This window comes from Eumetopias jubatus, unplaced genomic scaffold (genome assembly GCF_037043125.1).
Source record: "Eumetopias jubatus isolate StellerSeaLion01/CBP00866 unplaced genomic scaffold, mEumJub1_p1.0 scaffold_14, whole genome shotgun sequence".
In the NCBI taxonomy this organism is placed as follows: Eukaryota; Metazoa; Chordata; class Mammalia; order Carnivora; family Otariidae; genus Eumetopias; species Eumetopias jubatus.
The window spans coordinates 13,499,675-13,725,750 of NW_028274820.1; the positions used below are offsets into that span (position 1 = coordinate 13,499,675).

At 39.9% G+C, this 226,076-nt stretch overlaps 1 protein-coding gene, 1 non-coding gene and 1 pseudogene across 3 annotated transcripts; 1 reads left to right on the forward strand and 2 right to left on the reverse strand.

The window, feature by feature from the left end:
* Positions 1-804: 804 nt before the first annotated feature.
* Positions 805-124,545, reverse strand: CDK13 (cyclin dependent kinase 13). 2 transcript variants are annotated; one of them, XM_028108897.2, is made up of 14 exons: positions 122,908-124,545; positions 96,056-96,718; positions 89,825-89,995; positions 88,279-88,418; positions 86,621-86,791; positions 48,890-49,079; positions 47,608-47,664; positions 27,460-27,561; positions 27,286-27,363; positions 17,359-17,475; positions 16,675-16,806; positions 9,748-9,953; positions 7,124-7,576; positions 805-6,476 (listed from the first exon to the last, which is right to left on the reverse strand). In XM_028108897.2, exons 1-14 carry the CDS (start codon positions 124,119-124,121, stop codon positions 5,626-5,628), a joined length of 4,545 nt encoding a protein of 1,514 aa, XP_027964698.1. In that variant the 5' UTR covers positions 124,122-124,545; the 3' UTR covers positions 805-5,625. The 2 variants fall into 2 exon arrangements, with proteins under 2 accessions (XP_027964698.1, XP_027964699.1); XM_028108898.2 differs by having other exon boundaries at positions 7,124-7,396; positions 122,908-124,539.
* An 8,819-nt stretch (positions 124,546-133,364) lies between these two features.
* Positions 133,365-133,882, reverse strand: LOC114213696 (large ribosomal subunit protein uL23 pseudogene; annotated as a pseudogene).
* A 74,906-nt stretch (positions 133,883-208,788) lies between these two features.
* LOC114213711 (U6 spliceosomal RNA) lies at positions 208,789-208,894 on the forward strand. The gene has a single exon (XR_003610254.1). It is a non-coding gene; the product is annotated as a U6 spliceosomal RNA (small nuclear RNA).
* Positions 208,895-226,076: the final 17,182 nt, after the last annotated feature.

Consider the following 226,076-nt stretch of genomic DNA (forward strand, 5'->3'; position numbering starts at 1 on the left):
AGCCCAGAAATAGACCCAAATAAGACACAGGTGATACTTACAGACTAGGACTAGGGTGTACTGCTCACCAGTGCTGTTTGCATAATTAGGTTAGCCCCTCAAAGAAAGCATAAAGTTGGACCCTTACCTCACATCTAATAAACTAAATTCTAAAATGGTTTAGTATTAAAGTGTAAGAGTAGAAAGCCAGAGAAGTAAAACAAAACTTGTGTGAAAATTAAAATCATCTTGGAGAAAGCTTTTTTAAGGAGAAACCACAAGAATAGAGTGTAATTGACTACATATTTATGTAACTGTTAAAATTTTCCTACATCAAAACACACCATAGAGTATTTTTAAAGTTATAGTTTACATAAGGCTATCTTCTTTATACAAAGAGCTCTTCAAAACGACAGAGATAAACACCTAATAATTAAACATATGAATAGTTAATGCAACAATAGGTTCCTGGCCAACATGAAATAATGAATTTCATTAGCAATCAGAGAAATACAAATTAAGATGATCTATCACCTGTCCAAATAGCAGATTTAAAAGTTTTAACAGAGCTAAATGAAAAGTAATAGGAATGAATGTAAAACTTGCAGACCTTTTCTGGGCAATTCGGATTCAGCAGAGGTTTAGAAGTACACCCTTCCACCAGCAATGCCAAGGAAATCAAGTGTATTTGTACATTAATGTGGATTTTCAGCACATGTTATTTATACAGAAAAGTTAGAAATAGTTTGTGTCCAGCAATAAGGAAATTTTAAGTTACGGTTCTTCTATAAAGGAATAATTGACAACCATTAAGAAGAGGGTAGAATGTAATTATTGACAGAGAAGGATGTTTACAACGTATTATTAAATGAAAAAAAATAAACCACAAACTTTTGGGCAATATAAACCCCTTAAGAGGAAGATTAGATATGCATTCATATACATCCATCAAAGGCTAAATATTAATGGTTATGACTGGATGTGTTCCTACACTGTCAAATGTGTACCAGGCTAAAAAGGGAAAAATAAGTGTTTTGGGTTTTAAGCTTTGTCCATAAAACGTGGCACAATGGATAACAAGTAGTCCTCTTTGTCAGAAAAGATTATTCCTGAAAGTCTGTTCTGGATATAAGCAAGAATAAAACAAGGCTAAAAGTGGCCTGGAATTCTTAACGGCAGTTTATTTACAGACTATCATATACAGCCTTTTTTTTTTTTTAAACAAATGGCTTAAACACATCAGATTTCACAGTTACAAGACTTTACTAAAAGTTCTTGCAAAAAAGTACAACACCTTTACAACAAATTAACTGTGAAAAAAAATCAAGGGGTAATTCATTTACAGGGCCCCATTTTGAATGCAATCAGAACTAAAACTTCTTTTTTAATAGGACATTTGACACGGTGACAGGAGTAAGACCCACAAAATTTGTTAAGTCTACATAATTCAAAGGACAAGTTCTTTCCATTATGGTCAAAATTCTGTCTTCTCCATCTTCAGCTGAATCCCTTGATAGCTTGTTAATTTGTTCTTAATAGCTTTTATTTTTAATTAAACTAAAAGCACTTTAAGAAATTATCTGGAGAGGCTTTGGTAAATGAGAAACCGTTGCTCCCTCGTAACACCACTGGAAATTATAAAACCTTCAAAGAATTTAAAAGCAATGTTTGCAGAGGCCTGCTGATGATATTCGTCCTACAAACAGAAAACAAATTTAAATGAAAGATTCTGTCTTACTACCTAATTGTTAGATATTTAAATAACTATGGTTTTAATACAAAAAAGAGGAACCTCCTTTTTAAAAACTATTCATCCTGTACAGGCTTCTCATTTTTCTAGTTTTGTTTTAGTCTATTTCTCTATTTTTTTGAGTTTTTAAAGTTGACTTTTTAAAGCCATTTGTGTTAAAACTAGTTGTTCAGTATTCTAATTATTTGAAATACTGGTAACTATTTTAAGTCCATTTTCTTGTTAAAAAGTTAAGTACTTCCTGCAGAATTTAGATAAGGCTTAGAGGAACAGCCCAGGTAACCCATCTCTAAATCATTTTCTTAGCTATAAAGTGAGGGGACAAACCAGATGATACTAGATTAGAACATTCTCTTCAGGGGCACCTGGGTGGCTCAGTTGGTTAAGCGACTGCCTTCGGCTCAGGTCATGATCCTGGAGTCCCGGTATTGAGTCCCACATCGGGCTCCCTGCTCAGCAGGGAGTCTGCTTCTCTCTCTGACCCTCCCCCCGTCATGCTCTCTCTCAAATAAATAAATAAAATCTTAAAAAAAAAAAAAGGACCTATGGTGAAAAGTTGTGTAAAATTGGATTGAGCTCCCAGCAAACACAGCAAAACTTTGACTCACAAGTTCCTGGAGAGTAGTCTGGAAGCATTTGACCCATTTTACCTTCCACTTTTCTTAAGAAATCCTGGTATTTCCTTCAGATTGGCCTATTACAAACTGGCCAGATGCAACTTAAAATTTGTTTTCATGATAGAGTTTCCAGTCGTTCTATTTCTTTCTGGAATGTTATTTCTCTATTCCAATTTGACCTTAAAATTTCACACTCACATTTTCATCTCTTACATTCACTTATGTATAATTTAGATACAGCTGAGTAGCAAGTACCACTGCCCTTCGCGGTTCTGACGTATCCAGGTACTAGAATGTACTGACGCGTCCCAAGTACTTGGCACTCAGCAGGCACTGAATGTATATTCACTGACAGAACGAAGCCCTGAATCACAGCTAGAGCATTATCTTGATTCACATTCCCCAAGCCATTTTCATCAATAAACCCCTTAAAATGAGTCTCTTAAAATTTCATGGGTGACTACAACTCTCCAACAAAGAATGGACTGGCGACTTGAGTTGCATGCAGAAAAACCTGCTGGGTCAGGAAACACAAAAGGGAACTTCACATGAGAGACAATGAAATGTCTTCTTTTGGTAGGTCAGGCTTCTGAGCCTTCAGCTTTCATCTTAATAGTTGCCATCTGACTTACCTGTTTCTTTCCCCGAAACTTAAATGATATTTTATGTTCCTTAGATTTCACTCAAGAATACTCAGGGATTATGGCAATTATAGCCTACAGAATTAGTGATTTCCAACGCTGCTCTTTTTATGAAACCAAATTTACTCAAGTATTAAATGGTATGGAAGGGATGCATTAAAAGGTTTTTACTACCGTATTTCATCAATTCTTTTGTAGATTAACATCTCTGAATTTGGGAAGTATCTTACGATTCATGCATCTTAGCATTGTGTTGTCGTTTAATTGGCAACATTTTTTTCTAAGTGGTGCGTAAAATATCGGTATGTCTCACAATTAACGATGTCTTGGGGCAATATTAGAAGCTGTAGTTCAAATTTCCAATTTCAAGCAACAGTTTCCCTGTCCTCCCAGCCACTCGCCCAACATAAATATATAACTGAAATGTTGGAAAAACTATCCAAACACAGTTCACTTTTATATAAAATATTTAATTTTTAAAACACAGGCTATTCATGTCACATAAATATCTTCAATTTTAGGTTAGCTGCTATGGTCAGCAGAATTATCGAGTGTGACTATTAAGAATAACTTAGATACTGTCACTTATAGGAAAGTCTAAAGCGCTAAGACTCACCATATTAAAATTTCAGATACTTGAATACTGTAGCTATTTTGCTAAATTTCAAAATACCTCTTCACTTCCTGCAATGTAGTTTTATTATACGTTGTTAGTACTCAATATTCAAATAAAAGCAAAATAATTTTTCTTCCATTCATTTCTTTCTCCCCAACAACAAAAAATTCCATTGAAAAAATAAAATGATCAACTGACATCAACTCATTTTATAGCAGTAAAATGGTCAAATATCCACTTTAAAATATCCTTACTGTCACCAAACTATGCTTCCCATATACTGTTTTGAAATGAAGGTTCACAAGTCAGAGGGCAGGGGTTAAAAGACTGACTTTAGAACTGGAACCATTTCCATTCTAAAACAGTTCTTCCAATTTACAATTCCAATCAAAAAGTAAGTTACCCAGAGAACAGTTAAAACAAAATGGTTAATTGGCACAACTCTCATTTCCAGAGTTTCTTTTCCCATTTAGTGATAATGGAAACACTGGTGCTTCACCTTTGGTTCCTTTCGAGAACTATTATAATTCTGTGTGCGCGTGAGCATGCACAAAAAGTTAGTGAGACTTGACACCATTACAGCTTACATAAGGGTTAGTCCGTCATTCTTTGTTGCTTTTAATAAAAGAAAAAAAATGTTAAAATGAACTAAAGTTGCTCTAAGTCTGGCAGAAGTCATAAAAACCCTCACAGAAGATGAGAGGAGGGAAGATAAGAGGTTTTCTCTCACTACTTTTTCTTTTTTGCTTCAATAAGTTCAATCTAGGCAATGTTTCTAGTTAACAAACTGAACAGTTTTTTCTTAAAATGGCAATTGCATAACTTAAGATATGATGTTTGCCACCCCTCTCCCCGCCCCCCATGAACTTTCATAGAATCTGGCAAATTCTGTTTCTCAAGCCTTGCCTCTACACGACTGCCCTCCAATGATCCATGAAAGGAAACAGGGACAGCAGGGCAGCCCGAAAAAAAATGGTACTTGGAAATTCTCATTTAGCTATTACTTTCAACCACTGAAGTGACACAACTTTGTAGAACTTCTTGGAAGTAACAAGGTCCTGACTGGAGTTCTAGACCCTTTCTTTGCTCTCACTCTCCTATCAAGACAAGGTGATAGTGGAAGGTCCCACAGCCCAAAGGCAGGCAGGAAAGAAGGAAGTGGGATCGGCAGAGGGAATGGATCTAGCAGGAGCTGACAGGCAGCCCCCAAACACTGGAGAGCTCCCTGACTCTTCAATACAGTGTATTGATTCCCTTTAGAAGACAAATGGGTGTAAAGGTTAACTGCTTTTTCAGACCTTAAGCTTACCTGTTAAGGCACTTACTTACCCTCCCCACCCCAGATTTTTCATATAAAACCCACTATTTCATTTGAATGCATTTTGCTTGGCTATGATAATCTGCAAAATAAAACAAAAATAACGTTGACCATTTTTTTTTTTATAAAACTGTTGCATCAAGAGAAAGGTTGTGTTTTATTTTCTGAAGTGAGCACAAAGTACACCTTTCACAATAACACTGAAAGCAGGTGCAAAGACTGACAGTGACCTTTGACTAAAGGTAGCTTTGTAAAAAGAAAAATACCAAATAAATCAGTGCCCTTTCTGATTGTTGTAAAACTGGAGGGGGGAGGGAGGGGTTGGTTGGTTGTTACATAAAAGTTGGTCCAAACTTACAAAAAAAGCACAAATGTGCATAGTTCAGAAGATCTGCAAGAGGGCCATAAAAGACTCTTATGTCCCTAAGATTAGCATCCACTTAAAACTGCAAGAATACAAAATAAAACTGTTAACTAGAATTTGTGAAGATGTACAATCAATAGATCTAGTTTTTAGAACAGCATGAATTTAAGCAAAGGTTTTTTTCTTTTTTTTTTTAACTATTGTATGCAAGACCCTTTTCCACATAAAAATAAAGCTGTTGTTGAATTAATATTATTCAAGTCTCTTGGATTGCTGCCTTAAATTGCAGCTAGAAAAGTCTTTCCAGATAAAAATGATGTGCCTGAGGAAAAACAGATACTCAGTATGGTAACCCTCTGCCTCGACCTCTGCCAGCTGATGTGCTAATGTGTCCCCTGTATCCTTGTGAATATCCAGGTGTTTGGGCAGGAGAAGTCCAGGTCTGCCCGTGCATGAGGCCGGGGCCGCCTGGGTTTTCCTGTAAGTTACCACCATAGTTATAGTTGTGCATCTTTGCTGGCAAAGGATGAGTACTCTCTGGCCCTGTGGTAGGGTCACTGCTGTTCGCCAGGACTGCAATGGGGCCATGGCTATATTCAAATCTATGGTCCTTGTCCCCACTAAACAACATGGGACCGGTATTGAGGTAAATGTCTCCATATCCAGCTACTGAACTGGGAAATGACTCGGAAAAGGCAGAAGGCTGAGGTGGACCACCAGAATGAGATGAAGTAGTACTGTAGTTATCCAAAGACTGAATATCTGAGTTTCCAATGAAGCTACGTCGTTCCAATGGTGGAGCAGAGCTACCTCCTAGACCATCATTGCTAACGTAAGGAGCGGAAGAGAAAGAAGAGGATCCAAAATTGTCCTTGTAGTCTGACGTGGGTACATAAGTGTCTCCTGCCTGGTAATCAATACCGCTTTCTCTTTTGGGGTCATCCTGGGGCTGATGCTGAGCAAGCAGCTGTAACAGGGCCGCTTTCACTCCGGCGTGAGGGTCAGTTAACGAAGAGCTAGTGGTGGGAACGTGCTGGTTTTCTGTCCGATAATCCAGATCTTCTTCAGTGACTGGTGGTGGTTCCGGTGGTTCCGGAGGTCGCTGATCAGGAGGCAGAATACGAGGCCGGTCCGGTTCTGGTGTGAGCTCCAACATCCTCATATCTTGATGCTGAATGAGGTCATCTTGCCCTAAGTGAAACAAAGCAAAAAAAGAGAGTTAAAAGTTATCATGGAAAACAAGATGTTCAAAACAGTCAATGTTTCCTATGGGTGGTTGTAAAGAACATGAGAAGTTCCATCACTGGGGAAAAAAGAAAAGAAAAGAAAAGAAGGAAGGAAGCTAGGAAAGAAGGAAAGAAAAAAAGGAGGAAAGGAAGGGAAGGGAAGGGAAAGGCAGGAAAGAGGGATGTAAGTACTAATATTGCCTGCTACCATTTAAGTCTATGGTGACTGAAAAATTTAATTGCATTTGACTTTTCAAAGGTATCTCACATCTCCCTATTTATAGCTTAAAGAACAAGGCTCTTGTACACATAAAGCCTCTGCCTTGGTCAATATCATCTTGTTGTAGCTGGAGTAAAAGATTATTTCTTAACCACAGGTTTACATGAGAAAACTCTATGGCCTTCACAATGAGCCGTATCACACATGGATAATTTGTTAAGGAATCTGCTCCTAGGAGTAAACGGACAAAGAAAACCACCTATAACCGGTGCCCTGGGAATTTTGAGAACCTCTCCACTAGCAACGCCACTGGACAATATGCATTACCACTGCCCCTCCACATCAAGAGCGTGAGCACCAGTGTGTTAGAGGTCCACGATCTGCACACTCACCCGACGCCGGAGTGCTAGGTTCTGGGGGTGGCCTGAGTTGCAGCGGCGCCTCGTGTCCTGATCCGTTTTCCCTCTCTTCCAGTAGCACATCTTTCTGCTTTGACTGCTGGGCCTTTATTAACTGAGTCAGCAGAACTGCAAACGCACTCTGCACGGCCGCCTGCGCAGCGTCAGTCTCCACTTTAGGCTGCAGGCTCTGAGAACAAGGCTGAATTCCTCCCAATGGTTTCGAAGACTCCTGTTGTGGTGTGGATGGATCTGTCTGTTTTTCACCTGTTGCCAAAATTCCAGCAGGAAGGTTTATTTTATTTAGCTGCTGCTGAGTCTCAGAGTTTACCTTAATGTTCAACACTTGGACAAAATCAGCCATATTAACACTGGTTTTAGACTGTAGTAGGTTTAGTAGAATTGCCAATTCACTGTGGTTTAACTGCTGTCCAGGGCCTGTTTTTACTAAAGACAAAATTTGTATTGATTAGAATTGCCATAAATCACAGCACACCCCGCCCCCCAAAATGGCCCTGTGTGACCACATTCAAACGTACATTTGTGGGACAGTGTTTAAGAAACACTGTGAAAAAGGCGTCTCTTAGTCTAGTTCTAATTTCATGGACGTTTAAGATGGAACTGCGCAGAAGTTACAACAACAACAAAAACTGCCGCCTGTTTTGAAGAAGTTCTCTTCAGGGGTGAATACTTCCAAAGGAAACTCTGGGCTACAGCTGGCAGCCCATCCCCGAGACAGAAGCAGGAACTACGGGAACGAAGGATGAGCACAGCTACAGAATCAGCACTCAGCATTTCACACCCCTTACTCCTCACCACAACCTGAAAGCCATGCTCTGTTGTTAGTAACCCCCGCCCTCCCTTTTCTTTTTTACTGAAGAAACTGACATCCAGAGACACTCACTCACTTGCCCAGGGTCTCTCTCCCTCTCTCTCTCTCTCTCTCACACACACACACACACACACACACACACACACTCTCTCTCTCTCTCTCTCTCTCTCTCTCTCTCTCTGGAAGTGGCTCAGTTGGGATCAGCACCTACGTGCTCTGACTCCAGACTCGGAGCTCTACTCACTACACTGCCCATCTAAAATAATGCTTATTATCTAAGGGCTTCACCTCATTTTCGCAGTAAATTCAAACTGGGATGTTGCAGACTCTTTCATAAAAGGCATTTTATTCCAATTACCATTTTTTAAGTTAACTCACTTTGGGAAGTTAGAACTCCTACAGGATCATGCTTATAATGTGCACACGAGAGGGTATTAACTCGTCACCAGCGACACAGATGCAGTTGGGTTTTTTTTTTTTCTTTTCAATTTTCAGTTTAGACTTGTGACAGTTTACACAAGTTCTTGTGCAAGCTTCTCTGAGTCACGTATAACAGCAAGGCTCGAGGGCAGATACTACTATATAAGTTCAGGGATACTACACCAATAAGCAATTTCTCTAAGAATAAAAGGTGAATAGAAGAGAAACTCCAAGAAGATGAAACACTGATGATTAATGCTATCCTTTTATTTTCTCTTTATATATCTTGAACTACTTTTTATTACTTCTTAGTTATTTTTAGGTTAACTCGAAACAAACTTTTTCAAGTTCTTCTTGTGACCCGCGGGCATTCATAAATAAGGAGCCAAGCCTCTTTGCCACACGCTAAGAGCCAGTTTCCCTCATTTTCCAGTTCATGTCTCTGTCAGCAGAGGTATTCTGTGACTATGCCGTCTCCTCTACAGAAAGGGCATTTTTTTTTTTTATTTTAAGACAGCTGATGATGACAAAAATGGAGCAGAGAGGATTCATTCCCATTTCACAAAACCAGAATTCTCACTTCTTAACAGTGACAGTTAAAAAGGGGGGGAGGGGAACAAAAAATAAAATGAAATGCTGACCAACAAATAATAATTGGTCTTGGTTTGTAAAGTAGTATGTATCAGTGCTCTAATGTAGTCTGGCCAAGGTCAAGTATAAGCTTGCAGATTACACGGGAAAGCATTAAAGGTAATCTTTCTCGAGCCTTCTCAGGTAATCTACTCTATATTTACACTCAACCACCAAAAGTTGAATCTGATCAGATCTGTTCTAATCAGCCAACTGATCTTTAAAACTAAATGACAGAATGAGTTTAACAACATTTCCGACAACACTGAAAAGGTTTCAGTCTCATGAGGACGCCGACTCTTCTAACAGAGTCAGAGGAAGAACTCTGTTTCCCCCACATACCCTTCTTTATCCTACCTTCAAGTCCTATCTGGCACAAAAGAAGAGTCCAATCTTTGAGGTTCTAGAATATAATGGGACGTATATTAAGAGCGATCTGAGGACATTATAAACAGTGTCAAAGAGCTTCTGTTACGAGTTTTGGCCGCCTTCCTGTACCTGTCTACTAACTCCTGCACTAGGTGAGGAAGGAAGCAGAGAAAGCTGACTGCTCACTAACCACACGGTGCCAAGGGCAGCGAGGCGTCTGCAATGGCACAGGCAATTCACAGGGAAATGTCAAGTCTGGTGGATAAACCTGAACGTTTTAGCCGCAGATGCTTTAACACTAGAGCAGTATCATCACCGTGAGGCCCAGAACGAGGGAAGAGCAACCCACGCACAAAGCGCTACTGACCAGGTGCTAGGCTCGAGTTGCCCTGAGGTTTCAGCTGTGAGGCCGGTGGCACGGCCTGTGGTGTGCTGGTCCTGCTGTCGTCCAGGCCGAGAGACAAGTCCTTTCTGGGGGCTTTCACTGTGGACACATCATCGGTCATGCCCATCTGCTTCTGCCTCCTTCGCTTTTTACTCCATAGCTCATGACAATCTTGCCATAAAGGAAGGCTGGAAAACAAAGTATCCAATTGTGTGCAATGTTACTTCTTAACAACACCCCGAAACTGCTAACAGTTACTACAGAGCACCAGAGCTGCCCCCCCTCCGACCCCCGCCCATTGTTCCTGAAGACTGCAGACACATGCTGGTGACTCCTCAATAAAAGTCATCCTTGACGCCCCCCCTCCGTCAGGGCTTCACCTTTACAGCCGGACTATTTTTCTGTGACTTCTGAATCAGTAAATAATCATTTAGTAAAACTATGAACGAAGAACACAAGTTCATAAAAATATGTTACTATCATCCTTGGTGCAACCTCTTAAAGCCAGTTCTTCTCACAGCACACCATACATTGAATAGGACATGGGGGGAAAAAGGCCAAAAATATGCCACTTGCAGAAAATGGAAACAGGATTAAAAAGCAGTAAAAGCTAGGAGATAACATCTGTGAAAGACTTTCTAGTACAAGCTTACTTTTGTAATACCCTCTCGTTTACTTCCATAATCAAGTGCTCTAAAATTAAACTATGCTACAGAGAAGTTTCAAAAATAGGTAATCCAGGCTCATGACTACCCATCAACAGAGAGTTCTGAATAACTAGCAACTATCAAGATTACCCACGATTCTGAAACAGTTCTGCCTTAATGTGATTTCATAAAGCTGACAACACTGCTGAGTAACTTTTGCTTAAAAAGAGACATAAATGTTTGATTTATAAATGTTTTCTTCTTATCCTCATAAAAATTCCAATGGGAAGTTACTATTATATCTATTTCAAAGATGAGAAAATTGAGGCTTGGAAAGGTTAATAAACTTGCCCAGAATAACTACGAATGCCCTTACGCAGCCCCAACCTGGTCATACATCTGACGTCTTCAACCTGGAGAGGTTTCCCTCTAGGGAGGCTTTCCAATGGGGTACACCTGACACTGTTTTAAAAGAATTCACATCTCTCTACATCCTCTTTCCTGACATCGATCTTTCAGAATGGCCTGCACAGCAACTTCGTTCACACCTCCTGTTTCACAGTTAGTCTCACCTCATGTTATAAAGGCATATGCAACAATATGGTCGAATCTTAGCATATAATATTAAGTAAAAAAAGTCATTCCCAAAAGATTACAAACAGCATGACACCCTTTTATAAAATTAAAAACAACTAAAAATTTTCAATATAACTTTTTATGAGTACATATAGATGGCAACAAAAGTATATACAAAAGAAAACAGGGATGATGGTTACCTCAGGTGGAGGGAGGCAAGAGGGTAGGTCGTAGGGCAGGGGGTGGGGAGAGGGGATGATATGACTAACGTAGGTTATTTTCAAGGTTCTAGCTTTTATTTGGTAGGTTCATGGCTGCTTATTAACATCATTTAAAATAACTAATTAAGTAACTAAAAGAAAAAAAAGAGAGCCATGCATGGACCAATGATGAGTGACACAAGGATTATGATTAAACCAAGTCTATGCACCTGAGGTCCAAAAACAAAACAAAGGCATACCTCTCAGCCATCTTACTATGGTGCATTGCCTCAGCGTGTAAAAACCTCCTGGAGTAACAAACAAAGGTACAATTTGAAATATTGATATTGGGAAGCTTTAAGGCATCATAAACCCGCCAAAGACTTTCCTTTCTGTGTATGTGTGCGTGTGTATGTATCATAGATGTGTGGCCTTTGCCCCTGGTGGGCTATTCTGAATTCAGATATACTGCAGAGTAGGGAAACTGGGAGTGACTTCACCTCTTCCGCCCTGATGCTCTTTCGGGAGAGCCCCGGGAGAGGAAAGCAGGCAAAGAAATCCACTAACGGGGGCTTTTGTTCCCTCCCACAATTTAAAAGCCAAGAGATTCCTCTATGGATTATCTCAACACTCATCTCTAGGAAAGATAACCATTACCCAACAAATAGCTGAAACATACAGGTTAGTGATGCTGACTCTGGATACACCAGCAAGGTTTTCCAGGATGACCAAATCTTTATGTGCTTTTCTGAAGGTTCAAATACTGGCTCAGCCACTTATTGTGTCTCATTAGGCAAGTAACTTGACCTCTGTGCCTCAGTTTCCTTATCTTTATTTTTTATTTTTAATTTTTTTTAAAGATGTATCCACTTATTTGACAGAGAGAGACACAGCGAGAGAGGGAACACAAGCAGGGGGAGTGGGAGAGGGAGAAGCAGGCTTCCCGCTGAGCAGGGAGCCCGATGCGGGGCTCGATCCCAGGACCCTGGGATCACGACCTGAGCCGAAGGCAGACACTTAATGACTGAGCCACTCAGGCGCCCCCTTCCTTATCTTTAAAAATGACATTAGCAATACAATCTACTTTATGAGGTAGAGGTAATATATGTTAACATACGTAAGCGCTGGACAGTGCCTCTCACAGAGCAGGCACTATCTTCATTTTTGATACCACTTATCATCATTCAATATGATGGTCTGAAACTACTTTCATCAAATCACATCATGAAATATTCCAATTACAGTTGATCACATTTTATCTTCTAAATTGTTCAGTGCTTTTCACTTGCTGTTAAGATAAATAAAATTATAGGCTAGCTGTCACTCTAAGTCACTTTTTAGCAATATATGCTTTCTTTTCATTAAATACATCAGAAAAATTTGACACCACATCTAATACAATTGATGCAGTTGCTTTGGTTTTTTTGTTTTACTATCCCATTCTCATTTGATTATTCCAAAAAAAACATGATCACAAGAGTTTAATATATACACATATTTCCCAAAGGAATCCCATACCAATGCTTTTCTTCACAGTCCTCGCCTCATAATTTATCATTTTAACTACCCATTACATATTACAAAATAATGAGATGTCGTTTATATAATTTTTAATTTATGTATTAAATCAATAGCATTATAATTTCAACCTGACTGCTTTAGTGATGTATCCCTAATTTATTACTGGATTACAGCCTGTTCACCAAAATGTGTATTAACGTCCCTATTTTTAATGGAGAAATGCAGTCAGGTGCGTTTTCACAAAAATTAAGTGAATTTCGGTGATGTGTTTGACAATATGGACACAGTTTCCAATTAGGTTACATGGCAGACGTTTCCCATTCATTAAATGGGCTATATCTACAGTGCCAAAACACGTAATAAGAAAAACAATCTAACATATGGATTGGCAAAGTTGTACTGACATTACATGTTAAACTTTTCTTAGTATACTGGATGAAACAAGTACTAATAAAAGAAAAAGTGCCAAGTATAAAAAGTCATTTAGGGGCATCTGGATGGCTCAGTTGGTTAGGTGACCGACACTTGGATTTAGGCTCAGGTCATGATCTCAGGGTTATGAGATCAAGCCCCGTGTCGGACACTGTGCTGGGTGTGGAGCCTGCGTAACATTCTCTCTCTCCAGGACGCCTGGGTGGCTCAGTCAAACAGCTGTCTTCAGCTCAGGTTATGATCCTGCGGTCCTGGAATCTCTCTCTCTCAAGTAAATAAAAATCTTAAATAAAAAAAAAATTCTCTCTCTCTCTCTCTTCCTCTGCCCCTCCCCAAACCCCTGCCCCTGGTTCGTGCGCCCTCCTCTAAAACAAAACAAAACAAGAAGTCGTTTAATAAGTATTGGTAAAGCTTCTTTGGATTTTTTCTTCAAATTTTGAAATAATAAATGATTAATTACTGGATAAAAAAATCTTTTCAAGTTACATGGTTTCCAATTCTTTACTATCAAGAAAATTAAAAGAGAAAGAATCTTGAAGTTGACATCTGAAAGGTCGTAATAATTTCTGATGACAAATCACCATGTGATTTTTGCACATAATGTGGAAGGAGTGCAAAGAACTCAAGAGATAAAACTATGACAAAAGTCTATCCATTCGCAAAGGCTTATTTACAAGGGTACTTATAAAAATAAAAAATAAAATTACAATTAATGTGGGACTTTCTCATTCTAGAATAAGGAGTATTAACTGATAGATATTAAAATTACCTAGGGGAAAAAAAAACAACCTATTTCGTTAGGTTGCAGTTCCAACCAAATTTACGTGTGTGTGTGTGTGTGTGTGTGTGTGTGTGTGTGTGTGTGTTTTAAAGGCTCCACACTCAGCATGGAGCCTAACACAGGGCTTGAATTCACAACCTATTTCGTTAGGTTGCAGTTCCAACCAAATTTACGTGTGTGTGTGTGTGTGTGTGTGTGTGTGTGTGTGTGTTTTAAAGGCTCCACACCCAGCATGGAGCCTAACACAGGGCTTGAATTCATGACCCAGAGATCAAGACCTGAGCTAAGATCAAAAGTTAAGACACTTACCTGACTGAACCCCCAGGCACCCCTTTCTTTCCTTTTTCTTTTTTTTAAGATTTTACTTATTTATTTGACAGAGAAAGACACAGCGAGAGAGGGAACACAAGCAGGGGGAGTGGGAGAGGGAGAAGCAGGCTTTCCCGCTGAGCAGGGAGCCCAATGCGGGGCTCGATCCCAGGACCCTGGGATCATGACCTGAGCCGAAGGCAGACACTTAATGACTGAGCCATCCAGGTGCCCCCTTTCCTTTTTTTAAAAAAATTTTAATTGAAGCATAGTTGACATATATTAGTTTCAGAGGTACAACATAGTGATTCAACAATTTTCTTTCCTTTTTTAAACTTAAATACATACGAGTAATATTTGCAAAGACCACTTGATCAACAAGAAAAAAACTTTGTCTTTTCTAAGTGACTCTTGGTGAATATCAAAATACTAAGATATTTTGATCTCACTGAAACATTTACAAGAGTGATGTAACTGCCCCACTTAAAAGTGTCGACACTTTACCATACACTGAAATTTACATCTTTTGCAACTATTTCAACCTTTGATTTTAAAAAAGTTTAGATGTCAATGAAAAATGTGCTTGATACAGCTTTTACCAGAATTCTTTCATGTGGAACATTTAAACCAAGAGATTAACTTAGTATTACCGATAATGGGAGAAAAATGACCTTATATTCCCCCTGATAGGATGAGGCAGGAAGCACACCTCACTACCTAAGTAATATTCTCAACACACACAAACACAATGTTATTCTAATTCTGATCACAAGAAAGCAATTAAAGCTAGACCGTAGAAAGTTTTACAAAATTGCTAGCTCGAACCCTTCAAAAATGTCAATGTCATAAAAGCCCTACCCAAAGAGGAATTAAAGACTGAAGAGACATTGCAACTAAATGAAACGTGTGAGCTTTGAATGAATTCTTCATCCAAGATAAAAAAACACAAAAAACCAGACTATAAAGGAAATTACTGGGACAACTGGAGAAATTTTAATATGGGCTGTCTACTAGATATTGCAGTGTTCAATTTCTTATGCTTTATAATGGTACTGCAGTTATAAAGTCCCAGTTCTTATAGATACATGATAAATTATTTATAAGTGTTGTGGGACTCCCACAATATAATATTCAAACAGTTCAGGGGAGAAAAGCTTATATATATATAGTGACAAAGCAGATGTTAATAACTATTGAATCTAGGTGAAGGATATACGAATGCTCATTGTATTATTCTTCCTATTTTTCTGTAGAGGTGAAAAGTTTCCAAATCAAAAGTTGAAAAGAATTCTTTGAAGGGGTACTAGAGTCAAAGTTTCAAGACTGCTGATAAGCAAAACAAAAACAAAAACAAAAACCCACCATGAAACAATTAATTCAAAAGTGAATGATTCAGATCCTTCAACATTATCAAATGATAGATCCTTTTTGTCTTTCAAACCATCCCATAATGGCAATTCATAGAATTCAAGAAAAACTTAATAAAGCTGAATATGAAGGTCTTAGAAATAGAATAAGCCCAATCTATGTGATAAGTGGAAGAGCCAGGATTTGAACTCCAAAGCCCATGTTTGTTCATTCACAATATGCTAATTTTATTACATGGAGACATTTTATTATAGAAATAGGCTTGCTTTTATGATGCTCATCAAAAATTTTTAAGTTACTAAGGAAATCCCTACAAAGTCTCTAGATCCTATCAAAAAGAATCAAATGGACTGCTTTGATCCCTCCCTTTCCCCCAAATCAATCCTAGAGATATTATAGGAGCCACAAGAGAATGAAGGTTCAAGAACCCAGCTAGTCTGACTCCCAAACTCTATACATTTTCTCTGAATCATACAATAAACTCATTCTACGCTGTTACTAATGCTCTTTTATCCAATGATAAGGATTTTCTATTGGATATTCTGCCAAGCAGTATTTCAGAACTGCTCTTTCTTACTGAACTAACTTGCTGGCTCCACACCTCACTAAATTTGTATTCTTGGGCAAGTTTCTTAACCTCTTTGAGCCTGCTTCCTCCTCCTCCTCTGTAGAATAGTGACAATAATAATACCCACCTGATAGAATGTGACACATGAAAAATGCTTAGCATAGCACTCACTCAAATTTTTACCTATAGCAACTAATAGCAGTACAAACACTAGGCTTGGTAGGAGTACTAGAATCATAATTAGCAGCGGAAGTGTTTTCTTCGAGTTGAAATCTATTAATAAAATTAGAAAGAAGAAGGCTGCTTTTGCTAATCCTATGGGTAGCTGAACATGAAGCAAGGTTCTGCATTCTAGATGTGCAAATTATGTGTATTACTACTGTTCTATTTCTTTGGATTTATGCTATTTCTTTTGAATTAACTAATTATGGAAGAGCTTCTGCTCATTTTATAGAGATGCTATTAGAACTGTCCAGATGGGATCTAACATAATAAAAAGCCACTTACTCTGGCGGAGGCATTTTTGAGGGTTCCACGTCCCGGAGGAACTCGCACTGGAGAGCCTGTTCTGCAGTGCAGCGCTTACTAGGGTCCAAGGCGAGCATGTAATCAAACAAGTCTAGCGCAGCTGCAGGGATACTGGCATGAGAGAATGACAAAAGTCATACGTGGTCTTTGACAAATGCTTACTGTTTCTTTAAGCTCCTAACATTTTATAACATGTTTGCTCTACTTTATTCCAATAAATTCCAATATTTCCTTTGAAGAAAGTCATTTTTACATAATTTTGAGCTATTATTCTAAATAATTTGAAACTTGGCCAACAATGGTATATTTTATTACTCTGTTGGACATTTGCAACTATAACATAAATTAAGAGCTGAATAGAATAGCTTCCTGTAACAAAATAAAAACCTGAGCTCAAATAACACGAAAGCTGCTTTGTTAAAATTTTAAATGGCGTTCAAGTTCTGTCATGTAAGTCCAAATGAAACACACAACCCTGAGTCACTGATACCATAATCACAGTGAAATGGTAATTTGCATGTAGCAAAGGGAAACACAGAAGAATTGTGATAGGTCTACCTTGGGTCAACAGAAGACAGAGTGACATTTAGAATTCCCAAGAAATAACTAAAAAAAAGGAAAAAAATTCAATGCGATATGGACACTTAAGCATCCCCTTCTTACAAAACAAATTCTTCTCTTAACTTTCGACGATATTGCTTCTTTGGTTTCATGGTGTTGAAATATGGTAGTTTGATTACATCGGGCCACACTGCAGGACATGGACTCCCACATATACGGCTAAACAACACACAAAAAGAGGTACATCAATATAAACTCCACAGAAAAAAATCATCCAGACAACTGCTAATATAAACATCACCTCATTCTTCAACACAAAAAGTTGGAGTCTTGATATAATATGTAAGAAATTTCATTAAATATTTTAGCATCCCAACTTAATTACTTGTTTTAAGAAATCAATTTATTTTCAGGGGATAGTTCTAACACTCCAAGCATTCCAATTCCTAAAAAGAAAACCTTCATATTTGCAAAATCAAGTCTTAAAACACAGGGAATACTCCAGATATGCTGACCATATCTTGAACCAAGATAAAAAATTGTATGCCAATAAATTAAGGAACCAGAGTTTAGGTTTGTGTCTTTCTCTGGCCTTATAGGTACCTATCAATACTTCTCCTCACGAATATGATGAAGTTTGTGATAAGAGTGTAAACGAATTTCCTACACCCAGGAAGGGAACTATACTGTCATGTCTGCTGCTACATTCGATCAACAGGAGGACCCTCAAAGTAACATTCTTGAAATACAGAAGTTCTTCAGCTTAAGTAGTGCCACTGATTTCAAGGTATTGAGAAATTTTAACTGCTTTTTTACTCTCTGCTTATCTGTAGCTTGAAAACCCTATTTTTGTACTAACTAGGAAGTTCTTGGCACAGTAATTTGTAGAAAGGCTATAACAGAGGCAACTCCAGCCAGTAAACATTTAAAAACTCACTTGGCAATACGTAGATGAAAAATTTGTTAAATATGCTTAACGTGCGCATACTAAACCTCAAAAATAAATGTACATTGAATATAAAATCCTCAGCTGATCTTCACATGTGAAAAGGAAATGTCCATGCATCACTAAAATAAAAATGTTCTGCACGTAATACATATAACTGCATGCACCAATGTGTATAAACAAGTGATGACTGATGTTGTCAGCCATCTTTTAGCTGAGCTGTAGAACACTGTCTCAGAAACACATATATTTACGTAAGATAACTTCTCATGTTTTTTAAGCTATGTCACTGAAATGTCCTTTTTTGGTTTCAATATAGTTTAGGATTTTTGGAAACACAAGCTTCTAAAAAGGTAGGAAGAGCCTATTCTTTGTACACGGCCAGTCTCTTCTTCCTCACAACTGGATTTTTACAATCTCCTCAAAGAAACAAGGCTGACCCCGGGAGGATGGTTCTATGATGTGGTCTCAAACTGCCTTCCTAGTCTCATTCCCCAGGTCATCTCTCCCCACGGACCAACCACACTCTTCCGTGTCTGTGATCATATTCTCTCTCCCTAGATTCTAACTAGTGGAGAATCTTTTTCATTTCTCAAGATTCAGATCAAAAGTAATCTATTCAATGCGGTCTTCTGTATCCCCATAGCCACTCAGAAGGGTCACTCTGCATTCTATTTGCTTCTTTTGACACTTTTTCATATTTCATGCTGCTTTGTATCTTGGTTTACCTGCCTGTTTCGCTTACTAAATTGATAGTTTAGCAACCGTGTCTCTCACTTTTGTGTACTTCTCCAAGTATATAAATATAAATAATCCCAGGCAGACTGATGTGTTATTAGAGAAGTATGAAATATATTGAAGTTTTTTAAAATGAAGGATACTTTCAACTGCAGAGATACAAGAACATGTTCCATGTTATGGAAGAGGTACAGAATTTTGGCTACAGTTCCAAGGGTAAGTAAACAACAGACAGGTGGGAAGGAAGTAAGAGAAATGTTACTGGCAAAGAGAAGTGCATAGACAGAGGCACGGAAGTAGTCAAGTACAGACATGCGGGAGGAAGACGAAGGAAACAGAATTTAGGGCTCCGGGAGGGTTAGCTAAGAGCACAGAGAGGAGCCACACAATGTTTTAAAAGGCAACCTGCCTAACTATAATGAAGACAGACTTTGAAAACAAACTTTAAAACTGAATCCCGTCAGTGACACTGGTCAAACTGCACTGCTGAAGAATCTGTTTCTTCTTTTATAAAAGAGAGATTCATTTTACTTCAGAGCTGTGAGATTAAATGAGCTGGCATCTGGCCCCTTCAGTAGCCCTTCAATAAAAGTAAGTTTCATTACCTCTTAACTAAAGAGTTTCATTTATTTTACTCTATGTGTTGTGGGAAGATAGTTGAGTAACTATCTAACTTATCTAGCTGGTAGCAGCACACATGATGGAACAGACCTACGGAAGCAGGGAAAGTTCCTAGAAACTAGGGAAGCAGACAGGACAGCAATGGATGGTAACTGCATATTAGCAAAAACTAGCCTGATGGCCAGCCAGTTATCTCAAAGTCACTTACCGAAGAGGTCTTGAAATGCATCATATACTAAATCCCTAAATATCTGTGGCCTATTTTGGGAATGAATCAATTCTGATCTATGTACTTTGGTATCAATACCGTATCGTATGGTAGCTTTTGCTTTTTCTTTTTTACAAGGCCAACAGGACAAAGACTTCTATCTAGCCATTCCTCTAATTATTCTCCTCAAAATTTTCCTAGGATGAATTGCAGAATCAATATTGTCACACTCCAAAATGTAAGAGAATCTGTTTGGATTCAACTGCTGCTCTGAATTTATAGATTAATTTAGAAAGGATTACTATCGGGGCTCCTGGGTGGCTCAGTTGTTAAACCTCTGCCTTCGGCTCAGGTCATGATCCCAGGGTCCTGGGATCGAGCCCTGCATCGGGCTCCCTGCTCAGCGAGGAGCCTGCTTCTCCCTCTCCCACTCCCCCTGCTTGTGTTCCCTCTCTTGCTGTGTCTCTCTCTCTCAAATAAATCAATAAAATCTTTAAAAAAAAAAAAAAAAAGGATTACTATCTTCAGAAGGCTTAATACTTCTAACCCAGAAATATCCAATTTTTATATTTCCTTCAGTTTTGTATTTACGTTTCAATTGGATCTTACATATTATGTTTTATTTTTTGCTTTTTTGAATGTATTCTTATCCCTATTGTATTGTATAAGCAGTAAATAGGGAAGTTTTGTTATAGAAAACATTTTACATATGACATCCAAAGTTTTAGACAGCCATCTGAGATCCTATGGCTCCTACCATAGTTTTAATAGTTGTTCCTTTGAGGCTTTCCAGGTTTACAGTCTTATCACCTATAATCAGAATTCTTCGCTATTTTTTCCAAACATGCACACCTCTTTATCATGATATGGTATGTGGCAATTTCTAAACATTATTACAATGATAATGATGCCACACAATACTGGGTAGTTTTATTTGGTTTCTGACTTTAATGGGAGTACTTTCATTGTTTACAGCTGGGAAGGATGATGATTTTTGGTTTGAGAACAACACATAATAATCACAGACACAGACACAAACTCACACACATATCCTGTTAAAAATAATTTATTCCTTTTTACTATGGGCTTTATTTTTGTGGCTTTAAAATTTTTTTTTGAAGATCTTATTTGAGAAAGAGAGACTGAGAGAGAGAGAGCACATGAGAGGGGGGAGGGTCAGAGGGAGAAGCAGACTCCCTGCCGAGCAGGGAGCCTGATGTGGGACTCCATCCTGGGACTCCAGGATCATGACCTGAGCCAAAGGCAATTGCTTAACCAAGTGAGCCACCCAGGCGCCCTGTGGCTTTTAAATTTTTAAAGGATACTTTAGTTTTGTTAGTTTCATGTTTAGAAACTACTATAATCATCAAAATTTTCCCCCTGAGTAACTAATGTCATGAATCCTATTAAGAGCTTTCCTAATACTCATGCTTACATTCAATAGAAGAATACTTCCTGGCCTTAGTAAAGTACTATCATTTTAGTGTAATGCTGTATTCTACTTGTTCATTTAGATGTCATGCATCAATATTCCTATGTGAGATTGGTATACAGGAGTTCTCAAAAGTGGGGTTCACAGACTCTTCAGGGGTCTGGCAGGTGAAAGGTGTAACTAAGACATTATTTGCCTTTTTCAATGCGTTGATTTTGCACTGATGGTACAAAGCCCATAGTGAGGAGAATGACCAGGACCTTAGTATGATTCGAGGCAGTGGCACCAAACTGTCAGCAGTAAATACTTTTCACTACTATACCATCTCCCGGGGTGGGAGTGGGGGGGTAGGGGAGAGACACACCAGTCATTTCACTTAAGAATGTACTTGTTGAAGCAGTAAAAATCGTTAGTTATTAAACCCTAACACTATTTAGAAGAGTATGTATCTTCTTTATATTCTCAGTGATGAACAGAAAATACTCATAAAGCACTTTTGCTGCTCAAGAAATTCTGACAGTTATCCTGAGAAGCACTTGAGCAATTATTTGAGCTGCAAGCTGAAGTAGCTGCGTTTTTTTCATGGACAGTCATTTTTACCTATATGAACAAGTAACACACTATGGTCATTCAGATTTGGGTATCTGCCAGACATTTTCTCACATGTGAACAAAGTCTGCTTGTTACTTCAAGGAAGACGACTGCGGTATTTGTTTTCAATTATAAAATCCGAGCTTTCAGGAGAAACTTAGAATACTAGAAAGCTTGTATCTACGCCATGGACTTGACAGCTTCACAATGAATACCTATAGACTTTTCTGAGATTAGTGGTGATAACCATAATTATATAATGAAATGTTACATTTAGAAGATCTGCTAAAATAGGTGATCCACTATTTTCCATATTAGCCATGTTACAAAATTACCACAGATCCAGAGTGCAGGATAGACTAATGGATTTTAATATATTAGAATACAAAATATCTCCATTATGTTTTCAGACTGTACATTACAACTAACCCATAAAAAATTACCACTTATTTAGTGTAGTTTCAAAGAAGAATAGGCACAATTATCTGAAAGACTATTGAAAATAGCGTATTGCAGGGAGGAGAATCCAGATGTTACTTTATTAAGCCAGACATTAAAAGATATGTAAAAATGCAAAACAGTGCTACTCATTTCACCAGCATTTATTTCAGTTTGGAAAATACAGACGTTTTATAATTAAACAATGTTAACATATTGTTTTAAAATAGGTATTTTCTTTCTCAGTTTTAATTTCTAGTACGATAAATATCAATAGATACAACTAGCATAAACAAAGCTCCTGGGATCTTTCATAATTTTTAAGAGTGTAGAGAAATTTTTACAGCAAAAAGCAACTCATAGGATTTTTTATGCTACTGATCTATGAAGATATACATGCTTCATTTTTAAAAACTGGGAGCTTCCCTTCTTTACCTATATTCTAGAACAATCGAAGTCTAAGCCTTTAAAGTTCTAAAAATCTCACCTGTGTGATCATCTAGGCCTCAGGCTTTATGGGTGGGGGAGGGGGTGGAGGTTGGACAGAAGCAGAGTTCTTTTCATTCCAATCTACTTCTAATTTTTTCCATGATTGTTAAGTGGTTTTTTATTTCATAAGTAATGTACACTGTGTGATATAAAGGTTCTTTCTGGCTGCTAGAAGGCTTAGGGTTAAAAGTGTGACCCTTATACTAAAAACATTTTTTTGCCCTCATTCATCCCATTCTGGCATCACCTGTTTTTCACTTTCTTTTGCCATCACTTTTAAACCCGTGCTATTTCTATCAAAAAACTACAGTAATTTGCCTAAAATAGTTTCTGGAACAAGGCTAAGTACAAATAACTTGACCACGGCTGTGTGAAAGTTTTTAAGACAGATTCTGATCAGCATTCCCACCTTTTATTAGTTCATACATATTTTTGTACAATGCAGACTAGAACTCATCATTCCTGGGACTTTAGATTGGGGATAAATTCCAGCATTACTGCAAGTGGAGTGAGGGGAAGAAGTGTGTAGGAAACATATTTATTTAACTCTTGTAACCCTAAGCATATGATTACTCCTGTTTTACTCATGAAGAAACAAACTGAGAGCATTGTGGAACTTACCCTAAGTCCCAAGGGCAGGAAGTAGCTGAGCTGGCATGAGAACCCAGGGCTGGCTGCAAGATTCCAAAGCCCACCCTTTCAATGAATACACTCTGCTGCCTCCTTCCAATCAGGGAGACAGCTGTTTTCTTTTGTCAGAAACTTACTTTTTTCCTTCATGATTTAAAAATACTTAATGCCACAGAATCAAAAGTGTGGCACCTTTTCAAAGTATTATAGATAGTTGGTATTTTACCAACAAAACAAAAACATTCTGAAATATATAAACTGGACTGTAAAATAGCCCTCTTCACAGCCCTCTCACAAATCCATGCTCACATAACAATTCCAGACTCTTTTGATGCGTTTGTTTTACCAAAATGGGATAAAACCAAACACAGCCTTCTATTAAACGGCTCATCATGAAACGATGTTGCTTTTCTTTCTTTTCTTTTTTTTTAAATTTATTTGACAGAGAGACAGTGAAAGCAGGAACACAAGCCGGGGGTGGGGGGGCGGTGGGAGAGGGAGAAGCAGGCTTCCCGCTGAGCAGGGAGCCCGATGCAGGACTCAATCCCAGGACCCTGGGATCATGACTGGAGCCGAAGGCAGATGCTTAACAACTGAGCCACCCAGGCGCCCCCTGATGTTGCTTTTCTATGTCAACATCTGCAGATCTACCATTTCCTTCTCAATATCTATAGAGTATGTCACCAAGTGGATGGATTGAGCTTTCTTTTTTTTACCCCCTATATGGTTCTAACCAACTTAACATGTTCATAAAATAATCCAAGTACAATCATGCCTCAGGATCTTTATTACTTTGCACTTCACTTCATTCAGATCCCTGCTCAAATGATACCTTCTAGGAGTAACTTTCCTGGACTCTCTCTATAACACTGCCTCCTATCATTTTCTATCCCCTTGCCCTTATCACCACCTGATACATTAATTTGTTTTGTCTTGTCTCTCCCAATTAGAAACTAGAAAAAGTTGTGTGCTAGTTACTAGGCACGGAGGATACAACCCTCACCCTTCACTGTATCCTCAGTGCCTCGGAACTGGCACACAACCAGAAACCAATGGATACTTGTTCAATTAATCCCCCCTGACTTGAAATGACTTCTGTATTATATTCGGAGGTCCATATAAACTTGCTTTTTTTCTGGACTTCCCATAAAATTCCACCAATTCATCTACGTATCTTGTGCTAAAATGGTTTCAGTTGCTATAATTTTAACATAGGATATGCCAAATTTTCCTTCTTCTTAAGAATTTTTCTAGGGGCACCTAGGTGGCTCAGTCGTTAAGTGTCTGCCTTCGGCTCAGGTCATGATCCCAGGGTCCTGGGATCAAGCCCCGCATCGGGCTCCCTGCTCAGCGGGAAGCCTGCTTCTCCCTCTCCCACACCCCCTGCTCGTGTTCCTGCTCTTGCTGTCTCTGCCTCTGTCAAATAAATAAATTAAAAAAAAAAATCTTAAAAAAAAAAAAAAGAATTTTTCTAGTTATTTTAATGTTTACCTGGAGGGAGAATGTCTTTTGAAATTTGCATTAGGACTATAATCATTAATACAGGTTGAACTGCCACCTTCAAAAAAGTTAAGGCTTCCAACCAAAAACGAGATATGCTGTTCCCAATAGTTATTTTAAATCTGCTTTACAATTTTCAGTGAGACATTATAGTTTTCAATATACCTGGAGTATATATGGTGGTGCTTTTGTTAAAGGCATCTTTTCCCTCACATACATTTCTAACTGGTTATTGATACATATTTTTAAGAAGGTATTGCTTTTAGTATATATGTATTCGTATGTTATATTAGGATATTGTGTGCATCTATGTCTACACACAAATGTACACACACACACATTCTCTCAACACTTGCCATTTGATCAGACTCTTTTACTTAAGGTGTTTCAGGTAATTCCCTTGCACGCTGCCTATGTGCAATGCTGTCAGGTACAAATTATGACAATACTGCCTTCATCCTGCCACTTTATACCTCTTACTGGGTCACTTACCAGTTGACTGGTTAGTACTTTTAAAACACTCTTAAAATAATGATACTAGAAGACACTTCTTATCATTCTTGTCTTACATCTTCTAGTATTTCAAAACTAAATATTATTCTGGCTATTAGTCTACAATACATATCTTCATCATATTAAATAAATATACTTTTACATTTAGTTTGTATTCAAGCAAATGCTTATCCAACACCTACCAAGAAAAACATATTACTTTACTTCTATTAAAGTGATGAATCAGAATAATAGATGTCCTAAAACTGAAACATTCTTGTCTTCTTTGGATGACTCCTACTTGACTCAGCAAGTTGATTTTTAAGGAAAAGCTAGATACGATTGGCTAATCTTTTCTTTAGAATTTTTGGATTAATATCCTGTAGAAATTTTTCAGGATGTTTTTGTCAAATACTGACATGTGCGTCATACTAACCTAAAAGCTCCAGGAAGTCTTATTTCCTACCTGGTGTAGAGAATTACTTAAAAGTTTAGCTACTAAAACTGTCTAAATTCAAATCTCGATTTTGCCACTTGCTAGTTAGTTATATGACCTTAGACAAATTCTTCACTTTCTAAGGTTCCACTTTCTTAACCACAAAAAGAAAATAGAAGGCTGTATAAACCTTAACAGAGGCTAATTCATGCAAAATTCTTAGAAAAATGCTTGCATCATGTATAAAGTAAATAAAAGCCCTAGTATCCAAAGAATCAGGACCAACTGCCTTATTAACTGAAAAAAACGGGTAAGAGGAAATCATGGAAAAAAAAAATAAAGAAACACAGATACATAATTTAAACATTTTATTTTAACTGAAAAATTAAAAATGTACATTTATTCTCCAATTTTATGACACAGAGCAAGGCCTCTTTGAGCAGAGGATTCGTTGAATGGGACTCTGCATTAGCTTTCTTGAACAAACCATATTATCAAGGATTTAAAGCAATCTGAGTACTAAATTCTTCTAAATTTTTATGACTTACCTTTCTAACTTAAAGTAACTTGCCTCCCACCCAGTTAATCTGATAGCAACTTTGTTAAGTCTTTGCAAAGCACTGCATCTGTGTATATTTAAAGGACACACATATAATAATAAAAAGTTGGTATACAAAATAGGAAACAACTACCTCTTACAGTCATACTTCAACTGGTAGCATAAATACATAGTCTTACTACAGAGTAGTAGCCTACTAGCTGCAAACATTCGGCTTGCCATGTTATCAAGCTACTGTTACTTACAGAGGGACTGGAGAGCATCAATTAATCCAATAAGTCTTTTGAAGGGAAGGTTCACAGTATATTGGTATCTGTGCCTCATACCAGTATCTTTTTCCTAAAAGTTCTCAATCCATATTTTGAGACACACAAAACTTAGAAGTTGCAAATTGACATTATATATGAAAGCCAAAGCTCTTTCTTTAAAAATAAAAGAATTATTTTAAAATATTACATGAAGAGAGAGGTGATTAGCACGTATGTCCTTATGACCCAGGCCCTACAACAGGCTCAAATTATGAAGACACATTTCCGTGTATAAACATTCACATATAAATAAATATAAACATGTATGCATATGTGTATATAAAACAGAGTATTTCTTTACAGTATCCCAAAACATTAATTCTTCCATCCTGCCATACTAAAAAAAAGTTATCTACCATTTATTCTCTCTTTCCTCATACGTATTTACTCTTTGTTCCTGGTCTTATTTTTTGGGCCCCCCGCCCTTTCATTTAATTGCAAAAAAGAGCTAGGGACTTTGGGATCCTTATTTTTACTAGAACAAGTATCAAAGTAACCCACATTCTAGTTTCTCTTCCATTCAGCAATCATTAGCCTTCAAGAAAACCATGCTGTTCTCCTAAATACACAAACTTGAAAGACTTTAAATTTTCTATGAAGTTATTACACACCCCCAACAAATATTACAATCATGAGCTTACCTTATTAATTCTAGCTGTGCAAGTTCTTGATTTGCTTGAAATATAGGTTTTTTAGTGAAGAGTTCACCAAGGATACATCTAGCAGAAAAAATATCCATCATTACCAAATGATATGACTTTACTTCACTACCAAAAATTTCAAGTAAATTAAACCAATCAGTAAGCCTATCTTACCCACAGCTCCATACATCAATAGCAGGTGTATATCTTTCTTCTCCCAACAGCAGTTCAGGTGGACGGTACCATAAAGTGATGACCTTGTTAGTATACGGCCGACTAAAAAACACAGAAAGCACTCTTTAGAGTTTTTATCTGTTAGAATAAGAGAGATTCTCGTAAGAAGTATTATTTTGGCTGATCAAAGCAATCCTACAATCCTAACTAAAACCAACTTCATCTACCTACTAAGTTCAGACATGCTATTACATCTGACATACATGATCATAAAATACATTTGAGAGCAATGCGATTAACTGAAAATTTCCTTAATACATAAAAATGAAAAGTAGTTGGCTAATTTGGTCAAAAAAAGGTCCCAACTCTTCGGTTCTGTTTTTCCTTTCCATAACTTTAAAGGGGATTAATTGACTTAATGGAAGTTTACTGATTTTGACCAAATCTAGCAAATTACTAATGCGTGGCAAGATATAGTACAAATTGGAATCACCTAATAAAAAATTTCACCTGGGCATATTTTTGACAATATTTCACTGATTGCAACCCCACTTTAGTATGCAAATACAAAGTACATAAATGTAGACTGCAGTAGTTATGGTCTATTCTGCAAAGCACCACTGGCAATAGGTATGATACTTTATCAGATGATTCTTTTGTCACCTTCTAAAAGAGAGGATATATACATATTGCTACCTCTTTATTTGCCAGTGGGGCTTACATCCAGGGGACCAAACAGGCTGTAGGGAATTGAGATACTTCTCTAAAAAGGCTTTCATGCAGACTCCCTTGTGCCAGGGATGAGCACAAAGCCACCGTCTGAAAAGCCACTAGACTGTTGTGAGGAAGATTCATTTGCTGATCTTAAACCATCCACAAGAGGGGCAGGGGCCTGTTGGGACTCTATCCAGGGACAAAGGCACTGCTAGGCACCACTGTTACACTCTCCCTCTACTCTGGTAGCACCTGTGGTGCACTCCAGCCCTGCACTCTCCCGCAGCTTCACTAAAGCTGTTGGGTCACACACACTCCACCTGGGAGATGCTCCCTGATCACCTGGCTCTGGTGGCTAGGGGGGCCTGCATTCCTGGGTCCCAGGAGAAAGTAATAATGAAACGGTTCTTGGTGGGCTACCATACCAAGGGCACTACACAGACTGAAACACACCCCAGTCTTTCTGGGAAGAAGGCCTATTTACTTGTCCTGCAGCTTCAGCCTAAGGGACAGACTGCAGGTCTGCCAGACATCTACAGTCTACAGAGGTGCTCTCAGGGAATGTAGGGCAGGGGACACCATCCTTGTGCTCTCCAATGACCTCATTACAGCTCACTGGTATCTCCCACAAAGGGGCTTTTTACTCATCTTACGCTCTGACTTTTCCAACTGTAGCCCAAGGGATATCTCCGGATCACCTGGTCCGCAGGCCAGAGGATTTCCAATTGTGGTCCCATATGACTACATATATTTATATACATTAAAAGCTGCTGCCTGAGGGTCTGGCTTCCAATCAACCTGAATCTAGGTGCTGACTGAGATTCCTGCCTTTGCAACACTGACTGGTCTTGGAACATCCTCAATAGTTGGTTCCTATCAAATATAAATCAGACTGCTTAGACAAAACACAAAGGTCTGAGAAACAGAAGAGCTAGGGCAAGGTTGAAAGATAAAGATCATCTACATAAGGCCACTCCTTCAAGACTAGAAGAGGTAGCTGTTTTCCCTAAACATAGAAATTAACACACAGTCAAGCAAACTGAGGAAAAGAAAACATATGTTCCAAACAAAAGAAGAAGATAAAATCTCAGAAGAAAAAAACTTAATGAAACAGAGGTAACTAATTTACCTGAAAGAGTGAAAATGGTCATACAGATGTTCACCGAACTTGGGAGAAAAATCAATGAACACAGTGAGAACTTTAAACAAACGGAAAATATAAGAAAGTACCAAAGAGAAGTCACAAAGCTGAAGAAGACAGTAACTGATCTGAAAAAAGAAAAAGGAAACTAAACTAGAGGGATTCAACAGCAGACTAGATTAAGCAGGAGAGAAGAGCAGTGATCCAGAAGATAGAGCAGTAGAACTCAAACAAGCAGAGAAGCAAAAAGAAAAAAAAAAAAAATTAAAGTGAAAACAGCTTAAGGAGCCTACAGAACAACATCAAGCAGAATAACATCCAGATTATATGGGTACCAGAAGGAGAAGAGAGAGACAAATGGGCAGAAAACTTATTTGAAGAAATAGTGGCTGCAAACTTCCCTAACGTGGGGAAACAGACATCCAGATCCAGGAAGCCCAAAAGATCCTATAAAAATGAACTCCAAAAGATCCACACCAAGACATGATATAAGTAAAATGTCAAAAGTAAAAGATAAAGAGATAATCTAAAAAGAAGCAAGAGGAAAACAACTTTTACACACAAGGGACATCCCACCCACCCCCCAAGGCCTGCATAAAACTTTCAGCAGAAACTTTGCAGGCCAGAAGAAAGTGCACAATATATTCAAAGTGCTGAAAGGAAAAAACTGACAACCAAAACTACTCTACCCGGCAAGGTTATCATTCAGAATTAAAGGAGAGAGATAAAGAGTTGTCCTCTCAGACAAGTAAAAGCTAAAGAAGTTCATCATCTAAACAAGCTTTACAAGAAATGTTAAAGGGAATTCTTTAAGCTGCAAGGAAAGAAAGTACACTAATTAGTAACAAGAAAACATGCGAGTATAAATCTCACTAGTAAAGATAAAGTAAAGGCAGTGGATTAAATCACAGAAAACTACTATAAAGGTTAAAAGACATAATTAGTAAAAAGAACTGTAATTTACAATAATCAGTTAAGGGATATACAAAGGAAAAAAATGTAAAATGTGACATCAAAAACATAAAATGCAGGGGTAGTAAAAACGTAGAGTACTAGAATCAAACTTAAGTTGCTATCAGGGCGCCTGGGTGGCTCAGTCAGTTGAGCGTCCAACTCTTGGTTTCAGCTCAGGTCATGATCTCAGGGTCCTGGGATGGGCCCTGCATCAGGCTCCACACTCAGCACAGAGTCTGCTTGAGATTCTCTCTCCCTCTGTCCCTCCCCCTGCTCGAATGCATGCTCTCTCCAAAATAAGTAAATCTTAAAACAAACAAACAAAAAAACCTTAAACTGCTATCAACTTAAAATAGACTTATATAGGCTGTTACGTGTGAGCCTCATGGTAACCACAAAGCAAACATCTATAGGAGATACACAAAGTAAGAAAGGAATCTAAGCATAACACTAAAGAAAACCATCAAACCACGAAGGAAGAGAGCAAGAAGGGAGGGAAAAGAACTACAAAACAGCCAGAAACAATGAACAAAATGGCAATAAGTACAGACCTGTCAATAATTCAATGTAAATGGACTAAATTCTCCAACCAAAAGACACAGAGTGGCTGAATGAATAAAACAAATAAACAAAAAACAAATGAGACCCATCTATCTGCAACCTACAAGAGACTTGCTTCAGATATAAGAACACACAGCCTGAAAGATATGGAAAAGATATTTCACACAAATGGAAACCAAAAGAAAGCAGGGGTAGCTTTACAGACAAAATAGATTTTAAAACCAAGACTGTAAAAAGAGACAAAGAAGAGGGATGCCTTGGTGGCTCAGTCAGTTAAGCATCTGCCTTTGGCTCAGGTCATCCAGGGTCCTGGGATTGAGCCCTACATCGGGCTCCCTGCTCTGCAGGAAGTCTGCTTCTCTGCCCCGCCCCCAATACTCATGCATGCATTCTCTCTCTCAAAAAAATAAATAAAATCTTAAAAAAAAGAGAGAGAGACAAAGAAGACCTTTACATAATGATAAAGGGTCAATCCAACAAGATAGGAGCACTCAAGACAGGAGCACTTAGATAATGTAAATATTAACAGACCTAATGGGAGAAATGGACAGCAATACAATAATACAGGGGACTTAATACCCCACTTACACCAATGGACAGATCATGTGGACAAAAAAATCAATAAGGCAACATTAGCTTTAAACAACCAATTAGACAAGATGGTTTATAAAGATATATACAGAACACTCCATTTAAAAGCAGCAGAATATGCATTCTTCTCAAGTGCATATGAACATTCTCCAAGATAAATCATGTTAGGCCACAAAACAAGTCTCAATAAATTTGAGAAGCCTGAAATCACATTAGCATCTTTTTCAATCACAATGGTATGAAACTAGAAATGAATGGGAAAAAACTGGGGAAAAAAAATCACAAATATGTGGAGGTTAAACAATATGCTACTAAACAACCAATGGGTCAATGAGGAAATGAAAGGAGAAATAAGTAAATACCTCAAAACAAATAAAAATGGAAAATGCAACTTACCAAAATCTATGGGATGCAGCAAAAGCAGTTCTAAGAGGGAAGTTCAAAGCGATAGAGGCCTACTTCAAAAAAACAAAATCTCAAATAAACAATCTAACTTTACACCTAAAGGAACTAGAAAAAGAAGAACAAGCAAAACCCAAAGGGAGTAGAAGGAAGGAAATAACAAAGATCAGAGCAGAAATAAATGAATTAGAGACTGGTAAGACAACAGAAAAGATCAATGACACCATGAGCTGGTTCTCTGAAAAACAAACAAAACTGACAAACCTTTAACTAGACTCAACAAGAAAAGAAGAGAAAAGGCTCAAATAAAAATTCCTCGAAACATATAATCTTCCAAAACTGAATCATGAAGAAAAATAAAATCTGAACAGACCAATTACTAGTAAGGAGACTGAATCAGTAATCAAAAACCTCCCGACAAACCAAAGTCCTGGACCAGACAACTTCACTGATGAATTCTACCAAACATTTAGAGAAGACTTAATACCTATCCTTCCCATACTCTTCCAAAAATTGATGAGGAGAGAACACTTCCAAACTCATTTTATGAGGACAGCATTACCCTGATTAACAAAACCAGACAATGACATCACATAAAACCAAAATTATAGGCCAGTATCCCTGATGAATACAGATATGAATATCCTTGACAATGATGCCCACCTCTATCCACTCTCATTTGTCATAGTATTGAAAATACTAGCCAGAGCAATTAGGCAATAAAAAGTAATAAAAAGGCACTAACACTGAAAAAGAAGAAGTAAAACTCACTATTTGTGGATGACATGATTTTATATACAGAAAACACTTTAGGGTTCACCAAAATACTGTTAAAGGTAATAAACAAATTCTGTAAAATTTCAGGATATGAAATCAACCATACAAAGATCTGCTGCATTTCTATACACTAACAATAAAGTATGAGAAAGAGAAATTAAGAATGCAATCCCATTTACAACTGCATCAAAAAGAATAAAATACCTACAAGTTTAACCAAGAAGACTAAAGACCTATACACTGAAAACCATAAAAACACTGATGAAAGAAATCAAAGTCACAAATAAATGGAAAGATGTTTCATGCTTATGGATCAGAAAAATTAATATTGTTAAAATGTCTACACTATCCAGAGCACTCTATTGATTCAATGCAATTCCTATCAAAGTTCCAGTGGCATTTTTCACAAAAATAATATAAAACTATCCGAAAATTTGTATGAAACCAAAAAAGACTCCAAGTAGCCAAATCAATCTTAAGAAGAAGAAAGGTGAAGGCATCACACTCCCTGATTTTAAACAAATTTACAAAGCTATAGTAATCATAACAGTACAGTACTGGAATAAAAACGGACACATAGGTCAATGGAACTGAATAGAGAGCCCAGTTATACACCCACACATATATGGTCAAGTAATTTATGACAAAGGAGGCAAGAATACACACTGGGGAGGGACACCCGGGTGGCTCAGTGGGTTAAGCGTCTGCCTTCAGCTCAGGTCCTGATCCCAGGATCCTGGGATCTAGTCCCGCACTGGGCTCCCTGCTTGGCAGGAAGCCTGCTTCTCCCTCTGCCTGCAGCTCCCCCTGCTTGTGCTCTCTCTCTCTCTCTCTCTCTCTGACAAATAAATAAATAAAATCTTAAAAAAAAAAAAAAAAGGGTATGTACTGGGGAAAGGACAATCTCTTAAATATCAATGGTGTTGGGAAAACTGAACAGCCAGACGCAAAAGAATAAAACTGGACCACTATCTTATGTCATACACAAAAATTAACTCAAAATGGATTAAAGACTTGAATGTTAACACCTGAAACTATAAATCTTGTAGAAGAAAACAAAGGCAACAAGTTCCCTGACATCAAGTCTCGGTGGGTGTTTTTTTTTTTTTTCTTTTTTTTGGATCTGGCTCCAAAAGCAAAGGCAACAAAAGCAAAAATAAACAAGTTGGGACTACATCAAACTAAAGAGCTCCTGCACAGCAAAGGAAACAATCAACAAAATGAAAAGGCAACCTACTGAATGGGAGCATATTTGCAAATCATGTATCTCCTAAGGGGTTAATATCCAAAATATATAAAGAACTCATACAACCAAATAGCAAAACAAACAAACAAAAAACTGATTATGCGCATAGGATCCAAAGAGACATTTTTCCAAAGATGACATACACATGGCCAAAGGCACATAAGATGCTCAACTTCACTAATCATGAGGGAAATGCAAAACTACAATGAGAGATTGCTTCACACCTGTTGGAATGGCTGTTATCAAAAAGATAAGAAATAACGGAACTGCCAAGGATGTGAAGAAGGAATCCTGGTGCATTGTTGTTGGGAATGTAAACTGGTATAGCCACTATGGAAAACAGTATGGAGGTTCCTCAAAAAATTAAAAATGGAAATCCCATTATGACCCAGCAATCCCACTTCTGTGTATTTATCCAAAGAAAATGGAAACACTAATGGAAATACTAATCTGGACCTCCATGTTCACTGCAGCATTATTTACAATAGTCAAAATACGGGACAACCTGAGTGTCCATCGATGGATGAATGGATAAAAAAGATGTGGTACACATAGTAGTCCCCCCTTATCCATAAGGGATATAATCCAAAACCCCCAGTGGATGCCTGAAACCACAAATAGTACTGAACCCTATATATAGTATGTTTTTTGCTAATCCATACCTAACTATAATGAAGCTTAATTTAGCAATTAGACACAAGAAGAGATCAGCAATAACAACAGAACATTTATAACAACATACAGTAATGAAACTTGTGAATATGGTCTCTCTCTCTCCCCCTCAAAATATCTTATTGTACTGTAGTCATTCTTCTTGTGATGATGTAAGATAATAAAATGCCTATGTGATGAGATGAAGTGAGGTGAATGATGTAGGCACTGTGATGAAGCATTAGGCTACTATTGACCTTCTGATGATACGTCAGAAGGATCATCTGCTTCTGGACTGGGGTTAACTGCAGTAATCTGAATCTGTGGAACACAAAACCCAGACAAGGAGACTACGTATATACAATGAAAATACTATTCAGCAATAAAAGAGAATGAAATCTTTCCATTTGTGACAACATGCATGGACCATGAAGGTATTATAAGTGAAATAAGTGGACAGAAAAAGACAAATACCATATGATCTCATTTATATATGAAATCTAAAAACCAAACAAATAATAAAAAACTCATGGATATAAAGAACAGAATGGTGGTTGCCAGGGAGGAGCTGGAGCAAAATGGATGACGGGGGGGGTCAGGAGGCACAGACTTCCTGTCGTGAAATGAATAGGTCATGGGGATGTGGTGTGCAGAATGGTGACTGCAGTCAATGGTACTGTAGTACCTATTTAAGGGTTGCCAAGAGAGTGGATCTTGAAAGTTCTCGTCACAAGAATAAAAAAGGAATTCTTCTTTTGTAACTTTTTATAGTGACAAATGATGACTAGACTTACTGTGGTCATTTCACAGTGTATAAAACTGTGAAATCATTACATTGAGACTAATACGTGTTGTTGTTTTTTTTTAAAGATTTTATTTAAAATCTTTATTTTAAGGGTGCCTGGGCGGCTCAGTCAGTTAAGCGTCTGTCTTCGGCTCAGGTCATGATCCTGGGGTCCTGGGATCGAGTCCCCACATTGGGCTCCCTTGCTCAGCGGGGAGCCTGCTTCTCCCTCTCCTCCCTGCTCATGTTCTCTCTCTTGCTATCTCTGTCTCGCTTTCAAATAAATAAATAAAATAAAATCTTTATTATTATTTCTTTATTTGAGAGAGATGGGGGTGGGAGAAGCAGAGCAGCACAAACTCTGTGCTCAATCTGATGACTCTGAGATTATGACCATCAAGAGTCAGACGCTCAACCGACTGAGCCACCCATGTGCCCCACTAATATAGTGTTGTATGTCAAATATACCTTGATTAAAAAAAGTTCACCTGTTTATGCCTTAATTCCTTTTAAATTTGAAATCCCCTATTTTTCTCATTCAATCCTATACCTCCTTCAAGACATAGTGAAAGACTAATCTCCATAAACTCTATAATCTCTATTATCAACAGATTTATTTTCACATTCTTATTTTTTATATCATACTTAACACTATATTCTATTTTATGTTTTCTATCTTCCCCGGAAGACAAAAAAATCCCAGGTACCATTCTTTATCATGAACCCCAACCACAAAGCCCAGAACAATGCTGAGCACAGGCCAGACACTTTGATGTATACGGCCTTGCAAGTTCAGTTGACATATGTGAATTAGCTGGGTGGGAGAACAAAGTTTGTGAGAATTATAATGACCAGTTTTCAAAAACATTTCAAAGATCTATAAACATATGAAACCTATGGTCTTGTTAACTCAAGTGTAACTGGATACCTATGGTCTCAAGAAAATGTTTAAATTAATATAAATCTATCTGTAAACAGTTAACACTTTATCATTTTATGTTTAAGAGTGATTTTAAATACATTTTAAAAAATAAAAGTATGTTGAATTATGTAGAGAAATCACACAAATTAAAGTTATTAAATTTTATTGAAAAGAATATTTAAATAAAAGATTATATACTATGTATCAAGTTCTAGGCAACATTCAGAACATAGTCAACTTTAGCAGCTAAAATTAAGACTAATTTTTTAACTTTTATCAAATTCAGAAGTGAAAATATTTAGTACATTATCAAAAATGATTAAACACAAAACTAGATGAAATATACTTCTATGTATGTGGCAAAAATATTTCATATATATCATTTAATGGCTTTTTCAATTATTTCTAAATTCTTAGTTTCTGTCAGAAGAAGTAGGTAAAGACAGACAAAACATTCAACTGTAAAATATGACATAGAAAGTTCAAATTTTTTTTGAAGATTTTATTTATTTATCTGACAGAGAGAGAGAGAGAGAGAGAGAGAGAGAATGAGCACAAGTAGGCAGAGCTGCAGGCAGAGGGACAGTGGGAGAGGGAGAAGCAGGCTCTCCACTGAGAGCAGGGAGCCCAATACGGAACTCGATCCCAGGATTCTGGGATCATGACCTGAGCCAAAGGCAGATGCTCAACCGACTGGGCCACCCAGGCGTCCTGAAGGTTCAATTTTAAAACACGAGTATCTCAAAACTGGGGAAATTCTTTCATTTGTAAAGTGAATAAATGTTCGCACTGATATGTATTTTTTATAAAACAAAGTACCATCACTGAATTTTTCTTTACATTCAATGACATATCAATAGAGATCAATGACTATCTGTTCAATGACAGATCGCAATACTCTGCCCTTAGATAATCCCAGGAATTCAAAAGACTGGGGTGGGGTGGATGTGGGGAGATGAGAAACAGTTATGGTCTTCCCTATCTTTATCCCCAACAAACAAAAGCACCACCGTAAGGGTGTGTCCCCAGGCGGCTCAGCCTGCCATCTGGTCTAAATAGATAAAAGGCAAAAGCAAATGCTCAGAGCAAGATCCTAGGTCCTTGAGGTACTTGGGAGGTTCTAGATAATTATAATACACAAACCAGAGTTGCTAACTTTCTTAAAGACCCTTAGAAGAAATAAAAAGAATATAAAAGGAAATACCTAAACTGCTCTAAAATGCTTCATTTTTTCAACATATATAATAGTCTACACCTGTTTTTGACTGTAACTTGTATTTTTGAGAAAAACACGAAGAGCCTTCAGCAAACAAAATTTATCAAATGCACAAATGCCATGTCTCCCCTCAGAATCTACTGCAGAAACACCTACCAAATCTACAAAAGAAATCTGGCATCTGTTTTTAACACTTCTGCTTCAAAAGTCAAAAATCTGTCGTCCTTCATTCCTCTTTCCTTCAAATCTCACATCTGATCTATCAACAACTGCTGTCATTTCTATACCCAAACAGATCTTAAATCCAACAATTTTCCACAATTTCAAAAAAGTGTAAGTCAAGATTATCTTTTAGTCTAAGCCATCATTACCTTTTCATTGGTACTAGTTTCTCCGCCATATCATCTATCTCTAGCCTTCCTCCCCCACTTTTTTTTTAGTTTTTTTTTTAAAGAGTAAAACCAGATCATATCACTATAACTACGTAACATTTAAACTTTACGTCAGTTGGTAAGAGCATATTCCCAAATGTCTCACCTCCTATTTCTACACTGGCCAACTTTTTGGCCCTTAAACCTTCCACCAAGTCTATTCCCAAGCTTTGAGGCTGCTGAGTTCCTTCTACTTGCAATATTTGTGGCCTATGTCTTCATTACATTATCCCATTTTCATCACTCAGGTTGGTCCTAGCTCAATTTTACTTCTTCAAAGGTCTATGCTAACTACTTTAGCTAAAAATTACCCACATGCCCACAGTGACCCTACAGTCACTATTTTATCTGCTTTGTAGCATTTAAGTATTTTAAAATCTTTATTCCACAGGTTCATTTTCTACCTTCTCTCATCACCATGTAAATGCGACCAGGGACCTAGTCTGTCTTTCATAGCTGTATCTCTAATACTTAACCAGTAGGCATTACCTAGGTTGGTCTGGCACAGAGTAAGCAGTTATTAATATTTTTAATCGACTGACGTATGCCTAACTATTATATAACAATGAACACATTTTTTTCTCATGCCCTTTCTCCCTTATCTTCCATCTTCACTCCCACTTTCCTCCTTTTGATATTTTCCATGAAAAATAACTCTGAAATTTCTGTATTGTAACACTGCTACAGACAAACAAAAGTAATTTTTTCCCAACTGAGATCTTACAATCACTTTTCTGTTTTTACTACACAGGTAAATTTAGAAGTCCTATAAGTACCTGTATCTGAACACATCCAAAAGGACATTTATCATCTTTTGCCCCCCACTTGCTGCCTGTTTCCTGTCTCAGGTAACAGCAGCACCACTTATGGCAGAGACTACTACCTGTCTTCCAAATTCTGTTCTGTTCTTCAATGGTAGCTGCCCACCTACACTACATTCCCACCCTCACTGCAGCTGGGTGTGATCTCATGACCAAGTTCTCACCAATGGAACATGAATAGAAGTGATGAGTGCCACTTCTAGGTCTGCCTCATAACACTCCTCCCTCCTTTTTTCTAGTTTCTTCCTGACAAGAGGTGGTGACAGCCTTGGAAGGCATGTAAAAATGGCAGATCTTCTAACTTGGATCCCTGAATGACTGTATGAAGTAGACACCCCCTATCTAATGAGATGGTTAAATACTCTTAATGGTCGACTGAGGTAAGCAACAACCACTCCTGATCATTAAGTGAGAACTACATATAAATTTCGTATTCTTTAAGCCACTGAATTTTGAGGTTTTGTTTGTTCTAAAACCTTAGCTTACCCTACCAAACCATTTAGCCAGTTGCTTAAGCAGAAATCTTACAGTAGGGGTACAGGCAGGGATGTGTCTAACAACACATATTCAACCATCAAGTTCTTACAATTTTATATCTTATAGTATAATTCATCTGTCTTTCTAACATCTATGCCCATTCCCTAATTCTCACCATAATCATCCTACCTAGGTTTACTGCAACAGCTTTCTAACTGATTGCCCTTACTTCCAAACTTACAAGGTCAATCCACTTTCCAAAATACAAAGTAAAAGCATAAGATGTCAATATGTTATACCGTTAATACACATTCTGCCTCCTAGAGAATATGCACACAAGGCCCATAAAAATTTATCACTTGGTTCTTGCTCCAACCACACTGAACCATCAGTTCCCATCAGTTCCCTCAGAAGGTTGAGCAAATGTGTATTTTCTACAGCTAGAGAAAAAGCCAGGGAGACAGTAGAGTTGGAAAGAAAACTTTCAAGAAGACAGTGGTGCTATAATTATGTTTTAAATGTTTGAGATAAGCATTTGTTAAATAAACATTTTAAATAAGCTTTTTAGGGGCACCTGGGTGGCTCAGTTGGTTGAGTGACTGCCTTCGGCTTAGGTCATGATCCTGGAGTCCCAGTATCGAGTCCCGCATCAGGCTCCCTGCTCAGCGGGGAGTCTGCTTCTCCCTCTGACCTTCCCCCCTCTCCTACTCTCTCTCTCATTCTCTCTCTCAAATAAATAAAATCTTTAAAAAATAAATAAATAAGCTTTTTAATATTATAATAAACTTTTAAAAGTTAACATTGACAACAGATAATGAAAATGTTTTATTAAAGCCAAGAAAAAATACATGATGATTTATTCAAGAATTTTGCAAAGCAGATATCTTGCCTCACTTTCCACCTTAGTGTAAATGAGAAGGAAGCAAACACTGAGAAAGTATACAGACAGAAAAAGACATTAATCATAAAAGCAAATTCCAAGGTAGATGGAGTCAGCAAATAAAGCCAATTCCAAATCACCTAATTCACTAATTTAAATGACTATTAACAAATGAGTATTAAAGAAAATATTCCATGGTACGATCATGAAACTGTTTTTACAAACATAATGACACAAGTAAAAGTAACTGAAACTATGTTCTGAAACTAGGATGTTTAAATCCCAAGAAAACGAAAGTACTGTTATAATATAAAAATAGATCATCCGAAGTTAGACAAATAAGTGAAAATCCAGAAGCCCCAAAAATGAACCTGTCAAATTTGGTCTACTAGGTTTAGCTACCCATTATCAACATCCTAAAGATGGTCCTGCTTAGATCACAAAGAGAAAATGCAACTGATATGACACCTCATATATGATGCTTTATTTTTCTTTCATGGATTTTAATTACATTCTTGAGATCTCTACCCAGTATTTCCATAAAAAGTGAATTTACTACTATGAAAAAAGAAACAGGACTGAAAAACAAATAGATTCTTAGATGGTACAGAATAAATACGTTTTTAAAAAGACAACCTGGGTCCCTGGGTAGCTCATTTGGTTGAGCATCTGACTCTTGGTTTTGGCTCAGGTTATGATCTCGGGGTCCTGGGACTGAGCCCCGCATTAGGCTCCCCAATCACTGAGGAGTCTGCTTGAGATTCTCTCTTTCCCTCTCCCTCTGGCCCTCTCCCCGCTTGCCCGCCCTCTCTAAAATACGTCTTAAAAAAAAGAAAACCGAAAAACAGAAAATAAACCACCCCATTTACTCCCATAATTAAGTTAAACTCTAAGTAATAAATTCCATAACCTGGCAAAACACACACACATACACAAAATACCTCTGCCATTAAATTTTAAAAAACCAAACAAAATTCCAGTAAGCTATTATTCTTAGTAAAAACTAAACTTTGTAAAGATCCAGAAATAATGGTCTCAATGTTACATATTCTGAATTTCAATTTCTACTGAATATCTTCATCTGTAAATCTCATTAACAGTTTTTGAAAAGAAAGCAGACACTATTTTTTTTCCGTTAGGGGAAAAAAACAACACTCTAAAAACAACAACAAGAATACTTCCTTTGTTTTGTTTTGTTTTTTCATAACTTCTACCTTAATGTGGTCAACAAGATATTAAAATGTAAGTCATCAGGCTTGTAGATAATAAAACTTGTGAAATCTCAGGTTATTTAAAATATCTGATGTTATCAAAATATTTTTCAATTATAGCCTTCTCGTTTGTTATTTAAGGAGCTTTACAGGAGATTCAGAAATGGAAATATCATACAACTTGCTGAAGACTAAATGAGGATCCTTCCCTGGGCAAAAATAAAATATATTATTTGAAGGCCAAGAGAGCAGAGACAGTCAAGTTCAGGGACTGTTTGTTGTTACAACTGCAAAAACCTGCCGTCAGCCTAATGGTACCTCCAAAGCAGACTCTAGATGCCCCTAGAGCTCTGCACCTAGAAGATACTTTTAGAAGTGGGAAATTTATTTTAGGAAATCAAGGTTAGATCCAGAGTCTTACCAAAGAAGAACTCCAGTATAATGAAAATAAAAAGCCTTTCTGTCAAAAGATTCAAGTTTGATTCTTAGCTCTACCACTAATTTTATGATCTTGAAAATACACTGAAATTTTGTAAATTTCAGTTTCATTATCTTTGTACCTAAGAATGATATCTACACCACCTGTTTCAGAGAACTGCTTTCCCTTAAAATAATTCTTGTGAAAGGGGACTATATATAATAAATTACCATGCACAAATGCTAGTTAAGTTTGTTCCTTCTTTATAAACAACAAATATTTACTGAAACTCTGAGCTGGGTACTGCACTAAGGCACCAAGAGATGGCTGGACCAAACAAACAGCCAACCAACCAACCATGGTTGGAGCTGTTTAAAGCCTTAAAGTCTGGTGGTAATAGAAATTATAATAATAAACTTTAAGTACTACGTAAATTAATGAATAATGTATTCTGGACACATAAAGGAAGATGTGCCCAATGTTGACTACAGGATTCGGGGTAAATTTTTCAAGGGAGTTGTGACTGAACTGAAGGAAAAAACAAATTTGTCAGACTGAGATAATGGAGAGTATAATTCCATACAAAAGGAAACAACTTATGTAGATTCATAAAGGCACTTAAGAGCTTAACTTGTTTAGGGAACTACAAACAGTTCAACATTGCTACTACCTTGGCAGGGACGGGGAGTGGCAGGCAGGGGACAGCAGTAAGAATGGCAGAAGAAAAGAATGTTCGGGAAAAAGACCAGAGGTACGAAAAGCATTATCATTCTATTTACAGTGGTCTATAGGAGACATATACGTATGTGAGAGTGACTGAATACCTTCAACCAAAATAGAGAATAAAGGAAAAGGAGCAGACTTTTTTGGGAGAACGTGAAGATAGGCTTTGTAACAATATGTTTAATTTAAAGTACCTGCATCACCTGGGTGGAGCTGGCCAGTAAACACACAGGTTTAGAGATCAAAAGATGAAGGCTTGAAATTGAGATCTGTAAATCTTCAGCATTAAGGGAATGGATGAGATTTCCCCTACATGAAGAGGGGGCACACCATACCCTAGAAAATTAAATTGTCTTTCTCATTTTATATGCTCAAAGATGTAAGCTACTCCATTAGGACCAAAGGAAGTACAATTTAATCTTGATCTTATGAGTAGGTCAGCAATCTAAATGAGATTCCCATTCCTAAAGCTTGTTTAGTCACATTATTTATTATTATTAATATGTTATTAGCAATCTTATTACTATGGTTCTAATCCTGGCCCAGGGTCTCCCAGAACATCCTCTGTATTATCTACAATCCCCAAAGCTCCCTGCACTAATCTATATCAGGAGGGTCCTCCAGAACAGAATGACCTTCTCTTGGATCAGAACTGATCAAGCAATTACTGTGAATGTGTTTTAAACTTTAGGGCATAAAAAACATAAATATTTAAAATACGGCCCCTATCTTTTTTTTTTTTTAAGATTTTATTTATTCATGAGAGACAGAGACAGAGAAAGAGAGAGGGGCAGAGGGAGAAGCGGGCTCCCGAGTAGCAGGGAGCTCGATGTGGGGCTCGATCCCAGGACCCCAGGATCATGACCTGAGCCAAAGGCAGACGCTCAACCATCTGAGCCACCCAGGTGCCCTGGACCCTGTCTTTAAACTCACTAGAATTCTAGCTTAGGTGTAAAGACAAGAACACAAGTAATAAGTCCTGGATATAATTTCTTCTAGTCCTTGGATAAGCTGCAAGAGGTAATACTTTCTCCCTCTTCCACTGATACCTATATATAGCTTTCCTATATTTAGGAAACATTTACTTTTGCTTTTAATGGCAATTTTATGAAAAGCCACTAGATGGTGATATTGCCTTAAAAATGTTTAAGAAACTTATTTTGATCACAGTAACTTGTAGACCCATAAGAGGTATGTCTTCCAATACCCTTTAAATAAGGATTTTAGAGATTTTTAAATCTTTCATCTTAAAGTTGAGAATGATAAGATAGAGATTAAATGACTTGCCCAAGATGCCACAACTGCTTAAATAAAGGGAAATGCCAGGACTAGAGCCAAAGTCCTCCTGATTGAGCCCTAAGAGTGTTACGTCCTTTTCATTAAAAAAGTAAATGTGCTAAATTATAGTTTCTTCTCTAGAAAATGAAATTATCTTCAGTTTATGTGGAAAGCACGTATTTATTCATATGGGACAGTCACCTAAAGAGAAAAAGGTATGTCATTTGGGAAAGCACTGGAGCATTGACTTGGTAAAATAAAACTCAGAAGTGGGTATATTTTGTGGCTCAAAGTTTCAGGGAAAGTTGATTTTATTTTATTTTATTTTATTTAGATTTTATTTATTTATTTGACAGAGAGAGACACAGCAAGAGAGGGAACGCAAGCAGGAGTAGTGGGAGAAGGGAGAAGCAGCCTTCCCGCGGAGCAGGGAGTCCGATGTGGGGCTCGATCCCAGGATCCTGGGATCATGACCTGAGCTGAAGGCAGACACTTAACAACTGAGCCATCCAGGCGCCCCGGGAAAGTTGATTTTAAAACAGCTACTGAAAAAAATGAACAGGTGTAAAGAAATGGGCAAAAACCTCTGATCTCAAGTTCTGTATTTCCCAAGGCCAAATGGGACAAAGTATAAATATTAATATGCAAAATGAGAAAATATTTGTTGAAGTTTAAAGAAGTCATTTCCCCCTAATTTTAACCCAATGGTTCTCCTTTCTTCCACTCAGCACACATGACAGAGGAGATCCACATCGGTCACACCACACCCCATCCTCAATTCCTAAGTATTGACTATCAGTCCAACCAGTTCTCAAATTCAAAAAAGATATCTGAAACCAAGTAAGTGAGAATGTAGTTGAAGCTATTACAGTGGTTAGCTGAAATGTGTTGGGTGGGAACAAACAAAACACCTTGCAATAATTTCTTGAACACTTCAGTTATTCTATCTGTAATAGCTAATTACTTAGAAAATACTTCCAAGTGACAACATTTAGATGGCTGTTATTATGGGAAAGCCTTACCTTTCTTCCTGTTTATAATGACAAAGAAATATGAATGAAAAATCATTTGGCACTTGTTTATTTCAAGAAGTATCTAGAAAAGCTGGGACAATAGTCAATCTGCTAAAGACAGTATGGTTAAAATTGGTATGTTATTAAAATTTACTACAACAGGGGCGCCTGGGTGGCTTAGTCGATTAAGAGTCTGCCTTCGGCTCAGGTCATAAACCCAGGGTCCTGGGATACAGCCCTGCATCAGGCTCCCTGCTCCAGGCGGAGTCTGCTTCTCCCTCTCCCACTACCCCCTGCTTGTGTTCCCTCTCTCGCCGTCTGTCTCTCTGTAAAAAAATAAAATCTTTAAAAATTTTTTAAATTAAAATAAATACAATTTAAAAAATTTACTAGAATAATGTATTTTTAAAGTCATTTCATTAGGGCGCCTGGGTGGCTCAGTTGGTTAAGCGACTGCCTTCGGCTCAGGTCATGATCCTGAAGTCCCGGGATCGAGTCCCACGTCGGCTCCCTGCCCAGCAGGGAGTCTGCTTCTCCCTCTGACCCTCTCCCCTCTCGTGCTATCTCTCATTCTCTCTCTCTCAAATAAATAAATAAAATCTTTAAAAAAAAAAAAAGTCATTTCATTAAAATTAAGCCTACTTCTCTGATTTTAAAGAAACTGGAATTATTCAAATCCAAAAAAGAAAAGTTTTAAGGGCATACATAAGCCCCTAAAAGACAAGATACTGTTTATAAAACAAAATAACACACCAAGGTTTTATCTTACGAATTTGGTTAAGCAGTAAATTTAGTATATGTTACCTGAAGATACAAATTTTAAATTTTCTACTTTTGTAAGCTCAAAATTCCTGTATCAATTCAGTAGAGAAATGGAGGCCATGGCTCAGTGAACACACACATCCTTGGCACTCCAATGAAACCCAACATTCCATTTTAAAAGGTAAAATAAATAGGAAAATGGAGTTTGATAGGTAAAATTTGACATTACAGTTTTTCTGGAATATATCTGTTCCAATGTGAATAAATATCAGCATAAAAAGAATCTATAAGATGAAAATGGTAATTTAGCTGTTCTCCATCTCCACTGAAACCTAATATGAAAACAAGAAGAAAGGGATTTACATTCAAGTATGACAAACACATACATCTGTATTAAGAAAGAATGATCTAAACTACAGTGAAATCTCAATTAACCAACTACGCAGACAGAATAGAATCCTTAATTAAGCAGAATTTCCCCCCTAAAGAACAGTCACTAAAATTTAGTTATTCAAATATACAAATATACATCAAAAGACGTTTTGGATTAAGAGCATATTTGGCCAGTCTGTTCTTCCCTTCAATTTCTATCAAGAGGCATTATTATATAGGATGGAAAAAAAGAAACAAAAACCTGGGAGTTGGAAATTTCAAACTATACACTCTTGACTCTACCAACAAATATTTTCTTATCTTTAAAGTCACTCAACCCTTTCTGGGTCTCAGTTTTCTCAATTACAAAGTGAGGGTTACAGCTTTTAAGCTTTAAAACATTTTTTTTAATTAACATATAATGTATTATTTGTTTCAGGGGTACAGGTCTGTGATTCGTCAGTCTTACACAATTCACAGCGCTCACCATAGCACATACCCTTCCCAGTGTCCATCACCTAGCCACCTAAAACAGTTTTAAACTTAAAAAAAAAAAACACGATGCTCTTAAAACAAAATATTAATTAGAAGTGTAGCAAGTAAAACAAAAGTGGAAAACCTCTGGCTAAAGGAAGTACAGGGGACTGGAGTCCTGTCCGAAACAACTGTTTCTGAGGGGTTTAATGAATTCTAATGGATCTTAAACATACCATTTAAAAACCTCTCCACACTAAATAATGAAAATAGTTTTCAGAATGACACGACAGGCACGGCAAGAATCAAAAATAAACAAACTTTTCACTGTAAAAAATTCAAACAAGAGGACTTTAAAACTAACCAGAAACTGGCCAACATTCAGTGAAAGTAAATACCTATTTCTAAGAATTCCAATGAACTGATGCATCATTATATTAAATTATGGTTACACTAAAGAAATTACAGAATTGACAAAGTATTTCACAGAATATATATCTGAAAATAAACAGTACTGTTTGACAGGAAAGAAATGGGCCATACTAGAGATATATTAAACCCAATTAATTCCACAGTTTATTTACATAAAACCCACTATATCACAGAAGTGTTTTATTTTGAAATTCCGTATCAGTTCTTTTGTTTTTTTTAAGATTTTATTTTTAAGTAATCTCTACACCCAACGTGGGGCTCAAACTTACAACCCCAAGATCAAGAGTCACATGCTCTACCAACTGAGCCAGCCAGGTGCCCCCATATTCTAATAAGACAAGTCATATTTCACTACCACCATATCCAAAGGAGCCAAATGGGATATACATCCCAACTGCAGCCACAGAAGCTCCACACAGAAAAGTTATACAATGGAACTTCTTCACAATAGTTTAAATAAAAGTCTCTAATGAGATTAAAACAAACGTTACTGTAGATAAAACTATAGTTTTAAAAAAAACAGAAGTCCAAACTAATAACTAAAACAAAGTTTGTATGTTTAAACATGCAATACAAAAAGCATATACTAAGATTTTCACCAAACACAAAAATCACGAACATCTTAATATCTGAGGCTGCATTAGAAATTTAAGTATGAGTTTTTTAAAAGAAACTACATTTACCTCTAAATGCCAAAAAACAATTATTTTTAAATTGAGATAAATGCATAAAATCTGTAATTAAAAGAGTCACTCCAATATGGTACAAAATTACATTATTTCACATATTTAACAACAAAAAGTAAATTTCACTTTTCTTAAAAAAAATAAACTATCAATAAGGTATTCTTAAAACTGGTCTCTATTGTCTGTAACAGTCACTTGAAAGTACTCTTACCTTTCTTCTGAGCTATACAATCGAGCAAGTCCAAAATCTGCAAGTTTTATTTGCCCTCTGGTAGAAGACAAAATGAACAAAAAGTATTAGTCTACTCTGAAATCATACATATTTGTATCCATTCACAGATATCTAATCATATACACATTCTTATTCTATTCCTAAAACTAATAAAAAATATATAAACTTTAACTTTGGATCACACAGCAGTACCCTAAGTCCTACAAGGAAAGGCAAATAGATAAACTCACAACAAAGTAAAAAAGTAGTACTTTTCCTTTGGTGATCTGAGCTACTATTATTCGAGTACCACCACCACCACCACCACCACCACCACCACCATTTTTATCGTACAAGCATTAACAGTATTTTAGTACTACTTAGTTCCTATTTAGAAAAGTACACTTCAATGAAAATAAACTGAGATCATTTCTGCCACTTAGTAATTAGACATATTACTTGTTCAATTCAAAATAATGCATAAGACTAAATCACATCCTTTTAAATTTATGTTTAATTTTCCAGTTCTTAGAGGGGCTAGGTACATAGAACCCTTTCACCTACTAAAATCAGGACTAGGCATGCCTCACTTAAACTAACAAGTAATACCAATTATAAAAGAATTATCAGAGCTCAGGTTATGCTGTCAGTAAAATGTTTTTAACACACACTTTAAATACCCATTTATGTAGGGGCACCTGGGTGGCTCAGTCAAGTGTCCAACTCTTGATTTTGGCTCAGGTCATGATCTCAGGGTCATGAGATCGAGCCCCCTGTCAGGCTCTGCGCTGGGTGTGGAGACTAATAAAAATTCTCTCTCCCCCTCTCTCCCTCTGTCCCCCCACCCTCCACTTGCACTTTCTCTTTAAAAAAAAAAAAAAAATCTGCTTATTTATGTGTGTGTATACACACTTCAAAAAAGTTCACTTTAAAACTGTGATACTGGTGTAAAAAATTTTCTATATAAAAAAAAATTCTTAGATCTATTCCTAACCTAAAGCTGAAATCATATTATTAATTACTAGAATATTCATTCACATTATTTGGAAGAATATCAAATGAGAAAATCAACGAAGTATTATTTTATGTACATTAAAAACTATTATTGGAAATTAATTAAAGTATATTTAACACAAGTTCAGATACACCTCAAGCAGTAATATTGCTGATTATTTGTTAAAACAGTTTGAGCAATAAAATAAATTTTAAGTCTTTTTAACAGAATCAAGGTATACATTATATAACACTCATTTTAAATACATATATCAAACTCACATCATACCTATTATTTAGAAGAATATTTGAACATTTAATATCTCTATGCAAAAAGTTCTTCTTATGACAATAATCCAGACCTTCCATGAGCTGTCTCATAAATGACTTTATGTGATTTTCATTAAAATGAACCAAGCCTGATTCCAGTAGTCCCATCAGATCATGGTCCATATATTCAAACACCAGATAAAATGCACCTAAGAACAAGAATAATTCATTAAAATGTTTTATCCTTACAACTTTTCTATAGGTTCAAAATTTAAAAAAAATAAATGCTACTGAGAAAATTATTCCTTGAAAAGAAGCCCTACTTTGTCACTTCAATAACGTTCATCTTTCTCCCTGAATTTAATATCAATAAATGCATCGCAAGGAAACATCTAACTCCGTTTTCTTCTTTTGAAGAAAACTGTTAAGATATCAAATCAACCCTACAGTGCATAGTTTCTGGGTGTGATTAATGTAAAATAAATTCTTAACTGTTTTATATATTGAACAAACTGTCTCTCAGCAGAAGCTGAATAAAATCAGTATAGTTCATCAAAGAAAATTTAAAAGTGTTAAAAGAATTGTGTTTAATAAGAAAAGAGTCTGGGCCCAGTTGGGACTTTAGATGATATTAAGCCTTCAATAAACATATAATTTAATTCTGTTTATACAGCTCCAGAGCATTTCAAAGCATACAAACTGCAACTTTATTTTATAAAACCAGCTTAATCTTGCTAACAAAACCTAAAATAGCACATACACAACAACTGTACTTGTAAGAGATTCAAAAATCCTAACTGAAGTTCATACAAACTGAAACCAAAGCTGTATCTAAAAATATTCCAGACTAACTTTATCAATTCAAGAATGGAAAAACTAACAAAATTCAATATATCAAAGAAAAAAGCTATTAATATGCCAAAAAAGTCATCTGAAGAAAGCTAACAAACAGTTCTTAATTAAAAACAAAGATCTCACTAATAGTAAACGTAGAATGATTCTTGAAAGTTGAGGATTAAAGAGTGCACTTGTGATGAGCACTGGGTGTGGTATGTTAAGTGTTGAATCACTAAACTGCACACCTGAAACTAATATTATCTTGTATGTTAACTAACTGTAATTCAAATAAAAGTTTTTCTTTTAATTTATAATGGTACCTCAAATCAACAACCAAGTCTTATTGAACAGTAAAACGTGACAAAAACATTCATTACTAGTAACTGCTCTAGAGTTACTAAGTAAAGTTATTATTTTTTGGAAGTTAGTAGGTAAAATTAAAGACAACATATAAACACTAAAATAGAGAAAAATAAATTATTAATAAAGACGACTATTTTCCTTGAAAATCCAACAGAATAAAAAGAGAGCACCTGGGTTAGAGAAAATCATATATAAAAAGCAAAAGACTTCATAAATGCAAGTAACAACTCCTTAGAAAATAAAATTTAAATAACTCCACATAAGGAAAAAAAATTATGACAAAGGACTAGGAATAAACTTTAACAAGAACTATACAAATTCATTAAATACTGAACTGTAAAATTCTGTATTTTAAAGCAATTTCAATAAAGGAACCAAGGATTTGTTTCTATTTTCTTTTGCTGAGAGGATACTTATCTTCACAAAATAATTCTAAAGTTCACCTTAAAGAAAACAAGAACCGAAGTACCAGCTAAAATGCTTCTGAAAATTAATCTACCAGAGATTAATATGACCTGTAGGGACAGACATAAAAGTGTAACATAATATACACCAGAAAACAGAGCCTAAATATACACCTAATAATTAAGAAAGCAACCACCAGTGAAGGAAAAAAAGAGGCAAAATTGGTAACGGGACGTATGTGTAACACCATAGGAAGATGGGGAGTTATACCAAAGACAAAATAAAACCCCATGAAAAACCAACAGATTTTACTGAATAAAAATTTAGAATCACATACATAAGTAAACAATATGGAAGAGAGGAAAAAGTAAATGACAAACTGGAGAAACACATCTGCTACAAAATGGCTCCATATCCATAATATAAAATGAAGTCTTAAAAATCAGTACAAAAGAAGACCAATCCCATAAGAGAAAATGAGAAATAAAATGAACTGTCAATATGCAAAAGATATTTTTGTCCAAAATACATGAAAATGTGTTTATCTCACTATTAACCAAAATATACAATACTGTGAGGTAAACAGATAATGTTATATAGTGCTAATAAATTAGAAGATTTATAAAATATAATTAGGCAATATACACCAAAGCTTTAAAAATTACATATCCTTTTACATAGCAAGTGCATTAATAGATATTTAGCATAAGGAAATAAAGATTGCAAAGATTTAGCTATAAGCATGTTCACTAAAAGCAATGTAGTATTAAATATTTAAAAGCAAAACAATAAGCAAAGAAAAAACAAAAAAACTGGTTATTATGGTACATGTACATCATACCATGCACTTTGAAAATTATTGTAGAGGTATAATACCAATGTGGAAATATATTACTGATGTTGAGTTAAAGTAAGTAGATTATAAAATAATAGATACTTGATAGATCTATCTTTGGTGTCATTAAATAATGGAGAAAGTAGTTAGAGTTTGCGCAAAGCAATACAGTTGCCACAAGCCACATGGGGCTACTGAATACTTGAAATGTGGCTAGATCAATGTGCTGCAAGTGGAAAGCATACACTAGATTTCAAAGACTTACTACAGCAACAACAAAAAGAATATAAAGTATCTCAATTTGTTACACTGATTATAATGATCTATGAGATAGATACATTGGGTTAAATAAAAATACTTAAATTAACTGACTTTTTTTTAATGAGGCTAAGAGATTATTTTAAATTAAAATAGAATGGCTTGTATTCTATTTCTATTAGAACTGAATCAGAGGTGTAAGAATTGAAACAGGAGAGCTAAAATTATCTCTCTATACAGGTAACATGATCTTTTGGTCCCTGAAAAAGACATAAACAGTCAATGAAAAAATCATTAAAAACAGCTTAGAAAAATAGCAGAAATAAAATATACACTAGTCATTAACATAACTACCAGTTAAAAGACAAAAGGGAAGACTCCATATCTAATAAGAGATTAATTCTTTTAACTTAAGAAATGTACCAAGTCCTTCAAAGATAAACTAATAAGATACTCTTATAAGACAGAAAACTACACACAAAAAAATGCATACATTCTTAGATAGGAAGACTCAACATGATAAAGATGTCAATTTTCCCCTAAATAATTTCTAAATTAAGCACAAGCTCAATTTTTATTTATTTATTTATTAAAGATTTTATCTATTTATTCAGAGAGAGTGAGAGAGAGAACTCAAGCAGGGGGACAGGTAGAGAAAGAGGGAGAGAGAGTCTTAGGCAGACTCTGCCCTGAATATGGAGCCTCATGTAGGGCTCGCTCAGTCTCACAACCCCAAGATTATAACCTGAGCTGAAACCAAGAGTCAGATGCTTAACCAACTAAGTCACCCAGGCACCCCCACAATTTTTAAAAATACAGGGTTTTTTCCCTACAATTAAACATAAAGTTGATGTTATATCCACATAGAAAAATAAGTAAATAAGAACAGCAATGAAAACACCTAAAAGAGAAAAGGGGACCTGGGCATGAGGCTCTACCAGATATTAATTAAGGTCTATAACTAAAAAGTGTAATACTGCTAAGTGAACATGAAATATATCCAGAAATATACCCAAGCATGTATAGAACTTTAATATATGATAAAGATGGTGTATCAATTCAATGGGACAAAAGATGGACTTATTAATTAGCAATATTTGAGCAACTGAATAGGCAGATAGAAACATAAAACCCATCTGTTCCTCACAACATATACCAGCATAAAAAAGCACATGAACCACTGCTAAATATAAAAAATAAAATCATGAAAACATTTTTTAAAAAACATGAATTTCTTCATAACCTCAGAGTGAGGAAAACTGTCCTAACTAGGAATCAAATCAAGAAGAAATAAGAGGAAAACACTTTGATAATGTGACTATGTAAAAAATAAAAATCTACTGCATGGCTAAAAACACTACAAACAAATTTAGAAGAGTAAAGCAAACTGGCAAATATTCCTTTACAACTTATATTCCAGATAACTAATTAATATCCATCATAAAAAGTCCCTCTAAGTTGGAAAGAAAAGGATTAACAACCTTACAGAAAAGTGGGGAAAAGAAGACAGATTAACTCACTGCGGAGCGGGGCGGGGCGGTGGAGGAGGGAGACAGCAAATTCCCATTAAATCAATGCAAAGTTGTTTAACGTTGCTCATAAGAAAAATTTATTTTTCAAACTGAAACTTCACCACAATAACAAACTGACAATAATCCAAAAGAATGACACCAGACTCTACTGGAGAAGCTGTGAGAAACACTCTCATACACTGCTAGGAATTTGGCAATACCTAGTTTAATCACATTTAGCATTTCCCTTTGACTTAAGAAGCCCAATTCTAGGAACCTGTCCCAAAATTCACTGACAAAAACAGAAAATGATGTAGGCACAGAGCTGTTCAATGCAGCATTTTTTTTTTTTTAAGATTTTATTTATTTATCTGAGAAAGAGAGAGAAAGCACCAGCATGGGGAGGGGGAGAAGCAGACTCCCTGCTGAGCAGGGAGCGTGAGTCAGGGCTCGATCCCAGGACCCAAAGATCATGACCTAAGCCAAAGGCAGACACTTAACCAACTGAGCCACCCAGGCACCCCCAGCATTACTTCTAACAGCAAAATACTGAAAAGCAAATGTCTATCAGTAGGAGACTGACTAAACTGTGGCACATCCACACAGTAGAGTACTGTAGAGCTTCATAAAAAGGGATGATGACAATCTCTACTGATATGGAGTAATCTTCAGGATACATGATTAAATGTGAAGAACCAGGCACAGTACAGCATTTACTGTTATGCTCCTTTTATATACAGAGGGAGGGTGAATATGTAGAAAAGAAACTAAAATGATGAACTGAACATTTTAAAAATAAAACCCAGTTGCTCATAGGTAAGGGAGAGAACAAGAACAAGAGAAATGGAAGTGAGACTATTCTGAATGTGGCCTATTTTAAAGTTTTGAGTTTGGAATCATGTAATGTTTTACATGATTAATACACATCATTAAACTGAAAGGGTAAAAAAGTAATGCCTAAAAATTGGAAACAGATGAACCTAAATGTGTATCAAACTGGCTGCATATGTATCAAACTGGCTGCAAAAAATATTATAGTATTTTTTAAGATTTTTTTATTTATTTGACAGAGAGAGACACACAGCAAGAGAGGGAACAGAAGCAGGGGAGTGGGAGAGGGAGAAGCAGGCTTCCTGTGGAACCCCGATGTGGGGCTCAATCCCAGGACCCTGAGATCATGACCTGAGCCGAAGGCAGATGCCTAATGACTGAGCCACCCAGGCGTCCCTATACCATAGTATTTTGACTAACTATCCCCAGTGGGGTATATTCTAAGAACAAAAACAAACACGGCTCAGTTGGTTAAGCGACTGCCTTCGGCTCAGGTCATGATCCTGGAGTCCCAGGATCAAGTCTCGCATCAGGCTCCCTGCTCAGCGGGGAGTCTGCTTCTCCCTCTGACCCTCTTCCCTCTCATGCTCTGTATCTCTCATTCTCTCTCTCAAATAAATAAAATCTCAAAAAAAAAAGAGAGAAAACCTAAAAAGAAAAAAAAAGAAACACTAAGAAATCTAAAACTTTTTTCAGTAGTCTTCTTAGTAATTAATATTAGTATTGTTATCTTAAAATTATTATATGTATATTGTAGGACTATGTTAATATCTTGGGAATTAAGATTTTTCGTATAAAAGACAGACAAGTATAAGATCAAAGAAATATAAATCCTGTTTTTTTATTTTTTGTTTTTTTTAAAGATTTATTTATTTGAAAGAGAATGAGAGAGAGAGAGAGAGCACATGAGAGGGGGGAGGGTGAGAGGGAGATAAATCCTGTTTTTTTAAATTAAAATCATCTATGGCAGGGGCACCTGGCTAGCTTAGTCAGTAGAACGTGCAACTCTTGATCTCAGGGTCGTGAGTCCAAGCCCACGTTGCATGCGGAGCCTACTTAAAATAAAAAAATAAATGAGTTTCTTTAAAAAAAAAAATCATCTACAGTAGCCAGCCACCAAGATGGCCCCCAATGCTTCTTATCTCCCAGTATCTATGCCCTCCCACAGTGATTCAAGGACAGTCTGTGTGACCAACAAAGCATTGCAGAAGTGATAATGTCACTGGCTACCAAGGCAAGGTCACATAACCATGGCAGGTTCCATTTTACTTTCTTGGATAATATGCCCTGGGAAAAGCCAGCCACCAAGCTGTCAGGATAGTCAAGCAACTCTGTTGAAAGGCCCATGTGAAGAACTGAGACCTCCCACCAATAATGGAATTACAACTTGCCAGCCATGTGAGGGAAGTTGATTCTCTGACTCTGGTCAAGGCTTCTTGTGACTACAGCCCTAATCAACATCTCATAGCAACCTCATGAGAGAACCTGAATCAAAACTGCCCAGCCAAGATGCTCTCAAATCCCTGCCCATAGAAACCATAAGAGATAATAGCTTCCAGCATCATCTTTGAAGTATAACTGCCAAAGAATTGGATTATATCTGAAGAAGCTTATAGATCTAATTACCATTTATAGGAAATACGCAAGTTAGAAGAACAAGCTAAAGACACCAAAAGGAAGCCTTTAGCTAAATCCAAATTGTGGCCTATTGTTCAGTAAATAAGTGGAATGAAATTTCTAAAAAGCAAGAGAAGATACTACAGATTCTAGGAGACCTAAAATGATAATTAACCACATACAATATAGATCTTGTTTTCATCCAGATTCAAACAAAGCTCCTGTAAAAAATGTTTCTAAGATTACTGGGTAAATGTAAACACTGTTAGATAATACTATAAAATTATTATCTATTTTGTTAGGTATAAGCCTCTTTCTTTTTTAACATAACCACAATTTCATTATCTATTATAGACAGACGATTAATCAAGTATTTATGTTTACAATATGATGCCTGGGATTCACTTAAAAATGGTCAAGGAAAATAAAAACAAGTAGGGAGAGATAAATGAAGTAAGATTAGCAAAATGTGGTGACAGATAAACGTGAGAAATAGCGACACTGGGGTTCATCATCCCATTTTCTTTATTTTTAAGTATGTTTGAGTATTTCAATAATATTGTTTTAAATGTCTGAAACAAAAATGAATAAATAAAAATTTTAGTAGGCTTTCAAATTATCCTGAATTAAGAGCTATATTGTTCCCATATTTTAACTTTGGTTTAATTTTTATCAAGGTTATATATTTATACAGTTTTAGGCAATGTTTCAAAGCCAATGTTTCCAATTGTTTCAAACTGTGTCATGAAATCAATTTAGTAGGTCACAACCCACATTTTGATTTTTATTTATTTATTTTTAAAAATTTTATTTTTAAGTAAGCTCTACACCTAACGTGGGACCGAAACCCACAATCCCAAGTTCAGGAGTTGCAAACTCTACCAACTGAGTCATTCAGGCATCTCACACCTGCATTTTTAAAAAGTTTTTTCTATTGCATGTTATTTTTCCTTACATTGTATTTAAACATTAGTAAAATCATATGTAATAATATTTTTTATAATATAGCATGCCAAGTAAACTTTCATAGTAGGAACTTTTATATACATATATAGAGTTAGAAAAATGTCCAATATCAAAATTCCAAGAGCAGTTTATCTCTGTGTGAGCAGATGGGTGATTTTTATGTTCCTCTTAGGCTGCCATTTTCTGACTTTTCTACGAGGAACACAAACAGTGATTTTTAAATATACTAACAACTATGTCTAATATACAATTTGGTAAGGAAAAAACAAACACCCAACTGAAAGAAATGGCAATGTCACAAAGAATGCACATGGGAAATCAAAATGATAAACATATATAAGATGCTCCATACCTCACTAGTAATCAGTAAAGTACTTTCACCTATCAGATTGACAATATCCAGTGATTTCCAAATGAAACTCATATACTACTACAACTTTTTGGCAAAATAACCTGATAACCTATTAATTAAAAATGCAAATGTCTGTTGACTTAGCTCTCCCACATTTGGGAATAAACCAAAAGAAATAATAGCACCAGTATGCAAGTATACATGTATAAGGCCATATCCAGCAGTACTGTTTGTAATGGAAGAAACAATGGGAAAAATTGAATGCTCATAAAGAAATGGTTGGATAAATCTGTATATCCATACTGCGGCACATTATGCAGCTATGTTAAAAAATTTTATCACCTAGAGATACAGTGTATTCTTTAATAAGAAAAGTAAAATACAGAGTAAAAAAAACCAATTAGCACCAGAACTTCCTGATTCTGGTCTGACATGTAGGGAATTTGAAAGTTACTATACCCATCATCACGACAAGAACATAGAAGAATAAACAGAAAATCAACAACTCTTCTTAGATCCACAGAGAACTGATGTTACAGAGCAAACCACTGCCCCCCAAATTAGTGAGTGAGACAGGTGAATACAGAGAGTCACAACTCATAAAAGCAGAAACCCAGGAACAGAAATCTCCATAGGAACTCTTACCAAGGTAGGAAAGCCCAAACCATAACTGACAAATTGCTGGGAACTCTGTGTGAACAAGTTTGACAGTTAAAAACTCCAGCAGATCCAGCCTTAGATAGGCTCCCATACTTCTGCAAGTTTTACCACCAGGAAACCTACCAGGTTATCACACTGATGATGACAAGAAAAATCACACTGTGCTTCCAGCAAGGGGAGGGGGAAAACAGTCATGATGAAATACAGTCAGAGCATTCTGTTCTTAACACAGCCTGATCTCAAGAGAAATTTTATTACCAGAGACTAAACAAATGGGGTTCCACAAGTCTTTGTGATCTGACAGAGAAAAAAAAAATCCAACTCCAGAACATTCTAGCCTTTGACTCAGAGGAAGGAAATACTCAACTGCAGCATTCTTTAGTATTCCTGTCTTACTTAAGGGGGAAAAAAGCAAGAAAACTGAGAAACACTTCTGAAGGACACAGCTGAATGCTATAGGCTAACTAAAAAAACAGACCAAATCATAGGAGTATAAAATACTTTCTCCATAACTTACCACCATATAAATAGGACTCGTGTATAATAACAAAAGAATACAACTAAAAGAATGACACATCCCAGACATTCTAAGAAATCTCCAGGGAACCCAAAAGACAACAGCGGAGATCTTAGCCTCCTCCAGAGCTTCTAATAAAAAGCACAGCCTAACCACTAGGCAGATAAACACAAAACCTAACACGAAAAGCCAATTTAACCTTAGTTCCTTCTATCCAATACACTGTGTCTGGCTTTCAACCAAAAATTACAAGATATTCTATAACACAGCCTGAAGAGAAAATGTAAGCATCAGAGTCAGATTCAGATACAGCAGAGAAACTGGAATTAGCATACCAGGAATTTTATTTTATTTTATTTTTTTCACACCAGGAATTTTGAAATCTATTATTAATATTCTAAGGGCTCTAATGGGAAAAGTAGACAACATGTAAGAACAAATGGATACTATAAGCAAAGAAATAGAAATTCTAAGAGAATCAACAGGAAATACCAGAAATCAAAAACACGGTAACAAAAAGAGAGAATGCCTTTTCTGGGCTAATCAGTACATGAGACATGGCAGAGCAAAGAATCTCTGAGGCTGAAGATGTCAAAAGAAACTTCCAAAACTGAAATGCAAAGAAAACTAAAGAATGAAAAATACAAAATGCCCTAAAAAAGTGGGACAATTACAAAAGGTGTTAACACACATGTAAAGAGAATACCAGAAATAGAAAAAAGAAAGGAAAACAAAAAATATCTGAAGTAATAATGACTGAAGTTTTCCCAAATTAATGGTAACTTCAAACCACAGGTCCAGGAAACTCAAAAAATATCCGGGAAAACAAATATAAAAACATCTGTATCTAGGTATATCACATTTAAACTACTGAGAATCAAAGAAAAAAAGAGAAAAATCTTGATGGAAGCCAAAGGAAAAAAAAAAAAACCTTACCTATAAAGTAGCAAAGCTAGTAAAGAATAGTATCAAATTTCTCCTCAGAAAGCAAAGATACTGCTGAGAGAGAAATTATAGCACTGAATGCATATATTAGAAAAGATATAAAATCAGTAACCTAAGCATTCACCTCAGTAAAAAGGGCAAATTAAAGTCAAAGTAAGCAAAAAAAGAAATAATAAAAATTAGAAGTTGATTCTCTGAAAGGGTGAAATAAAATTAGTAAAATCTCTAGCCAGGTTAACTTGGGAAAGAAAAGAGAAAAGGAGCAAATTACTAATATCAGAAATGAAAGAGAAGACATTACTATTTCTCTCAGAAACATCTGAAGAATAATAAAGGAACAGATGAACAACTCTGTGCCCACAAATTTGATAATGTAGATGAAATGGACGAGTATCTTGAAAGACACAATGTACCAAAAGTCACACAAGGAAAAATAGATAATCTAAATAGGCCTGTATCTTTTTTTTTTTTTAAGATTTTAAGTAATCTCTACACCCAGTGGGGGGCTTGAACCCACAACCCTGAGATCAAGGGCTGCACACTCTGAGGTGCCTGAGTGGCTCAGTCGGTTAAGCATCTGCCTTCGGCTCAGATGATGATCCCAGGGTCCTGGGATCAAGCCTCGAGTCAGGCTCCCTACTCAGCAGGGAGCATGCTTCTCCCTTTCCCTTTGCCCCTCCCCTTCCCCTTCCCCCCTGCCCCCTCCCATGCTCGCTGCCTCTCTCAGTCTGCTGTCTCTTTCTCTCAAATAAATAAAATCTTTAAAAAAAAAAAAAAAAAAGAGTTGCATGCTCTACCAGCTGGGTCAGCCAGGCATCCTTAAAGGGGCCTATGTCTATTAAAGAAAATGAATCAATAATTAATAACCTTCCAAGACCAAAAGCACCAGGCCCAGATGGGTTTACTGAATTTTACCAACAATTTAAGAAAGAAATTATATCAATTCTCTACAATATCTTCCAGAAAATATAGAGACAGACTACTTCCTAACTCATTTTATAAGACCAGCATTACTTTAATACCAAAACCAAAGTCACCACAGAAAAGAAAAACCACAGACCAAGATCTCTCATGAACACAGATGTAAAAATCCTCACCAGGGTGCCTGGGTGGCTCAGTTGGTTGAGAGTCTGCCTTCGGTTCAGGTCATGATCCCAGGGTCCTGGGATCAAGTCCCATGTTGGGCTCCCTGCTCCATGGCAAGTCTGCTTCTCCCTCTGCCCCTCCCCCCAATCGTTTTCTCAATCTCTCTCTCTCTCAAATAAAGTCTTTATTTTTTTTTAAAGATTTTATTTATTTATTTGACAGAGAGAGAGACACAGCAAGAGAGGGAATACAAGCAGTGGGAGTGGGAGAGGGTTCAGAAGCAGGCTTCCAGCCGAGCGGGGAGCCCAATGCGGGGCTCTATCCCAGGACCTGGAATCATGACCTGAGCCAAAGGCAGACGCTTAACGACTGAGCCACCCAGGCGCCCCTAAATAAAGTCTTAAAAAAAAAAAATCCTCACCAACTTTAAGCAAGTCAAATTCAACAACGTATGAAAAAATATATATACCATGACCAAGTGGGATTTAGCTCAGGTATGTAAGCCAGGTTCATCATTCAAAAAGCAATTAATGTAACTATGACATCAAGGCTAACAAAGAAAAATCATATGATCATAGCAACAGAGGCAGGAATAACATCTGACCAAATACAGCACTCATTCATGATTTAAAAGAACCAAAACGCAGCAAACCAAAAAGAGAACTTCTTCTATGAAAGAATATCTACAAAACCTACAGCTAACATCATACTTAATGGTGAGAGATCTCCCATCAATAAAGAACAAGCCAAGGATAGCCCCTCTCACCACTTCTATTCACTGTCATATTGTAAGACCTAGCTAATGCAGTGAGACAAGAAAAGGAAATAAAAGGTGTACGCTATTAGAAAGGAAAAAATAAAATGTCTTTGTTCACAAATTACATGATTGTCTATGTAGAAAATCCCCAAGAGTCACCAAAAAAAAGTCCTGGAAATAATATGCAATTATAACAAGGCTGCAAGATATAAAATTGATGTACAAAGTTAGCTGCTTTCTTATATACCAGCAATGAACAACTGGAATTTCCAATTAAAAAACATTGTATGATTCACATTAGGAACAAAAATAATTAAATACTTATGTTATAAATCTAATAAAATATGTACACGATCTACGTAAGAAAAACTACAAACCTCAATGAAAGAAGCAAAAATCTAAATTAATGGAGTTATTCCATGTACATGCACAGAAGACACAAGATCGTCAAGATGTCATTTCTTCCCAGCCACATCTATGCATTTATTGCAATCCCAATTAAATCCTAGCAAGTTATTTTACAAATACTGACAAACTGATTCTACAGTTCATAGGGAGAGGCACATCTGATAAAGGACTGGTATACAACGTGTACCAAAAAGTCGTTAAACTCAACAATAAGAAAACAAACAGCCCAATTAAAAAATAAGCAAAAGATGTGAACAGATACCTCATCAAGAAAAAGAAAAAATCCACACATAGCTGACACATAAGTGTATGAAAAGATTCTCAACATCATATCTCATTAAAGAATGGCAAATTGAAACAACAATGGGGTACATACCTATCTATTATAAGGGCAAAAATCCAAAACACTGACAACAGCAAATGCTGGTGAGGATATGGAACAAGAGAATCTCACTCATTACTGGTGGAAACGCAAAATGACATAGCTAACTTCTGAAGATAGTTTGAGGAGGAGCTAAAATAGCAGCGGAGTAGGAGGACCCTAGGCTGGTTTTGCCCATGGAACACAATGAGGTAACTATCAAATCATCCTAAGTACCCCAGAAATAGGCCTGAAGAATGACAGAACAAACTCTCTACAACTAAAGGGAGAGAAGAAGCCTCATCGAAGAGGGTACAAAGGGCGGAGGCATGGTTTGGGGGAGAAAGGGATCATGACTGCTGTGGAGGAGGGGGAGCCTTGGTCGAGAAATTGAGAGACACATACACACAGAGACAGAGACAGAAAGTGAGCAAGAGAGATAGATGAGCGCACAGCAGAACCCACAAGAAGAATACTTCCCCAAAGCCATTTGCTGGGAAAAAGAGAGGGGCTGAGTTCTGTGAGTTCTTTCAGCCAGCGCAGCTTCAAGCCTGGAGTCTGAAAGGTTGGTGGGCTTGGCCGTCCTAGAGCCCTGAGGGCTTGGCCCCTCTCCCCGGGAGAAGGCAGGCAAACACCCGGGGGGCAGAGGGCATGGGAACAGCCATCTGAAGAGTTCTGTAGCACACGGGCGGGAGAGGATCTTCCCTTCCTGTCCTCAAGGAGTCACAGAAAGGTATTCCTGGAGAGGCCTCACTGGACACACAGGAGACCACTGTGGCCACTTCTCTCCCCACCCTTCAGCAGAAACACAGATTCACCAGCAGGAGGCAGCACTGAGACAAGACAGGTTGCCTCACTTGCTTCCACCAAACCCCACTTCCCTGCACTTTGGTGCGACTGTCTTTCCAGGTCAAGCTGCCCTCAGTCCCAGCACAGTGAGACCCTCCCCCCAGCAGACCAGCGCACGCCCCCGCCCATGTCACCTCCTGAAAGCCTGGAGTTTGAAAAGTCAGCGGGCTTGGCTAGGATAGAACCCACAGGGCACTGCGATCTGGAAAAGGCCTGGGACACATCTGGGGGAGATGCTTTGTTCTTCTCAGAGAGCTTTCCGGAGAGACAGACTGCTCTCCGGGGACAAAGGAGGTGGCCAATGCCACTTTCCTCCCCTGCCACAGAGTCACCTGAGGCAGTGAGCAGCACAGCAAGGACACGGGCCGCCTAACTGGAGGATGCCAAGTCCCACACCCCTGCGCTCTGGTGGAGCTGCCCGTCTCAGTCAAGCTTGCCTCAGTCCCAGCGTGGCCGGCCCCTTGCCCAGAAGAGCAGCACGAACTGCCCTGCACATCCCGCGTCCCCTGACTAGAGAGTTCTGCAGAGCTGCAGTTCTAGTGCAAGTTGCGTCAGGTCCCATTTCACAAGCACAGCAGAGCACACCTAGTGCAAACTTGCCACATTTCAGCCAGGGACCACACACTGTCCAGAGCGGGCCAGGGGAGCGTCTGCAGATGACCAGCCTGAAGGCTAGAGCAGCCAGACCACAGTGGCAGAGGGCACGCAGCACACACAGAGATGCTCGCTCAGGTGCCAGACGCCGGGCACTACCTACCCTCTGCTCCTAAACTCATTTCTCTCCAAAGTGGGAAACAAACGGGCTTTTCTTGCACCCAGAAGAAGGCAGAGACTTAGACAAAATGCCAAGACCGAGGAATTCAACCCAAACGAAAGAACAAGACAAAGTCATGGCCAGAGAACTAAGCAAGACAGATAGAGGTAACATGCCTGATGGAGAATTTAAAGCAACAATCTTAAGGATACTCGCTGGGATGAAGAAAAGAATGGAGGACTTCGGGGAAGCCCTTACCACAAAGATAAGAGTTTAAAAAAAATCAGTCAGAAATAAAACTACAATAACTGAGATGGAAAATGCTTGATGCAATGAACACGAGGATGGAAGGAGCAGATCTTTTCACAGGCACTTGGCAGGCCAGAAGGGAGTGGCATGATCTATTCAACGTACTGAATGGGAAGAAAACTCTGATCGCAAATGGTAAGATTTCATTTTTTTGATGGTTGAGGAACATTCCATAATCCATATGTATATATGCATGCCACATCTTCTTTATCCATTCATCTGTCGGTGGACATTTGGGCTCTTCTCCATAGTTTGGCTAGTGTGGACAATGCTGCTCTTAACACTGGGGTGCAGGTGCCCCTTTGGATCACTACGTTTGTATCCTTTGGGTAAATAACTAGTCGTGCAGTTGCTGGCTTGCAGCGTGGATCAATTTTTCACTTTTGGAGGAATCTCCATACTATTTTCCAGACAAATATGGAAATTAAGAAACAAAACAGAGGATCATAGGGGAAGGGAGGGAAAAATAAAATAAGATGAAATCAGAGACGGGGGCAAACCATGAGACTCTCAACTATAGGAAACAAATGAGGGGGGTGCCTGGGTGGCTCAGTCATTGAGCGTCTGCCTTCAGCTCGGGTCATGGTCCCAGGGTCCTGGGATCGAGCCCCGCGTCGGGCTCCTGTTCTGCGGGAGGCCGCTTCTCCCTCTCCCAGTCCCCCTGCTTGTGTTCCCTCTCTCTCGCTGTCTCTCTCTCTGTCAAATAAATGGATAGGATCTTTAAAAAATAAAAAAATAAAAAAAAAAGGAAACAAACAAGGGTTGCTAGAGGGGAGGTGGGTGGGGGGAATGGGGTAACTGGGGGATGGGCATTAAGGAGGGCACTTGATGTAATGAGTGTTATATGCAACTGATGAATCACTAAATTCTACCTCTGAAACTAGTAATACATGAATACGTTAATTGAATTTAGATAAATTAAAAAAAAAAGAATGGGAAAAAATCTGCAGCCAAGAAGACTCTATCCAGGAAAGGCACCATTCAGAATCGAAGGAGATCAAAGAGTTTCCCAGACAAGCACTAAAGGAGTTTATGACTACTAAATCAGATCTTAATTATTACTGTCAAGTGGTGTTCTTGTGAGATGTCATTTCCCAGTCTTCTTTTTTGGGTGGTAATTATTACACAGAATGCCCTTTTTTTTGTTTGTTTGTTTTGTAGAATCTATTTTTCTTTTACCTAATGAATTTTTTTCTCTCTCTCTAAAAAAAAAAAAAATATAAAGACAATTTGAAACTTTCTCACAAAACCAAATAAGTCTTACTACATGATCCAGCAATGGTGCTCCTTGGTATTAAATCAAAGAAACTGAAAACTTATATTCAAACAAACCTGCATGTGAATATTTACAGCAGCTCTATTCATAATTACCCAAAATGTGGAAGCAACCAATATGTTCTTCAGTGGATGAATGGATAAATAAATGCAGTACATCCACACAATGGAATATTAATTAGCACTAAAAAGAAGTGAGGTATGAAACCATGAAAATCCATGGAGCAAACTTAAATGTATATTACTAAGTGAAAGTAGCCAATCTGAAAAGGCTACATACCGTATGTTTCCCAATTATAATGATGTTCTGGAAAAGGTAAAACTATGGAGAGAGTAAAAAAAAAATCCGTATTTGCCAGAGCTTCAAAAGGTGGATATGAACAGGTGGAACACAAGGGTATATTTTTAAGACAGTCAAAGTAATTCTGTGAATGGGTCTGTTAGATTGCCTGTGTCTGTGAGATTTTTCTGTGCCTGTCTCTTTCTCTGTATCTCTATCAGTCTCTCTTAGACTCTATCAAAACTATTGGATTCTCTGTATCTCTGCTTCACTGACTCTTTGACTGTCTCTCTTTCTCTCAGTTTATGTATTTAAATATATTTTTCCATTATTTCTATTTCCATTTTTAAGCACAAAGGTCTTGAAGGATATGTAACAGGCTATTAACCCTGGATTGGGAAGTAGCAAGAAAAAAACAGGAAATTAATTTTTTTCTTTATATATATTTACATTATTTCAATGATTAGGATAAAATCATTTTTACTTTTATACTTATTAGAAACCTTTATTTTCTAAAGAATATTAAAAAATAAAGAATTTATAGTTAAAAGTCCTTAAAATATAAGAGATTTTAAATTCATTAAAAGCTACTCACAATAAGCTCTACACTCACAGGCAAAGCAATACAATGCAATAAGGAGAACAAATAATTTGGGGGGGACTGAATTTCATTGTAATTAGGTTGAATCCTTAAATGTCTGCCTCACCAAAAGATCTGGAACAACCCTTTATAAGACATCAAGAATTTGAGGCCTGGGAAGCCATCAATCCCAGAACAACCCTGTGCTACTAGGGCATTCTAAGACCACAGGCTACTTTAAGATGGACCTCCTTAATCTGCACCTACAAGCCATTGCACACTGATCTGAACTTTAAAAAAGATAATTTATCAATCTTCTAAACAACCTTTGTTTCAGGTACACAGTGAAACAGAGCTCTCAAAAGTCATATGGCTGAAGTCTAGGTTCCCCCTCTCTACCTCTCAGAGCTAGCTCTGTACTCAGAACCCATGCTGTCACAAGGTGGTTGGTGCAGCAACAGCTCCTTCTTGCTCTCAGGCGTACCCCTCACAGGTAAGAGGACCCCACTCCATGCATGAAATCTTAGGAATGAGTCTCAATCTCATGGACAGGAAAACCTTACTGTAACTGGCCAGTGATATGCTCCTAAGGAGCTGGAGTGGAGTCTGATCTACAGCTACAGGAACGGAGAACAGGGAAAAAGGTGGATCCTCAAAACCAAAAAGCCCATGGCTGTTACAGGAAGTGAGGTATATAAGAAACAGGGTAAACTGGAGGTAGGAGACACCAAAACATGTCAAATACAGTAGCAACCCCAAAGTAAAGCCGGTTTCAAGCTATATTCTAGAACTATGTTGTCCATTCAAAGGCACTTGTGACTGAAATGTCGCGAGACTCACTGAAACGAGATGCACTGTGGATTTTGAAGACTTAGTACAAAAACACGTAAAATCTTTCAATAATTTTAAAATACTCATTACATGTTGAAATGATAGTACTTGGGGGTATTTTATTTTTATTTATTTTGTTTTTAGACAGTGTGGGGTGGGAGAGGGGCAGAGGGAGAGGATCTTTTTTTTTAAGATTTATTTTTTTATTTAAAAGAGAATGAGAGAGTACCTACAAGTAGGGGGAGGGTGAGAGCGTTGGGGCGGGGGAGAGAGAGACACTGACGTCCTCGCTGAGGGCAGAGCCCAACAGGGGGCTCAATTCCATGACCCTGAGATCATGACCTGAGCTGAAATTAAGAGTCCATGCTTAACCGACTGAGCCACCAAGGCACCCCCCCCTACACCTTGGGGTATTTTAGGTAAAATAAAGTATTATTTAAAATAATTGGTGGGGCACCAATTATCTCACGGTCCACAGATCCAGCCCATTCCCCACTCCATACTGGGTGTGGAGCCTGCTTAAGATTCTCTCCCTCTCCCTCTGCCCCTCCCCTCCCCTGTGTATGCATGCGAGCGCGTGCGCTCTTTCTCAAAAAAAAATCACATCTAGCACAATTTATAAAAATGTTTTAAAATTCTTACAGTGAGATTATTCCTAATAGGGAAAACTATTCAAGAAAAAATGTGAAAGACCAATCTACTTTCAATTATCCATTCTAGAAATCATCTGTATTAACCTAGATCCTGCCTGTTCAAGGCTAATAAGTCAGTAATGCCTGGAAGCAAACACAAGGAATAGAAATGGTGAATATGAACAAGAAACTACAAGTTTCCATTTGTAAATCCAAATGTAAATTTTTTAGATTACATATTTTATGTAAGCTCTTTATATGATATCAATCATTTTAGAATTTTATCTTTCTGAGACATTTTTCAATAAAACAGTCAACAGAAGTTTATTGTTTAGAAGTACAAAGATGATTAAGAGCTACTGACATCAAGAGCCCAATAAGGTAGCACTGCAGACATTAAATAAATAAAATAATATTACAATACTTTAATTGATAGGCCTAAAATGCAGCTGGTATCCTGATTAGGAAATCAAGAAGAAACATTTTAAGTTGGGCTTAAAATCAGGGCTAGGAGCAAGCAGGCTGATGGGCGCAAGAGGTATGCTCAGTTTGAGAAACGCTTCTGAAATGTCAATATGGAGATACCTAGTGAATAGCCTGTAACTATCTGGAGCTCAGGTGAAGAAATATTTTTATAAGATAATGGCATAGAGCCAATGTTGATAACAACCTTAGCCAATGAAGAGTATCTGGGAATAAGAGAGAAGACCACCAGGGACATAACCCCGAGGAACAACAACATTTAAGGATAAGGCAAAGAAAGGGCCAACAATTAAGGCAATGAAGCCACAGAGAAGAAGAAGAAAAGCAAATCTGACTAGAATTTTTCAGACAAGTCAAGAAGACTTTCAAGAAGAAAGTCAACATAAAGAAAAAACTGAAAAATACCACTGGTTTGGCAAGAGATCATTAGTGACCTTATCTTAATAATGTGCTAGGAAAATTCAGACCCAATTTATGAATGAAAAAGTAAGGAAGTACAGACAGCAATTGCTGATTACTCTTTCCAAAAGTCTGGCAACAAAGGAAAGTAACAAGACAAAGTAATGGAGTCCTAAGTGGACTCAAATCAGAGAAAGATTTTTTGTTTTGTTCAAGACAGAAGAGATTTGAGTAGGTGTAGTGCTCAAAGAAAGGAGCCAAAGAAGAGGGAAAAGGATGAAATATAGAAGAGATAACATGCAACTAAGATCCTAGGAACGTGAAGGAATCAGCTTTGCTATGTAGGATCGAAGAAGGAGCTAAGGACTGGCTAAGGAGCCCTGAAGTCCTGGTAACACAAACCATAAATCTGGGGAGAAAAAACCCCCTTACAGTTCTGTGATTTTTCTCAAGCAAGTTTAGAATCAAAAAAGTGATCAAGGTTGAAGATTAGGGCAGACAGGTATGACAGAAGGACAAATATCAAGAGGTAGGAGTTTCCTGGCCAAAGGCATTAATTATACAATCATTTATAATATAATATACAATTATACAATCAAAAACAAAGTATAAGTCGTACGACAACGTCAGAAATAATCAAGGAAGAAACGTTAATGGACATGATTTAACAGTTCTGACTGTAAAACTAAGGACTACAAGAAGTGCATTGTTCTTTACTTAAAACAAGTAAAAGAATCCTACAGACTCAATATTCGTAATGTATAAATTTTCAAGACATTTATGTAAAATTCAAAAACATTTCTGCCTGAAATCTGCAAAGAAAGAAAAAGAAAGAAAAAATATTTCTTCTTGTGGTCATCTTTGCCTTTAATCTGTAATTGCCAGAAAACATTTCTAGCTTTAACAGGAGGAAGTGATTAACCTAACACCAGCATCCCAAGCCATATAGTATCATTGGGGGGTGGATGGGGGACATTCCTCCACTCTCCTTTGATTCTGTATTCCGTTCAAGTTGGAACAGAGAAAAACAACTTCTTCATTTCCCTATATCCTTAAATCCTCCCCAGCCTAACCCCAATTCTCAGTTCTTATGGTAGAATATCCAAGACAGCCAGAGTCTTACTCAACTAGAACGTAACCACTATAAGATAGGAACCCCATCTATCTAATCTACTGCCTTTTCCTAGCACCTAGAACAATGCATGGTACATGACACGTACTCAACAAATATTTAAGTAATCACTTCTAAAAGTATCCAATTTTATTTCAGCATTTTTATTTACCCAAAAGTCACTTTTGTAACTCACATTTCCCACAGGCCAAAGAGAGAAAAATGTGTCTGGGGGTAAGGGGTTGGGGTGTGGATATTGACAGAGAAGGAAAAAATCTGTCCTCCTCTTTCTCATTGGTATTAGTGGTAGAAAGAAAAGAAAAAATGGATACATATACATTATACATTACATGAAGCTGTGGCTGAGAGTGGCAGTCAGTAGCAATCAAGAGAGAAATATAGATCACTTCTGAAATGGCAGAAGAGACAGGTTTGATGACTGTGCCAGCCTGACACCAAATACCTAAAATCCAGAGAGATTTCTATCAAAAAAGAGGCCCAAAGCTTCCAATTCTGAAAACCTGAGCACTCCTGGCTCGTCACCTGAGATTCTCCATTCCTCATTTCAGGCCTCCAAGGCCACTACCAGTGACAGTGAGCTGGGTTAGGAAACTTGCTCCCACCGTGTGAAAGCTAATAGAAGCAAAAAGAGGAGAAATCCATTTAATGCCACCACGACTGGGAATGGGAGGAAACAGATGTGTATCTGGCCTCAATATTTGTGTTTCTAATGCTTTCCCCACAAATATACTGTGATACATCACAGATTTTCCATCCTACTAAAAATCAAACTGAAATGACTATCTGCTTAAAAAGGAGTATTTCTAGTCACTATTTTTCATATATCAGGTATTGTGTGTATCAGAGAGTGGTTCTGATTTTTCCTGTATCTCATTTCCTTCTGTTCCTCACAGATTTTTTATGAGGATTAGTTAATATTTGTAAATTGCTTAGGATTAGTGCCTGGCCCACAGTAAGCATTATTATTATTATTATTTTTTACTAAATAAAAACATTACTTCATCTTTCAGATTTGTTAAATTAATTTTCTTTTTTTTTTAAGTAGGCTTCAGTCCAGGGTGGAGCCCAAGGCCAGGCTTGAACTCAGGACCCTGAGATCAAGACCTGAGCCGACTGAGCTACCCAGGCACCCCTTCACTCTTATGTTTTTAGTGGTGTTTTCATAATTTTTTTTTTATCTACCTCGAAGAGAACTGTCTGGAGTTCACATAGTAAAAATTATCATTTCTGAAGACTAGCACATCAACTGCTCTTTGGGAATTTCTGATTAATTTATAACTTTATCATTTATAACTTCTCAATATGTTTAAAGAAATCTTATCTTCTAAACTTGCCTTGCTTTTTAAAAATGTTACCTACAACATGTTTTACTCACAGCCATATTGTCACCACCTTAAAAGTATCTTTGTTATGTTTAAGCAACTTTTATTTACCTTAATCATGAGTGCTCCATTAAACTGCCATCATTTAATGCAGCTTCTGATGTTAAGAGTTGGATGGACAGTGAGAAGTCTGTGCAACCTCAATTACATTCTGGGACAGATATAATCACATAGCATTTTAGGGATAGCATGCCAGTCCAGGCTTTCTTATGCAACTGAATATGCTGGGGGAAAGGGAACATCTTTAAAATAAAGAGTAAAAGTGTAGAGACATTATCAGTGAAGGGAAGCCAGGTTGGCAAAGTGGCTGCTGCAGAAATAACATGAGGTGATAAAAGAATCTGAACTTGCGGAATTTAAAAGTTTATTGGCTATATTAAATTTAGAACATAATGTAAAATTCCAATTCACTTTCAGAAAACTCATTTACACCCAGAAACAAATAACAAAAAAGCTGTCGAGAAGTGCAAAACTCATTCAATTCCTGTTACCCCAAATATCTGTAATAATGGACAAATCTTATGATTTAACAACATTTGTTGGAAAAATCCCATGATACACAAAAATGACCCCAAATCCCCAAATTAAAAGTCTGGTACCTGAAAACCCAAGAGTGAAATGAAAATAAACCCTAATGAACAAGCCCAGTGATAGGAGTACCAGTTAGGAAATAATCACTACATTCACTAAAATAAAACACTGAAGTTAGAACATTAAAAGAAGATATCAGTGCAACTCTCCATATCCTAAATTAAAAATAATCAGTAATTCCATTAACTTTTTGACTCAGCATTTTGGCTGCCAATTCCCACCTGTCCTAGAGACACAGACTAACTTGAACAGAAGAAAGTTTGAGTGACTTTTACTTGCACGGCAGAGTAGGTATTTCTCAATCTTCTTCTGTAATACTGCAGTGTCTTCAGATTTCATGTAAAGCCAAGAATCAGCTTCTGTCTGACTCAGCTATCTCCCTCCCTCCTAACAAAGTCCTGAGTACTGAACAGTGGTACTTTTTTTAGTTTTTCTTTTAATCATATTCTAATTCTAGTACATTTTATGGTTTTTTAAATGTAAGTTATTTATTATTTTTTAAAGATTTATTTATTTATTTGAGAGAGCGAGAATGAGAGAGAGAGAGTACATGAGAGGGGGGAAGGGTAGAAGCAGGCTCCCCGCTGAGCAGGGAGCCCGATGCGGGATTCGATCCCGGAACTCCGGGATCATGACCTGAGCTGAAGGCAGTTGCTTAACCAACTGAGCCACCCAGGCGCCCCTGGTAAGTAGATTTTTTTAAAGATATTTATTTATTTGAGAGAGAGAGAAAGAGAGAGAGAGAGACTACATGGGGGGAGGGACAGAAGGAGAGGGAGAAGCAAGCTCCCTGCATGAGCAGGGAGCCCAACTCAGGCTCAAAGCAGGGCTCGATCCCAGGATCCCAGGATCATGACGTGAGCCAAAGGCAGGCGCTTAACTGACTGAGCCACCCAGGTGCCCCCTAAGTAGGTTCTTAATAACCTTCCTGCTGGCGACTGGTTCACAGATGTGCAGGCACAGCAGATTTGGGCCTACTGCAGGTGCTGAGGAAGGCCCCTAAAAGAGAAGCCTTCATGGACTTTAGAAAGCCATGGGAAGCCAGGCTCCCCCCTCACCAGATAGGAAAAACTGCTTCTTCCAGCTATTCTTACAGTGAGAATGAAACACACTAAAGATGGTATAACTTGAGCCTTTGATGACAACCCTAAGCCACTGAACCAACTAACCCTAAAGCCTGCCCTATCTCTGGACCACTACTTATGCAAGTTAATACATTCGCATATGATTTAAACCATACCATGTCAACTGAAATTTCTGTTACTCTGCTGAAATCGCTCTGATACAGTGTGATGGTTAATTTGATGTGTTACCTTGACTAGGCTATACTGACCAGTGTGAAGGTATTTTTAAATGTGATTAACACTCAAAGGAGTAGACTCTGAGGACAGATTACCTTCAATAATGTGGGTAGGCTTTATCCAATCTGCTGACGACCTCAAGAGAAAAGACTGAGGTCCTTTAAAGAAGAAATTCTGCCTCCAGAATGCCTTTGAACTCAAGACTGCAACACACACTCCTGCCAGAATTTCCAGCTTACTAGCCGCTCTTACAAATTTCAGACTTGCGAGCCTCAACAATTGTATGACCCAATTTCTTAAAATAAATCTACATATGCATATTTTCTGTTGGTTTTTTTTCTGAAGTAATAAACTCAATAGTTTTCCTTGAGCTTATTACATTTTAACAGAACAAAAATTTTTTAGTTTCAATGTGTTAATTGACAATAATAAATTAGGAGGTACAATTTAAATAGTTTTCATATAGGTGTACACCTGTGAGACTGTGGCTACAACTAAGATACCCATCACCTTCAAAAGGTTTCCTTGTGCTCCTGGAGTATACTTTTAATACAAAAAATGGATTAAACTTTATATATTCCTTTGTAAACTTTTTCCAGTTCATAATATATAGAGTGAACAATTTTCCTTATCATTGAACTTTTACACAATTTTAATGGCTAAACAATACTCCACCATAATAATATGCCATAGTTCTGTTCAATAATCCTGTTGTTAGATATTTAAATTATTTCTAACGTTTTAGTATTATAAGCAATACTATGAAGAACATTCTCATAGCTATATTTATATAAAGTCATGATTACTTCCTTCTATGTTTCTAATAATGGAATTGCTAAGGTAAAGGACACATTTCAAGAAATAATTATAATATCGACATTAAATACTTATACAACATTTAATATGTGCCAGGCACCATACCATGCCCTTACTCTATGAAAATTCTACCAATTTTCACTCTCAAGCATTACATGAATTTATCTGATTTCATATACTGACAATTTTTTTAAAAAATCCTTGTCCTTCCCCAAATAAACCTCAACATAATTCCAGTCAAATCTCCACTGTTAAGTTTTCACACTTCATACCTAAATGCATAAAAATAAGCAAGATCTTTTAAGTGGCATTGGGGAGGAAGCCTTTCTCTAACAGAGATTAAAATGTAATATAAGGCTGCAATTATTACAACAATGTATGCTAGCAGGACAGGTAAAAGGATCTGCAGAGAGAGCCCAGAACATGTACAAATTTTATATAGGATAGACATGACAGAATAGCATAAAAAAGACTCAGCTATCTAAATATTTTCAAAAACTACAATATAAATTTTTTAAAAATCAGAAAATAGAACTACCCTACAACCCAGCAATTGCACTACTAGGTTTTTACACGAAGACAAAAATGCTAATTCAAAGGGATACATGCACCCTGATGTTTATAGCAGCATTATCTACAAGAGCCAAATTATGGGAACAGCCCAAGTGTCCATCAACAGATGAATAAAGATGTGTGTGTGTGTGTGTGTGTAATAATACTCAGCCATAAAAAGGAATGAAATCTTGCCATTTGCAACAACACAGATGGAGCTAAAGAGTATTATGCTAAGGGAAATACGTCAGAGAAAGACAAACACCATATGATTTCACTCATATGTGGAATTTAAGAAACGAAACAACTAAGCAAGGAAAAAAAAAAAAAAAAGAGACACAGAGAGAGGCAAACCAAAAAGACTCTAACAGAGAACTGATGGTTACCAGAGGGGAGGGGGTGGGGAATGGGGGAAATAGGTGTTGGGAATTAAGGAGCTCACTTGTTGTGATGTGGAATAGGTACTACAGGGAAGTAAAGTATCACTATATTGTACACTTGAAACTAGTATTGTACTGTATGTTAACTAATTGTAATTTAAAACTTTAAAAATTTAGAAATAAAATTGTTTTAATACCTGAAAATTAATCAATTAAAAAAACTAAAATACATTCTTACAATTTTCCAGAAGGGTTGAGCCTTCCTAAGCATAAGACAGCTCACCTTCCCTCAAAAAAATCCCCCAAACTGACAGATGGGACCAATACAAGTTTCAGAATAACAAAGAATACAGAAAAACAAAGTTAAGGGCAAACAGTGGAAATGGGAAAAATTATCTATATGTGAAACACATAAAACATTTGTATTTCCATAAATCTTTCCAGTTAGTAAGCAAATGCCAAAGAAACAGGCAATTCACAGAAGAAATGGCAAAAACATGAAAAATCTTGAGCCTTTTGGTTTACTGCTCTAATGATGATGATGCCCTAAATAGTGCTCTGCCACTTCCACCCCTCACCACCCCCACTGAGGAATTCAAGTGCAAAATTCTTTCTCTTTATTAATGGCCACAGTATTCTCAATGTCGGATTACCTGCTTCTTCACTTCCCCCTCTTCTCTCCATTTCAAACTGATACCACGGCCTCTGCCTCTGCAATTGGCATCTGTCTTACATGCCCTGTTGCTGAGTTTCATTCTTAAGACTTCCTTTTCTATCTAGGTCTGGGTTTGATCCAACCAAGGAGCTCACTTTTTAACTTCTGGTAGGTTAACTAGTCAATTAGAGCTAGTCATATGTGACAAGTTTTTCACTCTTCTTGACAACTTTTACTATTAATAATTAGAAACTTACTTCTAAGATTCCAGAAAAAAAGTTTCTTTTTCTTAATTTCTGGGTCTGCTCTCCACATAGTAAAATTTCACTAGAGGACTAAAACGAAAATATTTAGTTCTCCCAAACCTCCATCTTCTCCGCTCAATCATAAACAATTATTGTATTACTGATCTATTTCTGCCCTCACAATCAATAGAGTACCAAATTATAATAAATGCAAACTTGACTGTGTGCTTACTGTTTGCAATACTCTTAAGTGCTTCACATGCATTATTTCATATAATGCAACACACCTATGAATTAGGCATTATTACTCCATTTTCTGGATGAGGAAACCAAAAAGTACACAATGATGGAAGAAGCGTGGATTCAAAGTATACTCTTAACCATTACATATATTTCTCATTACTATTACTTTATAACATCTGCCCTAAAAGAACATACTTCTTGTTCAGGAAATATTGCCAAGAGAAAGGCACTCCCCACTTTCCACGCCCATCTACTCCTTCCCAACGTTCCCACAGATTCCTTGTCCCTTAAACTCCACAATCCTTTTGCCATAAATCATTTCCTGATGGGCACCTACACATTCTCATTTCTCTATGTTCTTTAAACTCTAAACTTCAGGGGTGCTTGACTGGCTCAGTCAGTAGGTTCACAACTCCTGATCTCGGGGTTGTGAGTTCAAGCCCCACCTTGGACGTAGAGCTTACTTAATTATAAAAAAAACAACAACAAAGAAATGAAAGTAAACCGTAAATTTCAACACAAGATGCTAACTCTGTATTTTCTTGTGATCCAGAGAAGAGAATCATTCCTAATTAAGATTTTACATTACATGCTATATTTCATTAAATACTTTCCATATCTATTAACTGATTATGCAACATTTACAATCATGAAAGGTTCATTTGGTTATTCTGCAACAGACTATAATCTGTTTTATAAATATTTTCCTCCTCAATTCAACTCAAACATTTACTGAGCACTAACATAAGAAACAGAAGAGCAAGGAAACAAGATGCCTGGATAGTTTTTATATAAATCACTCCAAAGACAAACATTCTTACTATGTTACAACTATATTCAAAATCAATTAAGAAAAACACTAACACTAGAAATTCACTCACTTAAAAAAATGGGCAAAGGACTTAAAAATAGGCAATATACGGATAAAGAAATATAAGTGGCTGGTAAGCACAGGAAGCTCTCCAATCTCTACAGTAATAAAAAAATTATTAAAAAGACAGGATACCATTTTTCACCTATCCAAATTGTCAAAGATCTAACAAAATCATTGCTCCATACTATTTTTTCTGAAAAAAGTAAAAAAATATTTGTGCCTTGGCACTGTATTTAAGGTCAAGCACCGTTTTTCATCCTAAACTACCTTCCCAGCCTCATCTTCTATAATGACCCACCCTATCCACCACACTTATGCCTCTCAATTTACACAGTATTTTCATCAAAAAGAATTTGGGGGAGCTCTTTGAGCTTTTGTCTTAAATAACATCTTTATTGAGATCTAATTCACATACCATACATTCACCCATTTTAAGTATACAATTCAATTGGTTTTAATATATTCACAGACTTGTGCAACCTTCTCAATGAATCACCTCAAAAAGAACCTCATACTCATTAGCAGTCTTCCCTTTTTCAGCCCCTCCCCAAGTCTCTGGCAACCACCACTCTTTTTTCCTACAGATTTGCCTATTCTGGACATTTTATATAAATGGAATAATACAATAGTCTTTTTTTAAAAAAACTAGCTTCTTTCACTGGGCATATTGTTTTTAAGGTTCATCCATGTTATAACATATCAGTTCTTCATTTCTTTTTTTCTTTTAACTCTGAAAAATTGTGGTAAAATATATAAATATCAACCATGGTAACTATTTTTAAGTGTACAGTTCAGTGGCATTAAGTTCATTCACACTGTTGTGCAACCAATCACCACCATCCATTTCCAGAATTCTTTTCATCTTGCAAAACTGAAATTCTGTACCTATTAAACAATAACTGCCCATTCTGCACCCCCACCTCTACTCCCTGGTAACCACCATTCTACTTTCTGTCTCTGTGAATTTGACTAACCTCAGGTACTTCCCATAAGTAAAATCACCCAGTATTTCTCCTTTCATGACTGGCTTATTTTACTTAGCATAATGTCCTCAAGGTCCATCCATGTTGTAGTTGTGTCAGAATTCCCTTCCCTCTTAAGGCTGAATAATACTTCATTGTATGTATATACCACATTTTGCTTATCAATTCATCCATCCGAGGACATATGGCTTGCTTCCACCTTTTGGCTACTGCGAATAATGCTATGACCATAGGTGCAAATCTCTCTTCAAGATGCTGCTTTCAGTTCTTCTGAGTATATAAGCAGAAGTGGAAATGTTGGATCATATGGGAATTCTACTTGTAACTTTTTGGAGGAACCATTGTATCATTTTCCACAGCAATTTTATCATTATTCATTCCCATTGGCAAAGAACAAGGGCTCCAATTTCTCCACATATTTGACATCACTTGTTATTTTCTGTTGATTTTATTTTTGTTCTTTTGATAATAGCCATTTTAATGGGTCTGAAGTGTAACTGTCGTTTTAATTTGCATTTCCCTAATGGTGATGCTGAATGTCTTTTCATATGCTTAAAATCCATTCAAGTCCTTTGCCCTTTTATTTTTGTTGAGTTGTAGTTCTTAGACTGATTATGAAAGCTTATCAGATATGTGATCAGCAAATCTTTTATCTCATGAGTTGCTTTTTTACTCTTTTAAATCCTTTTGATGCATAAAAAATTTTAATTTTGGGGGCGCCTGGCTGGCTTAGTTGGTAGAGCATGTGACTCTTGATCTCAGGGTCATGAGTTTGAGCCTCACGTTATGTTTGGTGTAGAGTTTAAAGTTGTTTTTTTTTTTTTTAATTTTGATGTAATCCAATTTTTTTTTTTTTTTTAGTTTGGGTTTTTTGCCTGTGATTTTGATGTCGTACCCAAGAAATGGCTGCCAAACCCAATGTAGTGAAGTTACCCCCTATGTTTTCTTGTAAGACTATTCTAGTTTTAGCTCATATATTTAGGTCTTTGATCCATTTTGAGGTTTGTTGCTTTTTGTTTTTTTAATATGGTGTTAGGTAAGAGTCCAACTTCATTGTTTCACATATGGATATCCAGTTTCCCCAACACCATTTGTTGAGAAAACTGCCTTTCCCCATTTTAGCACCCTTGTCAAAAATCATTTGACCATATATGCCAGGGTTTATTTCTGAGCTCTCAATTGTTTCACTGGTGTGTATGTCTGTCTTTGTGCCACTACTACAATCTGATAACTGTAGCTATGTAGTAAGTTTTGAAATCAGGAAGTCTGAGATCTCCAATTTGTTCTTTTCCAAGATTGCTTTGGTTATTTGGGGGTCCTTTGAAATTCCATATAAATTTCAGGGTGAATTTTTCCATTTCTGCCACAACCATTGTTGGGATTTTCATTAGAATTGCATTAAATCTTCAGATTACTTTGGGTAGTATTGACATCTTAACAATATTAAGTCTTCTAATCCAAGAACACTGATGTCTTTAATTTATGGTGTCTTTAACCTCTTTTAAGCAATGTTTTGTAATTTTCAATTTACAAGTCCTTCATCTCCTTGGTTAATTTATTCCTAAATATTTTATTCTTTTTGATGTTACTGTAAATGAAATTGTTTTCTTAATGTCCTTTTCAGATTTTTTGCTGTTAGAATACAGCAACTCATGGTTTTTGCACATTGATTTTGTACCCTTCTATTTGCTGAATTCACTTATTAATTCTAACATTTGGCTTGGTAGAATCTTTAGGGCTTTCTACATATAAGACCGTATTGTCTATGAACGAAGATGATTTTATTTCTTCCCTTCCTGTTTTGTCTTTTTTTTTTTTGCTTAATTGGTATGATTAGGACTTCCAGCACTACGCTGAATAAAAGTGACAAAAGTGAATATCCTTGTTTTCTCCCTGGTTTAGAAGAAAAGCTTTCCATCTTTCACCTGTGAGTATTATACTAACTGTGGACTTTTCATATATGGGCCTTTAATATGTTGACACAGTTTCCTTCTATCCCTAGTTTGTTGAGTGTCGTTATGATTAAAGAGTACTGAACTCTGTCAAATGCTTTTTCTGTATCTACTGAGATGACTGTGTGAATTTTTTCCTTCATTCTGTTAATATAATGTGCTACACTGACTGATTTTCATATGCTGAACTATCTTTGCATTCAGGAATAAATCTCAGTTGGTCATAGTGTATAATCCTCTAAATATGCTGCCGAATCAAGTTTGCTACTGTTTTCTGAGGATTTCTGCGTATTCATCAGAAATAATTGGTCTACAGTTTTCTTTTCTTGTCATGTCTTGGCCTGGGTTTGGTGTCAGGGTAATCCTGGCCTTAGAGAATGAGTCTGGAAGTGTTTCTTCATGCTCAATTTTTTGGAAGAGTCTGGAGAGAATTGGTGTTAATTCTTCTTTAAATGACTGGTAGAATTCATCTGTGAAAGCATCTGGTCCTGGGCTTTTTAGGTGCGACTGTTGAAAGTTTTTGTTACAGATTCATTCCCTTACACTTATAGGACTGTTCAGATTTTCTATTTCTTCATAATTCTTGGTAGATTGTACATTTCCATGAATTTTTCCATTTCATCCAGGTTATCAAATTTGTTGATATAAGTTCTTCATTCCCTTTTATGGCATAATAATACTGCACTGTATGGATATACCAGATTTTATTCATTCATCAATTGATAGACATTTGAGTTGTCTGTGTTTTATGGCTATCGGGAATTATCCTGCCATGAACATTAGTATACAAGTTTCTGTGTGGACATATGTTTTTCTTTCTCTTGGATATACCCCAAAAAGTAGAAGTTCTAGATCTCATGATAACTCTATGTTTACTATTTTGGAAAAAAATGCCAGATTGTCTTCCAAGATGTTTATACCATTTTTCAACCAATGTTTGAATCTTTCAATCTCATCTTTCCCAACACTTAATCTACCCTTTTTCTTATGGCCATCCTATAGTGCATATGAAGTGGAATCTCACTGTAATTTTGATTTGCATTTCTTTGATAGCTATGATATTGAACATCTTTTCAGTTGCTTATTAGTCATTTGCTTATCCTCAGATTCAGATCCTTTGTACACTTTTTATTTTTAAAGATTTTATTTATTTATTTGACAAAGAGAGACAGGAAGAGCAGGAACACAAGCAGGGGGAGTGGGAGAGGGAGAAGCAGGCTTCCCGCTGAGCAGGGAGTCCAACGCAGGGCTTGATCCCAGGACCCTGGGATCATGACCTGAGCCAAAGGCAGACACTTAACGACTAAGCCACTCAGGCACCCCCTTTGTACACTTTTTAAATGGTTGTCTTTTTATTTGGTTGTAAGAATTCTTTATATATTCTAGATATAAATTCCTTATCAGATAGATGCTTTACAAATATTTTCTCCCATTCTGTGAATTGTCTTTTCACTTCTTCAGTAATATCCACTAGAGCACAAAAGTTTCTAATTTTGATGAAGTTCAATGTATCTACTTTTTCCTTTATTGCTTCTGCTTTTGGTGTCTTAAGAAGGCTTTAGCTAATCTAAGGTCATGAAGATTTGCTCCTATATTTTCTTCTAAGAGTTTCGAGGTTTTAGCTCTTATATTTAAGTCACTGATCTATTCTGAGTTCATTAATGTGTATGAGGTGACGAAGAGGCCCAATTTCATTCTTTTGCATATGGAGATCCACCTGAGCCAGCACTGATTACTGAAAACACTATTCTTTACATAAATTGTCTTGCTATCTTTATTGAAAATCAACTGACCACCAAAAATGTTACTGTTTTATTTCTAGACTTCCAATTCTATTCTACTGGTCTTACGTTTACCTTAAAGCCATTACTATACAGTCTTGATCACTCTAGTTCTATGGTTAAGATCTGAAATCAGGAAATATGAGTTCTTCTGTTTAAAGGTATTTTTTGACTGTTTTAACTCTATTGCATTTCCATATATATTTTGAAATCAGCTTGTCAGTTTCTGAAAAGAAGCCAGCTGGGATTTTGATAGAAACAAATGAAGATACAGATCAATTTTCTATCTCAGTAATATTAAGTTTCTCGGATCCATGAACAGGGAATGTCTTTCCACTTATGTAGGTCTTCTTTAATTTTTTTCAGCGATGTTTTGTAGTTTTCAAGGTGTAAGACTTTACCTTTTTTGTTGATTTATTCCTAGATATTTTATTCCTTTTAAGGCTATTAGACATTAAACTGTTTTCTTAGTTTCACTTTGGACTCTTCATTGTTAGTGTACAAAACTACAACAGATTTTTGGGTACTGATCTTGTATTCTTCCACTCTGATGAACTCATTTATTAATTCTAAGAGTTTCTTAGTGGATTCTACAGAATTCTCTATAAAGGTGTGTATATACACAGACATGTGCACCACACACACATTAGTTACTTCTTCCTCTCCAATCTGATTATCTTTTATTTAATTTTCTTGCCTAATTGCCCTGGCAATGTTGAACAGAAATGGTGAGAGCAGACATCCTCGTTTTTCATAGATGCCCTTTATCAGGTTGAAACAGTTCCCTTCTATTCCTAGTTTGTTCTATTCCTGCCTTATAAATTGGAACCTTTCTGTAAAACAACTTGGTGATATGTGTCATGAAATTTCAAAGTTCAAATCATTTGACCTAGTATTCCTACTTATATTATTTAAGGGAATAGTCAGATGTGAATAGGAGTTTTATGTACAAAGACATTAGAATGGAAGGAAATCTGGCTCCACTGTCTAACAGAACTGTCTATAACATGCAATGAAAGTGCAGGGGAGCACTATGTGGGAATCACAGATTACAGAAGAGTGACATTGAGACTTTTCCCCTCACCATATACTGACACTTTGCCACAGCCATTTACTATAGAATATGTTTTTCCGGATTTTTTAGGAAAATTCCAAATTAAAATTCCCTCTTCAAACAAATACTAATATTGAAAGCATTATAGCTTAACTTAATTTGAACATAGCAATTATAACCCTGGCTTTTGGCTGTCCAGGATATCATGTTAATTATATAAGTATCAAAATACTATTTTGTTGGAATGATACCAGTATTTGTTTGGGTTTTTTTTAAGTCTGAATACGAAATATTTACATCTTGAGATGGAGATCAATGACTACAGATTTATTTTATACTCCACATAGTTGCAAAGCAAAGTCTTCTCTACCCAGAGAACTATAAACTGCTTTAAATTTTTTTTTTAAGACTTATTTATTTATTTGAGAGAGTGAGCAAGCATGTGAGCATGAGCAGAGGGAGAGAGAGAATCTCAAACAGACTCCCCACTGAGCGTGGATGCCGACATGGGGCTTGATCTCACTATCTCGAGACCATGATGACCTGAGTGGAAATCAAGAGTTGGATGCTCAACTGACTGAGCCACTCAGGCACCCCAAATTCCTTTAAATTCTTTAACTGAGTATGATTACATTCATTCAGAAAGTATCTTCTATAAATTCATAATCCTCAGGGGGAGCAAGAAAATAATAAAAGCAAAGCTTCTACAGCAAAATAATTCACACTCTAGTTCAAATATTTGATGAACAGTGAAATATGAACACTAGAGTACTAAAATTAATACAATTGCATCCCACTCTCTTTCCATACTGGAAGATCAACTAAAAATCTAGTACAGGAATTGTTTCCTTTGAAACAATAGCTCTCCCTTGCTAACAATAAAAAGATTGAAAAACAGACAAAAAGGTTCAAAGATCCCCTCAGTTATTAAAAAGATGGGACTGTCTGAAGATAAAGAATATTAGGAAAAGATTGAGAATTAGTTTAGCCTTCCTCCATTCCCCCAGATTATTTCAGAAAAAGCTGGTTTAGCATCTCTAAGATTTTGCATAAAAATCCACCTTTGACTTATTGATACTACTTAACCCTGTTTTCTTAAGGATGATTTCTTTTTTAAAACAAAATAGTATTTTATTTTCAATTTTTTGTAATTAATTTTTTTTCATTTTTAAGTAGAGCCAAGTTTTTAAAAATTCTTTATGGCGTTACTCTTATATAGCCAAAGACTTGTTATAATAATGCAAATGTTTATATTTTTATATTAGCAATTTTACTTGATATGTGTGTTGTTTATAATTTTCATATTTAAACTGTTTTAAGTATTTGGTTTTACTTTTTTTTAGTTTCATGAATTTTATTTTATTTTTTATAAAGATTTTATTTATTTGACAGAGAGAGACACAGCAAGAGAGGGAATACAAGCAAGGGGAGTGGGGGAGGGAGAAGCAGGCTTCCCGCCGAGCAGGGAGCCTGATGTGGGGCTCAATCCCAGGACCCTGGGACCATGACCTGAGCCGAAGGCAGACACTTAACGACTGACCACCCACACGCCCCTAGTTTCATGAATTTTAATATGAACTATTAAATCAAAGTTCCCATACTGTCTTTCTGCTCCAGGATAGCAATCACAAGTAGTATAATGGCACAGAGCTAGATTAGAACCCAAGGACTTCAAATCTAGTTCCCTTTTCACCAAACCAGGCTGCCTCATCATGGTTCCCATCAAAATTAATAGATTCATTAAAAAAGGATTATGTGTTATCATCTCACACCTATTAGAATGGCTATTATCAAAAAGACAAGAAATGACAAGTGTTGGTGAGGATGTAGAGAACAGGGTACCCTCGTGCACTGTTGGGAGAAATGTAAATTGGTGCAGCCATTATGGAAAACAGTATAGAGGTTCCTCAAAAAATTAGAACTACCATATGATCCAGCAATTCTACTTCCAGTTATTTATCCAAAAGAAATAAAATTCTAACTCAAAAAGATAAATGCACCCACCATGTTCACTGCAGCATTACTCACAATAGCCAAGACATGGAAGCAACCTAAATGTCTGTTGAAAGACGAATGAGTAAAAAAATTGTATTAAAAATATACAATGGAATATTAGTCAGCCATAAAAAAGAAGGAACACTTGCCATTTGCAACAGGATGAATGGACCTTGAGGGTACTGTACTAAATCAAATAGAGAAAGACAAATATCATATGATCTCACTTATATGTAAAATCTAAAACAAAAACAAGAACAAAAAAAAAAAAAACCCTGAACTCATAGATACAGATGTGTATCTACCACCTCTGGTGGTTACCAGAGGCAAAATGGATGAAAGTGGTCAAAAGGTGTAAGTTTCCAATTATAAAATGAGTAAGTCATGAGGATGTATTATAAAGTATGGTGAATATGGTTAAAAATACTGTACTGATACCTGAAAGTTACTAAGAGAGATCTTAAAAGTACTCATCACAAGAAAAAAAATTCTATGTGTACTGATGAACGTTAATTGGATTTATTGCGGTGCTCATTTCACAATATATGTAATATCAAATCGTTATGTTGTTAAACTAATATAATGTTAAGTCAATTATATCTCAATAAATAGTTTTGAAAGAGGATTTTATGTTTTAAATTCCATACTCCCTGACATATTGTACTATATTTAACTAATACCTGGCATCTAAATGTAACTTGTCACACAGTAAACACTTTCTTATTTATCATGATTCCAATAATTACAAACAGGATTATGGTGGGGAAAAAGATGAGGAAGGAAATATATGAAAATCTATGACTTGTAAAATATGGTGCTAGGCACTGTGGGGGAGACAAACAAAAAACAAAGGACTCAAGGGAATTTATAATACAGTAAGGAAAATAAATTTCGGCCATAAATATAACACAAGGAAAACGGAACACTTTTATGTTCAAAGATAACAGTCTTTTAAAAAGTTATTTGAAGTATGGACAGGATATAATAAGTAGAGCTGATTTAACTCATCCAGCAATTAGTTATTCATAGTACCTTCCATGGCCTACCCACTGAGCTAGGTAGGGGTTATAATAATGAATAAACAGCTGTGATTCCCATCCTCACGTGGAGAAACAAATAACAAATCAGTATAATTATTCTGGAAAAAGTTATGAAGAAAAAAATAAGGCTTTTAAATTGCATGTGTCTAGTTTACATAGAGTAGAAAGTGGTCCAGTTAAGCCTCACTGATAAAAAAAGTAACATACAGTCTGAGACCCAGAGGATGAGAAGTCAGCCTTTCAAATGGTGTGTGCGTGTGTGCATGCATGCATGTGTATTGGGGGTAGAGAGGTTTAAGCCCAGGGAAGCAGCATATGTAACAAGACTTTTAAGACAGAGAAGTGCATTGGCATATCTGACAACTCAAAACACCTATATGACTGAAGCTTGGCGAACAATCAGGAAAATGGCAGAGATGGGGTTAAAGAAATAGGCAAGGACATGATCCCAAAGACCAAAGAAGCAGGAGGTCCAGGATATGTTGGAGGAAGAACAAATATATTAATTTGACTATAGAACGAGGTTGATGAAAAACATTACACACAACCCTCATGTGTAAGATCTTAATTTAATCCTTACTACACAATAAGAGAAATAATGTTTCCCTTTAATAGCTGAAGAGGTCACAGGCTCAGAAGGGCTGAAGACCTTGCTAATAAGGTTGCACTGCTCATAAGCAAAGTCACAAATTCCAGACACTGCAACACAAGTCAAACCTTTCTACTACACAATAAGGAACAACAAAAAATAAGGTGAAAAGTACAAACTGGATTAAAAATCAAGCTAAGGAATATGGGCATTATTATGGACAAAAACTAAAGGAAAAGAACCCCAATTAAAAGGATGATTCTAATTATCTTCATAGTACATACAGAATACTGTCAAAAGAAGTTCCTTTCTACAAAATTACCGTATATTATGTCATCCATTTTTTTTTATACTGTTCCTCAGAAGAGTAAGAGGGTGTGTGTGTGCATGTGTGTGTGTAGCTGGGGACAAGAGGGGGCTAAGTACCATGTTCAATCAGAACATACCTATTTTACTCGCTTATCTTAATTTAACTTGAAAAAGAATTTTGCTCTTTGAAAATGACAGATTATAATGGAGTCAACTTTGGTTCCAAAATCTTACTTTGAAGATCCAAAACCTACTAGAAGTAGAGCCTTTCACCACCATATGCCTTATGATAACTACTTTAATAAGTATTCTGATTTCTTTTTAGCTTTTCTGCTAAATCTCAAGCATATGCCACTACAGTTTATTAAAGGCAATTTCAGGTAAGAGTTTCACCTCCACACCTTCAGAAATAATATAAATGTCTACCATAAAGTTTCCTTGTATGTTAAGGCATGATATTAAAAATGCAAGGGAAATACTTTCTATACTACTATAAACTATTTCTCAATAACTAAAAAATGAAGACAAAATATTATGCACTGATGTTCAAAAAACAACTACTACTACTGACAAATATGCTTTTTTGTGCACTAGGTGACTCAAAAATCACTAAAGTAAATAATTCTTCAACTCAACTACATTTAAAATGAGAGTATGACATTAATGGAATAGTTTTATGTACCTAGTAATTACTCTGGTCAATACCTATGACAAAATCTGTAAGTCAGCAACATCATGCATGAGCAGAACTGGCTATGTAAATATGTATACATACCTTTGTCCTTCTTAAAATCCAAAGCATCTTCTTTATCAGTCACTATTTCCTTCATATTGATAATACTCTGATGGGTAAGCTGCCGGAGAATCTTAATTTCTCGAATTGCTGTAATAGGAAAGCCTTCCTTTTCATTATCTAGACGTACTTTCTTTAAGGCTACCATTTCTCCTATAAAAATTAAATAAAATCAAGTTACCAGATGATAATGCCAAATGACATTTTTCTTAATTTTAACTTTATTTTAATTTATAATGTCTGTTTTTACCTCTGGAAATTACAATGTTTATAGTTCAAGAAATTAAGTCTCTGGTTAAATAAAAACTATAAGATATTTATCCAAACTGTGGAATACTATACAACTGTTAAAAAGGATGGGGTAGGCACATAGGTACTATTATTTTATTCTCTCCAAGATATATTAAGTTAAAAAAAAGGTGATGATGAACAGCAGATGTATTACACTACCAATTTTAAAAAGTGAAGGAGCAGAGGATAAATTTACCCAATATGCTTATACATGCATAAAATCTCTGAACAGATGAGAAAATTCTGTACACTGTGCAGGTGTGAAAATAAGCTCGGACATATTAACTTGTCCAAAGGTGCCCAGTTACCTAGCAGTGAAACTGGGATTCAAAAACCTGGTTTAGCTATCTCAGAAGTATGTGCTCTTCCCACTACACTAAATGGCTTCACAATTCAGATATGAGTGAGTTCTGATCAGATAAAATCTAACTATTATATAGAATACACAAACACAAATCCTATTATAAGAAAAAATTCACTATTCTAAAGGTCTGTTCATTCCACTTCTTTGGAGAAAAAAGGAATTCTGTACTTACAAATATTCTAAAAAACAACGTTTATCCTTTTAATTATCAAAACTTACTTGATTGTTTTTGATGGAAGTCTAAAATATAGTATGATTCCTTGTTTAATAAACAGCTTTTAAAAGTTATAATTTAATATTTTTGATAATGCAGAATCATCATTATAAATATTATTACTCCATGCTGTAACTGCCCTCCAGAGTTTTCTTATACAAAATGGCTTCAAATAGCTCTATTTTAATCTACTGGTTTAATTTAACAAGGAATTATAAGTACAGATTAAGCACTGGCTCTATCCATTATTTGGTAAAATACATAGCCTCTGACACAGTCACTTTTAACTCTGCTGCAAAAACTTTTAAAACTTTCTCACAGGTTCCTGATTATGTTCTAAAAGATTAAGCTGCTAAATCTAGCCTCCAAACAAAGGGTACCTTCAACAGAAAAAAGAATAGTTTGGGTAAAAGAAAAAGTGTTACATAAGGCTTAATACAACAAAATTTACTACTAAGACAGTCAAGATACTTCTGTCCTCTGATTACGAACAATGTAAGAATTTATTCACAATTAAAGAAACCTAAATCCCACCATACTACACATCACAAATACTAAAAAAAACTTTAAAAGTATATGTTTACACACCCACTTACACGTATTCATCTTACGTTAAGTGCACACATAAAACAAAAAACAAAATGAAACAAAAGCATGATAAATTCAAATTTAACTTAAAAAGAAAAAACACCTTAAATTACACATTTGAAGAGAAAATCAAATTAACTACATCCGATAGATCTAGAGATCCAGAGCAGTTGACACACTTACCAGTGTCTTTATCCCGGGCCTTGTAAACTTGTCCATAGGTACCTTCTCCAATAATTCCGATGATATCAAATTTATCCACGCAGCGTTTTCCCCAGTCAATATCTTTTTCTTTGATTTCACCATAGCGAGGCCCACATATTCTATCAAATATAGTTCTGAAGTTTTTATATACAATCAAGCAAGTTCAATAAACTGTTTAATATTTAATATCCAACCCTCCCCCAATCTTATATCCTTTATTCCCCCCCCCACCCTTGCATATTTGTGATCATCTAAGACAAGTAACACTGTAATTTGGTATTATAAATTATCATGAAAGTCAAGGCATCATTTCTCCATACCAACTCTTCTTCTAACAAGCTGAGAAAAAGAATTAAAGTTTGTATGAAGAACTTTCAAAAATAAATGTAATTTTCAATGAATGGATAAAACCAACTCTAATACAAAGAGTTAAAGTTCTCTAACCAACCTCCACAAAGATTTCCTTTTCATCCATTATATATATATATGTCACTCATTTTTCGAAAAACAAGTTTGACAATGAACATTACCAAAAATCTAACTATAAAGCTTATTGACAAATTTAGACTTATGGCTAGATGAAATTACCTTAAAAATGAAAACACAAGAAAGATTTTTAGTCCAAGAGAGTACAAAAGTATTAATATAATCAATTCCAGGAATCCACCTTGTGTATGTGTGTCTGCTTGTGTGTCATATATATATGTGTGTGTGTCATATATATATATGACAAATATTTGACATTCTTCAAAAAAATAGGTAATTTTATAGTTTCTCAATATTCTGGTATTGTAATAGAAATTCAACTAGAGGAATAAAGCTACAATACTCAGAAAGATGATTTTAAAAGTTTTCTAGTTTTCTACTCTATACTAGAAAATCACCTCATACTCATGCTAGGCACCTGAACAGCAATTCTAAAATCAGATCTAACTCAAAGTCTTACTCACACTTTCCCTTGGTTTAGTAGAAATAAAAAAAGAATCAATGTTCTCCCTCTTTAACTGATAAACAGGTTTCAAGGGAAAGAGTTATCTCTAGGCACTTACTTGAAGCTAATTTAGGATACAGATTTCAAACCTTCTTCCACTCCACCTCTTGCAGAATGAAAAATACACTTAGTTATGGGAGCAAATGGATCTTAAAAAGCAAAGGAAAACATAGCAGCTTGCCCATTACTAATTTTGTTTGGGCTCACTGAATGCTGACTTCCACCTTCTCCAATTTCAGTGTTTTGTGTTACTTAAATATCTTAATTACAGAAATTATCTTTAATATGTAATAACCCAAGAAATTAATACATTACAAACTGTGAGAGAAAAATAAATTTGGTTTTATTAGTCATTTTAAATAGGTACGCAGGGAATTACGAAATTTTTTCAAAACTCTAAAATTTATTCATATACTTTTAAGTTTAAAGAATACACTTTTTATTATTTTAAATTTAATTTTTTGTTTTATGATTTTATGATGACCCAGAATCATCTCTGGTCAATGTAAGAGCAGGTAGAAAGCAAGCACATACTTAGGCCTCCTTTTACTATGTAACTGTGTTGCTGTTTTCTTTTCTTCTGGACTCTTTGAGAGATCATCCCCTCCCGGTAGCTCAGGGGGCAGTGGTAAATCAGCAAGTAAACATCGTAGTTTCTTCTCTACTTCTTTTTTAACCGCTTTTACTGAAATATTTCCTCGTAAGCTAAAAGAGAAAGGAGTCACACAAATAAAACCCAAACATTTATCTGTGAAACAAAAATGCAGCCACATCTTACACTTAAGTAGCAATGGCAAAAAACTAAACTAAGTTTCTTGACTTTCCAGCTAAAATAATGTCTCTATTCAATAGCAAAATACAAAATTTGGGGGCAAAAATGATACAGGATTAGATAAAAACTAAGGAAATCTGAGTAAGGTGTGAAGTTTAGTTACAATACTGTATTGATATGTGTTCACTGTTAACAAACGTACCATACTAATGTAAGATGTTAATAATGAAGAAACCTAAATATAGGGTATGTGGGGACTTTCTGTAGTACCATTATAATGTTTCTGCAAATCTAGAACTGTTCAAAAAAATAGTATACCTTTAAAGATGATATGGACTTACTATAAAACTGTAAATTAATACTAAAAAAGTTAACCTGTCATGCTTCACAGGAAAATTCATTAGTTTTGCAAGAGCATTTTGTTTGACTCTATTGGAGAGACATAAAGAGGTTTCTTACGAAATAACACTACATGCTATTATTTATCTTGCCCATTTAAATAACCACAAACAACTAATTTAGCTTTGCCCCTTTTCAGGGTTAATTCTCTTAAATTGAACAATGATTCTTTTAAATTTTTTTAAGGTTCTAGCTTACTGATATTACAGGTAAAAATTTTAGTTGTTAGTTTTGTACCTTTTTGAATGCATAAAGTATATCTTAACTAGGTAATTTGAGTATTTTAAACCTCCCAGTTACTAAAAATCTGTTTAATAATAAGATATTTCTTGAAAGAATCTTCACACAGTTTCATAGCAGTTATGAGTCCCACAATGAAAAAGTTTAGTGAGACTACAACACGGGGGTCACAAATTACAAATGACATTATCAAAGTAAATCATTTCATTTTAATTATAACTTCTATTCATTTTGAACATTAATATTATTGCACAAACGCATGTTTTAATACCATCTGATAAAAACCATTTACCAATAACTATAATAAAATTGTGCCTTTTCTTCATAACCTTGTGTTACTCACTAGAAGGTTTTTTTTTTTTTTAGATTTTATTTATCAGACTCACGAGAGAGAGAACGAGTGAGCAGGGGGAGTGGCAGAGGGAGAGGGAGAGAGAGAACCCAGAGCAGACTCCGCACTGAACACGGAACCCCACACAGGAATGGATCCCACCACCCGAGATCATGACCTGAGCCAAAATCAAGAGTCAGAGGCTTAACTGACTGAGCCACCCGGGTGCCCTAGAAGTTCCTTAACAGAGAAAACATGCTCAAAAGGGAACTGGTTTGCAGTTTTATTTTTAAAGTAATGGTATGGGAGCGCCTGGGTGGCTCACTGGGTTAAGCAACCGACTCTTGATTTCGACTCAGGTCATGATCTCAGGGTGGTGGGATTGAGCCCCACAGGGGGCTCCACACAGGTAGTTTGCTCAAGATTCTCTCTCTCCCTCTGCCCCGCCCTGCCCCACCCAACGCTCACAGGCACGTTCACACACTCTCTCAAAAAAAAAGGTAACACACAGCTCACTTTTCAGTATTAATGTTTGTCCATTCAACACATTGATATTATGCTTCTATGTGCTAGGTATTAGGTAAGGCACCAGAGTTTAACAGCAAAAATAACAACAAATGCATTAAGACAGAACTCCTCTCAGAAAGGAGCTACGGATAGTCTTTCGGAGAACACAGTCAAATAAGCACCAAGATAAAGTACTATACGAAGGGGTTCCTAGAATAATGTAGCTGAAGGGTAACTAAATCAGGATTGAAAGACAGTAAAGCCTTCTTTCTAAAAAAGGTACCACTTGAACTGCCTGAAAAGAACCTATTTCCAATAATTTACTTAGAAAACTGTAGTCTCTTACTTGTAAGGTTTTAGTCAAAAATTCTCATTTGTCTGAATATTCAAATCAACATTTCTAGAGGAAAAAAGTAAAAATCTTAATTTTACTTAGAGTATTACATGAACTACCAAATTCAGCAAGGCTCCCAGACTTCAGAGAAATGAAGTACTAACTTTCTAAGAATGACACTGTATAATTAAAAACATCATTATTTTAATTGACTCCTTGTAATAACCAAATAGGAAGTGTATTTTTAAAAGTTCCCATGTATTATAGCAACAAAAACAATAAAATGCCTTAACAAGAAATGTACAAGATCAATAGAAGAAAATTAAAAGATACGACTGGTGAACATAAAACTGGATCTGAATGAACAGAAAGAAACCATGTTTTTGTATGGAAAACTGTAATATTGTAAAGCTATCAGTCTCCAAATAAATCTACTACATTCAGTTGAGTCCCAAACAATTTTAATATAACTTGACAAGCAGACTGACTATAAAATCTGTCTAAGAATAAAAGCAAAAATCTGCCCAAAAATTTCTGAAAAAGAATAATTAAGTGCGATTTGCCTTGTCATGTGGTCAACCTATTTTAAAAGATCCCAAACCAGAAGCCCAAGATTGGTTGAAGCCAAGGAATATGTATTATGGTCTACCCAACATTTTATAAAAGACTATGAATTAAATTGTCAATATTTTTAATTCAGAAGATTTACATAAATATTCAGATTTCAGGCTTCCTAAAAAAAAAAAATCAAAAGCTCTAGCAACACTGGGGCCCAAATTTATGTGGGCTTCAGCAGCACTGAAGCTGAGACTGAATAGCAGAGCTATTCACTAATCAGTAATTTACTCTATCCCTTCAACTTTTGTATTACCTGCCTACCCCTATAGCAGAAATCTGAGTTTGAGAACCAATATACCATGCATCTAAAGAAGTTAAAACAAAAAAGTACTGGCAAAGAAATAATAAAACATGTTAATAGAAGAGAGAGTCCAAAAATACAGGTATTTGTAAGAATTTTTATATATGGCACCACAAATTATGGATTATTCAGTAAATGATGTTAGAAACAACTGGATCTATCAGTCCACAGGGTGATGGGGGACAGCATCTTTCTTCGTCATGTAATAACCAAAAACAAATTTGTGTGACTTGACTTATCTTTTTAACTTTAAAAACCCATAAGTTATAAAGGAAAAATGATTATATCTGACTAGATTTAAAAACGAAAAACATACATATAGCCAAAAACAAAAAAAATAAATATCAAAGACAAGCAAAAGATTCTGATAAGCAAAGATCAAGATCCCTAACATAAAGAGCACCTACAAATCAATTAGAAAAAGGAAAACAATATTAAGGAAAAGCTAGCATAAGATATGAACAAGTAGTTCACTGGAAAAAATAAGTACCCAACAAGTATTCTGAAAGATGCTGTATCTCAATAATCAGAAAAATGCAAAATTAAATAATTATATATTTTAAAGACTATATAAATTGGTAACAGTCTTATTAAAGTACAATTTGGGGGTGCCTAGGTGGCTGAGTTGGTTAAGCATCTGCCTTCAGCTCAGGTCATGATCCCAGGGTCCTGAGATCATTCTCAGCGGGGAGTCTGCTTCTCCCTCTCCCTCTGCCGCCCCACCCTCTCACCCCCTGCTTGCACTCTCTCTCAAATAAAATCTTTAAAAAATAATAAAAATTAAAAAATAAATGTATATACTTTATCCTGATAACTATCCTACAAAAACTGCTCTCATATACATGAAATATTAAGAGTTTGATAGCAAGCAATTATAAATCTAAGTATCCTTTAATCAATAGCTGAATAGTTAATAAGAGCATGATTTATCCATTCCTATAGATAGGAATATTGAACCTATCTATATACCAACATGGAAAGATCACCAACACATTAATGAAAAAAACAAGTAAAGGAGTATTATGCATAGTGTGATCCTAATTGTTTTAAAAAAATAAAACAATTTATTATATGAAAGCATATAGTTAACAGTCTACGTTGTGATTTTCAGAGAATAATAAATTCCAGGTCTGGAAGAGAAGCAAAGTTCAAAGTGAGCCTAAAAGATATTACTTGGCCAGGAAGTACTCAAAAACAAGTGTCATGTCAAAAGGACAAATCAGTCAGCTTAAAGGAGTTCCCACTGGCCAAGAACATTTAGAGCATCAAAAAGAAGAGTGACTGGTGTTGAATCGATCTTTGGCCACACATATTAGTAGTAGTACCCAGGAGGTCTTAAAAACTTCTATATTCATGAAACGTACAAACACATTCAAAGACGGAAGAGCAGACACAACAGAGGTGAAAAGCAGAAGAGACAGAAAAGAAGGTGGGTTAAAAAATTGTTTTGAAGATAAGTATGACATGTACCACCATCTCATTAAAAACAGATACACAGGGGCGCCTGGGTGGCTCAGTTGTTAAGTGTCTACCTTCGGGTTAGGTTATGATCCCAGGGTCCTGGGATTGAGCCCCGCATCGGGCTCCCTGCTCCGCGGTAAGCCTGCTTCTCCCTCCCCCACCCCCCGGCTTGTGTTCCCTCTCTCCCTGTCAAATAAATAAATAAAAGCTTTAAAATAAAAAAAAACAGATGCGCAAAGAATACCCTCCTTAAGCACTCACTTGCATATATCTTGAGTTCCTGAAACTATCACCAGTAAAAATTTACCTCCAAAGCATGTATGAATAAAGTAGAAAACGAGGCTCACTGGCCCAGAATTACTGGATTCCTTTTCTTTTCTTTTTTTTAAGATTCTACTTGTTTTTTATTTAAGAGAGAGAGAGAGAGGGTGCACGAGTTGGGGGGGGGGGCGGGCAGAGGAGGAGGGATAAGCAGACTCCCACCGAGCAGGGTGCTTGATTGGGGCTCAATCCCAGGACCTTGAGATCATGACCTGAGCCGAAGTCAGATGTTTGACTGAGCCACCAAGGCGCCCCCAGAATTACTGGATTCTTGGCAACTGGGCTATTCTCTCACTAATGAAGTGACTCAGTTCTGCATTCATGCTTCTCTATGATGGAGAGCCCATTCCCAGATTAATCAAAATTATAAATCACTACTCTGTTATGAACCTTCAGTGTTCCTAGAGAACAGTCAAACCTGTAAATACCATAATTAGAGTGGTATAACTGGAGAATACCCGATTATATTGGATGAGACCTCTTGGCAATATTTTTGATTATAGAAAAAAGACATCACAGAGAGGGCATGAAACAGGAATTATGATTTTTTTTGTTTTAAATTATAAAATTTTCATAATGCCAGCCAAAGTGAGCACTTGAAAGACCTACCCACACAGCATTTTTATCCACTTGTTTTCAAATTCTACAAAGATGTCAGCTAGGAGAACTGCTCATATAGTTGTTCTTTAAGAGAAAATGAGGGGAAAACAGCTCTAATTTCTCCATAAAAATAAAAATGGAAAAGGTTAAGTGGTATAACAGACAGATATTACATAGTAGCATAATGCTTCTATCCTAGCATACATTTCAGAAATATTCTTAGGACTGCATTTACTTTACACTCACTCTTATCTTCATCTTCTAAAAAATAAAATGTTTCAAAATAAAAAAAAAACCTCCTACCCCCAAGATTCACAATATAAATCTGTAAACATGTTAAAGGAAAACAAACACATTACGGGTTTCCTGTAACATATAATTAAATCTCCAATTGCAAAAAATTAAAAAGATTCAAGAAAAATCTAAAAAATGATAAACTCATAAAGCTAAAGATAAAATTAAAGATTTAAAGATTAAAGAATTAAAGATAAAATTTCTAAGACCGCTGAAGAAACCTAGAAATAACCAATATACCTGCTTTGTATCACCCAGGGCACAGTCTCTCATAAATTGTCCTGTTTCTGAAAGTGTCATTAAGGAATACTAAGCTAAAGAAAACACAGTACGGGCATTTCTAATTCCCAAGCTGAAATATACATTGTATATCCCAAGGCAACAGCAAATTGTTCCTGGAATTCTTAAACTATAATTCTGTCATCCTACATGCAACGTGCTTCATTTTAAGGTGTACATAATAAAGGTAAATTACTTATGACTTTTTTGGAACCTTTCTATGGTGGGGGGGGGTGTCAGGTAACTTCCCACTTCAAACTTGTCTGTCTTTCTTTCAACTGTTAGTGACAACACTTTCTGGCGCTTACCCATCGGCATCTTTATGCTCAGGCAGGACGGGAGGCAAAGGTAACGGCGGTAACGTGGAGGTCACCAGAGCCACATGTTGTTGCTCCTTCTCCTTGGCTCCCAAGCTCGGTGTAAGTGGTTTGGTTTTCTCTTTAAGAGATACTGGTTCATCCTTTGTAGCAGCAGATTTACTCTCCTTTCCAACTCCGACTGCTTTCTTGGTGGCTTTATCTACAATCAAGTTATTGTCCACCTTTGCTACCTGAAGAGGTGGCTTCGTTTTTGCCTTGTCATTTTTTAAAGTTCCACCACCTGAGGGAGAAGGTGCATGTTCCGTTCTCAGTTTCTTCACATCCTTCACATGGTTGATTTGTGAGGCGCCGGCCCCGGCCTCCGCGCTCCCCTTCGTAGGCGTAGAAGTGTTGGCAGCTTTAGCAGCTTTGGCAGCGGCCTCAGCAGCCTTCGCCGCCTCTGCAGCCTTTGCCGCCTCCGCAGCCCTCGCCGCCTCTGCAGCCCGGGCTTTCTTATTCTTGTTCAACTCAGCTGCCAGGCTGCTCTTCAGAGTTAGTGTGCTAGGAGAAATGCTGGAATGACGGCTTCTGGATCTAGACAATCTGTGCCTGCTACGGGATCTTGAATGCCTAGATGAATATGGGCTTCTGCTTCGGGATTTGGCAGAACGTCTGGTGGAAAATAATGAACATTTAGTCAGTAATTCAGAAAAGTTGAGTTTGAAATTTATAAAAACTGCGAACTCAAGCCTCTGAAATCAAACAGAAATTTATTTAATTTCAATATCATCATATAGTTTGTGGGAGGATTTTTTAAAAACAGAAAATGCTTTTAAGCAGATTATTGTCTGGTAGCTATAATTTTCCTGAAAAGAGACTGATGATCTCGATCTTGGTCTAGTCTATGAATGCTCAAAGGTGAGAATGGATGAAAGTAAACCTCTGTGAGGAGAAATACTGTAAGGTTAGGAGAAAAAGTGTGACAAGGTGTCCCTGCTGTCTCGGAAAACAGAAGTATGCAACAAGGACACACCAATGGTAGCAGTGGCAGGGTCAAGTTTGACCAATCATTCAACAGGGAGCCCATCTCTACACCTGAAGAGCATCCTTGCCCCACAAGTTCAGAAGTCAGTAGTGCTCTGTCCAAAGGAAGAGTGAAAAAGATAAATGCCTGTCATGAGACAGTAAATACCAACAGTCTCTAAAGTTTGGAAACTACTTAATAGTGACGGTGTAATTCACTTCCCAAAAATTACTGGAAACCACAAAAAGTATCATATATTTTAAAAGTATGGTGGCAACCAAAATTCCTATAAAACAAATGAAGCACAGCACCACGTGAAAGGAAGCTGAAGTTTTCAAATCCACACCTTATCAAAACTAAAAACAAATACCAGGCAAGGGCACTATGATAGTACTTTGACATGTTTGCCATGTCTCATTTTAATGCTCACATCAACCCCAGTGAAGTACCTACAGTTTACAGATTAGAAATTTAATCTAAAATATTATGTCACGGAAAATTAATCCCATACTTAATGGTAGTTGTACTGGTATTTATCTTAACTGCCACTACCCTATTCCTCCAATCTTCTGCCCAACTCTGTGCCCAAGGAGGCTAACCTTAACAGACACATCTTCTGGGGCGCCTGGGTGGCTCAGTCGGTTAAGCAGCTGCCTTCGGCTCAGGTCATGATCTCAGGCTCTCATACCCACACTGGGTATGGAGCCTACTTAAAAAGATAATACCGGGGCGCGTGGGTGGCTCAGTCATTAAGCATCTGCCTTCGACTCAGGTCATGGTCCCAGGGTCCTGGGATCGAGCCCCACATCAGGCTCCATGCTCAGCGGAAAGCCTCCTTCTCCCTCTCCCACTCCCCCTGCTTGTGTTCCCTCTCTCACTGTCTCTCTCTGTGTCAAATAAATAAATTTTTTAAAAAATCTTAAAAAAAAAACAAAAAAAAACAGACCCATCTTCTGGGTTTCAGTGCTACCTGTCACTGGTAGATCAGAAGGTAGAGAAATGCTGGATTATTTCTTCCCAGCACTCTCCTTTTGGTCACATTTTCTGACAGAAGCTTTGTCACCCTACCACCATGGCTCCTGTCAGGCACCCCTTTCTCCACCGCGCTCCCCAGGCTCTAATAACACTATATTTTCCTTCCCTCTGTAACTACAGAAAACATCCCTTGTGGGTTCCCTTAAATCCACCTCCACCCCTGCAGTCCTTCATTAAAGTCTCTTGCACCATCTCAGTTGGATCCATTTCCTTCTAGAACCTTGCCTGATCTAGTTGTTTTAAACCCAGACCTTGTGGCTAGGTCAACACAATAAACAAATAAATACACTGTGAAGGAGATAGCTCCTGCTGAAATTTTGTAGAAGTTACAGGGAGAGGGTAAATAAAGCAAAGAAACTCCTAAGAAACCATAATTAAAATGGGTAGAGAGAAAAGGAAGGACTGAAAATTTTGTTTATATCTGACATTAATAGAGCATGGAGGAAAATACTGAGAAACATTCTACAATTCTAGTATGAAAACGAAATGGTGATTAGGTTTAAGATAAACTCAAATACAAATTCAACTACTCCCTCATTCTTTCAAAAAGATTTCAAAATGTCCTAAGGGCTAATTGGTGTTCAGCACTGAGGCAGTGTTTCATATAAACCCCACACTTTATACATAGTACTTATGTAACATTATTTTAGATTAATGGGAACACAGTTTAGAAAACATTCAAATCTAAACTTGCTTACCATTAAACTTTCATTAAAATTACCAATGAGCTGACAACTATTTGTGGAAATGCGAGGAAATGTTTTGTTAAATATAAAGTAGTAAATATCTTAGACAACTTTAGTGTAAGAACCAAAAATGTCATAAAATGAAACAGCCACATTTTTCTTTAAACTGTTGGTACCCTTTTTTTTTTAAAGATTTTTTTATTTATTCATTTGAGACACAGAGATACAGGGAGAGAGCATGAGCAGGGGGAGGGGCAGAGGGAGAGGGAGAAGCAGGCTCCCCGCTGAGCCAGGAACCCTGTGCGGGGCACGAACCCAAGGCCCTGAGATCATGACCTGAGCCAAAGGCAGACGCTTAACGACTGAGCCACCCAGGCGCCCCTTAACCACATTTTATTTCTTCTCCCTTCAGACTCTTAGACCTCAAAACAAATCTCACCATACTTCTAGAGCAGCAGAAAGGTACAGAGCAGGAGGAAAGCAAAGAGACTATCATTTGTCATCAGAGGTAATAGCACAGATCTTTTGTTAAATTAACTTTCCTAAACTAGCAAGATTCTGGTCACCGAATACATACAGACACATAAATTATATTTAACTGAGAGATTTATGACCACTAAGTTTCCCTAAGAAAAGAGAGACAAATATATCAGGTAAAATCCCAACACAATTAACTCCTCTGGCCTATTAAATTATTCTTTTCTGGAGAGAATCTGGAAAAGCATTATCAGCCAAAACTTAAAAGACATACCCTCCATTCTTCTCCGATTCCTCTGTTTCTCGTCAAAAGTTCCTTAACTTTTTAACTTCATGTCCTAGTAAACATGCATTCTCTCATGCATATTTACTAATAAGTAAATATTTACTAATAAATGTCAATGATATATTTACAGTTCATAACATGGTTTGGGAACCTAAAATTAAATATAATCACAGAATTCAAGTTTAGGTTATTTTTACTAATAACCTAATTCTTCAGCCATACAAAGTTATGAGGATAAGAAAGAACTGCATCTCTAAGACTATATATAATGAATTATATCATGAAGTCTCAGTAAAAGAACTGAAATGGATTTGGTAGACAGGAAGTCCTTTTTTTTAAAGATTTTATTTATTTGACACAGAGGGTGGGCACGAGTGAGAGTGGGGAGAGACAGAGGGAGAGGGACAAGCAGACTCTGCACTGAGCAGATCCCAACTTGGGGTTCAATCTCACAACCCCAAGATCATGACCTGAGCCAAAACCAAGGGCTGATTGCCTAACCAACTGAGCCATCCAGGTGCCCCACAAGTCCTTCTTTAAAGATTTTTCTTCTTTCTAAAAATGTTTTTTTCTAGGGGCGCCTGGGTGGCTCAATTGTTAAGCATCTGCCTTCGGCTCAGGTCATGATCCCAGGGTCCTGGGATCAAGCCCTGCATTGGACTCCCTGCTCCGCGAGAAGCCTGCTTCTCCCTCTCCCACTCCCCCTGCTCGTGTTTCCTCTCTCACTGCCTCTGTCAAAATAAAATAAAATCTTTAAAAAAAATAAAAAATAAAATGTTTTTTTCTAATATTTCTATACTGTAGAATCTGCAGTGAATACATATTAGCTGTTTATCTGTTTTTAATTTTTTTTAAGCTTCTTTTTAAGATTTTATTTATTTGTGAGAGAGAGCGCACGTGCGTGCACAAGAAGGGGGAGCTGCAGGCAGAGGGAGAAGCAGGCGTCCCGCCAAGCAGGGATCCCATCCTGGGACTCGATCCCAGGGTCCTGGCATCATGATCCGAGCCAAAGGCAGACGTTCAACCAACTGAGCCACCCAGGCATCCCAATGTTTTTATGAAATGATAGTATCTCTTTAAGAAGTTAAGAGAACTTTCTGTGTTTCTAAGGTTTCCAAATTCATATAACACAAAGCAGAACCACACTAAAAACTCAGTATCCTGAAACTCAACTAGTTAGTGCTCATTGTTCATTAGGTTAGTGTTCCTTAGAAAGAAAGCATGGTGTACTATTCACTCAACTGTATCATGCAATGTCTCCAAGAGTCCAGGTCTTCTGAAATGGTGCATAATTAGCAAACGCTGATTCTTAAAAATTTTACTGTAAGATGATCTAATCCTTTACATAAAGCCATATTGAACAGTGCTATCCAAAAGAACTTTCTGGAATGACAGTGTTCTATACATGTTGTGTCTGATACAGTAGCCACTATTTTCAACATTTTTTAGCCTAGTTTTTCTACCCTGCTCATTTATTTTCTTTTTAATACGGGAATTTAATATATGATAAAGAGTATTTTGGGGCACCTGGGTGGCTCAGTCGTTGGGCGTCTGCCTTCGGCTCAGGTCATGATCTCAGGGTCCTGAGATCGAACCCTGCATCAGGCTCCCCACTCCACAGGAAGCCTGCTTCTCCCTCTCCCACTCCCCCTGCTTGTGTTCCCTCTCTCATTGTGTCTCTCTGTCAAATAAATAAATTCTTAAAAAAAAAAAGAGAGAGAGAGAAAGAGAATGGGCACACATGTGAGCGGGGGAAGGGACAGGGGCAAAGGGAGAGCGAAAGAGAAAATCTTAAGCAGGCTCCACGCCCACTGTGAGCCTTTGGGCTGAAATCAAAAGTCAGACACCCAAAAGGACTGAGCCATCCAGGCGCCAATACACTGCTTATTTCATATGCTAATAGCAGTTATACCCATTTCAAAAACTTTTTGATTACCTTCCCCAAAAGGATATAAAAACACTTCCCATGCAAGGATCATCCAACATATGCTAATCAATACATGTGATATACCACATCAACAAAATGAAGGAAAAAAATCACATGATCATCTCAGTAGATGCAGAAAAAGCATTTGATAAAATTCAACATCCTTTCATGATAAAAACTAAACAAACTGAGTATAGAAGGAACATACCTCAAAATAAAGGCTTATACTCAATGATGAAAAGCTGAAAGCTTTTCCTCTAAGATCAGGAACAAGACAATACCCACTCTTAACACTTTCATTCAACATAATACTAACCTGAGCAATCAGGCAAAAAAAAATTTTTTTTAAAAACAAGAGAAATTGGGGCACCTGGGTGGCTCAAGTTGGTTAAGTGTCCGACTCTTGATTTTGGCTCAGGTCATGATCTCGGGGTCTTGGGACTGAGCCCTGAAACAACTCCCCAATCCATGGGGAGTCTGCTTGAGGATTTCCTTCCCTCTCCCTCTGCCCAACTTCCCCCTCCCACAGGTATGTGTGTGTGTGCGCACTCTCTCTCTCTCAAATAAATAAATAAATCTTAAAAAAAAAAGCATCAAAATCAAAAAGGGGTAAAATTTTGTTTGTAGAAAACCCTTCAAAGATGCCACTAAAAGGATGTTAGAACTAATAAACAAATTCAATAAAGTTGCAGGATACAAAATCAACAGCTGATCCTGGAACAATGTAGAAGTTAGGAGAGCCCAAGACTTGTACAGCTGAAAATCCGCCTTTAACTTCTGACTCTCCAAAAACTTAAGTGCCAATAGCGTTCTGTTGACCTGATCCCTTAAAGGTAAAATAAACAGCCGGTTGACATATATTTTGTATATTATATGTATTATATATTGTATTCTTTAAAAAAGCTAGAAAAAAAGAAAATGTTATTTAAAAAATCATAAAGAAAATACATTTACAGTACTATATATCTATCTATTGAAAAAAAAATCCGTGTATAAGTGGACCCACGTTGTTCAAACCTGTGTTCTTCAAGGGTCAATTGTGTTTCTATAAACTAACAATAAAATACTGAAAAGAGAAAGAAAATAATCTTATTTATAACAGCATCAAAAAGAATAAAATACTTAGGAATAAATTTAATCAAGGAAGTGAAAGAAACTGATGAAAGAAATTGAAGAAGGCACAAATAAATGGAAAGATATTCTGGGCTAATGAAATATGAGAATTAGTACTGTTAAGATCTCCATACTATGCAAAACCATCTATAGAGTCAATGCCATCCCTATTAAAATTTCAATGGCATTTTTCACAGAAACAGAAAGAACAACCCGAAAATTCATATGGAACCACAAAAGACCCAGAATAGACAAAGCAATTGGGAAAGAACAACAAATTTAGAGACAGCACACTTCCTGATTTCAAAGTGTATCACAAAGCTATAGTAATCAATATAGTATGGTATTGGCATTGGAAAAAAAAAAAGACATAAATCAGTGAAACACAGTGGAGAACCCAGAAATAAATCCATATATATATATATATATATATATATGTATATATATAGACATGACCAATTAATTTTCAATAAAAGAGCCAAGAATATACAATGGGGAAAAGATAATCTCTTCATAAATGGTGTTGGGAAAACTGGATAGCCACATGAAAAAAAAAAAGAAAATAAATTGGACCCCTATCTTATACTATACACAAAAATCAACTCAAAATGGATTAAAGACTTAAAGATAAGACCTGAAACCATAAAACTCCTAGAAGAAAACACAGGGGATAAGCTCCTTAACATAGGTTTTGACAATGGTTTTCAGATTTGACACCAAAAACAAAACAGCAAAAATAAACAAGTGAGACTACATCAAACAAAAACTATGCTCTGCAAAGGAAACCATCAACAAAATGAAAAGGCAACCTATAGAATGGGAAGAAATACTTGCAAACCATAAATATAATAAGTAGTTAATATCCAAAATATCCAAGGAACTCCTACAACTCAAATAGAGAAAAAAACAAAACAAAACACCCAATTAAAAAGTGGACAAAGAAACTGAACAGACATTTTTTCAAAGAGGACATCCAAACATCTAACAGGTATCTGAAAAGGTGCCCAACATATCTAATCATCAGGGAAATGACATTCCAAAACTACAAAGATATCACCACACACCTGCTAGAATGTCCATCATCAAAAAGATAAGCAGTAACAAATGCTGGTGAGGATGTAGAGAAAAGAGAACCCCTGTGCACTGCTGGTGAGAATGTAAAGTGACAGAGCACTATGGAAAATAATATGGAGATTACTCTAGAAGTTAAAAATATAACTACGGGGCGCCTGGGTGGCTCAGTCGTTAATCGTATGCCTTCAGCTCAGGTCATGATCCCAGGGTCCTGGGATCGAGCCCCACGTCGGGCTCCCTGCTTGGCAGGAAGCCTGCTTCTCTCCCTCTCCCACTCCCCCTGCTTGTGTTCCCTCTCTCACTGTGTCTCTCTCTGTCAAGTAAATAAAATCTTTAAAAATATATATATATAACTACCAAATGATCCAGATAACCCGCTTCTGGGTAAATAAGCCAAAGGAAATGAAAAGTACTATCTCAAAGAGAATACCTGTACTCTCACGTTCACCGTGGCACGATTCACAATAGCCAAGGAACAAAAACAACCTAAGTGTCCATCAACAGATGAATAGATACACAAAACGTGGTGAGTGTGTATGTGTGTGTAATGGAATACGATGCAGGCTTTAAAAAGGAAGGAAATTCTGCCATTTGTGACTATACAAATGAACCCGAAGAGCCTTATGCCATGTGAAATAAGCCAGAGAAAGACAAATATTGCACGGTATCACTTACGTGTGGAATCTTTTAAGTCAAACTCAGAGAGAGGATAGAAGGGTGATTTCCAGGAGCTAAGAGGGAGGGGAAAAAGAGGGAAGCTGGTAAAAGGATACAAACTTTCACTTATAAGATTAATAAGGTGTGAGGATCTAAGTGTAACATGGTGACTACAGTTGATAATACTGTATAACTGAAATTAAAAAATAACTCTAACCCCCCCCCAAAAAAAGGAAATGTATGAGATGACGGATGTATTACTTAATTTGTTTATGGGAACCCTTTCACAATATATATATGTATCAAATCATCAAGTTGACACTTCAAATATATTAGAATTTTGTCAATTATATCTTAATAAAACTAGGAAAAATGCTTTCTAAACTGAAAAACAGTAATAAAGTAGTAGTACTTTTTCAAAAACCTTTCTCAATTATCCCTTTTGTTACCTTCTCAGTCAAAATTCTAAATATTCCTATATAATTTGCCATATATTGGTATTAGAACAGCTCAATTAACTTATTTTTCAATTAACTATTAACACTACTATGGCAGCCTCTTAAATTCATCTCCCTGCTTCAGATCTTCCTTCACCCTATCTAAGCCATACTTAATGCAAAATGAACACCTTCCTCTAACATCTACTCCTTGCAATTCTGTAATTTTAATTTCACCACTCCCCTCTACCTATTTACCCAGGCTAGAAATCTTCCCAGATTCCTGATGCCCATAGCACATCCCAACAACTATCTCACTTTATCAGTTCTAACCTTACATTCCCTTACATCCACGCTTCTAAGCATGTTTCCTATTGCTGCTGTAACAAATTACCAGATTTATAATGGCTTAACCACACAAATTTATTATCTTACAGTTCTTGAAGGTTGAAATTCCCAAAATCAGTCTCATTGGGCTAAAATCAACACATCACCAGGGCTTTGTTCCTTCTGCAGTCTCTTGGGAAAATGTTTCCTTGCCTTTCTCAGCTTCTAAAGATCCATGCCTTGGCTCTCAGTCCTCTAACAATCTGTACCTCTGCTTCCCTGATCACATTTCCTCTTCCTCTGCTTCTATCCTCACAGGGTCTTTTCTGACTCTGCTGACCCTCCTGCCTCCTTTTATAAAGACCCTTGTAATTACATGGCACCCACCTGTACAATCCAGGATAATCTCTCCATCTCAAGATCCCTCTTTTAATCAGACCTACAAAGTCCCTTTTGTCATGTAAGGTAACATATTCACAGGTTCACTGGGACATCTTTGGGTGGGCCATTATTTAGCCTAGCACACCCTCCTATTTCTCAAGGCCCCTGTTGTGTTTCAGACCCCATTATATCCCCTCATGGCTACCTTATCATCTTAAAAATCTTCATATCTAGTCTCTCCCTGCTCCAATTATTTCTACAGACACTATACCCAAACTAATCTTCACTGTTCAATGAATATTACATGTCCCAAATTCACTCACTTTCCTTCTCTTTTTAGTAGCTATTCCAAACCTTCACAAGCTATTCCAAACCTTTCTACCAAGTTAACAATTTCCAAAGGTCTTTTCTTAACATCACTTTACTTCTATTTTGCAGAAAAACAAAACTAAACACAAAAATTATCAGGCATGTCTCTTGCCTGCAAGCTTAACCTATATCTCCATCTACCTCACATTTTACCTGAGGTGTTCCTCTTCCTACCCAAGGCTAACTCTTGTATAATGCTATCAATGCCATATCTCTAGATCTTACTTCAAAGAGTCTGGGCCACAAATCAGCAGCATCAGCCTCATCTGGGACTTTGGCAGAAATGCTGTACCTCAGGCCCCAACCCAGACCTTCCGATTCAGAATCTGCATTTTAACAAGATCACCACTGAAGTTTGAGATGCACTATGCTAGGCTCCTCTATGACCACTCAATTACTTGCAACTTCAACCCTTTGCTATCCCCTCAAGGATTAAATAATTCAAGTCTCTTAAAATCTTTTAAAACAGACAAGAAGGGGTGTCTGGGTGGCTCAGTTGGTTAAGCGGCTGCCTTCGGCTCAGGTCAAGATCCCAGGGTCCTGGGATCGAGCCCCACATCGGGCTCTATGCTCAGCGGGAAGCCTGCTTCTCCCTCTCCCACTCCCCCTGCTTGTGTTCCTGCTCTCGCTGTCTCTCTGTCAAATAAATAAAATCTTAAAAAGAAAAAGACAAGAAAAAACAAGCAAATAATAGTACTCTGAAATTTTATCTTTTTCTCTCCTTCCAATTACAGCCAAATTCTCATACATACACACCCCCACGTAGCCCTCAAACCACGGTAATTTGGCTTGTAACCTCACTGAAATTACTAAAGTGACCAACGACCTATCTTTGGGGTGGGGGGAAATATCAATACCTGTGATGACAATGCTGACCACACCCTTAAAAACACTTCCTAACCGCTTTTACTACGTTCTCTTTCCTGATTATTTTCTTTCTTCCGTGGCTATTTCTCAGTGCTCTCTTAAGAGTCCTCTTCTTCACTAAGTTTATCCACCCACAAGAGTCTAATTACGCTATGAATGGTTTAAATTGTCACCTAAACGTTGATTACCCCACCAAGTCATCCTCCCCGCTCCCAATCATCCTGCGTGCCACTTCAACACAATACAGATAAAACGATTAAGCTTCCTCTCCAAATCCACCCCTTTTCTTCTTAAAGATACCCTATTCTGAGGCAATGGCAGATTCCGAAATTCTGGAATAGCAAAGATCCAGAAATCATTCTCCCTTTCCTTTCTTCTTCCACATCCAACTGATCTCCAAGTCCAGCCAATTTTACATCTTAAGCATCTCGACAGTTTTCCAGGCTCTCTGTCCCCAAAGCTATTCTTTCTCATTTGGCCCTACATCATCTCTCACTTGGCTCAGTGCAACAGTCTCCTCTCTGGGTTTCCCAACCTCAAATCTCTATCCTTTCCAATTTACTCTCCCTACCATCATCTGAATCTTTCAGTTACCCCTCTACCAAAGCTCTTGACAGCCTTGCTCTGCATACAAAGACCTTGTCCAGCCAGCCCAAAACATACAAAGTGTCAGGCAGAGAAGCTGCTCTCACATTCCTCTCTTCACCTCTTATATCTGGCTAAGTAGAGGGATACTTCCTATCATACCACAATGTCTACCACACCTCTATCAAGCCTTCCCTCATGCCAGAGCTGGAGATGTTCCTCATCCTATAATCCTACTATACTTTGTTCATACCTCATTAGAATAATATTTAGATAATCTGTCTTCCCCAAAGACTGAGATCACTGTACCCCCATAGCCCTGACTAGCACAAACCTGGCAAAGGTAGATGATGCTCAATAAATATTTGTAGAATTCAGTACACTGATGAGAGTATTAAACAAACATACAGTACAGTATGTTTTAAACAAACATACAGTAAACCTCACAGTTTACAGAACAGTTTTATCGACATTCTTCATTTGACTTGTTCTTCATAGCAACCAAGGTATACAGAAAAGCGATGAGGGAACTAAGAAGAGAGTTAAGAAATTTATTTAGAGTTCAAGAGCTATAAAGAGAGAGAGTCAATATGAAGATCAAGTCTTCTAATTCAAAGCGAGGCACTACTTTTTTTTGCTACCACATCAAACTACATCCTTCCCCTCCATTTATTTAATTTTTATCTGTCTTTAAGGATCAAGTTAAAGTCACATCTCCTCTATTACCTTCCCATTTGCTAAAATCACATAACGCTTGTGACATACTGCTTTGTATTTTATGTCTCTGTCTTTTAAAGACATAAATTGGATTATGCTATACCTTTGCCTAAAACTCTCCAATGGCTTCTCACTGCATTTAGAATAAAAATAAAAACCTTTATTGTGATCCGCAAGACCCAAACTGCCTCTCATCTTTACTATGCCCTCCTTCACTCACTAGGCTCCAGCCGCACCAGCCTCTTTTCTGGTTCTTCAAGAATTTATGCTTCTTTCCTGACTTGATGTCTTAGCAATACTGTTTTCTCTTCCTGGGATGCTTAGATCATCACATAGCTGGTCTTTCTTGTCATACAGGGATCTATTTATTTATCAACCCTATAGTGAGGCTCTCCCTCATCAGAAAGATAAATGAGCACATCATATACCCCTCTCTTCCCACCACTGTCTTGTTGTTCATCACTATATCCCCAGTGCCTAGAATTATGTCTGGTGTGGAATAAGGAATCAAAAGATATTTATTGAATTGATGAATAAAAGAACAAAGAACATGTTTATCAACTACTTTTCTAAATGCTGCCTGCAAATACTAGCAGAATGCTTTGTATAATTGCTATCCAGCTAATTAACTAATAGGCATAGGTCTACTGATAAAAATCTCCTTAAACTAAAAAGATTTAGGAGACAGAATAACCCTTATCTAATTAGTTTCTTCATATAAACATTGAGATGAATTTATTATTTTTATTAACAACCAAACATTTTACATCCATTATCCCACAGGGATTTAATGAAACTACTTTTTCTATTGTAAAACTATCTTCATTTCTTATTTTTAATAACTAGAGGTCCTCTTGAATAGAAGAATATATAGTCACAGAAGAAATACAAATGGCCAGTAAAGAAATTTAAATGCTCCCTTCTCTACTGTAACCAGAAAAGGCAAAATAAAAAGGATGGTAATAAATTTGCATCCATCAGATTGGCAAAAATTGGAATTTTGAAAATATCAATTATTCATAAGAATGTGCAGAAATGTTCACTTACATAAATTATCAGAGGGAATATAAAATTGCAGATTTTTAAAAAGCAATTTGGCAATATCTACCAAATGCTTTCGATCTGCAATTTCACCTATAAGAACATATCTGGCAAAAACATTTCCATATGTGTCAAGAAGTTATTACACAGATATTCTTTAAAGGATTGGCTGTAATATAGAAAATATGAAAAAATAGTGCCCAACAAATGATAGTTAAGGCCTGAAACACTTCATTATTGGAATTCTATGCAGCCATTTGGAAAGATCGTCAAATCCTACTACTAAACCAAATAAGCATGTAAAAAAAAAATTATGGCATAGTATCATTCTTAATGTTTATGTGTATGTATGTTTGTATATAAGCATATACTAGAGAAAGGATATACACAAACTATGGACGTGGTAATGTATCTGAAAAGTAATAGGAATGAAAAGGACATAAGGGGTAGCTTTCACATCTTGCTGTGTATGCTTCTGTACTGTTTTCAAGCATCTGGTATATAACTTTTAAATATAGAGTACAGATTTAAAAAAAGGTAACACAGTTTCATTGTAGAGAACTGAAAAATAGAGAAAAGTGTAAAAATAAACACTAACAGAACTTGCCTATGGTTCTGGTGTAGTTTGTACATCCTTGATTGCTATTCTGTTATTCCCAAATAAATCCACTTTTGCTAGTAAAAATAAATTAATTAAAACAACAACAACAACAGGGGGTCCTGGCTGGCTCAGTCAGTAAAGCATGCAACTCTTGATCTTGGGGTCATGAAGTCAAGCCCCAGATTGGGCACAGATATTATTTAAAAAAAAAGAAAACAACAACAATATAATACTCAAAACTCATTAAAAAAATAAACACCAACAGAAAAGTTTAAAGATGAACACCAGAAATTATAACAAACCAAAATGTATGGTACAAAGAAACCTTGTCACTTTTTTAAATAAAAATAAAAAAGGTTGTACAAATTCATTCTTACTCCAGTACACACCAATTGCTTAACCTTTTTTTTCTTTTTTTTAAGATTTTATTTATTTGACAGAGAGAGAGACAGCGAGAGAGGGAACACAAGCAAGGAGAGTGGGAGAGGGAGAAGCAGGCTTCCTGCTGAGCAGGGAGCCAGATGCAGGGCTCAAACGCAGGACCCTAGGATCCTGACCTGAGCCAAAGGCAGACACTTAAGAACTGAGCCACGAGGTGCCCCCCAACTGCTTAACCTTAAAAAATTAAATTTAAAAAATCATGAGTACTTAAGTAACACTTAAAAAATACTATAAACATTAATGCACATATTTTTCATATTTTTCAAATGTTTCTTCATGTATATTAAGGAAATCAATACAGCTAATCATTACACATACTACAAAATAGGAGATTTTCCTCTTTCCCTAGACCTAGGGACAGTAATGAATTATTACACCAGTTCATGTATTAGGCTCAACCAAAGCATCTAGAATTTTTTTTTTGATACCAAAAAATTAGACCCTCGTGGAAACAATTTTAAACCAAAAATAAAAGTAGGCATTTATAAAATTTTCAGAGCCAACATCATTTTGTGGAAAAAAGACTAAAATGCTTTCCCTATAGGATCAGGATCAAAACAAGGAAGTCTAATTTTGCCACCTCTAATTAACACTGTACTTGAGATTCTAGCCACTGTAATTAGGCAAGAAAAAAATAAATAAAAGGAATCCAGACTGGGGGCAGGGGATGGGGTAAAACTATCTATCTGCAGATGGCATAGTCTTGTACATAGAAAATCCTAAGAAATCAACTAAAAACTATTAGAACTAATAAGCAAGTAAACAAGATGGCAGGACACATGATCAATGTAGAAAAATCTACTGCAGTTCCATACACTAGCAATGGATAATTAAATGAAATTACAAAAACAATTTCCATTACAACAGCCGTAAAATGTATACTTAGGAATAAATCTAACAACAAAAAAAAAGTTCAAGGACTGTACCCTGAAAACTTCAAATTACCAATGAAAATATTGAGAGAACATAAATGGAAAGACATTTCATATTCACATATTTGATGACTTAACATTAAGACAGCAATACTCCCAAGCTGATCTCCAGATTTAGTGCAATCCCAATGCAAATCCAAGCTGCCTTTTTGCACAATTTGGAAAGCTGATCCTAAAATTCATGTGGACATTCAAAGGACCCCTCTCCCCCTCTATAAAAAAGGGGAAAAGATCAAAGCAATGTAAAAGAACAAAGCTGAAAGACTTGCACTTCCTGGGGCACCTGGGTGCCTCAGTCATTAAGCATCTGCCTTCAACTCAGGTCATGGTCTAGGGTCCTGGGATTGAGCCCCACATCGGGCTCCCTGCTCAACAGGAAGCCTGCTTCTCCCTCTCCCACTCCCCCTGCTTGTGTTCCCTCTCTCACTGTGACTCTCTCTGTGAAATAAATAAATAAAATATTTTAAAGAAAGACTTGCACTTCCTGATGATTTCAAAACTAGAATAATCAAGCCTGTATGGTACTGGCAGAGGATGGACATGTAAATCAATGGACTAGAACTGACAGACCAGAAATAAGCCCTCACATTTATGGTCAGTGCCTTTTCAAAAAGGATGCCAATAAAATTCAATGGAGAAAGAATAGTTTCTTTAACAAATGATGTTGGCACAAATGGCTTTCCATACAAAAGGATGAAGTTGGACCACTTTCTCTCACCATACACAAAAATTAACTCAAAATAGATCAAAGACCAAAATGTAAAAGCTAAAACTATAAAACTCCTTTAGAAAAAATATAGGAATAAATCTTTGTGATGTTCAATTAGGTAAAGTCTTCTTTAAAACTAAAAATTTCTGTGCACTAATGGATGTCAACAAAGTGATACAATGGGAAAAAATTTTTGCAAATCATGTATCTGTACCATAATTTAATTGCTCCCCTATTCACTGTACTTAGGTTGTTCCCAGATTTGTTTTTTTTTAACCAGGTTGGCATCATTCCTCCCATTTTACAAGTAGAAAGATGAGAGCTCAAAAAGGATAAGTGAACTGCTTAACAATGCTCTGCTACGAAAGCACCAGAATGAGTACCTAAATCCACATCTGTATAATTTCTAGTCTTTGCTTTTTCCTTCACAGTGGCTATCTACCCAGTCAACCCAAGACAGAAGATCTGCCAACCAGATAGGAGTCTTTTGGTTGTTCTGTTAACACTTCACCCTAGAAATTTTCCTTCTGTTTTTCCTTCTTATGGGTCCACAGACCATGCTCAAAAGCTAAGTGACTTGTCCAAAGTTTACACTGTTAGAATGACCTAAGTGGTTACAAACAAGTTACCTAGGGAAGAATCCATTTTTTTTTTTTTTGCACTACATTAAAACTGACTCTCCCGAATACAAGAGTTCTTCTTTCTAGAAGAAATGTCACAGGCATATTAGTAACCAAAATATATAAAGAACTCTAAAGATTTAACAAGAAGAAACCCCAATTTTTTAAAATAGGTGAAGGATCTGAATAAACATTTTCCAAAAAAAGATATATAAATGTCCAATAAACATATGAAAAGATGCCCAATATCATTAGTCACTAGGGAAATGCAAATCAAAAGTACAAGGAGATATCAGAACAAATATAATAAAAAAGACAACAATTGCCAAGGATATGCAGAAATTGAAACCCTCATATATTGCTGGTTGGAACATAAAAGTGATGCAGCCACTGAGAAAAACAGGTTGGCAATTCCTTAAAATGTTAAATATAGAATTAGCACATGACCCAGAAATTGCACTCCTAGATATATACCCAAGAGAAATAAAAATGTATCTCATGAAAAAAAAAAAAATCTCATGCAAAAACTAAACACAAGTGTTCATGGAAGCATAATTCATAATAGTCAAAAACTGAAAACAACTGAAATGTCCATTAACTGAAAATAAAATGTGGATATTCATACAATGGAATACTAGTTTGACCTAAGAAGAAATTACTGATGATACATGCTACAACATAGATGAACCTTAAAAACAGTATGCTTAAATGAATTTAGTCAGTCATAAAAAGTCATGAATCATATGATCCCATTTATATGAAATGTCCAAAATAGGCAAATCCATAGAGATAGAAAGTAGATTGGTGGTTGCCAGAGACGTGCAGAGGTGAGAATGGGGACTGACTACTAACAGGCCCTGAGTTTCATTTTGAGGTGATTAAAATGTTCTAAAATTAGTGGTGATGGCTGCACAACTGAATATACTAAAGGCCACTGACTGTACCAGTTAAAATTAGAGTATACTTCATGGTAGGTGAATTATATCTCAAAAAAGATGTTATTTTAAAAACTAGAAAAATTTAATAACATAAAACTGAAATGTTTGTGTTTATTTCCTTTATGTTCCTTATGAAACACTAAAAGTTATGAAAATAAAAGAGTCATGACTGACTTTTTGCGGACTTTCTCAGGCAAACGAGTTCTAGTCCACTGAGCACATGAACCGTGTTTGTCTTCATGTTTCACTGAACCACAGCCTGATATGTGTTTTTGAAGAGAAAAAAAGAAAGATGGTAAGAAGAGTAGAGGGAAAGTTTAACACTTGATCTGCGCAAAGGCACATTCTTTTGATTGGTCCAGCTCTAGTCATTACAAATTTATTCATAAGCCAAAATTAGACCCTATTAATATCAGAAGGATTTTTTTTTCCGAAGTCTAAGGTGTTGGATATTTTCTTATACAAATCAATTTAACATCACTTGTTGGCTATCTATTTCCTATCACATGCTGTGGTAAGTGCTTAAGAGACACTAAGATTAAAAAAGAACCCCATGGGACTTACAATCCAGTGGCTGAAGCAAAAACAAAATATTATGTAAATTTTCATCAAACTACACAAGCCAGAAGCAGAATAAGTCAAAGTACTAAAGGGGGGGGGGGAAGGTCCACACAGAATTCCATACCCAGCGAAAATATCTTTCAAAATGGAGACTTTTTCCGGACAAATAAAACAGCAGATCTGCATTATAAGAAATGTTGAAAGCCACTTCTCTCACTAGAGGAAAATACTACATCAAAACTTAGATCTACATAAAGGAATGAGAAGTGTTTGAAAAGGTATAAATTAAAGCAGATATAAATGATTTTTCTCATTTTTTAATTTCATGTCTATAAATAACACACATAAGTTATATATATATAGAAACAAGACACATGACAAGAATGGTACATAAGAGAAGAAAAAATGTAGGCATACTCTTTTGTCATATTATATTATACATGAAGGTAGACTGTGATAAATTAAAGATGTATATTATAAAACCAGAAAGGAAATCTTTGTGACCATGAGTTTTGGGGTGGCACAAAATACATGAAATCATAAAAGAAAAAAATTGCTATATTGGACTTCATCAAATTCTGCTCTTCAAAGTTACTGTTAAGGAAAGGCAAGCCACACGATGAGAAGAATCATTTGCAAAATATTTGTAACTTGTATCTAGAATACAAATCTAGATACAAAGAACTTGTATCTAGAATACGTACAGAACTCTTAAAATTCAATAAAACAAATAACCAAATTCATAAAGAATATGGACAAAACATTTTAAGACACTTCACAAAAGGTACGAAGAGCAAACAAACATATGGAAAGATGCTTAACATTATTAGTCATTAGGCATTTGCAAATAAAACCATAATGATGTACCACTACACATCCACCAGAAGAACTAAGAACAAAGTGACAAAAACTGAAGTCTTAGTGAGGATGTGAAGCTACTGGAATGGTCATACACTGTTGACTAGAATGCAAAATGGTACCATTTTGGAAAACAGGCTGCTTATAAAGTCAAAAATCCACTTACTATACAACACAGCAATCCCACTCCTAATTTACTCATGAGAAATAAAAACAAAAGAACTATATTCAAATGTTCACAGCAGCTTCATTCATAATAGCCCAAAACTGGAAACTCAAATACTCATCAACTGGGTAATGATAAGCAAATTACTGTATATCCACGGAATGTATAAGGAAATGGAATACTACTCAGCAAAAAGGAAGAAACCACTCAAACGTGCAATAACATCGATGAATCTAAGTGAAAAGCACACACCAAAGCTTAATACCATATAATTCTATTGATAAGAAGTTTAAGAAAGGTAAAACAAATGTGACAGAAAGCAGAGTAGCAGTTGTCAAGGACCACAGGTAGAGTAGGGGACAAACTACAAAGGGGCCACAGGAAACGTTTTAGGGTAATGTTATCATGACTGTGGTGGTGATTACACAAGTTTATTTGTCAAAAGCCATTTAAATGTATATTTAAAATTGGTAAGTTATACCTTAATAAAACTGTTTTAATTAATGAATGAAACATGTCCAATATACTGCGGAGGAAGTGGGGGGGGGCAACAACTCAAATTAATGCAAGCCTGAATATGAGAAATCACTTCTGGATGAGATTAATGAAGATGACACCTCAAATATGGCTGGAAGAATGGCCAAGCAGGATTAGCCAGTTGAGAGAAGGGCATAAACTAAAGTGCAGGGCACCTGCAATTCCATGTTTTTTTAAAATAGTAAGGAGTCCAGTTTGTACTGTGATCAATATATACACACACACTGAGAAATAAGGGTAGTTTGGGTCCATCTCAGGTAAGGAATCTTAAGTGCCCAGCTCAAGAATCTGATTCTATAAGTATGTTTTATAGAAAAATGATAGAATCAAAGTGGTATTTTAAGATTAATTTGAATGCAGAAAATAGGAGAGGCTTGAAGAGGAAAAACCCAAAGCAATCAGACCCAACAGTAAAAACATAAAGGAGTTTCAAACTAAGTAAGAATAGATAAAGACCACTGCAAAAGGATCAATAGAACAAGCAATTCACAAGAACTGGGGAAGGAGAAGAGATTAAGTATTACTAAAGTTTTGGCACTGGGTGCCTGGGAGCAACTACTGTCACTTAAAACACATGAACATAGGCATACGTTAACAGTTCTTAAAACATTTTGGGATGCCTGGGTGGCTCAGTCAGTTAAGTGTCTGCCTTCCGCTCAGGTCATGATCTGAGCGTCCTGGAATCGAGACCACCATTGCGCTCCCTGCTCAGCAGGGAGTCGGCTTCTCCCTCTCCCTCTGTGCAGTCTCTCTCCCTCTCAAGTAAATAAATAAGAAATCTTTAAAACCAAAACATTATGTAAACAATGTTAAAAAACAAAAGACAAACTCATGAAAAATGTTACGCCACAAAAAGTTAATACCTCTAACACACTGAAAGCTCTTATAAATAACAGAAATGAATCAAAAAATTAAAACATTCAATAAACAAATTAAAATAAATTCAGTCTTATTAAAGAAATGCAAATGAAAAAAATGGCAAATTTGACAACTCTAAGTGACGGTGGGACTGAGGAGATGAGCACTGGCACACTGTTGGGAAACAAAAATTGGTAAAAGCCTTCTGAAGGGCAATATGACACTGTATCAAAACTACAAATGTGTATACCATTTTTGACCCAACAATTTTACCTCCAAGAAATCCAATATATAGGAGATAGTGGAACAAAGGCGCACACCAACTATTTGCAGTAGATACATACACATCTCAAAAATTTTAAAAATAAAAAACTAAGAGTCTAGCAAAATGGACTTGGCCAAACAAGTTACAGTACATCCATGCAACAAAATACCAGAAGCCAACAAGAACATACTACAGAGCATGGCATACAAAGTAGCACTGTAATATGTTCCCATAATTCCCAAGATTTACATAAAATTTTTGGTCCCTATGCATACATGCAGAGAAGAATCTAGAAGAATGTTTTTCAAAAGGTCAAAGATGATCATCTCAGGTGGTTGGATTCAGGAGGCCTTTTAATCTCTCACACTCTTCTGTACTAACTGAAAACTTCCACCTTGAGCCTGTAGTATCTTTGTAAACAGGTGAAAAATAATGAAGAGCAATATCAGAAAAAGGAATGACTCCAAGAAAGGTGAAATAATTAGTTTAATGTTAAATAAGTTTGGTGAGTCAATAAAATATCTCAGTGAAAGTACCCCTATGCAACTGAAAATGGCAGAAACAGAAAGGTGGAGAGGCAAGCAGCCCATTAACTACTTTCAGTTTTCAGTTCCTCTCACTACCTTTTTCATTTTCATTTTATAAATTCCAGTTTTTAAAAAAGCAAAGGGAAAAAAAGAAAAAGAGAGGGGCAAACCAAGAAACAGACTCTTAACTCCAGTGAACAAACATGGTTACCAGAGGGAGGGGGTCGGGGGATGGGCTAAATAGGTGATGAAGGTTAGAGCACACTTGTGATGAGCACCCGGTGTTGTAGGGAAGCACTGAATCACCATATTGTACACCTGAAACAATATTACACTGTGTGTTAACTAATTGGAATTTAAATAAAAAATAAAATAATAAATTCCAGTTTTTAATCTTCTAATCTACATTCATTTTGTTTTCCAAATATACTAAGAAAACTAGATTCTCTCAAAATTGAGATGTGTGGAAATTCAAGGAACAAAAGTCACCGCAAACAAGTAATACTTCTGATTCTAGCCTGATACTTTTCCTTCTAACATCCACTTTAAAGCTTATAAATATCTATCTATAAAACAAAGCCAAGAAAAAGCAAAAATAACAATAAAATTCAAATGGTATTCATAGAAAAAGTATAGAAGAGATTAAAATGATCTAAAATACGAATATTAAGCAATATTAATTTTCCACTGATTTTTCAGAAATAGCTACAATTTGAATTTCAGAGTTAGGAAATAAAGCTTGGTGTACAGTTTGTTCGGAAAATTTTCACCAAGAAAAACAGATCACTTATCTTGATTAGTACAGCAGAGTGCAAATATAAACACTGGGTCTGAATTTATTCTATATTCACACTAAAAGTGACTCCCAGCATCCTCAATTCAGTGAAGTAAAGCAGCAGCTGGAAAGAGGAGGTTCTTAAATTTTTTCCTTACAAAATAATCACTTCACCCATCCTAGAGTACATGTAAACCAAAATAGCAAGTAAGTTTAGAGATGCAACTGCAATCTGTGCATAGTTGGTTGCATTAATCTGTGGAGAAAAATGCTATTTAAATTAATTCAACCACTAATAAATACATGTTAAAATTTGTCCTCCAGGGGCTTACAGTCTAGTAGAGAAAATACAAATGTAGCCAGCCAAATAATCAGAATATTAAATAGAATTCTTTTAAAGCTCTATTACAAAGATAAAGCAAAGTGCCATAGGAATATAAGAATGAATTTTCTCTCCATGAATGGAGCAAGATCTCAAGGTGGTTGAACTGGAGCTGGGTTTTGAATGCAGAGCCCCAAGCAGAGAAGGGGGGCTAGGAAGGGCCTTTGTAAAAGAACAGCAAGAGTACAAATATAGAGAAAGAAAAGTTTTTCTGAAAATAGAATTCTGATAGAATGGGGCCAGATCATAAAAGGCATTACCTGACAATGCATTGAAAAGTCTGGACTTAATTCTATATAATGAAAGTGACACAATCTGACCAAGACTTTAAAAAAATTCTCCTGAAAAAGAATGAACTGAGAAGAAAAGCATGGTAACAGGAAGTCTGATTAAAAACAAAGGCCTGAACTGAGGAGCTGAAAATGGAAATGGGATAAATATTAGTGTTAGAACAAATACATGATAAAGACTATGTAGATGTAAATGCTGGGTAAAGTTTGGTCAGAGAAGGAGCAAAACACAAGGCCATCTTGAGAATGAAATAGGCGATTACAGGTTTGGTGACCTAAGACTTCACCTAAATTTCCACTCCTTCTGAGTGTTTCTGCATTTATTCTAGTATCCCATATACTTGACATTTTAAAAAAGCATTTTAAGCATGACATTCATCTAAGGATACTCCTGATTTATTTCTATTAAGTACAAATCAAATCAGTAGCATTTTATGAGTTAACAGGAGCTTTTTTATTATTCTGAAATGTCTTCATTCTATATATTCCTGAACACATTTTTTAGGACAATTACACTAAATAAACCATGGCAGAGGTACCCCATATCATACACAAGTAAATACTAGTAACTTCACTTATTTACACCTACTGGTCACCCATCTTTAGATTCGCAGGGTCTCTATACTATTCCATAACCGAGGCTTCTTAACGGAGGCTTCTGCTGCCTCTTAGAGGAATAGAATCTCCGCAAGTTCAGAGACAGAACCAATTAAAGATATATGTAACAACTTATTGTCCTGATTGTAACCGATCTGACTTGAGTGACTTTAGATCAAGATATCCCACTGCAAAAAAAAAAAAAAACTGTCAGTAACAAAGTATAAAGTTTTCAAGGAATGTTTTTAGACTCATATCATAAAAGCTACAAGTTAATGAGCCAAAAGAGTCTCTAGAAGAATTTGTTTTCTACAATCCTGAAAAAGCTGCAAAGAAGGGGGGAGGGGAATCGATACATAAATACCCTAACAGGAGATGAATTCTAGCAAAACAGATCACTACATGAGGTGGTCAGCTCCCTTGAATGCCCTGACAGTATCAATAACCAGTATCAAGTGCACGTTACTTCAATCAGCCCGGGGTTTGAATCCAAGCTGACCTTGGAACAAATCACTTAACTTTTTAGAGCTTCAGTTTCCCAATCTATGAACAGAAATGTAGGGGGTGAACATATGTTGTTAAGTATTTATCAATACCTGGCACACAGTAAAACCCAAACGTCAGTACCATTCCCTCCCTTTAAAAACACCTCTACTACACTCCCACATTATAGGGTCAGTCAGCAATATTATGTGACTTCCCACACCCCGATAGTCACAAGGAGTAAAGAAAATGAGGTAAACTGGTTATAGAAACAAATGTAAAGCTAAGGCGGGACTGATGAAATGAAAAGCATGAACAGAAGACGAAAGCCTAGAGCAGACAGTGAATTAAAAGTCAATAGGAGAGGATTTACTCTAGGAACTAACACCAAGAAAAAATCTTCATACTATGGTTTGAATACTATTTTCAATGTGCATGCAACTCCTTAAAATATCTACACTGACAGTTCATTAATACAGAAGGTCCATGTGGGCTGATAAAAGATCATACTGCTCTTTCTTACACATGGTCTCTATTAAATACTTATGCAATCTAGGCCCACAATATTTCATAGGCTCAGTAAACTCCATCATCCCTTCATTTACCCATTCAACAATTATTAAGCGACGACTTGTGCCAAATACTATGCTGAACACTAGTAATACAACGGTTGGTTAAGACAGTATAGCTGCCTTCACAGATCTAGCAGTCTATTCATTAAATAATATGGGCCACTTAAGACATTACTAAACTCTAAAAGTAAGTAAAACTTTTTGCGTTAAACTGGACAAGTGAGTTCAATGAATTGTTCCTAAACAGTAGTAACACATTTGTTGTATTTAAAAATCTTAAATTTTTCCAATCAACAATGTTAGGTGTAAATTCTGGGCCCCATATTTTAAGGACAGTTGACAAACCAGATGTAATGTGAAAAATGTGAAAACCGTACCTCATGACAAATGAAGTTTTTGGCCCAGAGAAGACTCAGAAGACATGGCAAGTGTCTTACATTTTAAAGAGGTAGCAGCATACAAGTTTCCTCTGGTTAAACTTGAAGCAATGGGTAGAAAGTTAATATGGAGGTAGATTTCTGTTTCAGTGTGAAGAGTTCCAATAATTCAAACTATTCGGTAATAATTCAACCACATTACATTTCCATAATAATCTACAGTATTTCTTTTCATACCTTACAAAATATAAATTTCCATGTAATCCTTGAAATAATACAAAAAAAAAAAAAAAAACCCCAAGTATTTCTCTGTTATAGTTTAGGAAACTGAGTTTCCAAGGGAGGGTCTTGCTAAGATACTGGGCAAAGCAGGTCTAGAACTCAAGTCCCAAATCTAAAGGAACAGGCTGTCCCACAGTAATGTCTTTCCACGTCTAGATGTATTCAGGCACACACCAAATGGACAGCTGTCCGGAATGTTGGCCAAGATACTCTAAAGCTTTGTCCAAATCCAATCCTTTAGAAATACCGGTGGTCAGTATAAAAACCATGAAAAGATTCAGCAACGAATGGTCCTCTAAATGCAAGCTTCATGAGGGCAAGGACCTCACCTTCCTTCATGGATCTATTCCAGTCCCTAGAACAGTAACTGGCATATGATGTGCTAAGTATTTGCTATATACGAATAATACTAATCATACATACCACTACTACACGAAATATATACATAAAATACATAGCACTATTAAGGACAGGAACTTGCTAAAGTATCCAGCAACTAAAAATTCAGATAAACACAAACTCTATTCTTAAAATTGCATCATACACTCAAAGTTGCTATCTGAAGTCCTGAAACTTAACCTAATCAGTTTTCAAAAACAGTGTCAACTGCAAAAAACAAGCAACAATAACAAAAATGCAAACCTTCTGGCAAACCTAAAATATTTTAACTAAAAGCAAAATGCAAGGTCTTTACAAGATATGAAGGCTAAATTTGGGGAAATGAATTTTCAGCGTTGACAGACCTTTACTTAAAGCATCAACTAGCATTTTAAGTGTGCATGAACACTGTAAGAATGAAGAGATTTGCACAGCTGCTTTCATTTAAGGACAAACTCACACCCAGATCTCTACTTGAATCCCATCTTGACAAGTATTTACTAGGCTGACACTTCAAAGAGATCTGCTAATTTTAAAAGTATATGCATTGAGATTCAACATAATCTGCTTAGAGGTACTTGCATCCACTTGGCATTACTGAAAACTAAGACCAATAGGAAAACCACAACCAACGAAAACGTCATTTTTTAATACCCTAAACGATAAGACCTAGAATTTCCAGACAGCTCAAGGAACAGAACCTGCAAAATATTCGAAAGTTATTTTTAGTTTGTTTTGCTTAAAAGGTACGCATAGATCAACGTTCACACTTTTCCTGAATAGAATTATGTAATAAGGTGTAACAACCACATAAAAGATTTACTCCAATTTCACCAGATTATACCTTTTAAAGGGTTCTGAACAAAGATCGTTGATATCTAAAAATATAGCTAAACTTTGAAGTAAATGTAATTTAATGTAACAGTAAACTGTGATACCGTAAGGATGTACTAGACCATTCACTTGGTTACACCAATTAATTATATGTTATTAGCAACTGGATGTCATCACAAACCAACAGTGAAACCACAATCTTGTCTTTTTTTTTCAACACTTAAAAAACCACTCCGCAGAAGAATATAACAAAAAGGGCATCTTCCTTATCTTGAGAATTGAGAACTCTTAAGTTTCCACATAAGCTTCTGTCACATATTAAAATAAACTTCACAGAAAAGCTGCAAATTTTTCCATTGCTGTATTCATCACCTGCAACATTTGCAATCCATATCTAACTCTGACATCAGCAAGTGATTCCGATTCTCCTTTACAGTATGGGGGTCCGTTCCTAAGTCTCCAAAGATGAAACCTCTTCAGAGAGCTTTCAAAATCATGACAAATTAAATCACCTCTAGGTTTACCCAAAGAAAATTGCTGGAAATGCAAAGAGCAGTTGAGAGAAACCTGTTAATAGGTTAATGCAACAAGTTTAAAACTTTGAACTCTCTCTTCGAAATCTTTCCCGGCCAGAGGGAGGAGAACAAGTCTGCAGGACCTGTTGCTTTGTCCCTCCAACCCACTAAAAGGTGTCACGGGCGCGCGCAAACGCCTCGCCCTACTTGAAGCCCCGGCCTGAAGTTGGGTTTTCCAGTGCCGGCTGCAGACTTCGGTGGCTCCGAAGAGACCAGTCACCACTTTCCCTGCCTCCTGGGGATCTGGCCCGCGCAGCAGAAGACGAACGCAGCGGGGGGGGCGGGGGGGGGCGGACTCACCTGATCACGGGGCTGTAGGGGCTCCGGGAGCGGCGCCAACTGCTGCTGCTGTAGGGGCTGGGGGACACGTCGCCGCCCCGCTCGTAGGAGCTGTGGCGGCTGTAGCTGGGGGAGCGGCGGCGGCTGTAGGGGCTCGGGGAGCGCGGCAGCCGCCGAGAGTACGGGCTGCTGCCACCTCCTGCCGGGCTGGGGGACTTGCGGCTCCTCAGGCCCTGCGAGGCCCTGTGGGACACCGGGCTGTCGTCCCGACCTCCCAGCGGGCTCAGGGACCGCTGCCGCCGCCTGTAGGCCTTGGGCTCGCTCTTGTCCTCCCGGTAGGCCTTGGGCGGCTCCTTGTAGGCCGAAGGCGGCTCCTTGGACGACTTAGTCCGGCTCCGGTGGGCCTTCAGGTCTCGATCTTTGCGGCTGCTGCTGCTGCTAGACGTGGCCGAGGCGCTTTTCCGGCGGCCGCCGCTGCTGCTGCTGCTGCCGCTCTTGGCGGCCTCGGCCCGCTCCTCGCCGCTGTGGCTGTGGCGGCTGCGGGACTTGGAGGCCTCGCTGCCGCCGCGCTGCCCGTCCCGCCGCCGGTGCTCGCGGTGGCGCTCCTTGCTGCGGCCGCTGCTGCTGCGGCGGTCCCGGCGGGGCCTGCGCTCCGACCCCTCCCCGCGCCGCTGGGTGCCGGAGGAGGAGGCCGGACTCCCGCCGCTGCCCCCCGTTCCCCCGGCAGCCGTCGCCGCCGTTGCCGCGCTGGCCCCCCCCAGCAGCAGCCCCTGCTCGGACTGGGAGCTCACATCCTCGTATTCCACCAGCGGGGTCACACCCCCGCCGCTACTAGCACCGCCACCGCCGTCCTGCTGCGGCTGGGGCAGCGAGAAGACCCGACGCTTCTCCGCCTCCTGCCCGGCGCGGGGCCCGCGGCGCCGCTTCTGCCGCCCTCCTGCGCGCCTCTTGCCTCTCGCCAGCCGCTTGACCTCCAGAGGGGGGCCCGGGCTGAAGCAAGAGGAGGAGGCCGCGGCGGCGGCGGCTGCGGCGGCGGCCGTGCCGGGAGCAGCCAGGAAGAGCAGAGGCGGCGGGGGCGGCGGCGGTTGCAGGAGCTGCGGCTGCAGGAGCGGCAACAGCAGCGGCGGCTGCTGAGGGGACAGGAATCGCCTCCGCTTGCGGCGTTCCTCCAACTTCTTCTCCGCCCAGCTCAGGCCCCCGCCTCCCCCCAGCGCCGTGTCCGAGCTGCTCGGCATCGCCTAGAGCCCGCCGCAGAGCGCGGCGCGGGTGCGGCCTCCTCCCGGGTCAGATCCTGGCCATCTCCCCCGCCGGAAACGGGAACTGCTGCGGCGGCGGAGGGACACCGAGCGCCAGGGCCGGCCAGAAGACGCGCCACGATAATCCGGGTCAGGACTCGGGTCCCTGGGTTCCAGGTCACAGTGGGGTATGCAGCGGCCTCCGGGCCTGAGGGAAGCAGGAATCCGGGTGGCAGAGCTCGCGATCGTGCTCGTCGTCCTATCCTCAGCAGCCAAAACACCAGATGCGCCGGGCGCTGACCTGCGGGGGAGTCCGGAGTCCTCCAAGTGCCCCCGGGGGTGGGGGAGCGGCCTCGGCCGCGCTCTCGGCTCGGGCAGCGCAACGCGGAAGTACCACCTTCGTCTCCGCTTCACTCCATCGCGCCCTGACGTTGGGTGCGAGTTCAGGGGAGGGGAGTGGGCGAGACAACAACACGCCTCCGCCGCCGCCTCCTCCGCGTCGACGTCGTCCTCCTGTGGTGGCGGCGACACACGGCGGGCGCCTCGGAAGTGGCCTGGGCCTGACAACAACTCCCGGCCTAGGGCCTCGCGCACTCTGCCGCCCGCAGGGACGGGCGGCGGGGCGGGGCGAGGCGGGGGCGACCGGGCTGCGGCTCACGGTTGGGGCAGCGAGTGTGCGGGGCTGGGCGGGGGGCTGTTTCCGGGAAGATAGGGGCGGGGGGGGGAGTTTCTGAGCCTGTGGCGGTGGGTACGGGCCCTGACTTTCTTCTTCCTTCGCCGCCGCCGCGAACAGAGGTGGCGGAGGTCCCCTTTCCTCCGCTCCCCCCCCCCTCCACGAGGAGGCTCCTGGTGTGCGCGGCCGGCCCCGGCTCGCTCCTCCCCTTCCCTCTCCGATTCTCGTCAGGAGGAGGGAGGGCGACGGGACTTGCTGGTTGGGCCCTAACCTCTACAACCCCTCCTTCTCGCCTCGCTCTTTCGGCCTTTCCCCTCGGCCCTGACGCAAGGCCGGGGGCGCGCACGCACGTCACGCTCCGAGAAAGCCGAAGGTGAGTGGTGTTGGGGCAAAGGAGGCGGGAACAAAGTTGCCGCGCACCAGCGTGCTCGCTCCTGCCAGGGACGGGCGTGCGGGCCGGAAGTGGCGTAACGTAGAAACGGCTCCATTTCCGGTGAGGGTGGGACTATGTGTGAAGAAGGGTTAAAGAAAGGAGAGGTTTCGTGCACCGCCCACTGCTGTCGTTTGAGTCCCTTTGCAGTGATGGCATGCCGGTCGTGCCTGTTGCGTCCAACGTGCAGTTGCACCGTCCGCCTGTTGAAAGGTCACGGCAACAGCAAGAATTTGGGACTCATTAATAATGCCGTTAGGGGCCTTCTGGGCTGGGTAGTCACCCCATCATATACCCCAGCCAAACCCCGGGAAGAAAAGAGGGCACCCCGCAAAAGAAGGCGGAGGTGGCATTGGTTTAAACTGTCTTACCTACGCCCAAGTTCGAGGCCTCATCTTAAACCTAAAAACACACTTGGGAATCACAATCTCGAGCTTTAGTAACACTGAAATTCACTTTTTTAAAAAAAAAGTCTTAAGTTAATTCGGGGAGTAAATGAAACGTCAAAAGGGACTACTGGAAATCCCAGAATTATTACCAGCAGCTTGAAGTCAATATTTGCTCAAGTGAGGGCTGCCCTCCCGGCACTTCACCCACTTTCTCCTTGATACCTAAACCTGTGGAACCACCAAACTGTAGCCATACGGTGACTTCACGTCTCATTTCTTGTCTTAACAAGTTTACCTTTCAGTGATAGACTGGGCTCATAGGATAATTGAATTAAAACTTAAAGGGGTTATTGGCTCTGAATATGCTTGAAATATCTTGCCTTTTTTAGAGATTTTTAAGTAATCTCTACACCCAACATGGGGCTCAAACCCGAAGGTCAAGAGTCCAGTGCTTTACCAACTGAGCCAGGCAGGTGGCTTTCATGTGCTTGAAAAGAAAAGCTAAGCAGTCCACTCAGTGACCATATAGCAACCCCTTTGCGAGTTTATTTTTTCAGATCAATTGGTTCTTAGTTCCCAAACACTTGGTATCCATCCATCATTGATGCCCTAGTGTAAATATTTTTAATTGGCTTGACATCCACTAACACTATATTTAAGCCTGGACTAATCTAAGCTAAAAATCAGACTTCAGTGAAAGAATGAATAGGAAGGGTGTGTGTTTACTGAAGGATAAAGGAGGAGGCAAAGCATTGCCCAGGAAGGTAGACCTGGGTGGGCCACACAGTGGGGCCTAGTGTGCAGCCCGCAGGAAGTGGTAAGGGCACTGGGAAGCTGAATAGAAAAGTAAGGGGCAAGGTGCATGTGCTATGGTGAACGCTGTGAATTGTGTAAGAATTGAATCACAGACCTGTACCTCTGAAACAGATAATACATTATATGTTAAAAAAAAAAAAAAAAGAAGAAGAAGATAGTAGGAAGGGAAAAATGAAGGGGGGAAATCGGAGGGGGAGACGAACCATGAGAGACGATGGACTCAGAAACAAACTGAGGGTTCTAGAGGGGAGAGGGGGTGGGGGGATGGGTTAGCCTGGTGATGGGTATTAAAGAGGGCACGTATTGAATGGAGTACTGGGTGTTATACGCAAACAATGATTCACAGAACACTACATCAAAAACTAATGATGTATGGCGATTAACATAATAAAATTAAATTAAAAAAAAAATAAGGGGCAGGGTGCCTAAAACAAATTTCTCCTTGGTAGTATTGCTGAGTGAAGGTCTTATAGCCTGCTAAAGACCGGTTAGCAAGTGGCTTTTTCCAAAAAATAGGATTAACCTCTACTATCATTGGACTTTGAAAAGCCTGGAGTAACAAGAGGAGAGCAAAATAAGAGGTTTATTTAGCAGTTTCTCAAATCTATAACCAATTTCACTTGAGAATGTCATCTATACTTGCGGAAAAACAAAAAACCTTGACCCATAATAAATGGGTAGCTTCCAGACCAGGTTGCAAACAGAAAAGATGTACTAAAATATTTTTAGTGGGGTTTTGCTGCCCACATTTTTCTGCAAAGATTCTATCTTGGGAAGAATGGAAAGAAGAAATGAAGCATTGTGAGCTCCTTCAAGATACCTTCCTGCATACACTGAAATACTAATAATAGAGTTAAACTAAGAAAAAAAGAGAGAGAGAAAGACCTTTGAATTAGAAGCCATCTGTTTCTATAAGCTTGTCAACTTGTATTCATATAAAAAGATTTGAAATTGCCACTTGGGACAATATTGCTGTTTGTGTGTTATAACCTATTGCCTCCTGATTTTAAAAGAAAAAAAAGCAGGTGGTAAGTTTTTTGCTTTCTTTACTTATCTAACAGTCATACCATACCATATCAGCTGTTCTTAAAGTGTGGCTTGAGACTAAAACCTATTCAGTGACTCATGCTGTCAAAACTATTTTCATAATAAGACAGGATTTGTCTTTATCACTCTCGTTTCATGAATGTACAATGTAGTTTTCCAGAGACAACGTGACATCATCATTCTGATGGCTAATGGAATGTGTGTTTGTGTGTTTGTGTGTTTTCTAGAATGTTCTACGGTATTAGGCCTCTCAAATATGTAAACATTTGGAATATCTGCATAACTCAATGAACTAATATTCTCCAAATGACTAATGGATGATGTTATAAAATCATGAGTAAAACATTCATTCAAAGCACAAGACTGACCAATGGGCTTTGATATAACAGTATAAAAAGTTCATTGATAACGATTTCAGATTCCACTTTACAACTAACCTTTAAAAAACTACCGTGGAGTTTTGGTGTAGTATCAAAGAATAATCACAGATGTCTGGAAAGGCTATTAAAATATTCCCTCTCTTTTCCAAGGCACTATCTCGTTCATGTATTTTCACCAAAACAACATACTGCAACAAATTGCATAAGGAGGCGGAAGTGAGAATCAGTTTCAGTTCTGTTAAACCGATCAGTAAAGAGGTTTGCAGAAACATTAATCCTCTCGTTTTTGTTTTGTTTGTAAAGATAGTTAATTTAAGTGTTCTCCGTGTTAATATATGATGGGGTTATTGTTATTTTGAATGAATACTTTTTAATTTTCTACATTTTTAATATCAATAGATATAACTCACATAAACGAAACTCTTTGTGGTCCTCAAAATATTTTAAGAGTATAAAGGGATCTTCAGACCAAAGCCTTTGAGAAATAGTATACAAAATCATTAAAATTCTGATTCTCTGCTTCGTGCTTCTAATGATTTCTTTTTTAAGATTTTATTTATTTGACAGAGAGAGACACAGTGAGAGAGGGAACACAAGCAGGGGGAGTGGGAGGGGGAAGCAGGCTTCCCACGGAGCAGGGAGCCCAATGCGGGGCATGATCCCAGGACCCTGGGATCATGACCTGAGCCGAAGGCAGACGCTTAAAGACTGAGCCACCCAGGCGCCCCCTTCTAATGATTTCTGCAGTGTCTTTCAACACTGTTCCTCCTCTAGAAGAGTTTGGTTGTTTGACTTTCAATTAGGTTTTTCTCCACCTTGAAAAAAATTAAGCTCTTTTTATGTCAAACCACTATTCTTTATCATAAGGAAGATTATCAGCTTATTATTGTTAGAAAAGCTGAAACAATGGAACTTTTCAATTTAACAAGAAAAACATAGTGGCTAGAAATTACTGAGCACTTGTTTTGTATCAGGCTCTGTGCTAAGTGCTCTATTTTCTCATTTAATCCTCTCATCAGTACCTAGAAGTACAGTGACTGTAATTCTGGGCTTATGCCACTTGTTCAAGCATAATTGTCAATATTATCCCCTTTCCATCACATTAAAGTTTTCCAGTTTGGACTTAAATTATCTTATCATCCTACTTGTAAAAATTATTATCCACAGTTTACAAATGAGGAAACCGATGCATCAATAGATTAAATGTCTTGCCCAAAGTACATTGCTAGAAAATATGAATCTGGGATCCTAACCCAAATCTGTCTAGCTTCATAGTCCAGTCTTTTAAGAATTACAAGATGTTTCTGGGGTACCTGGGTGGCTCAGTTGGTTAAGTGTCTGACTCTTGATTTTGGCTCAGGTCATGATCTCATGAGTTGTGAGATTGGGCTCCTCCCTGGTCATGGAGTCCGCTTGGGATTCTCTCTCTCCCTCTCCCTTGGCACCTCCCTCTCTAAAAAAAAAAAAAAAGAATTACAAGATGTTTCACAGTGATATCAGTACTGAGATTTGTATTGAACACAACTATAGCAATAAATTCCCCAATAAACACAAAATTTATGATAAAATTTTAAGATCAATTTCACTAGTAAAACTCAGAAATTAAAGATGTGCCTCTCCCATGCTCATCTGTCACACAGGTCAGAGCCCATACTGGGTATCAATCCTTTGCAGAAGAGCAATGCTGCCTCTGTGTGTGAGTACGTGTGGAGTTGGGGGGTAGGGGAAGGAATAAAGTTCTTCCTGGTTCAATAAAGCTGAAGAGTACCTATTTATAGAACAGGAATGGTGGACTAAACTGCTAGAGGCCTTCCTAATATGGATTCTCCCTGATCATAAGTAACAGAACACTGGTTTTGCAGGGGGTATAAATATGCCTAGCTAAAAACTACATCTCCCAGCACTCTTTGCAGATGAAGGACATAAACATATTATGCAGTTCTGGCCAATGAAATGTGAGTGGAAGTTGTTGGATGAGCCTTCTGTAAATGCTTCTTAAAATGGAAGGCAAATTTAACTACCCTGTGTCTTTTGCCCTTCACCCTGACTTTTCTTTATGTCTGGAATTCAAATGAAATACTGGAGTTTGAGCAGCCATCTTGTGACTACAAAGGAATAAGCATGTGCTGAGGATCACGAGGTGAAGGGAGGCCAGAGGGGCTTGTCTCCCTGAGGATACTGTGCATGTGTCAAACCAACCCTGGACAAAAAAAGACGTAGAGCTGGTAATATGTTTAAGCCACTGCTTTTTCCAATTTTGTTAAAGCCAAACTAAATTCCTAAATATTGCAGTGTGACCCAGGTTCATCCCACTTCCATGATGGGTATCATTAATTAATGATAGCACTCCTTCCTGCACATTCTAAATATAGCCTCAGACTCCAACTCAAAATAAGTGCCTGAAACCCACACAGGAGCAGATCAGCCACATTGCCCAGGAGCTCGGGCTTGAGAAGGACATGGGCCAAGTGTGGCTCTGCGGCACTCACCAGAAGGGCAAACAATTTAGCAGTGACTATTCGGGATGAGAGGATTTTGAGGCTGCAGGTCTCCTATCTCAGGGGCACCAGAATACTTTTCTATAGCACCAGGGCCTGATTTTGGTATCCCAGGCTAAGTCCCTCACTCCATCCCTTTCCCTGTGTGTCAATCACCCTCTGGGCTCCCCCATGCATTCAAACTGAGGTGCCTGCCCCTTCCCAGGAGTGGGGAAAGAAGAGAGGGGAGAGCTATGGGAAGAGAACCCTGGGGTTTATACCAGGGCTTTGGGGATTAAGTTCTTCATTCACTAAGAAAGGAATTGGGAATACAAAGGGTAGGGGGACAAAGAGTTTTGGGGGAATTTGTTGGAAGGAAGGTGAAGTTCAGTGATGCTCTTGATTTTATTTTATTTTTTATTTTTTATTTATTTATTTATTTATTTTTGATGCTCTTGATTTTAATCCATACATCACTCATCACTTTGTTCTTAAAGAAGCCTGGGGAGAGAGAGAGAGGTAATGCATTTCAGAAAAACATAGTATTTGTGACAAAATTTTAAGGTGAATTTCACTAGTAAAGCTCTGAAGTAATAGATGTGCTGCTCCCATGCTCATCTCTCACATGGTTCAGAGGCCCATTACCAACAGGTCAGAGAGATACCAGCAATTAAACCATGTTTCATGCCTGTCCTGGTGCAATATTTGCGATGATTTGGGGACATAAAAAGATGCTCAACATCATTAGCAATTAGGGAAATTCAGATAAAAACCACAATGAGATACCACTTCAAACACTAGGATGGTTATAATCAATAGACAACTTTTGTTGAAAAATGTGAAGAAAATGGAACCCTCATACATTGCTGGTAAGAATGTAAAAATGGTACAGCTGCTTTGGAAAACAGTTCGGCAGTTCCTCAAAATGTTAAACACAGAATTTCAATGTGACCCAGCAATGCTACCCCTAAGTATATACCTATGAGTTGTGAAAACGTATCTCCATGGAAAAACTTGTACATGAATGTTTGTAGCAGCATAATTCATGATAGCCAAAAGTAGAAAAAGCCCAAATGTCCATCAATAGATGAACAGATAAACAACATGTGACACAGTCATACAATATAGTATTTGTCAGCAATAAACAGGAATGGATTTCTGATGCATGCTACAACATGGATGAACTTTGAAAACATTATGCCAAAATAAGCCTTAGTTTCTGTCTTTTAATTGTCACCCAAATTACAAAGTAGACACTATTTTTTTTAATTTTGTTTTAGTTAATCTCTACACCCAATGTGGGGCTCAAAATTATAACCCCAAGATCAAGAGTTGCATGCTCTGTGGCCTCAGCCAGTCACGGTCCCCAAGGTAGACAGTATTATTCCCATTTAACAGTTAAGGGCAGTACAGCTCAAAGAGATTAAGTTGTCTACAGCCACATAAACAATAATGTGAAATAGGAATGTTAATGGAAAATGTATTCTTTTTTTAAGATTAATTTATTTTAGAGAGAGAGAGAGTGTGCATGCAAGCACGGATGAGGGGCAGAGGGAGAGGGAGAGAATCTTAAGCAGACCCCCACTGACTAGGGAGCCAGACATGGGGCTCGATCTCACGACCCATGAGATCACAACCTAAGCCAAAATCAAGAGTCCAATGTTCAACCAGCTGAGCTACCCAGGTGCCCCACTGCAAAATGTATTCTAAACACAAATAAAAACACTTATTTAAGGTAGTGTTTTTTGATATGTAGCCATGTAATCCTTTCCTTTTCCTCTACTGTGTCCTCAGTGACCACACAAATATCATCCATCTCTTCATCTCTCCTGTTGGTGCCTGGCCTTTTTCCCAGTGACCTGAGTATAGCTAAGAATTTCCAGTAGAAATCAGGGGATTGTAGAGCTGGAAAGATTCTTTAAAGTTGAACTCAATCCCCTCATACTCCCTTTATTGGTAGAAACTGAGATTTACACAAATGAAATGTCTTGTTTAAGGTCCTACTGCTACTTTGTATAAGAAATCCAGGGGTTTTTTTTTGTTGTTGTTTTTGTTTGTTTGTTTGTTTTTTGTTTTGTTTTTGTTTTGTTTTTTTTTTTTTGGTCTCCCTTCAGTATTCTTCTTACATTAGACTCACAGTTTGCAAACTCACTAGCGGTACTCAAAGACATTCCAAGGGGCATATATGCTGGGAGAGTTTTGAGAAATTAGTGGTCAGATCCTCAACTTCCATACTTCTAAAATTGATCTGCTTGAGAATGTTCTTGTGGTCAAAGGTATTTTGCAGGTTCTCCTCCTCCCACTATACAAAACAAGGACAACAACACTCATTCTCTAATCTTAGTGACACATTGCCCAAAAGTGCAAGAACAAAGACAAACCAAGCCACAAATGAAAACACTAGTGTGAGGAAGGCTTTTTAAATAAAGACAACCTGTCTCATTATAGTAGTTGTTAACATATTTCTATGGACACAAGAATTAATTGGGGGCATATGAACTAATGTCTAAAAATGATTAATCCAAACATGAAATATTTTTGCTATTTTGATCAATCGTATATTACTGATAGTTGAAATTTTGCCTCACACTAGAAAAATTCTAACATTCATAAATTTCTTTTATACATATTTTTATAGCAGCGTGTTAAGATAAGGTGATCAATTAAAAACTTTAAAGCAAAAATGTATGTTAGTATATTGCATTAGGATAAAATTATGTGAGAGAAGTTGAATGCAAATACAAATTCAAAGAGAAAGGAACATTGTAAAATTCTGCCTATTGAAGGTTGATGTAGTTTTTCTAAAAGAATAATACTGAGGGTGGTGGCTGGCTGGCTCAATTGGTAAAGCATGCAACTCTTGATCTTGGGGTTGTAAATTCCAGCCCAACATTGGGTGTAGAGATTACTTAAAAAGAAAATCCTACAAAACAAAGAAACAAAAGAATGATAGTGGGTATCAAATAGCTATCATTTGAGAGTCTTTTGGATACACACAGAATGATCTAATAGTTTTATTTATTTATTTTTTTTTTGGTGAAAAAAATTTAATTTAGATTTAGCCAGCTGGACTCAGTTTAGATGATTCCAATTTTGTTGACAACATCCAAAGCATCATAGTCAGGAGCCAGTCCAACATATGCCTTCTTCTCTCCATCAGGCCTGATCAAGGTGTTGACCTTGGCCACATCAATGTCGTAGAGCTTCTTCTCAGCCTGTTTGATCTGGTGCTTATTGGCCTTGACATCCACAATGAACACAAGTGTGTTGTTGTCTTCTATTTTCTTCATGGCTGACTCAGTGGTCAGGGGGAACTTGATGATGGCATAGTGATCAAGCTTGTTTCTCCTGGGGGCGCTCTTTCGAGGATATTTGGGCTGCCTTCGCAGACGCAGTGTCTTGGGTCGTCAGAACATAGGTGACGTGCGGATTTTCTTTTTTGTGTGACTGTGGACGCCTTTCAGCACCACTTTCTTGGCCTTCAAAGCCTTTGCTTTGGCTTCGGCTTTAGGAGGGGCAGGGGCTTCCTTCTTAGCCTTCGGCGCCATCTTCGTAAAAGGGCCTAATAGTTTTATTTTTAAAATATTAATATTTATAGGGGCACATGGGTGGCTCAGTCAGTTGAGCCTCTGAATTCTAGTTTCAGCTCAGGTCGTGATCTTAGGGTCCTCAGATCAGCCGCAGGTTGGACTCCGTGCTCAGCGGGAAATCTGCGTGGGGTTCTCTCTCTCCCTCTCCCTCTGCCTCTCCCCCAGATCTCTCTCTCTCTCTCTAAAATAAATAAATCTTTAAAAAAAATAAATGTTAATATTTATAATACAACAGAAAATTGCCTCCTTTGCAAATATTTTAATTTATAATGAGAAGAATCTTAAATGTTAATATTAAAATATACAAAGGTATATAGAGGGTTTCAAAATTATTATAGGAAGTATAAGCAGAAAAACCTGAAGGGTACTGTTACAGACAATCCTCTGTAGAATATTGATGACTCATAAAACTCCATTACCATTGTAGAAAAAAATTCTCAATAAATCTGCTAATTTTTAACTCACTATTACCATTTCTACACATAAAAGAAAGCACAATATCATTGCTCTTTTAAAAAAAGTTTTTGAAGTCTTGAAGTAACAGAGATTTTTGCTCCCACTCCTAAATTTTGCAACCTTTTCTTATACAATATTCCCCAGGAACCAAGGCAGTTTCTGCTTAAAACCCTTTTCCTTAAAACAAACTGCTTATATGGGAAGGTGCTAAAACCTTCATGGGATTCATATTACTTTTCATGATCTGAATGCCACTTTTTGCTCCATATTTATCTTTTTATCTCTGTGCAAACTCTGCACATTAGTCCCAGTCAACTTCTTTTCAGCTCTTTGAAAGTCCTGTACCTCTCTCAACTCCGGTCCTTCTCATGGGCTCTCCCCTCTATTTGGAATACTCACCCTGCCTCCTACCTCTCGACTGTATCTAATTTTTACATATCCAGATTTCAACTTAAATATCCCTTGAAGCTTTCTCTGACACCCCCTGCCACTCCCATCACTGAGGTCGGGTTAAATGCCCCTCCTTTGTGTTCCTGATGAATAGTGTTCTTCTCCACCAAGCTTGTACTGCAATCATCTCTTTCCTCATTTATATCCTCCAATAGACTGTCGGGTCCAAGATAGTAGGGACAGTGTCTACTTTACTCGTCATCCTCTTCTTGAGGCCTGCACTACGTATGGTACCTGGGAGGTGCTTAATGAATACTGGGAGAATTAATGAATGGCTGGACTGATTTTTCTGATTTATCAATTAAAATAATTCCACTGAAAGTTAACAGCTACTCTAAAAATCTTAAGTTAAAAAGGAATTTATTGGAGACATGTAAAGGGCTCATGAATTGACGGGAAGCTCTAATATCAGGGCTTGAAAAATAGCTAAAGACCCAGTTAAGTCCAGACAGCAAGAAAGCAGGAAAATGTTAGCAAGAATAGCTGAGGAAGGACACACCACCTTTGTCATAGGGCACTGCTCTTTGGAGATAATCTCCCCACCGCTGTGAATTAAAATTCATCCCCTCTTTATCTTTGTGTCACTTTGGGTCAAGATTCACATTTCTGGAGAAAAAAAAAAATGATGATTGGCTAAAGCTTTTGTGCCCATGCAGGCTGCTAGGGGATATGGCCCCTTCCACTTCCAGACTGGTAAGGAGGGCCTGCCTCTCAACAAGACAGCAGGGGAGTTCCCACAAACAGGAAGCAGGGATGGTTACGGTGCGGCCAAGCAAGTCCAGCTGTCCATTACAGCTGTCTAGAACTAAAGCAAAGTATGTGTTCCCATACAGAGCAGTTTGTTTTGGTGCCATATGTGTATTTAGGTCCCCTAGAATAGCTTAAAAAGTAATGAAACGCAAGAATTGAGCATGATGTTTTCAGAGAAACATAATCTTCATTCTGTTGCCAAATGGAATATTCAGTAATTCAGATGTGTTTATGCTAGAAGTTTTACTTAATGAAGAGCTCAGTTAAGGATAGAAAGAGAAATTACAAAATAGACACTTAAAACATCAACTGAAAAGAACTTCAAGTATTTCGGGTTGCATTATACATAGGTTATTTCCTGCTACATTCTCGATTGTTGTACCTTTCTGTGGAAATAGGCATGAGCCTAGAAATCCAAAGGACGTTGAAAATCACACAACAGTTTAAAATGTCTGTCTGAATTTTGAGGAAAACTTGCAGTAATTAATATTTACCTTGAACCAACAAGATTTCAGGCTTATATAAACAAAGATGAAGGGGTTTTCTCAGATATGGAAGAAATGAACCATCTAAGAAAAAAAAAGTTTAGCATCAATCTGAAGAATCAGGGATGAAAAAGAAGTATATGTCAACACAAAACCCTGCACATCAGTGTTTATAGAAGCTTTATTCATAATTTCCAAAATTTGGAAGCAACCAAGATATCCTTCAGTAAGTGAATGGACAAACCAACTGTGGTACATCCATACACTAGAATATTACTCAGCGATGAAAAGAATTGAGCTATCAAGCCACAAAAGACATGGAGGAAACTCAGGTGCATACCACTAAGTGAAAGAAGCCAATGTGAAAAGGCTGCTTTAGGGCGCCTGGGTGGCTCAGTCAAATAAGAGATTGCCTTTGGCTCAGGTCCTGATCGTGGGGTCCTGGGATCAAGCCCCACATCAGGCTCTCTGCTCAGCAGGGAGTCTCCCTCTCCCTCTGTGCACTCTCTCTCTCTCTCTCCAATAAATAAATAATCTTTAAAAAAGAAATAAAAAGTTACCTACTGTAGGATTCTAACTATACAACATTCTGGGAAAGGCAAAACTGGAGATAGTAAAAAGATCAGCGGTTCTTGGGGGAGAGTGGGGTGTATGTAGGTGGAACAAGGAATATTTTTAAGGAAGTGAACTGTTCTGTATGATACTGTAAAGGTAGGTATGTGTCATTATACATTTGTCAAAAATCCATAGAATTTACAACACAGAGTGAACTCAATGTAAACCATGAACTTCAGTTAATAATAATGAATCCATACTGACTCGCTAATTGTAATGAACATAACACAGTAATGCCGGATTTTAATAGAAGAAACTAGAGGGTGAGGAGTATATGGGAACTCTCTGTCTTGCTAAATTTTTCTTTTTTTTTAAGATTTTATTTATGCATTTGAGACGAGATACAGAGAAAGAGAGAGCATGAGCAGGGAGAGAGGCAGAGGGAGAGGGAGAAGCAGGCTCCCCGCTGAGCCAGGAGCCCAATGTGGGGCTCGATTCCAGGACCCTGGGATCATGACCTGAGCTGAAGGCAGACACCCAGTCATCTGAGCCAACCAGGCACCCCTGTCTTGCTCAATTTTTCTGCTCAAAAAAGTAAAGTCTATTTTTTAAAAAGAGAGAGGCATATACAAGTGTAACTTCAAAATACTATAAATGTCTTAGCTACATTTATCATAGTATCTATCATAATACTAAAATTGATAATAAAATTGATTGGTATTTTCTTCACAAGTGGCAGGTGAAACATGCTGAGGAATAAGAATGAAACAGATGGACATAAACACACAAAGTATTTACTGATGGGGTTAGCCAACCCCCCAGATGAAACCCAATGATCCTCACGTCCTTTTTATTGTGGTTTTAAGCCCCTAAATTTTGCAGTATTTGTTATGCAACAATAGATAACTAATACAATGCATTTCAACTAGGATTAAATCAATGGATCCACATCACAAAGTAAAAATCCTAAGAACACATGGACAACTCTGGAACTGTAGGGTATAGGAAGTATTACAGAGGGAAAGAAAGGGGGGGCAGAATCAGAATGATCTCAAGGAGTCTAGGGGACAGACCAGCTGTGAAAGAGAATAGTTGCCAGTCCGGTGATGACACCTGGAGGCTGGGGAGGACAGGAGAATTCCTTTCTAGAGAACTGCCAAGAAAGGATAAAGGTTGCTAGGAAGGGGTTGGTACAGTAGAGAAAAGCTCTTCCATCTGGCATGTGAGAAGTTTCCATCATAAAAACCAGCCCTTGACCTGTACTCTCAAGGGAGTCTTATCAGTTAAGAACTCCTTCTTCTATGGACTCTGAAAAACAAACTGAGGGTTCTAGAGGGGAGGGGCGTTGGGGGATGGGTTAGCCCGGTGATGGGTATTAAGGAGGGCACAGATTGAATGGAGCACTGGGTGTTATACGCAGACAATGAATCATGGATCACCACATCAAAAACTAATGATGTAATGAATGTTGAATAACAACATAATAAAATAAAATTTAAAAAAAGAAGAGAATCTCCTTCTTTGTGTACAAATCATCCAGTCTTACTGGTACCCCCTTTTTTAAAAAAAAAAGAAGAAATCAACTTTATTGTAAAATCAATTTAGGTATGATATAGTGGCAGATGTACAAGGCATGTCACCACCACACAAGGAATAAATAGTCTTCATTCACAAAAACAAAAAGTTTCCTCGTGCCCCTTTGCAATCAATCCCCACTGCCACCACCACCCCGCGCCAGACAAGTTTTCATGTTCTAGAATTTCTGATGAATTGTATCATAAAGTATGCAGTACTGGCTTCTCTTGCTGGATGTAATTGAGATTTGTCATGTTGTAGCTTTTATCAGGAACTCCTTTCTTCCTATTGCGGAGTAAGTACTACATCATATGGATGTACCACATTGTTGTTGTTTTTAAGATTTTCTATTTATTTATTCAAGAGAGTGTGTGAACGAGAGAGAGACAGCAGGAGTGGGGAGAGAGGCAGAGGAAGAGGGAGAAGAAGACTCCCCGCTGAGCAGGGAGCCCAATGCGAGGCTCGATCCCAGGACCCTGGGATCATGACCTGAGCCGAAGGCAGACGCTTAACCGACTCAGCCACGCCCGCGCCCCTGTTTATCCATTCACCTGTGGTTGGACATTCAGGTTGTTTCCATTTGATAGCTATTACGTATAAAACTATTAAATTCACGTATCCACTATTAGAGTCTCATATAGAATGGTTTCACAGCCCTAAAAAAATCTCCTGTGATTCACCTATTTAACCCTCTCCTGTTCCCCTCAAGCCTCTGGCCACTCACTGATCTTTTTAACATTACTCTAGTTTACCTTTTCCATAATGTAATTGTAATTGTCATTATACAAGTAGTCTTTTCAGACTGGCATTTTTTCACTTAGCAGTATGTATTTAAGATTCATTCATGTCTTTTTGTGGTTTGATAGCTAATTTCTTTTCATCACTGAAAAATATTCCAGTGTATGGATGCGCCACAATTTGCTTATCTATTCACCTATCAAAGGATATCTTTGTTGCTTCCAATTTTGAGTGATTATGAATAAAGCTGAGATCACGATTTTTGTGCAGGGTTCTGTGTAAACATAATGTTTCAGATCAATTGAGTAAAAACCTAGGAGTGCAATTGCTCGATCATATAATAATATTATGTCTGAACTATTTTTAGCTTTGTAAGAAACTGCCAAAATGTTTGTACCGTTTTCCATTTTCAACTGGCAATGAATGAGTTCCTGTTCTCCACATGCTCACCAGCAACAGGTATTGTCAGTTTTTGAATTTTAGCAATTCTAACAGGTATATAGTAGTATCTGATTGTTGTTTTAATTTGAAGATCCCTTATGTCAAATGCTATTGAGCATTTTTCATACGCTTATTTGCCATCTGTATATCTTCTTTGATGTGTGTGGGGAGCTTTTTGTTTTGTTTTTTAGATCTAGAGCACCTTTTTACAATTTGGGTTATTTTCTTATTGTTGAGCTTTAAGCATTCTTTGTATATTTTTCATACAAGTCTTTTATCAGATATGTGTTTTCCAAATATTTTTCCGCCTGTCTGAGGCTTGGTTTTGATTGTCTTCCCAGGACAGATGTTTTTAATTTTTATAAAGTACAACTTACCAAATTTTTCTTTCATAGGTCATGCTTTCGGTGTATCTAAAAATTCATCACCAAACCCAAGGTCAAATATATTTTCTCCTATGTTCCAACTGGAAGTTTTACAGTTCTGCATTTTAACATTTGGTCAGTGATTGCTTTTTAATTTTCATGAAAGGTATTTAAAATGTTTTTTTAATACTTCACTTTCTTGTCCACAATAGCCAAACTGTGGAAAGAGCCAAAATGTCCATCGACAGATGAATGGATAAAAGAAGATGTGGTATATATACACAAAGGAATATTATGCAGCCATCAAAAGGAATGAAATCTTGCCATTTGCAATGACGTGGATGGAACTGGAGGGTGTTATGCTGAGCGAAATAAGTCAATCAGAGAAAGACATGTATCATATGACCTCACTGATATGAGGAATTCTTAATCTCAGGAAACAAACTGAGGGTTGCTGGAGTGGTGGGGGGTGGGAGGGATGGGGTGGCTGGGTGATAGACATTGGGGAGGGTATGTGCTATGGTGAGCGCTGTGAATTGTGCAAGACTGTTGAATCACAGATCTGTAGCTCTGAAACAAATAATGCAATATATGTTAAGAAAAAAAAAGAAGAAGATAGCAGGAGGGGAAGAATGAAGGGGGGTAAATTGGAGTGGGAGACGAACCATGAGAGATGATGGACTCTGAAAAACAAACTGAGGGTTCTAGAGGGGAGGAGGGTGGGGGGATGGGTTAACCTGGTGATGGGTATTAAAGAGGACACGTTCTGTGTGGAGCACTGGGTGTTATGCACAAGCAATGAATCATGGAACACTACATCAAAAACTAATGATGTAATGTATGGTGATTAACATAACAATAAAAAATTAAAAAATAAATAAAAATAAAAGCACTCAAAAAAATACTTCACTTTCTTCAGTTTATTGCTAATATTTGGATTACAGCTGATTTTTGTATATTGGCCTGCTATTCTTTTAGCTTGCTAAATTCACATGTTAGTTCTATTAAGTTTTTTGTAGATTCTTTAGGATTTTCCACAAATATGATTATGCTATCACTAATAAAGTGTTTTACTTCTTCCTTTTCAATCTGCATTGCTTTTTATTGCCTTTTCTTATGTTTTTGATAGGCTTGGACCTCTAGTGTTGAGTAGAAGTGGTGAGAGCCAAATCCTTACCTTGTTCCCAATCTTAGGGAAAGATCATTCAGTCTTTCACTATTAAGTTGTAACGTTAGTTGTATATTTTTCACAGATATTCTTTATACGTTGGATGAAGCTCCATTTTAATCCTGAGTTGCTACATGTTTTTATCATTAATGAGTGCAACTTTTCTCAATGCTTTTTCTGCATCTATTGACAGAAAAATGTGCTTTTTATCATTAATTTCACTAACATCATGAAATACACTGATTGAGATAATCATATACTTTTTCTTTTTTAGTCTCTTAATACAGTGAATTGCATCAGTTGCTCTTCAAATGGTAAGCCAACCTTGCATTCCTTGAATAAACCCTGTTTGGTCAGCATATATTACCATTTTTACATACCGTTATTTGACTTGCTAGTATTTTGTTAAGGAATTTTGCACTTAAGTAAATGAGGGATATTGGTCTCTAAACTTTTTTAATGTCTTTTTAGGTTTTGGTATCATATATACACTAGCTTCTTTTTTTAAAAAAAGATATTATTTACTTATTTATTTGACAGAGAGAGAGACAGCAAGAGAGGGAACACAAGCAGGGGGAGTGGGAGATGGAGAAGCAGGCTTCCTGCTGAGCAGGGAGCCCAACACAGAGCTCGATCCTGGGACCCTGGGATCACGACCTGAGCCCAAGGCAGACACTTAATGACTGAGACACCCAGGTGCCCCTACACTAGCTTCTTAAAATGAGGGGAATTAATCCTTCATTCTCCATTTTGGGAACTTGGATTATTTTTTTCCTTAAATGTTTGATAGAATTGACTAGTGAAGCCATCTGGGACTAGAGCTTTTTTGTGGGAAGTTTTTTAATTACAAATTCAATTTCTTTAATAGTTATTAAGTCCTTGCCAGTTTTGGTTATTTTTGTCCTTAAAGGAATTTGTCCATTTCATCTGAGTTATAGGATTTATTGACATAAAGTTCTTCATAGTATCACGTTATTCTCTTTCAGTGTGTGTTGTGATTGCCCCTCTTTCAACCCTATTATTTTTAACTTATATTGTCTCTATTTTTTTATCTGTTTAGCTAGTAGCTTATTATTTTTATTGATACTTTATAAAGACCCAGCTTTTGGTTATTCATATTTGTTTATCCATTTTCTATTTCATTGACTTCTACTCTATACTATTTCTTTCCTTCTACTTACACTGGATTTAATTTACTCCTTTTTTACTAACTTCTTGAGATGAAGCATGGATTATTGATTTTAGACCTCATTTTAAAAAATATAAGCATTAAAAACTATACATTTCCCCCTAAGCTCTGTTTTAGCTGCATCAACAAATTTTGATATGTTGTGATTTTGTTATCATTTGGTTCAAAACATTTTAAAATTCCTTTTGTGATTTATTTTTTAATCCAGAAATTAATGACAAATGTGTTGATTACCCAGATAATTAGAATCTTCTCATGTATCTTTCAGCTACTGGTTTCTAATTTAGTTCTGTTATAGTCAGAGGACCTACTTACTATGATTTCAGTACATGTAAATTTATCAAAACTTGTTTTGTGGTCCAATATATGACCTATTTTACTGATTATTCTAAGTCAGAAAGAATATGTATTCTTCTGTTGTTGGGTATAGTGTTCTATGATAAGGAAAAAGTGTTCTTTAAATGTCAGTGGATCAATGTGACTTAGAGGTCTTGTATATTCTTACAGATTCCCTACTTAAACTATCAGTTATGGAACTGAGTGGAATTTTTCCACTGCAATTGTGGATTGTTCTATTTCTCCTTTAATTCTATCAATTTGTGCTTTGTGTATTTTGAAATGCTGTTATTAGCTGCATATACATTTAGAAATTGTATCATCCTGATGAATTTAACCCTCCACCCTTTCTCATACTGAAATGTCCCTCTTTATATCTGGCATATTCATTGTTCTGATATTTACTTTCTTTGTACTGGAGCCATTCCAGCTCTCTCATGATTTTTTTTCATGTTTTATCTTTTTCTATCCTTTTAACCTATATGTGTCTTTATATGTAAAGCAAGTTTCTTGTATATAGAATCTATTTGGGTCTTGCTTTTTTTTTTTAAATCCAGTTCAACAATCCCTACTTTTTAATTAGAGTGGTCAGTCTATTTCTATTTCAAATATTCCATTTTATCTCCATTATTTACTTGTTAACTGTACCTCTTTTGTGTATGTGTGTGTTCTTGCTCTAGGGCTTGCAGTATGCACCTTTAACTTAGCAGAAGCTACCTTCAAATATTATACTACTTCAAGTTTAGTGTACGAACCTTACCAGAAAGGACACCTGGGTGGCTCAGTTGGTTAAGCATCCAACTCCTGATTTTTGCTCAGGTCATGATCTCAGGGTCCTGGGACCAAGCCCCACCTCGGGCTCTGTACTCTGCGTGGAGTCTGCTTATCCCTCTCCCTCTGCTCTTTACCTGCTGCCCCTGCTCGCATGTGCATGCACTCTCTTAAATAACTAAAAAAAAAATTTTTTTTAAAGAACCTTATCACAATATATTTCCATTTCCCCCTCCCATCCTTTTTTTGTCAAGATTTTAATTCTACATATATTACAGAACCCAAATTGTTTCTTTTGCTGTAAACAATCAACATTCTTAAAAGAAATTAAAATTATAAAGGATCTGTTGTAATTACCCATATATTTATCATTTCTGAAGCTTGTCACTCCTTTGTGTAGATCCAAGATTATTTGATATCATTTCCTTCAGCCTGAACAATATTGTTTACCCTTTCTTGTAGTATAGGTCAGCAAACAACAAATTCATTTAGCTTTGTTCGTCTGAAAGTTTTGATTTTTTTTTCTTTATTTTGAAAGGCATTTTTTTTGAAATACAGAATTCTAGGTTAACAGTCTTCTTCTTTCACCATTTTGAAAACTGTTTCACTGTCTTCTGCCTTACACAGTTTCAAGTGAGAGGTCTGTGATAATTTTTTCTTTTTTTCTGGCTACTTTACTAGTGTTTTCAGGGTGCCTGGGTAGCTCAGTTGGTTAAGCTTCTGCCTTTAGCTCAGGTCATAATCCCAGGTCCTGGGATTGAGCCCTACGTCTGATTCCCTGCTCAGTGGGGAGTCTGCTTTTCCCTCTCCCTCTGCCCCTCCCCCTCCTTATGCTCTCTTTCTCTCCCTTTCTCTCAAATAAGTAAATAAAATCTTTTAAAAAACTAAGTGTTCTCTTTGTCACTGGTCTTAACAATTTAATTATTATGTGCTTTGCAATGGTTCTCTTTGTGTTTTCTTGCTCAAGTTTCATTTATCTTTTTGGATCTATGGATTTTTAGTAATTGTAATCATATTTGGAAATTTTTTTACCATTACTTCAGATATTTTCTCCACATCTTTCTTCTCCTTTGGGACCTCAATATGTTTGGCCTCTTGAAATTGTCTCATAGGTCATTGAGGCTCCATTAATTGTTTTTCAGTTTTTTCCTCTGTCTTTTTCTGTACACATGATGTCTATTGCTGTGTCTTCAAATTCACTGATCTTTTCATCTGCAGTATCTAAACTGCTATTAAGTTCATCTAGTGAAATTTTCAATTCACCTATTCTGTTTTTTATTACCTCTGGAAGTACCCATTTAGTTCTTTTTATACATTCCATTCTTTATTATTTTTCTTCTCCTTTAAACATTTGAACATATTTATAATAGCTGTTTTCAATTCCTTGCCTGTTAATTCCATCACACCTGTCATTTCTGAGTCTAGGAACAGACAACAGCTCTGGAGCGCCTGGGTGGCTCAGTCAGTTAAGCGTCTGACTCGTGATTTCGGCTCAGGTCATGATCTCATGGGTCATGGGATGGAGCCCCCATCAGACTCCACACTCAACACAGAGTCTGCTTGTCCCTCTCCCTCTGCTCCTCCCCTGCTCTCTCTCTCTCTCAAATAAATAAAATCTTAAAAAAAAAAAAAGAAAGAAAGAAACATTGGCTCATTTTTCTCCCAGTTAGGGAGAAAAGTTAGAGGTCATATTTTTACCTTCTTTGTCTAGTGATTTTTGACTATGAACATTATGAATATTATGATGTTGAATTTTGTTGTATTCTTTTAATGAATGTTAAATTTGCTTGGCAGGCAGTTTAGTTACTTGAGGATCAACTTAATTATTTCAAGACCTAGTTTAAAGCTTTGTTCAGGGACGCCTGGGTGGCTCAGTTGATTAAGTGTCTGCCTTCGGCTCAGGTCATGTTCCCGGGGTCCTGGGATCAAGTCTTGCATCGGGCTCCTTGCTCAGCAAGGAGACTTCTCCCTCTGCCTCCTGCTCCCATGCTTGTGCTCTCTCTCTCGCTATCTGACAAATAAATAAATAAAATCTTAAAAAAAAAAGCTTTGTTCAGGCAGATCTAAAGTGGCTTTCATTCTGGGGTGCCTGGGTGGCTCAGTTGGTTAAGTGTCTGACTCTTGGTTTTGACTCAGGTCATGATCTCAGGGTTGTGGGATCAAGGATTGTCTGCTTGAGGAGTGTCTCCTTCTGCCCCTCCCCTCACTTGTGCTCTCTCTCTCCCAAATAAAGTAAAATATCTTAAACAAAAATAAAGTAGCTTTTATTCTAATGCTTATTTAGTCCCTCTACAAGACATAACACTTCTTGGTTCTCTATTGAATGCCTCAGGTTTTTCATGTTTTCTTCACATGGTTAGGAGGCAATAGTGTCTCTTAGCCCTGTTTGAGCTGCAGGATTGTTTAGCTCATAGCTCCCAGGTTGTGTTCTTTGCTCAGCCCATGTAGTTTCACCTTACATAGGTTCAGATTACTATTCTGTCAAATAATATGGAAATCCCCATGCAGATTTTTGGATCTCTTTCTCTGCATCTCTCCCTCCCCTTTGATATTCTGCCCCACCAACTACAGCCATCCCAGCCTCCCCAAGTCCTTATCTTTGGCTCCTCAACTCAGTGAGATCGTCTAGTGATGTTTGGGTGTCTGGAGGCTAGAAATTGGAGATCACGATGTCAGTAGTGTGGGTTCCCTCGGAGGGCTGTTAGGGAGAATCTTTTCCATGTCTCTCCCCTAGCTTCTGGTGGTTTGCTGGCCATCTTTGGCATTCCTTGGCTTCTGTTGTATCACCCCAATCTCTGCATTCACCTTGACCTGGCATTCTCCCTGTGGGTATGTCTGTCTCCAAATTTCCCCTTTTTAAGGACATCAGTCATATCGGATTAGGGACCCACCCTACTTCAGTATGATCTCATCTTAACTAATTATATCTGCAATCACCCTATTTCCAAATAAGGTCACGTTCTGAGGTACTGAGGATTAGAACTTTGGCATATGAATTTGGGAGGGGGGCACAATTCAACCCATAACAATAATTAAGGTGCTTCTGACAAAATCTGTGAGATGGGAAGGGAATAGAAGAGAGTGGGAAAAGCCCAATATCTTGGTCTTACAAAACAAGAAGGGAGCTGTGAGATACTGACAAAAGCTTATGAAACATGAAATAGGAGTTTTGGTATATTATTTAAGAGTTATAAAGGGGGGCAACTGGCTGGCTCAGCCAGTAGAGCATTCGACTCTTGATCTCAAGGTCATGAGTTCAGCCCCACATTGGTTATGGAGACTCTGGAGCCAATAGATAGATAGATAGACAGACAGATAGATAGATAGATAGATAGATAGATAGATAGATAGATAGAAAGTTAAAAGTTATAAAGGTAAACAGTAGCACAGTTAGCAAATAGCTGTTTATGGGAGCAAAGCAGGTAACATAAATGAGAAACAGGGCTCAGGTATTGGTTCAAGTATTTGCCTCATAGATGTGATGGGAATGTTGGCATACTTGTAGGTGCTTGCCCCACTAGTAGGTGCTTGCCCCACCTGGAGAGTTCAGCCACTGGGCTGAACTTTGGTCAGTTCTTAGGACAGGGTCATATATACCATGTCCTGGGTTTGTCTCCCTCTACCCCCACCCCACCAAATTCATGTCCTTCTGGAACCTCAGAATGTGATCTTACTTGGAAATAGTGTCTTTGAAGATATAATTAGTTAAGGTGAGGTTACACAGGCTCAGTGTGGGCCCTAAATCCAATGGCTGGTATCCTCCCCAAAAGGGGAGATTTGGACAAAGAGACCCAGACCCAGAGGGAGGACAGCCACATGAAGACAGAGGTAGAAATTTGAGTGATAACACCTACCAACCAAGGAATACCAGGGTTTGCTGGCAATCCTCAGAAGCTTGGGAAGAGTCAAAGAGGGAGGGGCGCCTGGGTGGCTCAGTCGTTAGGTGTCTGCCTTCGGCTCGGGGTCGTAATCTCAGGGTCCTGGGCTCGAGCCCCACATCGGGCTCCCTGCTTGGCGGGAGGCCTGCTTCTCCCTCTCCCACTCCCTCTGCTTGTGTTCCCTATCTCACTCTGTCTGTATCTGTCAAATAAATAAAAAAAATCTTTAATAAAAAAAAGAGTCAAAGAGGGATTCTTTTCTAGAGATTTCAGAGAGATTATGGCCCATGCCAACACCTTGATTCCAGACTTCTAGCTTCCAGAATAGGGAGAGAATAAAATTTCTGTTTTAGGCCACCTAGTTTGTGGTAGTAGGAAACTAAAACATATCCCATCTGACTTTTTGTGAGAAGCTAAACGTTTGGATTTTTTTTTTAATGTTAAGTCTTAACAAATTTTCAATGCTGTGTTTTTCTTTGTTTGTTTTTTAACTAAGGGGAATCCAAACAAAACACATCTACAGTCTGACCTAGCCCCTGGGCCATCCATTTGCAACTTCTACAATAAAGAATTAAACACAGTAAAGGGATATAACTAACAAGCATGAGAAGGGAGGTAAATGAACTGATATGTGGCATAAATATGCTAAATCTTCACCTGCCATAGCAGGAAGTAAAAAGAAAATGTCTAAAGTTGATTAATCAGGAAACAGTAAGAAAATGATGCAAAGTAGTGGCCTCTGGAAAATGTACAGGAGTTTGGGCAGGTGACTTCTACTTTTTGCTGTAAGTTCTTTTATAGTCTTTGATTTTGAAAGGTTGGTATTAGGCTTGCTAGGAAGTTGGTCTAGAAGTGAGGGAGTAAATTTTTCTTTCAGGAATAATAGAAGAGGCCACTGGCTGAGAAGTGTTTGGAGTTGTAATGTTTGGAGAGGCACCACCTCTCTCTGGAGAAAATAGGTCTTACACTTTTGGAAGAACAAAGAATGCATATGTTTCCACACTTTTATGTTTCCCAGAATCTCTTTATAAGGTCATGAGTGTCAGGAGTAATCCTGAGACTGCTTTGCACTATGGAGATGAAACCACTGAGTAATGTAATCTGTTATGTTTTACAATATTGGGAAACCCAACAACTAAAAATATACTCTGATTTCATTTTTTTAAAAGACATCTATTTGCTTATTTTAGAGAGAGAGAGTGAGCTGGGTGAAGGGCAGAGGGAGAAGGAGAGAGAGAATCCACAAGCAGACTCCCCACTGAGCACAGAGCCCAACCAAGCATGGAGCCCAGTGTGGGGCTCAATCCCAGGACCCTAAGATCATGACCTGAACGGAAACCAAGAGTCGGTCGCTCAACTGACTGAGCCACCCAGGCGCCCCATTCTGATTTCATTTTTGAATCACCTAAGAAAAACCTTGGCGGTACCATCTGTGTTTCATGGAGGTGTTTGTGTCCTTCAAAGAGGGAGTATAGATCCCTAATTATACAACTGTTCATGACATCTGACATGACTAATGATTTTAAATGATAAATCAAAGGAACCAAACCATAGCAATTGCACAAGGGGAAAACCATCTCTAGAACTACACCCAGCTTATCTTGAAATTCTTGTTTCTATAAAAACCTACCAACACATCCTCAGTATATATTTACATGAAGTTCACAAGTTGAATTTATATAGTTCAGTAGTTATTTGAGATCTCTGAGTTGCTTCTAAGAACAACATTAGGAAATTAAAATTATATTAAACTTGAGAAACAGGTTTATTATATATCCTTTTCATCCCTCTGAAACACTGCAGGAAAACTGGGCCAATAGCCAGTATGTGTCCCTCAGTCTGCTCACACTAGTCCCGAAGGTCCTTACGCAAAGGCAAATCTGCTTAAGGCCTTTCCCCAACCTAAATCCTTTACTGAATCTCCATTGCCTTCATGACAGTTAAGGTCTTTCGTGAGCTGACCTCTGCTCACCTTTCTGGCCTCATCTCTAAGCTCTCCAACCAATCCTAACGTGGTGGTTGCTAGTCCTTGGATCAGAGCTCCTGGGCATACATAGTTCCTTCCCTTCTTGATCCTCTTTCCTATGGCTAACTCCTACTTATCCATGAAAGTTCAAGTTACGTCTGCCCCTCCTCCAAGAAGAGGCCTTCTTCACCCCTCCACAACTGGATTGTATGCTATCCTGGGTATTTTCACAGGATTTTATCAGATAATTCATCATAGCTCAGTGTGTCCTCTCTCCTGACCCTAATTTCACTAGTGGACTTGTCACCTTATGACCATAAAAGTTAGGTTTAATGAGGAAGTTTCTTCTTTCGTTTCTAAATAACAACTTTAGTTCTTAGCTCATGTATAAAAAAGACAAAGCTCAAGCCAGATGAATAATCCAGCCCCCGCCTGTCCTGCCTAATCGACTCCCAGATCCCTTTACAGACAATTGTCCTCTTCCCACTCCCCATGGGAGGTGTCCCAGTTTAATACCACAATTATACAAATTCAAAGAGAAAAAACATAGACAAAAAAAAGAAGAAAGAGGATTGTTTTCTCATAGTGTAATTCATTCATAATCAACTCTCCTAACTTTTCTTTTGAATGATTTGAATATAAGTTTCCCAGAGGCTTGAATCATGTCCTATTGTGTAGCATGTTGCATTAAATGGGAGGCAATCACTAAATATTTCCTGTTGATGATGATCTTTCAAATGACCTGATTTCCATCAATCTCTGGACTTATTAGCAGAAACATTGCATGAGGGTTTTGGGGGGTTTTTTTGCACAAAATTTTAATTGAGAATGACAGGATTCATGAAAGTTACACAGTTTGCCCCATTTTACAAAAAAGTACAAAACAGATAAGAATGTATCAATTTAGATCCAGATAGAATCAGAAATTCTGCAGGATTTTTTTTTTCCTGATGATTTTTTGGTATTTGCTCTGAAAATAATCCAGATGTAGGAAGGTCTTTGATTTAAACATGATTCTCCAAAAACAAAAGAAAACTCAAACTGCCCATATTTCAGAAAAGGCAAAACTGGCCTAAATCTGATAAAAATTTTCAGTCCTACGTCATTGACTTTCTTCAAAAGTACTCTCCAAACATTTCCTGCTTGTTTCTCTTTTCCTGCTGATGGTTACATCAGAGTCCAAAGAGACATTTTTATATCACCGGTAAAACTTAACCGGCATTTTTGCACATTTGTTAATCCAACAGTGCTATGAATAGCTGCAGTGCATAAGCACCCTGCTAAAGACATTCACAGACAATAGCTCATTCATTTTTCAGAACACTCCTGGGATGTAGGTGGTATTATTATTATTATTATTATTATCCCTACTTCACAAATGTAGAAAGGTAAGATCAAAGAAATTATGTCATTTTATCAACATCACACACCCAGCAAGAAGCAGAACCTTAAGTGACATTTGTAAAATGCTGGATAAAGGAGAGGAAGTGAAATGAGAAATAGTCTAAAGAGGACAAATAGTTTTGAAACATTTTTTTACAGCTGTTTGTGAAATGACAGCCAGTTAATGTGAATATCTCACAAGATAATGTGAAGTCAAAGCATACATGTTTTCCTCCCCTGACCACCGACAGGGAAAGGCAAACAGATAATTACTTTGGAAAACCCAGGACAGATTTTTTTTTTTTTTTTAATTTTATTCAAGCCTTTTTTACTATCGGCATTGATGACAAAGATTTGTTGAGTCCAACCCAATCCATGGAGGACACCATTCGGGACATAAGAACATAAGGACATAAAATAGACTTGTTTCTTCTCTGACGGCACAGTTTCCATCTCTTTTGGTGGAAGGTTGATCTGAAATTTGTTTATATAGCATTCCACATTCCCACAATATAGCGTCTTACAATGTAGTTGAGACTCTTCTTCCCTATCACGAAAAACAGCCTTGGAGATAGTTCAGATCCATAGTAGCCCACCATTCAGCTCCCCACAAAGCTGACTGGTTATCATTGTACCTCTCAGCATATTGATTATCATCATACCTTTTGGCTCTTGCCACCACGTTCTGGTCTAGGGCTGGGGGAGTAAGTTTGGAGATGCAGAATCCTCATTTGTCTACCTTATGATGAGGAGCCCCTAGGTGTCCAGGACGCCTGACTCAGTCTACTATTTGGATGACCTTCTCATCCCTTCCAGCAAGAGCTTCTCAAGGCAGGAACATGAGTTAACAGGTGCCGGCTCCTGTTTCCCTCGCCTTATGAAGTCCATACAATGTACAGAAGTCTTCAGTTATGAAAGGGCTCATCTCTGCTGTGCGTCTCAGGGAACCACAGGCTTCCTTAAGAGCTCTGACTAGCTCCATCTCAGTAAAGTCACTTCCATGTCGCTTTCCTCAGAGAGTTTGGAGGCTAGAAAGCAGCAACCCTATTTTTAAGAGAGTCTTGGTTTCCCTCTGTACTTATATGAAGTTCAAAAAAATGGAACTGTTCGCAGCTCTTTGTAATTATTGGGTTTTACCCAGAGCAGTCCGGAGGATTTTTTTTGCACAGTTAATCTTCCCTCTGGTTTTCTTTTCCTCGGAACTAAGATCTGCAAGAGGTGTGCTGCAGTGGGAGTGGTGTGACTGAGGCTCTCGCAGTCTGAGAGGCCTCTGGGTCCAAGGGATTAGAGGTCATGACCACTGAGCTTGTGACTTGGCAGGAGGAAGCACGAAGGTAGGTCTTGAGGAGTCAGAGTGCGTGTGATCTTGCTTCCCTGCTGCACTCGCCCGACAAATGAGACCAGCTCCCCTAAAAACTGTTGGAACACTGAGTCCTCTATTTTACGTTTCAACAGATCACTGCAATTCAACAGGAAAAAATGAATTCAAAACAAATGCTTTCTGGAGTCCTTCTAAAACTATACCTGTAAACCGCTTTCAAGGCATATTTTGTTTCGTTAAAATCAATTAAGAAATTTTAGGATTGCACATTGTCCTCCCCCCCATTTTACCCTGTATCGTATCTGCACCCATGTATAACTTTTAACTCACTTTCATGCTTCAACCTTTCTCTCTCTTCGAGCTTTGAAATCCAGTGCTTTGATGAAATCTCAAGGGGAAGGTGGAATATGGTGGCAGGAGTAAGAGGCTGAGTCAGATGAACTCTGGTTCTGTCATTAATAAGTATTTTCATCTAATCTCCCTCAACCTCCATTTTCTTTTTTTTAAATTTTTATTGTTATGTTAATCACCATACATTACATCATTAGTTCTTGATGCAGTGTTCCATGATTCATTGTTTTTGTATAACACCCAGTGCTCCATGCAGAACGTGCCCTCTTTAATACCCATCACCAGGCTAACCCATCCCCCCACCCTCCTCCCCTCTAGAACCCTCAGTTTGTTTTTCAGAGTCCATCGTCTCTCATGGTTCGTCTCCCCTTCTGACTTACTCCCCTTCATTCTTCCCCTCCTGCTATCTTCTTCTTTTTTCTTTTTTCTTAACATATGTTGCATTATTTGTTTCAGAGGTACAGATCTGTGATTCAACAGTCCTGCACAATTCACAGCGCTCACCATAGCACATACCCTCCCCAATGTCTATCACCCAGCCACCCCAGCCCTCCCACCCCCCACCACTCCAGCAACCCTCAGTTTGTTTCCTGAGATTAAGAATTCCTCATATCAGTGAGGTCATATGAGAGATGTCTTTCTCTGATTGACTTATTTCGCTCAGCATAACACCCTCCAGTTCCAACCACATCGTTGCAAATGGCAAGATCTCATTCCTTTTGATGGCTGCATAATATTCCATTGTGTATATATACCACAACTTCTTTATCCATTCATCTGTCGATGGGCATCTTGGCTCTTTCCACAGTTTGGCTATTGTGGACATTGCTGCTATAAACATTGGGGTGCACGTACCCCTTCAGATCCCTACATTTGTATCTTTGTTCAACCTCCATTTTCATTCCTGTGACATGACAAAAATGATAGCTTCCTCACCTACTGTTACTAAGTTCTTGTAATAATACCAGGTGATACGAATGAACAATGTGAGCCAGCATGTGAGGTAGGTCCTGTTACCCATTGCGTAGAAGAGGGAACTAAGGTTTGAAGTGCCAGGTGACATCCCCAAAGTCACTTACAAGATCGCTAACTGAGTTTATGTACCACCCCAGACCGCGGGTCAGGCTCCCTCTGACCCCACACCCCAACCGTGGCCTCTTGCTCAATGGGCTTACCTCATCTCCAGCTGACTCAGACTCCCCCAGGGTGAGGGCCTGCCTTTAGCCTGATCTCCCTCATACCCACTCATGAAGCAGCGGCAGCTTCAGCCCCAGGTCCAAACTGACCCACCGACTGGCTCCTCCCACCATTCCCAGATTAGAGGAAGCCCAGCGCCATCTTCCTTCCCCCAACTCATAGTGGGGTAGTCAATGCCCTGTGCAGGGCATTGGACGGTGGAAGGCAGGAGATGGCAAGGGGCCAGTAGAGGAGTGCATCTCCCTTCTTCCCCATGATGGGCTGTCCCCACATTCAACAGTGCTAAACGGCACCATCAGAGAGAGACTTCCGTGTGGCCAAACCACTGGTGGGTTTGCTTGTGAAGCCACTGTGACCAGTTCAGTCATTCACCACATTATGTTTGCATCCCCTCCTTCCTTTTTTCTTTCCCTCGCTCTTTGTTGTCCTAGGATTGCACCCCCCAATAAAACAGTTGATATGATCCCACTCTAGACCTGTACTGTCCAATTCAGTGGCCACTAGCCACTAGCCCCGCATGGCTATTTAAATGTAAATCAATTAAAATGAAATACAATATAAAATTCAGGGTCTCCATCACACTAGTCACATTTCAGGTGCGGGACAGCGCAGATATAGAATATCTCCATCATTGCAGAAAGTTCCATTGAACTATAACCAATATTTCACACAGAATTTCTATTTTGAGCAGTTCCTTTCTCAAACAGGCACCTTCTATCTTTCCAACTTGCTCTAGTAACCTCACTTAATTACCCTGTGACCTGCATTTGGACCCATAGGTATGGGTCCTACATTCTCTCACTGCTTTCCTCCTTTTCACGTGTTCTCATCAACCCCCTTACCCTGTTTTGTTTTGTTTTTTTAAAGATTTTATTGATTTATTTGAAAAAGAGCGTGAGCACGAGATGGGGGAGAGAGAAGCAGACTCCCCACTGAATGAGGAGACTGACAAGGGACTCGATCCCAGGACCTGAGATCATGACCTGAGCCGAAGGCCGACTGAGCCACCCAAGCATCCCATCCCCCTCTTACCCTGCTTAAATGTCATGATATGTCACTTTATTCTTAATTCCCTTGCTCCTCCCTTTACTATATTCACCTGATGCAAGCTATCTTTTATTTGCCTTTCTAGATCCAGACATAGATGGTCTACAGTCTTCAACGAACCTCTTATTCTCTGAATTCCACTGAGGCTCAGCCTTTGGCAAACCCAGAAGGAGATCAAAGAGAAGGAGGGAGCGAAGGAGGGAGGGAGGTGGGGATACCTACTCATCCAGCTTCCTCTCTAAGAAGTCACCATGGGCTGCATCCCTCGTTGGGAGGACTCAGCTCAGGAAAGCCTTCAACTATTCTCTATTTAACAACAAACAAACAACTATGACCCAAACTGCCCGTCATGAACTGGGTGCTATATATTCCATCAAAACATCAAAATAAGACATGCACAGCAGATCTCTTACAAAATAAAAAGGGTGTGCTCAGTCTCAGAAGCAGGTCTGGAAGTCAGTCACCTGCATAAGCAGGTGGCACAGACGCCCATGCTCCTGTTCCTGCTGCTTTGTTGCCTCTCTCTCAGCCTACACCAGGGCCTTGTGAGGAGTTCCCTGTGGCCAGTTAATAGAGAAAAAACAAAAAAACATAAGCTAGATTTATTGCTGGATCTACCTGTTACACCATCACCAGCTCTAAGTGGGTGGCTGCTACACTAATCCTCTGCCAAAGGGTGGCCCAGAAAGACAGCGGTAAAGGAGAATCCTTAGGTGCAGAACTCTAGATTCTGCATCTCCTTGTCCATTTCACATGGAAGAAGAGGTAGCCTAAGGTACAGAACTATAGTGATACATGGGCAGTAACTCTATCGGTCAGGGACTTGGAAAGATTGACTTTGGAAAATTGGTGGCAAGCTCTCCACGCTTTTGCCAGTTGCACCAGTTTTTGGATTCTTGGAACACCTTATCCACCACCACCAAATCCCACACAGGAATTGCCCAAGACTAGGCTGTGCATTTTATGGCAAAAGAAATGGAACAATGGGCTCAGTGTCCATGAACTTCACTGTCTTGCCCTATGACATGGAAGCAGTTGGTGTTGACAGAACAGTGGAATGGCCTGCTGAAGGCTTAGTCCTGACACCAGCTGGGAGACATCACCCTGTGAGGTTGGGCTGCTGACCTATAAATTAAGGTATACTTTCAGCCAGTGACTAATATATGGCGTCTCCTTTTTCCTAACCAGAATGCACAGGTCTGGGAATCAAGGGTTGGAGCTGGAAGTGGTCTCTCTGCTACTGAAGAATATTTGCTTTTTGTCCCTGTGACCTTGGCCTCTGTGGATTTGCAGCTCCTAGTGCCCAAGGGAGCAAAGCGAAGAATGGGACTATTGTGCTGACTGGGGTCATTGATCCTGATGACCAGGGAGAAATTGGGTTGCTGCTACCTGAGGATGGCTGAGAACTCTGTGAAGAGCACAGAGAATTTGCTGGGTGCCTCCTAGTACTCAATTGTCCACTTGTCCTTGTCAATGGGAAGTGGTAGCCACAGAATAAAACCAGACCACAAAGGACCCAAATCCCATAAGAATGAAGGCTTGAGTTCTCCCTACCAGGAAAAGAACTCCATCCAGCTGAGGTGCTCTCTGAGGATAAGAGAAACATGAAGTGAATGTGGAAGAAAACAGATAGGATCACCACCTCCTTAGACCTCATGTCCAGTCACAGAAGCAGGGATGGTAATAGCTAGGTTTCATATTAATTAGTCACTTTTCCACACCCTTATCCTAGCCATTTGATACGAAGAACACCAGTGCTAGCTAATATTTCAGGTTTCAGGTGGAACCATGACTGAACAAACATTTTCCCGTAACATGGAAGTTGAAGGACTTTGAGTGTCTCCTCTAACAGGGAGACAAATTTTCCCCCTGGGCTAAGAGAATTGATGCTGAAGGGGAGGGGTTGGACTCTGCTGAATATCTTCTGTTCACCTCTCCAGATGCAATCTCCATTCTCCTCTCTCCTGCTCTAAGAGGCTAACCTCTATGGAAAACATGGAAGACTCCCTTGCCTTCTGCTTCTAAGTTCAAATTATGGGGAACAGCTCCAAAGAGATTAGAGGGAGGGAGAAGAGTGAAGTTGAAATATTTATTTCCAGGCTCCCTCTCTGGGGGGTTGCTGCTTGTTGGCTATTTTAGTTAGCTATCAAAAAACTGACTAGGGCACCTGGGTGGCTCAGTTGGTTAAGTGTCTGCCTTCAGATCCCAGGGTGCTGGGACGGAGCCCCACATCAGGCTCCCTGCTCAGCGGGGAGTCTGCTTCTTGCTCTCCCTCTGCCTCTCCCCTTGCTCATGCTCTCTCTCTCTCTCAAGTAAATAAATAAAATATTTTATTAAAAAAAAACTGACTGACTTAGGGGTGCCTGGGTGGCTCCATCAGTTAAGCCTCAGACTCTTGGTTTCAGCTCAGGTCATGATCTTAGGGTGGTGAGACTGAGCCCTGCATTGGACTCTGTACTTAACAGGGAGTCTGCTTGAGACTCCCCTCTACCCTCTCCCCATTCATGCTCTCAAATAAATAAATAAATCCTTAAAAAAAACACACACACAACTGACTGACTTAGAATCATCACCATTTTATTGTTTCCCATAATTCTGTGAGTGACCAAAGCTCCACTAAATGATTTTTTTTAAAAGATTTTTAAAAATTTAGTTATTTGACAGAGGGAGCCAGAGAGAGAGAGAGAATGGGTGCAGAAGCAGGGGGAACAGCAGAGGGACAGGGAGGAGTGGGCTCCTGGCTGAGCAGGGAGCCCAACGTGGGACTCGATCCCGGGACCCTGAGATCATGACCTGAGCTGAAAGCAGATGCTTAACCAACTGAGCCACCCAGGCACCCCACCTCTGAATGATTCTTCCACTGGTCTCACAAGTTGTCTCTCACAAAGCTGAGGTCACACGGTGGCTACGGCTGGAATGCTCTCATGTCTGGTGGGGACAGCAGGAAGGCTGGGCCCAGCTGGGGTTCTGGGAAGGTAAGACTGCTCTCTCTCCCCAAGCAGTCAAGAGCCTTGCCCTTTTTGTATGGTCCACCACAAGCTCTTTCCCCGTGGTCTCTCCAGCAGAGTAGCTGGACCTGGTGACCCAAGGGCTCCCAAAATTGCAAAGACAGAAGCTGACAGACCTTCTTAAGGTTCAAGGCCTGGAACCGGCAGAAGGTCATTTCCATCATCTTTTAAGGAGTCCCTTTATTAAAGCAATCTAAAATGACCCCAATTTCTGTGTGCCATCTGTTTCCTATTGGGACCCTGGGAAGTTCCTACTTTACACGACTCTGCATTCTCTCCATGTCTGCACCCGGCAGAACCAAATTGCCTTGGTGAAAATCAATTGACTATACATATGTGGATCTGTTTCTGAAGTTTCCATTCTGTTGCAACGATCTATATGTCTACCCCTACACCAATACCACGTTGTCTTCCTTCTTGAAGCTTTGTGCTAAGTACTGAAATCAGCTCCAATTTTGTTCTTTTTTTAAATTTTTTTAAAGATTTTATTTATTTATTTGAGAGAGAGAATGAGACAGAGAGAGAGCATGAGAGGGGGGAGGGTCCGAGGGAGAAGCAGACTCCCTGTTGAGCAGGGAGTCCGATGTGGGACTCGATCCTGGGACTCCAGGATCATGACCTGAGCCGAAGGCAGTCGCTTAACCAACTGAGCCATTCAGGCACCCCAATTTTGTTCTTTTTCAAATTTGTTTTGGATATTCTATATTGTATGCATTTTTTGATAAATTTTAGAATCATCTTGGCACTTTCTACAGAAGAACTTATTGGGATTTTTATCAGAATTTCCTTGAATCTATAGGTCAATTTGGCAAGAATTGACATTTAACAAAATTGAGTGTTATGATTCATGAACATGGTACATCATCTTTTTTTAGTAAGTTGCATACTTCATGAGTCTTTATCCCTAAATTCTTCAGTGTGTATTTCCCAAAAATAAGAATATTCTCTTATAGTTCCATAGTACCGCAATCAGCTTCAGTAAATATAACAGAGATACTTTTACCTTATCCATTGTCTATATTCCAATTTTTCCCAACTGACCCCATAATGTCCTTTATAGCATTATTTCCTCTAGTACTGATTGCAGACCAGGATCACATATCCTATTAGTTGTCATGTGTCTTTAGTCTCCTCTAATCTGGAACTGTTCATCATTAGCTTTTGTCTTTTGTGACATTGATATTTTTGGAGAACATACCCCCTTTTTTTCCCCTTTCATAGTCCCTCTTTTTAAAGAATGTTATTTTAGTGTGAAACAACCATACTGCTGAATTCCCATATTTAGCTTTCAAAAAGTGGATGTAATTAAAGGCAATTTTTGTAATAATTTTTTACTTCTCAGAGCAGAGAAGCCCACTTTAACAAATAAATTACTGAGATGCCTTTTGTATAACAGAGTTGTTTCCTTTACTGACACGTGGAACAGTGGCCTGATTACACAGACATTACATATTTTACACAGTAATATATGTATTACAGCGATAGAGACTGAAAGGACTTCTTCATACCTGGTTCTCCTCTCCTTTCCAGGCATCAGGGGAAACTATACTTCCTAGCTGTTAGGCTAGATGTGTGTCCAGTTCTTACCAATGAATTGTGAATGTAAGGTGGGATGTGTCACTTCTGGATGAAGGTGTTTAAGAGCTAGCGTGCTATCTCCATGTACTCTCTTCCCCATCATGGTGACCTTGGAAGCCCCCAACTGAGAAGGCAGCATTTCTATGTAGAAGAAGCCTGGATTCCTGGGGTGCCTGGGTGGCTCAGTTTGTTAAGCGACTGCCTTGGGCTCAGGTCATGATCCCAAGGTCCTGGGATCGGGCCCACATCGGGCTTCCTGCTCGGCAGGGGACCTGTTTCTCCCTCTCCCTCTGCCACTCTCCTGCTCTCTCGCTGCCAAATAAATAAATAAAATCTTAAAGAAAGAAGCGTGGATTCTTGACTCACCAGGTGGGGGACAGCTTTGTCTCACCTGCATCAAATTTTGTGCTGGTGAGAAATAAATTTTTTAAGTTTTAAGTGCTAAGTCCCTGAGATTTCAGGGTTTGGCACTGCATCCTATCTTGTCCTATCCAATCCAATCCTATCCTATCCTGACTAGTACAATTATGTACCAGTTGATTTGTGTCGAGAAAGAGAACTGAAGAGTAGCTGATTCCTAAAATGTCCTTTTCAAGTCCCATCACCCCTGTGTCAGACAGTTAATGAAAAGTTGATCTTCAACCATCAAAAACAATATACAAAAAGATCCTAGGGTTATAAGGAAAGGAATAAGTGGTTAAATACAAGACATCTTCCTGTATCATGTTTTAAGTTGCCAATGTCAGAAAGTCTAAATGGATTGAAAATAGGAAAATGCATTATCCTGCACTAGTAAAAGTCTCTACTAAGGTAAGGAGTGCTCCAGGATTGGTCAGTTGAACAGCTCAGTGTGCAGTCAAGGACCTGGATTCTTCCCATCATTTTCTTCTGAAGTCCTTGGTGTTGGCTTCATCCTCATGCTCGTAATGAGAAAACAGCAGTGATTCTTTGTCCACATTCTCACAAGCAATTGTCAAGAGGAATGGGGAATGACTTCTCTTATAGCTGCCCCTCAGGATTGAGGGAAGTTTCTCCAGAAGCCTCCTCATGGACTTCCCCTCATGTCTCATTGGCCAGAACTGAGTCTCAGGCTCACTTGTAACTAAGCATTGACAAGGCACAGCGAGATTATCTGTGGAAGAATCAGGTCTGCTCTTAGAACTGGGAGTACTGTGACCGCAAGGGTGGCCTTATAAACAACATCTGGGTGCCATTAGGAAGGAGGAACCGTGGCTACAGTGTGGATGCAAGCCGACAGTGTGGCCACAGTAGGGAATGATGCATAAGGCTCACTCATGGCCACCTCTAAGATGTGCTTTACCAACCATTGCAACCATGGGTAGGACTGATGAAAAGAAAACAGTTAAAGAACTCCTGGTCATGTTGCTTCCCCTCTTATGGTGCTCAATTTTAGATCATGCAAAGCTTATCAAATTAGACCATTTAAGACGAACAAAGGGATCAGAACATGGAGGATTGTATGTGGTAATATTAGGAATGAGAGTGGAAATTGGGGGACTGTATCAGGTAGGTGTATGTTTCGGTTCTAAATGTGAATATAGAAACATGACTTAAACCATTTAACAAGAGGGAAATTTATTATCTAATGCGGCAATTATAAATTACAAATTAACCCGGATTCAGCTGTTCAATGATGCCTTCATTCCAGGCTTTATTCCATCCCTCTGTATTGACTTCATTTCTGGGCTCGTGGCAAGATACCTTCCATGTTTCCATACGTCATATGATTTTTTTATATATATAAATTTTTAAAAGATTTTATTTATTTATTTGAGAGAGAGAGAGAGCGAGCGTGACAGAGATAGCAACAGAGAACACAAGCAGGGAGGAGAGGGAGAAGCAGGCTCCCTACTGCAGGGAGCCTGATGTGGGGCTCGATCCCGGGACCCTGCGATCATGACCTGAGCTGAAGGCAAACACTTAACCAACTGAGCCACCCAGGCGCTCCTCCATACCTCATATTCTGAAATGACAATGTCCAGATGATAAAGAGGGGCAAGCATCTGTTCTCATGGATGGAGGAACATTTCTCAGAGCCCCCTTCCATCCAGCAGGGTTCTCCTCACATCTCACTAACCCAGTTTTGGTCACAAGCCCATCCATGAAGCAAACACTAGCAAGGAGTATAGAATTTGCACAATTGGCTTACGCTAATTACCTGGAGTCAAATGGATGTTTGAGAGCCAACTTTATAACTGGGAAGCTAAAGCCAAAATGAGGTATACAGTTTGTGTAGGAGACGAAAGAGGAGGACTAGAAGCAACACACAGTGAAGACCAAGGTGCCTGAGCTAGTCTGGGAACATAAGAAGGATGTCGCTTGTCTCCATACTCTCTCAAGTTTGCAGAGGACTCTGGACATAACCCTACAAGGAACCAGGGGAACACCATAATTTATCGCAGCTATGTCCCTAACAAAGTCACCTGGAGCAAGGCTGTCATTCATTCCTTCATTCAACATTTATTGAGCACTGGGATAAATGCTGAGGATAAAAATTAATGATTTGTGGGGTGCTTGGGTGGTTCAGTTGGTTAAGCTTCTGCCTTGAGCTCAGGTCATGATCCCAGGGTCCTAGGATCAAGCCCTGCATTGGGCTCCCTGCTCAGCAGAAGGCCTGCTTCTCCCTCTCCCTGCCACCCCCCCGCTAGTGCTCTCTCTCTCTCTCTGTGTGTCAAATGAATAAATAAAATCTTTAAAAGAAAATTGATGATTTGTGGTCCCGTCCCTCAAGGATCACATAATCTGGTCGGGGAAGTCTTCACAGACTGTTCTAAGACTGTTCTAAGAACTATCAATAGGAGTGTGACCTGAGGGTCCCATGGCAGAGACAATGAGGTGAGGTTGGAGGGATTCACAGGCAAGACCCACAGATGCCTGAGCTAAATACTGAATGTGAGTAAGAGTTTGCCAGACAAATGAGGATAGGGAAGAGCATTGGAGGCAAAGGGAACAGCCTGTGTGGAGACACTGGGACACCAGAGGATGTGGCAGGACAGAGGAACGTGAAGATATTCAACGAAGCTGAGATCAGTAAAGCAGGCTTTGCACTGAAAGGTCTCATGAACAGAGGACTGGGATCCTCAGGCAGTAAGGAGCCCCTGAAGGGTTTTAAGGAGGAGCATGACCTAGTCCAGTTTGTATCTTCCAGAGAATACTCTGGTAGTTGAGGGAAGAGACTGCAGGGATGAGGCCCAAATCGAGCAAACTATTTCAGGAGGTAAATTCAGTGGGGTGGCAGAGGGGCATTACACTAGACTGGGCATCACGAAGGCCACCTCTAGCAAGGTTGGACAAACCCTGTGTGTCAGGGGCCACACTGAGTGGCTGGCACATGTCCCATCTCAAAGGCGGCAGCTACTCAGCCCAGGCTACATGTAGCTACGGACCCGGTGGTGCCAGATTTTCCAGTTAAAAAATTTTAAAAAGCCCCAAAATACTTCCTGTGAAATCTCGCAACATTAATACATTGGTAACCAACATCAGCAGCAACAAGACTAGGCAGGCGAAATAAACAATCTGAAGTCTAATGGTATTTACCAGCTTGGGGCCTTGGGACATGAAAAACTCAAGGGCTTCTTTCAGCTCTAACCATATATGATTCCATAATAGCCCAATAGTGTTCGCGCTGCACTGTCATTGGTCCTTCATGGTCATTCCCCTGGACGACCATCTGCGGTACTGCTTGAACAAGCCTACCCAGGGATCTGCAGGGTTAGTGTCACCCACTGATATTTTCATTCATTCATTCATTCATTCATTCAACAAGCATTTGTATAGCGCCGATTACATGCAAAGCATTGTAAAACTGAGATAGAGAAATAAAAGAAAGAAATGGACCGGGGGGTTTGTGGAGGAGAAACTGGGGTTTCCTTATAAGAAGGAGAAATTGGTCCTTTCTTTTCCATTGCCCCTACCAGCAGGTCTTAGAGGAGAGGGGTCTTCAGCCCGGTCGAGGGGCTCAGTGTCCACCCTTCCCAGGGTGAGCGAACTTGTCCATCGTGGGTCCCCCGGATACTCAGGATCCAACTGCTTCCTCTTTCACCTGAAGGAAAGACAAATGAAAACAAAGGAAAGAAAAATAAAATGTAAAAAAAAAAATAAGGAAAGGAAAGGAAACCGCTGCTTAAAACGATTCCTGTGGTTGTTATAAGAAAAAGGTAACAGGTGACATTTGTTAAAGGGGGTAAAAAAAAAGAATAAATATGAAAATGAAGGGTGTAGAAAAATGTGTATTTTTACGGTAGTTTTGTGTGGAGCGTGTAGAACGCTCTAGAAGAAAGCACACACACAGAACTGACATTTAAATTCTATCTCATTTCTACCACCAACAGAAAGGGAGCTGGAGAAGAAGTGAAGTTCGAAACAAACTAAGAAAGGTAAAATACCATACCCCTAAAGCAAAGGAAAACAACATTTACCACTTGAAACACACTTTAAACCATTTTCATGTCACATTTTTCACAAAAATGACCATTCTTTTAAAGAATTACAGAGATTTAAAAAATCATAATGCCCGATGGTGTTCGTATAATACAGAATGGTGTCAAAAGCTTTAAGGATTGTATTAATACGAATTGATCCAAAGGAAATCATCTAACATGTATAAAGATTTGACTGTAAGGATGATTATCATAACACAACTTTTAGAAACCAGAAAATAACTCAATAACTCGCAATAGGGAATCGGTTAAAGAAATGGCATAAATTGTCACTATCTAGTCATTAAGCATGACTCATTTATTCTCATAGAAAGCTATCCCAGGGGGCGCCTGGGTGGCCCAGGGGGTTAAGCGTCTGCCTTCCGCTCGGGTCATGATCCTGGGGTCCTAGGATCAACTCGGGTCATGATCCTGGGGTCCTGGGATCAAGTCCTGCATCGGGCTCCCTGCTCAGTGGGGAGCCTGCTTCTCCCTCTGCCGCTCCCCCTTCTTGTGCTCTCTCTCTCTCTGTGTCAAATAAATAAATAGAATCTTAAAAAAAGAATAGAAAGAAAAGAAAAGAAAAAAGAAATCTGTCCCAGGGAAGCATATTTTGGCTTATCTATGAAAGAATCTCCTGACAGCTAGACTTGTGCGTTGAGCCACCTGGGGCTTCCCAGCAAGGCTCCCCAGCAAGGCTCTCCAGCAAGAGCGGTCATGCATCACACAGCTCTGTGGCAATAGGAGAGGGCTGACCAGGCACAAGGAGCAGGATCTGGCCACTTACTCACCAAGATTGCCCAGAGATGGGAGGTAGGGGTAAGGGCAAGGGGATTCCAGAGAGCCAGCTATCTAAACCGCAAGCACAGAAAATGCGAGGCTCCTCTCAGACGTGCGCTCTTCCGGCTAGGACCGACAACCGGCTCTGGAAGGCATGTTCTCCTATGAAATGAGCCAACACCAGACTTGGCCGTTCCACCAAGTTACTTCATGAGTTCTTCTGCTCTACGCTGCTTGCAGTCCATATTACCAAAGTGGAATCTTGGAGGATCATAGAGTTAGCTGTAAAATTAATAATCCAGAAGCCCAGTGACATAGAGCTCAAAAGGCAAAAACTGGATTATTTGGTGTCAAAGGTTGAAACCAAGGCGTTGTCCGACGAATGATGCCTTACTTGGGATACGTCACCAGAGGGCGCTAGAGCATCCCTCTCCGAAAGAAATTTGAAGAAAACCCGTTAGGCTTCAATTAAATAAAATACTTGCCCAAAGCGACAGTCTTCACGGAAATAACCCCAAAGACAGAAGAGAATGGACAGGTGGCCCCTTAAAAAGTCTCCCGAAGGCATGCCATTTTGTTGATGTCATCAGTTTTATGTTAAAAATTGATGTAACTTTCCACTGAAGCTCCTGGTTTGTCTTAATATAGCATACGATGTTTTACATTCCTTATGCCCAGTAAACAGGATGCTCCAGAGGACGCTGGTGTCCGGCACACACTGGCGCCGACCCGCCAGTCTGGATTCCTGCAGCCCAGACTCGTTGGGGAGCGCGAACCCACCCACCAGCTGGCCACCTCCTCCTAACTCTGACCCTGAACTTGGAATGCCCGGCTGTCGGGGCTGATGACCTCGGAGAGCCCCTCTTCCAGGGTTCTCGTTTCGCACAGGGGAAACTGAGGCTCAGAGGGGCCTAGGGAGCTGTTCGGGTTAGTCTTGCGGCCGAGGTGAAACTTTTTTTAACCCATAAACTGACACTGGAGTCCCCACGAGGAAGGAGTCTCGGTCCGCTGATGTTCTAAAGCCTAAACAAGGATAAGAAAGAGTCTGAGACCCAGGAAACGGGGTTCAAAGTGCAAAAAGCTCGCCTCTTGGGGTTGGGGAGGGGGGCGGGGGGCGGGGCAGGAGGCTCAGGGCAATAGTCTCCGGCAAGATTCCCGTGTGGTGCTGCCACCTTCTGTTCAACTAGGGAATTAAACTCCCACTTTCCATAAAGAGAGCTTTTCCAATTAAAATGGTATTTTGTGTTTTTTTTTTTAAGATTTTATTTATTTGACAGAGAGAGACACAGCAAGAGAGGGGACACAAGCAGGGGCAGAGGGAGAGGGAGAACCGGACTCCCCGCTGAGCAAGGAGCCAGATGTGGGACTCGATCCCAGGAGTTTGGGATCGTGACCTGAGCCGAAGGCAAACGCTTAACAACTGAGCCACCCAGGCGCCCTTAAAATGGTATTTTGTGAACAGCCGGCACTTGCTAGATTTCTTTCATTATACTGTTTTCCTAATGCATTTGCTCGGGTATTTGCAAGCCCCGTGGTCATCACTAAAGAAATACGAAAAGACAAATATGAAGACACATGAAAAGTTCACAACTAATTACTAAGAAATTAAATTTAAAAACTTCAGTTTCTTCTAGACTCAGACTTTACGAGTGTGAAAGATCTGTGGATCTGGCATATTTTGTAATAGGCATTTGCAGTATGATCACTGACTCACAAAACGAATTCTGAATTAAAATAATAGCAAACGTCTGAGTATTTACTGTATGCCATATCCATTTTTTATGCGGAGAAAGTATTTTGTGGATGAAATACTTTATGGATACGTACAGTACCCACACTCCATGTGGGTTAATTTATTTAATCCTCACCATAACCACCCCCCAAAGTAGATGCCATTATTATTGTCATTTTACATAGAAACAAAAAGGCATCGGATACTGAAGATCCCAAGGTCACACAACAGCGGGTGGTCTGGGAGGCTAGCCCACCGGGTCTGACCTGGAAGCCTGTGATCTTACCCAAAAAGCCAATGCTTCTCAAAGTGTGGCCCCCAGAGCGGCAGCACCATCATTATTACCTGGAAACTTGATAGAACTCCAAGTTCTCAGATCCCACCAGAGTGTCCTAATCAGAGGGACAGAAACCACCAGAGTTTTAAGCAGCCTTCCAGGTGATTCTGCCACAGGCCAAAGTCTGACAACCACAGATCCAGCCAATACTACCTCCAAATGTTAGAATATTTTACAAAAGCAACTCTGGGCCTCAACCCACCCTGGAGATCAGAATGATAGACACAATTACACTGTCATTTATGTTACTTCGTGTAATTATGGCATAGTGAAAAGACACTGTCCTGGAGTTAAGCAGAAATATATTTTTGAACATAATGCTTATATAATTAAAACCCTAAAAAAATTAGCTGCCCTTCTCAAACTCCTCAAGAGCACTGGTGCCTCTATGGGATTTTCTGTTTATCATGACTGAATTTTGACTTTCCTCTTCTCTGGGGAGAAGAGGCTCGAGGACAGAGGTTGTGAAGAGAAGCGAAGGACCCACATAGGTGTTCAGACCAGAGGCTGGCCACAGGAGCTACGCCTTCGCTCTACAACAAAACACAAAGTAAATATTCAAGAGAGGGAATTCTGTAGCCCTTCCCCCCCTCAGCTTTTTGGACATCCAGAGAAGGAATGATGGGGCTTGCGTATTCCTCTTGCCCCGATCTGCTGGCTGACCTTGGTGCAGGTGGCCGCCGAGCTCACTGCCCCTCCTGCCCCCACGGGAGCCTCTTTCAGCTTCTGGCTCTTGGGTCGGGTGTGTGCTTACTTCCATAGTGGAGGGCTTCGCTGTTCCTATAGGACACCACCCACTTCCTTGAATCTGTAACCTTTTTGAAAGACATATGTGGATTCCCATCTGTCCTTTGGTTCCAGCTTTGTGGTTATAAGTCTGTTTGTCCTGGCCCTCCTCACTTCATATCCATCTTCATCTTTACCTCCGGAGTACCTGCCCTGCAGATTTCAGGCCTCAGGACCAGCCCTACATAGGCTGTTTAACTAGCTTCCAAAAGTATTTAGTGCCTATAAAAAGTCCCCTATAATAGGTGGTGTTTTTTCTCCGATCGAACCCTGACTGATAGACTGGAACACTCAGACACCCCATCTAAGAACAGACAGTGGACAAGCCAGGAGGGATGCTGGAACTGGGGCTTGAAGAGGAAGACAATCCTGGAGACTCAAGGTGTCCCTGCTGAGTGAACCAGGGGATTGTTAGGATGACTCGGTTTGGGGAGGAAAACAGATGAACCAAATGTGATAATCCTGACTTTTTGGTGCTATCCTCAACACAGGGCCACACAAGCACCACCTTCACGGTTTGGTGGGAGGATGTTAGTGGGGGCTGCCTGGTGTGAGCCCAGCCCAACCGCTTACCTGCTTCAGGGACCTTGAGCAAATTACTTAACCCTCTTTGCCCCACGTCGCTTGCATGTAAAAGGAAGAGGGTAATAGCACCTACCTCACAGGCCGCTGGGAGGTTTACAGGAGTTAATATGTGTAAAGCACCTAGATTAATCCTCAGCATATAGGAAGCACTATCTAAATTTCTTCTATTTATTTGTAGGATATATTCGTAATTACAGGTAACTCAGGCTTTACCTGCGTCCCTTGGAGCATCCCTCTCTCCTACTCCGCCTCCCCTCCCCCCATTTGCCCTTGGCTGGCAGGTGTGCAAGCAATCTCATCCCCCTCACTTAAAACCTGCGGTCAGCGCTTGAGCAGCTCACCAACCCTTCCCTGGACTTCTCTGCCCTGACGTTCATAGAAACCAATCATCGGCAGCTAACATCCAAGCTGCAGATCATCCTGTGAGGTCTGAATGGCCATGGCGGGGATGTTGGGGGGGGGGGCGGGGGGGCGGTCAGCCACAGGAGCCTTGTCCTGCCCTTACCACTGGCTTGTCGGGCACCTGCTGTGTACCATGCAGTCCGGTGGGCGCAGTACATATAATACTTTGCATTCAGTCCTTCCAATGTGTTGGGTGATACACCGTAGTTTCACAACAGAAGTAGAGAGGTTAGTTAGTAATTGCCCAAGATCACATAGCCAGAGTCGTGGGGTCAAGGGTAGGAAAGCAGGTCCGTGGTGGCTGCATAGCCGTAGCCAGCACTTTCCGCTACAAAACCCGCCCTTCAACTCTCAAGTCAAGATTAGGAAATCTTGAAAGGCATATGCACTGCTCTAGGGCCAGGAGAGAAGGAGGGACATGAGGCTTAGTTCTATGGGGACACCGGATGAGAGAACAGAGAAGCTCGAGAGGCGTCCGGAGAGTAGCCCTTAACTGTCCTCCTTCCATTGCTTCCTGGTCCCTAACCCCCAGTTTTGGCCTTGGTCAAAAGCCACCAAGCTCAGACGGGGCAAAAACAATTGTCCAAAACAACAAGGAGGGCATTGTAACCACCTAGAAGAAGGTACATGCTATTATCATCTCTATTTCACATGTGAGCAAACTGAGGCAAAGAGAGGGTAAGTAAGCCCTGACTCTGCTTCCCCATTTTCTAATGGGGTGTCCCTGCTAGATTACAGCTCTTAGAACTCTCTAAAACTTTTTCAGCCGATGAGGAGTAACCACAGAAACCACACAGAAAATACTTTGTGGGGCGCCTGGGTGGCTCAGTCTTTAAGCATCTGCCTTTGGCTCAGGTCATGATCCCGAGGTCCTGGGATGGAGCCCCGCATCGGGCTCCCAGTTCCACCGGGAGCCTGCTTCTCCCTCTCCCACTCCCCCTGCTTGTGTTCCTGCTCTCACTATCTCTCTCTGTGTCAAATAGATAAATTAAAAAATCTTTAAAAAAAAAAAAGAAAATACTTTGTGTATTTTGAGTGACTATTTTCTCCATTATCCCAGGAATCTACGTAACTAGTCCCGTGCTGGATACAAAGCAGAAAAATTAATTCATTACACGCATGCCTTAGGACAAGGAAATATCCTGGATTCTCTCAGGAAAGACTCTACTCACTTTTTTGTTACATTGACAGAAATAGAACAATGTATACTAACTAGGATGAAACCTTGTGTGCACACCACCCACCTTTAACAATTAGCAACAGTTTGTCAATTTTGTTTCATCTCTTCCTTGAGACATGGTAAAATTCCACCTGTAAGTACTCGAGTATACATCTCTCACCGGAAGGGAACTTTTTTTTTTAAGATTATTTATTTATTTGACAGAGAGAGAGAGACAGTGAGAGAGGGAACACAGGTGGGGGGATGGGGGGTCGGGGAGGGAGAGGTGGGCTTCCCGCTGAGCGGGGAGCCCGATGTGGGGCTCGATGCCAGGACACCGGGACCACGACCCGAGCCGAAGGCAGACGCTTAACAACTGAGCCACCCAGGCGCCCCTGGAAGGGATCTTTTAAAACATAACCACTCGGGGTGCCTGGGTGGCTCAGTGGGTTAAGTGTTTGCCCTTGGCTCAGGTCATGATTCCAGAGTCCTGGGATCAAGCCCCATGTTGGGTTCTCTGCTTGTGCTCTCTCCCTCTCTCTCTGTCAAATAAATAAACAAATAAAATAAAAATAATTATTCCAAAAACAAAGGAAACAGGAATGAATGCTTCCAAATTCCTTTAAAAAAATAAAAATAAAAAATAAATAAAACATAATCAACTCTGCCATTATTGCACCTGACAAAAGTAATAATTAATTTAGGTATTAGTAATATCTAAACAAACTAATATTAATAATATTTATAATAAATTATTAACAGGAAATACTCTAACCATATTTAAATTTCCTTGATATCTCAAAATATCTCAAAATGGCCTTGATATCTCAAAAATGGCTTTTCATAAGTTTATGTGGCTAGCTTAGCAACAAATATGGGCAAAAGATCTGGTTTTGACCAACATGTCTGTCTTCCCCTCCTGCCTTCCTTCCATCATTCAACAAATACCTATTGACTGCCTACTATGTGCCAGGCACTACTCAGGGCCGGGGCAAAGGGCTGTTAAAAGCCACAGGTCCTGTCCTCAAGGACGGATGGGTCACCTGCCCACTTCCCTGCCCCCTCTTGCACTCCCAACCCCAGCTCCCACCTAAGAACTTTTCTTAGGAGTTAATTGAGCCCAAAGCAGAAACTCCAGTTACCAGATTGTTGAATCTCGGGATCTTTGGATAACTTCTAGTACAATGTTCCTCAAAGTACTTTCTCCAACTATATTCTTGGGTTACGAATATAGTGAATATGTTCACTATTAAGAATATAGGCATGGGGCGCCTGGGTGGCTCAGGTGTTAAACGTCTGCCTTCAGCTCAGGTCATGATCCCAGGGTCCTGGGATCGAGCCCCACATCGGGCTCCCTGCTCCGCGGGAAGCCTGCTTCTCCCTCTCCCACTCCCCCTGCTTGTGTTCCCTCTCTCGCTGTGTCTTTCTCTGTCAAATAAATAAGTAAAATCTTAAAAAAAAAGAATATAGCCATGGGGCGCCTGGGTGGCTCAGTCAGCTAAGCATCTGCCTTCAGTTCAGGTCATGATCTCAGGGTCCTGGGATCGAGCCCCACGTATGGCTCCCTGCTCAGCAGGGGAGTCTGCTTCTCCCTCTCCCGCTCATGCTCTCTCCCTCTCTCAAATAAATAAGATCTTAAAATAAAAAAAGAATATAACTATATAGAATGAAGCTAAGACTGTTCAGGCTGGGAAAACACTACCTCAAGAAATCAAAGGCTATCTATAAAACTTTCAGTTACATATTATTACTAAAATATGTTTTCTCTTTATAACTGATAAAATAATTCCACCAAAAAAAAATCACAAATGCAGAGTGATTGTTGCAGTTTGACATTAGGTGCAACATTTCTTAAAACGAGGTCTACCGATCTGGGGGTGAGGGGTGCATATATGGGGGAGACTATGTATTCCCCAGTTTGAGAAACCAACATAATGTAGTAGTTCCAAAGCTGGCTTTATGTTAGAGTCTTCTGAGGATTTCTGTAAAAATACACATGCCAGGTTCTATCCCAGACCTACTAAATTAGAATTTCTACAAGTGAGGGCAAGGAATCTGAATTTTAACATGCTCTCCAAGTGATCCTGATGATTGGCTATTTTGAGAACCATTGATCGAGGAGTTCCTTTACTCCTCTCCATCAATTAATGCTTAAGTCCATCCTACAATTTCCTGACAAACACTCGTCCTGGGTTAGCTTGACTCTGCCAGTGAGGGGCAGATTACTTTCCTCTGAGTCAGCCCATTTTGTTGTAGACACTATTGTTGTTGACTTTTTTTCTTATATTTAGCTGAACTCCCTTTCCCTCAAGTTTTACCTAAGAGTCAGTCTGGTGATCCAGAGAACAAATTTAGATCACAACTTAGAAAATTATTATTAAACAATAATATTTGTCTAATAACCCTCTTAAGACACCCCATCTTCTAAAAGGCTGGTAATTCTTGGAGAGATTTTTTTAAATTTTATTTTATTATGTTATGTTAATCACCATACACTACATCATTAGTTTGTGATGTAGTGTTCCATGATTCATTGTTTGCGTATAACACCCAATGCTCCATTCAATATGTGCCCTCTTTAATACCCATCACCAGGCTAACCCATCCCCCCACCCCTCCCCTCTAGAACCCTCAGTTTGTTTCTCAGAGTCCATAGTCTCTCATGGTTCATCTCCCCCTCTGATTTCCCCCCTTCATTTTTCCCCTACCGCTATCTTCTTCTTCTTCTTCTTCTTTTTTTAACACATATAATGTATTATTTGTTTCAGAGGTACAGGTCTGTGATTCAACAGTCTTACACAATTCACAGTGATCACCATAGCACATACCCTCCCCAGTGTCCATCACCCAGCCACCCCATCCCTCCCACCCCCCACCACTCCAGCAACACTCAGTTTGTTTCCTGAGATTAAGAATTCCTCGTATCAGTGAGATCATATGATACATGTCTTTCTCTGATTGGACTTATTTCGCTCAGCATAACGCCCTCCAGTTCCATCCACGTTTTGCAAATGGCAAGATTTCATTCCTTTTGATGGCTACATAATATTTCATTGTATATATATACCACATCTTCTTTATCCATTCATTTGTTGTTAGACATCTTGGCTTTTCCATAGTTTGGCTATCGTGAACATTGCTGCTATAAACATTGGGGTGCACGTACCCCTTCGGATCACTACATTTGTACCTTTGAGGTAAATACCCAGTAGTGCAATTGCTGGGTCGTACGGTAGCTCTATTTTCAACTTTTTGAGGAACCTCCATACTGTTTTCCAGAGTGGCTGCACCAGCTTGCATTCCCACCAACAGAGTAGGAGGGTTCCCCCTTCTTCTGGGAGAGATTTTTTGACACAAAATCTCAGACTGAACACACTATGTTCTATATAGTGGAACTGATTCTTATAGGCTTTATTTAATCATAATAATTCATAAACTGTGGTCTGGCTGGACTCCTGGGAAGTATCCATTATTTTCTTTAGGAAATTTTGGGAAAAATATGTAAAAATATACGTACAAGGATTGTGTTGAGGAATGGAATTTGTTAAGGAAGGTAGTTTTTGGGGCGCCTGGGTGGCTCAGTCATTAAGCGTCTGCCTTCGGCTCAGGTCATGATCCCAGGGTCCTGGGATCAAGCCCCGCATCGGGCTCCCTGCTCCGCGGGAAGCCTGCTTCTCCCTCTCCCACTCCCTCTGCTTGTGTTCCCTCTTTCACTGTGTTTCTCTCTGTCAAATAAATAAATAAAATCTTTAAAAAAATAAAAAAGGAAGGTAGCTTTTATATTTTTCTCATGATGAATCTTTCTGTTTGTTTCTTTGGATACCATTAGTTTATTATAAGGAAGAGCCATGAAAATTACTTACATGATGAAGGGTTTCACAACTTCACTGGAATGGGCACCTTCATTTGATGCCATTTCAGTGATTTATTTCAGTCTACATACTTTCCAAGGATGTCACCATCTCCAAATAAGAAATAATCCTTGTCATCTAGAACGACTTTGGTGCCTCCATGGTCTGGGAAGAGAACTTTATCTCCAACTTCCATGCTAACTTGTTGAATCTCTCCACACTTTCCTTTAGAGCCCCACCCAGCAGCTACTACTGTTGCTTGCAATGCTTCTCCTTGAGATTTTTCAGGATGTATAATGCCTCCTTTGGTTACAGTTTCTGCTGCACTCCTTTAAACTCAAACGGGAAGAAACTTTCTAAAGGCCTGTTCTGCCCTGACTCCAGCCTCTGCAGTTTGTACTCTGCTCTCTGGAGCTGCCAGGTCAAGGAGACCTGTAGTCTGACCCTCGGGCCCCGTGAAAATGGGGAGGGGGGAAGTCTCATGATGAGTCTTTCGATTTTATCTTCAAATTCTTGAAATTTTTCCAATATTGTTTTCCTCCAACCATCCCTCACTCCTTCCCTCCCTTCTTTCCTCCTTTCCTGCTTGTCAACAATGGAGCAGGGGAGAGGTGGGAGGAGGAGAGCCAGTTTGGATTTGCTACAGCAACCTAGGAGTGAATAGACAGAGGGAGAGGGTAGGGGCAATGAGGGGGAGAAGAAGAGACAGAAAGGAGAGTCAGGGAGGGAGACATGCCAGGACAGCATCACCACGCAGATACAGGGGCACAGGAGGTGGAGGAGGGAAAATTTGGAGGCAAGGGGGGGGAGCGATTGGCAGAAATCACAAGATCTAAAGGAGTGGATGCTGAGAAGAAGATAATACATTTTGACATGCTGGTTTGAAGAACAGGTGGAGAGTGTTTAGTAGGCTGTTGTAATGTAGTACTGGAATACAGGACCAAGATTAGGACAGAGGAAAAAAAAGCCTTAAGCCAAAGTAATAAATCTCAAAGACTGAAATGGAAGGCATCAGTGAGAAGGTCAGAGGAGTATGTTGGCAGAGGTAATCTTTCTTAGAACTTCTAGAATAAGAAGAGAGTTCATGCCCAGTGATCCCTATTTAGTAATCCTTTGCTTGTAATCTTGTAACACCAATGTCTCAGGGTCAAATTCCCTTCTAGTTAAAGTTTTCCTGATTTTCTGCTACATTTTCTACGTAGATTTATCTTAGATTTTTTACAATAGATTTTACTTTTCCTCGGGATTGATAAATTTTCACTTCCTTTAGCTGATCTTTTTTTTTTTTTTTTTTTTACTGTAGCCATTTTCTGCCCAAACTCTGTGAGTTGTTTAATCTGTCCTACAGTAAGTTCTTTGTTTTTAGAACTCTTTTTTTTTAATGTGGTAAAGTACACATAGCATAAAATTTACCATCTTACCCATTAAAAAAAGTACTGAAATTTCAGTGGCATTAGGTTAGTTCATTCACATTATCGTGCAGCCACCACCATCGTCCATCCTTAGAATCCTTTTCACCTTGCAAAACTGAAACCTGTACCTATTAAACGCTAACTCCCCATCTCCCCTGGAAACCACCATTCTACTTTCTATGAACTTGATGGCTTTAGGTACCTCATCTAGGAGGACTCACACAGTACTTGTTCTTCTGTGACTGGCTTATCTCACTCAGCATCATGTCCTCCAGGTTCATCCAGGTTGTAACTGTGTCAGACTTTCCTTGTTTTTTTCCTTCCTTTTTTAAGGCTAAATAACATTCCATTGTATGGATATGACACATAGCATTTGTCCGTTCATCCATTGATGGGTACTTGAGTTGCCTTCACTTTCTGGCTATTGTAAACAATGCTGCTCTCGACATGGGTGTATAAATGCTTCTTCGAGATGCTGGGGTGTATACTCTTCAATTACTCAAAACCTCTTCAATTATTTGGGGTATATACTGGATCATATGGTAATTCTATATTCGTGGCTTTTGGGGGATAGGGGTGGACCGCCATACTATTTTCTGTAGTGGCTGCACCATTTTTATATTCCCACCAACAGTGCACAAAAATTCCAATTTCTCCACATCCTTGCCAACACTTTTTATATTGTTTGTTTGCTTTTTTAATGGTAGCCATCCTAATAGGTGTGAGGTGACATCTCATTATGGTTTTGATGTTCATTTCCCTAATGATTCGTGAGGTTGAGCATCTTTTCATATATCCATTGGTCCTTTTTCCTTGGAGACATCTCTAGTCAAGTCCTTAGCTCATCTTTAAATCAGGTCATTTGCTTTTGTGTTGTTGTTGTTGAGTTGTCCATGTAATTCTTGATGGTTGTGTTTCTCTAAGTAATTTCTGTCCTCCTCTTCCTTCTTTTAGTTTTTCATATTTTGCCAGCAAACCGTGTAGCTTCTTTGAACTCTACTGTGTAGTTTCAGTGTTTATTTAGGAATGAAAACAACTTGAAAAATAAAAATAGAAGAAAGCAAAAGAAATGCAGTAGCTTCCAACTGGAATCTGGTGAATTATTACATAGAGCACCAGCAAGTCTTATGAAAAAGGAATTTTTTGACTCATGTAAGCTGAAAAGTATAGGGGAAGAGCTGATTCACTAATTTAAAGCTTAACCTAGGGCTCCCGCAGAGTCACCTGGATCCACCTCTTGGCTCTGCTGTCTCTGGATCTATTCCATTTTGAGACAGCCTTTCCCAGTGTGGTTTTAAGATGGTTGCCAACAGCAACTCTCTTCTTTTTCCTCCTCCTCTCCTGCCACTTCCTCCTCTCCCTCCTGCTCTTTTGCTTCAGTAAACTTTATTTTGACATAATTAGATTTACAGAAGAGTTATGAGAATGAGAAAGAATCCCTTCATATCCTCTGTAAAGGAAAATTCACTTCCTGTGTGTCTCCTTTACTCTCAACACTACTCCCACACTTCACTCCTGACACCAAAGGTGTGCTGGTTTTTACACACATTAAGCAATTCTGCAACACCACCCAGGTGTCCTGCAAGTTGACTCAGTTCTGACACTGTCTAACTGGAGATAGCATCAGATCCCACAGTGAAGGGCTGTTTCCCTGTTTTCACGTGGCAATCACAATTCACCTGTTTCTGACCAACCAGCTATAAATTGAAGGTTCCCATGACCCCCTTCTCAAGTTTAATTACCTTGTTAGAGTCACTCACAGAGCTCAGAGAAACATTTACTTCCATTTACTGGTTTATTATAAAGGATATTCTAAAGGATCCAGATGAATAGTTGGATGAAGAGGTATATAGGGTGAGGTCTGGAAGGGTCCTGAGGATAAGAATTTCTGTCCCCATGGAACTGGGATGCAAAACTGTGGATGCTTTCACCAACCCTAAAGCTCATCAGACCTTGTTGCTCAGGAGTTTTTATAGAGCTTAATCTTCAGCCCCCTCACCTTTCCAGAGGTTGGTGGGCATGGCTGAAATTTCCAAACCTCTAATTACGTGATCTCTCTGGTGACCAGCTCCATCTTGAGGCTAGCTTTGGGGCCCAGCCTAAGTCACCTCATTAGCATAAACTCAGATGTGCTCAAGAGAGGCCTGTTATGAGTGGCAAAATGTCAAGGGTTTTCGGAACTCTGTCCGAGGAACCATGGACAAAGACCAAACGTATCTCTTATTACACCATACCCATTAGCCATGTTCCTCTATTGCTAACTTTTTATTCCATTTGCTTTACCATTCTTTTTCTTGTTCCCTGCTTTAATGTATTATCTCTGCGTGTGTGTGTGTGTGTGTGTGTGTGTATAATGTAATTTTCCTGAACCACGAGTGAGTGAGTTGCAGATGTGATGACGCTTTATGTCTAAATACTTGAGTGTGTATTACCTAAAAATAAGGATATCAACCACAATACAGTTATCAAAATACAATGATCAAAATCCAGATATTAAAGTTGATATGTCAGCAATCCCCACACCTTATTCCAGTTTCACTAATTGTCTTGGTAACATCTTTTATAGGCAAAGAAAACCACAGATTATAAATCGCATTCTGTCATCAGCCTCTTTAGATACTGCTGAATTCCCCTCTGTAAGGCTGTAACACTTTGTATTCTCACCAGCAATGCATGATAGCAATAGCTCTATTCTTTTTTTATGTAAATTCAATTAGCCAACATATAACACATCATTAGTTTTTGATGTTCAATGATTCATTAGTTGCGTATAACACCCAGGGCTCATCACATCACGTGCCCTCCTTAATGCCCATCACCCAGTTACCCCATCCCCCACCCACCTCCCCTTCTGCAGCCCTCAGTTTGTTTCCCAAAGTTAAGAGTCTCTCACGGTTTGTCTCCCCCTCTGATTTCTTCCCATTCAGTTTTCCCTCCCTTCTCCCATGATCCTCTGTGCCGTTTCTTATATTCCACTTGTGAGTGAAACCATATGATAATTGTCTTTCTCTGATTGACTTATTTCACTCAGCATAATACCCTCCAGTTCCATCCACGTTGATGTAAATGTTAAGTATTCCTCCTTTCTGATGGCTGAGTAGCAATCCATTGCATATATGTGTGTGTGCATATGTGTGTGTGTGAGGCAAAAATACACACAAATAGTATTCTGAACCCAGCAGGTGAATGTATACATACATATATCATATATATATCTCACATCTTCTTTATCCATTCACATCTTCTGAGAAAGAATCCAGTAAGGTCCAGGTCACGCATCAATTTTTTTGAATTGAGTGTTTTATGCCCTGATTGGTCCAATTTGGGTCATGTGTTCTTTCTGAACCAATTACTGTTGTCAGGGGAAATCGATAGTGCTGATTAGCTTAGCCTGGGTCACATACCACTCCCTGGGGGCCAATGGCTGGATTCAGGTTCATCTGCTGGCCTCAGACTGGGGGGAGAGCTGGTTTTCCACAGCAGAACTGGAATACTATTTCTACAGAATAGAACTGGATGAAAGCAACAGAAACAACAACAAATATCCAATACATTCTCCCCGTAATGGGTGCCTGATGGGCACACACACCAAAACAATGAATATCTACTATGTGCGGTGAAAGTCAGAGATACTAAAATCACAACATAGGTAGACCCCCACCTAATTTTTCATTCTCATGCAGTAAATATTTTAATATCTCTTCTTTTATTTGTAGCACCACTCATTCTGAGAGATATTTGGGTCTGTCTAATTTTGTTTTATTTTTCAATTGAATTAACTCTCAGCTGTAGGTAGCAGCAGGAAATTGCATATGTATCCTACTTTTGCAAAGTATGTACTAAAAAATAAAAGTATGTCCCTTGAAATAATTTCACTAAATGTTACTCAAGTAAATAAAAGTGAGCCCAGTTTTTGCTTTTGTTGTCGTTCTAACCTATAGGTCTTTTGAGACCGTGATCTGTCTTAAAGACCTTGGGGGCTATTTTCCTTTCCTCAGTTTCACAAACAAACAAACTGTCATTGTTAGAATGTTTACTTTCTTGCTTTTTCAAATGACAGAGAATTTTCATCTTGCACAGAAACTGGAGGGCTCTTGGTGTAGGGTGATGATGTGTGGCTGATCCGCACTTCTTCTCATGCTTGTTTTTCTTCATATTGTAAAGATTCTAAATGATCAATTGCCATCATAACAGATTCTACGGCAGTTGTCTTACCCTGGGGCAGTTTCTTCAAGCACAGAGGCATTAACCCTCCCAAATATATCTGTGCCAGGACAAACCGATCTCTTGTTTTACATCCAAAGAGTATTTGGGAAAATATTTTCTGAACCTAAGTGCTTAGTGTACTTTGAAGAGCACACAGTGTATTCCTGTAGTCATCAAACTTCAAAAAGTCCCACCATTCCTTGATGTAGGAATGTACTCGTTTTTATTTTCCATAGTTAACTTCTTATTTTTCACTCAGCAGAGTCCAGAAATACCTTAAAAAAAAAGAATCCACGGCGCCTGGGTGGCTCAGTTGGTTAAGCGACGGCCTTCGGCTCAGGTCACGATCCTGGAGTCCTGGGATCGAGTCCCACATCGGGCTCCCTGCTCGGCAGGGAGTCTGCTTCTCCCTCTGACCCTCTTCCCTCTCGTGCTCTCTATCTCTCATTCTCTCTCTCTCTCAAATAAATAAATAAAATCTTAAAAAAAAAAAGAATCCAATTTAAATCAGTCTTTTTCCATTCTTAATTAACAATTTAGACAAATATTAAACAGAGGAAACCCAATGATGGCCTAGCTTGCATCTTTCCCTTCATGTGGATCTGAAGGAGAAAAATGCAGGGGAGTATTTTAGGGAGGTGTTGGGAGGATGCAGGGAAGGGGCCTGAGCCCTGGGAGATAGAGGCAGGACACCTGGATCCTAAGGTGGCTGTGTAACCAAAGCCAAGCCACAGATATTTTCTAAACGTTAGACCATGATATCAAAAAAGCACAAAAAACCAAAAACTTAAGAATTTAATCAAAAGTCATAATTCTCCCAAAAGTGACAATGTGCGTCTTCTTGAAAAAAAAAATTGTAACTTTGTAATCTCATAATTCAGATTGCCTGATGTTATTTGTATAAATTTCCCTGATATAATGACAAAATCTGTCCTTTCAGATGGATACTTTTATTCTATTGGAGAGGGGAAGGGAAGAAGGCAGATTTCTGTGACGAAGCTCTCTTCACCCAATGCAAGGTAACCTTGAAGCCATTTCTTAATAAGGAAGACAAGCCTTAGGAAAAGAAAGGAAAGACAGATGACCAATTCCTTTAAAAACAACTGATCTGACTTCAGATTGAAGGGGCATGGGAAGATCAGTTGAGGCTCTTGAGTGATGCTGGCTACTTTTCCAGGAAATTTCTTATCCCAAATTAAGCAGCAATTATATCTTGGAACCCATTTTGGGGGGCCTATATTCTATTTTCTATAACACTGGATTAAAATATGGAAAAATTTTGAAATTAAAGAGAAACAGAATGAGACAAAATAGTCCCTAAAACCTCTTTAAAATAAAAAAAAGTGGTCTAAATCAATTTCTAGAATTCCAACTGGCAATTCTGGATAGTCTCATTACATACCAGAGGAACTGTTTTGATAAACATCCACCAGGTCTGAAGTCTTTGCCTCCAGGTCTTAAAAAATTATCCCACAGTGTATGTTCATTATTTTTTAAAGCACACTGTATCTCAAATTTTCCCTATGTTACTGCCACTTAGTCTAGAAACTACACTTAACTGACCCCTGTCCCTCCAAAAATAAAATAATTTAACCACCAGGAAATGTCCTGGGAGGGATTCTTATTAGAGAATATTCATTCATTTAAATCTTAATTAAGAGCATCTGGGCATGCAGTAATGAACCAAAACAACGGCTCTGATCTCATGAAGCGGGATTCTAATGAGGAGAGACCTACAATAAACAAATAAATATATAACATCAGCTGAAGACGAGTGCTAAAAGTATAAGTGCTAAAAGTATGAGTTCTGGGACACCTGGGTATCTCAGTTGATTGGGCGTCTGCCTTTGGCTCAGGTCATGATCCCAGGGGCCTGGGATCTAGTCCTGCATCAGGCTCCTGGGTCATCAGGGAGCCTGCTTCTCCCTCTCTGCCTGACGCTCTCCCTGCTTGTGCTCTCTCTGTGCAATAAATAAATAAAATCTTAAAAAAAAAAAAGTGGGTGCCTGGGTGGCTCAGTTGGTTAAGCGACGGCCTTCGGCTCAGGTCATGATCCTGGAGTCCCAGGATCGAGTCCCACATCGGGCTCCCTGCTCAGCAGGGAGTCTGCTTCTCCCTCGGACCCTCTTCCCTCTCATGCTCTCTGTCTCTCATTCTCTCTCTCTCTCAAATAAATAAATAAAATCTTTAAAAAAAAGTATGAGTGCTAAAAGTTTGTTTGTTTGTGAAATTGAGAGGAAAATAGCCCGCAAGTTCTTTATGACACTCTTCTTGCATCATCTGGATGCAAAGAGCAGGTGGGAGGCATGCATTCCATTTAAGTAGGGTGGTCCAAGAAGACCTCTCTGATAAGGTGACATTCGAGTGGAGACCTGAATGAAGGGAGGGAGGGAAACATGAGGTCATCTAGAACAAGAGTTGGCAAATGTTTTCCATGAGGGGACAGACAGCAAATATTTTTGGCTCTGCAGGCCATATGGTCTCTGCTGCAACTCTTCGACTTCACCCTTGGGGCAAGAAAGCAGCCATAGACAGCATAAATGAACGGGGGAGGCTATGTCCCACCAATCCCATACTTATGGATAGAAAATTTTGAATTTCATGTACTTTTCATGTGTCACAAAATATTATTTTTGTCTTTTCTAATCTTTTTTTAAACATATTTATTTATTTATTTATTTATTTATTTATTTATTTATTTATTTATTTATTTTAAAGATTGCATTTATTTGACAGAGAGAGAGACACAGCAAGAGAGGGAACACAAGCAGGGGGTAGTGGGAGAGGGAGAAGCAGGCTTCCCACTGAGCAGGGAGCCCGACGTGGGGCTTGATCCCAGGGCCCTGGGATCATGACCTGAGCCAAAGGCAGACACTTAACGACTGAGCCACCCAGGCACCCCTCTAACCATTTTAAAATGTAAAAAACATTCTTGGCTCAGAGGCCATACAAAAATAAGCTGCAGGCTATGTTTGCTGACTTCTGATCTGTGACCCCTGATCTCAAGTAAACATTCCAGGAGAGGGAAGAATCAGGCCTTGCACAGGAGCATGCACAACTTGATGATCGAAAGCAAAGGAAAGTTCTATCCAGAGGCATCAATTAGTAGTCATCAGGGGAGAGAGCCCCCTATACTCATTCCAAATTATTTTTTACCTGGTATGGCAAGCTTCTAACTGTTAAGTATCTTAGGACCAAGATATGTTCTATTGGTCTTCCTTCAGAAGACAGATTTCACATTTCAGAGGGATGTACAGATCTGGAGAAACTTCTCAGAGGAAATAGGTTTTGAACTGGTTTGGCTTTGAATAATGAGCAATGTTTTAACAGACAGGCCTGGACAGGGAGAGAGAAAGAATATTCTAGTTAGAGAAACAACCTGAATAAAGTCCCGAAAGTAGGGGAGTAGCATCTTGTGGGTTACAGGTCCTCTTGGGTCTGTTCCAAGTACTGTGTGTGTGTGTATGTGTGTGTGTGTGTGTGTGTGTATTGCATATCCCTATACCTTGAAATGCAAGCCTCCCAACAATGGTTCTCAAATTCTGGCCTGCATCAGAATCACCTGGGGGGCTTATGAAAACCCATTGCTAGACCCCACCTGCAGGTCTCTGATTCAGCAGGTCTGGAGAGGAGCCTGAGAATGTGCATTCCTAGTCAGTTCCCAAGTGAAGCTGCTGCTGCTGCTCCTAGGATCCCACTTGGAAAACCACTGCCCTGCATGGTTGTCTGCTACAGAGCAAGGGTGGGGTCTGGCAATCATCTATTGCTTGGCTCTCAAAATGCGGTAGTGCCTGACCAGCTATGGAATCCATGCCCAACACAGACTTCCTTATGCATGAAATCTGTTCCATTCCTGACTTCTTTCCTACCGCTATCCAGAAGGGCTTAAAATTTGTACACGTTTTATGTCGTGGTTCTGCTTCCAGATTAAAAAAAAAAGCCATAGAGACATATTTTTTGCCACCAACAACACAGCAGTAACATGGAGTAGCATACACCACACTGAGCATTCAGAGACTTGTAGGGTGTCGCCAGGGAGACAAAGGAAACTGGAGACATTTTGGAATTGACTTACGCAGTGCATTTGTGTATTTTTCTCACAAATTAAAGGCCAAGATTCACTTGAATTCTCCAGCAGCTAAGAATATCACAATTAAACTTCCTATTATGCATACTGTTGATTCTTCTGTCATAACCATTCTTTAAGACTGGTAGGTAGCAAAGCTAAGCAGCACATTATTTCTTTGAAATCATTCAGTTGCACCAAATCTCCAGTGATTAGCAAAAAATCCAGAAGGTAGGCAATTGGAAGATCAATACGCTCCAAAAGAAATATGTTTTTTTTTAGATGGAAAAATACCAAAAACAAAAATTCTCCTTTGTGTTCCAAAATTAAACAGTGAAATTGAAGGGAAACACCCGTATGTATTTGGAAGGGGCACTTCAAAAATAATTAAGGGGCACCTGGGTGGGTCAGTCAGTTAAGTGCCCGACCCTTGATTTCAGCTCAGGGCGTGATCTCAGGGTTGTGAGATCAAGCCCTGCGTCGGGCTCCATGCTCAGTGGGGAGTCTGCTTGAGATTCTCTCTCCCTCTGCCCCTCCCCCCCATTTATGCACCCTCTCTCTCTCTAAAATAAATAAAGTTTTTTTTTAAAAATCAAGTTAATATTGAACTAAAATCTAATTAAGAATATGGAGCAAAAACTCAAAGTGTGAATGATCAGAATAACCTCTGTGCGCAGAGCTTGCTGCTGACCGGTCTTTGTTAAGGAATAAGGCCCTATCTACAAATTATTTACAAATTCTGTGGCCTTACCTGCTAAGGTTGGTGTCTCACGACACTGTCCCATTACCCCAGCTATGGCTTACTGGGCATTCGATCCAAAAGTGACCCATCTCAGACAAGCCAGCAACCTATGATATTGGACAGACTGGGTCAGCTAGCTGTGAGAGCCAAGTGAGGGCTCACTGTGGACCATTGGTAAAGTGAGGTTATGAAGAAGCCCCATGGTAAAAAGAGGAGGACAGTGTGGACAAACTCACAGGAAAGAAGTAGAGAGGCCATTAGTTAGAGATCACAGGGCCACTACTGGAGAAAGGGACAGACTTGTTCTGGATAGTTCTCTAGTCCCAGGAGACATGTGCATTCTTAGAGTCAACTATCTTTTCCTTGCAATAACTAACTTGTGTGAGTTCCTTTAAAGGGACCTAATGCAATCAGCAGCTGTGTTTCTAATTATTACCATTATTTCTAACTAGGAAAGCAGCAAAACTTTTGTTATTTTAAAACATTTTAGCACATCTACTGGGGGGAAAATGGTTTAGAAGCAGGCATAGATCTAGGTTTTGTGTGGTCTGAACCTTATGCAGATTGGGTGGCTATCTTTAAGAAAAAGAATGCCAAATTACCCATAAAAAATAGGTAGAGGGCCCTAGAAGAGGAGACCCATGCAGGTGAGGAGTCTTAAAGCCTGAGCTTCATTAACTTTATGGTAACTTCAACTCCATTTAGAAGTGAGAACATGATCCAAAGGGGCAATGTGAGCTTAGACACTTCTTTCTCCAACAACAACCATGTTTAATTTAAGTAAAAAGTGCCCCCCAGAAAATTACATTATGCCATCTTCATGCTTCACTTCAGTGTTTTTAAGCCTTAGCTAAAGAACTATTCATGCACATGACTGGCATTTTTTAAAGGATGAAACAGAATAGGAGAGAGGAGAAAATGTCAGGGTGCATCACATGATATCAGGAAACAATTGTTCTGTGAGACTTTTGTTTCAGTTTTATACTTAAAATGCCAGTGATTCTCAGGATCTCTTCATAGGCTTAAAATATAGGCAGGACCTCCCAAAGTTTTTGCTTGTGTGGGATTATAGCTATTGCTATTTGCTGTATTAGAAATTAAAACTGAGAATTTAAAATATAAATATAAATAAATGTATTTATATTTATATATTATGTTATTATTTCTTTATATTTACATTAATATATATTTGTATATAATATATTTATATTTTATATAATTATATAATTTTAATTTATATAATTATTTATATATTATATTATATAAAATAATATTATATAAAAATATAAATATATATATTTTAGACTAGTCAAGTGCAGTTGTGAGAAGGGAGAAAGAGTAGAACAAGGCATTTGATCTGTAAATGACTGTGAACAATCAATAGAGATAACTCACTACCTTTGGACCAGCCTAAAATATATTAATTTTTTAATGTTTATATAAATAACTGTTGTGGTCACCGCAAGGAGGCAGGATGAGGCCAATGGCTGTCACAACGAACAGGGTGTTTCGGTGGTGACTGCGACCAAGAGCCTCTCTTTTCTTGCTTTGGCTTGCTCACTGGCTCTGCTGCCCGCTGCCAAGTATGTATTTTGAGCGCCTGCCTGCTGGGGGGACTGCACTTTGAACTGTGCTACTTTGTGCTGCATTTGCTGTGTCCTACCAAGCCTCTGGTAGAGATGTAGCCAACCCAAGTGGAAAGTTTCAGTAATTAGTGTTTAGGGCCTGGATTGAGACCCTCTTTAAAGTAGTCCTGAGGGTCATATGTCTCAGCCTTCGCCAGATGCCATCATGCTGGAGGACCCCTTGGCTGCCTGGGGAGCCCCTGAGGATCAGTGGAGTGAATAGCAATGGGAGTTTGAACACTTTACAGACAGCACTGCCATCATCACACATGAGGGACCTTGCTGGAGAGTTGCTGGTTTCCATCCCTTTACTGGGACATCCCTTATTAAGGATGGGACACAAGGGCGAGCACAATTAACTGCATTACAGGCAGTCAGTTTAGCACGGGTCCCTGGCCAACAATTGACCCCATCTTCACACTTTTACAGGTACCAGGGTCATTCGTTGCCAGTGTTTGGCCATCTGGCCCAACCAATGGCAGCAAAAATTCCAAGGCCACATCGTTATGGATAAAGAGCTCTGGAAATCTATTGCTAACAGACACCCAAATTATAAGCCAAGGTCACACATATCTTTGTATGTACTAAAACCACAGTTTGAGGGTTCACCAAGACACTTCTTTGCAGTCCCAAACTTTACTGATAGTGACCAAGCCACACGTTTCACTTTGCAAAATACATGATGCTGGGACCTTGAATGAGGTCTTCAACTGGACTCCCTAACCAGACTCAGGCTACAGGTTTCATTGAGCATTGTAGTAGCTTATCTGTTACAAGTTCACATTCAGTTAAATGAACCATGGCATTTTCAGTCAGTAGTCAAATATCAGGAGTGAAGTTTAATAATCAGTCTGACTCCATTTTTGATATCTGAGTGCTGAAATCTTTCAACCTCTACTCCTCATGTTTCCCTCTTGCCCACATCTGGGAAGGCAAAAAGAAAGTCATGAGCTCCTTCCCTTGGTGCCAAAAAAAATTCAGATCACAGAAGATCTGGCCCATCTGAGGGAACCCTTGCTCCAGCCCCACCTCCTTATCATGATAAAACTCCAAGCCAGTCACCTCTCCCTGCTTTCTCAAGCCATATATGGACCATCCTGGGAGCCTGCCCTGCTCTTCCCAGAAAGCCTCATTATGCGAGTAATAAATTGCTTTATGCCCTCTTGGTGTATGTGTGATGTATCAGTCTAAAAAGCTGAGCCAAATTTTGGATGTGGGGTCCATATATCTCCAAGGGGTGACCACAACAATAACAATAACAAACCCATTACATGTTAAGTAAAAAAAAATTTTTTAATAAGTATTTTTTAAAACAGGAAAACATTCAGTGAGGAGAATGGCATTTTTTACATTTTTTTGGGAAACCTTTTTGATTCCTAGTTTAATAGAAGACACCTTGATTCTCATATTCTTCATTCAGTTTATTGCAATGTGCTTCTCTGGTTAAAGGGTTGGAAGAAAATACATCCTCACTGTTAGGTAGTTGGAAAGAGGAAGAGTATTTTAATAACATCTTTAGATAACTGTAGCTATTTTTGATATTGCCCCAGACTTGACAAGTGGTAGTTTCCCGAGTTGCAATGTGGAACCTGAAACCATATCAATGTACTTTTCATACTCTGCTACATTAAAATCCATCCTGCATTTTGAATGGATCTTTTACCCATGCATGTTTTTTTTTCAACATCATGCATCAGTCATTAATCAATCAAATATTGATTAACTGAGTTATACAAATCTTACAAAAGGTAACACATTTCATTATGTGATATTAAAAAAATCACCTTTGTTAATATGACCACCAGCCTTATCAGAAAAGTCTTTACATGTTGGGAGACCATCAAGTTCATACTGGTGGGTAAAAGTTTTCCAAAAATTCTAATTTTTACTTGAGAACTCAAATTGTATCACTGTCAACAAATGCTGTCAATTGTCCTTAAAGTGACAAGCTCCCTTCATTCACTTTCGAGGAAATGCCTGCCAAATCTTCAAGGGTGAATAAATCTAGTTTGTCTGTTAGGTGTACTTTCAGAAAGTAAAACTGGTGCCCCATGAATGCTGCAGCTAGTTCAGTCTGCAGCTCAAACAGTGATTCAAGTGATCTTCTTGGACAATCGTTGGACTGCAGTATGCAGCAGAGTGCTTTATGCATACTTATTTCATACACAGGATAGTAAAAAGATGTGTATGCAAGGAACAAGATTTGATATAATGAGTGACTTTTTACTGCTTTGTCAACAAAGTTCCTAAATGATGTTGACTTTGAAAACAATCAGCAGTGCATGGAGTTAGAAGAATGCCACCATGACTCATACAATTTGGCACCACTGCCTTCACTGATTTTGAGGCACCAACAAATTTACTGCCTCTGCTTTTCACAATAAGTCAACACAGTATAAAGGCAAATAAGGTCTGATCTTCAGAGGCAGGTGATAAGAGGTTGTGAGCTGAAACAGCGTGTTGTTGTTGTTGTTGTTTAAAGATTTATTTATTTATTTATTTATTTGAGAGAGAGAGCATGAATGGGGAGAAGGGGAGAGGGAGAGAATCTCAAGCAGACTCCCCGCTGATTGCAGAGCCAGATGTGGGACTCAATCCCATGACCCATGAGATCATGACCTGGGCTGAAATCAGGAGTTGGACGCTTAACCAACTGAGCCACCCAGGTGCCCCTGAAACGGCATTTTAAACAGGAAAAAGCAAAGGCCAGGAATCAAGCCGTCAAGGGTTCTAGTCTGGCCTCTGCACTATCGAGCATAGAGATTTACATGCAGTAGGGATCAGTAACTATTTTGTTGGTGACTGATGAACTGTGTGGCCTTGGGAAATCACTTAGCCTCCATGGGGCTCAACTGACTATAAACTGAGGTGAACTAAATGTTCTCCTACATTTGGAAAGGTACCAGTGGGCACAGGTGGTGAAACCCTAAAGGATGTTCCCTTATACACGTGCCTTTCTACCGGGGAGCAGAACACGAGGATAATTTGCTGTGCCAATTCACCTGGGTAGAAGAATATCATTTTCTGTTCTTTATAAATTGCTGCCAAATGGTTGGCAACATCCATTAAAATCTTCACAAAAGACTCCAGTTTATTTGGAGCTGGGGGAAGCGAATGAATCCGAACCAAATTAAAAACCAAGAGGTGTACAACTGAATAGAGAAAGCATTTGTCCCGTGTGGAATAGGGTCCCCACCCTGCCAAATTCATGTCCATTCAGAACCTATGAATATGACTTTATATGGAAGGAAAGTCTTTGCAAATGGAGTCAAGTTAAGATGAACTCAAACTGGATCCAGGTAGGCCCTAAATTCAGTGACTTGGTGGCCTTCTGAGGAGTGGGATATTTGGAGACAGAGACACAGAGACCCGGACACAAGGAGAAGAAGGTCATGGGGCCGTGGAGGCAGAGACTGGAGGGACTCAGCCATGTGCTGAGGAGCACAGAGGATTGACAGCTGCCAGAAGCTAGAAGAAGCAAGGAAGGTTTGCCTACAGGTTTCAGAGGAAGCACGGCCCAGCGGACACCTGTTTCAGACTTCCAGCCTCCCACACTGAATACATTGTTCGAAGCCTCCCAGTTTATGGAACCTGGTTATAGCAGCCTAGGAAATGAAGACGGCATCTTACAAACCTTCTGTGTGAGAAAATACCTCTCTAGGTCCGAGGGTATGCCTTCTCTAGAAACATTGCCCTGCGGCTGTGACCAGTAATTAAAGAGATCAGTTTTTAAAAGGTAACAGTGAAAACCCATGTCATTCAAATCAGGAGGCCTTATAGGTATGACCTGTGCTGTTCGGACACAGGCCGCAGGTTCCAACTCCCTGGGAAGACCCATTTTTCCTACACAATTTTAGGAGACCCCAGAGCAGGGCCCTGGCTGGGATAAGGCAAAGGGGCGGTACGAGTGGTTCCCTAAATGCCACACCCTGGGGCCTGCCCTTCCACCACCTTCACGCCGCCCCAGTTTGCTCACAAGTGTGCACAAACAAAAAGATATTTAGAAGCCATACCAAAGACACCCTGGATAAGAGTTCCCCCGCCGGCAGGGGACTCTGCATTTCATGCAAGTCTCCAGGTGACTCTAAGGATGAACCAGGTGGTGCTGGTAGAGGGGGATCCCAGCCAGGCCCAGAAATATGCTTCAAAATATATCCATGCTCCTTGCCTTACACCTGCTACGTTCATATGGGTTTAAAATGCAGAGACTCCAAGGGATGTTAGCACAGTCTCACACTTTGTAGAGAGAAGTGTTGAGAAACCAGAGAAGTTGAACACGAGGAACAAATGAATTAAAGATGAGAGGGGAAGGAAGGCGAAGGAAGTCATGAGATTCCATTTGTACAAAATGTCTAGAATAGGCTAATCTATAGAGACCAAAAGTAGATCAGTAGTGGCCAGGGGTTGGGGAGAGAAGGGCATGGGGACGGGGTGCTTAATGGGTATAGGGTTTCCCTTTGAGGAGATGAGAAGGTTCTGGAATCTTCCGTAGGTAAACAGATAAATAAACTCCGGTTACAAAATAGAATGTTATTTAGTGCTGAAAAGAAACGAACCACCAAGCCATGAAAAGGCATGGAGGAAACTGAAGTGCATATTACAAAGTGAAAAAGCCCGTCTGGACAGGCTACGCACTGTGTGATTCCGGCTCTAGAACATTCTGGTTGTCAGGGAGGAGGGAGCAATGGCTCAGTGGAGCACAGAGGATTTTTAGGGCAGCAAAACTGCTCTGTACGATACTATAATGGTGGATACACATCATTATAAATACGTCCAAACCCACAGAATGACAAGGAGAGTGAACCCCACTTACAAGAGTGAACCCAATGTAAGCCATGGAGCGAGGTGGCTCTAACACGTTGGTAGTCTCTGTAAATAACCCAAAACCTAAGCCAGAGTCAGCACCTTTAAATCCCAGAAAACAAAATTTAAGGACAAACAGCCAACTAGGCTATCCCAAATAAGGCAATCACTCAAGCGACAGCCAATCAAATCCTTGCTTTGTTTTGCTTCCATATCTTCTCAATAAAGACCTTTCTGCCAGGGGCACCTGGGTGGCTCAGTCAGTTAAGCATCTGCCTTCGGCTCAGGTCATGATCCCAGGGTCCTGGGTTCAAGTCCTGCATCGGGCTCCCTGCTCCTCAGGAAGCCCGCTTTGCTTCTCCCTCTCCCACTCCCCCCGCTTGTGTTCCTTCTCTCTGTGTGTCTCTCTCTATCAAATAAATAAATAAAACCTTAAAAAAAAAAAACCCTCTTCTGCTGGCTCCTGTCCAGAGTGTTCCTGACCACTTTTTGTTGGTCCTGCCTGATTCAAATGATGCTTGCTCGAATAACCCCCAGAGTTTTGCCGTGCCTCAGTTTACCTTTTACTAGTCACCATGTGCTGGTGTGCACGTTCTAGCTGGGAAGAATGGCTCTAAAACATCCTCCAGCTCTGGGATGCTGTGAGGAAGGGGACCAGACAATTCCAGCAGAGTCTTAGAGGAAGTCTCGGGTTGTTCGGTCTCCACAGACACCTTCTCTGCCCGCCTACTGAGATGTGGCACTTTATTTTTTTGCACCTTGGAGTTTTTCACTTCACAACTAATTTTAGAGGCATTCCATATCAGCATATTCTTCACGACTGCATTAGAGTCTTATAGCAGCACCGACAGTTTTGCTACAAGAAAGCACCCAATTTATTCCGCGCAATCGATAGATACATCAGGGGACTATCTGAGCATAGTGGAAATTTCACCTTGGCTTCTGTGTGATTTCTTCTTCAGGAAATGCTAGGTGGCGCTGAAAACCGCTCGCCGCTGAACTGAGCCACAGCAGGATCCACAAGCTGCACGCAGGTACACAGCTCACACACCCTCCAGGGGCTCGGCTGGCTGCTCGCAGTGAGCCACACCCGTGCAGGGGACATGGCACTTCCAAAGAAATGTTACAAGAAGGGATCTGCCCAATCTGCACTGCGCTTGTGCAACCTAAACGCCCAAACCTCTTTTTCTGGATAGCTCATGCCAAAACACTGGAACAGCAAAATCACAAGCAGCCGAGACATTTAAAGAGACACTGAAATTTCTCACATGCAAGAGAACCACATTTCCTTCTGACATTAAAGAGGTTCTGAACACTCAAGTGGGAGATCTGATGAATACCAAGGGAGAAGAGTAACAAAATCGTGAGGCCAGGAGGTGGCGCCTGGCATGCAGCTGGGAGCCTGGCAGCCTAGAAATAACCTTCTAGAGAACTGAGGCTCCCCTAGCGATGTGGCCGTGTGGAAACAGGGCCCCGGGCAGGACAGGGGACGATCTTAGTGACCCAACAGTAGACCAGAAAACTGAAAATGACTTTTTACATCTCCTACTCACTCCCCAGCATAAGCTAGTGGTTCGCAAAATGTAAATGGACCCCAACCCAAGATTCAGAGCAACAACATCTGCATTATAAGCAAGCAGCCCGGGAGATCCTGATGTGGGCGAGGTCTTGAGGTCGCAGCTATAATGGTTTTGGAAGAAACCAGCACATTTTACAACTTCAGGTTTGAGCACATTAACAACTAAAATTGAATCTCACCTCTCGGTCCACAAAAGGCTTTCACATCAAAGGTTTTATTTGAGACTCAGAATTACCCTTTTATAAAGGGGGAACCTGAGGAGTCAGGACAGCCCACCACCCAGAGCCTTCTGAGTGCAATGCACGGGCCTGTTCCTCAGCCCCAGGTAGACCGCGCCCCCCCCCCCCCCCCGGAAACCAGGGCCCCAGGTCAAAGCCAGACCAGGCAAGGGTTAGCTGGGTAGTTCTCCAAACCTGAGAACCAGATCACCTAGGAACCTGTTACAAGTGTGCTTTTGTGGGCCCCACCCCAGACCTATGGTTTGGGAGCCTCTGGAGGGGGGCCCAGCAATCTGTGTTTTAACAGGCCTCTTGAGGGGATGTTGACACTTGAGAACCACTGAGCTACCTCAACCAGACCCTAAAACTTGATGGCATCCTCAGTGTCCAGACTGCTGAGCGAAGCCATCAGTTGGAGGGACCACTGAGGGTACAGGGGGTTGGAGGGGGGCGGTGAGGGCAGGCCTGTTTCTAAACCTTTCCCTCTAGTTGAGTGAGCGTAACCCGGTGCTTGGGGCTCACGCATTTTTTTCTGCTTCTCTGAATGGCCACCCTCTGCCCACAGTTCCACCCTGCTCCCCAGGAAGTTTATCTGGAATCAGATAAACTTCCTCCAAGCCGGCCTTCTTCTCAGCTGCACCCTTCCCTCCCGCAGGCCATCTGGATGCCGGGGACCTTCAGCCCTGGCCCCAGCTTGAGTCCTGGCCCGCGGTCCCTGAGAGGGAAGTCTGGAAGCAGCGTCAGCCCACCCTCCGGGTATAGACGCATCCTCTTCATCTGCCTGCCTGCCTCCTCCAGTTCACGCTTGCTTACTTCTTTCCGATCAGGCTGTTTGGCTCTTGAAAGCTGAGAATTCCCTGCCTCCCACATGGAGGGGGCTGATACTTTGTCTTATCTGCAGCCCAGGCTCAAAGCACTCCCTTGTGACAGCTTTTCTGGGACCCGCCCCACCACCCCACCTCCTTCCCCGGAAAAGTGAGCCGGTTCCTCCTCTGGGCTCCTGTAGCCCCTGGAGTTCACCTCCAGCACTTACCTCACTGTATTCCAACTCTCTGCACCCCTCTGAAATCCTTTTTGGATTCCCGGTATCTACGCCTATTCCTGGCCCAGAGGAGGATGTCAGTACGTGTTCAACGGAACATGTTAGATATTCCAAATGCTAGCTGGAATGGATGTTTGATTTCCTCCCAACCTCAGGCTGCCATCAGTGTACCTTGCTTTCTGCACACGGGTTCCTAGCACGTGGAGCCCAAGTGTGCGCACTCACATAAACGAGGGGGAGCGAGACATGGAAGTGAACCAGAGTGTGTATCCTTGCCTTCGGGGTCCGTCCTGTATGAGGCTGAACAATTTAGACCCTCTTGCACACTCTCCTCCATTCCTTTTACTTTTGGGGAACCAGCACCATGTCCCTGGACCTTTTCTCCAAACCTAGGCTTCCAAGTCTTGCTAACTGTTGAAGGAACAGACCCCAGTTGGGTTCCTAGTTAGGAAAACCTGTCCCTTATCCGCCCCCCCCCATACTGGGGCACTATGGAGAGAGAAAGGGGCGGGTTGAGTAGTGACACCAGGACAAAGGCACAGATGGGGAGTGTCTCAGGCAAGCCAGGAGATGTGGTCCCCCTGTCTGAGCCACGTGGCTGCTGCGTCCCCTGGCATTCAGGAACAGGGTTTGGCTGGGCTGGGCCCACGTGGCAGATGGGCTGGGAGCTGTGAAAGGGGTCTCACAGCTGAGACAAACAGCATTTTTCCATGGAAACCAGTGCCCAATTTTGAACTGTAGGCGGGCCAGCTTAGAAAGAAAATTACGTTTTGGGGCGCCTTGGTGGCTCAGTCGATGAAGTGGCTGCCTTTGGCTCAGGTCATGATCTCGGGGTCCTGGGATGAGCCCTGCTTTGGGCTCTGTGCTCAGCAGGAAGCCTGCTTCTTCCTCTCCCTCTGCCCCTCCCCCTCGTGCTCTCTCTCAAATAAATAAATTTTAAAAATTAAAAAAAGAGGGTGCCTGGGTGGGTCAGTCCATTAAGCGTCTGCCTTCAGCACAGGTCATGATCTTGGAGCCCCAGGATGGAATCCCGCATTGGGCTCCCTGCTCAGCAGGGAGTCTGCTTCTCCCTCTGACCCTCCCCCCCATGTGTGCTCTCTCTCAAATAAATAAATAAAATCTTTAAAAAAATTAAAAAAAAGAAAGAAAGAGGTAAAGGATCTATACTCTAGAAACTACAGAACACTTATGAAACAAATCGAGGAAGACACAAAAAGATGCAAAAATATTCCATGCTCATGGATTGGAAGAATTAACATTGTTAAAATGCCTATCCTCCCCAGAGCAATTTACACTTTCAATGCCATCCGTATTAAAATACCATTGGCATTTTTCAAAGAGCTGGCACAAAAAATCCTAAAATTTGTATGGAACCAGAAAAGACCCCAAATCACCAAGGGAATGATGAAAAAGAAAAACATCATGTTGCCTGACTTCAAGCTATATTACAAAGCTGTGATCACCAAGACAGTATGGTATTGACACAAAAATGGACACATAGACCAATGGAACAGAATAGAGACTCCAGAAATGGACCCTTAACTCTATGGTCACCTAATCTTTGGCAAATCAGGAAAAAAATATCCAATGGAAAAAAGACAGTCTCTTCAATAACTGGTGCTGGGAAAATTGGACAGCCACATGCAGAAGAATGAAATTGGACCATTTCCTTACAACACACACAAAGATAAACTCAATATGGATGAAAGAATTCAATGTGAGACAGGAATCCATCAAAATCCTAGAGGAGCTCATAGGCAGTTACCTCTTCAACATCGGCCACAGCAACTTCTTTCAAGACACATCTCCAAAGGCAAATGAAACAAAAGCAAAAATGAACTTTTGGGACTTGATCAAGATAAAAAGCTTCTGCACAACAAAAGAAACAGTCAACAAAACTAAGAGGCAGCCCACGGAATGGGAGAAGATATTTGCAAATGACATTTCAGATAAAGGGCTGATATCCAAGATCTATAAAGAACTTCAAACTCAACTCTCAAAAAATTAATAACCCAGTCAAAAAATGGGCAGAAGACATGAACAGACACTTCTCCAAAAGAGACATACAAATGACTAACAGACACATGAAAAAATGTTCAAAATCACTAGCCATCAGGGAAATACAAATCAAAACCACAATGAGACACCAGCTTGTACCCATCAGAATGGCTAAAATTAACAAGACAGGAAACAACAAGTGTCGGCAGGGATGTGGTGAAAGGGGAACCCTCTTGCACTATTGGTGGGAATGCAAGCTGGTACAGCCACTCTGGAAAACAGTATGGAGGTTCCTCAAGACGTTAAAAATAGAGCTACCGTATGACCCAGTAATTGCACTACTGGGTTTTACCCCAAAGATACAGACGTAGTGAAAAGAAGGGCCATATGCACCCCAATGTTCATAGCAGCAATGTGCACAATAGTTAAACTGTGGAAGGAGCCGAGAAGCCCGACAAGCGAATGGATAAAGAAGATGTGGTTCATATATACAATGGAATATTATTCAGCCATCAAAAAGGATGAATACCCACCATTTGCATCGACATGGACAGAACTAAAGAGGATTATGTTAAGTGAAGTAAATCAAGCAGAGAAAGACAATTATCATATGGTTTCACTCATATGTGGAACATAAACAATAGCACAGAGGACTACAGGGAAGGGAGGGAAATCCAAAGGGGGAGAAATCAGAGAGGGAGATGAACCATGAGAGACTATGGACCCGGAGAAATAATCTGGGGGTTTCAGAGGGGAGGAGGTTGGGGGGAGGGGGTAACATAGTGATGGGTATTAAGGAGGGCATGGGCTGCGATGAGCACTGGGTGTTATACTTAACTAATGAATCATTGAAAGCTACATCAAAAACTAATGTACTATACAGTGGCTAACTGGACATAATACAAAAATAATAAAAATAAAATAAGGTCAGGCATATCTTTGACTGAAAACAACAAACAAAAACCAAAAAACCTTCCAAACCCTCTACTTACATCTATGTTTTGAATGAAAACAAAAATAAAGGAATTCACCGATAAAAAAGAAAGAAAGAAGAAAGAAAGAAAGAAAGAAAGAAGAAAGAAAGAAGAAAGAGAGAGAGAGAGAAAGAAAGAAAAAAGAAAGAATGAAAGAAAGAAAGAAAATTACATTTCAAAGGGCTGATTTGACTTCCAGCTGCCTTGGGTATCACTTCATTTTTGGCACTTCCTGTTCTTTCTCAATGGGCTACCTCTTTCCGAGATGCTCAGGGACCCCAGCAAGTCACCCAACCTGATTATAACCCCCAACCTGTCTAGCTCTTCAGTAAAAAAGCACTTTCACACACTTAATTTCTTTGGGGCCACACAATGGCTTCCTGGGGGGGGGGGCGTGGAATGACCCGGTGTCTGTCAAAGAAAGACAAGACATAGTAGAGTGTGAATTAAAAGGATTCGGTGTGTTTACGCATACCCCTCCCACACTGGGCAGTTGTTTACCTGATTAAACAGAATGCTTACCACTTACTATCTTACTGCATCAAGTTAGAGGGGGAAGTTATTCCCATGACAAAAGGATTCCCCATTTTTTAAAAGGGTCCTTTCAAGAAGCGCTTCTCACGTGTACACTTGCAGATTGTTACATGCTTAACAGGGAGAACCCAAAAGCTCAAGTGTTCCAGCTTGCTCCTTATTAAACAGGATTAAAAACTGAGATAAATGTAATCTGCCATTATGATGCCTAAAAAAGTATTTTTTTTTTTTAGATATTTTATTTATTTATTTGACAGAGACAAAGCAAGAGAGGGAACACAAGTTGGGGTAGCTGGAGAGGGAGAAGCAGGCTCCCCCCTGAGCAGGGAACCCCATGCGGGGCTCGATCCCAGGACGCTGGGATCATGACCTGAGCCGAAGGCAGAAGCTCAACGACTGAGCCACCCAGGCCCCCCTAAAAAAGTATTTTTATTTGTTTCTCTCTCAATGGTTATTTCACCAGTTATGTTTTTTACTTCACTGGGAAGGAAGCGAAAATGCCAGACTTGGAAGCAGGGAGAGTTAGGTGACTGGCGCTCAGGCACCCATGGAAGGAGACAGAAGGACACAGACCCGGGACCCTGACTCAGTCTCCCCAGGCCACCTCACCACCCACTTCCGACCTCCACCCCTTCATACCCTTGGCCACTTCCTGGGGTCTTTTAGGGTCAGCCAGAGTCGTGAAGAGCACTGAGCACTCTGTGGGCAGCTGATCCTGCAGGGACTTCCCCACAGGGGACGGGGCGGGCGGGTGGGGTGGGGGTGGGTGGGCGATGGGCGGGGACTCATGTCAGGACACGCCCCTTACTCCCTACATCCCGGCCACAAGCTTCTGTTCCTTTCTCTGAATGTGCTCAGCTCCTTCCCACCACGGGGCCTTTTCCCAGGTGGTAGTCTTGTCTGGAAAGTTCCTCCTCTTACTGGATTACTTGTGGAATCCCTCCCTCTGTGGAAACTGAAAACTCTATACGTGCCTTTAGCATCATCTGTCTGGTTGAGGACTCTCTTTAGCACTTAGTCCCTGGCACATCGTGAGGACCGGTGAAATGACCCCGTCTTTAAATGATCCCCCGTCAGCTGGAGTAGAAATCCTGCAGCGACTGCCCCGCCGGGAATGATTCCAACACCACCATGTAATTTTGGATGTCTCTGGAATTCTATGTTATCTTTTACCACCATGCAATTAAAAGCCGAGGGGACACGTTCTTAAGTCACTGTGAACGTTCTAAGTGATTGTTTACAAACAAAAGAGACAAGCAAAGTCTCTGTAAGATAACTGAATTTCTAAGCAGTACTCATTTATTTCTTTTGCACTGCATCATTTAAAGACCTCCCTGGAAAAAGATCCTATTTACAAAGGCAACCAAAGATATAAACTACAGAGGAACAAACTTAAAAATAAATGCATCAAATGATGTGAAGAAAACTATAAAACTTTGCCAAGAGACATAAAAAGAGACACACCAAAATACAAAAAATGTATTTGATAAATAAACCCTAAATGAGGGGCGCCTGGCTGGCTCAGTCAGTGGAGCGTTAGACTCCATCTCTGGGTTGTGAGTTTGAGCCCCATGTTGGGTGTAGAGATTACTTAAAAATAAAATCTTTAAATAAAATAAAACAAACACTGAGTAAGAATTCTCAAAATTAAGATATTAAACTAACCTCTGTGTTTTGTATTGTCCAAATCAAATGCTAACGTTAACTTTTCTGAGGTTTTTCCAAATGGTACTAAAGAATATCTACATGGAATAATTACATACAAAGACAGCCCAAGAATTCTGAAAAGGAAAAATAGTGGATAGGGACATTTCCCCTCCAAATATTAAAGACATGTACAAGAATGTGCATGTAGAATTATTGATAATAGCCAGAAATTAGATAAAGTCCTAGTGCCCATCGGCAGTAGAATGGATAAGTAAATCGTTGTATATTCATAAAATTTATTTCCAACAATAGAGAATGATCTCCTGCTGCACTCAACAATGTGGTTGCATTTGAGAGATAAAATGATGAGAGAAATAAGACAGTCATCAAGGAATACACATACTGTATGATCTACTTATATAGAAAGTTCAAAAATAGACATAACAGGGCGCCTGGGTGGCTCAGTCGGTTAAGCTTTTGCCTTCAGCTCAGGTCACCATCGTAGGGTGCTGGGATCCAGCCCTGCATCAGATTCCCTGCTTAGCAGGGAACCTGCTTCTCCTTCTCCTTCTGCCTGCTGTTTGCCCTGCTTGTGCTTTTTCTCTCTGTCAAATAAATAAATAAAATCTTTAAAAAAATAGACAAAACAAATCAAGTGTGATCAAAACCAGAAGAGGGGTTACCTTGTGAAAAACAGTGACTGGTAGGGGGCACAAGAGAGGCTCTTGATATGCTGGGTTACTCATGAATATACACTTATTTATTATTATTATTATTATTAAAAATTTTATCAGGTAATCTCTACACCCAATGTGGGACTCAAACTTATAACCTCAAGATCAAGAGTCACATGCTTACCGACTGAGCCAGCCAGATGCCCCGAATATAGACTTTTTTAAAAAAATTCACTATTAGAGGGGCTCCTGGGTGGCTCAGTCATTAAGCATCTGCCTTCAGCTCAGGTCATGGTCTCAGGGTCCTGGGATCGAGCCCCGCATCGGGCTCCCTGCTCCACGGGAAGCCTGCTTCTCCCTCTCCCACTCCCCCTGTTTATGTTCCCTCTCTCGCTGTGTCTCTCTCTGTCGGATAAATAAATAAATCTTTTTTTAAAAATCCACTATTAGAATATACCAAAAAAATACATCAGTGAAAATGAATGAACTACTGCTGAACCAACAACACGATTAAGTTCACAAAGATAATAGTGAGTGAAAGACATCAGACATAAATGAGTGCACACTTTTGTATGATTCCATGTATACCAAGCAAAAAGACAGCCAGAATCAATCTTTAGTGTTAAATTTCAGAAGAGCGGTTACATCTGGAAAAGTGAGGGCAGGAAGGGATGGGAGGAGGGAGGAGAGGGGTTCTAGTTGTTCATATTTTTCTATTTCTTGCTTTGGGTAGTATTTACACATGTGTGTTCCCTTTGAGATACTTGATCAAACTGTCCTCTGATGTGTGCACTTTCTGTATACGAGATATACTTTATAAGTTTGTCTTTTACAAAGCAGGTGCATTCCCTTTGACCTTGCAATTTCACTTTTATGATTTTTTTTCCTAAGGAAACAATAATAAAATCACCCAAAGATGTACAAAGAAATGTATTGGAGCACTGTTTATAAAAAATAAAAATAAGAAACAATCTAAATGTCTAATGGTGGGGGAATCAGATGAATAACTTAGGAGGCATACACTGAGATACTATCCAACCAAGCGTAGATGACACAGATCTACATTTATTGACCTAGAAAAAGGCTCACTACAAAGGCTCAGATGACAAAAGCAGGTGGATATACTGAGGTTTTCAGACATAACACTAAAATGTTATCGGCAGTAACTTTGGATGGGGGATTGATTATTTGACTGCTTTTATATTTGCCTCAATATATTTTCTACCTTTTCTATAAACCCATATTTTTCTTTTTAAAAATTTATTTATTTATTTATTTACTTACTTACTTACTTATTTAAAGTAAGCTCCATGCCCAGTGTGGAGCCCAACATGGGGCTTGAACTCACAACCCTGAGATCAAGACCTGAACTGAGATCAAGAGTCGGATGCCTGACTGACGGAGCACCCAGGCGCCCCATAAAACCCATATTTTTAAGAAGACATTTAGTCATTTCATTCACATTAATATGGCCCAGCTGTTAGTAAACGGCTGACTTGCCTCCCCTAAGAACTTAGACTCTGGATAGATCCAGAATGGCGTTCCAGGCTCCACCACTTATCAGCCACGCTACCTTGGGGGTGTTGCCTCACTTTAAGAGCTTCCTTTTCCAGACCAACAAAAATGAAGGTAATTGTGTTTAGAGGATTTGAAATATTTCATTGTACGTAAAGCATTTATCATTGGCTGACACACCAAAGACACTCCTAAATGTCGCCGCTCTGCTTCTGCTGTGTTCGAGGCTCTTAATTTCAGAATTTGGATTTCAGAAACAACAATCCTTTCAACAGAGGTTCAATTTTCCAGGGAATTAGAAAGTAGTCTATGGTCTCTTTTGTTCTTATGAAGTCGTTTTTTGCCTTGTGTTAGCAGCTTTTGATCAAAACTGTTGACAGTACCTGGACCCTTTTCCTTCAGGAGGGCGAAAGAAGCAGGATTGCCGGTGAGGGCAGAATATTCTTGTTTAACCCTGTCAGCAGGTGGAGTTGCTACACTTGTGCTCCACGTTTGATAGCTGCAGGGTCACCAGCCCAAAGGACTTGGGAGGAGATCTGGTGACAGAGCATCCCAGACCTGGGGTCCTTCCCAAATGTCACTCTGTGCCATCATGCTAAAAGGTGCCTTCTCAAACATGACAAGTCCTAGTGTAAACCCCAATGTCTCGCCGATGTTCCAAAGGAGGAAAATGCAATGATCGGAAGACTGCTGGAACATGAAGCATGCTAGTAAATGAAAACTACACGGCGTGTGAACCAGAAATTCATTGATGCCGTGAAAGTGTAAACATTGCCACGTTTTCGTTAAGATAGGACCTAGAGACAAAGTCGGCTGTGAACACCTTCCTGTGAGGAGATCCCACTGGTAGGGAAAGGGGTCCTCCTAGTTTATCCACTGAAAAAGCTACCCCATTTCCTCACCTCTCCAAGCCACAGTCATTGTAGCTAAGACTTAGACCCCACTTAGTAACACTTCAGTACACTGACTCGTTTATTCCCCATCAGGACTTATGCGGCAGGTAACTTTCAGGTGAGAACGCTGAGGTCATCAACCCATGAGAAAGGGCAACACAAGCCTTGCTACTCCTCTTCATCATCCAACTCTCTCAGCCACTTTTGTAGTCTGGCTGAAGACCAATCTCCCCCAACCAGGCCTCTTGGGGATCAGATCGGGGCTACCAGACCTTGACCCACCCCAGAGATGGCTTCCTGCCACCTGTTGAGATTGGTGATGCCGGGTTGTCCGCAGTTGACTAGGGCTGACATTACTGAAACTGCCAGCCAGATTGCCAATCCCAGGGATGTGCCACCCAAGTGCAGTCTCACTCCATTGTCCCACTGAGGCTGCTTCCACCAGCTGGGCAGGAGGGGACCCCAAGAATGCCTCTGATCTAACACTGAGTCTCAGTGTGGGGGCTGCACACTGGAATCACTTGGGGAACTCCCAAGAATCCATTGGCCAGCCACATCATGGACGAATTGCACCAGAATCTCTGGGGGTGGGGACCAGGCGTCAGTATTTTTTAAAACACCCAGGTGAGGGGTGCCTGTGTGGCTCAGTCATTGGGTGTCTGCCTTCGGCTCAGGTCATGATCCCGGGGTCCTGGGATCAAGCCCCGCATTGGGCTCCCTGCTCAGCGGGAAGCCTGCTTCTCCTTCTCCCACTCCCCCTGCTTGTGTTCCCTCTCTCGCTCTCTCTCTCTGTCAAGTGAATGAAATAAAACAAACAAAACAAAACAAAACAAAAACACCCAGGTGAGCTCCACTGTCAGCTGTCTCTCACTGGAAAGGGGAAGACGCGACCTCCTTGAAAATGGTCTTGGAATTAAATTAGAAAACCCAATACAGGGGCGCCTGGGGGGCTCAGTCAGTTAGGCATCTGCCTTTGGCTCAGGTCATGATCCCAGGGTCCTGGGATCAAGTTGCGCATCGGGCTCCTTGCCTGCAGCATCCCCTGCTTGTGTGCGCTCTCTCTCTGACAAATGAATAAATAAAATCTTCAAAAAAAAAGAAGAAAGAAAGAAAGAAAGAAAGAAAGAAAGAAAGAAAGAAAGAAAGAAAGAAAGAAAGAAAGAAAGAAAAAGAAAACCCAATACAGAACTACGTTCTGGCCCTTCCTTCTTTTTAATTTGTTTATTAGAAGTATAAAACTTCTAAGTGGGCTAGATTTCATTTTTCTGTTACAGAGAATAGAAAGATAATCATTCTGTAATAAACATATGGTACACATTATTCCTCCAAACTAGACAGTCCTGAATAGAAGAACCCTCTTGGCTAGATCAGAAAGAAGAGTCACAGAATGATCACTTTTTAACAAATATTTATTGAGTATCGACTCTATGCCAGGTATTGTGCTTGATGCTGGGGAGGACAGACAGGCAGATAGACAGGCAATTACAGTTCAGCAAAATATCTATGATGGAGAGGAATGCTATGAAACCATAGTACAGACAAAGATAAAATCTTGTCAATCAGTCAACTGCAGTAGAGATAGCTCCCAGACCTGAAGGTAGTGTCTAGACAGGGCAGTTTTGCCTGACTTTTGTAGGGATGAGTAGACAGGTTACAGGTGTGGAGGACTTAACAGTGGGATTGTTTTGCAATTAAGGGAAGTCTCAGTCAGTTAACTAACAGGGAATGTTTATCTCTGTATCTACCTAGTTTCTTTTTCTTTAATTTTTTTTAATTTTTAAAAAGATTTTGTTTGTTTGAGAAAGATGGAGCAAGGAAGCACAAGCAGGGGGAGCTGCAGAGGGAGAGGGAGATGCAGGGTTCGATCCCAGGACCCTGAGATCATGACCTAAACCAAAGGCAGATGCCTAACTGACTGAGCCACCCAGGCGCCACATTGTCTACCTAGTTTCAAGGAGACAAACAGTTCTAAGCTAATCCCTCATGAGACAAAGAACAGGACGTTGACCAAAGGCAAAAGGGTCTATGCCTGGCCTTGTCACTCCTAACGAAGATTTTGTGTATGTGTATATGTGCTTTTCTTCTCTCTCTCTCTAACTGGTAACATTTCAAATATGTGCAAAGGAAGAGAGAATAGTATAATGAATCCTCCAATTTCATTAAGTATCAAAATTTGGCCACTCTTGATCATTTATCCCTCTTTACTTTTTTCAACGTATTTTAAGACAAATCCTAGACGTTGTGTCACTTCACTCCTACATACTGTGATGTGCATCTGTTAATTATATTTGACCAATTTTTGAGGTTTAGGAAGAAGAAGCGACATCTAAGTTGAGATCAGAAGGATGGGTCACAAATACCCTGGTGGAGATGTAGGTGCAGGACCAGAACAAGGAGCTGGGAATGTTCTAGACAGGGAGAAGAGTGTGCACTAAGTACATTTTGAGGACAAAGGGAACCATAAAAGGTTTTGTGAGCCTCGGGTTCTAGAAGGCCTAAGGTGACTAGAGGAGAAAGGAGAAAACGGTGTATCAAGAGATTTTCCCGGCCCACGAGCTCTCTGTAGCTTCTCTCCACTGGGGTCCACTTTCAGTTCTTGCCTGAGGTGGGGAATCTAGAATTTCATGGGTCTCAAAACATCAGACTAAGCAACAAGTGCACAGGGGGCTCAGTTCTCTCACACAGCATACCCCATTCCTGCCCGGGGAGGAAGGTGGGCTCCCGCCTGATCCACCCCCTTCCAGGCTGTTAGATCAGAAATGGGGGCTTGTCTTTCACGGACTTATTCCTCCTGAAACCCACTCAGAGAAGTGGGGAGGGTCCATGTTCTCGAATGGAAGAATGAGGACATTGCACAGTACACAGCTGAGTCCACAGGTCAGAGAGATATGAGTCGGCAAACAGAGATTTGGGAACAGTCTGCAGAGATGTGCTTGAGGTGGAAAGTGAGCCTAGGCCAGTAGCCAGAGGGAAGCTAATATTTAAGTGCCTAGCAGAGCAGTTACATTATTTCTTGGTATCATTTCCTTAGGCTTCACGATTGCATTGGTTCGTTATTTTTCTTGCACCCAAATGTATTCCTGTGGTAAAAACTACAAAACAGTTATGGCAAAGTCTGTGGCCTTGTCTTTTGGAGATAGTAAACCTAGGAGACCACAGCAGGTTGGGGTACAGCAGGTTCGGGAGGATGGAGGGGATAGATCAGGAGGAGAGAGAAGCAAGCAAGCTGAGTCCCTGGGAATTACAGAATTGAGGGCTGGGGGAGGGAGAGGCACGGGAAACCAGACTCGTCAAAGGGGGAAATAGTTAACAGAAGGCACATGGGGACCCAACACAGAATGCACATTGGACAAAAATGCATTTTCTTTATTAAATATTAACTTAAAACATCATAATGGCCATTTATTAACAGCCATGTGCTTGGTATCTTTTCTCCGTGATTTCACTAATTCTAGGTACACCCCACGGAAGAGGGATTCACAGTCCTGTCTACCAATGAGGAAACGCTGGCTCTGAAAGATCACCCAGTGCCTTGCTGGTGAGAGGCGCTGGAAATGACCTATGTTCTGACTCAGCCACTTGTCTAACTGTAGGACCTGGGGCAAGTCCCTTCATCTTGAACCCCTTAAAGACACCTGGCAGTTGAGAGACCCCCGGCGTGGAACCACCTGTCTAGAGGGGCTCTAATGCCCCTGCACTCCCGCTCCGCGGTCCAAATCTCAACATCCCTATTTTACAGATGAGGAAACTGAGGCCAGAGACAACGCCAGGTCTAGAATGCAGGGCTCCTGGTTAATAAGAACCTCTCACTGTGACGCTGAAGCTGCTTGCGGACCAGCGCGGACAGTCCCTTCTCTCTGGTGCCACATTAGGCGAACATTGCCAGAGAAGCCACGGCGAGAACAAAGCTGGAGGCGAGCGCACTCGCTGTCCCGCAGGAGGCTGCCCGCCCGCCTCCCTCGCCGCGCCTCCCTTCCGCGCAGGTGCGGCCAAGCGGGAGCTGGGAGGATCCGGCTTCCGGTTTCCGGGCCCTGCGGACGCAGTCGCCTCTGCCGTGGGGTATCCCGAGTCCTAGAACCGGCCGGGGGACGCCCAGCTTGGTTCCTTCGTCGCAGCCAAGCTGCGGTCGCCACGGAAACCGCCTGTCGCGTCACCGGGGACCACGGCTCCCCCTTCTTCCCACGCAAGGGGGTGGGAGAGAGGTTTCGGCCAATGAGATAGCGGGAGTCCTGTGACGTCGGCGGTAGCTAGGTGGGCGTTGGCCGGGAGTTGAGCCCCAAGCCTGGAGCCTCAAGCCTGGAGCCGCGGGCTGGGGGTTGGGAAGGTTGGTGCTGGATGAGGAGAAAAGGTGGGAGTCTAAGAGTCTCAGCTTCCTCTCCTCCTGGATGTCCCACGGGCACGTCCTCTCGTGTTCTCCCCAGATTCACCTGCCTCCCCGCCCATCCCCCCGCACACGCTTCTCCTCCTGAATTGTTTCCCTGCTGGTGGCCGCTGGGGTTGGATCGGGGTGGCGGGGAAGGAGGGGAGACGGGAGAGGAGCATCGTCAGAGAAAGAGAACGCTTCGCTAAGGAATCGGGTCGCTGACTTTTGCTTCTGCCTGGAAAGGTTGAATGGGGTTCAGGCAGCAATGGGAGATACAGGTGGGGAAGAAGGCTTTTCTTGATTGGGGAGGGTGCAGAAGGGAAATGCCACCCTGGAAACAGAAGTCGGCCGAGCTAACTGAGGTGTACATGGAGGGAAAGGAGGGCCCGGGTTATATGGAGCCTTCTCCACTTCCTTCTGCTGGAGGTGGCGAGCCGACAGGGAAAAATGGGGGTGCGCAAGCCGCAGGGGTCCAGGTGGACATTCCTAGGTGGCAAGTATCTACGCGCTGGTATTTGTGGTTGGGGTGAGGAAGGGGGGTTTCTTTGTCAGATTCTTTGAGCCCAGAAGGTTTTGGGGCTGTTCCTTAGAAGGCGACAGAACCTGGCTCAACCCAGCTCGGAGAGGGTCCCTGGAGGGAAGTCCATCCTTCCTTCCTCCCTCCCTTTCTCAGTGCCTGTTAAGGGCTAACTGTGAGCCACGCCCTGTTGCAAGGACTGGAGATACAGTAGTGCAGAGACAACCAGCTTCCTCCCCTCAAGGAGATGGCGTTCTAGGGTGCATTCGAGACCGCCTTCTAGATGCTAGACCCCAGACTCTGCCCTGAGAGTGATCATTTGTGCTGGATGCAGGGAAGAGATCATGACCAGACATGGCCCTAAAAGAGGGTAACGCTCCCCTTCTTAAAAAAAAATTCAACTTTGTTGAGGTATAATTGGCATATACAATTATAAGATGTTTGAAGCGTTGGGACGCCTGGGTGGCCCAGTTGGTTAAGCGTCTGCCTTCGGCTCAGGTCATGATCCCAGGGTCCTGGGATTGACCCCTGCATCGGGCTCCCCACTTACCAGGGAGCCTGCTTCTCCCTCTGCCTGCCGCTCCCCCCTGCTTGTGCTTGCTCTCGCCCACCCACACACTCTCTCTCTGACAACTAAATAAATAAAATCTTTAAAGAAAAAGATATTTGAAGGTACATCGCAGTGATTTGTTACGTATACATTGTGGAAGGATTCCCCCCATCTAGTTAATTAACATATTCATCACCTCACATGTTTATCTTTCTTTCTTTCTTCTCCTTCTCCTTTTTATGAGAACATTTACCCTCTACTCTCAGCAAATTTCAGTTATACAATACAGTGTTTTCAACTATGGTCACCGTGTTTTACATCAGCTCCTCAGACCTTATTCATCTCATAGCTGAAAGTTTATACCCCTTTACCACCCCTATTTCCCCCACACCTCAGCTTCTGTCCACCACTTTTCAACTCTGTGTTTCTATGAATTTGACTTTTTTTTTTCTTTTTAAGATTTCACATTTGAGTGTTTTTCACAGTCCGGCATTTCACTAAGGAATGTAGCCTTTCTTGACGGCATCCCAACCATATCCCCAAAACTGCCCTTCCCTCATGCTAAGGACTGAGGCCTCAGGGCCGACTCCCAGGCCCCTGGGTAGTATCCATTCCCTCTGCCCCAATACGTTCTCTCCCCTTTGGTCTCTGATCAGAAGTTCGCCCAGGAGGAACAGGGCCTGGGTTCGAGCCAGGAGGCTCTCAGGAGGCAGTAAGAGGGGTACGGTGTCGAGGTTCGAGGGATTTGGGGGCTGGCCAAGGAAAAACATACGACCACGAGGGGCAGTGACGCACAAGCTTTAACAGAGCTGGGCTTGAACAAGATTGCACTCCAGGGGAAGTCCCTCACGGCCTGAGACCATCTGAAGCTTCAAGTGAGCTGAAGGAGCTACCATCCAGGAAAGGGAGGCAAGGGAACCCCCAGGGATGTGGGACTCAAAGAGGGGGCTCACAGGCCTAGCTACTCTTGCTCAGCAGCATGGGGGTGGGGGAGTGTCTGAGTCAAAGGGCAGCTCGCGGTCTTATAACTATCAGACTCTATCTTATCTCTGGCTTGCAGACATGGGGTGAGCTGTGCCTTGCAAGGTATGCAAAGCAGGCAGGCTCTAAATGGTTAAAAATCTGCTTGTTTGAGCTACTTTTTAAATAAGTGGTTGTGTGAAAATTTGAGTTTTGCCCTGGGGGGGCTTTTGAGCTGATGGGTCTCAGCCCACAGTGAAGGAATGAACAGCCTAGGGACTGATACATGGAGGCCATCTTTGGCTCATTTATATAAGACACGGACTGCAGGAGCCTGGACAGGTCTGCTGATAGCCACATGACCTTGTCTCAGGATCCTCTCACAGAGTAAATGACGGCACCTCATGGTGGGTATTTTCCATCCTCGGAGGACTCCGAAGCCTGCCATTCAAGGTCCTTCAGGATCCGGCCCCTGCTAGCCCCTGTATCAGTCGGTAAGTATTGTAACGGCAAAATGGGGAGAGAGTCTCTTTAGAACAACTTTCCTCACGTCATTGTCCCACTCAGAAGCCACAGTGGCTCCCTATTGTCCACTTCATCCCACAGACTGGGTGGCTTCAAACAACAGAACTTTATTGTGTTACAGTTCTAGAAGCTAGAGCTCTGAAATCAAGGTGTCACAGGACCATCTCTCTCTCTGGATCCTCTAGGAGAGGAACCCTCCTCGCCTCTTCCAGCTTCTGCCACTGGGGGCTGACATTCCGTGAGTTTCTTGGCTTGTAGAGGAATGTCTGCCCCCCTCACATGCTGTCTTCTCCCTACGTGTCTCCCAGTGTCTGTGTCTCTCTCTCTTCTTAAAAGGCCATGGGTCATGTTGGATTAGGGCCCAACCTTAATGACATCATCTGAACCTGATTATATCTGCAAAGATCTTATTTCCAAATGAGGTCATACTCACAGGTTTGGGGATTAGGACTTCAACTGCTTTTTGAGGGACATCGTTGAACCCATAATAACAGGTGCCTAAGCTCCTGTTAAGTGACTGTGATGCAGGAGCATCCATAGCCCTTTCTCAGGAAACAGCATGTGGGTTCTCTTTGCTTTGTCACTGTCTCTTCCTCCTTCTTGCCGCCCAGAACTTGAACTCTGATGTTGAGGCCATGCGAGACCCAGCAGCAATGCAGAGGAGCCTGGATTCTTCATAGTGTGGAGCACACCTCCAGCCCTGGACAGCCCACCTGGACTTCTACTTTAAAGAGAAGTAAATTTCAGGGGCGCCTGGGTGGTTCAGTGGGTTAAGGATCTGCCTTTGGCTCAGGTCATGATCCTGGGGTCCCGAGATGGAGCCCCGCATCGGGCTCCCTGCTCAGCGGGGAATCTGCTTCTCCCTCTGCCCCTCACCCTGCTCTTGTGCTCTCTCTCTCTCTCTCAAATAAATGAAATCTTTAAAAAAACAAAAGAAAGAATTTTCAGTGCTTGCTTTGATCTACTAAAAATTGGAAATGATATAGAGAAGATTAGCACGGTACCTGAGCCAGAATGGCACGCAAATTCGTGAAGTGTTCCATATTTTTATGGATGGATCTAGAGGTGATGCTAAGTGAAATAAGTCAGTCAGAGAAAGACAAATTCCATATGACTTCACTCATATGTGGAATTTAAGAAACAAAACAAATGAGCAAAGGGGAAAGAAAAGAATCCAGAGAGATGAACCAAGAAACAGACTCTTACCTGTAGAGAACAATCTGATGGTTACCAGGGGGAAGGAGGCGGGGCATGGGGGAAACAGGTGAATGGGACTAAGGAGGGCACTTGTCAGTGATGAGCACCAGGCGATGTATGGAAATGCTGGATCACTATGTTGTACACCTGAAACTAAAGTAACACTGTATGTTAACTACACGGGAATTTAAATTTTTAAAAAAAAAAGAAAGAAATTTTGGGGCGCAGGGGTGGCTCAGTCGTTAAGTGTCTGCCTTTGGCTCAGGTCATGGTCCCAGGGTCCTGGGATTGAGCCCCACATCGGGCTCCCTGCTCAATGGGGAACGGGCTTCTCCCTCTTCCACTCCCCCTTCTTGTGTTCCCTCTCTCGCTGTGTCTCTCTCTGTCAAATAAATAAATAAAATCTTAAAAAAAAAAAGAAAGAAAGAAATTTCAAAGTGTATACATTCTTTATTGTGGAGCGTCTACCCATAGCCTCAGAGCTCAGTTCCAACTAAAACACTTTGTGCTGTCCTGGACTTGGGATTTCACCGTGGGGATTGGTTTCCGTCAGCCACGGGGAAGAGCGGACAGGTCCTTTTGCTTTTAGGTTTTCAAAATTACTTGGGTATTCTGTGACCTCCTCCCCTTCTCGGGGGCACTCACCAGTGCCTCATCTCTCTCTGCTCCCCTGACTTTTTTCTCCAGGGCAGGGAAAAAATTACTCCCTTGCATTCACCCAAATCTATGATTTCTGCCATAAACTGTCTGCCCTGAGTCCCTTGGGGCTTTGACTTTTGAAACTCAAAAGCTTTATCTCTCATGCTTTTGTCTCAAAGATGTAATCTGAAAGCCAGAAATCCAGAATGGACATTTTTGTGCGGCTGTTCCCCTCCTTTCTCTGGGGTTGTGAGCCCAGAATGCTACAGCTTATGCCCTCGTAGGGGAAAAGTCACGAAGGCCCAGGAATGACCAGGAGTGAAGACACGCTGGCTAATTTATCAAATATGACCCTGCCCCATGAGCATTCGTCTCTGTGCGGTGTCAGAAAATGCCAGTACTGGATGTTGTCTTTAAGAATCTCCCCCAAGGGCGCCTGGGTGGCTGTCGGTTAAGCGGCTGCCTTTGGCTCAGGCTGCCTTTGGCTCAGGTCAACGTCAGGTCATGGTCCCAGGGTCCTGGGATGGAGTCCCACCTGCATCGGGCTCCTGCTCAGCGGGGGGAGCCTGCTCTTCGCTCTCCCTCTGCTCCTCCCCCCTGCCTGTGCTCTCTCTCACTCTCAAATGAATAAATAAAAAACCTTAAAAAAAAAAAAAGAATCTCCCCCAAAGAAGAGTTCGGGGTTCAAATAAGTTTGAGAAACAGAGCTTTTACTACACAAATACGCACTGTGATGTAGGCAGAGTGCAGCATATCCTAAATGTATCTTCCTTTCTAGAACCATATACAGCACACCAAAAGCACACCAGAGTTCTATCATCTAAGACGCATCTCTATTAGGAGTATACGTGTGTGTTGTCCAGGAGAAAACATAAGCTGGTGGCCTCTGTGGATCCAAAGTGGGAAGCTGACTTCCTTTTCACTGTACAACTTTTGCTTTGTGGGGTTTATGCTTTCTATGCGTACGTGTTACCCAACAATCTGGAACGGGCGCTAACCCGGGAAATGAGCGGGTGAGCCCTGGCACGGCCAAGGCCACCTGCCCGGGAGAACCCGGGACGGGGGGCTGGACAAATCGAAAGCATAGCTCCCTGCTGGGTTTGACAACGCTGTTGCCGACCAAACTCAGATAGACCTGTCTCAAACCAATAACTCAAGAGACAAGGTTTTGGAAAAGAGAAAGGGAGAGATTTATTTCGGGTGCTGGCAGCTGGGGCAGGTGCAACAAAGCAGGCAGAGAGCCAGTGATCCCTGGTGAGGGTGGTAGGGTTGTGTTCAGCATGTGATCATGGGCAGGGAAGGGGACCTGGGGGGGGGGGAGTGGTCTTCTAGGCATTCCATTGCTATGGGGGCTTTCCCGACCTGGCAATTGGAATGTTCCGGTATTTGCAAAACATCTTCAACGCCTCAAGAAAGTGCAATGAGAAATAAGAACCATGGGTTTCAGTGAGAGCAGGAATTAAGCCGTCTTGTCTCTTTCTGATTTTAATGGTTGGGGTCTATAGTTGAGCAAGCGGGCTTGCCGACACATGTACTAAAACAGAGACAACAAATTGATGGACGCTTAGATAAGCCCCAAACTGGCAATCGAGTTGACATCACGTTTAACCGAATCCAGCTGGGGATTGAGCTCTGTTCTCTACTGAGGGTCATCAGAAGAAACGTCCCTCAGAAGCTCACCATTGAGGGCGATGGAAGAATGATATTGAGGATACTGTGAAACCGGAAAGCAAGAAAAACAAGAACAAAATCTGATTTAACTGCTCTGGTGTGGAACTGGCTATGGCAGATGTTTTAGAAGCTCTAATGTGTAGCCAGAGTTGAGACCCACTGGGACTGAGAGGGAACTTTAAGAGGTCTTCATCCAGAAGGCATTTCTCCTGTTTTGGGCAAGGCACTGGGCGGAAATTCAAAAGTAAGACTTGGTCTCTATCTTCAAATGGCTCCTGGAGCTGGAAGTTGCTCTGTTTCTTATCAGAGATGTTTCTGGAAAGAGCCTCTCCCCCACTCTCTGTCTACCCAAAGCTTCATTACGTAAGAGCTGGGGCTGGGGCTGGGTTTGCTCTGGGAGAGCTGAACTGAGGTATTGTGTCAGCCTCGGAAGATAAAGAGCTTTGGGTCACGGGGGCGCCTGGGTGGCTCAGTCGTTAAGCGTCTGCCTTCGGCTCAGGTCATGATCCCAGGGTCCTGGGATCGAGCCCTGCCTCGGGCTCCCTGCTCCGCGGGAAGCCTGCTTCTCCCTCTCCCACTCCCCCTGCTCGTGTTCCTGCTCTTGCTGTCTCTGCCTCTGTCAAATAAATAAATAAAAAATCTTAAAAAAAAAAAAAAAAAGAGCTTTGGGTTACCTGGAGCCCTCGAGGGCTTCCAGGCACTTCTGGGAGAATTCCACATTCCAGATCACACACGCAGGCCTGGGGAATCCACAGAGGGTCCCTTGGCTTGTAGCACAAGCAGGGGGAGGGACGGAGTGAGAGGGAGAAGCAGGCTCCCCGATGTGCAGGGAGCCCGATGCGGGGCTCCATCCCAGGACCTGGGATCATGACCTGAGCCGGAGGCAGATGCTTCACAAACTGAGCCACCCAGGCGCCCCACTTTTCATCACTTTTTAAATTAAAAAACCCCTGCATTCATTTGTGTTTGCTACTTGTATAGATCTGTATAGACATTCTTGTATTTAAGATACAGATCTGTTTCATCACTGAAACAGAACTTCCTGCTGCCTCTTTGTGTTCACACCCACCCGTTTCTAGATGGGGAATGTTCTATAAATGGACTCGTACAGCATGCAGTCTTCATCTGAAAGGTAACAGCTTGAGGGATATATAATTCACATACAATTCATTTAAAGCGCACAGTTCAGTGGCAAGATCTTAATGTAGTAAAAGACTTCTGCAACCATCAGCATAGTCAAGTCAGAACCTTTCCGTCACCCCAAAAAGAAACTTTCCACCAGTCAGCACTCACTCCGATTTCTCCCCAACCCTCGGCCCCAGGCAACCACCAATCGGCTTTCAGTCTGTAGAGATTCGCCTGTTCTGGACATTTCATACAAAAGGAATCATCTAATATTTATAATCATTATCTATTTAGCCCTTTGTATTCTGGCTTCTTTCACTGAGGATGATGTCAAAGTTCATCCCGGCTGCAGCAGGAATCAGACTTTATTCATTTTTATTCTGAATAATAGTCCATGGAATGGATGTAGCACCTTTGTTTCTCCATTTCTTTCCCCATTGTTTCCACTTAGGGCTATGATGAATTGATAGAATTGCTTGGCTATCTTATAGATCGAATTCGTTGGCTAGTATGAATTGATCGATTGTTTCTACTTGTGGCTGTTATGAATAATGTTACTATGAACATTTACATACAAGTTTTTGTGTGGATCTAGGTTTTTATTTCTTTTTTAGGTATGTACCTAGGAATGGAGTTGCCAGATTCTATGGTAACTCTGTGTTTTAACCTTTCCAGGAACTGCTAATGAAGGATAGTTGGAAGAAAGGCAGGCCCAGAAAAGAGACCCCCGCCCCAAGAGGAAACCAACCTTAAAAGGATTTTACACCACCCTGGAAGGAGCCCTCCACCCTTTCCCACGTGATAGATGACAACAACCTGATTGGATGTGCAAGGACAGTTAATCAGATTAAAACAGCCCGCCAACAAGCCCATAAAAACCCCCTAGACTTAGAAAATCCAGAGGCAACCCTCTCAGGTCCCCTCCCTCTTTGGGAGCTTTGTACTATCACTCAATAAACTTATTCTTTTGCTCAATAAACTTTGATTTGCTGCCCACCACTCTTCGTCTGGTCTATCTCTTCATTCTTCGAAGCTGCGTGACCAAGAACCCCAGGCACTGCGGGAAAAGAAATCCCATAACACTGCCAAACTGTTTTCCCAAGCGGCTGTGCTAGATGAGGGTTCTGATTTCTCCACATCCTCACCAGCCCTTGAGATTGTCTGTTTGATTCCAGCCATTCTGGTGGGTGAGGAGTAGGCTCTCATTGTGGTTTTTGTGGGTCTTTTTTTTTTTTTTTCCAAGATTTTACTTTTATTTATTTATTTATTTTTAAAAAGATCTAATTAATTAATTTGAGAGAAAGAGCAAGAGAGCAAAAGCAAGGAGGAGAGGGAGAAGCAGGCTCCCCATGGAGCAGGGAGCCCAATGTGGGACTCCAACCCAGGACCCTGGGACCATGACTCAGCTGAGCTGAAGGCAGACGCTTAACCAACTGGGCCACGCAGGTGCCCCGAAAGATTTTATTTTTAAGTAATCTCTACACCCACCATGGGACTCGAACTCACAACCCTGAGATCAAGAGTCACGCGCTCCACCAACTGAGCCAGCCAGGCGCCCCTCACTGTGGTTTTGACTTGCATTTCTCTAATGACTAGAGACATCGAGCTTTTTCCTGTGCTTTATGTCCTTTTGCATATCTTCTTTGGAAAAATGTCTGCTTGAATCCTTTGTCCATTTTTAAATTGGGTTATTTGTCTTTTTATTGTTGTAGGAGTTTTCTCATATAGTGTAGATACAAGTCCCTTAGATTTATGATTTGCAAATATTTTCTCCCATTCTTTGTGCTTTCTTGGAGGTATTCTTTGAAGCACAAACAATTTTAATTTTGATGAAGTCCAATTTATCTATATATTTTTCTTTTGTTTTTTGTCTTTTTTTTAAAAAAAGATTTTATTTATTTATTTGAATGAGAGAGAACATGAGTGAGAGCGAGCATAAGTAGTGGGGAGGGGTAGAGGGAGAGGGAGAAGCAGGCTCCCCGATGAGCAGGCAGCCCGATGCGGCGCTCCATCCCAGGACCTGGGATCATGACCTGAACCAAAGGCAGATGCTTAACCGACTGAGCCACCCAGGCATTCCCTCCATGTTTTTTAAAATAGACTTCATTTTTTAAAGCAGTTTTAGGTTCACACCAAAATCAAGAGACATACAGTCCCTGCCCCTACACATGCATAGCTTCCTTCATTATCAACATCCCCCACAGGAGTGAGGGGTACATTTATTACAATTGGTGAAGCTACACAGAGACATCATTATCACCCAGAATCCATAGTTTACATTAGGGTTCTCTCTTGGTGTTGTACATTCCATGGGTTTGAACAAATGTATAATGACATGTATCCATCATTATGGTATCACAGGATATTTTCACTGTCTTAAAAATCCTCTGTGCTCTGCCTCTTTATTCATCTCTCCTCTCTAAACCCTGGCAACCCACTCATCTTTTAACTATTTCCATAATTTTGCCTTCTCTGGAGTGACATTTAGTTGGAATTATACAATATGTAGTCTTTTCAGGCTGGCTTCTTTCACTTAGTGATATGCACTTAATTCTTTAGAATTGAACAATATTACATTATTGGATTTACCACAATCTATTCATCCATTCCCCTACCAAAGGTCATCATGGTTGCTTCCAATTTTTGGCAATTAAAAATAAAGCTGCTTATAAACATCCAAGTGCAGGTTTTAGTGTAGATGAAAATTTTCAACCTCTTTGGGTAAATACCAAGGAACCCGATTGTTGGGTTGTATGGCAAGAGTATATTTAGTTTTCTAGGAACCACCACACTGTCTTGCAAAGTAGCTGTTCCATTTTGCATTCCCACCAGCAACAAAGGAGGGTTCTTTTTCTCCACATCCTCACCAGCATTTGGTGTTGTCAGTGTTTTAGATCTTGGCCATTCTAATAGGTAGGTAGTGGGATCTGGTTGTTTTAATTCGCATTTCCTTGATGACTTATGATGTGCACCATCTTTTCATATGCTTATTTGCCAGCCCTATGTCTTCTTTGATGAAGTATCTGTTAAGGTCTTTGGCCCATTTTTAAATTGAGTTTTCTTATTGTTGAATTTTAAGCGTTCTTTGTGTGTTTTTGGATAACAGTCTTTTAACAGATGTGTCTTTTGCAAATATTTTCTCCCAGTCTGTGACTTGTCTTTTCATTATCTTGAGAGTGTCTTTAATTTGGATTTTTTCTAGTGGCTAATGATGCTGAACATCTTTTCATGTGTTTATTTGCCAGCTAGTGTAATACCTGTTTATGCTTTTTGTCTGTTTCCTAATTGGAGTTTGTTTGTTACTGTTGAGTTTTTTATATATTCTTTAATATATATATTAAGAGTTCTTTATATATTCTTGATACAAGGTGTTTGTTGGATATATGGAATCATATACTTAAAAACATTAGTTTCAACCATGTAAGTAGTACATGAATGCGTCCTTTTTTTTTTTTTTTTTTTTTTTAAAGTAGGCTCCATGCTCAACACAGGGTTTGAACTCACAACCTTGAAATCAAGACCTGAACTGAGATCGAGAGTCATATATTTGGGACGTCTGGGTGGTTCAGTCGGTTAAGCATCTGCCTTCGGCTCAGGTCATGATCCGGATGGAGTCCAGTGTTGGCCTCCTTGCTCAGCGGGGAGCCTGCTTTTCCCTCTACCTGCCACTCCCCCTGTTTGTGCTCTCTCTCTCTCTCTGACAGATAAATAAAATATTAAAGAAAAAAAATCTAAAAAAAAAAAAGGAGATGCTCAACTGACTGAGCCACCCAGGCACACCACATGAATGCGTTCTTTATTTAAAAACAGCAAAGTAAATTCGATAAAGTTTAAACCCCCAAATCCTTTCCTTTTCCACCACCTTCCCAGGGATAACTATCATTATGTATTTGAGGCATATCACCTAGATTTTTTTTAAAAATACTTTTCTCAAGATACACAAACTCACAGAATGTATATGGTGCTGTTTTGTATATGGGTTTTACAAAAACGTTATACTGTTTGTATCACAGTGCAAGATGCAGTTTTGAATTAGGGATATTTTAGAGAGCCTCTTAATGCCGAGAGCTGTCTCTGGTCTGCTCCTTCACACTGTTGTAAAAGCGTTGCCTTGGGTGACTAAGTTATGTTTAGCCACACCTCTGCTCCTAGACACCCAGGTGTTTCCCAGCGCTTCGCTGGAGAACAGTGCCGCAGGGAACTGCCCTGAACAGGGCTCTGGGCACACGTGGGAGTGTTTCTTTAGCAAGGCACAGAGGAAGGGAATGTTGCGAACATTAAGGCATGTGCTCGCTTTATGTATGTATGTATGTATGTATGTATGTATGTATGTATGTATTTATGTATTTATGTATTTGTTTATTTATAAGATTTTATTTATTTTAGAGAGGGAGGGAGGGAGGGAGAGAGAGAGACTGAGAGATGGAGCTGAGGGAGAAAGAATCACAAGCCAGCTCTGCGCTGAGCACGGAGCCCGACACAGGGCTTGATCCCACGACACGGAAATCACGACCTGAGCCAAAACCAAGAGTCGGAGGCTCCACAGACTGAGCCACGCAGGCGTCCCGTGCTTTTGCTATTTTACTAGATCCTTCCCGATCACCCTCCAAGATGTGCATGTTTCCCCGCGCCGTGGCCGACAACCGCGTGACTTCTGAATGTAAGACCCACGGTTTCCTATGCCGACTGCCCACCAGCTGAGGGCGGCGAACTCAGACCCGTGGCCGGCGAGGTTAGCGGGTCTCAGGCTGACGGTGCCTTCCGTGCCACGGACCCTGCGGCTGCACGCTTCCAGCTCATCTCTGCTAGGAACTGTCACCGGCCGGAGGGGACAGAGGAGCCACGAGACTAAGTCCAGTGCGGATTCTGGATTAGAACGTGCTAAGGAATTATTATTAATTTTGTTAGGTGTGATGAACAAAAATCATCTTTACCTGCTGAAGGTGCATGCTGAAGTATTCATAGGTGAAATGACATAATAGCTGGAATTTGTTTTAAAATATTCAGAAATTGGGCACCTGGGTGGCTCAGTCAGTTAAGCGTCTGCCTTCGGCTCAGGTCATGGTCCTGGAGTCCCGGGATCGAGTCCCACATGGGGCTCCCTGCTGAGCAGGTAGTCTGCTGTCTCTCTCTGACCCTCCCCTCTCTCGTGCTCTCTCCCTCTCATTCTCTCTCTCAAATAAATAAATAAAAAATGTTAAAAAAATAAAATATTCAGAAATAATGGGAGCGCCTGGCTGGTTCAGTCCATAGAGCATACAACCCCTGATCTCGGGATCATGAGTTTGAGCCCTGTGTTGGATATAGATATTACTTAAAAAATAAATAAATAAAATATAAATGGATATCTCCTTTTAAAAAAAGTTAAAATATTCAGAAACAAAAGAGAAGTACTTATGGGTAAAGTGATATAATTTCTTGGGGTTACTTTAAACTATCCCAGAAAGAAAAATGTAGTTTTGGGAAAAAGATGAAAAACAATTGGCATAATGTTACTACTTAATGAAACTGAATGGAAGGTACAGGGTGTGGGCGGGTGTCCTACTCTTCTCTCTACTCTTAAGAATGACTAAGTTTTAGGTGCCTGGGTGGCTCAGTCGGTTAAGCGACTGCCTTCGGCTCAGGTCATGATCCTGGAGTCCCGGGATCGAGTCCCACATCGGGCTCCCTGCTCAGCGGGGAGTCTGCTTCTCCCTCTGACCCTCCCCCCTCTCGTGCTCTCTGTCTCATTCCCTCTCTCAAATAAATAAATAAAATCTTAAAAAAAAAGAATGACTAAGTTTTTCCGTAAAATAAAAAGTTGAACAGACAACACAGCTCCATGGATAGGCGTAACTTCGTGGGACACCCCACTTTTTCTTCCCACGGGACTTTTTCACACTTCGATAGCACTTCCTCTGTTGTTTGCCGCCGTCCATAGACCCTGCCTCCTCTTTGGTCTGAAGGCTCTCCGAGGCTGTTTTATCTGAGGGCCAACCTCATCCAGTCCAGTGATAAATGCTTGTGGAGCATTAATATGTACCACGCTGTGTGCTGCCCTGGGGGATGGGATGGTAAGGAAAAGCAATACTGTTGCTAACTCATTGAATTTATAATCCAGGGTGGGTCAGATGATGGCACTGAATCGCTTGGCTCTCTGCTTCTGTCGTCCTAACACCTTCTCTGACTTTACGTCTGACCTTTCGGCTTCTAGTTTATCAGAACCCTTGTGATTACACTGGGTCCACCGAGATAAACCAGGATGATCCCCCATCTCAAGAGCCTTCCTTCATCACACCTGCAAAGTCCCTTTTGCCATGTAAGGTAGTAACCTATTTGCAAGTTCTGGGGGTGAGGACATAGACATCTTTGAGGGGGTGTTTTTCAGCCAACCCCATCTTTTTTTGGAGTTCTGTGTTTATCCTAAAAAAAGAGTTGGAAGTTAGGGGCGCCTGAGTGGCTCAGTCGTTAAGCGTCTGCCTTCGGCTCAGGTCATGATCCCAGGGTCCTGGGATCGAGCCCCGCATCGGGATCCCTGCTCGGCGGCCTCCTCCCTCTCCCTCTCCCCCTGCTTGTGTTCCCTCTCTCGCTGTGTCTCTCTCTGTCAAATAAATAAATAAAATCTTTAAAAAAAAAAAACAAATACAACACCTCATTGAAAACCTGGAGTCTGTTCTTCCTCTTAAAAAAAAAAAAAAAAAAGACTTGGAAGTTAATGAGTTGGTTTAGGCAAAGGGAGGACCTGATCAGGTCTGACCTTTGCTCTGATGGTTGTATCCAGGATGGACTGGGTGGGGGTTAGGAAGGGAGCAAGGGAGGCTACGGTGAGAAACCAGGAGGCTGTCGGGACAGCTCAGGTGAAATCATTTAGCCTGGATGAGAATGGAGGTGGTAAAGATGGAGAAGAATGAGGAATTATGTTTGATGAATGAATGAACGAATGAACGAACGAACGAATGGTCTGTCTTGGAACAAAAGGAGCTTGCTTCCCCGCTTAGAGGTTTCCATTCTAGAAGCACAGTGTGCTGCCAAGACATGCAGACCTTGACCATCACAGCATGGCCTTCCAAGGCCCACATGGTCGATAGCCTCAGAAGGCTCAGCCCTTCTCTCCTGGAAACCTTTATCTTTGGCACCAGGACAGTGACCCAGCAGAGAAGCAGACACCCAGTGGGGCAGGGTGGGGGGACAGGGAGTAACCTGGATTCGGTACGGGCTGGGGCTGGCCTTTCCAAGTCCTGCATAGGTTGAACTCCTGAGTGTTACTCTGTCTTAGAATAAATAAGTAAACCCATGACTTAGGTTTCACAACTTACTTAGCTGATCTTTGCATTTACTGTCGCTTTTCTGAGATTTACGGCATTTTTCCTTCTGGGATTTCAGGAGTGTTGTATGCTGGGTCCAGATGAGAGCACGGCAAGGTATGGCGTGTCTCCACACGTGGTGTATGTGCCTTCTCACCTGCTCGCTTCACTGATGCGATTTTGTGATTGCAAGCCGACCACCCAAGTGGAGGATCTAGGCGAAGGCAGCTTATTCAATTTTAGTGGCCTGAGCCAGTGAACCACCGCAGACTTCCCAAAATGCAACCTTACTTAGAGTCTATGAAGTGGGGTGTGCTAGTTCAACCCCACAAACTCTTGGAGGTGGTACCTTGGGTTGCTTAAAAAACATTCTTTAGGGGGCGCCTGGCTGGCTCCATCGGTGGAGCATGTGCTCTTGATCTCAGGGTTGTAAGTTCGAGCCCTGGGTTGGGTGTAGAGATTACGTAAAAAATAAGATCTTTTAAAAAAATTCTTCAGGAATGAAATTCTTCAGCAGTGCTCTACTGCATGCTTCCTGCAAACCAAGGGTCAAAACATTGAATGATTGTTTCGCCCTGGACTCAGTCAACTGGGCAGTGTACCAACGAATGGCTCCTCTTGGCAGGAGTGTTCATATCAGGGGCCACAGAGAATATCCACGGCCACATTAGGGACCCCTGAGTTTGCCCCTCCCCCAGGGCTCCCGTGAGGATGAGGAACGAGTAGCTGAATCTGATCTATCCTTCCTTCCACGGTCCTCAGGCCTCGCTGGGAGGAATTCCTGACTTTCATGGGGTACTGGAGTGGGACAGAAAGGCGTGAAGCGGGGCTCAGCCCGCCGTGCAGGATTGCCTGGGTTCTGCCTCTCCTGCTAGGACCTCGCACCTGTCACTGGTCCCTGCAGACTTCACTTCTCAGTCCCTGTGCCTTCTCATCGGAGGGTCCCTTCAGTGCTAAGATTCAGAGAGTACAGATGCGGGGTAACCCGAGTCTCTGGCTCCTTCTCCAAGTTTCCTAGTTCCTTTTATTCTCACACACCAGCACGAAACGCATGGACTCAGGAGGTATCCGCCTGGATTAATCAGTGCCAAACAGAACGTCACACAGACACGATTTTTATTAAGAACAGGGGGCCAGGCAAAGAGGAAGTCAAACTCTCACTCTTTGCAGATGATATGATACTTTATGTGGAAAACCCAAAAGACTCCACCCCCAAACTGCTAGAACTCATACAGGAATTCAGTCAAGTAGCAGGCTATAAAATCAATGCACAGAAATCAGTGGCATTCCTATACACCAACAACAAGACAGAAGAGAGACAAATCAAGGAGTCGATCCCATTCACAATTGCACCCAAAACCATAAGATACCTAGGAATAAATTTAACCAAGGAGGCAAAGGATGTGTACTCAGAAAAGTATAAAATACTCATGAAAGAAATTGAAGAAGACACAAAGAAATGGAAAAAGTTTCCATGCTCATGGATTGGGAGAATCAACATTGTGAAGATGTCAATGCTACCTAGAGCAATCTACACATTCAATGCAATCCCCATCAAAATACCATCCACCTTTTTCAAAGATATGGAACAAATAATCCTAAAATTTGTATGGAACCAGAAGAGACCCCGAATAGCCAGAGGAATGTTGAAAAAGAAAAGCAAAGCTGGCGGCATCACAATTCCGGACTTCCAACACTATTATAAAGCTGTCATCATCAAGACAGTATGGTACTGGCACAAAAACAGACACATAGATCAATGGAACAGAATCGAGAGCCCGAAATGGACCCTCAACTCTATGGTCAACTTATCTTTGATAAAGCAGGAAAGAATGTCCAGTGGAAAAAAGACAGTCTCTTCAACAAATGGTGTTGGGAAAATTGGACAGCCACATGCAGAAGAATGAAACTGGACCATTTCCTTACACCACACACAAAAATAGACTCCAAATGGTTGAAAGACCTAAACGTGAGACAGGAGTCCATCCAAATCCTAAAGGAGAACACAGGTAGCAACCTCTTCGACCTCAGCCGCAGCAACTTCTTCCTAGAAACATCACCAAAGGCACAGGAAGCCAGGGCAAAAATGAACTATTGGGATTTCATCAAGATAAAAAGCTTTTGCACAGCAAAAGAAACAGTCCACAAAACCAAAAGACAACCGACAGAATGGGAGAAAATATTTGCAAGTGACATATCAGATAAAGGGCTAGGATCCAAAATCTATAAAGACCTTATCAAACTCAACAACCAAAGAACAAATAATCCAATCAAGAAATGGGCAGAAGACATGAACAGACATTTTTCCAAAGAAGACATCCAAATGGCCAACAGGCACATGAAAAAGTGCTCAACATCGCTCGGCATCAGGGAAATCCAAATCAAAACCTCAATGAGATACCACCTCACACCCGTCAGAATGGCTAAAATTAACAAGTCAGGAAACGACAGATGTTGGCGGGGATGTGGAGAAAGGGGAACCCTCCTACACTGTTGGTGGGAATGCAAGCTGGTGCAACCCCTCTGGAAAACAGTATGGAGGTTCCTCAAACAGTTGAAATTAGAGCTACCATTCGATCCAGCAATTGCACTACTGGGTATTTACCCCAAAGATACAAATGTAGGGACCTGAAGGGGTACGTGCACCCCAATGTTTATAGCAACAATGTCCACAATAGCCAAACTGTGGAAAGAGCCAAGATGTCCATCGACAGATGAATGGATAAAGAAGATGGGGTATATATACACAATGGAATATTATGCAGCCATCAAAAGGAATGAGATCTTGCCATTTGCAACGACGTGGATGGAACTGGAGGGTGTTATGCTGAGTGAAATAAGTCAATCAGAGAAAGACATCTATCATATAACCTCACTGATATGAGGAATTCTTAATCTCAGGAACAAACTGAGGGTTGCTGGAGTGGTCGGGGGTGGGAGGGATGGGGTGGCTGGGTGATGGACATTGGGGAAGATATGTGCTACGGTGAGCGCTGTGAATTGTGTAAGACTGTTGAATCACAGATCTGTACTTCTGAAACAAATAACGCAACATATGTTAAGAAAAAAGAAAAAGAAGAAGATAGCAGGAGAGGAAGAATGAAGGGGAGTAAGTCAGAGGGGGAGACGAACCAGGAGAGATGATGGACTCTGAAAAACAAACTGAGGTTTCTGGAGGGGAGGAGGGTGGGGGGATGGGTTAGCCTGGTGATGGGTATTGAGGAGGGCACGTTCTGCATGGAGCACTGGGTGTTATGAACAAACAATGAATCATGGAACAGTACACCAAAACAAATTATGTAATATATGGTGATTAACATAACAATAAAAAAATTAAAAAAAAAAAAAAGAACAGGGGGCCAGAACAGACACATGAAAAAGTGCTCAACATCACTCGGCATCGGGGAAATCCAAATCAAAACCTCAATGAGAGACCACCTTACACCAGTCAGAATGGCTAAAATTAACAAGTCACGAAACGACAGATGTTGGCGGGGATGCGGAGAAAGGGGAACCCTCCTACACTGTTGGTGGGAATGCAAGCTGGTGCAACCACTCTGGAAACAGTATGGAGGTTCCTCAAATAGTTGAAAATAGAGCTACCCTACGATCCAGCAATTGCACTACTGGGTATTTACCACAAAGATACAAATGTAGGGATCCGAAGGGGTACGTGCACCCTGATGTTTATAGCAGCAAGGTCCACAATAGCCAAACTGTGGAAAAAGCCAAGCTGTCCATCGACAGATGAATGGCTAAAGAAGATGGGGTATATATACACAATGGAATATTATGCAGCCATCAAAAGGAATGAGATCTTGCCATTTGCAACGACGTGGATGGAACTGGAGGGTGTTATGCTGAGTGAAATAAGTCAATCAGAGAAAGACATGTATCATATGACCTCACTGATATGAGGAATTCTTAATCTCAGGAAACAAACTGAGGGTTGCTGGAGAGGTGGGAGGTGGGAGGGATGGGGTGGCTGGGTGATAGACATTGGGGAGGGTATGTGCTATGGTGAGCGCTGTGAATTGTGCAAGACTGTTGAATCACAGATCTGTAGCTCTGAAACAAATAATGCAATATATGTTAAGAAAAAAAAAAAGAAGAAGATAGCAGGAGGGGAAGAATGAAGGGGGGGAAATCGGAGTGGGAGACGAACCATGAGAGATGATGGACTCTGAAAAACAAACTGAGGGTTTTAGAGGGGAGGGGTGTGGGGGGATGGGTTAGCCTGGTGATGGGTATTAAAGAGGGCACGTTCTGCTTGGAGCACTGGGTGTTATGCACAAACAATGAATCATGGAACACTACATCACAAACTAATGATGTAATGTATGGTGATAAACATAACAATAAAAAAAATTTAAAGAAAAAAATAAAAAGCAAAAAAAAAAAAAAAGACCAGGGGGCCAGGCATGGTTAGAACCTTCCTCTGCATTTAAAAAATGTATGCCGTGTAGTAAAAATAGTGTATTCTCTGGGCCATGCTCACAATCATCCCAGAAGGTAGGCAGTGACTGCCTGTTTTACAACCAAGAACCTGAGGCCTGTGGGAGCTCCTCAAGGGCACGGAGAAGCCACGGAGGCCGGATTGGAGAGTCAGGTCGCCAGGTTCTGGGAGCCTCCGTCTCTCCCGCGCTGTCTCCAGGTAAAGCACCCTCAGCACCACCCACAAGTTGGAAAGGTGAACGACTGGAAGAGCTGGAGTCAGAAGCCAAGACACGCATTCTAATTCTGGTTCTAACATGACTTGTGTGATCTTGGGCAATCTCCTCCCCTTGCCGGCCTATAATACTGATGGAATGAATGGTGGCTCCGACCCTTTCTAAGCCAACTTCTAGGACTCTGGAAAATAAATCTGAGGATTTTCCACCACGTCGGGCATCCTTTGCCAAGGTCAGTCCGCGGACAACTCGCGGGGCTACAGCCTGAAATTCCTTGCCCTCGCTCCGCGGATGAGCTCCCTTGCCGTGGGGGCCCCAGAGATGTTAGTTGTCAGATCTGTCTGCTCCTTTCCCTTCCATTCAACACGCTCTTGTTTCTCGGCTGTTTGGAACACTCTGCCCTTCCAAGCGCTTCCTGCTGGGTGCTCACGGGCACCTAAAGGCTTCAGCTATTTATTTTCTCATTGGGGCTTTTGCTAAAAGCCATCTTGCTCTTCTATCAGATTAGCCCCCGGCCCCGCCTGCCCCCCAGAAATGGTGTTCTGCGAAGACTGAGAATGCAGATGGCCAAAGCTCCCCTGGGCCTTCCTTGGGCAAGTTACTCAACTGCTCTTTGGCCTGTTCCTTCATCCGCAAAAAAGGGGTAAGTGATAGCACCTGCCTCGTAGGATGAACATTAAATACATATATACAGTGTCTGGCATATAGGATGCAGCTTGCTGTTATATTAGTATTATTATTTTTTAACAATTTTATTTATTTGACATAGAGAGACACAGTGAGAGAGGGAACACAAGTAGGGGGAGTGGGAGAGAGAGAGAAGCAGGCTTCCCGCAGAGCAGGGAGCCCGATGCGGGGCTCGATCCCAGGAACCTGGGATCATGACCTGAGCCGAAGGCAGATGCTTAACGACTGAGCCACCCAGGCGCCCCTGTATTATCTTTTTAAGTAGGCTCCATACCCAATGCGGGGATCAAACTCAACGACCCTGAGATCATGACTTGAGCTGAGATCAAGAGTCGGATGCTCAATCGACTGAGCCACCCAGGTGCCCCTTATTATGATTATTTTACATGTTGACAATCATGAAATGGGACCCCATCTGAGATCCCCAGTCATAGGGGGTCTAGCTCAGAGTAAGTAGACCTAATCTTTCTTTTTTTTTTTTTTTAAACTTTCCGTCCTTCTGCATAGGGGGCACAGAGGTCCTTTCTTCAGTGTGAATCTCTAGTTGCCCCTCACTCATGTCTGTCCTTCACCTGTTATATTCCCAGCAGTGCCCACAAGTGGGCACACACATATCTACTGAAAAGGAAAGGCATGAAGACCTCTATTGACCTGCCACTCTTGACTTCCAAAGTAATTTGCTGAAGGAGACTTATAACACTGGATTCAATCAAAAGGATTATTTTGAAAACTTTGCGGGAACTTTTGGTAAATGTTTTGATGGTTTTACTCTAAAGGTGGTAATATAAGTTTGCCAGATATTAAGTTTTATGTCCTTGTCGCACTTTGAGACATGACATTCTGATTTAGTTTACGACTGGAACTTAATCTAACCTTTGGTATGTAATATTTAACAGCATACCCCATATTGGTGTTAAAAATAGGCCCAGGGGCTCAGTCGGTCAAGTGTCCGACTCTTG

Excerpts from the sequence above, each read along its gene's own strand:
- CDK13 (XM_028108897.2), bottom strand. The coding sequence starts at position 124,121 with ATGCCGAGCAGCTCGGACACGGCGCTGGGGGGAGGCGGGGGCCTGAGC. Across the intron at positions 89,996-96,055 it reads GAGCATAAAGATGCCGATGG|CTTACGAGGAAATATTTCAG; the intron begins GTAAGCGCCAGA and ends TTTCTCTTTTAG. Across the intron at positions 47,665-48,889 it reads AATATTCTTCTAAATAATAG|AGGGCAAATAAAACTTGCAG; the intron begins GTATGATGTGAG and ends GTCTTCTACCAG.